Below are 249,179 nucleotides of genomic sequence, written 5' to 3'. Positions count from 1 at the left end.
TGCTGTAGTCTGAGACTGCACGCTATATGATTTCTCGTCTTTCAGGTTTGTTAAGGGGTGTTTTATGGCCCAGAGTGTGGTCTGTGCTGACCAATGTTCCACAAAAACTTGAGAAGAATGCATATTCTGCTGGTGCTGAATAAAGTGGTACACAGAGGGAACTATATCCAGTTCACTGATGCTGCTATTGAATTCAACTATGCCCTGACTGATTTTCTGCTTTACAGATCTGTTCATCCCTGATGGAGGGTGTTAAACTCTCCAGGTAACAGTGGATTCGTCTAGCTCTCCTTGTAGTTCTGTTAGTTATTGCCTCATGTAGTTTGATACTTTCTTTTCATACACATAAACATTAAACACTGCTGTGTCTTCTTGGAGAACTGACTACTTCTTTTTATGGAAACTTCTTTATTCCCTGATGATTTTCCATGCTCTGAAGTTTGTGTGTGCTGTGGGCTAAGTGGTTTCAGTCATGTCCAACTCTTTGCGATACTATGGACCGCAGCCAACCAGGCTTCTCTGCCTATGGGATTCTCCAGGCAAGAATACTGGAGTGGGTTGCCATGTCCTCCTCCAGGGAATCTTCCCAGCCCAGGGATCGAACCCATGTCTCTTATGTCTCCTGCATTGGCAGGTAGGTTCTTTACCACTAGAAGCTCTGAAGTCTACTCTGTCTGAAGTTAATCTAGCTATTCCCACTTTCCTTTGATCCATATTGGCACAGTATATCTTTCTCCATCTTTTTACTTTTAGTCTTTATACACCTTTGTATTTAAAGTGGACTTCTTATAGATAACATATAGTTGGGTCTTGTTTTTTGATCCACTGAAAATCTCGCTCTTACAATTGGCATATCTAGATATTTGTACTCTAATTGACTCATAAGAGAATTCAAGAAAACACCCACACTATAAATCCTGAAATGAATTTTCAAAGAGGTACAAAACTGGCCAATGCCCACTGAGCCATAATTAATTACACCTCCATCAGGCACAATTTATTTATCTTTCTGTGGACAAGAATCATTTGAATTACTATAGTTTGGCTTAACTTATGCTGCAAGATAACTCCAAGACAATAAAAGGCAGAGATAGTCAGGAAGGGTGGCCCTAGACAGGATAATCAGGGGTCTTTCTCACCAGTTCCAAAGTCTTCCCAATTTTCCCTGACACAGTTAAACAGATATCTGTTTCTATTTTTCTATGACTTGCTTTAATTTCTATGTTAAGTCCCCATTCAGCCTAGAGAGCAAAAACATTACCTCAGTCACTATGGGGTCACTTCCTCTTTCCCGTGGATATCGTATGTAAGTTTTGGGGGTTAAACCAATGTTATTCCTGGGAAAGGGGCTATCTGGTCTTCAGTATCATCTCTCCAACTTGCAGGGCACTCAGGTAAACATCGGACTGTGCACATTGCCATGGAAACATCCCTTATCCCCATTTGTTACTCCTTTAGATCTACAGTTTCTTGATGCTATTTCAGGTGCCCTTTTTAGGTATACATAAAAGTTCACCCTCTGAAACTGTGTCAAGCTGAAGTGCAGGAAAGTCCATTTGGGCCTCCAAAGCCTGGTGTGCCTAAATGTTTGTGGGGCCATTTCTACCCTGAGGATTGTCTGGGCCTCTCCCTAGAAGCAGGCTCCAAGACCACCCTGTTCTCACAGTCCACACAGCCATCCAGAGGCTCCATCACTTCCTAGGACATGACCCAGGAGTAAGGCCCATCACCTCCTAAGACATGACCTAGGAGGCAGGGCCAAGAACCCTCACCCTCTGTGATTCACCCCCTCCCTCCCTCCTCTTCTGGAAATCCATGTCTAAGGGAAGAACGGAAGGCACTTCTCCTCCCATGAAGTGTTTTCCTAAATCTTTTATCCATGTTGGATGCCTTCCCATCCCTCTAAGTATCTAAGCCCCCAAAACTCATGAACCAATAAGAGAGATTCTTCTTTTGTATTTTCTGCTGCCCAGGTCTTTCTCAGAGTACAAAGGCCTGGCTCAGAAGGGAGGATAAATACACTGGGGAGAGATACTTGTTATTATTTCAAATATTTTATTCCACCCCCGCCATGTATGCCCCCAGCGCAGGGGTTGTCAGGCACCTGATTCCCACATCACTTGGCACAGGGCCTCCACATAGTAGGAGCTCAGTATGGGCCAACACACATGGCATTTAGCATGGTGACATTTAATTAACGTCAGATTCCCAAAAGGAAATCAATGGTTTCGAGTAACAGCTCTGAGTTGTATAAAAGGGGTTCAAATCTTCATCCATTTCCTAGTTTCAAGACTGTGGGCAAGTAATATGACCTTGCTAAATCTCAGCTTCCTTACCTTAAAATTAAAGAAATACTCCTGAATTCACAATGTTATTATGAAAATTCAATGAGATGTTATATGTAATGTACCTAGCATGACGCTTGGCATACAGTAAGTGTGCTATGAATGTTGGTTACTGTTACTGTTATCACCATTGTGAAAGTGAAAGTGTTAGTTGCTCTGTCATATCCAACTCTTTAAGATTCCATGGACTGTAGCCTGACAGGCTCCTCTGTCCATAGGATTCTCCAGGCAAGAATCTTGATGGGTTGCCATTCCCTTCTCCAGAGGATCTTCCCAACCCAGGGATTGAACCTGGGCCTCCTGCCTTGCAGGTGGATTCTTCATCATTACTCAGACTCTAACTATGCTGCCCAGGACCTAAGATGCCTAGATCTTCTGTAACAGTGGGTTCCTATAGTGAAGTGGCGGCTGCTTCAGGGGAAAGAGACCTGGCACCATCATATTACCTGTTCCCTCATCCAGACAAGGTAAGCCTCTGGTGGACTCCCAAAGGTAAGAAAGCCCACCCTCCACTGTGCTGTGACCATGATGAAGACAAGTGTGAACCCTGGTCTCATCACAGGGCACTGATGTAGGCAGCCTTGCCAGCTGTGTGGTCAGAGGTCCAGGCAGCAGCAAACTACAAAGGGCACAGTCTCCAGAAACCAGGCCTGTGCACCTCGAAGCACTAGCCTGTGTCTAGAGAGGAGGTCTGCTCTTGAGACTCTAAAGTCAGGGCTCGGCCCAACATGAAACAGAGGAACATAGGTAAAGAGTCATTCAGCTCCAAACTGAGACATAAGTTGGGCTTAGATCTCAGATATTTCTTGCTAATAAAACCCAACCACCGAGATATGAGTGGAGTAGAAGTAAACCTTTTCTAGATCAACTAGATAAGACAGGAAGTTGACACCAGAGCAATGATTGTTAAGTTTTAGTCTGCATCAGAATCACCTGGAAGGCTCCTTGAAACACACTTTGCTAGGTACCAAGCCAGGACTTTCAGATTCTATAGGTCTGGGGTGTGTGGTTATTAGATTTGCTAATAAAAATACATGACTTTAGATTTGAATTTGAGCTAAGTAACAAGCAGAGACATTACTTTGCCAACAAAGGTCCATCTAGGCAAGGCTATGGTTTTTCCAGTAGTCGTATATGGATGTGAGAGTTGGACTATAAGGAAAACTGAGCACTGAAGAATTGATGCTTTTGAAGTATGGTATTGGAGAAGACTCTCAAGAGTCCCTTGGGCTGCAAGGAGATCCAACCAGTCCATCCTAAAGGAGATCAGTCCTGGGCGTTCATTGAAGGACTGATGTTGAAGCTGAAACTCCAATATTTTGGCCACCTGATGTGAAGAATTGACTCATTCGAAAAGACCCTGATGCTGGGAAAGATTGAAGGCGGGAGGAGAAGGGGATGACAGAGGATGAGATGGTTGGATGGCATCACTGACTCAACGGACATGAGTTTGAGTAAACTCCAGGAGTTGGTGATGGACAGGGAGGCCTGGCATGCTGCAGTCGATGGGGTGGCAAAGAGTTGGACCTGACTGAGCGATTGAACTGAATTGAATCAATTTTTTAGTACTTAATCCCAAATATCACATGATAACATACTTAAACTAAAATAAACATCCTTGTTTATCTGAAGTTCTCATTTAACTTCATCATTACTCCAATGAGCCGACTCTTGGGAAAGACCCTGATGCTGGGAAAGACTGAAGGCAGGAGGAGAAAGGGGCAGCAGAGGATGAGATGGTTGGATGGCATCCTAACTTGATGCACCTGAGTTTGTGCAAACTCTGTGAGATTGTGAAGGATAGGGAAGCATGATGTGCTACAGTCCATGGAGTCGTAAAGAGTCAGACACGACTGAGCGACTGAACAACTCATTTAACTGGGGCATCCTGAAGGTTATCTGGCAACCCTACTGGGGTGGGGCTGGAACACTGGCGTGTCTAACAAGTTCCCTGGTGATGTTGTTGCTATGATCTGAGAACCACTGAAAACTCAGATACCCCCTTTGGCAATTTCCAGTTCAACTCTTGAGTACTACTGGCTGGAGCTTCCCGCCCCAGAGGCAAGTACACGGGGATCACAGACAGCTTCACATATCCAGGTATTTGCCTCCAGGCTGGGAAGCTGGTGACAGAGGCCCAGGTAGAGTAAGTGCCTTCGGCAGCTCTTGACTATCTTGGTCACCGAGAGGTGGGTTTCAGAGACTCACTGTTTAACCTGAAGGATTAAAATAATTTCAACACCAGAGCTAATCCTCTATGGACAGGGCACACTTGATCTTCTTGGCTAAGTCTGTGCAGACTACCTTAAGAGGAGGAGACACAGGTTTCCCTGTGACAAGGAGCTGCTCCTCTGCATTTGGAAATCAATCCTCGCCTTGGTTTCCTGCAGCAGCACCGTTCAGAGCACTATGATTCCCCTGCCTTTGCTCAAGATCACAGGTGCTGAGAGATTCAGGGCAGCCCCTAGGTCCTTCTTTATTTGTGTTGACCAAGCACCTGTTTGCTTTCATCCTCACACCCAGGCCCGAGACGGCATGAGAGCTGCAGATTGCTGGGGCGGGGGGTGATTCTTGTCATCTGTCTTCCAGGTAAGCAACTCTTGTTTCCCATTGACTCTATGTGTTTACATGCACAGAGCATATATAAAGACAAAGAGTAAAGTACTGAATAAAAAGAACACAAAAGAAAACATTTAGGTGAAATGAGCAATTACTTATAGCTATCCCCTGAGCTTGGGATTATCCTGTCACCGCTCCTTGTGTTTTTATCAGTGACAGTGGACACTGGCTTTTAAGTCCACCATCACGGGGTATCTCTGCCAGAGAGGCTAATTTATTTGACCGTAAACTGAGCAAAGGGCGTTTTAATGCATATATATGGAATCTAGAAAAATGGTACTGATGAATTTATTTGCAGTGCAGGAATAGAGATGCAGATGCAGAGAACAGACTTGTGGACACAGAGGGGATGGGGAAGGTGGGATGAACTGGGAGATTAGCATTGACATATATACACCATCAGGCTTTCCAGGTGGTGCTAGTGGTGAAGAACCCACGTGCCAATGCAGGAGATATAAGAGATGTGGGTTCAATCCCTGGGTCGGGAAGATCCCCTGGAGAAGGGCATGCAACCCACTCCAGGATTCTTGCCTGGACAAAGAGTCAAACACAACTGAAGCGGACTTAGCATGCACGTACACATATATCACGTGTAAAACAGAGAGCTAGTGGGAAGCTGCTGCCTAGCACAGGGAGCTCAGTTCAGGGCTCTGTGATGACCGAGGGGGTGGGATGGTGGGGGCTGGGGAGGGAAGGTCAGGAGGGAGGAGAAATATGTATATGTTCAGCTGATTCTCTTCATCGTGTGGCAGAAACTAACAACATTGTAAAGCAATTATACTCCAGTAATACAATTTTTTCAATTAGAAAAATAAAACTCCCCTGGGGGTATAATTAGCATAGCAAAATGTTGAAGTTGAACTGTCATCCTACAAGGTCATGACAAACACCAACATCATGAATCCTACATCCCTGCTCTGGGGGAAAATACACGCTTAGGTTCCCACGAGCGTCTGGTCCGAACAATGCCACCAGCCAATCAACACATAGCCTGGTTCTGTGTGTGTTTCTATCTCAGGACACCTTACCTAATACATACAGTTGACTCATTAGTCTTGAACTCACAGCCCATGGCGTGATCACTCACACCCCAACAAAGTTCATCTGACACATGTGTTTTCTCCACGAGACTCAGCACAGCCTCCTGAGCTTAGGACGACAGATAGCACTTCAGCCCAAGGCGCTGAAATTACCAACAAAAGGCAGGAGGTGTGGCCCTGAACACACAGTGAGAAGGGCCGTGTTTATGGGCTAAGAGCGGAAACAAGCAGACAGGACGTTGCCTCGTCCGCCCTCAGCCAGGAGGGGCTGCTCCATACACGCCCTTGAATGACCACAAATGTGCGTGAGTGCTGACTTCTGGAATCACAAACATATTGTAGCAAACAGGCAAATTCAAGGTACAGAATCCTTGGATAATTAGGACAGATTGGACATCTATCGTCAGCCCCAGAGATCACCCCATTGCGAGACTGGAGAGTACAGGTCCCCCAAAGGTAAGCAAGGAGTGCCCACCACAGCATCCTCAAAACAGCACAAACACAAGGAGATATGAGGAGTTGAGGAAAAAATTGTAGTCGTAGGACCTCAATGTAAGCATGATGCCCACTAGACTGTGAATGATGTTGAGCTATTCACCAACCCCTAATCTGGTTTTCCAGTTGCTAAGTGGGTTTTAGCAACCCACTTAGTGAGAGACTTTATTTTGGGGGGGCTCCAAAATCACTGCAGATGTGACTGCAGCCATGAAATTAAAAGATGCTTGCTCCTTAGAAGAAAAGCTATGACCAAACTAGACAGTATATTAAAACGCAGAGACATTACTTGGCCAACAAAGGTCTGTCTAGTCAAAGCTATGGTTTTTCCAGTAGTCATGTATGGATGTGAGAGTTGGACTATAAAGAAAGCTTAGCGCCAAAGAATTGATGCCTTTGAACTATGGCTGGAGAAGACTCTTGAGAATCCCTTGAACTGCAAGGAGATCCAAGCAGTCCATCCTAAAGGAAATCAGTCCTGAATATTCATTGGAAGGACTGATGCTGAAGCTGAAACTCCAATATTTTGGCTACCTGATGCAAAGAACTGACACATTTGAAAAGATCCTGATGCTGGGAAGGATTGAAGGCAGGAGGAGAAGAAGACAACAGGATGAGACGGTTGGATGGCCTCAGCAACTTGATGGACATGAGTCTGAGCAAGCTCCAGGAGATGGTGAAGGACAGGGAAGCCTGGCATGCTGCAGTCCATGGGGTCGCAAAGGGTTGGACATGACTGAGCAACTGAACTGAACTGAACTGAAGTGGGTTTTACATGAGTCCACCCTCATAAGATCATTATGGGAGGGATTGAATGAAATGTGAAATTACTTCATGTGGCAGAGCTACACTCATAGACATAAGATTCCAAAGTCAAGCCATTAGGTCAAAATATGAAGGGTCATAACTGGCTAAGGCTGAAGTGTTACTGTTTGCAAAGCCCTTCAAGACTCATCTTGATTGTCCACCATGCTGGCTGGTCCCTGCTACCCAGATAGTCCAATGACAGTCAGACTTGAAGAGGTCCAAAACCATGTGGGGTCAATCACCTCTGAGTCCCCACAGCCTTAACATTCTGCCTTGGAGAAAAATGTACTTTGGAGGAGTAGTTTTGGATCTTTAATCACTGGGACAGCTTTCAAAGACTCATGTTTGGGACTTCCCTGGTGGTCCAATGATTAGGACTCCATGCTTCCATTGCAGGGGCACTGGTTTGATCCCTGATCAGGGAACTAAGATCTCACATGCTGTGCAGTATGGACAAACAATAAAAATAAATAAATACATAGATGTGAAAGTTAGTCACCCAGTCATGTCCGACTCTTCGCAAACCATGGACTGTAGCCTCCCAGGCTCCTCTGTCCATGGAATTCTCCAGGCAAGAATACTGGAGTGGGCTGCTATTCCCTTCTCCAGGGGATCTTCCCAACCCAGGGATCGAACCTTGGTGTCTGGCATTGCAGGTGATTCTTTACCATCTGAGCCACTAGGGAAGCCATTTTTAAAAGTTAAAAAACAAAAAAGAATGTCTGTAGGGGTCCCGTGGGGTGGGCTGAGAGGATAAAGACAGGGTCCCTACCATGTCCACTCACAGGACCCCATCTAACACCTGTCCTCTGTGCAGAGCCTCCTCCATCTGGTCATCCATCACCCAAAGGGTTGTCAGGCACAGAACCCATACAACACACACCAGCAGAAGGCTGAGCTGACATCAGCGTTCTGAAAAACAAGACTCAGGGCTATGGAGTGAAGAATCAGAGAGCCCCCGATAACACAGGTAATGTTTTCAGCGTGAAGTTAGCCAGGTACGGTCTTGGACATTCTGGCTAGGATCATTGGAATAAAGGTGTTCCACAGGGGACAAAGTTATTCTGACAGAAGACACCAGGTTCACTGCTTAAAGACAGGAGCTAGGGTGGGGCTTCCCTGCAGGCTCCCTGAAAAGAAAGTGCTTCCTGCTGCCTTGGATTATGGCTTTTAGGGCCAACGAATGTAGAAAGACTTCAACCAGTTTGATTTCAGGAGCTGAATCAAGCTACCTCCTCCCTTAAAAGCGAACAGCTCACCAAAGAGGACGTATAGATGGAACCACGTTTTGAAAGCACATGATGAAAAGATGTCCCACATCTTAGCCAACAGGAAAGGTGAATCAAAACCACAGTGAGCTACCACTGCAAAACCATCAGAATAGTGAAAATAAAAGAGTGACAACACCAAATGCTGGCAATGACATAGAGAAACTGGATCACCCACACATTGCTGGTAGGAATGTGAAATGATACATCCAAACTGGGAAATAGTTTGATAGCTTCTTATAAAACCAAACACAATGATCCACAACCCAATGATCCAGAAATGTACTCTCAGGCATTTATCCCAGAGATATGAAAATTCATGTTCATACAAAACTCTGTGTGTGAATGTTCATAGAAGCTTTATTCATAAGAGCCAAAATTTAGAAATATCCCAGGTGTCCTTCCACAGGTGTACAAAGTGTGATATATCCATACCAGGGAACATGCTTACAATAAAAAAGAATAAATTACTGATACACACACCAATATGGACAAATCTCCAGAAAATTATACTGAGTGAAAAAAAAGTCAGTCCCAAAGGTTACATACTGTGCAACTTCATTATAAAAATGGAGACCAGACTAGTGTTTACCAAAAGTTAAGGATTTGTGGGCGATGGCGGGGAAGGGCATAGGGGAGCAATGGGAATTTCTGTAACAGGGAAACACAAGAGATCTTTGTGGTGGTGGAAATGCTCTGTATCATAAGTGGGCTGGTGGGTTCACAAGCGTACACATGTGATAAAATTGCAGAGAGCTAAATATACACAGAATTGAGGACAAGAAAAACTGGGAAATCTAAACCAGAGGGGTGGGTGGGTTCCACTGATATCAGTATCCTGACTGTAATATTGGACCATAATTTTGCAAGGTGTTCTCATGTGGGAAAATCAGACAAAGGGCACATGAGCTTTCTCTGTGTTATTTCTTAAAACTGCAGGTGAATCTACAATTATCTCAAAATTAACATTTTAATTTTTTAATGATACAAAAAAGAACAAATGCACATTAAAAAGACTGATTCAAAATCCTGGAAACAAAAAAAATATAGCTCTGGAGAGAAGCAGGATAGATAGGACAACTTCGACTGGACAGAGTCAAGGGAATAAGCGAAATTGGAACCATCCGTTGTTCAGTCGCTCGGTCAAGTTCAACTCTGCAACCCCAGGGACTGCAGCACACCAGTCTTCCCTGTCCTTCACCACCTCCCAGAGTTTGCTCAACTCATGTCTAGCGAGTTGGTGATGCCACCCAACCTGTCTGCCATCCACCCAACCCACCACCCACCCAACTCTGTCATCCCCTTCTCCTCCTGCCTCCAATCCCTGAACCATCAGGGACCAGGAAGGCTGCCTGGCCCAGGAGGTGAAGACTCAGGTCTGTGGGAGTAGGAAGTCTCGGAGTGAGTGAGGTGGGATGACAAGGGACCACAGGGAATGAGAGGACATCCTTTCTAAAGAGGCAGCCACTGCTTACATCCAAGACGTTTTTGCCAAGCAAGAAAGCAGACCCAGCATCACCAGGTTTTCCAAATATTTTTGGAATGGTAAAATCTGAATTTTAATAAGAAGTCTTCCCGTTTTTAAATGTTAGTAGCTAATTTGAAAAATTCCAAAATACTATGCAGGTCAAAGGAAATTAACTGTAGCTTGTATTCACACTTCAAGCAACAAGTTTTTGATCCTCCATCTAGTCCACTCCGTCTGTGTTCTACTCAACCTCCAGGGCTTCGTGAAGGTTTTATCTCCTCCTTGATCCTTCTCTGAGCCCCAGGTGGAGCTAAACACCTTTCTCTGTACTTACCCAACCCACTCCACCTCCTCATCAGTCCCCGTCTTCCAAGTATTCATCCCACTGTGTTGAAATGTCTGCTTGCCTGAGAGCTCTGAGCAGCTGACTATGGCCACAACAATGCTGTGAACCAAACAGGTCAGCTGGGAACAGGCTGGCCTGGGCTGGAGGCTCTGCTGACATTGGCTTGGTTGGCGTCTGTGTCTGAGTTAACTGGGGGTCGGCTGGTCTGGGTGAGCCGCAGCTGGCATGGTTCTGCTCCGAGCATCTCATCTTCCTCCTGGAATCAGGGGGCGTGCCCTTTCATGACAATAACAGAGGGCAGGAAGGAAAAGTGCCAGGGCACTCTCAGAAGTGGCACCCTGTCATTTCCACCACGTTCTATGTGATGATTCTATTGTAGATTGGGACAATAGACTCTTTCCTCACCTCTTTAGTGAAAGGGGCTGTGAGATCAAATGCCAAGGGGGTAGATTAGACATAGAGCAGGATGAGGAACTGTGGTAGTGATGCAGTTTGCACACGCTCCTGAAGTTCACAGCCCTGAGTTACTCGTCTCTAGTCTCTGGAGCCTATCCTTGGGCCAGGTGCAAAGTAAGTGATTAATAGCTTTTTGGGGGTTCAGGAGAGAAGGAATGAGCCAATAAGTAACCTTTTATGAATGAGAGAACACTTCCAGGGGGATGCAATGTCTTGCCCAAAGTCACACAGTTCATGGAAAATTCAGGAATAGAATTCATGTCTTCTGTCTCTTTCCACCATCACAAGATGCTTAGAAATGAAACTCCCTTGGCTTGGCACTCACCCCTGTGCATGGGTCTGCCAAGGCTGGTATCTGGGGTGGACACCCACAAGCCAGCCCAGAACCCCTACACAGCAGGGCCCTGGGATGTGAATTCCCCCAGATTTGGGTCTGGCTGTTCCATTCTCACACAAAAGGGAAAGGAGAGACTCTGGTCTGCCAGCAGAAGGGACACAGGGCATCACTGACTTCCCCGCTCCTTACACGCTGATCTCCATCAGGGGGTCGGAGGAGGCTGCTATTTTGGGCAGTTTCCCGCAGTCTGAGGCTTGTGTTTCTAATCACTGTTGCCCTTGCTAGCATCCGCTTTGGTATAGGAGCAGTTTAAGCCACGTGCACTTCCTGTGCACACACATCCTGTGAAGGCTGCTTAAGGTGGAATATGGAATTGTATTTGCCTGGAAAACTCAAGCCCCTTTCTCCTCTCAAAAGGAACTGGTGGCTGTGGCCTCACCAGCAGTGGGGGGGGGGGGGGGGGGGGGGGCGGGGGGGGAATGGGGGGAAGGTGAAGGTGGGAGCCTAAAACATTGTGCAACCCCTGCTGCAAAACAGAGGGCAGTCAGCTGGGGTCTCTCACTGCCCCTACCTAAGGAATAAGGAGGAGCGACCAGGGCCCCAGCTCTGTGCAACTCCATCTTTCTTGCTGCAGGTTAAGAAAATCAGGTTCTAGCACCAGGCTGTGTGGCCTTAGAGAACCTACCAGACTTCCTTAGAGAAGCACGTGAGTCTGTAAAACAAAGGCGGCAACTAGAAGCATGTTTCTGAGAAACAGGCTCATATCCCCCAGAGGTTCACCTCTGAGTAGCTGGCTGTGGCAGGTGGGAGTGGTGGTGGTGGTGGAGGAAGGGGGAACGGGGGAACTTTAGGGAAAATTACGAGCCCACTGGTGTTTGGTGGGCTGCTTCAAGCCACACCCTGAAAATTCATGTGCTGAAATCCTAATCCCTGACCTGATGGTATTTGGTCATCAGGTCATGAGGGTGGGGCCCTCACAGTGGGATTAGAGCCCTTGTTAGAAGAGACATCAGAGAGGTTGCTCTCTGTCTCTCTCTGTGTCTCTGTGTCTCTACGTCTCTGTCTGCCTGTATCTCTCTCTCTCTCTCTCTGTATGTCTCTGTCTCTCTCTCTGCCAGGTTGAGGACACAGTAAGAAGACAGCTGTCTACAAGCAAGGAAGAGGCCTCTTACCAAAACCTGACCAGGCTGTACCCCATCTCAGGTTTCCAGTTTCCAGAACTGTGAGAAATTTCTGCCATTGAAGGCCCCAGTCCACGGTCTTTTTACATACGTGGCAGCCCACAGCCTCCAGGAGGACGAGCCATTAGGATTCTCTGACTGAGAAGGTGGGGGTGGGGTGGAGACCCATGCGGCAGCCAGAGCGAACAATGCAGTGGGCATTGGCCTGCTTCTCTCAGTTCCTTCCTCCACAAGTTGAAGAAAACAGCATTCTGGGAACAACATCTGCCTTTTCTCTAGCCATGTTCCATCAGAAGTACCAGTTCCTAAGCTTGTCCTGAATGAGGGCATGTACTTTAGAGCCGGGGACAGAGTGATTTATTCCTGCGACCTGAAGCAGACATGGGGTGAACTGCTCAGACCCCCTTCAAGACAGGACACATGCAGGAGTGAGCAGTGTGGTCGGCTGAGCCAGGACTGTCTTCATGGCCACATGACCCACTCCGTGACTCAGCCCATTCTCAGAAGGCCCCACACTTGGCCGAATGCCCTGCTGTCACCATCTCTAATTTCTTAGTAATTTTGAACCAAGAGGCCCCATTTTCATCTAGCCCTGGGTCCTGCTTACAGCCTCCAGCTTTGACTCCTCAGGGTCAAGCTGAGTTCACATACAACTAAGAATGGAGCAAGGTTGGGCCTAGATGTTTCTCCTCGGATGGTCAGAGGGGTTGGTTCATACCTTGCCAGGTCTGCACCTGCTTCCTGGAGAACAAAACGGTTATGCCTTGTGAGATTCCCCCCACTCACCCAACTGGGTCCACATTCATATACTTTTATTTATTTATTTTTAGTTAAGTGTTTTATTTTTTTTCTTTTAAAACTTTTCATTTTATATTGGCATACAGTCGATTAACAATGTTGTGATAATTTTGGGTGGACAGCAAAGGGACTCAGCCATACATACACATGTATCCATTCTCTCCCAAACTCCCCTCCCATCTAGGCTGCCACATAACATTGAGCAGGGTTCTCTGGGATATACAGTAGGTCCTTGTTGGCTAACCACTTTAAATATAGCAATGTGTACCTGTCCATCCCAAACTCTCTAACTATCCTTTCCCTTCCTTTTTAATGGCTGAGTAATATTCAACTGCATATATGTACCACATCTTCTTTATCCATTCCTCTGTCCTTGGACATTTAGGTTGCTTCCACATCCTGGCTATTGTAAACAGTACTATAATGAACATTGGGCTGTATGTATCCTTTCAGGCCATATTTTTCTCTGGATATATGCCCAGGAGAGGGATTGCAGGTTCATCAGTTCAGTTCAGTTCAGTTGCTCAATCGTGTCCAACTCTTTGGGACCCCATGAACCACAGCACGCCAGGCCTCCCTGTCCATTACCAACTCCCGGAGTTTACCCAAACTCATGTCCATTGAGTTAGTGATGCCATCCAACCATCTCATCCTCTGTTATCCCCTTCTCTTACCGCCTTCAATCTTTCCCAGTGTCAGGGTCTTTTCAAATGAGTCAGCTCTTCACATCAGGTGGCCAAAGTATTGGAGTTTCAGCTTCAACATCAGTCCTTCCAATGAACACTCAAGACTGATCTTCTTTAGGATGGACTGGTGGATGTCCTTGCAGTCCAAGGGACTCTCAAGAGTCTTCTCCAACACCACAGTTCAAAAGCATCAATTCTTTAGCATTCAGCTTTCTTTATAGTCCAACTCTCACATCCATACATGACTACTGGAAAAAACCATAGCCTTGACCTTTGTTGACAAAGTAATGTCTCTGCTTTTTAATATGCTGTCTACGTGGGTCATAACTTTCCTTCCAAGGAGTTAGCGTCTTTTAATTTCATGGCTGCAGTCACCATCTGCAGTGATCTTGGAGCCCAGAAAAATAAAATCAGCCACTGTTTCCCCATCTATTTCCCATGAAGTGATGGGACCGGATGCCATGATCTTAGTTTTCTGAATGTTGAGTTTTAAGCCAACTTTTTCACTCTCCTCTTCCACTTGCATCAAGAGGCTCTTTAGTTCTTCAATTTCTGCCATAAGGGTGGTGTCATCTGTGTATCTAAGGATATTGATATTTCTCCCGGCAATCTTGATTCCAGCTTGATCAGCTGGAATGACCCTATTTTTAGGGTAACTCTATTTTTAGTTTCTTAAGGAACCTCCATACTGTTCTCCATAGTGACTACACCATTTACATTCCCACCAACAGTGTAGGAGGGGTCCCTTCTCTGCATATCCTCTCCAGCATTTATCATTTGTGGATTTTTTGATGATAGCCATTTTGACTGGTATGAGTCAATATCTCATTGTACTTTTGATTTGCATTTTTCTAATAATTAGCGATGCTGAGCATCTTTTCATGTGCCTCTTGGCCATCTATCTGTATGTCTTCTTTGGAGAAATATCTGTTTAGGTTTACTGCCCATTTTTTGATTGGATCATTTGTTTTGATGCTATTAAGCCTCATGAGCTGTTTGTAAATTTTGAAGACTAATCCCTTGTTGGTCACATAATTTGCAAATATTTTCTCCCAATCTGTGGCACATTCATACACTTTTAAAAGCTTCCACTAATCTCTGTTTTTTTTAAAACTGCAGGATTCTCATCTGCAACCTAAGAACTTTTAGTTTTCCATAATTGATGGGTTTTATTCTAAATTTTTTTAACCTCTATTAAACAACTAATCATATGGTTTCATCTACCCCTGTCATTAGAATTTATCTGGTAATTTCATGGCAGATCTGCCATGGGGACAGCGTTGCTCCCCACCTGGTGTTCTGTACGGCCCTCATGGGCCTGGCCACCTCTAGGTCAGCAAGGGGTCTGGCGGCTAGTGTTATATGCTGTTCTTTCTCAGGGGTGCATCAAGACTGTTAAACTATCCCCACCCCCCAAGGTGAGATCAAAAGAGCTCATCAACCAGGTAAACATCTTTGTGAAAAGTTCAGGGTCATCAGAAAAACTTCCCAACTCATCCTCTGCCAGACTTAGATCAGAAAAAAAGCACATGAACTCTTACTGGTTTTTTATTATCAGAAATTTCTCTTGGAGGCAGAATCGTAAGGCCGTTGGTGGTAATTTGTGACACTGCGGTACTAGTGAGGCTGAAACGGGCCCTTGGTAACTTGAAATATAGAGAAGGAGCTCCTGGATGTGGTGAGGACCTTTGATGAATGGATGTGCTGTGCCGGGCTCGGATGAATGGATATATGTTTAAAACAGGCGTCCTTCTTCCTCATGCAAACAGCGGGATTCCCAAGGAAAGGGTAGTCAGGGGAGAGGGGCTGTCCCTGAACTGCCTTCCAAACTCCAAACTCCTCCTTCAAGTTCCCCAGAATCTCACTCCACAACGTGCCTGTGCTTCAGACCCACTTCCAGGGAGACACCGTGTTTGAAGAGAATCCTCAGGCTTCCCTGTTAGCTCAGATGGTAAAGAATCTGCCTGCAATGAAGGAGACCCGGGTTCAATCCCTGGGTTGGGAAGATCCCCTGGAGAAGAGAATGGCAACCCACTTCAGTATTCTTGCCTGGAGATTCCCATGGACAGAGGAACCTGGTGGGTTACAGTCCATGGGGTCTCAAAGGGTCAGACATAACTGAGCGACTAATGCTTTCACTCAAGCTGCACAGGAGTTTTGAGCTCACAGCCTCTACCAGGCTCTGATCCTGTTGTGGAAGCCTCTGGAGACAAAAATAAACTTGCTCAGCTTAAAAGCTAGGGCACTTTTTCGTCAAAAAAAATTCTTCAGCCATACTCTTTATTGGTGAAAAGAAAGAGAAAAAATGCAGCCCCTCCCCTCACTGGCTAAAATCTTGATTAATATATGTCATTCCCTGGAAACAAGAATGAACATCCCCAGAAAACATCAACCATTAATAGCACTTAACCTCCTCAGGCTACAAAACAGCCAAAAGAGCCACTTAGGGGCAAAGCACCTTCTGATTAGTTCTTTAAGGGGAAATCTCTCCTCGGTAGGAAATGGTCCAGGGTTTGCCCGATGGAAATGTGGAAATACCCACGGTCCAGCAGGCCAAGTGGCCGTGCATCCCAGCATCTTCCCCAACTCCTCCCTGGCTGCATCTCTGTAGCCCCTCCATGCCCCACCCCCACCAAAAGCCAGGGTTCCCTGCCCACCCAGCTTCACGGGCATCTGCAAACCCCATCCTGGGCTTGGGGAGCCTACAGCTGTTCTTGAGAGGTAACCAAACATCCATTTAATTACACTGTGGGCTGTATAAACATTGTGCTCCACAAAATGGCACGAAGCAGATATTTTTAGGGGGTCACAGATGTTTCATGGGATTATTAGAGTCACAGGTCTGGGAGAATTTTTCCTCCAAAGAAAAGGAAAAGCACATCTCCAACATCTGCTGTGGGGACTCTCGAGGGACTCGACTCCTTCCCATTGTCAGTTTCCTTCTGAAACCCAGCAGGTGGGCTACAAGCAAACGGAGCAGATCCAACACCAGGCTAACCAGATGCCTGACCCCAACATGGGCTACATACCCACCCTGGACCTGCTTGGCCTCCTGATTCATGATTCACCCTGCAAACACTCCTTGCTAAGCACCTACTGGGTGCCACAGATGCCACACCATGGCTGTCACTGCAAGTGTGGTGAGACGCTAACACACGCTAAGTGGCGGAAAGGGACTTCTAGTCACACAGACGTACAAGGTTCACAGCATCCCTGGTGGAAGCTGCCCTCAACTGGAAACAACTCAAATACCACGGACACTGCTCAGCAGGAATGCGTGTGAACCACGTCGTCCCACAAGCATGTCTGGGGCTCAGACACAGGAGGAAGAAGATGATCCTGGGGTGAAAAAGCCGTTTACCCAAAATACACGAGCAGGCACTAGCACGATGTCAGAAGTCAAAACAGCGGGCACCCTCGAGGAGGGAGGAACAGAAGAGGCTTGAGGGGGGCTCCTGAGGTACTGACACTTTCTGTTTCTCAAATCAAGTGCTGGCTTCAAAGGTTTGTTCCATTTGAGAAAATTTGTGGAGCTGCACACTTACGGTTTGCAGATTTCTCCAGTAAGAGGTGTATTTTAAACTAATAAAGCACAGCGATGTGCTGTCCCATAGTCAGGAAATGGCCAGGGCAAGACCCAGCCCCAGGTGTCCCGGCCCCAGGGTCCAGGCTCTCACCCTTGGGTCCTGCTGCCCCCAAGAATCAGAGCCCCCAGGTGAGGTGCCTGGGAGTCAGCCCCCACTGTGCTCCGATCTCTGGGCCTCGCATGACTCCCTCCCCCATCTTCTCTAGCTGACTGTAGCCGCCTGAGGGCTACCTTGGGTGTCTGCAACCCAGTGTGCCCGGGAGTCAGCACCGCTGTCCCAGGAGCAGCCCCTCTGCAGCCCTTGTCCTTGGTGGGACGCCCTCAAGCTGCGTCCCTGGCATCTCACTGAACTTCCCTTGGGTTGAGCTCAGAGGGGACCTGCTCAGATGCAAACCCTGCACTTCTTGCTGTCCTTCCTGGGCTCACATCCCAATGCCCCAACTGGTGGGACCATGACAGGACCCCTCACACTCTAGGGGCAGTAAATACCCAAGGCTTTTGTTGTTCAGTCACTTAGTTGTGTCTGACTCTCTGCGACACCATGGACTGCAAAATGCCAGGCTTCCCTATCCTTCACCATCTCCTGAAGCTTGCTCAAACTCGTGTTCATTGAGGCAGTGATGCCATCCAACCATCTCATCCTCTGCCATCCCCTTCTCCTCCTGCCTTCCATCTTTCCCAGCATCAGGGTCTTTTCCAATGAGCTGGCTCGTCACATCAGGGGGCCAGCTTCAGTCAGTGAATATTCAGGGTTGATTTTCTTTAAGATTAACTGGTTTAAAGGTAGAGGGGTCCATTTTACCTCCTTCACTTGTAAGCAGTCCATTGTCAGGTCCTGCCTAAAGGACAGAGGCAACTAGGAGAAGTTTCAGTTGGGTAGTCAAGTATAACCTTTGACCTTCAGGAGGGCATTCTTTGGAGAAGAGATCTATGTGAGACCCTACAGAATAAGTTCAAATGCAAGGTGGTAAAGAGCACCTGAGATTGGTGGTCATTCCTGAAGAAACAAGAAGGTGAGAAGTGGACTATGCCCACTGGGGTGTGTGCCCATCTGGACGAACACATAGAAGCTGGTAACTGTGGGGGCCTCTGGGTGTGAAAATAGGAGAAGGTGGCCAGGAGAGGGATGGAGAACTGAACTTCCTCCATGCTCCTCTGTACTATTTGGATTTTTTTTTTCCTTACATGCATGTTTAAAAAAAAAAAAAAATTAAGGAGTTTATTTATTCATTGAACAAGCAATTTTGGTATGGATTCCTGCCTTCGGGGGCAGACTGGTGCTGAGGGGTTGTGCCGCTGAGCCCTGTAACCTGTCATCCAGGCTGAGGTCTCTGACCGAGGGGGTACGACAAACTGAACATCGAGATAGTAGTGTGGAAGCGAGACCCAGACAGGATAATACCCATCCACAGCCAGAACACAGGGCTGGAAAAAAAGGGAGGACATAGAACCTTGGGAAGATGACAGCTGAATGGGGGCAGCTTCCTGGAGGAGGAGTTGAGGGTAGGACTTAGATGATGGGTTTGGGGGCAGGCAGAACTCTGGTCTCCAAGAAGATGCTACTCCCCTCACCCAAGAACCATGGCTCTGATGATACATCACACCCATGAGTACCCAGCCTGTCTTAGCCGGGGCTGCTGCAACAAAGCACTGTAGACGGAGTGTCCTGACAGCAGATGCTTATTCCTCCAGTTCTCGAGGCTGGACGGCTGAGGTCAGGTGCCACACAGTCTGGTTCTGATGAGAACGCTCTTCCTGGTTTGCAGGTGGCACCTTCCTGCTGTGTCCTCACATGGTGGAGAAAGAGAGAGCGCAGGTCAATCTGGGTGGAATGGGTCTAATGGTTCAGTCCACATGGCATTACCTTACACAGCCAAAGGGACTCCGCAGATGTCATTAAGGTTACTGATGGGTTGATATTAACAGAGAAGATTCTCCTGGGTTACCTGGGTGGTAATCACCCAAATCCTTTCAACCCAGAGGCCGAGATGAAGGCAGAAGGGTTCAGAGAGCACGCTGAAGCCTGAGAAGGCCTCCTCGTACTGCCGCAGGCTTACAGAGGGAGGGGCCTGGTGACCAGGAAGGTGGCTGGCTTCCAGGAGCTGAGAGAGCTGGCCTGGCTGACAACCAGTGAGGGTACGGGGACCTCGGTGCTACCACCATGAGGAATTGAACTAACCCTTTCCCAGGCCCCCAGATGAGAGCCCAGTCTGGCCAACACCCTCACTTCAGGCCTGTGAGGTGGAAGTGGGGAACCCAGCGAGCCCTGCCCCCACTCCTGACCTGCAGATGCTCTGAGAGCACGAATGGTGCTGTTGGCAGCCGCCGAGTTTGTGGTGAGCTGAGCGCGCGTGAGTCCACACAGGGACACTCCACTGAGGTGACCAATGCCGTGGGGAGCTGGGGCCTGAAGGCAGGTACCCACGGGCCCCAGCAAAGCAGGCCCCCCGGTGAAAATGACCACCTAGGCTCAACGCAGGGGGGCCACCAACACAGCCCGAAGGTCCAGGAGGCAGAGCACAGGGTGGGGCCCAGCCTGCCTGGAAGGCCCAGCGAGGCCCCCGTCCCCCAAGCCTGGCAGGAACAGGGCCCAGTGTGACCAAATGACCCAACTCTTCAAGAGAATCCAGAGAACCCATTTTTTACATGAAATATTCTCATTCCAACTTTAAAAACACAGTGCTGGCTAACCGTGAGCAGAACAAGCAAATGAGAGGTGTGTCTTGAGCCAGAGGTGAGCTTCTGGGACATCTACCAAGTGTGAGCGGTCAGGCAGAAGAGCACCCAAGTGGGGGCCTTTCCAGGAGGCCGTGGGGACCCAGTCCTCCCTACCATGCAGAACAGGAGGGACTCACACTCGCAGAAGACCCCCGCCCCAGTGCCCTGTGGGGGACCCACTCCCAGCCCCCGACAACCGGACATCTTAAGGGCAATGGGCCTTTTTCCAGAGGCAGCCACTGAGGCCAGAATGGGGACCCCTCCAGACATGAGCTGGTGACTCTGTCTCAAAACTACACTTTCAATTCCGAAAGCTGAGTCTGTCCAGCCACTCCACCTGGTCTCCTGGCATCGCAAGACTTTGCTCTTTTGATGGCACGGGGGTTTGTTGTGTGTTCCCAAGGCCTGGACTCTTCCCCCCTCGCTAGTGAACCAGCCCCCTCCTCACTCAAGGCTTGGCTGTCCTGTCTAGTGCTCACCATGGCAGCCACCCTTCAGGCAGCCCAGCTTTTTGGATCCCATTCCTTCACCCCTGGTAGCTCAGTGTCTCAGCTTCCCAGCCCCGAATTCCTGAGAAAGTATTCTACCTGGTTTGAGTCATGTTTCTGCCCCAAGTGATGCTGGGCCAGAGGTCTCTAGCTAATCCATGGGGTGGGTTTCCCTGTGGTCAGATGTCAGTCCATGCAGGACCCCCTGTAACCCTTCCCTCCCTCCCTCACACCCCTCCAGACCACCTACCCCATTTCTAAGCAAACTCATCTCAGGGCCAATCCCCAGAGGTATGAGCAGGACCATCAGGGGACAGGCTCGGGCCAATCATGTCCCTAACAGCAGCCCCCCAAACGCCTGACACCCATAAATGCAGCTCAAACAGCAGTGCCTGGACTAGGCACGGTAAGCGGTCTCTCATATCATCCAAAGACTCTGAGATGCCCACCATGACCCCAGGCAGGGGCACCGGCAGCAACATCACACCATTTACCTCCTCATCTGTTGCGTCACCCAGGTGAGCCAGGAAGCTCCACGCCCCACTCCCAAACCATCAGCGATTCCTGATCACAGAGCTGAGGGTCAACTCAGCCAAGGGTCTCTTTGCTTCCCTCTGAGAGGATGAGATTTTGACAGCAATGAGCTCCTTCTCTGCCTCGTTCCGACACGGAAAACTTTGAATACCTGTGCAGGGGCAACAGGTCAGTGAGGAAAACAGACACACGATGAGGTTGGAGGATGACTCGTGCCCAGGGGAGGCGTGAGTCTTAAATTATCTTTATAAAAACTTCATTTTCTGTGAAGCAATTATCCTTCAAAAAAAGAAAATAAAATTCTTTTTTTTTTCTTTTTTATTTATTTATTTTTTTGGAGGCTAATTACTTTACAATATTGTATTGGCTTTGCCATACATTGACATGAATCCGCCACAGGTGTACATGTGTTCCCCATCCTGAAACCCCCTCCCACCTCCCTCCCCATCCCATCCCTTTTGAATAGAGGGCAGCAGGCTTTTAAGACAGTGCTACTGAGTTTATAGGGCTTCCCTGGTGGCTCAGATGGTAAAGAGTCTGCCTGCAGTGCAGGAGACCTAGGTTCGAACCCTGGGTGAGGAAGATCTCCTGGAGAAGGAAATGGCAATCCACTCCAGTATTCTTGCCTGGAGAATCCCATGGATGGAGGAACCTGGCGGGCTACAGTCCATTGAGTTTATACTGACACACAGTAAAATGCCTATGTATGTAAGTACACAATCTGATGTATGAAAAACATATAATACCTGTGAAACCATCACAACCCTCAGGACAATCAATGTATCCACCACCCCAAGTTTCCTCCCCACTCCCCACCCATCCCTGTCTCCTGGCAACCACTGACCTTTCTGCCACTACAGTTTACATTTCTACTATGTTACATGAGTAGACGACATGTACATACTTGGTTTTCTCTGGCCTTGCTCACTCTGCACAGTTCTAACATTCATCATGTGGTTGTGTCCACACTGAAAATCCAACCCCATTTATTGCTGAGTAGTATCCCAGGGTAGAACATCCTGTGATCTGTCAATTGGTGATGGACATTCAGTTTATCTATAGTCTGCGACAATCACAAATACGCTGCCATAAACATTCACGTACACATTTTTATACTTGTGTGTACGCTTTTATCTTGGGAAAATACCTAGGGAAGGACTAGCTGGATTGTTTGGCAGGCATATATTTAAGGATGGCCATTTCCACGAAGCTCCTGGGTGGCTTTTGGAGGGTCCACACTGTGTGTATTTAACCTACAAGATAAGGTGCACACTGGTCATGAGGAACTAATGACCCACACACTCACCCACAGGGAGGCCTCATCAGGCTGCAGCTGCTTCGTTCCATGTGTGGAGGGGGTTCCCAGAAGGGAATATCTCCCAGCATCACCTCTGATTTTGTGAAATGCTCAGCGCACAAGCTCCTGAAGCCAGACGAGAGGGCTGTGTGATCTGTTTGCGGGAGACCCTCGACATGCTGGAGCATCTCACGGGTCTAGAGCAGATCAGTTGTGATCAACACTGAGAGCTGTGCATGGACCACAGCAGGGGTTCTGCAAGGGCGGTCCCACCAGCGTCACCTGGGAGCTGGGCTAGAAATACACATCCCCCCCCTCCCCATCCAGACCTACAGAATCAAAACTCTGAGTGGAGCCCAGCTATGTGGGCTTCCAGGTAATCGGATGCATATTCCAATTTAAGAACCAGCAGCCTAGAACATCTTTCAAGCCCTTCAACTCTACCGGAATTAAATCCATCAGAAGTCGTGTTACATCAGGGGCACATCCCCTCCGTGGCCTCATTCCATCCCCACAGCTGTGGAAAGAAAGTGAAAGTGTGAGTCGTACCTGACTCTACTGCCTCACGGACTGTAGCCCACCAGGCTTCTCTGTCCATGGGATTCTCCAGGCAAGAATACTAGAGTGGGTAGTCATTCCCTTCTCCAAAGGGTCTTCCCAACCCAGGGATCAAACCTGGGACTCCTACACTGCAGGCAGACTCTTTACCATCTGAGCCACCAGGAGCTCACCCTTTTAGAACACTGCAACCCTTGTTAAAGTCTCCTCAAAGAGCCAGGCTGCCAACTGGAATGCAGAAATGCAAAGTGATGGTCATCACTTCTTTCCCAAAGACCAGACTCCAAACAAAATGAAAGTTCTAGGAACTCAATCACTGAAGCATTTAAACCCAGCTGTCAAAACCACCTGTGTGTCTACCTGGGGCTTTCACCCTAGCAAATTGTGACATAAATAAATCTAAGGAAAGAAAAAGACAAAGATTTTAGGTGATACACTGCAACTCTCTTTACTGCTCTAGAACCCTCACTCCAAATTAACACATCAGCAGGAACATTAATCAAACTTGAATAGGAAGAATTTGAGTAAAAATATTGAATACTTTTTGTTTTAATCTTCAGCTTAAGCATGATTGCTGCTTGACATTATAATCGGAGAGAAGGTCTGCTCATTTTCCTGGTATTTCGGCAGGCTTACCACTTAGCCCAGTCCTTGAAAACTCTCTCCAGCTTCTGGCCAAGCAGAACTTTGCCACTCACTTTGAACTTGCCGGCAAGGAAAGCCTTCTGAGGGTTCATTTTGCCCAAAATCAACTCCATGAAGACAGGCTCGGGGATTGTGAAGACGGTGTCCGCTGGGAGCCTGGCAGGTCCCAGATACGTGTCCCCAGAGCCGTTCTTCAGATCAATGGTCCACTGGTGGACAGTCTTCCCATCTTTGGTGATGTCCAGCTGGAAGATGGCATTGACTTTCTTCACCAGTTGGTCCCCCACTTCTTTGACGTGCTGGCTGATGTCCTCAAACACTGGGACAGTCTGGAATTCTGACAGCGAGAGAGGGTGTGGCACGGCGGGTTCCCGACCAGGACCCAGTTCCTTGAACTGGCCTGCCTGAGGCCCGTCCCCTGCCTTGATCTTGAGCTGATGGTCAATTCTCTTCCACATCCTACTGCACTGGTCCTCCTGACCTTGCCGACTGGTGTGTGAGCAGCTGCGGCCAGGTTAGTATGCACAAGGTCAGATTGTGACATCAAAGGCAAGGCCAAGCAGGGACTCAGGCTGCATGTATGTGCTACAGTCTCATTGGCTGAAGGGGTGCTAAACATGTGACACGGGGTTAGGGCTCGGCCAGGTCATTGTGACACAGACCCACACCACCACTCCCCTAAACCACAAGGTCCCACAAGTCCAGCCCAGAAAGGTCTGGACCCCGGGCTGGGAATAAAGGAAACGGGCCCACAGAAGGTTCTCTGGTGACATGAGCCCTGTCTTTTCAACAGCCCTAACTGAGAGAGCACTCATTCTGATTCTTTCAAAAGTAGAGATCCTTAAGGTCCAGATCCTGGTGCTTCACCTGCCTTCTGGGGAGTGGGAAAAACTGTTAGAATAAAACAGCTGGTGGAAGAGGGCTCAGCACCAGGACCTGCGCTAGAAGCTTCCAGAAGCAGAGTGAGAGGGGAAAAAGGAAAGAAATAAATATCCCTGAGGTTAGCAGAAGACACTGCTGGTCTCACAGGATAACTGCAGACACTATCACAGCCCTCACTCCAAGCCACAACACTGCTGTAGGCACTGCACGTGTATTTTATCAACACACTTAACTCTCCATATAACTGTCTGAGGTGGGTACTGGTATGATCCTCATTTTACAGATGAGGAAGCCGAGACAAGGAGAAGTGAAATGACTTTCCAAAGCCACCCAGTGAGTTGTAGGGTAGCCAGGTTTAAACAGAAGTGATAGAAGAAGGAAGTGACAACCCACTCCAGTGTTCTTGCCTGGGAAATTCCATGGACAGAGGAGCCTGGTGGGCTACAGTCCATGGGGTCACAAAAGAGCCAGACACGACTTAGGGACTAAACAACAACAATAATAAGTACTGGCAAAGGTGTGGGGAGAAAGAAGCCTCCTACACTGTTGGTGGGAATGTAAACTGGTGCAACCACAGTGGAAAACAGTATAGTTTCCCTAAAAAACTAAAAATAGATCTACCATATAATCCAGCAATCTCACTCTTGGGCATACATCCAGAAAAGATGAAACCTCTAATTGAAAAGATATATTCACCCAATGTTCATTGCAGCACTGTTTACAACAGCCAAGACGTGTTAAGTTGTTTCTGTGGTGTCCGACTTTGTGCGAGTGACTTTCACTTTCACTTTTCACTTCACTTTTACAAACAAAAGCCGAGTTCTTTTACTGCCTCATATCATTCAGGATGTTCTCAGCTATGAGCACCAAGAACAGCCACAACTCTATAGGCTTCAACCCTTCAACTTCACAGTCTCCCTTCCCGTGAAGAGAACTGTGATCTCCCATTAAAGAAGTCCTGAGGTGGGGCTAGAGGGACCAACCACAGGGCACAGCTCTGGACTGGGGTTTTCCATGACTGAGGGGTTTCCCAGGAGATATGACCTTCAGTGCTAAAGCCAGCAAGTCCCAGACAAGCAGGAGGAGCTGGCCACTCCAGGGTTGGTTCCTTGAGCAGCTCAGTGAGTCTTCAAGCACCCAAGGTCCCTCCTTCCATTATCCTGCTAGATGTTCTTCTAAGGTCAGTGACCCTTGTGGAGGCGACACTTTAGGGCATCATTCAGTAGAACAACAAAATGAGCCACCTTCTCCTACATGTACTCTTTACCAGAAGGGCCTATTCTCCCCAAGTCTTTCAGCAACTTCATGCCTGTCTCACGGCCAGGACCATGCTCATCACCCTTGGCAGGATCAACTTCTGTCTGTGGCTGAAAAATGTCACCTGCCAGATCAGTAAACCAAAGGTATTGTGGCCATCAAGACCTCAGCCACCCCTTAGTGTGTGCTCTGAGGGGATTCAGGATGGAGAAAAGCAGGATACTGGCCCTAGATAGCTGGGGTGCAGACCAAAGCAATGATTTCAGTGAGCCCAGAATCTCCCATCTTCCCAAACACAGAAAAGCAGCTAAAGTCATTAACTTGTGATGTCATGTTTTCTTAATGAACAGTAACATTCTGATGTTCCACTACAGGGTTTTGTTTTTGTTTCTTTCGTGGTGGCTCAGCCAGTAAAGAATCTTCCAGCAATGCAGGAGACCCAGGTTCTATCCCTATGTTGGGAAGATTCCCCTGGAGAAGAGAATGACTACCCACTCCAGTATTCTTGCCTGAAGAATTCCATGGACAGAGGAGCCTGGTGGGCCCCAGTCCATGGGGTCACAAAGAGTCGGACACGACTGAGCAACTAACTTTTTTGGACTTCCCTGCCAGCTCAGACAGTAAAGAATCTGCCTGCAATGCAGGAGACCTGGGTTCGATCTCTGGGTCAGGAAGATTGCCTGGAGAAGGGAGTGGCTATGCACTCCAGTATTCTTGCCTGGAGAATCCTATGGACAGAGGAGCCTGGCGGGCTATAGGTGGGCTGCAAAGAGTCGAACATGCCTGAGCACACACAGAGAACTTCTATATATCCTGGCTCCTCTTCAAAGCTGTCCCTCAGGGCCATCTGAGAGGCTGTCTTCCCAGCTTATGGTTCTCAATTTTTAGGTTGTGCTTTTCTCTTTTTTTCAGTCCAGAGGATCACAGATTCACCTTTGAGGCCAGACTCAGCCACCTTTCCCTAACTTTGGGGCTGCCTGGAGGAACGTGGAACCCAATAGAGGTGCTAGAGAAACAAAAGGAGGAACTAAGAGTGAATGGCACTCATCCCCTGAGGCAGGTGTCCCCTCAGGAGTCCCCTGAGAGGCAGGGGTAAGAACGACACAGGCCAGGGACCTGTTAGAGGGATGCGACCTTCCTTATGTCGGGGAAGAAGCTGGCTACATAATTTCCCTGCAGCCACTGCTTGCGTCTGGGCAGGCCCTGAGGGGAGCTGAGCGGCAGCCCAGCCCAGAGGTCAGGGAAGCAGTGGGCAGACAAGGAAGCCCGTGAAGTGACCAACCAGGCAAGCCAGCGGACCCCAGATGCTCCCTACAGGTCTATAGCGCCTGGGTAGCCGCACCCACATTTTCCTCCAGTAGAAAGACTCCGTGCTGTGTCATTTCTGCCTCCGAAGGCTCAGGGGAGGTCAGCACCCCATCCTCACCCTGGAAGTCTGTGGGGATGGGAATTCTGGAAAGCACAGTTCTAGCTCCACTAAGTTGTTTGAGAGCAAAGCTGGAGCCACATCGAGTGCTTTGATTTTTATAAACAAAATTCATGTACACACTGCTATATTTACAATGGATAACCAACAAGGACCTGTCGTATAGCACAGGGAACTCTGCTCAATGTCATATGCCAGCCTGGGTGGAAGTGGGGGTTTGGGGGAGAACAGATACCTGTACATGGATGGCTGAGTTCCTTCATTGTTTACCTGAAACTATCACAACATTGTTATTTGGCTATACCCCAATACAAAATAAAAAGTTTAAAGTTTGAAAAAAAAAAAAAAAGCCACAAACTAACTCTAAGGATAAAGCAGCCCAAGAGGCTGAGCACTGGCATCTAGCTACGGTGGAGGAAGTGTCATTTTATTCCCATTTTCTTTCCTTCTTTCCCACTCACTGCTGTGGACTCTGGTCACCCCGTCAGAGCAGAGCAGAGCAAAGTAAGAAGGACAACTCGCCGTGTCCCCAGCCACTCCCTCTGACACACGGTTTGGAAACCCTGACGACCCCCCTGGAGAAAAGTCTGATGCAGTCAGTCGCAAGAGCTGGGTCAGCCCCTAGGTCTTACTGAACTCAGTACATCAAAGAGCACTGTGCCTATGGAACAAATCCTGGTAAGTTCCCCTGGCTGTTTTGAAAGATTCATCAACCCTGAACAAGGAGAGGGCCGGGGGTGCAAACCAAAGAACAAGATCTCTGCCAGACAAGCAGGAACTGTGCCTATCTCAGAAGGATGTTTTTGGTACAGTGCGTTATTTAACCGTGGTCACTGTAACTGTGGACACACCACAGAAGCCCGAAAGCTGATGGTTAAGAGAGTCTGTAAAGATCTTGTAATTATCCATTTAAAAATGAGGACCTTTACTGATAGACACAACAGGAATGAATATCAAAAATGTTATGCCAAAAGGCTGCATAATATATGATTCCCTTTAGGAGAAGGGGGTGGCAGAGGACGAGATGATTAGATAGAATCACCGACTCGATGGACATGAGTTTGAGACAACTCTGGGAGGTAGTGAAGGACAGAGAGGCCTGGCGTGCTGAGGTCCATGGGGTCGCAAAGAGTTGGACAGGACTTAGTGACTGAACAACAACAAACATGAAGTTCTAAAACTGGCAAAACTAATCTATAATGGAAAAATAATCAAAAGAATCTTTACTCTGGGGTGTGAGGGTGAGATTAACTGGGAAGAAACTCAGGGGTGATGGGTATATACATCTGTCAAAATTCTCCACAGAGTGATGTGTACTCATGCTTGCAACTTGTTTTGAAATGCAATAAAAGATAAGATGGATTGACGGATGGATACATAGACATGTAACAAAACAAATACAGCAGAATATGGTAGAATCTAGGTGGGGGGTATATGAGTGTCCATGAATCAGCCTAGTACTGAATTATAGGTAGATGTCAACAAACTGACTGGTGAAAAGATGGGGGAAAGGCTATTAGAAAAGGATTCATAAAAGTTACAGTCGTTTAGAAGGCAGGCCAGACATTCAGAATACACAGTATGGTTCACACCATTCTTTTTAAACATATGAAATACAACCACCCTGTTGAACTCAGTTCCTCTCAGTTACCAAGTGCTGGTTATGTGACGATTCCAAGTTGAACACACACAAATTTTGTCCATAGCCCATGAAGGATCTCTCTCTACTTCTCTATTCGGCAGCCTTGTTATCAGTCATCTATAAGATAAAGTACTGCATAATAAACCATCACATCTCAGAGGTTCACAATAATAAGCAATTATTTCTTGCTCACATGGCTTCAGAGAGGTTAGGGATTGGCCAGTCTGGTGGGGGTCCACTGGCCTAGGCTCCAGGCCCTGTGTCTCTCATTCTGCTTGACCAGCAGGCTCTCAGGGGCAGGTTCTTCTCAACATGAAGACCACAATACAAGAAGGCAAGACCTCCTGCACAAGTACGTGCCAAGACTCTGCTCATGTTTCTGTTAAAGTTCCACTAGCCAAAGGAAGTAACATAGCTAAGCCAAATAATCACAGCCCCTCATTCACCCAGCTCTGGAAATGGAGAACTCATCTCTTTATTTACCACTGCAAGAGATTCAGGGGCAGCTTCAATTCGGGGTCGAGTGACGTGGAGCCTCTGTCTGCTTGAATGGCCCCCTCCACAGCTTCCACTGCACAGGAGAAACAAATCTCAAGTGTGTAACCACCAATTCCAGTGAACTGTTGTATTTTGCCTCTTCAGCTCCCCTCAAGGTAGAACCCCGAGGGGACAATTACAAACATCGGGCCAAGAGATAGAACACAGGGCACTTCTTTTTCTGCCGCAGGAGAAGTCAATTAGGGTTTCAATTTCCACTGTTAAATGTCACCTTTTTACAACATCCTGGAGGAGAGCCGGCAGCCCTGTCCGTAGGGGGGAAAAAAACTATTTCAAGGAAAGGCTTATTGTCTAAAAAGACACAGAAGGGTCCAGAGATTAAAGGGCCCACTCAGGTTGTCTGGATTTCCCAGAGCTCTTGGTTTCTATTTCCAGCGGAACATCTGGCTCCCTGGTAGCCCCCAGTAAGTCTTTTGAGCCTCCCTGCCTCACTTTTCTACCGGTTGCAAAAAGAGATAATAAACCAGGCTGCCACACAATGCATATAAAGTGCCCCCAAGGAGTGAGGAAGGGAGGCAGACTTCTCGAAGGAGAGAGCTGTCAGCATGTTTTCTCCTGATCTTCAGGTATCTCCAGTGTCTGGAACCCCTCATTAGAGTATGTTGTCCTTCCCCTGAGAAGTCAGATGAGAGACAGAATCAATGGAGCCAAGAGACTCCCTTCTCTTGTCTCTGCTGCAAGGCAGATGAGTCAAACTGCATGATGACCGGTCACTCTTCTTCACTCGCTAACACTCTGCACCCTATTTTCAAAAGGAGCATGTTGGCATGACTGAAAGATTAAACACTCCCACTCCATTGCTACAGCCACTAGTGGGTATTTTATAACAATTTCTGTGCAGGAACTTTCTGTCCACAAAAACCCTTCCTCCACCCAGAATGGTGAGACTGACAGTATCTCCAGTTTCTAAAGTTAGGTCATAAATCGCTCTCCTGCTTGCAGGGTGGTGCTGCCCCTGAAAAGATCCCATCTGTTCATGGTCTGCAACTTATTTTGAAATAAGTTGCAAAAATATTTTGAAATAAATTGCAAAAATCAAGAAGGGCTTTTAATTTTTTTTAATTATTTAAAACTTTTTGTTTTCAATTATAGGGGAACTCATTTTCTCCCTCTCTGGGTATTTCACCCTCATCTATAGAACAGGAACATTGGCCTTTTCCAAAGGATTAGGAGGAAGGACAAGGGTAGCTGGAACTCTCATAATGTCGCCAACAAGAATGCCAAAGAGTTCCACTCTGGGAAAGAGGTTTCAGTATCTAAAATGGGTAGGTTGTTTTTGGGTTTTTTTGGATATATCTGTACAAGTGGAATTGCTGGACCCCAGACAATATTTCCAGGGGTATACCAAACAGAAATATCTACATTTTTTCTTAAAAGACACATATTAGAATGACTTTAATCAGCCAAATGTGGTAACCACCCATATGCCCATCAACAGTAGAAAGGATAAATTACAGGAAACTAAACAGCAATGAGAATTAACACTCTACATCTATACACAACATAGTGAAATTCATAGTCATCGTTTTGAACAAAAGAAGCCAGACCCTCACCCTCCCCCTACCAAAAGGAGTTCATACAGCTTCTAGAGAGCTGGTAATTTTCTAATTCTTGATCTGAGCATTTTTAATTTGGGAAAATGTATCGAACCATACGTTTATGATGTGTGCTCTTCTCTAGAGATATATTACACTTCAATGAAAGGCTTTAAATACATATGCACACAGAAAAAGTGCTCACAAATCAGAACAGAAAGCATTGGAGGAAAGCGTCCACCCAATCTTCCACTCTCTCCCTCCCTCTCTCCCCAGGGGAAAGCCAAGGCTGACTGGTGTTGAAGGGGAAGCTGGAATCACAGCCACACAGAGCCTGGGTGACCCCCTCCTCCCCAGGCTCCCAGGCCCTGCTTCGATCCCCTTGTCTTGACTGCTATGACCTGAAATGTGAGAGGCAATGATTCTCCTTTCGTCTGGCCAAGCCAGTGGACCTGCTCTGCAGACCCAAGTACCACTGCTCATGGGCATCCCAAGTCCAGGGGGAAGAAGCAGGGAGCCCTGGCTGACTGTAGCATAAACCATGCTCTCTGGTCCAGGGCTGCCAGCAACAGAGGTGCTACTCTGACCTCCAATTCCCATCGCTTACATCTATTTCTCAATTGATTCCAAAGATGGAAGAGGAAGACACATGATTAATGATAACCCCTTAAACCTCAACATCTTCCTCAGCAGTTAAGAAGGTGAAGACAAGAATAAATGTATTACTCTTATTTTACGAAGCATTAAGACCAGAGGCTGTGAGTTCCTAATGGATCCAAGGAGATGGTGATGCCCCTTTGGAACAAAACCAACTGGGTAATTGGAAAAGAAGAATGCGATTATCTAATCTCCTTCCTGTAAGATTTCCCTGCATTAACAAGAAATCACTTTTCTGGGTGACTCCTAAATTGGAGATTTAGAGGTTTTGAATGTAATATCAGAGGTTATCCAGTTGCTGAGTAAGATGTCCCAGTCACTGGTTGCCACAGATGGAAGAAATGGGGGGGATCACAATATTTTTCAGCTCCTTCCATCAAGAAGTGAAGTCCATCTCTCCATCCCTTTGGTCTGGGTCTGGCCAAGTGACTTGCTTTAGACAGTGAGATGCAGCAACTTAAGACAAGCAGGAGCTTAAAAAGTGCTGCACCATTAGCCATGCCCTCTGATTACTGGACATGTTCCACCACTGTCTGAAGAAGACTGCTGGAGGATGACAGGCCACATGGACCAAGGCCCCAGAAATAGAAGTGAGATGCCTAGATTACCCAGCCCCAGCCAAGAAGCCCATGTGAGAAGAACCACCTAAACAATCCAGAGAACCTTGAGAAATGAAAAGTGTGTGTTACCAGTATACAATCGATTAGAACAGCCAAAATCCACAACACTGACTACACCTAATGCTGGAGGGGATGTGGAGCAACAGGCACACTCATCCCCTGCTGGGTGGATGCAAAATGGTGCAGCCACTTTGGAAGACAGTTTGGCAGTTTCTTACAAAACTAAACACACACTTACCATGGGATCCAGCTTATTTTGTGCTCCTTAGTATTTACTCAAATGAACTGAAAACTATATCCACACAAAAACCCACGCAAGGATATTGATAGCAGTGTTATACATGATTGTCAAAACTTGTAGCAACCAAGATGAACTTCAGTGGGTTAAAAATGAACTATGGTACATTCACACAATGGAATACTATTAAGCACTAAAAACAAATGAACTATCAAGCCATGAAAAGACACGGGGAAACTTCAAAGCATGTTACTTAAAAAGCCAATCTGAAAAAGCTACATACCGTATGAGTCCAACTATATGACATTCTAGAAAAGGCAAAACGATGGACACAGAGAAAAAGATCAGTGGATGTCAGGGGTTTGGGGGTAGGGAGGAATGAACTGGTGGAGCACAGAGGATTTTTAGGGCAGCATGACTGTTCTGTATGACACTATATCAGTGGATAGTCGTGGTAGTAGTGTAGTGTTAGTTACTCAGTTGTGTCTGACTCTTTGCGATTCCATGGACTTTAGCCCAGCAGGCTCCTCTGTCTACAGAATTCTCTAGGCAAGAATACTGGCGTGGGTAGCCATTCCCTTCTCCAGGGGGTCTTCCTGACCCAAGGATTGAACTTGGGTCCCCTGTATTTCAGGCAGATTCTTTACCATCTGAACTACCAAGGAAGCCCCATATCGATGGATGATGGTGATGGTTTAGTTGCTCAGTCGTGTCCAACTCTTGTGACCCCATGGACTGTAGCCCACCAGGCTCCTCTGTCCATGGAATTCTTACAGGTCATCACTTGTCAAAACCCACTGGATGTACTACACCAAGAGTGAGTCCTTATATAAACTATAGCTTTTGGATGACAATGATGTCTCAACATAGGTTCACTGATTTTAACAAATGTCCCACCTTGATGGAGTACATTGATGGTATTGGAGGCTATGCATGTGTAAGCCTAGGAGAAAATGGGAACTCTCTGCACTTTCTACTCAATTTTGCTATGAACCTAAAACTTCTCTAAAAAAATTAAGTCAATTAAAGATAACATGTATTATTCTAAGCCACACAGTTTTTAGATGGCCTGTTACATAGCAAAAGCTAACTGATATACTGAGTCAACTGTTGAATGGGGAGAATCAAGGGGAATTGAATCTGCCACATTAGAATCACAGACACAAATGAGAAAACACAGGACAAAACAGCTGCCATGGAATCCAGAAGTGAGTACAGTCATATCTGTAGTTGGGCAAGTTAGGTAAAACCAGATGAAAATAAGTTAAGCCCAGATGACACGCTGGGTCTGACATTTTACAAGGACACACTTTTTAGGCCCCATTATGTGCTGTTTCTGTTTTCTCCTTACTATTAGAACGGACTCCCTCCACTGAGGTTTGATGGTAAAATTCCTATTTCTGGAAGCTTCAAAAGTGGGACACAAGGTAATGAATGCAATTCCTATGTCGACAACTAAAGAGGCAGAGCATGAGCTGCTTGGATCTGAGCGAACCAGCAGGTGCCTGCCTGTCTGCTCCGGTCACCCGATCCCAAAGGGTCTGGTCGTCAGCACCAAGGAGGGGAGAAAAGGAAACAGGAAACGTTGGACATGATGGACTACCCGGAGGTAATTTAATTGGTTCTCTGGAATGAGTGACTCACCACCCCTTTACCTCCTTCACCACCCACCCTGCCTTCAATCTCCCCTGTCCCCACCACACAACACCCATCCACACACGCACACCAGCAAACACCACAACACTGGGCCCGAGTCTCCTTATTAAAAACCCTGACACCAAAAACCAAGGATTTCTCTGAGCATTTGGTACCATGTGCTGAGAATGTGGCCATGGATGGTGAAACAAGAGAAGTCCCTGTGGATGAAAAACTGAAGCCAGCACTGAAGTCAGATTCCAGCCTCAGCAGCTGTGACTCCTCTGTCTCAGACCCAGGGAGTCAGGAAGAACACTGGAGTGGGTGGAGGGAACAGCACAGCTCGTTGACAGACAGAGCTGGCCATGGTTTCAATATTAGCACCATTTCCTGAACTGATCAGAATTCCACCAAGGCTGTTAATTGGCTGCTGACCATATGCCTCTCGTTTCTGAATGTGCTTCCTGATTCAACATGGAAATGACAACTGAATTACACATCCGTCATGCTTGACCTGCCATACCTGAGCCCCTCAATTCACAGTCTCCTCCCACATTCGTAGGACGATTGGGGACATGAAGAAAATGTCCTGGATGGTTGATGAGGTGGCTCTTCCTCTTCAAAGAGAAGACAGGAACAACCAGGGAGCTATGCCTAAATTTGGAGAGGTTTTTCTAGCTCAAATCAAACAATACCTTGAAGATTTCCCTAATTCTTAATCTGTGACCAAACAGGTTCAAAAAATGAGGAGCTAGGGAGAGATAAATTTGGAGGTTGGGGTTGACGTATGTAAACTACTATATATAAAATAGGTAATTAATAAGGACCTACCATATAGCACAGGGAACTCTACTCAATACTCTGCAATGGTCTATATGGGAAAAGATTCTAAAAAAAAGGAGTGGATATATGTCTAACTGATTCACTGTGCTATACACCTGAAGTGAAGTGAGTGAAGTAAAATTTGCTCAGTCGTGTCCGACCAACTCTTCGCGACCCCATGGACTGCAGCCTGCCAGGCTCCTCTGTCCATGGAATTCTCTAGGCAAGAATACTGGAGTGGGTTGCCACATCCTCCTCCACACCTGAAACTAATACAAAACTGTAAATCAACTATACTCCAATAAAAATTTTTTTAAAATAAGGAGTTGGACTCTAAAGACCTAAGAAACAACTTTTTAAAAACTGCACTGCCAAGGTTTATAAAAACATGTGTGTATGTGTTAATATCCTGTCCCCACCCAAAGTCATGTTATGATACTGGATTGTCTGAAAACTATATCCCTTCTTTTACCAACCTCAATAAAGTGCTGACAAAACTAGGTTATCAGTGGGAAGACAAAGCAGTTGGAATTCTCATACACTGCTGGTGGAAGTACAAAGTATCAGGCTTTTTTGCTGCAGTTGGGGACAAAGAGTCTGTTGTTCAACATTTACACTATAGCACTGGGGCTTCCCTCATAGCTCAGTTAGTAAAGAATGCGCCTGAAATGCAGGTGACCCTGGTTCGATTCCTGGGAAGGTCTGCTGGAGAGGGAAAGGCTACCCACTCCAGTATTCTGGCCTGGAGAATTCCATGGACTATAAAGTTCATGGGTTTGCAAAGAGTCAGACACAACTGAATGAATTTCACAACTACTGGGGAAGCTAGTGAGTGTTTATATCATGCAGGGTTCTTACTTGCAGACAAGAGAATCCACTGCAACAAGTTTAAGCAGACAAGGTTTATTCTATTAGCTGTCTCACAAAACATCTAAGGGGGCAGGAAACTCAGGTGCTTACATGGCCAGGAGTGATGTAGCCAGGAGACATGTCCCACCTCCCCACAGGAATGTTCCAGCAGAAACCCTACTGCTGTCACTATACACAGTCTGTGATTTTGGAGGTCTGGACAGTGGAAGATCCCATGCCGCCCCAGAAGCAGCATCCATGTGCCGTCTTGTCTCACATGAACGGATCTGCTTGGAGGAATTCAGCCAAGCATGGCTCCCCAGCTGCATGGGAGTCTGAGAAAAGGCCCTTTCGGCTTCCCACAATCTACAGCACAAGAAGACATGAGCCAGGGGATTGACAGTGATGGTGAGTGTGTGTATCTCAGGGTGGTACCTGCTACAGTGTATTTGGGGAGGGAAAGTGGATTGAGTCCAGGGGATCTGGGTGGAAGATTGGCAAGGAAGGCTGGAAACGGTCAGTGCGCAATAGAAGAGTCACCTGCGGGCAGGTGAGGACTGATGTTAGGACAGGGGCTAAATGTCTCAGAGAGGATGCTGAGAACAAACAGAGCGAGTGAGAGGACCTTTGGAAACACTTCCATTTATGAAGTTAGGTCCAGTGAGACACAGGTTAAACTAAAGTTTCATTTTGCATGAAGAAGAGGAAAAAGGCTTTTTAATGATTGTTTTCACTGTGGGGGTGGGGAGAAGCAGAGGCAGTGAGATAAAATAATAAATTGATGATGTTTTGACATAAGTCACTGTCAGGCTCAAAGGGTCCACATAAGCTCCCTTGGGGGGTGATCAGAAGTCAGTAGGCACCTCTCTGGTGTTCACACAGCACCTCACTTTTCCTCAGGGACACCCCGCCACCCCCACTCCACGAAGTCCCATCAGTAAAAGTGCCCTGCCCACCCATACCAACCTGAGCAGTGGGAAGACATCCAAGTCAGCTCCCCAAGGAATCGGAATTGTTTTTAATGAGACAGAGTTGACATACAATATAAAGTTGGTTTCAGATGTCCTACGTTATGACTTGACACACCCCTACACCATGAAGTGATCACCACGTTAAGCCTAGGAACCACCTGCCCTCACAAAGTCACTGCAGTGTTACTGACCATATTCCTTATGTTATGTCACACTCTCAAGGAATCTGAATTGTGAGCCAAATGACACACTCAACTCCCACCCTATCCCCAAATCAGACGAAGTTATCCCAGAGGCCATTCCCTACAAAGGTTCCTTCAGGGATCCTCGGGGCTGCCCTCTGTCACTTTTTTTTCTTTTGTTTTTGGTTGTGCTGGATCTCTGTTGCTGTGTGCGGGGCTTCCTCTAGTTGCGAAAAGAGGGGACTACTCTTCGCTGTGTGTGGGCTCTCATTGCAGTAGATTCTCTTGTTGCAGAACTCGGGCTGTAGGCACATGGACTTCAGCAGCTGCAGCGTGGGGGCTCAGTAATTCTGGCTCACGGGTCTAGGGCACTGGCTCAATGCCTGTGGTGCACAGGGCTTACTTGCTCTGCGGCATGTGGGATCCCTCCTGACCTGGGATGGAACCCATGACCCCTGCATTGGCAGGCCGACTCTCAACCACTAGACCACCAGGGAAGCTCCTTCCTATCACTTTTGAGGTCTCAATGAAAAATGCTTCCATCAAGTCTGTGAGCTTCCTAATGTCCTTCTAATGTTTGTTAGGTTTAAGTTAACTAGTGTCTATTTTTATTGTTCACATATAAGTGCTGCAGGAGAAAGAGTCCCAGTTTTCTCCTGGTGAGGCATGTACTTATTGACCCTCACTCGGCAAATCGTGGGATTTGACAGGTCACTGTGATAACGGCCCCCAGTGAACACGTGCCCCTTCGCAATGGGACACTGCTGCCCCTCCCATCAAGTCTCCATCCATGAAGTCTATGTCTCCACACCACCTAGATCTGAGCTGGCCTTCTGACTTACTTTGACCATGAGAATATGGTGGGTGTGATGGTGTGTGACTTCTGAGTCTAGGCCTTAAGGGGCCCGGGAACCTCCTGGAACCCTGAGGCTGCCACGCTGTGAGGAAGCCCAAGCTCACTGGAGGAGGTGAGCCGGAGAAACAGGCAGCCTGTTGAAGTGGTCATCTAGGTGGGACGAGTTTGGCAGTGACAGCAGACAGAGGCAGTGAACAGGGCAGAGGCAAAGCTACTGGCCAACTGGGCATTTGCCAAAGGTCCCAGAAAGCAGCTAAAGTGAAGTGAAAAGTGAAAGTAGCCCAGTCATGTCCAACTCTTTGCAACCCTATGGACTATACAGTCCATGGAATTCTCCAGGCTAGAATACTGGAGTGGGTAGCCTTTCCCTTCTCTAGGGGATCTTCCCAACCCAGGGATTGAACCCAGGTCTCCTGCAATGCAGGTGGATTCTTTACCATCTGAACCACCAGGAAGCCCAAGAATACTGGAGTGGGTAGCCTATCCCTTCTCCAGTGGATCTTCCCAAACCAGGAATCGAATCAAGGTCTCCTGCAATGCAGGCAGATTCTTTACCAGCTGAGCTACCAGGAAGCAGGGAGCCCACAAATGAGAAGAAACGGCCTTGGTGCCAATGGGGAAAAAGTCAATGTGGTCTGGACAGAAGATCCAATCAGCCAGAACACTGCCTCAAGGCAAAGCCTCCTCTAGAGCCAGGCCTTGCCTCTCTTCCATTCTGGAAAGACCATGAAAGGTGAGGAAGCTGCAGAAGAAATGAAGAAATGTGTGAGGCTACCAGAGATGGGTTCATGAGATTTAAGGAATGAAGCTGTCTCCATAAGAGAAGTACAAAGCAGCAGCAAGTACTGATGCAGAAACTGCAAGTCACACAGAAGACGTGGCTGAGACAATGACTGAAGGTGGCTACACTAAACAGTAGGTTGTCCATGAGATGAAGCAACCTTGTGTTAGAAGATGCCATCCAGGACTTTAATATCTAGAAAGGAGAAATTCATTGAATGTTTTAAGCTCACTATCGAGAGCTACTGCTCAGGAAAAAAAGATTCCTTTCAAAATATTACTGTTCATTCACAATGTACCTGGTCACCAAGAGCTCTGATGGAGACAGACATGATGCACGTTGCAGTCATGCCTACGAACACCAACCATATCCATTCTGTAGCCCATGGAGCAAGGTGTCATTTCTACTTTCAAGTGTTATTTTTTTTTTTAACAAATACATTCCATAGGCCATAGCTGCCACATAGAGTGAGTCTCTGATAGATCTGGACAAAGTCAATTGAAAACCTTCTAGAAAGGATTCACCGCTCAAGATCCACTGAGGAATTCACAACTCAGGGGAAAAGGTCAAAATACCAATATTAACAGGAGTTTGGAAGAAGTTAATTCCAACACTTATGGATGACTTTGAAGGTTTCAAGACTTCAGACGAAAACACCTCAGTAGATGATGTGATCTTATATACAGAAAAACTTAAATACTATAAAAAAAAAAAAACTGTTAGAACTAATAAACAAATCCAGTAAAGTTTTAGAATAAAAAGTCTATATACAAAAATCAGTGGCCTTTCTATACACTTAAACTAACAGAAAGAAAAATTAAGAAAACAACCCCATATACAATGACATCAAAACAATAAATACCTAGGAATAAATTTAACAAAAGTAGGTAAAAGACCTATACACTGAAAACTATAAGACATAATGAAAGAAATTAAGGAAGACACAAATAATTGGATGAAAAGCCCACGTTCATGGACTGAAAGAATTCATATTCTTAAAATGTCCATACTACCCAAAACCATCCATGTATTAAATGCAAAATTCCATTGGCATTTTTCACAGAAATAGGAAAAACAATCCTAAAATTTATATGGAACCACAAAAGACCCCAAACAGTCATAGCAATCTTCAGAACGAACAAAGCTGGAAGCTTCATTCTTCCTGATTTCAAACTATATTATAAAGTAATCAGAATGGTATGATACTGGCATAAAAACAGACACAGAGACCAATGGAACAGAATTGAGAGCCCAGAAATAAACCTAATTTATGTCTGTGCTTATAAAATATGTTCCGCTAATATCTGACATGGGAGCCAAGAATATGCAATGGGGGAAGGACAGCCTCTTCAACAAACGGTGTGGGGGAAACTGGATAAACACTTGCAGAGAAAGAGACATTGGACCCCTATTCTACACCACTCACAAAAATTAACTCAAGATGGATTAAAGACTTAAATGCAACAGCTGATATCATAACATTCCTAGAAGAAAACTCAGGTAAGAAACTCCATGGCATTATTCTTTGCAGTGATTTCTTGGAGATGACAGCAAACGTACAGGCAACAAAAACACAAACAAGAGGAACAAAAACACTAGAAAGCTTCTGCAGAGCAAAGGAAACAATCTGCAGAATGAAAAGCAAAGCCATGTAATCAAAGGAAATACTTGCAAACCATAGACCTGGTAAGGGATTAATATTCAAAATATGTAAGGAACCTATACAACTCAATAGCAAAGAATAAATAAGGAACCTGATTTACCAATGGGCAAAGAAACTGAATAGACAAATTTTTCCAAGGAAGATATACAGAAGGTCAACAGGTACATGAAAAAGTGCCCAACATCACTAATCTTCAAGGAAATCAGAACCACGAGATTTCACTTCACACCTGTCAGGATGGCTGTTCTTAAAAAGGAAAGAGATTTCCAGTGTTTGTGAAGGTACAAAGAAATGGGAGCCCTAGTACATCATTGATGGGAACATAAATTGGTACAGCCACTGTGCCTCAAAAAATTAAAAAAAGAGAGGTACCACATGATCCAGCAATTCCACTCTTGGGCATATATCTGAAGGAAACAAAACCAATATCTGGAAGATAAACTCACACTCCCGTATCCACTGCAGCCTTATTTACAACAGCCAAGATATGGAAACAGTGTAAGTGCCTGTCAATGGATGAATGGATGAAGAAGATGAAGTCAGTACACACAATGAAATATTATTCAGCCAAGAGAAAGGAGGAGATCCCGTCATTAGCAACAACACAGATGAAACCTGAGGGGGTTATGAGTGAAATAAATAAAGATAAACACTGTATCATCTGAAAACATTCGAGAACCAATGATGATGATGAAGTTAGGTTGGGGGCCTGTGGAACAGCACAGCGCTAGTCGGAAGTCAGCATGGGTTCACAAGTAACACGGCTGTTGTTCAGTTGCTTTGCGACTCCATGGACGGCGGCATGCCAGGCCTCCCTGTCCATCACCATCTCCTGGAGTTTGCCTAAGTTCATGTCCATTGAATCGGTGATGCTGTAACTCAGTGATGCTGCATTAATACTGTTTGACAGAATCAAGGGATTAATCACCAAATTACTTTGAAAAGGGGGTTGCTTGACTTTGGCAAGAGTGGTGACTCGAGGAGAAGGAAAGTGGGGTGAGCGAAAACATGACGGATGCATCTGTTGACCTGTTAAGAAGATCCCTAACCGGGTGCCGACTCCGCTGTGCAGCATGTTTAGCCAGGACCTGGATAAAGACAGAAAAACTCATCTGAGGATAACACAGAGCTGGAGGAAGAGCCAGGATGACACGGAAGCCCAAGAGGCCTGTGCCTAACAGAAACACAATTAATTTCTTCACTGGGTACCTTCCACTGGCCAGACTCTGGTCACACGGGACACACGTGGGGCTGTAGTTGACTGCAGGCTGGTGCGAGCCACAGAAGAGATGCGGCCACTGCAGGAAAGTAGCTTCCAATGCGTGGGGTGCCTGCTGTGCCCTTGAGAATGAGTGCAGCTCTGCCCATGGGAGAGACCAAGGCATCTGGGCAGGGATGGCCTGATCTCAACAGACTTGGGGTGAGCTGCTGCGTGACCTTGGCGTGGCTTCTCTGCTCTCTCTGGTGTTTGGCGCCCACCTCCACTCTGAAAGTTTCTGTATTTGGTCTGTGTTCTGTGTCGCCAGAAGAGGTCTGTCTCCTATAAAGTAAACCACGGAAGGCAAGATTAAACGGCCCCTGCCACCCGGCGGCACCAGGCAGCGCTCTGTTTAAAGTCCCAGGCCCAGAGTCTGCCAAGACCTCTCAGGAAAGCCGTACATGGTACAATCCTCTCCCATCCTCAGTCAAACCATGCTTTAGTGGACAATAAACAGCAAGTTTGATAAATAAGCGGCGAGAAGGAGTCGGGCAAGTTGGGAGGGACATGAAGACTGGGTTTTACACTCTGTAAGCAGAGCTACCCCCAGAAGCTAATTGTAGCCACTTGTCTCACCGTAAGAGTTGGAAACGACCTTCAGCAGGAGAGGAGGAGCCTGGGGAAGGCAGGGATGAACAGCCTCTCTGAGGCAGTGGAGGATGTCGTGGGGTTTCTTCCTGAGCTTTCATGTTTCTTTCCTTAACCTCGCCTTGCAGTCAGACCTGACCCTCCAGCTGGCCGTTAAATATGTACATGCGCCTCAGGGGCTGCCTGGAGTTGAAAGCGACCTTCAAGATGACGGAAAAGCATTCTTCCACCCGATGCTACAAAAGCATCCAACATTTTCTGACATCTACCATCTTCCCTGCACACTGTGAGGGAGGGGAAATGTTTAAAAACACGGTTGGCTCTCCATATCTGTGATGACCACTGCGTAGAGGACCGACTGTCCTACATCATCTTACATAAGGGACTGGAGCACGTACTCTGGTCCTGGACTGTGATGAAAATAAACAAAGCTCTTCCCCTACACAAGCAGGCTCAGAACTTCTGCTCTAGCACTCTCAACATCGCCATCCCCTGTTGCATGGTGTGGTTGCATCCATCAAGGCAGCATCTGTGTTAATGACACTTAAACTCACTGCTCCACTTTTGTTTCTGACCCAGCGTCTCTTTCACGTCCTTCAGATATTCAGAGTTAGTTTTTGCCCCTTCAGCTCATCTCCTTTTATGGTTTTCAGACCCTTTATCGAGTTGACCACATGCTACTGCTCACACTCAGGTCTGTCTGAGTTCCTCTGAGCTGGGATCCGGGACCTGGGTTGTGAGCGATGAGCCCCATGTTTCATCACCGTCCGTATGTCAGGCACACAGGCTCGTCTGTCTGTACAGACAGGCTGCAGCTCTTCACTCAGCATGAGCTGCTGGTGATCAAATGCTATGGCAGGAAACCCCTGACAGATCTGTTCAGTAAGTCCACTGCCCTACAACCGAGTCTACAAAACTAGAGATTCACTCTGTAAAAGTTGACTTAGACAAGAGAAACAGGACAGCTTCCTGGACCTCAATGCCTGTGGGCTGGAGGAACGACCATAAACTGCATCTGGGTCACCATGATTTCAAACCAAGAGGTTTACACCACTGCAGATTCAAATGGACCATCTGGATACTGAACAATCTGCACTGGGTCAGAATAAAGCAATTCAGCAAGCCCCTTTCCAACTCTGAGTTCCAAGTACTTGGATGTACAAAGGAGATATGATTTGAACTTTTCTCCCTCTCATATTTTCTAGCTATGTTCTTGTTTGAAGCAGACAACTGGATCAGGGAACAGGGGCTGAGAAATTATTATAAAGTCACAGAGTGTCAGCAGTACCCAGCTATGGCCTTATCATCCTAAATGTGACTCCTCTCATCTGATCTCAGAAGGTAAGCAGAGTTGGGCTTGGTTAGGACTTGGATGGGAGATTGCCTGGGAACACCAGGTGCCGTGAGCTTTTAGAAAAGTTTCAGCATCACCAAAATGCCAAATAAGGATGTCTCTTCTATACTTAGGCAAGAAGTATTCCAAGAGAGGATAACTGTATAAGCATATTACAGATATGCTATATAAATGTATATTATGTATGGTAATATATGATTATTATTGACTTCATATAATGTCTAAAAATGATCACTATTGTTGTACCACTAGATCAAACTTAAGTGAGAAACCCTTTACCAGGCATGGTTCTTCCTTCACGTTGCTAAGGGGACTCGGACACCCAGACAACCATGCGGCTCCTGGGAAAAGGTCATCTGTGTGGTCTGACATGGTGGGGCTTCCCCCTGCTATGTCCTAGAGATGGACAAACCAGATACAGAGCTGCATGCATGTGGTGTCAGTCACCTGGCCGTTCTGAAGAGGATTCCCTTCACAGGCACATTGCCCTTTCCTGCTACTTAGTGACCAAGGAAAATGGCACCAACTATACATCACCATAGACAGGCTCTCACCATAGAAGCAGGAGCCTGTGTGGGCCCTGAGGGAAGGCCCCCTGCAAAAGGGTTATCTGAAAAGACGTGCATGTATACGGAGAAGGGTCAGACACGTCATATTTCTATAGACACGATCCTTAAGAAGAAACATAGCAGAATTTAGCTAAGGATAAAGTGGTTTGTTGAGCTTTGGAGTTTATTTCTTTTTAGAAAAAAAGAGAAAATTTGTAAGATGCAAAGGTCTCACATAATGTATTATCATGGACAACTGTTCTCTTTACACCCTAACATGAGCCCTGGCCTAGCCAGTGTTGGGAAAAACATGGACAGTATGACCGCATTTGGGACCCATCATGGACACTCAGAAATATACCACAGGGTGAAAGGATGACAAGTGATGTTGGGCCAGCCTGTTCCAAAAGCAAGCCGAGAATCAGAGGAACCAACGCGGCCTTCCTGAGGGGACCCTTGGATGTGTTCCTTGCTGCCCTGTGCATGGGGGACCTTCCCCACCCTGGCAGCACCCATCTTCTCTATTAAGCCACAGCAGCAACAAAAAATGGTAACGCTCCTTTGGTGGGTTTTTTGTGTGTGTTTTTGTAGGTTCCCAGTTTCTTATTTCCATCTTCCTTTTCAGGATTCAGGTCCAAGTCTTTAAAGTAGCATAGGTGCCTAGCATCTTTCATGGATTTTTCAGGATCCAGTTCTGCCCAATGATAATGCACTAAAAAGAACAAAGATAAGACATATTACTCAGAAGGGGCCCAAAATTTGTTTTCAAATCATATTAAAATACATGACCAAGCATAACAAAACAGCTGGAGATATCCTTTCAAGTTTATACAACAAGAAAATGACTGTTTTTTTTTTTTACCTTACTGTGAGAAATGTGCCGTGTTGTCATGTATCAATCCTAATACCTCTCACCCAAGAGATGCCAATTTATCAGAACTTTATCCTTAGAGCTCAAAAAGACACCAACCAAGTATGTGAAATTAAACAACACACTTCTGAATGGTCTTTGTATCCAAGAGAAGTCACATGGCAAATCAGAAAACATTTTAAAGTGAGTGAAAATTCAACAATCAAAATTTGTGAAATTCATCTAAAAAAAAAATTTGTGAAATTCATCTATAGTAGTGTTTAGAGGAAAATTCATAGTATCAAATGCTTATTACATTAGAAAATAAGAAAACTTTCAAGTCAATAATTGGAGTTTCCATCTTAAGGAATTAAAAGAATGAAAGCAAAGTAAACCCAAAACAAGCAGGAGAAGGGGAATAACAAGAGCAGGAAGTAATGAAATTTCAAACAGAAAAACAAAAGAGAAAATTTTTTAAAAAGATGAATAAAACTAATATATTTCTTGCTAGACTTATCAAGAAAAAAAGAGGGAAACAAGTTATGAGTATCAGGAATCAAAGAGGCAACAGCAGAACATTTTACAGACATTAAAAGAATAAAAAGGATATACTGCAACTTTATGCCCACAAATTAGATATGGATAAAATGGACAAATATCTTGAAAAAAATACATTTTTTTCCAATACATTGGAAAAATCATTTCCAAATCCTTTTAACAATGAGGGAGACAGAGGGATTGGGAACCTAAAGAAACCATAGAAACAGGGTACAAACTAAATGCTTTTTCTTGGGATATTTTTTATATTGCTCAAAGGAGGGTCGGTTCTTCGGTATAGAATGCCCAAGTGTCTTCCTTGGCAATTCTGAGAATTTCCTTTTGCAATTCTGAGCCTACAACAAAAGCCAGATGGTCATGCCAAGATTGATATGGCAAGCATTTGTCATCCAGTTCAGTTCAGTGCAGTTCAGTCGCTCAGTTGTGTCCGACTCTTGTGACCCCATGAACCGCGGCACGCCAGGCCTCCCTGTCCATCACCAACGCCCAGAGTCCACCCAAACCCACGATCATTGAGTTGGTGATGCCATCCAACCATTTCATCCTCTGTTGTCCCCTTCTCCTCCTGTCCTCAATCTTTCCCAGCATCAGGGTCTTTTCAAATGAGTCAGCTCTTCGCATCAGGTGGCCAAAGTACTGGAGTTTCAGATTCAACATCAGTCCTTCCAATGAACACCCAGGACTGATCTCCTTTAGGATGTACTGGTTGGATCTCCTTGCAGTCCAAGGGACTCTCAAGAGTCTTCTCCAACACCACAGTTCAAAAGCATCAATTCTTTAGCACTCAGCTTTCTTTATAGTCCAACTTTCACATCCATACACGACTACTGGAAAAACCATAGCCTTGACCTTTGTTGACAAAGTAATGTCTCTGCTTTTTAATATGCTGTCTACGTGGGTCATAACTTTCCTTCCAAGGAGTAAGCGTCTTTTAATTTCATGGCTGCAATCACCATCTGCAGTGATCTTGGAGTCCAGAAAAATAAAGTCAGCCACTGTTTCCCCATCTATTTCCCATGAAGTGATGGGACCGGATGCCATGATCTTAGTTTTCTGAATGTTGATCTTTAAGCCAACTTTTTCACTCTCCTCTTTACTTTCATCAAGAGACTCTTTAGTTCTTCACTTTCTGCCATAAGGGTCGTGTCACCTGTGTATCTGAGGTTATTGATATTTCTCCCGGCAATCTTGATTCCAGCTTGTGCTTCCTCCAGCCCAGTGTTTCTCATGATGTACTCTGCATATAAGCTAAATAAGCAGGGTGACAATATAAAGCCTTGACATACTCCTTTCCCGATTTGGAACCAGTCTGTTGTTCCATGTCCAATTCTAACTGTTGCTTCTTGATTTGCCATCCAAGTTTAACTAAATCCCAGACTTAACAGAGCAGTTTCTATCCCCTCAGATCTAAATTAATTGGATGAACTGCAGTAAAAGCAAAAGTACAGTAGTTTATACACGGAGATGTCACATCTGTGAACATGCTTCCAACAGATGTACTCAACACAGGTCACACTCTTAGGAAAGGGCCATATTATGAGCAGATGTCTCAATGGAATTATCAGCCTTCCATTCCAGAGCCCAGCTTGACAGTGAAGTTCACAGGCCCACAAAGGGAAGACTTGTTTGAACTGCAGCTTGTCCAAGTTCTTTAGGTCTAGCTGGACACACATTGAGGAATCAAAATTTCCTCCAGGTCAACCCTCATGCTCTGAAACCCACCTGCCACAGTTCTGTACTACATCATAACCGATATCTGAAAAACCACAAAGGTAATACATAACTTAATTTCCAGAGACCATAATACTTCCATTTTACAGTCAAGAAAAGTAAACTACTTGCTCCTATATTTCAATCAAGATATTAACCCAAACTTAAGAACCTGGGCCTTTCAATATCTCTTTTCTCACCTGCAATGCTAGTAACTAAAATCCTGAAACTAGTTTCCATGTCCCATCTTTGGGGAACTCCACCTTCCTGGCATAGATTAAAACCTTTATTTTTGAACTTAAAATGAGCTTTGGGATACTGTTTGAATACATTATTCTTTTACACTTACTACCATTAAATATTCTACATTTTAATGAACTGTGATAATAAATTTATGCTTCAAGCATCCAATGTGCAGATGAAAATGATAAGTTTTATTACACAAGAATAAACAATTCAGAAAGTGCTCATGATATTCTGCTTGATGGTAAACACAGGTCACATTATACCTACAATATGTCTCTAACTTTGTAAACTTAGAAAGCCATAGAATTATCTGCTTAGAGAAAACATAAAAGCATTAAGAAGTGTCTAATAACTTGGCATCACTATTTCATGACCTTATGAAAGAAAGTTGCTGGGGTGGTTCTCCTTCACTGCCTTCAAACGTTGGGGGGATTGGGAGAGAGTCCAGGGTCAGGAACAAGGGATCCTTCAACAGCCTGTATAAACCCTGAGTCTCTCAAAGATACTAACTTCCAGCTGATCTGTTTCTGGTTTCAAGCCTTTTGAGCAACCAGAAAGATGTGAGTGCCAGAGTCAGAACATACACACCACAGACCTGCTCTCCAAACCACTGTCAAAAGAACCTAGTTTCATTTATTTTTATTTAGTTCTGGTCACGGCTGGAAACTAACATGAGCTCATTGACACAGAAAAAGCAGGCTGCTCCATGAAAAACTTAAGCTACTGGGAAGTCAGTTTATCGATGAAGGATTCATGCAGCCCATCTAGCATGTTAGGGACCCCAGTAAGGCCTGTGGCACACGCTCTCAGGGCAGACACTCTTCCTGTGCACGAGTTCTGTGGGTCCTGGCTTGGCACTGAGAACATAGGGACAATGGTGTCATTTCTAACTGAGAAAGGAAAGCTTAGCGTGAACTAATAAGGCAAGCAGGGGAAAAAATAAAACTGATGTCATTTGATCATGGAAGGAACAAACTCTGACAGCAGTTAGTTTTTATTTTTTGCTTAAATTCTGCCCTGTGTATTTCTAATGCATACTTGTTCATATTTAACCACACCCATAGTGGCTCAGATGACGGTCTCAAAACCTTACTTTGATCCCTCTAAGCTAGTGCCACCCAAAAGAACTTTTTGTAGTGACAGACTGTTGTCTATCAGCTCCGTGCAATGTGGCAGCCACCAGCTGCATGTAGCCACTGTGCACTTGAAATGTGGGTACTGTGACTAAGGAAATTAAACTTATATTTAATTTTAATTAATTTACATTTAAATATGCACAGGTAAGTAGTATCTACTGTATTAGCACACTCCAGGTTATCAGCAACCTTAGCTCTGTACTTGAGCAATAAACAGAATCAATTATTATGGTCAGTCTTGCCAATTTGTTTCTAATAAATAAGGCAACTAAGGTGCAAGCCTGGGCAGGAAGTAAATCCAACCCCCCTGCCAGTAAAGTGACATAATATGCCTGCTCCTGTATAATATCTGCATCCTGTATAACAAAAGCCAGAACAACACTTGTGATTTGTGACCAATAACCTCCTCCCAACAAGAGGAGAGAAAACAGGGCAGAAAATAACGTTGGAAGAAACACTCCTTAAAATTTCCCAGATGTATTGAAAGACATGCATTTATAGATTCCAGAAGTTCAGGAAACCCAAAGCAATCATCAGAATGAGGCTTAAATATTTAAAACAAGATGCTGGAATTGTCAGACAAGGAAAAGTAACTACAATTAATATGTTAAGGGCTCTACTGGGAAGAGTAGACAACTCTTGAGAAAAGACAGGTAATGTATGCAGAGAGACAGAAGCTCCAGACAGGATCAAAAGGAAAGGGAGAGAGCTTCCCGTGGGCTCATCAGCCCCAGGAGAAGTCGGTGGGCTTGAAGAAGGTCAACACAGACTTCCAAACTGAACTGCCAACAGAGAGAGAAAGGAGTGGGGGGAAAGGAACTGACTGTCCAGGAACCTTGGGGAAACTGCACAAGGGGTAACATACACAAAACCAGATTCCAGGAGGACAAGGTGGGAAGAGCAGAGGAGTAATGATGGCCAAGAACAGCCCAGACACCAAATCACAGACCCAGGAAGCTCAGAGCATATCCATCAAGAACCACACTGGGGCAGATCACAAGCAAACTGCAAAAAATGAAGAGAAAATCTTGAAAGAAGCTGTGGGTGGAGTGGGCAGAGAGGCACACGGTACCTGCAGCAGAACAGGATGCTGAGTTACACAGGACTTCTCAGGAGAGACTGAGCCAGCAAGGAGAGAGTGGGATGAGAGATCTAAAATGTCCAAGCAAGAAAACCACCACCAATCTAGAATTCTATACCAACAAAACTATCCTTCAAAAGTGAAAGGGAAACAAAGGCTTGGTTTGATCCACAAGAAACACTCAAGGAAGTTCTCAGGCAGAAGGAACATGACACAGGTCAGAAACTTGGATTCACATAATGAAAGGAAGCGTATCCCCTGACCAGGGATGGAGCCCATGCCCCCTGCAGTGGAAGCAGAGCCCTACCCAGTGGGCTACCAGGGAAGTCCCCAGATCTGTTCTTTTTCTTATTCTTGGTTCATCTAAAAAAAAAGTATTTATAACATAATAGTAGGTAATGCACTGGGCTATGGAACACATAGAAGGCAACATGAGTGACACAGCATCGCTAGGGTCTGAGAGCCGCTGCCATGAGGCACCTGCACAAGTAAGGTGGCCAGGCTGTTTGAGGATGGGCTCAGATTAGTGAAAAATGTATACTGCAAACTCTAGGGAAACCACTGGGAAAAGGTTGTTTAAAGTTAAAAAAATAAAATAAAAACACTATCAGAGGCACAGAGTGTCTTATACCATGAAACATCAGCATAGGGAAGGAAAAAGTAACAAGAATGCTGACACAGGGAAGCAAAGTAAAGTTCAGGAATGAGAGAACCCACCTTCACCAGGGAAACAGCAGCAAAAAGTGACAAGATAGCCTTCTACAGAGCATACACACACACACACACACACACAACCGCTCTAGTGCATTAGAAAGAAATGTGCTCTGCCAGGACTCGTCTCACTATGCAAAGGTTAAGTTGGAAAAGTACACGGATGCCAGCATCCAAAACATTTTCCTTGTTTGGTTTCGAGGGCTGAAACCTCAGGACAGAAATGCGGGTGCTGGCCAGGAGTGCCTCTCTCACACCCTCCCAGTGGCAGCTGGGTTGATGCTCAAATGAGGGAACACTGCAGCCTGTGGTCCCAAGTGGAAACCACACTCTTTTTCATGGGCAGTAGCCCTGATACCTTTAGCCATGGGCCAGAAAGAGGGTAAGTGAACTGTGGCCTCACAGGAAACCTTGGATCCTCCCAGCACGGTGAGAAGCCTGAGGAACGAGATGGAGGGCAAAAGAGGAGCTGATTTTAGCAGTTTCATGTCCATTAGGTAAGATAAGGAACATCTGCTGTATGACAGAGGTGGTGACACCCTGGGAATGTCTTCTGAACCAAGGGGGTTTGGGTTCATTTTCAAACAAACACTTGCCCAAGATCCTGCAGCCTCTCACTCCATCTTCTCTTGCCTTTTCTTTCTCTCTCAAGTCTCGGAAATTCAGAGCTGCTCCCCTTCAGGCCTGTGATACTCCTGAGGGCACTTGTTTTTAAAGAAAAGTAAATGAAACCCACAGCAAATGGAAACCACAGCTCCCCTCATTGTGGGGAGGTAGGTGGACTGTTTTCCTGTACAGCAAGGTAGATGGCATGGTCACCTTCCATCTGTCACCCACCACCAGTCAGCTCTTACAGACTTCTGGATACTGGGTGGGAGTTCTGGGAGGAGTGGCTGGGATGACACATTTCAGCAGAAGTGGTAGCACAGGTCCACAGGCAGCAAACCCCCAATATACCTGTGGAGACCGCTGTAGGGCCTACAAATCTGGAAGCGCCCCCTGGTCTTCGCCTGGTGTGGGTGTCTCAGAGGACGCCCCCCTCAATTCACACCTGCACCAGCCACAGGGTCTCTGCCACCATCTCCAGTGTGAATAACTGCAGCTGGACCCCCATCTTAAACGGTCAGGAAAGAAGGTTTCACTTCAGGCTCCTGGTCCAAAACCCAGCAGCTGCAGTTATATTCATATAAATGTAGCTTCAACATCTTCATGGACCTGTCTACACTGCCTCAAGAGCCTCCATCCCATGAGCAGCAGCAGCTGGATCCTAAAGACTCAGTGAGTCTGTCTCCTACAGTGCCTGCACCTGGGCCCCACATGCAGTCCCCAGGGACCCTGGCCAACCTGGCCACACCTCGGTCTCTAGCACCACAGACCTCTCGAGGTTCACCCAGACACCTGACAGAAGTCACAGCCGAGACCTGTTAGGCCTGTCAGTGCTTGTCAAGGGCTGAAGCCGTGAGACCCCTGGCTGCCTGGACACAGCTGACCACTCAGCCTCTGGGGCTCACCTCCCCTCCACTGAGACCCACGGTCGGCCCAGGGGACCAAATGCAGTTCCTTCGCACCCTCCCAGGGCAGGCAAGACCGCCCCTCAGCGCCTCTGCCACATCTTGGTGGCCACATCTTGCCGAGGGGACCTGGAGGCACCCTGCACGGCAGTCTCGTCCACACGGGGTCCCCATCCACCCTGTCTGCTGGGCATGGCGGCTCGTGCCTGCCCACCTTTCCCAGCACTGCTGAACTCCACTCACTTAGTTCACAGAAGAAAAACCAAGGAAGCAGAAATGACATAACTTACTCACTGTCACACAGAAACTGGTAGGATGCAGGTAAGACCCTGATGAAGTTCTGAGTCACGGCTGGACCCACTTACTTAGCATAATCAGAAAACTAACTTCAAGAGCCGCCCTGCACATTGCCTTTATGTGGCCCGTCACCCCCGGACTTAGGATTTCTGGACGGACTGTAAGTCACAGGCAGTAGCAGTATTATAACAACAAATCTCACTGTATCAATGATGATCAAGTCCTCATCAGGTCTTGGAAGAGGTGGGAATGGAAGTTTTACACATATATGCCACATAAAAGGTTACTGTGTGTTCATGAATATCGAACATTACTTATATACAAAATTTCAGGTTCTGAGGACAGTGAAAAAGCTGGCTTAAAACTCAGCATTCAAAAAACAAAGATCACAGCATCCGGTCCCATCACTTCATGGCAAATAGAAGGGGAAAATGTGGAAGCAATGTCTATAGATTTTATTTTCTTGGGCTTCAAAATCACTGCAGAGGGTGACTGCAACCATGAAATTAAAAAACACTTGCTCCTTGCTATGTGTTTTTTAAAGAAGAAAAGCTATGACAAACCTAGACAGCATATTAAAAAGCAGAGACGTTCCTTTGCCAACAAAGTCTGTATAGTCAAAGCTATGGTTTTTCCAGTGGTCATGTATGGATATGACAGTACCATTAAGAAGACTGGGCACTGAAGAACTGGTGCTTTTGAACTGTGGTGTTGGAGAAGACTCTTGAGAGTCCCTTGGACTGCAAGAGATCAAACCAATCAATCCTAAAGGAAATCAACTCTGAATATTCTTTGGAAGGACTGATGCCGAAACTGAAGCTCCAATACTTTGGCCACCTGATGTGAAGAACAGACTCACTGGAGAAGATCCTGATGCTGGGAAACAGTGAAGGCAGGAGAAGGGGACAACAGAGGACGAGATGGTTGAATGGCATCACCAACTTAATGGACATGAGTTTGAGCAAGCTCCAGGAGATGGTGAAGGGCAGGGAAGCCTGGCATGCTGCAGTCCATGGGGATCACAAAGAGTCGGACATGACTGAGTGACTGAACAACAACAAAACTCATACCAACTGTTTCAGTTCATGAATAAAAACCAGGGGTCTTAGGTCAGAGCCTCAAGATCCAGAACAAGGTGGGATTTGTGATGCTGACTAATGAGGTCAAGCATGAAGGGACTCCCCTCCAACTCTGGCTTCACGTTCATGTGTGTGTGACACACGTGAGCCCAGATCAGTGGACATGGCTGTCACCTCCCCATAGTGACACTCTGACAAAATACGGAGCCTGGGCCAAGTCAACAGGACCTACAGGACTGACCATCCCACATGGCCCCCTCACAACATGGCTTAGCAACCCCACCTCTTCCAAGATCCCCATCCTGCCTGTCTTTGAACTGGCTCCACTGCGCCTGGGCACACCTACAGGCTCAGCTCATTCTCTCTGTGCTGGCAGCGGGCATCCTAACAGACATGCCACAGGCAGAACCCCAGGCACCCCACTCCAGAGGTAGAAGCCATGCCCCAGATGTTCTCTCACCATGTGGCATCTCCAGGGCGAACCCACAGGCAGACTTGATCTGAACCACAGTTTACAGGCCGAAGGCTCCGAACCGCCCACCCAACCCTTGATCACGTTCATTCTGCAGCTACCTCACCACTGGCCTGTCACCTCCAGCCCGCTACCGAGGGTTGTTGGGGTCACCTTTCTAAAATGGGACCTGACTGTGTCACTTGTGCACTTGACAGCTCTCACAGCTTCCCCAGGACCCCAGGACAAAACCCAGGGGCTCAGAGGTGTCCACCAGACTCACCATGGCCTGGACTGTTCTGGGACCCTGCCTCAGACAAGCATCCGGATAGCAGCCTATGAGCCTGCTCTCCAGCCTCTGCCCACGCCCACATGTCCAGGCCACCGCAACACGCACACCTGCTCTCCTCTCAGCTGGGCAGCTCTGTGCCCTTGCCCCCTTCACCCCATTTCCACAGGCCCCTCAAGGTCCTGCCCCTCAACCTGAACCAAGGGCCATCAGGCAGTGGGGACAATAAGCCCATGACCTTTAGGCAGGGAGTTGGACCCAAAGCTACAGGGAACCCCCTGGAACATGAGTGGGCAGCGCCAGGAGGGTGTGGGGAAGGACAACAGGTGACAGGCTGCACAGGGTGCCAGATGCAACTCCACCACATACTCAGCTTCCAAGAGGAAAGTGTAGAAGTGGGAGCTCGAGTCTGGAACACTATAGTAGCATTAACACCCATAGCAGTCAGCTGATGCAGGTGCATCTCAGCTCTTCTTTCCACCCTGGAGAGCAGCAGGATTTCAGGTGACCACAAGCGAACATCCATAAAACACTGCCATAAGCCGTCCCATCCCCCATCCCTGACTGGTGCCCCCACATAAGAAGACCACGCAGCCCGAGGAGGCCACCCCACCTGCGTCCAGCCCACCTACGGCTCCCGCTCTGAGGACACGTCCCCCTCGGCCCCGCTGCTGGCGCTGCGGTCTTCCTTGCGGGGAGCGCTTCTCTCCTTGCTTGACTCGGAAGGCCCTTTGGCTCTGGTTTTTTCTTTCCTCTGCTGCTGCTTTTCAAGCTTTGACAGCTGGTTATTAAAAAAAAAAAAACAGAAAGAAAGAAATAATTATTTTACAAATGTAAACTCATGCCTGTACGTCCAAAACACCAATGGCCTCACAGGCAGCGACCACGGATAACGATTTTTGTCTGATAATGTGGGGTATCGCATTGGCTCTGACACGCCAGATCCCATACCCAGTGTCCATCCATCCGACACCAGATGCATCAGACGTGTGATCTCTGTCAGACTCTCCCCACAGCTCAGACTGTTCCAGGGTGTGTGGGAAGGGTCCACTCATAGGCTGCTCTGACAGGCTGAGCAGAAAAGGCTTTTGGTCTAGTTTATAGTTAAGCTATTTTTTTCTTTCATGGCTCTATAGCTTTTTCTCACAGGCAGGTTGTCTTCCTGTTCACTGTTTTCTAAAGAGTGATAAGCTCTTCAGATAAGCTCACTCTCCTATTTGCTGAAGGTAAGAGAAGCTGTGACACAAACCATGTAGACATCCCCTTGGCTCTCAGTTTGCCCTGAGACTCATCCGCGGTCTAGGCCCTGGTGTTCGCAGGGGGCTGCATGGCGGCTATCTGGAGATGCTGCCACGGGGCCCTTGCACATGTCCCCCAGGCCACCTGAGGCCACCCAAGGCCACTTCTGCCCTTCTGGGTGCCTCCCCAGCTAGTTCGGAGACCATAACCAGATGGTGGGAAGACAGACCCACTGAAACTCTTGAGCAACGCCCAGCACTCCAGAAAGGCGTGCTGAGAAACTCATCTGAGGAGATGGACCAAGCTGTGGCCAGAGGATTTTCTTGGACCAGAAGAGCCATCTGTGACAAAGCCTGACAGACGGCAACACCCAGGTTCATGGGCCTCCGAGGCCAAGACGGCAAACATTTTCCTGTTCATGTGGAAAAGGGGGAACCTGAAGGGCTGGCTGCTCCCCACTGGTCTCTGCCCCAAGCCCAGAGACATGAAGAAAAGTTACTGTAAGCAACTGTGAGATCTGTGCTTTACTATTCTTAGACTCTGAGCTAAACCTTTAGACAGATCAACAATCAGCAGCTTTCAATTTGGTCCAGAAAACCAAATTTATTACTGGCTTACTTTCTCCCCCTACTCCCACTCCAGGTGCCTGAAGGACTGCAGTAAACAGCTGCGTTGGTTAAGCAGGGAATTCAATTATGTGAACAAAGGCTTCTCTTCCCCTTTGACCTGGTGACTCTCTTCCCAGAAAGCTCCCTGGGATAAACTCCCTCTTGTGCGTGCAGGAAAGGCTCCCTGGCATGTGCACTGTGGTATTAATATATTAGCAAGAACCTAGAAACAACCCAGATGTCCACCGATAGGAGGATAGATCACTAGAATGTGGCACAGTCACACAGAGTGATCCTCTAGAGCAGATGGACATGGATCAACACGGGTAAGTCTTTAAACCCAGTTTATAGGCAATACAAACCAATGTCAGTTTCAGAAGCCTTAATGGCAGGATTTCATTTTCACAAAACACTACGTGTTGCTAACAGGCAGATGTAAGAAGGGCTTGGAGAGTACAAACCAAAGTCAGTTCACTAGCTAACTTTGGGGAGGAAGAGTAGAGCATGGTATCACAGTAGAATGAATACATACGGGCTCCGACTGTAACTGTTGGCTTAACTTCTATAAAAACAAAACCAGCTCTAGGACAGGGTTGCTGACCACTGCCAGACGTGAAATGCTTGCTACTGGAACTCAGACCAGAGATGATAAGACTCGTGCCAGGACATAAATGAACACATGGCTTCCTTCGTCAGCAAAGTCTGACTGTGAAGAAATACCACCGCTGAACTGTGTGCTTAGAAGCCATGCTGAGCTCCTCCAGCCTCAGCTCTATGACCTGCCGTGGCCTGGTAACAAACAGCTCAAGGACACATGCTGTGAGCAGGATGGTTTTAGGCAGAGAAGGCACAAAGTAAGTTTTTTTTTTAATTAATATATAATTGGCAGAAAACATTATATTAGTTTTAGGTGTGATGGCAAAATACGAAGGATAGCATTTTACACATCTGAGTAGAGGCTACACAGAGCTCCTTGCCCTCTGTCCCTCTGCACTATTATGTTTCCATAAATGATTATTTTCTTCTCTGTGCTTTTCTACCACAGATGTGGGAGGAGCATCCTTCATCAAGATGCCAGCTGGGCGTCCCCAGAGGCTCAATGGGTAAAGAATCTGCCTGCCAATGAAGGAGACATGGGTTTGATCCCTGGGTCAGGAAAATCCCCTGGAGAAGGAAAAGGCAACCCATTCCAGTGTTCTTGCCTGGAAAATTCCATGGACAGAGGGAGCCTGGTGGGCTACAGTCCAGAGGGTCAGAAAAAGTCAAACACAACTGAGTGACTAGGCGTGTGCACACACGCATACACACACAAGATGCCACCCTTCCTTCCTTGTTTCCCTTGTGGCGCTCTTTCCTCTATGAAATGATTAGGACAGGAAATGGGGCCCATCTGTCTTGCTCTTTTTCTTGTAAAATGATCTTGGATGCACAACATGAATGTATATAACCATATTGAACTATACACTTTAAAATGGGCAGGATGTTAAATTTTATGTTGTGTGTATCTTACAACTAAAATAACTTTTACTGAGACATAATTGACATATAACATTATATCAGTTTCAGGTGTACAATGGGATTCTGTACTTGTATATAGAGCAAAAAGATCATCACAGTAAGTCTAGTTACCATCCACCCCCCAAAAAAATGTTTAACAACCTTAGAAAACATGATGTTGGCAATCCATACGGGACCCCCTTCCTATTTTTCATGTCATTAGGTTATGGAATCCAAACATCTAGAAATCAACATTCGGTAGTGAACTGTGATAAGCTGCTGCCAGCACTTTATATTCACATCAGTGTCTGTATGCACGTTGATATGTGTGTGTTCTACATGTACATGTCTGCAGGCAGATGGATACTTATACACACCTATATAGCCATGAATATGTTCCAAGCTAGCCTCTGAGAAATCATGATTTTTATTCCCCAAAGAGGACCTCTTGGTTTTGGTTCCCCTGTTTAGAGGTAAATACAGAACAATGTGGCCATCTCCAGTGACACAAGCAGACCAAGGCTCTGAGATGCTCAGAAACCATTACACACAAAGGCTTGTTTGTGATCCTGTTATCTGCCTCCCACTCTTTAACACTGTGGAGAAACCAGATCCTGGCCAGATGACAGGGAACAATTCCCAGTAAAAGCAGGCTTCCTAAGGGTCCTCAGGTCCCCACATCGCCCATCCAATTCTGCAGACGCCAACCGAAACTGCGGGAGCATCCGTGTGACCTTCCACCCCAGCCCTGTGCCCACTGCCCTGGACCAAGCTTGTGGATCATGTGTGACAATTACTGCAGTAACAGGCACAGCCCAACTTTCTGTAAAGGATGTGATGCTGACTCTTTCATTATTTATCTTAAAACAACCCCGACCACACATGGCTCCATGCCTCAGAGTAAAAGTTCTCTACGAGAACATTGTGAACTAACCTAATAAATTTAAGCCTTTTCTCGGAAAAACTTGGAATTCAATGCAGCCAGAATGTGGAATTTACATCTCAAGGCAAGAAAGCGGTGGATTTTTTTTTTTTTTAGGAAACAAATGAGAAAGAAAAAGAAGAAAAGGGGTGCTGCATACAGACTCCTGTAGCACGCTGTGGCTTTCAAGTTAGTGAGGACACAAACGTCAAGGAAAATATAAACCACAATAGGCCTGTGGGGACACAACCTACAACACTGTGATGGAGGACTTTTGCTTTTCGTTTGTTCATTTTTAAAGATTTTTTATTTTATTTTTGGCTGCGCTGGATCTTCGTTTCTGTTGTAGGCTTTCTCTGGTTGAGGTGAGGGGGGTGACTCTTGGCTGTGTGCAGACTCTTGGCTTCTCTTGCTGCAGAGCACACGCTCCAGGCACGCACGCTTCAGCAGTTGCAGCTCACGGCCTCAGTAGTTGCGGTGCATTGGCTTAGTTGCCCCATGGCATGTGGGATCTTCTCAGACCAGGGATGAAACCTGTGTCCCTTGCATTGGCAGGTGGATTCTTAACCACTGGACCACCAGGGAAGCCCTGTTTGCTTGTTTTTTTTTTTTAAATCATCTGAAAGGGTCCATTTGGCAAAGCAGACAGTCTGCAAACCATACAGGCTCTAGTGTCTCAAAGTGAAACCCAAACCTTCCAAAGGCAGTTCCAGGCCAAGACACTCCCAGGGGCCAGGTAACCGTCCCGAGGTCAGCCCATTCCTCTCACACCACATCTCTGAAGGTGGCGGGGGTGGTGGGGCGGTGGTGGCAAAGAACAGAGGATTGGACTATCTAGGCCCAAACCTCCCTGACTCATGCTTAAATCCACTGAGATAAGAAAGAGTTTTCTTTTTAATCAAGATGATCATGCTCTAAGTGCCTAATGTACAAATAAGCTGGTTGAACACAAAGGTCACAATGCTCCATCACAGGACCCGCAAATGTGATCATGACCTGAGGCACCAGGCAAGAGAATGAGTGAAGTGACCACATATGAGACATCAGGGCAGGGTGGAGACTGTGGCCACACCACAGAGGACAAGCTCCCTAAGCTCTACCAGGGCAGTCACATTCTGTTTTCAAGTATGCATCTGGTAAAGGTAAAGTCAATGGGGTAGATATAGCCCCCTGGTAGGCTCCTGGCTTTGTACCTCTGCCCAACTGATCCCGACTGCTCTGAACAGCTCACTAACAGGTGTGTCCTTATCCGCAGCCCTCGGAGAAACCACACTGGTGGCCTGAGCTAGTCACCATCCAGTCCCTCCTCTTCCCTCTACTCAGAAGTGGCCCTGAGCCTGCTGTCATACGGGCCTGAGCCACAGTCACGAGGACCTAAGCGAGCTCCAGACGGCTTCAGAGGACCATTTTGCTTTCAAATAAACACAAGTGCATGAGACTTCTCAGAATGCAGGCAGTTCTCAGAATGAGGGGGCGTCTGGGGGATACAGAAGCCCTGGGCAGGGTCAGGGCCAAGCCAGAGGAATCAGCCATCCTCTTGGAGGGGGGGCAGGGATCACTAAGTTCCACGTCTGGAGCATGACGAGCTGACAGCAAAACATCTCATCACACACCCGTTGAAGTCAAGGAGAAATGAACCTTCAGGGGGTGAGGCTTGCTCAGGGGTCATCCACAGGATGCAAGAGGCAGACATGGAACCAAACCCCAGGCCTCTAGACACCAAACTCCACATTCTCTCCAGGGAGTCTTGTGGCCTTTCTTGTTTAATCTAGAAGCTTCAGTTCAGAAGTTTATGAGCACTGGCTACAAGTCATGCCCTGTCCAAGGTGCCAGGAACATAGGAGAGAACCAGACATAGCCCTGGCTTTCTGGGCCAAATGTCCACCGCACAAATAATTGGCGAGCCCCATTCTAGCCTGGTCCTATTCTCAGCCCTGGGTGTGCACGAAAGGAACTATTACCACCCCGTTGTGAGGTGGAGAAACTAACAGCACTGGTGACCCCAGCATCCTGCCCAAAGCTCAAGGCAGCCCAAGCGGCTGCCCTCCTTTGCACTCAGCCTCAGCAGATGGAGACACACAGGGACCTTGGGGCCATTTCCTTTTGACAAATGAAACCAAAACCAGCCCTGACCTGGATCTTGCTCCTTAGTGGTTTAGCAAAAAGCCACTGCAGGACCTCAGTGTGACTGGATGTTTCTACCTGTGGCTGAAGAATCGGAAGGACCAAACCTAAGGTGAGTGAACTGGATACTCGGCTAAGAGGAAGCAGGATGAGGAAGCCTCCAGAGCAACGAGAAACTGGAGGAGTGCTTCGAGGTCACTGGTAATGACCTCGGGAGAGGCCTGCAGGCCTATCAGCAGCAGTAGGAGAGGTGGGCCAGGGTGAGGGAGACCAGTGTGGCTCCAGCCTGTCCACTGATAAACGGGGCGGCCACAAGCAAGGGGCAGCCCCAGAGGCAGTCAGCACCAGGGAACACAGGGTGGCCAGTGTGTGGTGGGCTGGTGGGGTACAGGCCCTCAAGTTTGGGGAAGGCTGAATGGAAGCAGAGCTGAGGGTGGGGCGGGAATCCCTGGTAGAGGGAGGGGAAGGTGTGCCCACCCCAGGCAGCACTGGCCTCTGTATTCATCTTCACCACAGGACATTTATAGGGAAGGGCGCAGGCGGTGCAGGCCCACCCTGGGCACGCTGCAACTGAACCAGAAGGTCAAGGGCTGCGGAGGACGAGGCAGAGGAGCGAGAGGCCAAGGGAAGTCAGGGGTGAGCCAGGAGAAGCCAAGAGAGGGAGGGCAAGGCATGGCCAGGACTCAGGACATCCCCCGGCTGGGATCAGAGGTGGGACAAGGTGCTGCTGGGGTAACCATCACCCAAGACAGAGGTGGAGACCTCTGCCAGCAGGTTGGGGGGCTGGGACACGTGGGAGCCCCAAATCACCAGACATGGAGATGGCCATGGTGGTGGGCGGTCCACCACTCGCTGCAGAAGCATCTTTAAAGGCAGGTCCCTTCAGTCTGTGGAACGATCCAGTGGACGGTGGCATAAAACACGAAATGAAGGAGCACCTCCAGGCTGTTGCAGACACCAGCCGCTTCCAGACTCGCACCGTGGTCCACGCAGTCAGAATTCCAACTGCCTTGAGATTCTGCTCTTTCCAGAGAAGCTCAGCAGAGGGCGTGGCTCTGCGGCTGGGGACACCTGTCCAGGCTGGGAGGGTGTGAAGGGGGAGACACAGAGACGTGTGTCTGCTATTGCCACCACCTGCCTGTTCCTCTCGGGAATGTCCAACCACCCAGCTGACAGGCGCAAGCAGCCGTGCTGGAGGGACCGAGAAAAGTAATTTCTTTACATTTCTGAACATAACAGGTACCCAGGAACCCCTGATGGAAGGTTCCCTCCTGGAGCAAGACGGTGCCTCAGACTTGCTTCCAACACGATTTCGCAAAAAGGTGTGAATAATTACAACTTCTTCTGAGTGTTTCTGTATGTTCTCACAAAAACCAGTTTAGGTCTTTTCTTCATTTTTAGACAACAGCCGACTAAAAGGAGCACCTCCTTCCTCAAACGGCCCACAAATGTAAACTGAAATGTTAATTTCCTCCCTTAAAAGTCTGTCTTCACACCAGGGAAACAAATGGCCCCTTAGATGGTGACAACCAATTTGCCACCCTGAGCATTCTGAGAAGTCAGGAGCAGGTCTTCTTGTTCCCAGATTGATTTTGAGCACCATGGAGGGGTGGAGTCAGTTGACAGAGCACGCTCAAGGCCATGGCCAGGCTGGGGAAAGTGCCAGGCCTCCAGACTCCCAGCCGAGGTCCTGTCGACCTGGCTCCTTAGGAGCCAAAGCTCACCTGGACAGGGGCTTCTGAGGTCAGCCCTACTGCTGGGGCAGTCAACCCTGAGCCGTCCTTACGGGGGTGGTGCCAGGTACAGTCTTGCCCTTGAGATATTTTATTGCTGGTTATTTCCTGTCAGACTGTTCCATCCTGCACATGAGCAAAATGTAATCAGAGAGTGAAGGAAATAACAAAAGAAAAGCTCAAGCCCCATGAAGTCAGTTACTAGGATTTTTATAGACCGTGGTGTAGATGGAAAAGTTCTGTTCCAACCCACCCCTCGCAAAGATTCCAAGAAAGTCTTACGGTGCAAGTCATCGAGATCAAATGTCTCCTCTGCAATTACGTTTTAAAACACCATGAGGTAATGATGGCTCCGCAGAAGCTGGCCTACAGCTGCTGACGTCAGGAGGCACGAGCGGGCAGCCCCAGGAAGCTGCTGAGGGGGGACACGGCTGGCACTTCCCCTCGGAAGTAAGGACAGGAGCTAAGAGACAAGATGCCCCACACCCAGCAGCCCATGAGCCCTCAAAAGCTCCAGAACCTTCCCTCCATGAGCCCGCTGTCCTTCCTGGGTCCACCAACTCCTGCCGCCAGGAAAGATGACCTGACTGTGCCGACTCACTGAAACCGGCCTGCTGACCACTCTCTCACCCTGCAGGTCCACCAATGGCACTGACACGAGACAACTGTTTTGCTGGCTAATTACCACACCCGAGACCATGAGGAAGATGAGCTGTGGAGTGAGCCTCCTAGGGCCAGATGCAATCACACACGCGCACACACACACAGAGGAGGCGGCCATCCAGCACCACCATGGAGGGGCAGGAGAGCCCACGGGTCCCTGCACAGCGACCAGAGAAGCCTGCAGCCCTTCCACCATGGGCAGGGCTCCATCAAGAAATGACAGGCTGGAGTTGGAAACCTGGGAAAGGGCACCCACCTCAGCCCGAAGCCCCCGAGCCAGCCCACGGGGCAGCAGGTGGGGCACATGCTGAGGTCCTGGAAACCTTTGGGCCCACGACCTGCGACTTCTCTTGCTGCCTAACAGGCCAGAGGGCAGAGGACAGGAAGAGGACAGAAGAGAAGGCCAAAAAAAAAAAAAAGAAGAGTAGGCCAAACCCCAATAGCCTAGAGAAACCCCCGGAAGACAGAAGTGAGTCTACGGTGGGATTTTTAAACAATCTGTAGAAACCAACTTCCGCAGACTAGTTCTAACTGACCGAGCCATCTTTAAAAATTGGAATTTGTGTTGGGCAATTTGTATTATTGAACTGTAACTTGATATAATTTCCTATTATGTGATAATTCTGAAAGCCTCTTTTTTTAAAGTGTCCTTGTGTAATGGAAAATCTGACAACATTCAAAAAGGATGTTGCCATACACGCCAAGGCGTCTGCCATTATGTCAGCTGTCGCGTTGTGTTATTTTTAAATCAACTGGCTGCTTAATAAAAACATAACAAAGCAAGTACACACATGGTACCTAATTTTCATACATTATTAACTCTGCTTGAGGTTTTCATGGGAATTAAAAAAAGCGGGGGGCGGGGAGAAGTCAGGCAAGGAGGCATCCATTCCCATCTGAAATCATGCAAGCTAATTTTATTTTCTAATTTCCCCCTTGTTCACAAAAACCCTCTTAGGCATGCAGAGTGGTGGGTGAGGGTGGGGTGCTTCCTGTCTCTGCCTTATTCCTACTCAGCTGCCTGTCTCCCGATTCACCCAGCCTTCCCTGCTGGTGATGCGACACACCAGGCCATCTGCTTCAGGCCATCTTGGGATGGAGGCTTCTCTATCCTCACAGCGGAGGCTGTTGGGGTCCCTGCAGGGTTAGGACAGATGCCCGCCAGACCACGACTTCTAACGTCCTACCAGAGCATCTGCACCTTCATCCTGAAGATGCCCGCAGGCCCGGCCGGAGCACAGATGGCAGGTGGTCCCAAGGTGAGCGCCTTTGGGGGTGACTTTGGTCACCCAGGGGATGCCCAGGGATCACCCACACACTGGCTCCCCCTCCCCGTCTGGCTTCCACCCTCCCTAAGTCCCCGGGAAGACTCCCCACGTTAACTACGTGAACCAAAGCCTCTCACTTCAGGGGCACCCAGACCAGAGCACTTCAGATGCTCTTAGATGAGCCAGGTTCTCATGTGCACATTCCTTGTGTCACCAGCCGGTGTTACCCTGCATTCTCCGCCAGTCGGCACCTGGGATACTGGAGGGCCATGGGGGAGACAAGGATCACCCCATTCAAGGGACTGAGGGATGCACTTTACAGTCCTGTGACATCTCATCATACAGGTGAACGCTATGAAGACTGGTCACCGACATACATGGCAAACGATGCATTTCAGAATCCAAGAGTTTTGTTATGTTGACCACCCCCTCCACACCCCACTGGAGAAAAGGACCCAACAGCCCTCCTCACGCCTGTGCCCTGGGCCCTTCCTTCACTGGAAAATCTCCACAGTGACGGACGACAGCTAACCTCTCTGGGCCACTGCTGTTCGGAGGCAGAAGTAACAGGCGCCCAGTTTAGTCAACTTCCATCTCGGGCTGGAGTTGATACCAAGCTTGCTGTCAGCACATGTCTGGTTAACCATCAGGGAGCAAAGTTTAAGAAGACACTAAAACCATTTCAGCTTCGGTATTCCAGTGCATAATTGGTAACAGAAAACTCTTCAAGAGCGCTTAAAACTAACAGTGCTCTTTAAATGATTCAAAATGTTTCTTCAATTTGCAAGAGTTTTAAAAAAGTGGAGGGGGGAACCTTTCTTCTGCCCCACTTGGTCTCACATGTTGCACAAATGCCAACAGAGCAGATCTGGAGCAACATAATAATCCAGAAAAGAGGAAGACATGGGCCCCAGAAAAACAGTGCACATCACCTACAGAGAGGTCAAAGCCAGGGGGCTTGGCCACAAGGGGTTGACCCATCCACATTGGTGGGGGGAGGGGGGCTGAGGGCTCCAGAGGGGCTCCCAGAAAGGGCCGAGAGAGAATGCTTAGAAACAGAGGTCTGGGAGCAGGAGGAGAAAAAAACAGTGCTTTCAGCAGGATCTCAAGAAGAAAAGGTAAGTACACACTCCCAGAAAAGCAAAAGGCTGAACAAGAGAGAAAAAAAAAAGCATAGGATATAACTTGGGCCCTGGGGTGACCACAGCCGAGGGGTCGCAGCAACATAAAAGTATTTACTGATTCAATTAAAATGATATCACAACACTGGAAAGATGCAGGATGTGAGCAGCATGGATTCCTCCTCTACAGTAATGTGAGATAAATAATATCAGAACTTAGTACATCAAGAAATGGTAAAAGTTTATTATTTAGGGATAAAGAGGGAAAAGACCCAAAGAGACAGCTTAAAGTATGTTAGAGGTACTTGCTTGTGGGGAAGAGAACAAGGACAAGGGAAAACGGGCCAAAAAAGGGTATCTTTATTACAAGCCTTTATGTGTTAAATATTTTTAATTATGCACATATTACTTGAATAGGCAATTTAAAATTTAAGAAGGAAAACTCATACACTGGATATAGTTAACCACAGATCCAATACTAAGGAAAGAAATCAATGACTCAGGAAAATCAATTCATGTAATCCTAATACAGAGAGGAAAAGATGATAAGCAAAGACAGCAGAAACTTGGAAGTCATGTGTAGGAAGGGAGAGAAGGCGAGATTAGAGCAGATACTGAGAAAGCAATAAGTAAAGACATTACAGAAGGACATCCCACGGGCTCAAGTGTATCCTGGAAGGACCAGCCGTCAGGGAAATTTAGAGGAATCCACACAGAAGGCATCACCTTCTCTTCCACATGACTAAACGCCAGCAGAGAGGCAGCAGTAAAGCACCAGTGACCTGGGTATCCCATCAATGAAAGGATGACTGCATGATGACAAACAGACATGTGGGTAAGGGAGGAAGGAGGCCAACCAGCCACTGGGATGACACCCATAGAACCTGAAGGCAACAGACGACGACCCAAACATTCCCAGTCAACCAGGGCATTCCCAAACTTGCAAGTCTTCAGAATGTATCATGGCCATTCCCATCCTTAAAAAATAAATGCATAAATAACTTACTCATAGAACTCCAGCCTCTTGAGAGAGGAATAAAGGAAATTGTATTAAGTAATGTAGTAATAAAATTGAGTTATGCAAGTCCCAAAACTAATCAGTGAAGAAGAAAATAGAAATGTAAACAAGAAATGAATCAATCTGGATCTGAAATACATGTTCATAGGCAATTTTTTACATAGGAAGAAATGCTAATGCCTAATAAGCTTATGAGAAAGAGCTCAACTTCACTAGTAATTAAACTGACGCAAATAAAACAATCAGATGCAATTTAGAATCCACCAAGTTGACAAGGATTAAACAATGATAATACTCAGCCTTCATGAGGGTTTAAGAAAAGGAACATTACATGATGCTGATGGAGAGTTAGTTTGGACCTTAGGGGTGCAATCTGGCAACCCACAGCAAGTGTCTGCATGTTTTGACCCAATAATTTCACCTCTTAAAATTTATCTTGTGGAAAATAAGTGGCTTAGTGCACAAAAGGGTGTTCAATGAATTGGTTTTTACAGCAGTAAAAACTGCGGAGCAATCTAAATGTCCACAAAAAAAGAGGCTTTCAATCCATTACAAGACTTTCTGTACAGACTGACTGACCATCTGAGATGTTGCTATGGAATACTTACGGCTGCGGGAATCAGAACCTATTTAATAGAATTCCCATCTCTTCACAATTAAAAGAGCTTCCCAGGTGATGCTAGTGGTAAAGAACCCGCCTGCCAATGCAGGAGACGCAAGAAACGTGGGTTCGACCCCTGGATTGGGAAGATCCTCTGAAGGAGGGCATGGCAATCCACTCTGCCCAGTATTCTTGCCTGGAGAATTTCATGGACAGAGGATCCTGGCAGGCTACAGTCCATGGGGTTGCCAAGAATCAGACACGACTGAGTGACTAACACTAACTAGCACTAACCCTCTGCTGTGCGGGATGCTCTGTGAGTCTCAGGATGTTTAGCTGCATCCCGGGCCGCAACTCACTAGAAGCTAGCAGCACTTTCTCCCTCCCCTACCACCTGTTAAAACCAAAATGGTCTCCAGACACTGCAAGATGTCCTTGGTGTAAGAAATGGTTGAGAAATAAAAATAACTTTTAAAAACAAATACAAACAAACAACAACAAAAATACCGTTCTTAGATTGCTGTGAAATCTCAGTTTGTTACAGGAAAAAGCTGCTCTCTCCAATCTGCCCCTTGGTTAAGTACCCTTTCCCACTTCTTACTCAGACCTTTTCAAAACTTGAGTTGATGAGGGATCCTGCACTGTTTTTCTGAGGTTCCTGCCCACAAATGTGTATAGGCTGTGTGCTCCACTGGCCTCCGATCCAGGGAACAGAAGCACTGGAGACCAAATTGACCTACCTGTAAACTAACTACCCACCAACCAATTGACTTGAGTCAGCATCCCTAGGTATGAACAGACAGCCAAGAGCATCCAGACACTTGGGGGAGCACCCACAGCTCAAGAGAGAAGGATCAGGTAGACTAAACACAACAGCTGACTCTGAGCAGAGGTAATTCTGTGAACAAAAACGAACATTTAAAAATCCAATCAATATATTCACAGGGCATTAAAAAGACTTAGTACTACTAAGTCTACCCTCTACCCCCCTCCGCAAATCAAAACCACAAGGAGATACCATTTCACACCTGTCAGAATGGCTGTCAGCAAAAAGAACATAGATAAGTGTTCACAAGGATGTGGAAAACAAAAAACCTCTTACACTACTGGTGGGAATGTAAAGTGATGCAGTCACTATGGAAAACATTATGGAGAGTCCCCGAAAAATTAAAAATAGAATTACCATATGATTTAGAAATTCTACTGTTGGGTATTTATCTGAAGAAAACAAAAAAGCTAATTAGGAAAAAATATATGCACCCCTATATCCACTGCAGCATTATTTACAATAGCCAAGATTCAAAAATAACCTAGGTATCCACTGATAAATGAATGGATAAAGAAAATGTGATATATATTGTCTGTGTGTATGTGTGTGTGTATATATATATTTTATGTATATATAATGAAATATTATTTGACCTTAAAAAAGGATGAAATCTTAAAACAATATGGATGGACCTATAAGGTATTAGGCTAAGTGAAATAAATCAGACAGAGAAAGACATAATCTGTTTGATTTCAATTCTATGTGGAATCTAAAAAAACCACAAATGAACAAACATTACAAAACAGAGTTATGGATACAGAGAACAAACAGGTGGTTGCCAGAGGTTTGGGGGAGGAAAGAAATCAGTCAGGAGGATTAAGAGGCACAGACTTCCAGCGACAAAATAAATGAGTTATGGGGGAGAACATAATCAAGAATCATATAATACCCTGCATGGTGACCAATGGTAACTAAATGTGATAATTTTGAAACATATAGAAATATCCAGTCATTCTGTTATGTAACAGGAACTAACATTGTGCGTGCATGCTCAGTCACTTCAGCCGTGTCCGATTCTTTGTGACCCTATGGACTGTAGCCCCTCCAGGCTTCTCTGTCCATGGAATTCTCCAGGGAAGAATACTGGAGCGGGCTGCCATGCCCTCCTCCAGGGGATCTTCCTGTCCAGGGATCAAACCCATGTCTCCTGTGTCTCCAGCACTCCAGGCAGATTCTTTACCACTGAGCCACCTGGGAAGCCCCAACTAACATTGTACTTATTATGTACTTCAAATTATACTTCAAAAGCAAACTCAAAGAAAAAGGGATCAGATCTTTGGTCACCACAGGGGAAAGGCATTGAGGGGGATTACATGAAGGCAGCCAAGTGGCACAAACCTCTAGTTATAGAATGAATAAACAACGGGATGGACTGTACAACATGAATACAATTAACACTGCTGTATGTTATATATGAAAGCTGTTCAGAGAGTTAATCCTAAGAGTTCTCATCACCAGGAAAAAAATTTTTTCTATTGATTTAATTTTGCATCTATATGAGATGACAGATACTTCCTAAACTTAATATGGTCGTCATTTCATGATGTATGTAAGTCAGATCATTATGGTGTACATCTTAAACTTATACAATATTGTATGTCAACTGCATCTCAACAAAACTGAAAAAAAGAAAAGAAGACATAATACCCCTAAAAACAAAGTAAGAAAACAAAACAAAAACACTAGTTGCTGTCAAAAAGCAGCAATAAGAACAACAAAAAGAGTTCATGGAAAAAAAAAAAAAGAGTTCATGAATACTTAAAACATGACTATCAGAATTTAAAATTCAGTATAAGGACTGGAAGATAAAGTTCAATCATTGTCCCAGGGAGAAAAATAACAGAAAACACTGAAAAAGTTTAAGACAGAGGAACAATCTCTAAGAACTATAAAGTGACCTCCAGGCTTTTCAGAAAGAGAGAACAGAAAAATAAACAGGGGTGAAAGTAAGCAACAACAAAAATAATAATAACAGGAGGAAGAAACTTCCCAGAGCTAAAAGCAAGCTAGAGAATTGAGATTTATGAAATCCTGGATTACTAATAAACAGGATGAAAACTGAACAAGTCTTAATGGAATTTCAGGACACCAAAGAAAAAGGTGCCCACAGGATCCTCAGAAGAAAAAAGAAAGCTACCACCCAGCCAAGGGATGAAAATGGGACCAATCTGCAAGTGTCCCCAGAGGCAGGAGAAAACCCTTGGGAATCCTGAAGAATTTTGAACCTACGCATCTGTGTTCATCCAAACCAACCGCCAAGTGTAAGGACAAGATGTACAGTTCAGATTTTTAATAACATTTACTTTCCAAACGTTCTTCTTAGGGAAAAAAAAAATGACTTGAAGACGGACATCAGAGCAAATAAAAAAGAAACCCAAGAAGCATGAAGGGTGGGGTTCGGGTGGATCCAGGAAGGGGCCTCTAGATAACAGTGGGCAGCTGAGGCCGAGCCTGCTCCAGGCTGGGACCAAGTCCTCGAGTTCAGGGACAAAAACTAGTACCAGGAACAGGAACCACCAGTGACAGGGAGGAAAACCTTAGGGACACGGCAAAGACACGTGCTGACGAGGACATCAGTTTGCCAGCTCTTTAAAGCATTTTACTGACAATTTCCTCTCCTGACTTATTCCAGACCCCATCTGTCCTCCAGCAGAAACAGTGGCAGCTACGCCTCTGATCCCCATCTTCGGAACAATGTAATTCCCTTCAGCACCCCTGATGCAGAGACATCTAAGACCATCTTGCTGTCGGTCACTGGCAGCTGCGGGGCCCCGAGGACTTGGTGTGGCCCGCGGTGGCCGCCAGCTCGACGACCGCGGTATTGACACTAGTTTGGCTCCTCCAGTTGGGCCTCGGGTCTTCATCCAAAGCTGCTAAATGAGCCAACTTCCCTAATTCACCCTGGATTCAACATCTGCCTCATCTGGAAAGCGAGGAAAGGGGAATTTATAACAGGAGATAGGTAATGGCATCCATGTGAGGGGCTGAATTGCCAAGAAAATTAAAATTAAGGAAGGGGAGCTTGTTATGGGTTGAGGGGGGATGTTCTACACAGATGGGGAGACTCAGAGGCCCCAGAATGGAGACCAAGCCTTTCTTCTGTGAAAAGATGGTCAGCCCTTCCTCTGTCTTGGCTCAAAAGACCAATGAAAGGGCCTCTTTCTGGGCCTTTCTGCTTCACCTCTCTGCTCTGTTTCTGAAGAACATACAAGTAGACGCTTACTCTAAAATCCTTTGGCACAGAAGCTAAAGAAGAGGTTCTCGAAACATTTATTATGCAACAGATTAAAATGATTATAGAGAAATGCCTCCTATAGCAAAGATAAGGTTACATAACGGGGCTTTAAAATGGACCTCGGGCGTCACACTGCATTAGTGGTATGCAAAACGAATGACTCTAAAAGGTCCTTTAAATCGACCGTGGAGCGAGTTTTGTTCCTTCTCGGAATCATCTGCGCACTTGATGCATTTCATCTGATAGATGCACAAATCAGCAATCTGCAGGACTTACAAATGACTACTTAGGAGCTGAGACCAAAACAAGCGCACAGAACATCACCCACTTGGCAGATGCTTACCAAAGAAAACCAGATCGCTGTATCTCGGGCACTGGGGTTAGGCAAGTGCTAACTCCTAAGTGACCCGTGTGCCGGCCTGTGTCCCAAGGGGGTGCCATCCTAGCGGCTCCCCAGGACCCTCCACGCCAGAAGGCCTTCCTGAGAGCACTCAGCTCACACGAGCAGATGCCACGTGATGCCACGTTCTTTTGCTCCAACCTTCTGCAGACCACATGTGATGAAGGAAAAGCCTAAAGTCTTAAGAGCAAAAACTCTATCACTGTAAAAGCCTGAAAAGCTCAAAGAACATCGCCAGGATCTAGCAAAGACAGGATGAGTTATCAGGGACTAACCTATTTAGGGAAGGCCATTTGCATTGTTTTTAAATGCTATGAGCTCCTGATCAGGAAATTTTTCACAGATTCATTAAGCCAAGCTTGTTGATGACATCGTCCCCTCTGGCCACAGGCAAACAGTGAGTGCTGTCTTGTGCATGAGGCATCAGGCAGGGGACAGCCCCCTGCACACCCCTGGGACAATAACTCTCTGGGGCTCACAGTCCCTGATGAGAAAACGTGGTACCCTGTGCATCACTGCGTTAATGAATGAAACAGGCAATAGATTAACTGGTGCTTTACTGATGTACTGACCTTGGTTAGGAACATTCCATAACACACTATGGGAGGGCTTTCCCTGCTGGCTCAGTGGTAAAGAACCTGCCTACCAGTGCAGGACACAAGGGTTCGATCCCTGATCCAGGAAGATCCCACAGACTGTGCAGCAACTAAGTCTGTGGGCCACAAACTACTGAACTTGTGCTCTAGAGCCCAGGAGCCCCAAACACCAAGCCCACGCGCAGCATCTACTGAAGCCCACGTGCCCTAGAGCCTTTGCTTCCCAACAAGAGAAGCCGCTGTGAATGGGAAGGCTGTGCATTACAACTAGAGAGTAGTCCCCTGTTTCTGAAACTAGGGAAGAGTCTGCGCAGCAACAAAGACTCAGCACAGTCAAAAACAAATAAAATTTTATTATAGGAAAGCAGAAGCAGCTTTTTCACCACCACAGTATTAGGCAGTTCTTTCATGGCACCTGTCACCAGGTACTCTCTTCCTAGGATGTTACGCTGAGCTGTATAATTATTGTTAAAAACAAATATATGACCAAATCCCAAAAAGCCTAACAGAACAGTAAAATTTCATGTGTGCTCTGATGAGGTTTTACTGACTTGCTTATACATATGAGCCATAAATGTGTTCATACTCATTTCTTACAATTCCTCTTACATAAAAAAAAGCATTATTAGAATAAACATGTTCACTTTAGTATTACTTACAACTGTGAAAAAATGTAAGATAATCTAGATGGCCAACCATAAAGGAGAGTTAGCAACTTATAGTAGAGTGATTTAACAACTAGTATATAAACACAAAAATGATACACATAAAAACAAATCGCCCTCAGTGAAGATATTTAAGAAGAGTTTTAATTAGAAGTAGTATGTGGTGGTTACACCAAAATAAAGGTTATGTGAATATCTGGAAAAGATTATAAATAAGAAATTAAAATCATTGCATTAAGAGGAGTAAAATAGTTTTCTGTATTCAATGTTTCAATGTAATATTGCTTAATCATTTTTTTAAAGATTTATTCTGTTTTGGTTATAAGACTTTCCTCTAGTTTCTCTGGTTTTTGTTTTTGTTTTTTTTTTTGTTAATGAAAAGCAAAGAAAAAAGCACAGTTACCTGGGAGCACAGTAAGTAAATCTTTTCTAGACTGCCAGAACAGGCTGTTCACTCTTAAGAATGTCCTCAGTGACCTGCATTTCAATCACCCACACGGGACCCTCCCATCGAGGGCGGGCACCTGGGGTCAGTAAGACCAGAAGAGGAGGGGGGAGACCACAGGAGATCTGCGACAAAGACGTAGAGACCACATGTGTCATCTGGCCACCCTGTCTGACCTGGCAAGAGGCTGTTGTCCCCTCCCCCCAGGACAGGGCTGTCCCACCAGGTGACCCAACTGCTCAAACACTTGCAGTCCTGAGCTGGGGGAAACGCACTGCAGGGGCTGGCCATGACACCCACCATAGATCACCTGGAGAATTCTAAGAAAGGCTCGTGAGTGGAGGTGTGCTGTTTACCCAGAGGCTAATGGGGCCTAGGTACACACTGTATCCATAAAAGCATGGGCAGAACGGGTCTGCTGAGCACGCCCCTGTTCACCAGGGGTGAGCTGGGAGCGTCCTCTGGGCTCTGCGACCTCCCTCATGGGTGCTGGGCTGGGGGGAGGCCTCCCTCCCACAGCCTCCAGCTGAAGTTGCTTTTCAAGTGTCTAAACCATCTCTGTGATGGAAGAGATGAGAGTGATACAGTCTCCATCTAATGCCGAGTGCTGAGCTGTCCAAGCCGTACAAGCACCTCTTGTCTCTGCACCCTCACTGCTGCTCCGCAGGATGGGGACTAAAAGCCTCTCTACTCCAATGGAAGAAAATGCGGCTCAGAGAGCGTAAGAGACTGATGACAAGATGTGCGGGGCTGAGCTGCTCTGCGCTGACCGCGCTCCCCTTGTGTAAAACATGCTGCGTAATTAGCTCTCTTCCTGCTGACCTGAGGGACAGACCCGTGGTCCCCAGTGGCAGGGGGCAGAGAGGGCCTGACGTGTGTCACGTGGGGATTTCTGTCTCAGCTTCTTGTGCTGCATCCCCACTGTGATGGTGGCTCCGTGAGTGCCAGGCCTTCCCTGCTCCCCGTGGTGTCCCTACGGTCAGAACAGGCCTGACAAGGAGAGACTCCGCAATACCTGCCAGATGGACAAATCAAGCTCATCGCCAAAATGTCCCGCCCGGCCCTGTCACTAGGCCTTGGTCTGTGACAGAGATGTCCCGGTCAGCACTGACAGCAGCAGCCAGGAGACACACGTGGCCACGGAGCACCTGAAACGTGGCTGGTAGGGCCAGCTAAGGAAAAAATATGTTTCTGCACTATCATCTTCATTTAATTTTTTTAATTGAAGTAACATCGGTTTATAACTTTATATGTTTCATGTATACAAAATTTTAATTATATTTCTACTTCTCCATGCCTTACAGCATACTCACCACCACCAGGAAAACAGTTAAGCAGGTATCTCAAAAAATTAAGAACAGAACTAACATATCATCTAGCCATCATCCCACTTCTGATTATTTGCCCAACGAATCTATATGTGCTTAGTCGCTCAGTTGGGTCTGACTCTTTGTGACCCCATAGAATGTGGCCTGCCAGGCTCCTCCATCCATGAGGATTCTCCAAGCAAGAATACTGGAGTGGGTTGCCATGCCCTCCTCCAGGGGATCTTCCCAACCCAGGGATCAAACCCAGGTCTCCTGCACTGCAGGCAGATTCTTTACGTTCTGAGCCACCAGGGAAGTCCTTGACCAAAGACTACGAAAAACTACTCAAAAAGAGACCTGCGACCCCGCCCCTCACTGTTCATCATGGCATCATTAACAACTGCCAAGATACGGAAACAATCCAAGTGCCTGTCATCAGATGAATGGATAAGGAAGATGTGGTGTGTGTATATATGAATAATACAGTGAAATACTTCTCAGTCATAAAGAAGGAACGTGTTTTTATTTTATTTAATCTTTGTGAATGTAAAGTTCCATGGCTAGGTATGGCTGGTGCCTGCCCGCTGGTCAGCTGAGTCTTCCCCATCCTGTAGAAACGCAGCCCCGCGCCATCCTGACCATGCCCCACACCTCTGCTCCCACATCACCTTGTACCAGCCTGCTCCCCATGCGGACACCATGCTGACTGAGCATGCAGTGGGTGTGAAGGTGGTACCTTCAGGCGCTTAGTTCAGGAGCAAGAGGAGAAGCTAAATGATTCTGATCACTTTCTCTTCATTGATATAAGTGAATCTTGGGAATAAATAGTCCCTCCCTTCCTACCCCCTCAACCACCCCAAGGAAGAGGCACAGAAAGTCAAAAACAAAAGCAAAAAAAAAAAAAAGCAAAGAATAATTCTGTTACCAAATTTACCAATTATCAACCAATTGAAGTCATGGTTATTCAGGTACCAATTAAAAGCAGAAAAGCTGACTCTACATCCCTGTCACATTTCCAGGAAACATTCAAATGTACAAGCAGCAAATGTCAAATTAAGTGAGTTCCAAGTATGAGGTATTTTAAGGAGGAATGTTGATTAATTCATGTGTGGCTCCGTACTGTTTGGCAGGAAGACGAGGCAGGTTTCATTAAGGGAAGCGGAACTCCTAGCCTGGTGTATCAGCTGTTCTGACCCGTTTCGAGTCACAGTTCTCTTCCGGCCTGATGGCCCTGCTTCTAGGATGTCCTTTAGGCCCCTGGCATCAGGGACAACCAGATCAATGGCTGTCAGAGCACCAGTCGTCCTCCCTAAGTGATCCTATCTACCATCTACCAGTATTCTTGCCTGGAGAATCCCATGGACAGAGGAGCCTGGCAGGCTACAGTCCATGGGGTCGCAAAGGGTCGGACATGACTGAGTGACTAACACTTTCACAAGTCAGGTTAGTCCTCGCCCTGGCAAAACCAGTCAGCTCTGTGATACAGGCAGAGGAGGCGACCCTTTGTTCCTCCACGAGTCCTCGACACTCCAAGTGCCCCAGACACACGGCTCTCCCACTAGAAACAGCTAGAGGAAGCAAAGATGCAGAGAGTGGCTGATATAAATATCAACACACCACAGGCCAGAGACTTGTCCCTAAGAGGGCAGAAACCACTTTGCTACCTCCAATCTGCAAATACCAGCCCTCTGTCTGTGGAATCATGTCCCTTCGTAATCACACATGGAAGAGGGGATAACCATTCAGCCCTGGCACTGGCCAAGGTGCACTCCAAGTGAGGAGTAAACCCAGGAAAGGGGCACAGCTGGGATATGGTGCATACATCTTTGGTATACAGTAGGCATGCAGTAAGAGTACATTCTTATACACTTGGCACTGCACCTTACATTGCCAGCGAGGTGCTCACATTTGTCACTGCACTTCATCTGGTTTCTACTTCTAGTCGTGGTGCCGACACCGAAAGGTGAGGGGCAGCCTGAGAGCTGGCTGGTGTGAGGGTCTCCAGGCAGCCGGTGCTGACGGTGACCGCCAGCCACACAGGGCTGTTTTTTCCTTTTTTTTTTCTTAATTCATTTTTTTTTAATTGAAGGATAACTGCTTTACAGAATTTTGTAGGTTTCTGCCAAACATCAACATGAATCAGCCATAGGTACACACGTGTCCCCTTCCTCTTGAACCTCCCTCCCATCTCACCCTTCTAAGTTGTTACAGAGCCCCTGTTTTGAGATCCCTTTAAATCTAAACTTAGTGAAATCAAAAATCAAGTTGCACACTCGCGCTGACCACATCTGAGGCACTCACAGTCACAGTGGCTGTCGGATACAACGTGGATACCACATGCTTCCAACATCACAGAAGATTCCACTGGACGGTGTGAGTCCAGATGCTTGAAAACAATAATAAAACAGACAAGACACCCTGGCTTTACTGTCAATGTGCACGGTAGTTCTAAACAATACGGGGATAAAAGATGCCTCCCTGTCCCCCTATCCCCGGGCCTTCCCACACCTTGTTGTCCAAATAAATCTTCCTGGTGATACAGGGTCACTCAACCACAAGCTGATGACCATCTCAGCTGCATCACTGCTCACATGATGCTAAAAACAGGAGGGGGGGGACAATGTGAGTTCTACTCCCTTTCTCTGTCTATAACAGAATCTCCTTAAAGAAAGCCTGCAGCTAATTTTACCAAAAAATCTAGAGAGAAAACTAGTAAAAGAATCTATAATTACCAAACAGTGTATAGCCCCTGAAAATGGCATGTATACAAGGGGGCAGGTAGATAACCCAGGGTACTTTTCTTGTATCAAATGCACCTGTTCACAAGGCAGAGAAAAGGCAAGGACCTCAGGGCTCTTGTTCCACAGTAGGATCAGGTCCCAAAGATGGTTCTAATATAGAACTTCTTCCTCCAGACTGGACTGGAAGCCACAGAGAACTGCTCAGCTCTCTATGATGATCTGTGCATTAAACATGGATGGGCTACGGACCTTTTCCTAGAAGGATATTAAAAATGCACACACTGTTTCTAATTTCAAATCCCCAGAGGGTCTGTAAAGCTTTCAGACAGCTCTGTGTTCCTGATTTCTCATGCAGTCCTCCCCTCCCAGCCACTGCTGCTCTGTCTCCCTCCCCCACAGGAGGAGGTGAACACTCTCCAGGATTGCAAGGTCACTCTCTCAGTGGATCAACTACACTTCTTTTCCATGACTGCCCTAGAGCTTACAGCATGCACTTTGTAACTAACTTAAGTCCCCTCTTCAGACAACATCACAGTTGTCAACACCTGGGGTGCAGGTCCTGCAAAGGGCATCCCAATTCCTCCCTCCCATCTCTGGTGACTCGGCTGCCCCTTCAGCTCCCCCTTCCCCAACCCAGCCTCACTCAGAGCAGCATGACTGTGATAAACTGAAACACACAGTTAACTTTCAGATGAAGAATTTTTAAAAAATTAAAAATGTATCCCGTCTTGATATATTCCTTCTCTCATATTCTTCTTTATGGAGATCTGAGTTTCTGACCTGCATCATTTTCATTCTGCCCTGAGAAACTTCTTTCAATATTCCCTGCCAGACAGACCTGCTGGAGATGAAGTCTCTTTTTGTTGGTCTGAGAAAGTCTTTATTTCTCCTGCGCCTCTGCCAGGTAACCTCACTGAATACAGAATTCTCGACTGGTGGGGGTCTTCTTCACCACCAGAAATACCTTTCTCTACTCTCTTCTTGCGTGCATGGTTTCTGACAAGAAGCCCTGCTGATTTCTGTCTGTATTCCTCTCTAGGTAGTGATGCTTCATCTCTAAATTGAAAAACCTTCCAGTAAAACACCTTCCTCTAAAAACAGATACCCTCTTTATGGAATTCATAAAATTCTCAGTGGGGTAAACCTGAACAACACATGCAATACAAGCCAATTAATGAGGCTCAGGTAGATGGCATGGGGTCACAGAGGCATCTGTGAAGGGTCTTGCCTGACTGCTGCATTGCAATGCTTAAAATAATTCCACAGCTTGCAAGAAAACCAGGCTGTAAATGAATCTGATTGCTGATAAGACGCCCCAAACTGACAGACAGCTCAGCATGTCCAGCTGGTATCTGACCCAGGGATAATCAACTCCCATCCCCCTCAGGAGGCTCCTCTGTCAGGTGTGAGGGTCAGTACTTGGAACCATTTAACTGCAAAACAATTGCCAAACAAACCAAAAAAACAAAAAAAACAAACAAAAAAAAAACCAAAAATACCGCTGAGAAAAAGAGTAGAGAATGCTTACTGCTTGCTGCTGGCCATTTGTCAGTTTCACAGAAAGAAAGGTCAAAAACGATTATGAACCCAATAAAACAGAAGCCTATTTACGGTGGTTTTAGGGATAAGGAACCAACTGGGAAACTTTCATAGTAAAGAAAATTGTCCTTGCAGTCAACTCATTGATTCAGGGACCAAATATTTTAAGATGATGCTGCTGGGAATTCCCTGGAGGGCCAATGGTTAGGACTCCATGCTTTCACTGCCAGGGCCCAGAATCGATCCCTGGTCAGGGAACTAAGAGTGCACAAGCCACGCAGCACAGCCCCCCCGCCAGAAAAGATGATGCCTCCTAAATTTATCCATCATCCACTCTGAACTGGATTCACTCTGCACTTGAACTCTTGAAGGATGGGCTTCCACCTGCTTCAGGTGATCCTTGTCTCTGCTGCAGAAAGTAGCTGCCAATGGCTCTGCTGTCTCCCCAAGCCCTGAGGCCTTGGTCACATGGCCCGTCAGAAATCAACAGCACCCTGGCAACAGGCCATAGGCTATGGATGTCAGAAGTAGGTCTTCAGGGGCAAATCAGTGATTTGTTCATCCACATCATGGGTTCTCACCAGTGACATGAGTGGCCTTCATGAAATGTGGAGTGGCCACGGTATTAGCAGCATAAACAGAATGTAAAAGCCCACCTGCTGCACAGCTGCCACGCCTGGGAACCTGTCCCAGGTCCCTGTGCCCATGAGCAAGGCTGTGTGCTCTGGTAGGACACAGACCCAGGGTCCCATGCAGACCTCCTCGTGTCTGCTTGTTACCAGGTCTCTCTATAATCAATCCCATGGAGCCTCTAGTCTGATGGCTGCTCCCATCTCATCTTGCAGAGGGGTTACGGGGTGGAATAATTAACGCTCACCCACCTCAAACATCCTAGAGCTGATTATCACCCGCCAAAAAGAATCTGAGCACTGTCACAGCCAGGTTGATTAGGTCAGTTCCCGGCAGTGGTTTATCCATCTTCCCTCCTGTCCATCAGATGGTCGGTGTCACATATAAATCAGAGAGTAATCACTTAAAATTTCATCTTTAATATCTGTTCTTTTTTGAAAAAGAAAAGGAGGGGCTTTGAGTTTCAGACTCCCTAGAAAATTACAGACTGGAGAGGCCAATTACAATCATTGCCTCAGCTGGGATGTGCGTCACATGGTTCCAGAGCATCGCTGGAGAGCACAGAACAGGCGGGTTGACTCACTGTCACGCGCTGTGTAATGGAGCCTGTTCCACACGGGGGGACAAAGCGGCACCTGCCCAGCAGCACTAACCGCAAGTACCATCGCCATAGCAACTGTTGTCAGGCCAACAGGGCTTTTCAAAGCAGTCAAAGAAAATGTAAATCAAGGAAGCTTTCTGGACTCAAAAGTGGAGGAATAGGGCTCCCGGCTCACTACTGGATTGACTTCATAAGGGAGTGCTCATTATTGGTTTAACTCCGAGAGCCAACTGGACATTTCTTTAACATTGGTGCACCCATGACATAAAGCCTGGGGTCTCGCCAGCTTTCCCCCATCCCTCATAGGCCATCCTAACAGATGGTAGAGCTGAACACGGAGAAAGCAGCTGTCCTAAGAAGTCAAAGGATAGGGAGGCAAGGAGATCTGTGTCCAGCTGGAAGAGCTTACTGACTCCAAGTGCAAAGCACACTAAAAAGAAACGAAATCAGCTCTCTATGAGCCCCCCGGAATGAGCAGGGGAGAGGAGGGATGACGAGATGGAGGGCAGGACACAGGGAGGTCAAGATGGAAAATGAGTATGACACCAAAAAGGTAAAAAGTTGTCTTCCCGGGTGGGAAACAGTTCATCTCCACATCAAGGATAAAGATAACATTCATTGCAAATTCTGAGAGCTTATTTCTCACATACTTTTCAGATCTCCTTTCACAGCAGATCACAGGTACAAAATGGCCTCAGCTGTAATCAAGTCTCAAAATATAAATTCCTTAAAGAGAGTGTGCAGAAAACAGCAAGCATTAGAACTCCAAAGATACCTCATTTCTGGTTAGACATGGTCACAAGTAGACAGTGGGTTCACCTAGAAGAATCATGTTCCAAACAAAGAACAATTTCTGGGCAGTAAAGTTAGAGATGAGTGGAGGTGTCAACAGCTCACCCCGCACCTGGAAATCTCTTACAGTCAGCTCTATCTCCTGCTGTCAGGTAACTGGGCTTGGTACACCTGGGGATGCCAGTCAAGGGGGTACTCCAGACCGTTCCTGGACCCCTCCCACCTGCAGCCACAGACACCAGAGTCCTCCACCACCGACAGGCCGTCTCTCACCACCGCCTTCTCTGCCTTCCCATCTTGATCGCACTGACATCTGGGTTCTGAGTACCTCTTGGTGTCAAAGTCTTTTCTGTGCCTTTCTTTCATCAGTTCAGTTTAGTTCAGTCGCTCAGTCATGTCTGACTCTCAAAAGGCCCTCATAGCATTTCAAAAATCTGGCGAAAGCCTGCACTCATCACTTACGACCCATGAAAAGGGAGCATCAGGATGCAGGGTTGTAGAACCCACCCACCCCCCCCCCCCGCCCTCGCCAAGGACACTGTAGGAGAAGCTCACAATCGGGCATCCTGTATGGAAAGCAGAGGTTTAATTTTTAAAAAGAAGCAATTTTAGTTCTCAAATCACTGCTGAAGACTTTGGCAGAGCAGACGCTCCTGAGCTGTGCCCTTGTCTGTGGATGGATTTGGGTAACAGCCTAGTAAAGTCAAGGAAAGAGGAAAATAAGAGAGTGTTTGGGATCTGCTCCTCCACCAAACTCAGCCCCCAGTTTTCCACCCTCCCCTCAGGTTCCTCTGAGATAGGCATCTGTGGGAGGTTCTGATACTTAGTATAACGTCTTCATTAAGCGGTGCTGGAGGAACATCTGGGGCACAGGGCACCCCACTCCCCACTCAGCAGCATCCTCTTGGGTGGGTCCTCCCAGGTGACACCAGAGCACCAGGCGGACAATGGGGACCCTTAGCCAGTCTCAGCTACCAATCCCGTGTCCAGTATCCTGGATGACAGAAAACAGTCCTACAGAGAAAAACAAAACCCAACAGTAAAACAAACGAGAAACCACTCCTCACTGAAATGTTCCCTAAGTCACTGGCACTGCAGAGACAATACAGGCTCTTCAGCAACAGGTTCGAAAGTCAGGGCTCCATTCACAAAAAAGGCAGCCCCTTTCCCTCCTGGGAAAAGAGCTGTGCATGTTTTCTTTAGGCTCACAGAAAAGCACACTGAAGCCTCAAACATTTAAGTGCACAAGGGTTGTGAAGGACTGTAAAGTTCTTGAACTCAGGCAGAGAAAGCAGAAGCTCCCAAGAAGAAAATATTTACTTGACCATAAAGGTCACTTGCCCAGTTTCTTAGGACAATTAGGAATTAATCGACATTTTTTTTCAGTGAGGTGTACTCTGAATAAACAAAATTTCTTTTTCCACTCTTTTTTCTATTGAATTGGCAAAAATCCACACTGATATGCAGAGCCCAATGCTAGAGAAACAGCTCCTGCTAATGACCTGAGGAGGAGCCTCTTGATAAAAGCAGCATACCCTGACTGTGTGTCCAGAGGCTACAGATCTGAGAACTTATGCCAAGAATCAACCCAGGTACAGAGCAAGATTGAGGACATGATGCACCTCCCCAGCACTGCCCCTGAGAGGAGAGGCTAGAATATAACTTAAATGCCCAGCAAGAGGCAGTTAGCTAAACAGACTAGGCTACCTCTCATGGTGAAAACAGGAGGCACCTGTTAAAACTGAGGTTGAAAAGATGACTTGAAGATATGCAAAAATGTCCATATCATCAGGAAAAATTAGGTTGTGAAACAGTGCAGTGTGATCCTATTTGGTAAATTTATATGCAGATATAGAGGAGGTGGACATGCCCTACAGAGGAACGGGGGGAAGTATGACCCAGAAAACAGACTGACACTACTTTTGTGCTATGAAGTGAGTGCAGTAAAAGTCGCTCAGTCGTGTCCAACTCTTTGCAACCCATGGACTATAGCCTGCCAGGCTCCTCTGTCCATGGAATTCTCTAGTCAAGAATACTGGAGTGGGTTGCCATTTCTGGCTCCAGGGGATCTTCCCAACCCAGGGATTGAACTGAGGTCTCCTACATTGTGGGTGGATTCTTTACCATCTGAGCTACAATGCCAGGTTCCCATGGAGAGGAGAATTAAAAGGTGATTTTATTTTCTTCTTTGAAAAGATAAGATTGAGTATCACCACTGATTTCAAAAGAAGAGTGTTTGAGTAAAATGCTCCCACCATGCACTCAGCAAGGACAAATCTGTCCTCTGTTACATCTGAGCAGCTGCCCTGCAAGCTCCCAGGACACGATTCACTATGTGGTACCCACACTCAGGAAGCATCCTGTTTAAGTTCATGATGGGAAGACAGGATGGATGTTACCAAACGGAAGGGACACTTGGGATGGTGGGAAGGCCAGCCTTCAAGATTCCCTAGGACCTTGCGACCTTGTGCAGCCACACTGCACAGGGCTAACCAGTGTAACCACAGGACACCACAGAGATGACAGTGTGTGACTTCAAAGGCCAGGGCTCTGGGGAGGCCAGCTGTCATGGTGGGAGGACATCTGAGCAGATGGACAGCAGAGACATTTGCCATCTGTCCACATGGCAAAAAAATGGAGGCCTCTGGCCAACAGCCAGCGCCAGCTCGCCAACCCCGAGGGCTACGCAGGAGACAGGCCCTGCCGACACAGTGACTGCAACCTAACCAGAGTTCCCTCCCTGGAAGAACCATCCAGCTCCACGGTCCAAATTCCTGACCCACAGAAACCGTGTGAAAAATGCTTATTGTGTCAAGCTGCTGAGTTTGGGGTAGTTCTCTGCACAGCACTAGATAATGAACACAGATGGTCTGGCTCAGAGCATGACCCCTGTGATCCAGGCAGGCTTCACTTCACAGAGGTGGGGGGCTATCACCCACGTGGCTGCAGGGAGTGTCCCTGCGAACAGGGGTGGGGACTTTTTTCTGCCACTGGGGTCTAGGGCTCCGCCGGTGACCTGGGAGGCCAGCCAGCTTCCAACAGCGCTTGGTGAACACTCTAAATGGGACAGTGGAGGAGGGGACACCAACTGTGCCCCCCAAGGAGACAGCATCTGAGCTTGTCAACAAAGAGAGCTCTGAATCAATCAAGATCACACATGTGGCCCCAAACTGCAGGCCCAGCCCCCAGCAGCATGGACCAGCTTCCACAATGTAACACTCAAAATCGTGCCTGCCACCCAACAACTTCTCATGTGAACTGTTTGCTCATCTGGACTTTTTGATTTCTGCTCCAAGTTCTTCTACAAGTAAGATTATTTTTAACTCTCAATGTTATGACCATTTTTAAGTGACTTGGGTTAACTGCCCTCTCTATGTAAATGCTACAAGCACAAGCAGTTTGTAATTTAAACAGCATTTTTTCCACTCTCCACCCTATTCTTTCCTTTTTTAATTTTTTCTGTCATAAACTTTTGGTAAGGATCTCAGGGTTGTCAGTTACTTTAAACACTGCAATGCAAACAACCACTGGAAGTCGAGACAACTCAGGCTTCCAAGTCAATAAAATTATTATTGCTCAGAATAGTGCAACAGTTTCCATGTATATCATCAAATCAGTAAACTGGCAAAAAAAAAAGAAATCACCAAAGTAGGAAAGAAGTACCTCTGACATAAATCCATGGAAAAAAATAGAAGTAGAGCAATGCAAATACAGGGGAAAAAGTAAACCTGAGAAATTGAATTTGGTGACTTAGGAAGAGAAACTAAAGGGACTTCCCTGGTGGTCCAGTGGCTAAGACTCCAAGCTCCAGTGCAGGGGGCTGGATTCAATTCCTGGTCAGGGATATGGATTCCACATACTGCAGTTAAGATTTGGTGCAGCCAAATCAATATTAAAAAAAAGAAGAAGAAGAACATAAAGTGATTCATTTTTTTAAAAAAAGAAGAGAAACTAGGCATCTTCTCTCCTTTACTACCAATATTTTTGAAAAAGGGACTCTGTAATGGTTAGTATCAGAATAGAATATAGCGAAATGTTTTCATTGTGAATTCTAAACAGAAAAATATCTCCATGTAAGGTTTTATTTCATCTTGGATAGATTTTTTTTTAATGGAGAAAAATGATCAGATAAGTATTGCCGGGCAGTTTAGCAGGACCCTTGGCTGAAAAACACTCTAGTCCACTCAGCCATCAAAGCCTCCTGTGCTGACCTCCCTGGACGCAAGCTGGAAATGCTGCTTCTCCTGCCCTGAGAAGTGAGGCTTTTAAGGGTCGATTCAGATGTGACCTGGATTTTATTTTTTTTTTTTTTTAGTTAAAAAACATGTTTTTATTATCTGCCCAGTTTCCACACGTAGAATAGTTTTAGCTTTAAAAAAAAAATGTTTATTTTTTTCTTTTTTTTCCATTTATTTTATTCGTTGGAGGCTAATTACTTTACAATATTGTAGTGATTTTTGCCATACATTGACATGAATCAGCCATGGATTTACATGCGTTCCCCATCCCAATCCCCCCTCCTGCCTCCCTCTCTATCCCATCCCTCTGGGTCTTCCCAGTGCACCAGCCCTGAGCACTTGTCTCATGCATCCAACCGGGGCTGGCGATCTGTTTCACCCTTGATAGTATACTTGTTTCAATGCTGTTCTCTCTGAACATCCCACCCTTGCCTTCTCCCACAGAGTCTAAAAGTCTGTTCTGTACATCTGTGTCTCTTTTTCTGTTTTGCATATAGGGTTATCGTTACCATCTCTTTAAGTTCTATATATATGCATTAGTATACTATATTGGTGTTTGTCTTTCTGGCTTACTTCACTCTGTATGATGGGCTCCAGTTTCAACCATCTCATTAGAACTGATTCAAATGAATTCTTTTTAATGGATGAGTAATATTCCATAGTGTATATGTACCATAGCTTTCTTATCCATTCGTCTGCTGATGGGCATCTAGGTTGCTTCCATGTCCTGGCTATTATGAACAGTGCTGCGATGAACATTGGGGTACACGTGTCTCTTTCAGATCTGGTTTCCTTGGTGTGTATGTCCAGGAGTGGGATTGCTGCATGACCCGGATTTTAAAGAGCTAAAGTTCTGAGACAGAGGAGTGACGGCATTTCAAAGGAACTGTACTCTCACCCTCCTCATCAACTGGGACAGTTATTCTGCTAAGAATCAGAATCAGAAACTTGACAAGAAGTTAAGACCTCTAGATCCTTCCCTTTTTATTACATAAGAGTCGGAACCTGCAAAGAATTAAGTCCCTCCCACTCCCTCCCCCAATAACATGTGAAAATGGGTAAGAAGCACCAAATAAAATATGACTCATAGACATTTTCTACCACGTAGCATTGATTTGTAGCATTTTTCACACCAGAAAAGGTTTGACATTTTATTAACGATAAGGTGCTTGCTGCTGCTGCTGCTAAGTCACATCAGTCGTGTCCAACTCTGTGTGATCCCATAGATGGCAGCCCACCAGGCTCCCGTCCCTGGGATTCTCCAGGCAAGAATACTGGAGTGGGCTGCCATTTCCTTCTCCAGAGCATGAGAGTGAAAAGTGAAAGTGAAGTTGCTCAGTCGTGTCTGACTCTTCTCAACCCCATGGACTGTATGTAGCCTACCAGACTCCTCTGTCCATGGGATTTTCCAGGCAAGAGTACTGGAGTGGGGTGCCATCGCCTAAGGAGCTTAGGTGAATACAAAAAGAGAAAAAGTTGATCCATTGACCTCAAATGGTTTAAAACATCACATAAAAACAAAAATCCCACTAACATTCAAGAAAATCTTAGGACTTGAATATCCTGGACAGATTAATCAGTGTGGTGGCGATCGGTTAACACTCACAGGTGACGACAGCTCCGTGGACACCGGTGGCACTCCCTGCGGACACCCGTGACATCTGGTGATGTGTATGCTCTCTGTCGAGTCGCTCATCGGACAAGCAGTTGCTGAGCACCCACTACACACCCGACAAGCATCACGCTTAGTGCCCGCAACAGTGAGAAGCTTCAGACAGGACCCACTGGTGGCAGAAGACACTCACCTCTTGGCTCAGAAGCAAGAAGCCCTGATGATGGGCTGAGCAGCACCTGCCTGTCCTCTCACAGCAGGTGTTTTCTGTATGACTGCAACAGCACAGCCCCAGTCGGCCCACATATCGATTAACCAGAGGACTACAGACTACAGGATTCACCACGACCACTTCCGCTGGCAGTGTGATGCTTACATGCTAAGTTTAACCAACGGAGCGCCCCCACCAGCCCAAAAGTTTTTAAGGGCAAGGAAGACGATTCATATAGTCTAAAAGAATAACGAACCTTTAAAAGAATCCTTGTATCCTCAGAGGCTTTTTCTGAACCTAAAATTCTTTACAATATAGAGTTACAATGTTATTTTACAAACACTGCTATCAAATAGCAATTTAGGAAGCTTACTTTGGCCCAAACACAGAAGGAAATCTTTTTTTTTCCCCAAAGTTAGTATTGGTAAGCTTTTCTACAAATGCCCAAATTCAAAGAACCACAAATGATCACTGATTATTTTAGCTGTGGCAAGTGAACCAAGCTCACGCTGAAGTCTGAAGTCAGAACTTTATACAAAGGTACCGAAGTTGCAAAAGCATAACTGACTCATACGCTTTCTAAATAGGATGACTATTTTCTTTTTAATTTTTCCAATGTTAAAAGAGTGGTAACTTGGCTTCCAATTCTTGGAAGCCATCCTGCAAGGTGGTTTGACGTTGGGAAAGCTCTGGAGTGTCCTGCTGACTGTTTGAAAGGTTCATGCCTACTGGTGAAGCTCTTCAAGTTCATGTTTCCTCCAAGCAAACCTCCTTCTCAACAAAGCCTACTTGGCAACCTTGTTACTCTCCAGGACCAGGTCTGGTAAGGGCCAATGGGCTGCTCTGCTCCCATTGCCCTTTTTTTTTTTTTAAGTCAAAATAAATGTCCTGCATGTCATCAGAAATTAAATAAGTAAATGGAGTCATGCCAAAATCTTCCTACTAAAACATCTGTTCTAACAACAACCAATTAAAGTGATGACAGAGTCGATAAAAAATAGAACAGATGACCACACTGGTACTGTTTTTAATGCTTTGTGCAATGAACAGCTCAGGAGTGAGGGGTTCAGCTTCCTCAGGCCTCAGCCTCTCAGACGCAGTCAAGGCTTTGAGAGGAGCATAACTCAGAGCACGATCAGCCAAAAGCATGATGCTGTTCCACACTGATCGAGCCGGGCAAAGGCCTTGGGAAATGATGGAAGGGAGGCCATCGACGGGGTATTCTTCGTTCATTACAAGGATCAATTAAAACCTCTCCATGACCCTACAATTGCTATGTTTTAAACGTTTCTCATCAAATGTTCTCAATTAAATAGATCATGAAAGTAAATATGAGGATAACATTTACTGTAGAGACCAAGGTCTCAGAATGAAATACTCAAGAAGAGAGCAGCCCCCAGCCCAAGGACATCTGTGAAGGCACAGCCTCTCCATCCCGCCTCCCTTCCTCCCACCAAGGAAAAGGCGCCCGGGCTCTGCAGGTTCCAGTGTGCCTACACTGTGGAGACATCTGGAAGAAGGCTAGCCATGGAGGGACAAGGATCTCTGGTCTCCACGTTCGTGAGGCTGTCATTGCATCCAGTCCAGACTCTGCAGCACTGGGCCCCGTCACAGGCATCATCAGGAGCACATGGACGCCCCCAGACTTATGATGACCACGAGCAGACAATGGGGAGAACGGTTCACCCAGGCGAGGGGGAGTGTGGTCACACGCTGGCCACTGGTGCTGTTTCATTATAACCGAGATGCTGGGGAACAGGCCCTGGTTACCCGTGAGAACCAGGAGGTCGAGGAAGGTGGGCAGGTCCCCAGGGCCCAGTCAGTTACAGATGCTGACCATGACCAGGAAAAGGACTGCAGCCAAACAGACACCAGAGCTTCTGAGCAAGACCATCTGGCCTCTGTGAATCCTGGGCTCAAAGGTCAGAGGGAGCCACTGGCCTGCAAGGAGCGGCAGCACCATGGACAGACCCTGCGGGGTGTGGTGACCCCGCCCACCGACACCTGAGTCCAGAGCTTCCGGCAGAGGGCTACTTGGAGGTGGTCTCAGGGACAGTCCTCCCCACCACCTCTCGCAGATATAGCACTAAGCTCCCCACAGACTTGCCCCCGCCCAGTCCCCACACCACACAGTGGCACGTCTGGGTGTCAGATGGCCTTGGGGATACAATCCATATGCCTACCAAGGGGTCCCCCACTAAGTCAGCAATCAAGCAGTCCACAGGTTCCCCTTCCCTGATTGCTAGAGAGGCTAGAGCCAAGACACGTGGCGGGCTGCACACTGCAGAGACCCCTCTCCTAGGGAGACCCTCACCACCTCTGAGAGGCTCGTCAGCCAGAACCAAGGGAAACAAACATCCAAGAGCTGCAGCTGCAAAAATGGTCAATTCAGTCACAGTAAAGCTAAAAAGAAAACCTTCTGATGACCTCATATTCAGCTATCAAAAAGAGCCAGAAAAATCTGGGAAAGGGCAAGTGAAAGAAACTATTTAAGTTTCCTCCTAAAAGAGCAGTGGTCAGAAAAGCTAGTGGTCCACATGAAAATGAGAACTCTGCAGCTCACTCCGCTTAGCAGCTCCAGACCCAGAAGAGCACCCACCCAGAGTCACAGCTCATAACAATCAGGGGAGGGCTCGGCTTCTGTGACACGGACCAGGACAGCTGGAGCAGGGGCCACCACCAGCTCCCTGCTGGGCCACACACAGGACGGGCCCTGCGACAGGTGAGGGTCAAGGTGACCCAACAACAGGGCCCCCGGTGTCCCCCACCTCCAAACAACGCAGAGTGTGGCCGTCCCACTTTGGGGCTGACACGCTCACTCCAAAGCCCTCGATGAAAACATAACTGCCTGCTCTTCCTCAGAGCTATTACAAACTGACCTCACTATTTACCATTTGTGTATTTAACACGCTGGCATCTCATAAACAGAAACTCAAGAAAATCCGAGACTTGGAACAGCTTGCCAAAACAGCACATACAGTCAGGTAGCACAGAACCCTCCTTGCTACAGCAAGATGCCAAAATGTGCTTTTTACATTTCAAAACATAATTCAAAAATAGATAATAAAATCTTGTCCTACAGACATCTGTTATCTGAGAAAACATAAACACATGGACAAACATATGTTGTTCGAGTCAACAGGATTACAAGAGCCAAACACAGGCACGTGTAACATCTTCAAGGAGCTATGTGGAACACGATGCTCCTTGTTTCCTTATGAAACATGAATTGGCTGGGACCTCCCAGGTGGTCCAGTGGCTGAGACTCTGCGCTTAAAATGCAGGGGGCCCAGGCTTGATTCCTGGTCAAGGAACTAGATCCCACATGCTACAACTAAATATCCCGCATACCACAAGGACGATCGAAGATCCCAAGTGCCACAACTAAGACCTGGTGCAGCCAAATAAATATTAAAAAAAAAAAAGAAAAAAAAAAAAAAACCTGGCAGCCTCAGACTAAAGGTATTGCCTGTCACATTGTGCAGTATTCTAATAAGCTGCCCTGGGTAGTTTCGCACCTGTGAGGACTTCTTATTCAGGACGTGCAAGCAATCCCAGCCTGCAGAGGGTGGGTCAGTGACTGCGGGTGCCAGAGATGGGGCGGCAAGGAGATGGGGGCAAGGAGACCCCTCCAGAAGCAGAGGCACGGGCAGCCCCTACCTCGTGGGGGAAGGGGAGGGCGCTTGGGTCAAAGGGCACCAGAGCCCCAGGACTGCTGGAGGTTTTCTGGGGAAACCTGGCGGAGTCAGACCCCATCTGGCAAGAAAACTGATTTGAAGCAAAGACAACTGGCTGGCGTTATGAACACAGAAGACAAGTCAGTGTAGGGACAAATGATGGATCTCTGTCACAATTATTGAGAGTGGGCCGAATACCTGGCAGGACAAACTGATGCCCTTATTCCATGGACAAATGTTTGCTAAAGCTCCTATTATGTGCTGGGGAGACATTCGTCTTAAAGAGGCACCTGTATCCTGTCACGTGCATCCTTTCCAATGACCTAGGAAGGCAACTGCCACAGGTGAGGGCCACAGCCCGTTCACTGAGCCCAGCACCTCCCCTCTGCCTGCCCCCCAGGGACCTTGCTCTGGGGAGGCCCTCCTGGGTCCCTGGGCCACCTTAGAGCATCACAGTTCCTGCTATGTCCGGGAATACCGGCTGCTGATGAGAATCCAGCCCTGACTTTCTGGGTACCAGCTGCAGAAAACAAAACGCAGAGGCACAACACCAGCTGGTGGGCAAGGCGACTTCCAGGAAACCAGAGATCTGGTCTTCTTTTCATGGTAAAACTACCCAGATGTCTTGGGCATCCCCACTGCCATAGGCCTCTTCATGTCTACATCCTCTTGATGAGCACTCCCTCACACCTACAGCAGGTCGGGAGTTAAGGCTGCCACACCCACCTCGGCCGGACAAGGCCAGTGGGATCCATGGGCCTGCTGCTGCAGCCCTGACCCACCCACAATCCACACCTGCAAATTCAGCACAAAGTCCCTTTCCCTCAGCTCTGGGTTTCATTTATAGAGGCTGGAAACTATCATGCTTTCTGGCTCAGGTAATGAGAAAAATGGGATTCCCTGGTGTCTCAGCAGTAAAGAATCTGCCCTGCAATGCAGGAGACTCAGGAGACCTGGGTTGTATCCCTGGGTTGGGAAGATCCCTTGGAGGAGAGCATAGCAACCCACTTCAGTATTCTTGCTGGAAAAATCCCATGGGCAGAGGAGCATGGTGGGGAGTAGACAGTCAGACACGACTAAAGTAACTAAGCACGCACGCAATGAGAAAAATCCTTTGATTAAACAAACACATATATACACTCATGCTAATTCATCTTCTAAAGAGAACAAAACTATGTTTTAAAAAAAAATTAAGTAGACAAATTGCAATCTCACTGAAATACATCAAACTGGGCTAAAGGATGACACAAAATGGGAAGAAAAGGATACTAGGAGGATGGTAGAGTCGAACTAAAATCAGTTGTAGGGAAGAAGAGACCAACTTTTCTTACAGAAGAATTCCAAATCACTAGAGTTGCCAGACTTAACAAAGTATACGACACCCAGTTAAATGTGATGTTCAGATATCTATCACAAGGCACATACCGACATCACAAAACTACTCATTGTTTACCTAAAAATCAAAGTCATCTGGGGTGTCCTGCAACCCTACAAGTAATCCATGTGGATGTTTCTGCTCTAGGAGATAAAGTTTACTCTTCCCTGAACCTCTTCAAGGTGGGCTGTGCTTAGGGGTTGACTTCTAAGAACGGAGTGGGGAAAATCAGTGACCCTGCAGCAGAGAGACCCAGCCAGACATCACCAGCCAGGGGACCGCGGCTCATGTCCTGTAGCTGTCACACGTACCCCTACACAATGAGATAGGAAGGGCCCTCGACCCTGTGTGCGCATTTTAAAAGCTCATGCGTGCATGCTAAGTCACTTCAGTCATGTCCAACTCTTTGTGACCCATGGACAATAGCCTGCGAGGCTCCTCTGTCCATGGGATTTTCCAGGCTAGAATAATGGAGTGTGGTTGCCATTTCCTTCTCCAGGGGGATCTTCCCAACCCAAGGATCCAACCCAGGTCTCCTGTGGCTCCTGCATTACAGGCAGATTCTTTACCACTGAGTCACCTGGGAAGCCCCTACAAAGATCATAATCCCGGTCTAATCGCAAGACACATAGTGGGACAAAGCCAGGCGTGGGGATGTTCTGCAGGGTACCTGAGAACTGTCAGGTCAGGATCATGGAATTGCTGCTTTTCCCCTTTGTTATAAATGAGAAAGATGGAGAAACTGTCCCAGACAAGGAAGGGCAATGGGGACCCTGAACGGGATCCTGGGATGGAGACAGGGGGTGAATGGAGATAGGTAGATCCAAACGAAGTCTGGAGTCTGGTCCACAGTCAGGCACGCATGTCAGTTTCTAGTTTTGACAGATGAATTATGGAAATGCAGGAGGGTAAACAATGAGATAGGTGGGTAGGAGGTATCCAGGAACTCTCTCCTTGGAGCAAAAACTACCCCAAAACAAAAATTTCACTTAAAAAAAAAAAATCAGATGTAACAGAATGAAAGGACCTACAGCATTAACCCTGGGATGGTCCTAGCAAACTTTAAAGGACAAACCTGAGGCAGAAAGTGGTGGGGCTGGTGTAACCCAAGAGCCCTGGAGTGAAGTCTTCTGATCACCGTCTTCTAACACTGGCTCGTGTCCCTTTTTAAAGAAATTCTTATTTTTAAAAAAACTTTTAAAAATTAAGATTATTGGCACTTCATGAGTCTTGTCAACTTCCTCCCTGTGTTTTGCTGGAGAATTCTAAAGACTTTCTGCCTCAGGCAGCACCCTTCGAAGTTTGCTGGGACTCTCTCAGGATTAATGCTGCAGGTCCTATAACTCAGAGAAGCCTCCATGCTGGGCGAGTCCTGGCCTCTTGATGTCTGTCTCTCTGCGTGTGTGTGGCTGTGTGTCCATCTCATAAGCACATGCACACACACGTGCACACATACTGCAATGCTTGACTTGAATACACAAAAAGCTGGGCACACCTCCAGAGTCCAGGAAACTCCCTTTTTCTTTTTTATTGATTTTTATTGGAGTATAGTTGCTTTACAATGTTATATTAGTTTCTGCTGTCCAGCAAAGTGAATCAGCTATATATACACATATATCCCCTCTTTATAGGAGTTCCTTCCCATTCCTGTAACCACAGCGCAGAGTTCCCTGTGCTCTACAGTAGGTTCTCACTAGCTCTCTATTTCATACATAGTATCAGGGTACATATGTTATCTCAGGCTCCCTATTCACCCCTCCCCTTTCCCCACCTGGTGTCCATACTTGTTCTCTCCATCTGTGTCTCTACTTTTGCTTTGCAGATAAGCCCATCTATATCATTTTTCTGGGCTTCCCAGATGGTGCTAGTGGTAAAGAATCCTCCTGACAATGCAGGAGACATAAGAGACACGGTGTGTTTGATTCCTGAGTCGGGAAGATCCCCTTGAGAAAGGAATGGCTACCCATTCCGGTATTCTTGCCTGGAGAATCCCATGGACAGAGGAACCTAGCGGGCTACAGTCCATGGGGTCGGACATGAATGAAGTGACTTAGCAAGCACATACCATTTTCCTAGATTCCACATACAGGCGTTAATATGGGATATTCATTTTTCTCTTTCTGACTTCAGGTAACTCACTTTTACAGGAAACTCTCGAATTAACACTGCCCTCCGTCCTCTCTGCCATCCACCCACCAGCAGCACAGATCTGTGCCCAACAGCGAGCCCGGTGTATAAACACAGAGCACCTCTGTGCACATCCTCCACAGCCTCGGTCCGGGATGTTCCGAGAGCACCAGAGCCCTGGGGAAGGACTGCTAGCAGCAGTCCACTACCCAGAGGAAGGGTGGTTTCCTGGGCACAAGCCTCAAAAAGTGAGATCAGGGCTTTATCAGGTTTGGCCTGGATCGACCTGAGCACAAATGTCCGGAAGGAGAAGCAGGCTGGCCCCACCTTGGCCCCAGCCGTCCTGAGGCTGGAAACAAAATATGTTCAAAGAATTTCTACCAACTCAAGATATATACATTTTCAAAAACACAACATGAACATATAAATACAAATATGACTGAGGCAGAGTCCAGATTGGAGGAAACCAAACAGACATGACAGATGCAATCTGGGTCTCAGAGAAGACCCCAGCACAGAAAAGTGGGAAAACTAGAGAAATTCACGTTAGGGTTCCGGATTAGTTCATCATATTGTACCCATGTTGATTCCTTACTTTTGATAACTGCTGTGTTCATGTAAGAGCTGAATGCAGGAGAGGCTAGAGAAAGAAACTTATTACCATTGTGGTAACTTCTTTCCAAGTTCTAAGATCACTTCAAAATAAAAGATTTGAACAGATACATTTTTGCAAGGAACATGTAAGAGACTATAAAAAGAAACCCTGTAGACCACATGCATTCTTTTGTAAAGATATTTCAAAGTTATTGGAAGGAGTATGAAAATTGACTTTTATTTCATTTTTAGATTTCAGACTACAAAGTAACCTTTGCCAGGGAAGGCAGTAAAGGTTGAGTCTTGCTGTTTGTACCTTGTCAAATGCTAAGGTGGATGGGTAGGTGAATGGATAGATGGATGAATGGATGGACAGACGTAAAGACAGGTGGAGGAGGGGTGGTGAAGCAGGTGGGGGAAAGGGACCAGATATAGACCCTGCACTGCCTCACTGGCTTACCGAGTGCCAGCATCGCCACAGTCTTGGCAAAAGAGGGGGAAGATCACCATGTAAACCTCACGTGCATGCACGCCAAGTCACTTCACTCATGTCCAACTCTTTGCTACCCCATGGACTGTAGCCCACCAGGTTCCTCTCTCCATGGGAGTCTCCAGACAAGGATACTGGAGTAGGTTGCCATGCCCTTCTCCAGGGGATCTTCCCAACCCAGGGACTGAACCCAAGTATCTTAAGTCTCCTGCATTGACAGGAGAGTTCTTTACCACAAGCGCCACCTGGGAAGCCCATGTAAACCTTGTGTTAAATACTAAAATTCATCTACAGAGAAATTGCAAGAAGTCATTTTCTGAGTCTGCTCCCCGGCACTGCATCACTGTAGACTCGAGCTGGGTTGGTGTATTTCCCCTTCAGGGGGCAGTAGGAGAAGCAGCATGTAGCTGGGCCCAGATATCCATATTCAATCAGAAGACGCTGGCACAAGGGGCTTTAAGATGGCCAGTCCCCCCTCTTCACTGGAACGTCTGCAAGAGTCTCCAAGTAAGGAGAATGCTTTCTTATGCTGGGAAGTGGATGTACCAGTGTCTCCTGTCTTACTCCTCTTAGTTGTCTTAAATAACTCACAGTAAAGTATTTTAATTGGAAAAGAACAAACAGAAAACGAGCTCGGATCACAGAAGCAATGCTGTCCTGAAATGTTTTTTAAAAAAATAAATATTTTGATTTACTAAATTACATGCACAATCCATTTTGAAAGGAGCATAGTTCAAGGTACTTAATCAATTACTGTCAAACGCTTTTTGGGAAACTTTTCTCCCAAATTGGATCATGAAAACAAGACGTCTTCAGGACGCCAGCCCTATTTAGACCTTGTCAAAGGAAAAGCCACTTCTCAGAGGGGTTAGCACTGCCCTTCTGACCCAAGCAGGATGTCAAAGGGCCAGGGAACTGGGAGGACCAGGCCACTGGGCAAAGCCAGAGACACATCGTTCCTACCAAGGCACGACCCCTCCCCCAGCCCTGGACCTTTAATCCCCATTCCCGGCACATACAGAAAGCAATAAAAATGATTTTGAAATAAGAGCCATAAAAAGAAAGTTAATTTATCAGTAATTTAGCCTCCCTGAGCCACAGTGTACTATCTGAAGCAGCTGTATCAGTTCAGCCATGTGACAAGAAAGTAGTGACCAGACAGATGTTTTACATCTGTTTAAAGGGAAAGTAGAACCAAAAAAGGGCATGAATCGCAGGCTGGAATCAAGATTGCTCGGAGAAATATCAACAATCTCAGATATGCAGATGATACCACTCTAACGGCAGAAAGTGAAGAGGAACTAAAGAGCTTCTTGATGAGGGTGAAAGAGGAGAGTGAAAAAGTTGGCTTAAAACTCAACATTCAAAAAACTAATACCATGGCATCTGGTCCCATCACTTCATGGCAAATAGATGGGAAAAAAAACGGAAGCACTGTCTAGATTTTATTTTCTTGGGGCTCCAAAATCACCCCAATAGTGACTGCAACCATGAAATTAAAAGACGCTTGCACAGCATGGTACTGGTACAAAGACAGAAATATAGATCAATGGAACAGAATAGAAAGCCCAGAGACAAATCCATGTACGTATGGACACCTTATCTTCAACAAAGGAGGCAAGAATATACAATGGAAAAAAGACAACCTCTTTAACAAGTGGTGCTGGGAAAACTGGTCAACCACTTGTAAAAGAATGAAACTAGAACACTTTCTAACACCAATCACAAAAATAAACTCAAAATGGATTAAAGATTTAAATGTAAGACCAGAAACCATAAAACTCCTAGAGAACATAGGCAAAACACTCTCCGACATAAATCACAGCAAGATCTGCTATGACCCACCTCCCAGAATACTGGAAATAAAAGCAAAAATAAACAAATGGGACCTAATTAAACTTAAAAGCTTTTGCACAACAAAGGAAACTATAAGCAAAGTGAAAAGACAGCCTTCAGAATGGGAAAAAATAATAGCAAACGAAGCAACAGACAAAGGATTAATCTCAAAAATATACAAGCAACTCCTGCAGCTCAATTCCAGAAAAACAAATGACCCAATCAAAAAATGGGCCAAAGAACTAAACAGACATTTCTCCAAAGAAGACATACAGATGGCTAACAAACACATGAAAAGATGCTCAACATCACTCATTATCAGAGAAATTCAAGTCAAAACCACAATGAGGTACCACTACATGCCAGTCAGAATGGCTGCTATTCAAAAGTCTACAAGCAATAAAAGCTGGAGAGGGTGTGGAGAAAAGGGAACCCTCTTACACTGTTGGTGGGAAAGCAAACTAGTACAGCCACTATGGAGAACAGTGTGGAGATTCCTTAAAAATCTGGAAATAGAACTGCCGTATGACCCAGCAATCCCACTCCTGGGCATACACACAGAGGAAACCAGATCTGAAAGAGACACGTGCACCCCAATGTTCATCACAGCACTGTTTATAATAGCCAGGACATGGAAGCAACCTAGATGCCCATCAGCAGACGAATGGATAAGAAAGCTATGGTACATATACACAATGGAATATTACTCAGCCATTAAAAAGAATACATTTGAATCAGTTCTAATAGGATGGATGAAACTGGAGCCCATTATACAGAGTGAAGTAAGCCAGAAAGACAAACACCAATACAGTATACTAATGCATATATATGGAACTTAAAAAGATGGTAACGATAACCCTATATGCAAGAAAGAAAAAGAGACACAGATGTATAGAACAGACTTTTGGACTCTGTGGGAGAAGGCGAGGGTGGGATGATCTGAGAGAATAGCATTGAAACATGTATATTATCAAGTGTGAAACAGATTGCCAGCCCAGGTTGAATGCATGAGACAAGTGCTCAGGGCTGGTGCACTGGGAAGACCCAGAGGGATGGGATGGGAAGGGAGGTGGGATGGGGGACTGGGATGGGGAACACATGTAAATCCATGGCTGATTCATGTCAATGTATGGCAAAAACCACTACAATATTGTAAAGTAATTAGCTGCCAACTAATAAAAATAAATGAAAAAATAAAATAAAATACAACACTTTTCAGAAAAAAAAAAAAAAGACGCTTGCTCCTTGGAAGAAAAGCTATGACCAACCTAGACAGCATATTAAAAAGCAGAGACATCAATTTGCTGACAAAGGTCCATCTAGTCAAAGCCATGGTTTTTCCAGGAGTTGGATGCATTACTGTACAGGTGTAAGAGTTGGACCATAAAGAAGGCTGAGCACTGAAGAACTGATGCTTTTGAATTGCAGTCCTGGGAAAGACTTTTGAGAGTCCCTTGGAAGGCGATCAAACCAGTCAATCCTAAAGAAAATCAAATCTGAATATTCATTGGAAGGACTGATGCTGAAGCTGAAGCTTCAATATTTTGTCCACCTGATGCAAACAGCCAACTCATTGGAAAGACCTTGATGCTGGGAAAGACTGAAGGCAGGAGGAGAAGGGGGCAACAGAGGATGAGATGGTTGGATGACATCACTGACCCAAAGGACATGAGTTTGAGCAACTCTGAAAGATAGTGAAGGACAGGGAAACCTGATGTGCTGCAGTCCATGGGGTCACAAAGAGTTGGACATGACTTAGTGAGTGAACAACAAGAAGAACCAAAAAAGGGGGAGGGGGTACAATTGGACCTCTATTCCTATCTAATCTGAGATGTCATTGCATACAGGTGGGCAAAGACATAAAGCACGACAAGCATTTCATTATTAGAAATTTAGTATAAATAGCAATGGAATACTACTCAGCCATAAAAAGGAATGAAATAATGCCATTTGCAGCAATATGGAAGGACTTAGAGATGATCATACCAAGTGAAGTAAGCCAGACAAAGAAAGACAAATATCATATATCATTTGCATGTGGAATCTAAAATAGGACACAAACTAACTTATCTACAAAACAGACTCCTAGACACAGAGAATAGACATGGCTGCCAAGGGAGAGAGGGGTAAGGGAGGGATGGAGTGGGAGTTTGGGATTAGCTGATGTAAACTATCATATACAGAATTGATGGACAACAATGTTCTGCTGTATAGCAGAAATCAAAATGACACTATAAGTCAAGTATACTTCAATTAAAATTTTTTTTGTTTATCTCTCTTTACATAGGACCCAGCTTGAAGGGCTAAAGTTAAGCAGGGACCTTTGACACAAGGAGAGTCTAGGCTTGATTTCAAACCTCCTTTTCCTTAAGTGCAGGGGTTGGTGGTGAAGACTTTAAGTGTTTGGACGGGCAAACATGGAGCTGGGGCTTAAGGGTGGTCAAATATACAAAGCCCCCTTCCTTGAGGGCTGGAGGATGGGCATAGTTATGGTGCTCACCCAACATTCGAGCGCACGCCCATGAAGTGAGTGGTACCAAGAGACACGTGAGCAGAAGTGACCAGCGACTGCTGATAAAGGGTCCCTATCCCTCTCCCCTCCTACCCAGGCGGCCGGTGTTATAAGCTGGGGGAGCCTGGGTCCCTGAGTCAGCAAATAGAGTAGACCCTTACCAACCTAGGCTGTGCTTTGGTGCTAGTAACTTTTATTGTGTGACGCTACAGAGACTTCTGAGTGTCTCCTGTGGCAGACAGCATTTCTTTTATTTATTTATTTGGCTGGGTCTTAGTTAACATATGCAAGCTCTTTAGTTGCAGCATTTGGGATCTAGTTCTCTGACCAGAAATCGAACCTGGGCCCCCTGCATGGAGAGCATGGAGTCATAGCCACTGAACCACCCTGAAAGTCCCTGGCATTTCTTAAGACAGTCCCAATAAAGATACTTCCATTCAGAGAGTAATTAACCTAAAACTTCAAAGAAAAGAGCAAGGAAGTTCTAAAATGTAGCAGGTTATGGTATGTTCATGGGGAGGATGAAAGCATGCAAGCTGCTCTCATACGTACATGTTTCCTCCATCATCCTACAGAAACACTCACACAAGCAGGAAAAAATTTACATATGCACATGTATACTAACACACCGCCCATTTGTGTTAGGGGAAAAAAAATTTTTAATTAAATGCCCTTCAAACAAGGAAAGAATACAGCCACTCAATGACCTGTTCTCTGTGGTCCCCACCCTCTCCCCCCAGATGTGTGCTCTGCCCACATGGCTCTCCAGCTGGACCTTCAATCAGCACTGCCCACAGCTGGCCACGCACGGGGACACCCATAAGGTGTGAATTCTCTGTGATAGGTGATAGCCACTGATGCAAGATGCCGAGTACATGGGGATTTGCCACACTATCCTATTTATGTGAGCTCAAAGTTTTCTATGGTATAAAATTTTTAAAATGTAAATTTCAGAAAAATTGCCATAATTAAGTGACTAACCTTTGCAATAAACAGAAATGACTATGCTCATTGAAAGAGGCAAGACCACTAACCCAGGCAGATAAAGCAACTTCTCAAGCATTTGCATCAGTGGTTGGAATGGGCTGCAATTAACTCATTAGTTCACTAAAGTACTTATGTCAAATCAATGCTGATGAAAGCAGTGTGGATCGTGATTAACTCGACAGTGCATGACCTGGCTTGAAAAAACAAAATATTGAAAAGGAAGCATTCCCAATGGGTCCACATTTTCTAGACTATGCTGTAGACCATAAGATTCAGTTCCTGTTCTGTTGTTACTGAAGTTAACTTTAAGTGGAATATCAAAATACAGTGAAACAAATTAATAACCAAAAACATGCTTTGAAATAACTTTAAATTACAAATTAAGTCAAAATATGGAAGTATGGTTCATAAACATTTATTCATATCCCAACTCATAATTAAACTAGTAATGTAGCTTTTAAACTAGTAATGTGCCAAAGCTAGTTATCTGCTTTTTGATGACAGCCATTCTGACAGGTGTGAGGTGATGTCTCATTATGGTTATGATTTGCATTTCCCTGATGACTAGCGGTGTGGAGCATCTTTTAATATGTCTATTGGCCATCTGGATACCTTCTTTGGAGAAGTGTCAGTTTAGGTCCTCTGCCCACTTTTTAATCAACTGTTTCACAGATATTGAGTTGCATAATTTCTGTATAGAATCTGGATATTAACCCCTTATCAGATATGTCATTGGCAAATTTTTCTCCTGTTCAGCAGGTGGCCTTTTCATTTTGCTGACAGTTTCCTTCACCATGCAAAAGCTTTCTAGTTTAATACAGCCCAATTTGCTTATTTTTGCTTTTGTTGCCCTTGCCTGAGGAGACAGATCCAAAAATATATTGCTAAGATCAATGTCAATGTATATTCTGCCTATTTTCTTCTACTTTTATGGTATATGATTAAGTCTTTAACCCATTTGAGTTTATTTTTGTATGTGGTATAAGAAAATGGGCTAGTTTCATTCTTTCACATGTAGCTGTCCAGTCTTCCTAACGTCATTTACTGAAGAGACATTTCCCACTTTATAGTCCTGCTTCCTTTGTCAGAGATGAACTGACCATGTAAGTGTGGCCAAAAAAGGGAGCCCTCGTGCACTGTTGGTGGGGATGTAAATCAGTGTAGTCACTACGGAAAATAGTGTGGAGACGTCTCAAAAAATTAATAGAACTACCATAAGATCCAGCAATTTCACTTCAGGATATACACCCAAAGAAAACAAAACACTGATTGAAAGAAATATGTGCACCTCTATGTTCCCTGCAGCATCATTTACAATAGGCAAGATATGGAAGCAACCCAAGTGCCCATCAATATATGAATGAATAAAGACGATGTGGTTATAAATACACAATGGGATATTAATCAGCCATAAAAATAGAATGAAATCTTGCCATTTGCAACAACATGAATGGATCTAGATGTTATCATGCTAAGTGAAATAAGTCAGGCAGAGAAAGACAAATACCACATAATTTAACTTATATGTGGAATCTAAAAAACAAACAAAGCAAAACAGAAACAGATTCATAGATACAGAGAACAAACTGGTAGTTGCCAGAAAGGGAGGGAGGTGGGAAAAGGAAGTTAAGAAGACCAAGGAACAAATTCCCAGTTATAAAATAACTAAGTCACAGGAACATAATACACAGAGTAAGGAATATAGTCAATAATACTGTAATTTTGTTTGGTGACAGATGGTTACTAGAATTATCACGGTGATCATTCAGTAACGTATTTAAATGTCGAATTGCTATGTTGTATACCTGAAACTAACATCATATATCAATTATACCTCTATCAATAAAATAGATAAATAGATAATGTAACCTTAACAAAAAGACACTGTTAATATCAATTAATGGTCAAAAAAGGAGGTTAACATTGTAAGACACTTTTATTTCCATATGTCTCCCTTATGAATCTAACCTTTTACTCAACGAAATTGTTTCCCACCTGTCAAACACAGACCATGTTTCTAACTGTGACACACACAGGCTCTGGAAACAGGCCAGTGATCCCCAGAATCTGGAGAAATACAACAGGATGAGTAAGCCTGAAGGATGGCTTTGCAAGCCTGTACCAAGGGATTCTGGTCAGCACCATCCATCGTCCAGGGAAAACAGGAACACACAGACCTGTAAACCTCAGTGCAACTACAAGTGAACTGAAGGTCAATGGCAAGGACATGAACCCATTTCTAGATCAGCTGACTCCTGGAGGGCCAAGTTCCACACACTGATCTGAGAGGTGCTGAGGCTTCACTTCTTTGAACAAATCATGTTATAGATCAGAAAGATGGAGTTAAGGAAGTTCTGTCAGAAGAACCCTGAGACTGGATGACCTGAAAGACTGTCTTCTGTTGGAAGCCAGCTTACTTAGTAGCCACATCCCATGACCTTGAACAAGTCAGTCAAGGAGAGAATCGAGCTTCCCCCGTCTTGTGGTGCTTGAGGGTCACAAGCATGGATACAAAGCTTAGAAACTGTTAGTTCTCAACTGTGTTTCTATTAACAATGATAATCTGCTACGTACTATAATCCTCCTTCAGGTGGAATAATTCATTTTTTAAAGTGAGGTTTACTTTTAGACTATACATTTCCAAAAAAAAAAGGAAAACAACATTCTCAACACTTCTTTTTTTTCCAATTTTTATCGGTATATAGTTGATTTACCAAGTTGTGTCACTTTCAAGCGTACATCAAAGTGAATCAGTTATACATACACATATACCCATTCTTTCTTTTTTGAGATTCTTTTCCCATCTAGGCCGTTACAGAGTATTGAGTAGAGTACCCTGTGCTACACAGCAGGTTCTCATTAGTTGTCTTATTTTATATATAGTTCAACACTTCCTTTAAAGAAAAAACAAAAGAAACATCTAGAAAGAAGAGCAGAGCTACTAGGCACAGTGAGAAGGCACATTACAAGTTTATGAATCCAGGTCTGCCAACTTGTAAACAAACAGACTATTTGGCTATTGAGCTGATTACCTCTCACATTATTAGAAGCCCCTTATAAGTTAAACAGATCTTCCCAGGTGGTGAAGAATGTGCCAATGCAGGAGACACAAGAGACATGGGTTTAATCCCTGTCAGGAAGATCCCCTGGAGGAGGGCATGGCAACCCACTCCAGTATTCTTGCCTGGAGAACCCATGGAGAGAGGAGTCTGGAGGGCTATGGTTCACAGGGTCTCAAAGAACTGGACACAACTGAAGCAACTTAGCATGCACTTGTTCCATGTCATGTGGGATCCTGGTTCCCCAACCAGGGATCAATCCCACGTCCCCTGCATCACAAAGTGGATTCTTAACCCCTGGACCAGCAGAGAAGTCCCTCAATTTTTTAAAAACAGATAAATCTTCTCTGTACCAGAATGTATTAGAGACAGCAGATCCAGAGAGCGGGAGACAGATAAATGAGTTACATACCAACCGATAGTCTTAGGTTTATAAACCTGGAATCACATTGCCATGTATTCTTTGGAGATGTGTTTGATTCATATAAATAGCACAGCTGCTGTGTTTTCCACATAAGTTCACAGATCTCCACTGTGTTCAATTTTTAAAACTAACCAGCCAGTTCTCATAACACCTTTGATGAGAACCTACTTCTTGACCTGATCTGAAACACCATCTTTATTACAAACCAAACTTCTCATGAACAATCAGGCTCCCTTTCAGGCCACTCATCTCCTCAGTGATCGGTTTCTCTCTTGCTCGGCCAGCACCATCTGTTTTCATTACTGTGACACTGCAATATTACATTTTATAACTAGGAAGGCCAAGCATACTCCATGAGACAACAGACAGATGAAAAGACGCTCAGCATTGCTAATTATTAGAGAAATGTAAAGTCCAGTGAGCTACCACCTCACACCAATCAGGATAGCCATCTCAAAAAATCTCCAACAATAAATGCTGGACAGGGTGTGCAGAGTAGGGAATCCTCCTACACTGTTGTTAGGAATATAAGTCAGTACAGCCACTATGGAGAATAGTGTGAAGGTGCCTCAGAAAACAAAAAACAAGAGTTACCACATGATCCAGCAGCCTTACTCTGGGGCATGCATCTGGAGAAAACTGTAATTCAAAAAGATACATTCACCCCAATGCTCACAGAAGCACTGAATATTCACAATAGCCAAGACCTGGAAGCAACCTACATGTCCACTGACAGAGGAATGGATAAAGAAGAACTGGTACATATATATTTATATATATAACGGAGTATTACTCAGCTATAAAAAAGAATGAAATCATGTCATCTGCAGCAACAAGAATGGACCTGGAGATTATCATACTAAGTGAAGTAAGTCAGACAGAGAAAGACAAATACCATATAATATCCCTTATACGTGGAATCTAAAACATGGCGCAAATGAACTTACCTACAAAACAGACTCACAGACACCGAGAACAGACTTGCGGTTGCCAAGGGAGAGGGAAGTGGAGGAGGGATGGAGGAGGAGTTTGGGGTCAGCAGATGCAAATTCAGCATATACAGAATGAATAAACAACAAGGTCATACTGTATAGCACAGGAACTATACTCAATATCCTATGACAAACCATAATGGAAAAGAGAATGGAAAACAATATATACATGTAAAGTTGAATCACTATGCGGTACAGCAGAAATTAACTATACTTGTAAATCAACTATACTTCGACAAAATATTTTTTTTAATGGTTTGGACAGTATACAGAGAAATAATAAATTCATGTCAATAATATAAATTTTTAATTTGTCTTTGATTTGGAGAGGGAAATGGCAACCCACTCCAGTGTTCTTGCCTGGAGAATCCCAGGCACAGTGGAGCCTGGTGGGCTGCTGTTTATGGGGTCGCACAGAGTCGGACATGACTGAAGCAACTTAGCAGTAGCAGCAGCAGAATGATATTAAATAGCAAATAAAAAGCACAATAAGTCCAAAGACCATGGATGAAAGTAAAAAGCTTTACACTATAGTAACTTTCAGTTCAGTTCAGTCACTCAGTCATGTCCGAATCTTTGAAACCCCATGGACTGCAGCATGCCAGGCTTCCCTGTCCATCACCAACTCCCAGAGCTTACTCAAACTCATGTCCACTGAGTCAGTGATGCTATCCAACCACCTTTCCCTCTGTCATCCCCTTCTCTTGCCTTGAATCTTTCCTCGCATCAGGGTCTTTTCCAATGAGTCAGTTCTTCACATCAGGTGGCCAAAATATTGGAGCTTCAGTTCAGCATCAGTTCTTCCAATGAATATTCAGGACTGATTTCCTTTAGGATGGACTGGCTGGATCACGTTTCAGTCCAAGGGACTCTCAAGAATCTTCTCCAACACCATAGTTCAAAAGCATCAGTTATTTGGCGCTCAGCTTTCCTTATGGTCCAACTCTCACATCCATACTTGGACCTTTGTAGTAACTTTATAGGCACTTTTTCCTGCTTTTTGAGCAAGGAGTCTGGTATCTTGTCTGCAGGTGATCTGGCCAGCCCTTAGATGTCCGAGGTAACAGACTCCATTGAGGCACAGGCCAGCACACGGGTCCCTCCCTCTGCAGCTCACACTCGTGGTTCCAGTCATGGCTGCAGACCAGAACCTCCTCTGACCCCACCCCGGAGAATCCGTGTCATTGGTCTGGGTACAGCCAGGCAGTGGGAATGTTGATTTCTCAAGTTACTCTGCTGCATGTCAAGAGGCTGAGAACCAGCAGCTTGGATTAAGGCTAACAGGTACCAAGCATACCTGCCCACCGAAAATCAGGGAAAGAAAGAAAGGCTTTCTAACGAGAAAGAAAGGCTCTGTTCCCCTTAGAAATTGTGACTCTGAACAGGGCACAGAGCTTCAGGTTTAGAGAATGCTCCCCCCAGTCCCTGCAGCCTTCCCTTCATGGCATCCTAGACGCGGGGGAGGAAGATGGAATTGCCTCCCGAGCTCTCACGCCTCCTGCCCACCTGCCTCTCAAGGGTCACTAAGTGGCTGCATTAATAACAGTCTTTAGAAGCGCTAAGCACCGTCCAGAAGCCCACAGCACACAAGGGCTAGGACAGATTTCCTTTTTCTGTTTGAATTAAATTTTTTCTGAAGGCTGGCAGAGTTGGCAGCAAGTCCAGGTCAGACGTTGCTTTAGGATTCAGAAAGAACCTCCAGTAGCACATGTAACCACACCTGGGATAAACGCACTCCACAAGCATCCCACACTTGGGCACCAGAGCCGTGGCCAAGAGGAGCTATGCCGCTCCGCTGCTGCCTCCCAGTGGCCACCAGGTGCCACAGCACCTCACCTCGGAGCAGCCCAGAGGAGGGACTGGGCAGTGCCATGGATGCTGAGTCAGGCGATGGCCAGGCCACAGCACGGAGGAGATGCAGGGCAATAGGTGTGTTCTTGGGAACGGATGCAGGAAAACAAAACCCTAGGTTCCTGCAATGAAGGGTTTTCTCCACCCCAGACTGAGACAAGCTCCAGGAACTAAGTCAAAGCCAGAAGGTGTCCCTGGCTCCCAGGAATCTGACCAACCCGATTCTGGGCTTACCTGCTTCGGGTCAGAGGCAGCAGCACCAGGGGCTGGAGATTCCAGTTCTATGGTCACAGGCCCGTCGTTCTGAATGTGAACTTGCATGTAGGCACCGAACTTGCCATCTGTAAGAGCAACGGCAGCTGTCACGAGAGGTGGAGACCTCGGGTTAAAGCTCTCTGCGATCAGTGCAATCGGAAATCTGGGAGCAGGACCAGCCAACCCCATAATAAGGGAAACACAAGACCACACACAGCAGAGGGGCCCTGCGTGCCCTGCAGCCCCAGCAAGGGAGTGGACCAGGGAAATCATGGGTTAACAGGACTGTGAAGCCATGAGGACATGAAGTGTATGAACACTTTGGAGGGCAAAGAATTTGGTAAAGTTCAACATGAACCAACACCACAACTCTGGAATTCCACTTTGGGGCAGATAGCCCAGTGTTTACGACCTGGGGTCTCGTGGAGGGACAGATGGGCACAGGGTGCTAATGATGCAGCACTGTTTGACCTTGAGAATCCTGACCCTGGAAGTCAGAGAAGGGTGAGAGGTCCCTGGTGAGAGGGGCTCCCTGGGGGTGGCTCCGCAGGGCACAGGACTAGAAGGGCCACGGGATTCAGGGACCCAGCCAGCTCCAAGGCCTCTGCGTCCCTCCTGCAACACAGGGAGACCAGCGAAAGGATCGAGGTTGAAATACAAGTTCGAGGAGCAGGGTATGCCCGTGTGTAGAGTCAGGGTCTGCTCTCCACATCACGGTCTGAGGGACCACGACTGCCTGCCCATCCCTGGGGGTCATGGTGCACTGCAGCTCAGACAGGCTTTCAAGACGTGGAGGAGGGACACCTGCTTAGTTCTTCACTCCAGTGGTCCCCACAGTCTCCTGGGGAGGAGCTTGCTTCACGGGGAGCACCCTTCACAGGATGGACAACCTCTGGGGGACAGGCCAAGGAGAAGGGCGGCCCAGGAGCCCCTTGGGGCTCCCCCCTCCAGAGTGGCTCGGCCCTGGGGCCCCCGGACACCAGACCTGCCACAGCAGCAAGGGGTCCCTCCAATGATCCGTGACCTCATGGAAGGTCCCGGCAGAACAGGCTCGGGCAGTGGTGCGGGCAACTAAGAGAAGCCAAGCTGCTCGCCATTTTTAGAGGCGACACGGATCTAGTTCCCACTGGGCAGCCAGTCGTGTGCAGATGACAGTGGCTTCCTGTGGCCTTCGCTTAGATTAAAGTGGCCGTTCAGATCCACAGAGCTTTTGTGCTACCCCTGTCAGGAAAGCTAAAAAGACATCAGCTAGGGAGGAAATCATGTGTTTAATTGCAGGCTAAAAATTATGGTTACAATTAGGAGCAACTTTGAGCCGCTGCTCTCCTCAGGGAAGCTGAAGGCAGGCTCAGGAGGAAAGGAATTATTTCCGACCTTGAATTTCTGTTGCCAGGATATACAGCATATGCTTCACCCCGTTTATCATTCTAAGTAGCAAGATATTTTTTTTTTTTGCCTGTTTTTCTTCAGTTAAGAACAGAACTATTGTGTGCCTTTCCACTTGTATGGACAATAAATCCAAAGACATGTTTCAAGAAGTCTTAAAATGGTAATATATATATATTTTTCCCAGTCCAGCTCACAGAGTAAAGCCCCCAAGAAAAATTACAATGGTTAGGAAAAATAAAAACAATTAAGAAATAATAATAATGTCAAAAGGCAGGAACTTATCTACAAAACTACATCTGGGCTCCAGTGGTGATATAATCAGGTTGCTCTGAAATATAAGTCCCACATGTTTCCAGCAGGAACACTCCCCATCGGGGCCAATCCCGCAGGGTCCAAGGGCCCTTACCAGCCCCAAATCACAGCACTCCATGTACCCACAAAGGCTGATGTCCACGCCACTGATGTCAATGCCTGACAGCCTGCCCACCTCCACCAGGAAGCCACGCCCTGCCTCTCTGTGGCCTGGTGTCTTTCAGGATGGCCAGCCACCACAAGGAGCGTGCATGGGAGTACAGGCAGGGCACTGGCCCAGAGCCCAGCAAATCAGCATGCAGGAAAGCTGGTCACTCTCTTTTTATATATCTATGTGTGTATGCATGCATTCATTTGGCTGCACCAAGTCTTAGTTACAGCACGTAGGATCTTTGATCTTCCTTGCATCATGCAAGATCTTTAGTAGTGGCATATGAACTCTCAGTGGCGGCACATAAGATCTAGTTCCTTGACCTGGGATCGAACTCGGGCCCCCTTCACTGGGAGCGCAGAGCCTTAGCCAACTTGACCACCAGGGAAGTCCCTAAAGGCAATTTAAAAAAAATAAGACACAGGTATAGGTGGAAAGAAACTCCTTTCACTCTTGTCACCATCCAAAGATAGGAAATGACTCAGCATGAAAAGAAAAGTTTGAATCTTTCAGCAGGGGAAGCAGAAGAGTTTAAAAACCTCATGGACTTGGGGGTCTACAGATTCAGATCTCAACAAAGATGTGATTCCCCCATCAAGAATTCCTAGATTTACATGAACAGTAATGCCTCTGGCATCGTAGCACTGGCCAAAGTATGTAACACAGGCTTCCACTGAAAGTTCACTCATGTGGTGAAAATGTTTTAAGTATTAATAGTAAAAAGAGAAGAAAATTAAGCAAACATATAAAAAATTAACCATGAAGGAAAGACTTGACATGGTCTTCCTCCTTTGGGCACTTTCTCTGCAAGATGAACCTTCTGGGGCTAGGACATGCCCAGAGGGAATAGGGATCGGGGTGGGGGGTGGAGGGCAGTCAGAAGTCTCCTGCACTCCTTAAACAACCTTCCACATTCCTCTAGCTCTCTGCCGCCCACCATGGATCAGACCTGCACGGAATACACAGGTAGCTCTTTTTAATCCACCCTCTTTTAAATCCCCTTTGCTGAACAAAGCTGACAGGTAAGCGCTTTCCTGGACTGAGCACAAAACGGCTGAGAGTGGGAACAAGATGCTGGAGAGTGGAGATCCCTCTTTTCAACTGTTCCATTCTGGTATCACATTTATTTTTGTTTCCTAACTATAAAAGCAACACATGCTCAGAACTCAACTCTGAGAATGGTTAAGGACACCTGCTAAGTGGTACTTTCAGCATTCATCTGAAGGATGGAGGTCCTGGGTGGAGGGTGGGGTGGGGCTGCAGGGGGCCACATGGGAACTCAGCATCCTGAAGCCCACTCAGGTTGGGGGTGTCCATGAAGCGCCCTCAGCCTCAGGCTTTTTCTACGAGAGGGGAGGACTGAGGATTTGCGCGCTGGGTTTCTCCCCCTAAAGCAAGTATTTGAAGGAAAGGCAGAGGATGAGAAAAACCCTCTGAGAACAGCAGGGGTGTGAACTGCAGAAGACGAAAGATAGTCACAAACTCTGACATTTCTTCCACTGCAGGCGGGTCTCTACCCTTCCCCCAGAATCTGGGCAGCTGAGTAACTGCCCTGACCAACAGCACGTAGGGCATGACAGAGGCCACTTTCCGGGCCTGTCTGTGGGGCTGGCGCTTCCACTTCCTGCTCCCTGAAGCGTCCCCTTCTGGTCGGGGAAGCCAGGCACCACTGTAGAAATCCAGCTACTCCACGACGGCTGGGCTGGAAGAAGCCAAGCAACGTGGGGCGCCCTGGGGAATCAGAGGCGGGACACAGAAACAAGATGCACAGAGGCCGGCCCAGAAGCAGGTCCCCAGGCCCAGCCAACACTGCGGCCGCCACCTGGCAGCACTGACCATGCCATGGGTCTCCACTGTGAAGGCAGGGCAGCCCCTGTGTTAGCTGCCCAGTCGTGCCCGACTCTTTGTGACCCCGTGGACTGCAGCCTGCCCGGCTCCCCCATCCATGGGAATTCTCCAGGCAAGAATACTTGAGTGGGTTGTCATGCCCTCCTCCAAGGGATCTTCCCAACCCAGGGATCGAACCCGGGTCTCCTGCATTGCAGGAGGAGTCTTTATCGTCTGAGTCAGGAAATCCTTCAGGCTGATCTGGGTCTGGGACAAGTGCCTGGCCAAGCCCTTCCAAGATTCCTGACCTGCAAAATTGTGATGAAGATAGTCTTTTTGTTTGTTTGTTTTTACTTGAAAATACTGGATTTAGTAGAAAATATCACATTGTAAACAAGTCTATTGACCCATTAGCTTAAAACAGCTTTTAGGCACAATCACACCTAAAAGCTAAAGATGAGATACTGGGACCAAACACAGCGCTTAAAGAGAGGCCTGAGCTAGGCTCTGGAAGATCTTTCCCAGAAACAGAGGCAGCAGCAGCTTCCAACTGGCACAAAAACAGGGAGGAGGAGGACACATCCAAACCATCAAGGCACAGTAGTAAGAGGAAATCAGAGCAGTACACTCATCTTGTGAATAAAGAGTGAAGGAGTGAGGGGCAAAAGCATTGTGTTTCCTGATGTTCTGGGAACCTGAGACCATGCGACATGAAGCCAGGAGGGTTAGAAGGGCAGGATATTTTACGTGGGGAAAGGATATTAGGCAACTTAGAAGAAGTTGGTATGCTTTGGGCACTTAGCTCTGAGGGATGTAGACATGTAACCTGGGAGGTGATGGATGTCAACTTGTTGTGGTCATTTCACACTACATACATATGTCAAGTGGCTAAACCTAACAGAGTGTTATAGGTCAATTACATCTCAAAAGAACTGGAAATTTCTTTTTTTTTTTTTTTTGGAAATTTCTTTTTTTAATTTCTTGGGGTCAGGGTTAAATTTTTTAATTTTTGAATTAAACTACCTTGTCTTAAAGTCACTGAAGAGACCCTGAAAATCTTCCAAGAAAGAAAATGCATTCAGCAGTTCATGTTCCTTCAGCTCACAGAGGACTTTCCACATTGGAGGTGAAAGCCAGAATCTCAAAATGAACCCAATGACAGTGAGTGTGTAAAACATGCTCCCTGCACTTTGTTCCATTAAAGAAGAGCAAGCGAGGCCTGGGAGATCACCATAGGGCCTCTGAAAGCCCAAAGGAACTGAAAATAAATTCTAATTAAAATCCCTGGCATCATCCATGTTGGCTTTTCATCAAAATGATCTGATGTTTCATATCCCATGAGCTTAAATTCTGATCCATTATAAAATTATAGTGTTTACAGTACACTGCTTCAGGCACCTCACATAATGACCTGGACAAAATACACATCTTTTCAAAAAGTAAGAGCTGTTTTTAGAACACAAAGCACTTAAAGGTACATGGAACACTTGTGTTGAAGGGCTTAGGTGAAAGTGGCCTTGTTTTCACCCGAGCGTTCCCTGACAACCATCACTCATGTCCCAAAGAAAGGGCTCTCTCTCATGCTTCTGTGATATTCCTGGTGCTTATCCTTCTAAGGACCTTGGTGCAGACTCAAACACATCTGAGGTTACTCAGAAATGGGATGATTCTACATGGCAGGCAGAGGACACAATGCTGGCAGCAGTTAATCCCTGGCTCAGCAAAGAAACATCATTATTCAAAGCACTGAACTGCTAATTGGGGGAAGAACCTTGTTTGTAGCAAAGCCATGACAGACAGAGGACCCCAGTGGACGTTCATGACCAGACTTGTCCATGGAATTCTAAACTGGGATGTTTCCAGACAAGGTACATGTATTTCTTCTCTACCAGCACCCAAGTAAAGGGCCAGACTTGACTTAAGGTGGGAGGTCCTGATCACATGGAACCCATTTGTCCTTTTGGCAAATGGACACTTCACATAAGAGGAAAATTTAAATTTAACAGAATTTAACAGAAATACCAGTGAGGAGCTGGGACAAAACTCCTCTGAACACGACCAATCTGAAGAGCTGACAGCCCTTGATGTGGGGTTCTGCTACAGAACTCCAGAGTCAGGTCATGACTTTTATCACTTATGGTTGAAAACAGGTCCAATAAAAAAGGGACCTAGGTTTGTTTAACCCAGAGAGAGAAAGTTAAAGAACAGGAACAACTACAGAATTAACTGTTAACAACAACTAAATGTCTACAGGAGGCTGACAGCAGCAGCAGACACAGTTGTGGTTGATCAGACACAGAAGTGGTCATCCTACGGTCTCACCCTGAGGTTCATCACAAAAGGAGGCTAACTACACTTTCCCAGAAACTGAAGCAAAAGGCACACTGCTGCTGCTGCTGCTGCTGCTAAGTCGCTTCAGTCGTGTCCGACTCTGTGTGACCCCATAGACGGCAGCCCACCAAGCTCCCCCATCCCTGGGATTCTCCAGGCAAGAACACTGGAGTGGGTTGCCATTTCCTTCTCCAGTGCATGAAAGTGAAAAGTGAAAGTGAAGTCGCTCAGTCGTGTCCAACTCATATCGACCCCATAGACGGCAGCCTACCAGGCTTCTCTGTCCATGGGATTTTCCAGGCAAGAGTACTGGAGTGGGTTGCCATTGCCTTCTCTGCAACAGGCACACAAGGATGGTGTAAATGCAACTCATCCCCTGAAACATGAAAACAGACTAGAGGTGAATGGCCCTCAGAAGAAAATTCATAATGTTGGATTCATAGTTCTCCTACAAACCAGGCCCACTCTTCTCAGGCATTTTCTAGGCTCCTTCTTGGTCAGTGAAGATTGGCTGGCATCTCCCACGACCAGCAGTTAAGCCTACACTGTTCACATGAGAGCAGAGAGCCACACGTGGCCAATGGGCCCTGGAAATGGGTGGGCCTGGATCGAGGTGCCCAGGGAGCAGGAAAGCTTCAGGACAAGGCAGGAGGGGAGAACTCTCATCAGGAACTTTTTACACTGACTGCGGGGTCAAATCAGAAGCCTGGGGGTGTCTTGCGCTACGTGAAATAGTTGTACCGTTAGTTTTGCTTGTTTCTTTTTCCTTTTTTTAATATGGCTCCTAGAAATTTAAGAGGACATGTGACTCCCCTCTGTGGACGGCAGTTGTATTTCTTTTGTCAGGCAGGGTAAACAACCAAAACAAAACACCCTGCATCCTGTGCGCTGCTGGGCTGAGACCCACTTCCATCATAGACAGAAGCATGGAGAAGGGTGAACGGTGCCACGTGGCCTTCAGAGGACACACAGGGCAGCGGCAAGGGCAGCGGCAGGGGCAGCGGCTCTGATGTAGTGTTAACAAAATAACAAACTATTATACAGCACAAGGGAGCTCAGCTCAGTGCTCTGTGATGACCTAGATGGGTGGGATGGGGGTAGGGTGTGAGGGAGGTCAAAGAGGGATGGGATATCTGTATGTATGCGTGCTAAGTCGCTTCAGTCAGGTCCAACTGTGCGATCCCATGGACTGTAGCCCACCAGGCTCCTCTGTCCATCGGATTCTCTAGTCAAGAATACTGGAGTGGGTTTTCATTTCCTCCTCCAGAGGATCCTCCCTACCCAGGGATCGAACCCACATCTCTGACGTCTCCTGCACTGGCAGGTAGGTTCTCTACCCACTGAACCACCTGGGAAGTCCACATATGTACACACATGTAGCTGATTCACTGTTGTTGTGCAGCAGAAACTAACACAACACTGTAAAGCAATTATATCCCAATTTTAAAAAAATTAAAAAAGAATAAGCATAAACAGCGAACTTTCTGGAAAGGAAATATTCCATCTGCAGGCTGCTGGTCCCCTCCCCCTGGGGGACCCCACCTACCTTTGATGAGCTCCGGCCTGTAGGCCTTGCGCAGCTGCTCCAGGAAGCCCTTGTAGAAGGACTCAGCCTGCTCTGCAGGCATAGCCAGGTGGAAGTCGGGCTTGTTCCCCTTGAGGACACACTGCAGGGTGAACTGGCTGACGCACAGCACCTCGTACTGCTTGTCCATCACGCTCTTCGACCAGTGTTTCCCACTTTCATCCTCAAACACACGCAGGTTTAAGATCTTCCGGACCCTGGGGGGAAAACCCAGGTGAGAGCTACCGAGAGAACTGCAAGACCCCAGACACACCCATGTCCCTAAAATGTCACCAGTGCTCTGCAGACGGGGGACAGTGTGCTGGCTCCATCGCCTACAGGAGGGATGACCTTGGGCAAGTTCCTTTCCTCCCTGCACCTCCGTAAAAAGTGAAAGTGCTGGTCACTAAGTCACATCAGACTCTTCAGGACTCCACAGACTGTAGCCCGCCAGGCTCCTCTGTCCATGGGCTTTCCCAGGCAAGAATACTGGAGTGGGTTGCCATTTCCTTCTCCAGGGGATCTTCCCCAATCAAGAATCGAACCTGGGCCTCCCGCATTGGGGGCAAACTCTTTACGATCTGAGCCCTTCAGTAATGGGGTAATAACAGTCCTTTATTTCATCAGCCCCTCTAATTCACAGCAGCTTCCAGTGGGAACCGGAGCTGAGATGACGAGCCCTTTCTTTACCACCTGCTCCTTCAAGCTGGGGTTGTGTCAAAACATGAGCTCAGTTCTATTTTCTACAGAATTCAATCTTTACACGGGGGTAAATGATGACCCTTTTAAACAATTTGGCAATACCCTGGAGAAAATTCATGGTCAGTGCAGAAATGCAGGAAGATCTGGGGAGAGACATCTTGATAACCATGTCACAGGCTCCTTACAGCCAGAGGGGCTTTCCCTGTATGTGTGGATGACAAAGGACACCCACCTCAGCAAGGAAGAGGATTGGCTAACATTTGTAAGGTCAGACTTGAGACAAATGACAACTACTTCCACGAAAGTTGCAATTCCACCCTCTGAACCCACGTGTGTGATGATGCTGAACATGTGTTCAGAGCCTCTACAAATACTCACTCACCACTTTTGTAGGCACCCTCGGCAGGGGACATGTCCATGGCCCCTTCTCCATGGCCGAGGTCCACCTTTTGTTGAGTCCTCTCTCTGAACCACCAAGTTACATACTAGCCCTCTATTTTGTCAGAGCCACAGACAGACTCAGACCTGGGCGCCAGCTTTGAACCACTACACCAGCCCCAGCCTCCTGTGTATCTAAGGGACAGCTATGGAAACACCAACATTCGTGAAGTGGTACTGAATGGCCCTCGCCAGTCAGCAACACCTTAGCAGGAATTCGGTTCCAAGTCTGGTTTTCAACCTAACACAAAAGGGACTACTGGGCACTGCTGCACCTTCGCTCTGGGCACCAAAGGGCAGAGAAAACAGATCCAAGCTTGGAAGAAAGTGTGCCAGGCAGTGCTGGGGAGAGGCAACGTGAGGACAGGCCAGTCAGGCAACAACAGTGACAAAGCTCCCACCTTAGAAGAGAGAGCACCGGCTTCCAGGTCGGACTGCCCAGGTTCTAGTCTGGAGTCAGGCTCTGTGCTACGTTCACGTGCACAACCGTCAGCAGGTAACGTAACCTCACTGACCTGCAGATCCTCATGTGTCCAGTGAACAATTAGCCTTTCTGACCATGTGTAACAGGGCCCAGACAGTGCAGCTCAAACTGGAAACATAAACTATTTGTGTGAAAAAAAGCTCAGTGTTTGCCTTAGGAGAACGGCTCCAGGCTGCAAGAGCACACAGGGACAGAGGCTGAGCTGTGCTCCAGACCGCCACGGGCGGCACCCGCCAGGTGATGGCTCTTCCCCGCCCTCCTCGTCCGTGACACAGAGGAGGTGGCCACACTGCATCGAAAGGGACACAGATGAAAGTGACAGAGGCTCACTTTACAGGAGCAAAACACTACAGAAGTTCCATATGTGTGTGTGTGTGTATCTTTTTTGAAAGTTCTGTTATTTATTTATTTGGCTTCACTGGGTCTTAGCAGTAGCACATAGGATCTTCAGTCTTCTTTTTGGCATGCAAGATCTTCAGCTGCAGCATGTGAGATCTAGCTCCCTGACCAGGGATTGAACCTGGGGCCCCCTGCATGGAAAGCAAGGAGTCTCAGCCAGTGGACCACCAGGGAAGTGCCTATATATACATACATGTATATGCCTGTGTGTATATATTATATAAAGAGCTAGCCAACTAGCTGGACAACCAGCACGTGTCCCACCAGAACAGCAGTGATGTGGAATGTAAGATAAGATGCCTCTTACATGTGCTCCAGTTCCTTCTGCGTATCTTCCAAGGAGATACCCAGCAACACGCAGATGCCCCGTCCAATGGCGCTTATCTGCTCTCCTCCAACTGGGAAGGCAACAAAAGGGAAAAGAAATTCAGAACCAGGCAGGTGCCATGAAGCACGTTTGAGTATCTACAGGAAAACTCAAAACACTGCACTTGTAATTCCTTTGGCAAAGGCCACAGGTACTGAAACATGAAAGAGCTTATATCAACTCAGTATGATGATCATAGCTGCCCATTCTGATTTTACATCTGGAATGAATGAGTTGTGAAGTGAACAACCGTGACACAGGATTATCAGGCCTCATGTTCACCTGTGTTACCATGAGTGAGACACCTGAAAATGTCTATGAGTCTGCCCATCTGTAACAACAGACCTTTCCTCTCCAGAGAATCCAGCTTAGCTCTGTTAGTTCTCAGAAAGGAAATACTTGCTGTTCTTGGAAATCAGCAAACTGGGTAACACAATACAGAATGCAAAAACATTTATGTCACAGAAAATAAATGATTTCTCTACTAACTGCAGAAAAAAGAAATATACATTAAAAATACAACCTAAAAGTTAAGCTTCAAGTCAGCAAACTTCTATTATTCCCCAGTTTATTATTAATGTTACATTATAAGCCAATGACCTCCAAATCTTTTTGAATGATGCACCCCACCCATAAAAAAGAAAATTCTCTGAACACAGGTTTCTATTTCAAATATTTGCATGTATTCAGAGTCAACTGTATACTCTGGGCTTCCCTGGTGGTTCAATGATAAAGAAACCACCTGCCAATGAAGGACATGAAGGTTCCATCCCTGAGCTAGGAAGATCCCCAAGAGAAGGAAATGGCAACCCACTCCAGTGTTTTTGCCTGGGAAATCCCATGGACAGAGAAGCTGGGTAGACTACAGTCTATGGGGCTGCAAAAGAGTCAGACACGACTTAGGGACTAAACAACAAGTACATTATACTTTTGTATCAATGGTGGCACACTGCTTAGGCAAGAAACATTATTATGGGGGTCAAACTAAAGCCATATTTCAAATGTTCATCTTCATAATTTTCAATTTTAGGTCCAAATTTTTACTGAAGCTCATTAGATTACTGATGTTCGGTTAGTTTATTCTGTACTGACCTAATGTTCCAGAGAAGGGTCAACTCTGCCATTTTTTTGCTGTCTGCTTCTGCTGGATAATAATATCAATAAATATTCCTGACAAGGCATCACAGACTGTGCCATGTCCCACATCCTGCAAGCTCAGGAAAGAATGAGAAACCCCCCATTCCTGCAGGTATCTGACAAGGGACCATCAGACAGTCAGAAACCAGGAAAGTACATGCCTCAACTTATTCCTGAAATAACTCTTTTTACAGCTTAACTTCTGTTATTTTTATGCTTAAAAAAAAACAAACATTTTAACATTTTCTTCTGTGCTTTTTTTTATAATGGACTATGAGTGACGAACCACTGACTCAAAATATGAAACCAAAATCATCTATCCTGACATAAGCAGTAAACACTCAGAGTTGTTTGCCTGTTTGTATGGCTTTAGAAAACTTTGGCTCTATTTGTTCTTTAGTTAAATCAGTATTATTTTCTTACAATATAAGTATTTTAAAAATTTTTCCCAGAGTATATTTTAAAAACTGAAAAAATGATTATTGAACTATGTCCACCATTAAAGTAATGCCATATACATCATAGAAATTTTTTAAAAAACAGGAAAGATGAAAAGAACACAGAACACCCAAAGACAAGCACTTTAGTATGTTACTGATTGATTTCCTTTTGAGATTTCCTCTACTCACAGATTTTACTCCATATTTGTTCTCAACTACCGAATAATATTGTATATAAATTTTTGTATCTCATCTTTTAACAGCACATGGGCATGTTTCCATGTTATGAGCTTTTCCTAAACATCTTTTAGTTGCAGCTCATCCAGTGAAACAGCTGCATTCTATCCATGGATGGACTAACCATCCTATTTGGCCAGATAAATGGCTTGCTTTCAAATTCTCACTTTAATAAATAACACCATGGTGAAAATCTTTGGACACTAAAGTCCTTTTTTTTTTTTAAACAGACTTTCCTGCATAGCATAGTTTTAGGTTCACAGCAAAACTGAACAGCAGGTACAAAGGCTTCCCATATACCCTGTCCCCAGACAGTCCCCCCACCACCACCATCCCTCATCAGATGGTACATTTGTTCCAAACAATGAACCTCCATGGACACGTCATCATTCAAAATTCACAGCTTACATCAAGGGTCACTCTTAGTGCTGTGCATTCTATGGGTTTGAACAAATGTATGATGACATGTATCCACCATAACACTATCATACAGAGCAGTGTCACTATCCTAAGAAACCTCTGGGTTCCGCTGGTTCATCCCTCTAAAGCTTTTTCTATAATTAGGATTAACTTCTTAGAAAAGATCCTCAGAAATAGAATCACTATTCGAAGTGTTTCAAATCACTATGTGAAGAGTTTCAACATTTTCATAATGTGGTATTGTCCTAATAAACAAATTATGTACCAAAGCCTTGAAATGACACTTTCCTTTTGGGGAAGTTATGCCCCTCCCTAAGGATGTTTTATTATAGACAAATGGATTTCTAAGGGAAAAAACACAGGGTTAGGAAAAACCTGAGATATTTAGGCAATATAAATTTATTTTGTATAAATATAAATTTATTTAGTTTATAAGCAAACTAAATTTAGTTTATTTGATGCCATGTATGTTGGCACCATCCAAGATCTATTCTTTGTGAAGAATTCACCACCTAATTAACCCATTCAAACCCAACCAATCTCTTTCCAACATTCTATGAATCTATTCAGATTTCAGCTCATAAAGCTGAGTGATGAATCTAAAAAAGAGGTATGTATGTATATGTGTAACTGATTCACTTTGCTATGTACCTGAAACACAGCATTGTAAATCAACTATACTCCAATAAAAATTAAAGAAAAAGCTGAGTGATAGACATGGGGGTTACTGTGGAGTTTCAACCACGTAACCATATGAATATGTCTGAAATGTTCCATCATTTTAAAGCTTTTAAAATTAGATGATCACAATAACCATGCTAAGGCATCAATGTGCCCGACCATGTTCATAAAGGAGGCTACTACATAATGTGACTCCTAATATTCTACTCTGTCACTCATAAAATCGGAAGTGACATTTTAGAACCTTTGAAATAAAATGCCACTCACGAAAGGTCACATGGCAGTAGAGCCAGTCACATTCTAAAGGAATCAGAAAATCACTCTGTTGTAATTCAAGTAGAAGGCCTGGCTAACCAAAGGCTCCTCCAGCACTGTGAGAGAATTCCATCTTACTAACTCCTACCCACAGTTAGCACTCTTGCATGTTTTTTCTTTTTATTTTTTTAACATGCAAGATGGTTTCTATGTTGTTTTTAACTAAAAGCATATAATTTAAATAGTAAACGAAAATCATTCAAACTATGCAGCTAATCTCACAGAATCACGTTTTTAATCAGACTGGCAGAATGGAGAGTCGTCCCTTAGGACCAAAACTTAACATTCTGCAAAGTTTGCTCGCTGCTCATGACGACCACATTGAGCAGACTGCAAAATTCTTCTCAAAAAAAAAAAAAAAAGAAAGAAAGAAATAGCAATAAACCCCAGAGTTATACTATTCCCAGTTACTCCAGGACCATATCGCAAACCAGTTACTCCAGAACACCTTAGAAATTATGTTGCAGGACTGAAAAGTAGAATCTCAGATCTAAATATATGGTTTTACTGAGTTTGATGGTTTCTTTAGGGGAGTTTGCTGTTTTGTTCTTAGAGCCATACTATCTTGGACACAAAAACACGCGTTTGGTATACACTGGCTTGAGGGAAGGGTTATCTACAAGTGCCTGAAGGGAAACAATACTAGAATTCTGCCAATAAGACTAGGAAAGGCTAGAAGACAATGTAAAGTTAGTCATTCCAAAAAAAAAAAATGTTAACATCTTTATGATCTTGTCTGAGTTTCTGAAACGACTCCCTTGTACCCACTAGTCATCTGGACCCCTGATGTCCACACTAGACCACAAGTGACCAGGAGACAGACTGTGGGCTGCGTGGCTCCGTCCACGAGAGACTGGCGGAAAGAAGAAACACCTCCCGATGCTTCAGGGTCTGCCCGGGTCACGGGGGCGTACACGCTCAGAACCAGCCCCTGCGAACACCTGTCAGGAGCGCGCACCTCACGAGTCGTCCAGCTCCAGGAGGACCCGGGCACGGAGAAAACCCGGGGCGGGGGGCGGGGGAGAGAAAGGCACAAACGCCGAGCAGAGAGGCTGGGGAGGAGCTGCGCGCTCCGGAGACGCCCCCCCACGCGCAATCCAGCAACACCCCGCGGAAGGGCGGGCCGGGGGACGCCCGGGGGCGCGGCCGCCCGCGCGCCGAACAAAAGCAAGCGCCGCTGAAGATGACGGTCACCGCGTCCCTCAGCGGAGAGCCGGCGGCCCTTGAAGAGCGCCGCTGGCCGGGGGACGGAGGGGCGGGGGGGAACTTGGGGCCACGGGGCTGGGATCGCCCGGGGGTGGCGCCCGGGAGAACCCTTGGCAGGGGCGGCCGGGCGCGGGGTCAGGGCGGCTGCTCCCGGCCCCGCCCGACTGACCTGTGACGCTGGCCCGGGTGACGCGCTGCACCACGGCCTTCATGGCGGCGGCTGCGGCGAGCGGGGCGGCGCCGGGCGGCTTCCGGCCTCGGGGACTCCGCGGGCGGCGCAGCGGCCGGCGCCCTCTGCCGGGGACACCCGGAAGCGCGCTCCGGCGCGGCCCCACCGGCCTCACCCACCGCAGGTTGGTCCCGCCCTCCGTGTAGCCCCGCCCCGCGGTGGGCCCCGCCCACTCCCCGTTCCTGCCCGCCCAGAGCTGAGCCCCGCCCAGACTCAACCCCTTTCCCGGCCCCCACTCCTAGGCAGACTCACAGGTGCCAAGTTTCTGCTCACATCCCGTCAGTCATCCCTGCATCCCAGCTTTGTCCTGATCCCTAATCCTAACCGTGTTCCTCCTGCCATTTTCCCACCCCTCTGACCCCAGATCCTCCCAAATTCCTTTCCCTTGTCTTCCTGCCTCAGAAACCAGACAGAAGGGGATCTGCTGCCTAAAATAGCCATCTAACTGTTTAGGTCAGATGGCATCACCGACTGGATGGGCATGAGTTTGAGTAAACTCCGGGAATTGGTGATGGACACTCCCTGTCTGCGATTCATGGGGTCGCAAAGAGTCGGACACGACTGAGCGACTGAACTGAACCGAACTGAAAGGAAATCAACCCTGAACATTCATTGGAAGGACGGATGCTGAAGCTCCCATACTTTGCCACCTGATGCGAAGAGCCAACTCCCTAGAAAAGACCCTGATGCTGGGAAACATTGAAGGCAAGAGGAAAAGGGAGCAACATAGGAGATGGTTGGATGGCATCACCGACTCAACGGACATGAGTTTGAATAAGCTCTGGGAGATGGTGAAGGACAGAAGCCTGGCGTGCGGCAGTCCGTGAGATTGCAGAGTCGGACACAACTGAGCAATTGAACAACAAGCTGTTTAAGTACACATTTGCTCTACCTGTATCATGTTTCCTGCAGAGATACATGATTCTGTAATTCTAATTCCTTCTCTAATCCTGATATTTGGCCTCTCTCACAGGATTATTAGAAGGTTTGAATAAAATACACTGTGTAAAAGTGCTTGGAAAGCTGCAAAGGATTGTACAAATATTACCCTAACAATCATTGTCACAGATTTAAAAAAACTCCTCCTCTGAGTGTGCCTTCTTCAGTCTGCTAGTGCTGGTGGCTACAGAGGAATGGGGTTCCTGATGTTCCTGAACCAAACTTGGGTCTGCCCTGCCCTGCTTTTGTGCTGAGCACCTCAGAAATGGCAACTGGTTTATGGTGTTTTTGTATCTTAGTTTTCATAACTGTGGGCTTCCCAGGTGGCTCAGTGGTAAAGAATTCAGCTGCCAATGCAGGAGACTCGGGTTCCATCCCTGGGTCAGGGAAAATCCCCTAGAGAAGGAAATGGCACCAACTCCAGTATACTTGCCTGGGAAATTCTATGGACAGAGAAGCCTGTCAGTCTATAGTCCATGGAGTCCCAAGAGTCAGACACGACTTGTCTACTGAGCACACATCCACATTAACTGCCCCACTGTGACTGTGCATGGGCGCCATTATTTGTGGTCCCGTATAGTTTCTTTGTATCCTGTTGCTGAAATTGACATCTGTCCAGGTGTAAGCACTCAGGTCAAGAGTCCCAGGTTTCAGCCTGTGTCACCCCAACCCTTCTCTCCTGAAATAGGTCACAAACTCTCATGTGAGAGGTGCCCCCTCTATACCGGAAGGGAAAGAGCGGCCTTATTTTCAAAGACAAAAGCTCACCAAGAATCTGAACCAACAAGCTTTGCAGTTTCCCCCAGTTTACTTGCCTACCTCATATTCCTTAACCTGTCATGTTCCTCTATGATTCTTCATGCTTCATCAAACCTAATGACAAAACAAAAACAAAAACAAACACAAAACACAGGCCTGCTTCTTTAGGTCTTCATCTCATCAAGGCTCTCATGTCATGTAAGTGAAGTGAAAGTCGCTCAGTCTGACTCTGCAACCCCATGGACTGTAGGATGCCAGCCTCCTCCGTCCATGGAATTCTCCAGCCAAGAGTACTGGAGTGGGTAGCTGAAAACTTTATATAAATTTGTATGCTTTTCTCCTGTTCATTTGTCTATCACTTTACTTTTTCAGACCTGAGAATGAGGAAAACTTTTCCCTCTGCTACAAGAGAACACTTCAAGTGGAGAACAAGGAACAGTCATTTGGCCAGAAAAGACTACAAAATAGTATCCTGGAATGTTAAATACTATACATAAGTTGCCAAAAATAGTATCACTGGTAGTGAGACAAGCATCATACACTTCTGATACTGCACTGAGGAAAGACATGGATCATTTTTGTGGTTTTGTCTGCCAAAAACATATAATCTGAATCCAATCATGAAGCAAGATCAAACCTAAATTAAGGAGCATTCTACAGAATGCAAATTGAAGGCAGAAGGGGACGACAGAGGATGAGATGGCTGGAGGGCATTACTGACTCAGTGGACAGGAGTTTGAGCAAGCTCCAGGAGATGGTGAAGGACAGGAAAGCCTGGCATGCTATCCTCCATGGGGTAACATGGTCCGACACAACTGAGTGACTGAACAACAATTACAGAGTAACTAGAAGAATCCTTCAAAAATGTCAAGGAAAAGAAAGTCTGAGAAACTTTTCCAAGTTAAATGGAGCTTTTCGTTTCCATTTTTGGCACCACACAGCTGGCAGGATCTTAGTTCCCCCAACCAAGGACTGAACCTGGACCCCCAGCAGTGAAAGTTCCAAGTCCTAACCATTGGACTGCTGGGGAATTCCATGTCCGTACACATATTTCATATACATCTCCTGATTTAGGTGCATTTACATGGGTTTGTCACTTGCAATCAACAGAGACCAGTGGAGAGAACCCTGCAGCACTAGAGGGTAGGGTCCCTGCTGTCCTCACTTTGTACCCCCATCTCTAGAATACTAGCAGCCACTGCTGGAATTTAATCCACATCAGCTGAAAGAATGAGGGTATCTGTGCTGCTCCTAAAGAACAGAGGGAGTCTACTGAATCCAGGAGTTACGACCCAATTCATAATACACTTACCAAGCACCCACATAGTGCACGAAGGGCTGCTCTAAGTCCCAAAGTAAACATGGCAGTTTCCCAAACCTAATCTTAAAGGGACCACAAAAGCTCTGTTTGACAGCAACATGAAAGAAGTATAAAGTTACATCAACTAATTTCAGAAAACCAAGTTTACAAAGTTCAATATGATATTTCACTTCAATCTTTCACTCCTGTGAATACAGAAGGACAGCTGCTGAATATGCAATTTACTTTTCTTCAAGGGGATATTTATTGCATATTTTTTTATTTTACAGCAAACTTAAATGTATTCACTTTTCACAAATGGAAAGTGGAAATCAAGGTATCTCTCAAATGTATATGCTGAACCAAAGTTCTGTTTTCAGAGTTTAGCAGTCAATCATGATTTTGGTCCAGGGCCACTAGCCCATGATTTCAAATAGTTGATGATCCTGGCAGTAACTGGAACAAAATCTTCTCTATATGTGACAATCGTTTCCACATAAAAGCCTTTTGGGGGCTCAGATAGTTCGTTTCTTGAGGCATCCTTTTGTTCTACTTTATCACCTTAAAAAAGAAAAAAAAAAGGAATATCTGCATCATTAACTTTTATCTTTTATAAAGTATAGTTGATCACTAACTTTTAACTATACAGCAGTCATTAGAATTATTAGTAGAGTCTTGAAAATTAAATAAACTAAGGTAAGAATTATCCCACCCCATCAGATTCCTGACACCATTTTCTGTTAAAAGAAATTTTTAAAATAATTTTTTAAAAAAATGACCACTACAGGGAACTTCCCTGGTAGGCCAGACGGTAACAGTCGGAGTTCCCAATGCAGGGATCCATTTCAATCCCTAATCAGGGAACTAGATCCCACATGCCACAACCAAGACACCCGCAGACAATAAATAAATGTGTTTTTTTTTTTAATGACCACTACAGAGATAAATGTTTTAAAACGCTCAATACTGATGTGTGTACTTTCAGGCCACTGGTAATTTTCAACACCAAAACGAAATCATCAGCACAGTTTTTACATTAAGAGCTTTACTGAAATATATTTTTCATATACACATTTAACTCACTTAAAATATATAATTCAGTAGTTTTTAGTCTTTTCAGATCTGTGCAATCAGCACCAAATAAAGTTTAGAATATCAGACACAAAAAAGAAAACCCTGATTTTTTTAGTAGTTGCTCCCCACCAACTCTCGCCTTCAGCCCCAGGCAACCCCTACTCTGGAGGAAACTAGATTTACAGCCCATTTCTGAAAGCTGGAGTATTTCCTCTTTGGTAGGGAATCTATTGAAGATTTCAATACTCTTCGGCAGGTCCAAGTCCTAAAATCGTTTGCTCGCCGAATGGGAAGAGGACTGATGCTATAGGGGCATCGCCTCTTTAAACCACCCTCTGGGACATTTCACCGGGAACCTCGCAGATTCTTCAAATTCTGAGGACAGGGATGGCCTCATTCAATAACTCCGCAGGGTCGGGGGAAAAGACTCTAAAAGGCCTTCCCTGCATGGTTCCATGATACCAAGCAGCTCTAAGCAGTCGCCCCGGCGCTCCGTAGAATAAACCTGGGGAGCGGCACCGCGAAGCCACTTCTAACCGCCCGGACACGGCCCACGCAAGGCCGCGCGTCTGCGAAGGTCCTGCCCGAGAGCCGTACCTGGCTGCTTGCTCTTTTTCTGACTCAAGAAAATCAAGGAGCCCAGCAGGGTCCAGGCGCCCAGTCCGTAAACGACTGACATCCGCCGGTACCAACTAAGAGCTTGTGCCGGCCGCATGACGCCGCCGCCTAGACCCCACTCCTCCGAGTCTCGGGTGAAGGCGGGCCTTCCGGTCACGTCACCGCCACCGCCTCCAATAAAAAGCCGCTCTGGACAGACGCTTCCGGCGCTAGCCCCCGGTGCATCCTGGGGCGTGTAGTACGGACGTCCCGCCCGGAAAGAACTCAGGAGGTGTGGTGCTGGGCTCGGGACTTCCGTCTTTTGCCTGGAACCCAAGACCTTGCCTTCCACGTGACGGGGCCCTAAGACAGCATCTCTCAAGCAGACCTCTCAGTTCAGTCGCTCAGTTGTATCCGACTCTTTGCGACGCCGTGGACAGCAGCACGCCAGGCTTCCCTGTCCATCACCAACTTCCAGACCTTGCTCAGACTCATGTCCATCCACTCGGTGATGCCATCCAACCTCTCATCCTCTGTCGTCCCCTTCTCATCCTGCCTTCAATCTTTCCCGGCATCAGGGTCTTTTCCAATGAGTTAGTTATTTGCATCAGGTGGCCAAAGTATTGGAGCTTGCATAATTTTAACGGCATGCCTTACAAAGGCTTGGCACTTGTTTTGGGGTCCCCCCCACTTTTTTTTGGACCCCTTAGCTTGTGGGATCTTAATTTCCTGACCAGAGATGAATCCAAAACCCCTGCACTGGAAGCAGAACCTTAATTACTGAACTGCCAAGGAAATCCCCTGGCACTTCTTATTTTTATCGGAATATAGTTGACTTACAGTGTGGTTATGTTTCAGGTGTACAGCAAAGTGAATCAGTTTACATATACATAGATCCCCTCTTTTTTAGATTCTTTCCCATATAGGTCATTACAAAGTATTGAGTAGAGTTTCTCAATAGATTAGGTCCTTATAGATGCGCTATAGATGCTATAGCTAATCTGTGCCATAGATTAGGTCCTTATTACTCCTGGAAATTAACAGAGGAGTCCAACAAAAGAAATTCCTGGATGACAGTTCTCATAGTAGCTGTGTGTTAGTTGCTCAGTCATCTCTGACTCTTTGTGACCCCATGGACTGTGTAGCCCTCCAGGCTCTTCTGTCCATGGGATTCTCCAGGCAAGAATACCGGAGTGGGTTACCATGCCTTCCTCCAGGGGATCTTCTGGACCCAGGGATCAAACCCAGATCTCCTGCATCCTAAGCAGATTCTTTACCATCTTAGCCACTGGGGGCCTATGTTAAAAGGGGACATAACCTCAAAACAAGAACGAACTCCACTGAGTAGAATAGCTGGAATTTTTATAATTGAGGTAACAATGGTTTATAACATATTTCACATGTACATTATAATTCAAGTTCTGTATGCATTGCAGTGACCTCACTACCACAGTCCCTTGTTTCCCTCCATCACAGTACAACACACCCCGCTTAATCCATTTCACCCTTCCCCATCACTCCTCCACTGGTAACCACCAATCTGTTCTCTGTATCTCAGGTGAGGGAGGGACAGTGCGACTCCAGACCACTTGGCCTCAACAGCTGCACATATTTCTTACGTTTCCTTATCTGTTAATATTTGGACAGTAAATGAAGATTAAGTTCAGGAATTACTTGTTGGAGAATTTACATAAAACATACTCAAGACTTACACAGAGACTTCAGAAATAAAATATGTATTAGCATTATTTTAACCAGTGCTTTCTTCAGATTTATTTCCTTTCTGATCATTATGATTTTCATGTAAGCACGCTGCCAAAATACATTAGCTCTGATTTTATACAGACTCTAAAAGTTAGGATACAAAAAGCATATAAACCTCTACCAATACGAAAATGTTTATGACCTTATAATTTTATGGAGTAAGAAAAGGGCACAGATAAGGAATACAAATAAATTAAAATCTAAAAAGTTACTAACACTTCCTTTGATTATTTATTAAAATCCACCAGCAAAGTAAAAGGAATGTTAAGCCTTTATAAAAAATTGTGAACACAAAGTGACAGTGTTTTCTTCCATTTCCTGCCTATATCCTTAGCTCAACAAGCACTGGAGACAGCCAGCTTCTTCAGATGGTCCATGAACACCTGCAGGCTAACGTCATCAGTGAGGATGGGCGCTCCCGTTTCCTGAAATAAAATGACAAGGGTTTACTGGCAGGTATCTTAAAAGCTGGTTAGAATCCATGAATTAGGGACTTCCCCCTCAGGAAACTAGAAGTGCTGTCCCTCTGCCAAGAATATTCCTGCCACCCATCCCCATCCCCTACGGAGCTAACAAATTTTCTCAAGTTAAGCGTAGTTTCCTCACAAAACCCTCCCTGATCCACTCGGACCTGGCCATCCCTGCCACTACACAGTTCTGAGTACATGCTCTCTTACTGCGTCCTCTGTGTAATTCTCAGGACTCCTCCAGGGCTGGCTCCCACATGACAGAATTCAAAAGAGCAACAAACTCACCATTAGGAGTAAGAAACGTTAACATCCTCTCTCAAAAGCTTATAGAACTATACAGATAATCAGCAGGGGTATATAAGAATTCAACATCACCATCAACTAACAGGACCTAGCTGACATTTATAGAACAATCTGTAAATCTATCCAACAGCAGAATACCCAATCAAGTGACCATGGAACATATAGGCCAAACAGACCATATCCTAGTCCATAAAACCATCAATTTTTTTAAAAACGAAATAATGCAAGGTATATTGTTTAACCACAATGGAATCAAAATAAAATTAATAACTAAAGACAAAAAGGAAATCTCCAGAAACTAAACAACACTTATAATCCAAAAGTCAAAAAAGAACTCTCAAAGGAAATTTTTTAAAATGTATCAAACTGAATGAAAACAAGAATAAAACAATCAAAACTTGTGTGACATAGCAAAAGCAGTGCTTCAAAGGGATTTAGAAGCACTAAATGCATATAGTGAGGAAGATAAAAGTCTCAAATCAATAAACTCCTACCTCAAGAACCTACAAAATGAAGGATATAAAACCACAGCAAGCAGAAGAAAATAAAGATTAGAGCAGAAATCAATGACCCAGAAAATAGATAAAAGGACAAGAAAAGGAAATAACAGGTATTCAGATTGGAAAGGAAGAAATAAACTGCTCCTACTTGCAGAAGTCTATAAAAAATCCCAAGGAATCTACCAAAAAACTCTCAAAAGTAGTAAGTGACTCAGGAAGGTCAAAGGACACAAGTCTACAAAAATAACTTTATGTTATGGTTGCTTACTTATGATTCTTTGACTTTATGATGGCGTAAAAGCAATACTCATTCAGTAGAAATCATACACTGCATTTTACATTTTGAGTTTCGGTCTCTCTCCAGGCTAATGATACACAGCCCCAGTCTCCTGTGATGCTGGGCAGCTCCCAGTCAGCCACACTGATCACATGGGTGAACAACCAAGACACTTACAACCATTCTGACCTAGACAACTGCTCTGCTTTTCACTTTCAGTTCAGTATTTCATAAGTTACATGAGATACTCAATATGTTTTGTGTTATTATAAAATATGTTTTGTGTTAGATGGTTTTGCCTCACTATAGGCTGATGTAAGTGCTCTTAGCATATTTAAGGTAGGCCAGGCTAAACTATGATGTTTGGCAGGTTAGGTGTATTAAATGCAATTTCAACCTATGATGCATTTATTCACATGTAATCCCACAGTAAGTTAAAGACCTGTACTAGCAATGAACAACTGGACACTGAAATTAAAAATACAGTATCACTAAGAGTCACTCAAGAAAAAAAAAACAAAAACTGATGAAAGAAATAGAAACAGACTCAATAAATGGAGAGAGATACTGAGTTCAGATAGGAAAGCTCAATAAAGGTGCCAACTCTCCCCAAATTGACAGAGAGGTTCAATACAATTCTTACCAAACTTCCAGCAAGATTTTTAAAAGATAGATACAAGATTATTGTACAATTCATATGGAAATGCAAAGAAATCAGAATAGTTAAGGCAATTTTGAAAAAAAAGTGACAGAAACCAATCTACCTGATTTCAAAACTTACTATGCAGCTACAATAACCATGACTGTATGGTGTTAGTAGTGAGACAGAAACACAGGTCAACAGGACAGAACAGAAGCCCCAGAAGTAGACTCACATAAATATGCCCAAATAATCTCTGACACAGATGCAAAAGCAATAAGTGGAAGAAAGGTAGCCTTTTCAAGTAATGGTACTAGAACAATCCAACACCTATAAACAAAAAATAAACCTAAGTCTCCCATCTCATACAAAAATTAACTCAAAATGGATCACAGACTGAAATGCAAATTTAAAGTAAAAAAAGTCATAGGAGATATTTGGAATCTAGGGTAAGACAAATATTTCCTGACATCAAAAACACAATCCATTTAAAAAAAAAAATGCACTTCACAGAAATAACTTTTGCTTTGCAAAGACCCTGTGAAGAGAATGTATACACAAACCAGAAGCGAGAGAAAACATATGCAAACCATGAATCTGACAAAAGATTAGCACCAAGAATATATAACTAACTCTCAAAACTCAATCATTTAAAAAAAAAATCCAATTAAAACAGACAAAAGACATAGACTTCACTGAAGACACACAGATGAGAAAGCACCAAAAAAGATGTTCAACATCACTAGCTATTAGGAAAATATAAATCAAAACCACAATGTTGTACCACTCACATCTGTCAGAACAGCTAAAATAAGAATAATGACAACATCATATGCAGATAAGGATAGAGACGATGCTTCATATATTGCAGCTGGGGATATAAAAGGAGACAGTCACTCTGGAAAGAGTATGGCAGTTTCTTTAACAACTGTTTAACTATCAGCCAACTCAACTAATGAACTCCTAGGCATTTACTGCAGAGAAATGAAGACTTATGTTCAAGAAACTTGTACAAGAATGTTTACAGCAGCTTTATTCCTTATGGCCAGAAACTGTGAACATCACAGCTGTCCTTCATGGCTGAATGATAAACTGCAGTATGTCTACACCATGGAACACTACTCAACCAATAAAGGAGCAAATTATCCACACATCCAACAACCTGGATCTCTAGATAAGCACACTGAGGGGAGAAAGGCCAATCCCCCAAGATTATGTGCCATGTGGTTTCATATATGTTCACTGATTCGCAATAGTTTCTGCTATATAGCTAAGTGATTCAGCTATATATACATATGTAAATATATTCTTTTTCACAGTCTTTTCCATCATGGTTTATTACAGGATGTTGAATACAGTTCCCTGTGGAACCTTTTTCATGAGAAAATTATAGAAATGGAAACCAGAAGATGAGCTGCCAGGTGTTGGGGAAAGGGTGGAGGCAGGAAGGACATGAGTGTCACTATAAAAGGCAACACAAGAGATCCCTGTGGTGATGGAAATGGGTATCTTGACCTCATCAATGTCCATGTCCTGGTTATGATATTGTTACAGCTCTGCAAGATGTTACCACTGGGGGAACTGGGTTAAGGTATAGGGGATCTCTCTGTGTTATTTCTTACAACTACATATAAATTTTACAATTACCACTCCCAAGAATTCTCTAAGAATGTACAATGAAAAACAAGATTCATTTGAGGGAGACATAAATGCTGGGAATAATCAAATAAAGAAGGAAGCCGGTGCTGAGAAGTGAAGAGATGTGAGGAGTGGTGAGCAGGAACAGAGGGTAGACAGAGCAGGAAGCAGAGGGCTGGGGGAGATGCTTCATGCTTCTGAGCGGAGCACATGGAGGTCACAGGTCAGCGTCCAGTCCTTTGGCCTGATCCCAGGACTCCACTGTGCACTGCCAAAGAGGATCCACATGTCTCCCCGCCTCCAGCCTACACAGTAGACTCCAGCCCCCCCTCCCCCCCCCCCCCATTATCCACAGTGGACAGGTTCCAAGACTCCACTGCCTGAAACCACACACGGGTAGAATGGAACCATGCATACACTAAGGTTTTCCTATACAGGTGTTAACAGGCAGGTGGTGTGGACAGTGTGGATACACCAGACAAAGAGAACACAGGTGGGAGGGAACAGGACGGTGTGAGGCTTCACCAGGCTACTCAGAATGGTGTGTAATCAAAAGTGATGAATTATTATTTCTGACCACTTTCTCGGGTAACTTAAACCTTATAAACTGAAAATGTTGGTAATGGAAAATTCCTATATTATTCAAAGTTTTCTTCCAAGCAAAACACCCAAATTACTATCTCTGAGCCAAAAGGGATTCAATCTGTAGCATTTAATTTTCTCACTTTGGGTATTTTTTTTTTTTTGGTCACACCATGTGGCTTGCAGGATCTTAGTTCTAGGGCAGGGCTCGAACCCTGGGCCGTGGCAGTGAAAGCACCAAATCCTAACCACTGTACCGCCAGAGAATCCTCCAATTTGTAGAATTTAAAAGCAAAATTCTAAAAAAGTAGCCTGGCCCCTCCTCAAATTCCTGACAGTTACTCACCTGTCCCCAAGAATACAGGTTATTGTGTGTCTGAGACGGATTCACTTTGGACAAAAGAAATCGAGCCTTAAAAAAAACAAAAAGTAGATTTAAAGATTAAAAATGGCATTAATATTAGCTTAACAGCAAAAAAAAGGTCTTACTTTTTTTTTTGGTTAAATTAGAAGCTTTTTTACCACACGGGAACCCGTTTGTTCAGTTTATGCCCAAGGCTCTCCATTCACTGGGCTCCTGAAACACGAGGTGTATTTTACTCTGGTAATCCTCTCCTTTCCAAACCAGCATATTCTGACCACTCATTTAGAAAGAAGTCATATTTGGAAGCTGACCTGCCTGTTGATTTTGGTCACCACGTAATACTGACCAGGCTGTGTGGATTTAGAGCCTTCAGGAGGCATCGTGCATGAGGCCAGCAGAGCAGCAGGCCAAGCTGGCTCACCTGGCTGCCCCCATGCTCCGTGTGGATGTACCGTGGCATTGGGAACCGCGCCTGCAGGATCTCCTGTGCGTCATCCAGAGGTGCCTGTAGGAGGTGCTTGAAGTTTTCATACTCGGGCATGTCCTGGTAGCCTGCCTTCCGCCACTGGGCGATGGTCTGCAGCAAACAGACAAATCACAACTTGTTGTGGAGGTGCTGTAATGACAGTCTTAGGATGGCCCTGAAATTCTAACACTCCACCCAGGACCTGTTTCTAGTGACAAGGTCTTAAGTCAGGAAAAATGAGTTGCAGAGGGGAGCCAAGTAGATCTGACCAGGATACTCCCATCTGAAAAAAGTCTCAGGTTATAAAACACCTGTTAGTATTAGAAAACCATTTCTTCCTTGCAGGACATTTGAAATCACTTGTAATGTACAGACACCAGACAGTCAAGTCAATTGTTAAAAAGAAATGAACTGAAGGTAAAGAATGTATCGATATATAATAGAAAAAAAGAAAACATCCTTGAACATAGAGGATTTTCTTTTGAGGAATCCCTCCTTTCCTTAGGGCACAAACCTCTCTGAGAAAGAAATGAACACCATCAACAGCCATCCTTGGGAACCACAGACCTGGCGTAAGGTTCACTGGGCCATGTTATCTCAGATAAACACTCTAGTCCCAAACTCAGCGGTGTTTACTAGTGACTCTAATGCAACTCCGAAAAGACAGTGTGAATATAGAAAGTTCACTGAGAAAAAGTAAACTGATTTTGTCTGAAAACTCAGAAAGCAATAAATCATAGTGATTTAAAAGGACCACCTAAAAAAAACTATGGCGATTTCTCAGAAAACTAAAGACAGAACTATCATATATGACCATTCCTGGGCATATATCTGAAAGAACAAAAACACTAATTCAAAAGATACGTGCACCCCAAAGTTCATAGCACACTTCTTACAACTACCCAGATATGGAAGCAACCTAAGTGTCCATCAACAGAAGAATGGATAAAGAAAACATGGGATATATACACAAGAGAATACTACTCAGCCCTAAAAAAAGAACAAAATTTTGTCATTTGCAGTAACATGGATAGAAGTGGAGGGCATTATGCTAGTGAAATAAGTCAGACAGAGAAAGATAAATACTGAATCAGCTCACTTATATGTGGAATCTGAAAAATACAACAAATTAGTGAGCATAATGAAAGAGAAACAGACACACAGATCTAGGGAACAAGCTAGCGGTTACCAGTGAGAAGAGGAAGGGGCAGGATAGGATGTACTTAACAACATGAGAAAAGTAACCTTTAAAAATTGTATAAAAAATTTTAAAAAATGTAAAAGGACCACCTGAGATTTACTTATAGCAAGTAATATTGAAATTATTTTTTTTTAATTATTAAGTATACAAATACCATAACCCAGGTCTTACCTCACCAAGATAAATGACAATTTGGAAGAAAGTGTCCATGAGCAGAATTCTGTCAGCAAGAATGCTGCTGCTGTCCAGGAGCACGGGCTGCAACACAGGGAGAGAACGGCACGGGTCTTCCCTTGGTGCCCACATGGCCACTTGCCAGTCCCCGGCCCGGGGCCAACCCCCACCCAGAGCCAACCACCCCCTTCCCCCCGGGCAGCTGCAGGGCCGAATATACACCGCAGGGAGGTTCACCCCCTCTTTGTGCCAAGTTCCCACTTTCTGCTCCAACTGGGCAGCTCTAGGTTTCAACTTTGTACAAAAAAGAGATTTAAATAATCTCTCATCAACACGGAAGCAAGATGAATGTTATCTTCTGCTCTAGGAACCAGAAATAATTCCAAATTTTGTTTTGTACTAGAAATAAATTCTATCAGAGACACATTTCTCGCAAATCTACTGCAGTAGATGACAGAGAACTACAATGCCTACGTGTAAAAGAACATCCTTTAATACCAGTTTTAAAGTTCACTTAAAAATATATTTATGACTTTTATTTCAATAATAAAAGTAAACTTAAACTCATTAAGGAAAATCTGAAAATTTCTACTAAAGAACAACAAATATTGACATTGTGGTTTATTTCTTTATAGTTTTTCATTCCTGGTGGCTTTTTAAAAATCATCTTTAATCTAACATAAGGATTTACTTTTTACTCTGTTACATAAACTTTGCGAATATTTCTGATTACTTAACTTCCCTAATATTGAACATCTGGACTGCTTTCTAATTTTATGCATCCTGTGACTTTTTCCTATGCACGTTATTTTTTTTTTAATACTCAGAAATGCTGCTAAATTACTATAAAGACTCAAAGATTTCTCTGTTATAGTTTTGCTCTAAGAGTGAACTTGCTAGAGCAAAAGCACTCCGCATCAGGCGATTCCTAGTGCCCAGGGCCCTTACCTCTGGGGGCCCGTGGAAGGAGTAGGAATACAGGATGGGCTGGATCATGATGAGGGACTGGGTGAGGTCCTGCCGGGCAAAGTGGTGCCGATAATACGAAGACTCGTCAGGGCTGTTGTTGAAGACTTGAAGGAATGGAGACCTTCTAAGATGGAACATGAACTGCATTTACAAAGAAAAAAGAACAAAGCATACAGCTGTAACCTTCCTAGACCCCCAGAGAGCAGAACTGCCAGCCCGGAGACAGGAGAACCAGCCCTCAGGACCAAGGCCTCCGGGCGCGGTGAGCTGAGGTGGGGATGGCAGCCCGAGGCTGGGAAACAGGGAGGGGAGAGCTGAAAGATGACCATTCTTTCCTGAGGTGAAAGTGGCCGAGATTCGCTGCTCAACAACCTAACATACTCAACACTACCGAACTGCACACTTAAAAATGGGTGAGAGGGTCAATCGTATGCTGTGGGGTTTTCACTACAATTAGAAATAAACATTTCTAAAAAAGAGGGGGTTCTCTGGGGGAGTCAAAAGTTTCCACATGGAAGGGCCAAGGTGGAAGGGCCAAGCTTGTCTTCTTGTGGGCCTCCTTCTAGCCTCGACGGCTCGGACACAGGCCGGACAGACACACATCAGAACCGCCCGGCCAGCCCGTCCAGTGAGCTGGGCTCTCGAGCCTCCCTGCGGCCCTAGAGTCCAAGCTACACAAGCTAAAGACTGAAATCTAGGCCCACTCACTAAACCGAGTATCTGATAAGGTAATACCCATTTGTGTACCAAAGTCCTAACAAGTTCCCTTAAAAATGAAAGTCTGCTTCTTCCTACTTATTCCTCACTAAGGCATCCCTGAGGGAAGGAGGAAAACCTTGAGCTTGCCTCCTGTTCTGGGGAAGCTGCATCTGTGAGGGGCCCGATCCACACACCCCAGGCCCGGCTACGGGGCTGGCTCCCAGCCACCAAACGAAACAGGTGCCTGGCCCTCAGCAAACAGCGAATCAGAGATCATGCCACAGCCTCACAGCAACGGGCCTATTCTGCCTTCTCCCCAGCGTCTGTGCACCTGCTCTCTGGGTGTCCCTTGTGTCTCCCAAGGGGCTCAGGCACCAGCTGACCTTGACCTGAACGACCTTCATCACCTACAGATGAAAGTCTCCAAACACACGGAGTCTTCACTTTACCCCGAGAACAGTGAGCTTTATGTATATGACTTTATTCTTCTTTTGTTATTTTAACAACAGGTATTACTTACCTGAGGGTATAGAGAGAAGGAATCTGATAACCTAAATGACACAGGGTCTTCTTTGTTATACTGTCCAAACTTCTGACACTGGTGAGAGAAAACAGGAAAAATACAACAAAGTGAGTTACCTGAAAACTCCTGGGAAGAGGGCCACGCCCCACCCTCACCTCTGCCCCTTCCTGCTCAGCCCAGCGCTGCACCCAACACCCAACACCTGTGCGGGGAAGGGGGGAGATCTGGGAGGGTCTGGAGCCCCCAGTCCTAACAGCTCCCAAGCAGGGCCGATGCCCAAAGAGGCATCCCAGGCGACTTTTCCATAGGAAAACCTCCAGGACCAGGATAACCTAACATCCCATCTCTCTACCACTCTGCTGTCCTCTCACAGCCAAATTTATGAATGTTTTCTCTTCCTGCTCTATTTCCTCTACATTTCACACACCCTCTGGTCACCAGAGGATCCGACTGCCCACCATTTGAAGAAAGCTCACCTCTGGCAACGAGCCTCTCTGCATCACATTCTCGCACAGACCTCACCATCCCAAATCCTCTCCTGCCGTGAGCCAGGGGACCCCCAGTCTCTTCAGTTTCTCCTGTTAGCCAGCCACTAGAGCAGCAATTTCCTGAACTCCGTCATCGAGCGACTGATCCTGCTCTGCGTCATCCAACAGCCCGTCCCCCTCCTTCCCCTTCACTGCGGTGGGCTCCTCCACCCCTTCCCTCGCCTCCCATCCTCGCCTCCTTGTCTACAAACAGCTCGATGGCCAGGCCAGTGTCACCTGTGTCCTTTCTCCAGATTCAGTGCTGACCTCTGACCTGAGCTCCTTCAGGACCTCTCCTGACTACAGGTGGGCACTTTCCTTGGACATGCTTTGCAAGTTCACACTCAAAATAAACTATTACATTAAAAAAAAAAGAATTCCTTTCCTCCACCTTCAGGCTGCTCTCCTTTCCCCTTTTCCAGCACTCCATCATTCTTACAATTATCCACACTTAAAACCTGACTTTGCGTTGATTATTTTCTCCTTTGAGTCCACAGACAGTTTGACCAAGTTCAATCAATCCTCCTCTCAGCATACATCCTAATTCCAAACTTCCTCTCCCCTCCAACTGTACCGCCACCATCCTGGCCTCAGCCCCCTGGAGCCAGAAAAATCCTCCATGGGCCTCCCAAACAGCGGCCCTTTCACCCTCCAATGGATCTTACATGGTGACAGGTGGTGTGAACACAAGCATTACACTGCTGACACACCTCTGCTTCAGAATCACACTTGCCCCTTCCCCTGACTCCACAACCAGGGCATCGCAAGAACGGCTGCTCCCCCACTGCACACTCAGGCACCTGTGACCGCAGCCTCTGCAGGTCCCCGCACACACTGACCGAACACTGTGCCCACAGGCTGGCAGTGCCGCACCCCAACTTCCCCCCAAACTCTCCAGGGTCTGGAGGGAAAATGCAGAAGCCCAGCATTCACAGGGACTCCTGAGTCAACCCTCAACACACTCAGATATGCACCATCGTCTAAACAGCCGGTGTGTGGAGCCTCTTTCCACCTGTAAGGTGAGCCCTGGAGGGGAAATGCATATTTGACGCTTCCTTTACACCCTTCTCAGTGCTTGATGTGAGGTAATCAACTGATAAAACTCTTGTTTACAGAATATATAAAATAATAGGTTTAAGTGACAGTTATCTTTTCTCAAAAGTAGAACTGAGACCAAGACCAAACTCAGTGCCACAGCGCCCAACTCACCAGCCGGATGAGCTGTCGGTCCAGCCACCGGAGCACGTCCGGCCCCTCCTCCGACTCGGCTCGGAACACCCCCAGCCGCGCCATCAGCACCGCCGCTGCCTCCTGGTCAAACGCCGCTTCGATGTGCTTCAGCTGGCTCTGCACGTCTGCCCAACTGACCAAACATCCCAGGGTGAGGGCCGGCTCTCACACTCACACACGCACCTCTTCTTAATCTCTGTGTTTACACACACACACACACACACACACACACACACAGGCTCTCACACTCACACGCACCTCTTCTTAATCTGTGTTTACACACACACACACACACACACACACACACACACACACGAGTACTATTCAGCCACAAAAAAGGAATTCTATTCCACCATTTCCGACAACACGAATGGACCTAGAGGGTGCTATGCTTACTGAGACAAGTCAGACAGAGAAAGACAAACACTAATACTCTACATTTTCACTTACATGTGGAATCTAAAAAATGAAACAAATGAATATAACGAAACATAAACAGATTCACAAATAGAGAACAAGCTAGTGGTTACCAGTCAGGAAAGGGAAGAAGGGAGGAGCATAAGAGGTAAAATTTACTGTGTATAAAATAAACTGGTTACAAGGACATACTGTACAGCACAGGGACCAGAGCCAACATTTTATAATAACTGTAAATGGAGTTACAACCTATAAAAACATGAGGCCACTCTGTTGTACACCTGACTCTAATAGTGTGCTTGGTCACTCAGTCATGTCTGACTCTCTGCGACCCCAAGGACTGCAGCCCACCAGGCTCCTCTGTCCATGGGATTCTCCAGGCAAGAATACAGGAGTGGGTTGCCGTGCCCTCCTCCAGGGGATCTTTCCAACACAGGGATTGAACCCATGTCTCTTGCACTGCAGTCAGATTCTTTACCAACTACTTCAAAAAAGCTTTCTTTTTTTTTTCCCAAAACAAAAATGAGGTTGAGACCTTTATGTACTGACAAGAAAAGTATCCTTGACACATTAATGAGAGAAGCTTATGCGCACCAACACAAAAGCCATCATGTATATAATGCACACACATGGTACATGACTGCCCAGAAATGGGACTGTGGACAGTGAAGCTAGCATGGTAATTGTACTTCACCTCAGGGGAGGCAGGGAGGCCCACTCTTTACATAACTACGTGCTGTTTGAATCTTTTACAAGGACGGTATGCTTATGGGTCACTTATTTGATAAATAAAATAATGAAATATCATTTTTAAAGAACTTATCCCTACTAAAGGAGCATGTTCTAAGCTGAGTAAGCTGCAATGCTGCCTCCTCCCCCACCCTGTCCCCATCCTGCTCTGATCAAATGAGCCAGCAAGGGCTGGTGAGGACCATGCAATCAGTGGATCACAGAGATGAACAGCCAGATACTAGATTCCCTCCACAGCAAAGACCAGGGGCCCAGCAGAGAGGAAGCTGGGGTGCTCACTTGCGGGCAACGGTGGTCACACGGATGCGCCGCTGGGTGCTGGAGTGCTGGTAGTGCGTGACGAACTGGATGGCGCCTCGGCCTCCTTGCGGGATCGGGGCGTTGTGCTGCAGGGCAAGAGGCCAGCACCCTGTTACTGTCAGTGCAGGACACCACAGAAGCAGTCACAAAGGCTGCAGGTGCATCCTAAGACGACCAACACCATGGTGACAGCAAGGTTCTCAAGGCGTGCTGAATGTGACACTTAAGATCAGGGCTTTTCACTGTTTATAATCCTTATCTCAAAAACAGAGAACCAGCTGGGGCTCAGTGACAACTTACAGGGGTGGGATGTCAGGGGAGGTGGAAGGGATGTTCAAATGGGAGGGGACATGGGTAAACCTATGGCTGATTCATGTTGATGTTTGGTAGAAACCAATACTGTAAAGCAATCATCCTTCAATTACAAACAAATAAATTTTTTAAAAAATTAACTAAAGATAAAAATTAAAAGAATACTGCAGTGGGTTGCCATTCCCTCCTCCAGGGTATTTTCCCGACCCAGGGATTAAAAAAAAAAAAAACCAACCAACAAGAGAACCATATTCAAATAAACACTGAACACGACTTAATGATATACATGTTGAGGGGTTTAGGGAGGAAAGACACTGATGACTGCAACTTGCTTCAAAGTCCAGCCAAACAGAAGGAATTTAGGGAAGGATAAACATGATATTAATTACAGAACCTCAGTGGTGGCTACTGGGGTATTCACTGTACAATTCTACTCATGCTTCTGTATGTCCGAGTTTAAAATAGTAAAGTACTGAAGAAAAACTGACACACTCAGAAATTCACCAACATTATGATGGCTGATAAAAGCCATTCCTCTTCTGATGAAGAGGAACAAAAGAAGTGACAAGGGCAATCTCCTGTCTGACCCTGACCAAACCCCCGAAAGAATAAAAAAGATGATGCCAGACTGGTATCAGGCCCAACACAAGCCCAAAGTAGCATCAGCTTCTGGAGAGAGAAACCAGAAACCCCAGTCTGTAATAAACCAGAAAACACAATGCAGAGACATGACTATTCACAAAGAAATCCAGCCCACCTGGTTGACTACTTCAAAGTAGATGCCGAGTGTTGTCGTGGGATCAAGGCCACAGATTTTCCACTGGCTCGTGCCACCAACACCAAGTTCCTAGGGGTGAGAAGAGGAATTAAAAAGAAGTAAGACAAAAAAGATACTCCAGTGATTAACTGCTAATGATAAGTAGTGACTCTGAGAAGGGCAGGCCCCTTAGACTATCTCACTCCAAATGAAAGCTTGAATTTCGGGCATTCCCTGGTAGTCCAGTGGCTAGGACTCTGAGCTTCCACTGTATGGGGGCACAAGTTCAAATCCCTGGTCAAGGAACTAAGATCCCACATCTGCACAGCACAGTCAAAAAAATAAAGAAAATCTAAATTTCACTAAAAAAATTAAATTACAAGCCACAATAAACTTTAACACTTATTACAGTGCTTTAAAATCAGGCTTTTCAAATGGGCACTCTGATCAGTTTTCATTACATCAGTGAGATGTATCTCTACACAGACACAGATAGTGCAGAACACTGACGTCAACTGAGAGGATCAAGTCAGGGACAGGGAAGAAGTAAATACTAGAAAAGAAAAGAACCACCTGCCTAGCTTGAACGATTTGTATGCTTCCTCCATTGTTACTAGACTAAGAAATAATTACAGAACTTGAGCTGTCAAATATAAATTCTTAACTCAATTCCCTTATGCAAAAGCTACATATAAATTCGTGGTAAGAGAACTGAGATTTTAGCCGTGTGAAGGCTACATTATGTTGAACAACTGAACAGCTCCCCAGTGATAAGAAGTTCACTAAAGTGTGAAGGGTATCACAGCTTTAAGCATAACATTGAGAAGAAAAGCTGTAAGTATCATACACCTAGAACCATGAACCAGGGTCTGAGACATACATTCAACACCTCATTAGAATGCGGAAAACCATCCTTGGAGAGCAACACAACTGTGCGTAGAGAGTCATGACACCTCTCGTACATTTCCCTGAATCCACCCGCAGTGTACAGTGTCAGTTGAGGACAGCTGACATCAGTCCGGTCTCTACAGAGCTGGGCCAGGAGCTTGTGTCCCCAGGCACAGACCAGTATCTGAGGAAGGTGACGCTCAGGCAGGAGAGGGAAGAGTCACAGTGCAATCAGGTCACAGCTCCCAGTGCTTCATGAGACTATCCTGCGAAGATCGTGAGATGGACGAAGGTCTGGGTGTTCACCTTCCCTTTAACCCCTGCTGGGCAGTGAGGCCACCTCCAGGAATGAGGGTGAGGAAACAACAGGGGCCTGCCCACCTCCCTTTCTGGGCTTGCTAACCCTTCTCTCAAATCTCTCCCCATTGTCCAACTCCATTTTTAATACGTGAAACTCATTCAAGCTTCAGATCCACGCGGTTCAGAGTACTGTCACCCAAAACATGCTACGCTGGCCTAAGGATTATTTTAAACTGAAGGTCATTTTTTAAAACCAGACGTGAAAAAATTCTCCATCCTCCTCCTGCCAAGAAGGCAGGAGCTTCTGAAGTAACCACCAAGGACACGCTAGATGCTCACCAGCCCAGAGGTGGCGTGGGAAGAATGTGTAATGACTCGTGCTTAAAAAACCCTCCTTTTTCATGAGTTTCCCCATCTATCTATGTTTCCTCCATCTGCCACTCCTCAGGATCCAAAGTCCCTATCCTCTGTGTTGTCCCTCTTCTACAGATTTATTGCTCTTCTGTTAAGAAGCAACATACTCCCAAGTTCTAACCACCCCTTGCAGTTACCCATCACTAGAGACACACGTGCTGGGTATATGTGCAATGCACACATTAACAAACTTGCTTATTTCCTGTTAAGCTGTGTTTTGTCAGGTCCTGAACAATGAAACCGACATGGGCAGAGGAAAAAGGACAATTTTTGTTCCTCCCCTATAGCAACAGGGGCCAAGCGTGGTCACAAACCATCCAGAGCCCCACAAGGACTTCCTCTCAGTAATACACAAACTCCTTAAGTAAACATTTACTCCTTAAGTAAGCATCTTCTGATTTGCCTTGATCAGAAGAAAATGGAAAGATGGAACTAGGAGATCACCATTTTACTGAGATTCAAATACACTGGAATGCAGGGTTATCAAAGGATAACCTAATGCCATCAGGGGAACAGCTGCTGGGAAACAAGATACTCGCGTTGTGCTATCATCTCATTCAACAGGTTTCCTGCTGAGGCAAAAAGGAAACGGCCCCTGTCTAGCCTCCACTTCACAGCAAATATGACAGAAGACAAGCCAAATGAGAAAACAGACACGCGGAAACCTCATGACACTAAGGACAGAAGATGCTGGCACCTGGCTCTGTCTCCTCAACAGACATCGTCAAACAAAACAACAGGCCAAAAAGCATAAACAGAATGACAGGAAGTCCACTCTAGATCTTAGAAGACTGAGGATACATAATCCCAGAAGCAATGCTGGTTAGAAGGGAAAACAGTTGCAAGGGCACTTGGAGAGAAAAAGTAGGGACAGAAGGTGACCGTGTGTTAGATGGTATCAGGAAACTGCTTTCCTAGTCTTGAGAATAGCCTTGTCTTCAGAAGCTGCATGCTGAAACACAGACTCAAGACATCTGCGATGTGTTTTCAAAGGCAAAATAGGATATAGCGAATATGGCAAGTAGAGGATATCAGATAGGTAACTCAAACGTGGCCAACGAGAGGACAGAGCGATGATCCTGACAAAATGTCCAGGACTGATGACTCTAAATGGTGGGGAAACAGGATTCATTACACTCTTCTCAAACTTCCCAGTGTGTCTGAAAACTGTACTTCCCTCGCCGTTGCCTCCTCCATCACCATCCACAAGTGTCATGGCTGGTCCCTGCTGGACCCCAGAGCAGCTCGTCAGTCTGGACTAATCGACAACACCTTCTGAGGCAGATTCTAAGTCTATGGGGAATATTTAGGAACACGGAAGCCTCCCAAGGCCCCGCTGAGAAACAGGAGTACAAGTCCCTTACTACTTGGGGATGACAAGGGACTCATCAGAGGGGCTTGGGGCAGCAACCCATCTCATCCAGAGGGTTACAGGAAAATTCTCGCAAATTGTCTTGCCTCTGGCAACTTCAAATTTGCTCTAGGTAGTCACTAGTGAAACGTTCATTGCTGAGGACAGAACTCTGATGTGAAGGGTGAAATCTAGTGTGGGCAACCCTGGCGCTTCCCCTGGGCTGCTCACTGAATCTTCCCGATAGTGCTATACAGTAGGTCCCATCATTTCCTTTATTCCCCAACAGAGACGCTGAGTCTGAGTCCTGGATCCGTGAAGAACCTCGTCCCGCCCACCCTCCCCCGGAGTCCACACCCACCCCTCCCACCCACCCCTGAGTTGAAGATGATGGTGGGGAAGGACATAACCATCATCACCCTGCCCAGAGCCAGCCTGGACAGGCCTCGCTGGACCGCTGGTACATCCTTGGTAGCCGAAGTGTGAGCAGAGGAAGCGGGCCACCAGCAAGGCCACCTCCCCAGCTGGTGAGGCTGAGCTGCTTCCGTGCACTTGAGGACACCAACGTCTGCAGATAAACAGTGTCACCACCACCCAGCCGACTCGCATGGTCTCTGAGAAGTGAGACAAAGGCAGCCCTTCCAATGGCAATAAGCGCATGAGCTTATCTCTAAAGGGCTATGCTCCATGGAATGGAACGCCTGGTGGTTCTCTGGCACGACCACCCAAGCAGGAGTAGCAGGTCGGGGGGACCTGGGCCTGGCTCCTCCGTGTCAGCTCTGACCCTGAGCAGGAAAATGAACCTCTTTGAGCCTCAGCTTCCTCCTCTCTGACCATTTAGCTGGATGGATGGAAAGACAGAGATGACACTACCCCTCCTCCCCTCTGCACAGACACAAGCCAACAGGTGACACAACAAAAGGTCATCCAGCTTCGACCCATCGAAGCGGCCAAATCTGGGACAGAGGAAAGGTGATGGAGCTTTTCTTACATTTTCTGACACACATGGTCCTTTCACATTCAGAGACACACAGGGTCCGATGGCTCCCGCAACCTTCAGCTCCCTTGAGGTCTGAGACAGAATTATACAAGAGCACACAGTTAACAACCACTAAGAACCACCCTCTTACAAAGGACACAACTAAAACTTAAGAGGAAGAAATGGCAGGGTCATCACTTCACCCAGAGAAAACCCTACAGGGATTTTAGTACACAAAAGCTGCTACACGGTTCTCCAGGACTGCTGTGAACGGACCAGAACTTTAATAAAACCCTCCTTGAGAAGCTGCATATCTTTGTTCCAAAGATGATGTCACATGTCCTGTTTTCTCAAAGTCGAAACAATTGTGCACACAAAGGACAGCAATTCCACCAATAATATACGTTCTTTCCAATGCCACAAACCTGCTATAATTAGTTACAACTGTCAATCAGCAAACATGCTGTCTTGTGTATCTTTAAATATACTTAATTCATGGGCTCTGACATAACGACAAGGCCAACATACTCGGATTTTTAAATCTGAATTCATTTCAGCAAAGTCTATTCTTCATCTATTTAAATAAACCTCAAAACATTTTGACGATGTTGTTTGAAGTTTAACCCAGATGATTTACTCATTATCACCAATTCACAAGTAATATTTACCATAGTATTTCCTAATGGTCACTTTAAATGCTTTCTCAGTGACTCAGGATCAAGGGTATAGGTCTACAGTCTCTGTGTGGAAAATAAAAAGCCACACTCATGATGCCACCCTATTTAAGAGCACTGGTCAGTCTGCAGGCAGGTATTATGCACAAATCAGTGGTTGACTGGGTGCTCAGCCTACCACCCATAATCTAAGGCCTGCTGTCCTAGGACAGAGCAGAACCTGCAGGGAGAGCAGACAACTCCGTGTTTCAAACACTGATAAATACACAGGTCATTCTTGAGAAGCAAAGCGACCAGGGATGGTGGGATCATTTTGCTGGAAACTTCTCTCTTTAAGTGCCCATGTCCTGCGGGGTGAGGTTTCCCCAATGCCAACTACTAAATAGTAGGAACACTATTCTTCCCTTAAATCTTTAGAAATCTATTGTACCTTTACTTCCAAAGTAGCACCAAATGCCATTCGGAAATTGCCATTAAAATCTTTACTGAAAATTCTTTGGAATGTCTGCTTGAAGAGAGAAGTGTTGAAAGAATCTCCCATCACCATGTAGCCTCTAGGAAGAAAAAAGGAAAAAGAAAGTGAACCTTTAGGATGACTGAAAGCCATTCAGAGGCTTCCTGGGTATTGACAAACAGTTTAGAGCAAAAAGAAAAAAGCAAGCATGTCTATAAAGGTGCTACTGACAATATACTGCTTGCTAATGGTAACAGCCAGTTCAAGCTGTACTCAGGAAAGACATTATTTTTAAAACATGAAACAGAATTCTTTAGAACAGTGCTTGTATCTTGATCACTATGACAGTTATATACACCTACAAGAGACGACAAACACCTCACAGAACTACACATACACAGAGATTTTTTAAATGAGTGCATGTAAACAATAGTGAAAACCAAGTCCAGTCCATAATGGAGTTAACTATATAGACTAAGTCAAGTTTCCTGGTTGTGACATTGCGCTGTATTTATGTAAGATGCCAGCACTGGGCTCCAAAATCAGTGCAGATGGTGACTGCAGCCATGAAATTAAAAGACACTTCCTCCTTGGAAAGAAAGTTATGACCAATCTAAATAGCATATTAAAAAGCAGAGACATTACTTTGCCAACAAAGGTCCGTCTAGTCAAGGCTATGGCTTTTCCAGTAGTCATGTATGGATGTGAGAGTTGGACTATAAAGAAAGCTGAGCGCTGAAGAATTGATGCTTTTGAACTGTGGAGTTGCAGAAGACTTTTGAGAGTCCCTTGGACTACAAGGAGATCCAACCAGTCCATCCTAAAGGAGATCAGTACTGAGTGTTCATTGGAAGGACTGATGCTGAAGCTGAAACTCCAATTTTTGGCCAGCTGATGCAAAGAACTGACTCATTTGAAAAGACCCTGATGCTGGGAAAGATTGAAGGCAGGAGGAGAAGGGGACGACAGAGGATGAGATGGTTGGATGGCATCACCGACTCAATGGACATGGGTCTGGGTAAACTCCGGGAGTTGGTGATGGACAGGAAGGCCTGGCATGCTGCAGTCCATGGGGTCGCAAAGAGTCGGACACGACTAAGCAGCTGAACTGAGCCATTAGGAATTGCTGGATGAAAAGTATGGACAGATCTCTGTACTATGTTTGCAATTCCTTGTGAATCTTAACTACTTCAATTAAAAAGTTAAAACAAAAGTGATATAATCATCAGCTGCGTGTGCTCAGCCGTACCTGGAACACGCTGGGGTTCTCAAATCCTGCACGTCAGAAACTCTCGGCAAGTTTATTTTTTTTTCTTGGCAACTTTAAATACACTGACACCCAGGCCGTGTCCTGTGCTAATTAAATCTGACTTTAGGAACAGGACTCAAATCAAGAGTAGGTTTTAATGTTTGTGGGTGATTCTGACGTGCAGCAACTTCAGACCAGCACTGCATGTCTGTGGATCTCACCAAAATCCCCAGTTTGTTAAAACTGACCGCCAGGCTGGAGCCTCAGCCACTGACTCAGGAGGTCTGGGGTGAGGCCCAAGTGTGCACATTTCTAATCAGGCCCCATGGAGCCCTGAGGTGGCTGGTTGGACCTCATCCTGCTTTGAGGACCATGCCTCCACAATGCCATCCACCCGAGGTAAGGACTTGTGCTCTCAACCCACCCCTCACTGCACCCTCCAGGCTGTCAGGAAGCCAGGGGAGGGGCTCCTAGTTTTCTCCAGCATTCAGACCTATTCCCTACCCTTCTCACAAGGAAGTGCTAAAGGCCACATATTTCATGCTTGCCATCTTGCCTGGGTGTCTGAACAACTCTAAGAAATGAAATTCCTCTGAAACGACAGGTTCCTCGGGAAGCCTGACCTCCTTCTGATCATAGCTTCTTCCTCTGAGAGGTGCACCACCCTTCCCAGCCCAGAAACCGCAGCCCGGAGCCAAATGAATGCTCCTGTGAGCTAGCCTGGGCCCTCCCCACGGTTGTACCCCTCATTTCTCTTTCCTTAGAACCACCAGTCTCACTTTACTCAGGGGCTCACTGTCCACTTACCCAGTAAGATTTGGGCAACACTTCATCTCCAGGAGTCCAGTCTGATCAAGGGCACAGGCGTAAATATCAATGCAGTGACCGTTTGCAGCAGTGCGGTTCGCAAGCATCTCATAGTGCTGCAGAGAAAGAAAAACCATCTTCATGGAACAGGGACATCCCCCATTAGGTATCCTCAAAGTATTTCGATATTGGAAGCTACACTTTTTTTATATGGATGTCATAAAGGAAACTGTCCTCATGTCCCCTGTTTGATCACATCCACTCTAATCAAGGTCTCAGAACTGGGGCAAATATTTAATGTCAGCGAGATCTGGCAGGTCATCTCAGCAAAAGCAGACTGCCTGCCACACAGCATGGCCTGGGCAGAGCAGAGGTAGCTCCTGAGCAGCCGAAGCCCCACCCTGGGTGACTACACTTACAGCCCATAGCCAGAAGCACCTACCTTGGTTGCCTTTTTCATGAAGCGGGCATTGTCTTTCTCAATGTCATGCCAGGAACGAATAGGAACCTTTAATTCATCTCCAACCACCATGCCAGGTCCCTGAGTGGGGGGTCCCCCAGTGAACAGCATGATCCTGGCTCCCGTGTTTGGAAAAGTGCCCTGTGACAGTGAGTGGCAGCATGTTAGAGACACACAACCAGCCCCAAGCATACTTCCCACAGAGATGCCGCAAACACGCGCTCCCTCGGCTGTCATGAACTGCCGTGAACACTGAGGAAACTGTAGCAAAGAGCAAACGACTCTATATATAAACAGCTTCTCACTTCCAGCCTGAGGTTCTGGAGAGCTTTCATTAATTTACTGTGATCCCACTGCCCTAATGATCTTGTGTTTCTCAAGAAAACTTTCTATAATTTTCAAAACCTTGAGGGCTCCTTCAATGTGGACAATAATAATCACTGAAGTATGTTCTGATAAACTAACAAAGCCAGCTGACTGGGGTCACAGCTGATTTTTCAGACAAGGCCAAGGCCAGACACCTTCTGCCAGCATTTGGCGGGGCAGTAAATTCTGAGTTACCTCCAACAGGCCAACAGCAATGGACAGGGCAACACCAGTGGATCGCAAAGGCCTCTTCCCCTGAGGTACAGGCCACGGGTCCCTCTGTAGTTCCCCAAGGAGATCAGTGAGGTTCATGTCAATCTTGTGAATGGGCTGCAGAAACCTGTGTGATTTTGAATGGAAACGTCAAGTCTGATTTAATAAAGTACTCTGGTCCTCGGCCCATGTGACACATAGCTACTGCTCTTCAAAACAAGTATCAGTAGAAAAAACTTGCAGTTTTTTTTCTTCAAAGTTGTCTCTAACTACAAACACAAAAAACTCAAAGCAATTTTAAACAGGACAATCTCTTAAAGCCTAACATATAATAATTTGCACATGTAGTGTGGAAAGAAAATCAATTTCAAACAGGAGCAAATCAGTTTAATTAAAGTTTAAGTGGTAAAAAAAAAAACAAAAAAAATCCTAAAGACATGCCTAACAGGAACTCAGTTCATGTAAGGTTCACAAGCAGGGATCATCAATCGTTCTGAAGACTCTCTCCATGTTTCTCTTAAACACTTGGAGTCATCAGGGAGAAACACCGGTTTCTTACAGAAGAGGCCGTAACCACCACCTTATGTTGGCCGACTGTTAACCCAGCCCTTGGCTGTTCTAGGAGCACAGCAGGCCACGTGAACTAAGTGCCGAGTCTCAGGTTTGTCTCAGGACAGAAGCCTTTTCAGTCTTCCCAGCTTTACAAAATGGGGCGAGTTCCCTACTGGCCTAGTGGTTAGGATTCTGGGCTTTCACTGTTGTGGCCCAGGTTCAATACCTGGTTGGGGAACTGAGGTCCCAAAAGCTGCAGTGCTGTCAAAATTAGAAAAAAAGGACAACAGCCACATGTCTAAGAAGAGGGGAATGACTGTGTGCAGTGCTCTCATAACCTCTATGGTGATACAACTCTAAAAGGAAAAGCATCCTGAGCAAAACTGCCCCAGGATATATGTGTACGTATATATTTATATAGATTATCTATAAATTTTAAACATACATTGATGTATTATGCTTATTATTAAACATTAAATATTGATTAGGCTTAATCTTTTTTTTCCCTTTAAAAATAAAATACAAAGCCCTCTCGCGGAGCCCCCCCATCCCCACCCATGGGGCCAGGCTCACCTGCTGGACACGGACGGGCGCTCCTGCGGCTGAGCCGGGCGCGCTGGCTGCACAGGCATCGCAGGCTTGGTCAGGCCCAGCATGTCCTACACAAACCAAAAGGACGCATTTCTCATTACAAAACAAGAGAATGGCTCCTAATTTTTTCCTTTTTCTTAATGAAACTTGTTTTTTTTTTAATGAAACTTTAAGAACTATCCCTGCTCCTGCCTGAGGACAAGCCAGGAACTGACCTGGATCTGCTTGGCAGTGAGGTCCTTCGTCCCCCGGAAGACGTAACTCTTGGAGATGCCCTCGCAGCTGAGTTCATGAACCTGTACCATCCTCCCAAACGTGATCAAACCCACCAGTGCGTCTGGAGGGAGGAGGCTCAGGGACATCTGCAGGGACTCCTTGAGCGCCTGGAGGTCATCTTCCTCCAGACACGTGTCCACCACATACAGGAAAATCAGAGGGGATGGGGCACCTCGCTGGATGCAGAGAAAAATGGCATAATAGTCAGTGTACAGACAGACGTGACCTGCTCTTTTTAAAACAAAACAGGCACGTATTAAATAACAACTCTTTATTTACACTTGTCAGGGATAAGAACATCGAAACAAAGCTCTCAGTTCAGTTCAGTCGCTCAGTCATGTCCGACTCTTTGCGACCCCAAGAATCGCAGCACGCCAGGTCTCCCTGTCCATAAACTTACCTCATTAAAAGACAGGTTTTATCAAAACCAACTAGACGCAAAGACTATTTGTATCCAACAATTTATTCCACATTTTGAATGCCAGGGCTTGCTTCAGGTCCTGTGATACATCAGCGGACCAAAAGGCCAGAGATCCCTATCTGCCTGAGGAGCTAACTTTTGGGAACAGAGAAGAGGGGTGGGATTGTGCAGGTGGGGCGGGGTGGGGGGAGGAGCTCCACCAGTAACTGGGAGGCTAGGGCAGCCTTGTTAAGAAAGTAACATTACAGATTAAAAAAAAAAAGTAACCTGTGAGCAAAAAGCTGGAGGGGAGGGAGGGAGCAATGCAGATACAGGGAGAGAGCTCCAGCCTGAGGAAAAGCCAGAACCAAGGCCCAGGGACACCTTTGTGCCCACACACTGAGCAGTCAAGGATCCCGTGGGCCTTGCAGCTATAAATCATCCATACGGGCAACAGACACAGAAGACAAGAGTATTTCAGAAGAAACTCAATACTTAACACTGCTCCTTAAACACATGACAATTACCTGTATCACGTACTCAATTGTAGAAAACTGGGGCATCAATTCAGCAGGCTGGTTCACCTCAGATATGCCTGCGTAAGCTGGAGGAAACTGGAAAGAACAAGACAGCAATGTTTCATGAGGGCTGAAAGTTACACTATGTCTTTTATCTTCCATTTATAAAAATAGTGATAGTTTAATGACCACGTATTTATTCTGAAAGTACAAAATGTAGAACATGTTACTAACGTACAAAAATCTATTAATACTGCCCTATTAATACTGTATCACACTGAAACATTTTTTTTAAAATGAAAAAACAGACAAAGGATTAATCTCAAAAATATACAAGCAACTCCTGAAGCTCAATTCCAGAAAAATAAATGACCCAATCAAAAAATGTGCCAAAGAACTAAACAGACATTTCTCCAAAGAAGACATAAAGATGGCTAACAAACACATGAAAAGATGCTCAACATCACTCATCATCAGAGAAATGCAAATCAAAACCACAATGAGGTACCATTACACGCCAGTCAGGATGGCAGCTATCCAAAAGTCTACAGGCAATAAATGCTGGAGAGGGTGTGGAGAAAAGGGAACCCTCTTACACTGTTGGTGGGAATGCAAACTAGTACAGCCACTATGGAAAACAGTGTGGAGATTCCTTAAAAAACTGGAAATAGAACTGCCATGTGACCCAGCAATACCACTTCTGGGCATACACACTGAGGAAACCAGATCTGAAAGAGACACGTGCACCCCAATGTTCATTGAAGCACTGTTTATAATAGCCAGGACATGGAAGCAACCTAGATGCCCATCAGCAGACGAATGGATAAGGAAGCTGTGGTACATATACACCATGGAATATTACTCAGCCGTTAAAAAGAATTCATTTGAATCAGTTCTAATGAGATGGATGAAACTGGAGCCCATTATACAGAGTGAAGTAAGCCAGAAAGATAAAGAACATTATAGCATACTAACACATATATATGGAATTTAGAAAGATGGTAACGATAACCCTATATGCAAAACAGAAAAAGAGACACAGAAGTACAGACTTTTGAACTCTGTGGGAGAAGGTGAGGGTGGGATGTTTCGAAAGAAGAGCATGTATATTATCTATGGTGAAACAGATCACCAGCCCAGGTGGGATGCATGAGACAAGTGCTCGGGCCTGGTGCACTGGGAAGACCCAGAGGAATCGGGTGGAGAGGGAGGTGGGAGGGGGGATCGGGATGGGGAATACATGTAACTCCATGGCTGATTCATGTCAATGTATGACAAAACCCACTGAAATGTTGTGAAGTAATTAGCCTCCAACTAATAAAAGTAAATAAATAAATAAATAAAATGCGGTTTTCAGATATGTTATAACTTCTAAATGATTAAAATACACACTATTAAAACCATTTCCTAATTGTTGCCTATAAATGAACACCTGAGATTTTAGCTGTCTTATCAATTATCTATGTGGCATCTAAAGCTTTTATTTAGGTTTATTATTCTAGCTGTGATCAATGAAGTAATACATGTTCATTGTAGAGAACATGGCAAGTACAAGAAATTTCATGGACAGAGGAGCCTGGCAGGCTACAGCCCACGGGGTTACAAAAGTCATACATGACTATGTGACTGAACAAGAAAAATCTAAGAAGAAAAAAACAACCACCCCTCCCCCCCCACACACACACCACCCCCACACACACTCCCACCACCTGGAGGCAGCCTCTGTCAACATCTTGGTTTCCACACTTCTTAAGCACAGCTGAGATCATCATGTATGCACAATTTTGCAACCTGCCTTTTGGTGCTTAACATAATGTCATAGATGCCTTCTATTTTCTCTGCAGACATTTTAGATTCATAGCTTGTATGTTGCTTTTCCTTTCCCCCAAGTTAAAAATTGAGGTATGATGCCGTACATACCAATTTTACCATCTTTTTGAGTGTACGGTTCAGAAGTCTTAAATACACTCATAACGTTGCACAACCATCTCCAACATCCATCCCCAGAATTTTTCTCATCTTGTAAAACTGAAACTCTGAACCTGTTAAACAATCTCTGCTCCATCCCCATCCAGCCCCTGGCACCCACCTCTCCACTTTCTGTCTCTATGAATCTGATTACTCCAAGTACCTCATTTAAGGGGGATCATATGTTTGTCTTTTTAGAACTGGCTTATTTCACTCAGTAATATCAGTAAAGCTCAACTACACTGCAGCGTAAGTCAGAACATCCTTGCATCTTAAGGCTGATTACTATTTCACTGAATACACAACACTTGCTTACCCATTCATCTAGCAGCGGATACTGAAGTCAGGTGAAATGTTTAGCTACTGTGAATAATGCTGCTATGAATAGGAGTGTATATCTACAAGATCCTGCTCTCAGTTCTTTTGGGTATATATCCAGAGGTGGGAATACCGGATCATTTGGTAAACATTAATAATGATTAGTGGCGATGAGCACCTTTTTATGTGCTTATTGGCCATCCGTCTATCATCTTTGGAGAAATTATCTCTTCAAGTCCTCTGGCCATTTCTGAACTGGGCTTCCCTACTGTTGACCATTATGAGTTCTTAAATATTCTTAGACATACGATTTGCAAATACTTTCACCCACTGTATGAGCTGGCTTTTACTCTGTTGACACTGTCTTTCTGATCCAGTAGAATTTCCACAATTAATAAAATTAAATGGACATCAATTCTGAGTGTAATAGGGTGTAGGAATGTTTTTAAGACTTGCATATACTTCTCAATCGCCCATGGAATCTTGTATGGTGGGACTTCCCTAGTGATCCAGTGGCTAAGACTCCATGTTCCCAATGCAGGGAACCTTGGTTTGATCCCTGGTCAGGGAACTAGATCCCACATGCTGCAACTAAAAATTCTGAATGTTGCAATGAAGAGCTCATGTGCCTCAGCTAAGTCCCGGCATAGCCAAAATAAATGAATATATTTTTAAAAAAATCTTGAATGGTACCTGCTTCTAACTCCCAAGCTTACACTCAGTTACCAACTGCAGGTTGGTCCTTTATCACTGGACTCAGTGTGCACTGAGCATGAGACTCATAATTATGATCAAATTAAGAATAAGTAGATTATTAGTATCTTAAGGTCTACTAGGACAGTATATATTATGATGAGCATAATTATTTGCTAACTGCTTTACCAAGGTATAGTTTACATACCATAAAATTTACCCACTTAAAATGCACAATTCAGTGATTTTTAGTAAATGCACACAGAACTGTGCAATAATCATCACAATCCACTTTTAGAACATTTTCTTCATAGGCACAGTCCACGTCAAAGAGAAGTCTCTCATCATTTGGGAGCTCTTAGCTTAATAGCTTAAAAATGCTTAAATCAAAACAAGATACTGATATTTGACCCTAAAAGTTAGAAGGGTCAGAAAATGAAAATTCAGTATCCAATTAAAATAAATTGAAGTCAAATGTAATATAAACACCTTATCTGTTTTCTAAGGTAACATACTCAGTGCTTACAGAGAGTGTATTTAGAAAAAAAAAGAAAGAATTCTATGTCCTCTCCACAGCAAATAACAAAGACACAAATAGAGAAACGGAATGACCATTCAAAAGAAAAATCATGGATGTTCAACATTCAATATTCCCAGGAGAGACCCAAATTCACCTCAATTTTTTCAGCGTAGGACAACAAACGGAAACACAAGGAATACTTTTAAAATAATTATATTCACATACCTGATTTCTCTGGAAACAGAAATTACAGGCCCAAAGCTTTGCTCGATAATCAACCTGACTGTGAGAAAGATAAAATATTACACCCAGGTAATTTTTAACACAGTACTAAGCGGGGAATTTTTGTAGAAACGAACACCTCTGGCATTAATACGTCTCTGGTCAATAATGTGTTTTAAGCTAGAAAACATTTACGTGTAAACTTCAACCTCAGTTAATCTCAGAGAGATGTATGTTCCTATGTGGATGCATCAGTGGATGAAGGCATGCAACACCACCTCTGCCGCTCGAGTTCTGACTGCTGAGGACACAGAAAGGTTCCTTCAAGCAGCAACAATGAATGGCTACTAAACCCTTTTTTCTCTTTTCTGACTTCCTAGGTAATATTTAGAAGTTCATGAGCTATAAAATTTATTCGTTACTTCCTATGGCCCCGTTATCTAAACAGTCTTTATAATTTTCCCAATATCTTTACTGTTCGGATATGTGAAACTACTAAATTTTAGTACTAAAAAGTACATTTTACACAGGAAAAACTCCTCAGACTTGAACCACACTTAGTTCACTTGAAGAAGCTGGGTAGGAAAGCTTCTCGGTTGATACACTTCCTAAAACTTGTTGCTTGCCCCATGCTTTCTACATTTAGAAAATTAACATCAGGGGCTATTATTTTAAAAGAGCAGCAGCATCTTATACATGGGCACATCAAGTAAAAGCAAGGAGAATGAAGTAAAAAAAAGTCCCATTATACAAAAATTTTATGCTTTAAAGAGTATTTAAGACACTCCTCATTTGTTTACAAATTCTTTCAGCATGCCCACATTTAGCGATCACAGGTCACTATTCCAGGTGCAAAAAAAAAGTTACACTTAACAATAAAATCTTTTAAGAGCTCAAATTTCTTCTGCTTATTACTTCTTCCTGCTGTACAGGATCACCATCCCAGGTAGGTGCAACAAAACTGTCTAAAGCATTTGGAATTTTCTGGAAAAAGCTTTAACGACAACAATAAAATCAACGGTTAAACCAAAAATAAACTGCAAACCAGAAGGGAAAAACAACTAACAACCCTTTCCCTCCACCTCACCCCATAAGTTCTAATTCTATCTGGAGTTATCAGGCTGGGGGGATTCCCACAAGCACTCATTACCTAAGTATTTCCACTATTCACTACTCATCTCAGATCTGACATCTTGCCCAAATGAATCACTTTAATAGAATCACATAAACATCGGAATTTACTGCAGTCATCCTTTTTACTAGTTTTTAAAAGAGTTCATACCAAAGTGGATTGAGAATGGCTTTGCAAGTCGGCCTGCTGCAGAGTACAGGTTCATACTGTACGGGCGGCAGGTCTGGACGTTCTTTCAAAGGAGTGAGAAGACAAGCCAGGGGAACAACCATTCTGGTAGCCTCAAGTCTGCTGGAAGGCCACACATTCCAACTAAAACGCACGCCATCGCGTTCTTCATTCTGCTGAATGAACTCCAGATATGTGGCCATTGTCTAAAAAAAAAAATACAGATAAACTCTTAATTGTATGTGAAATTCCCATTGAACTTCAAAAAAAAAAGATGATCACCTAACCCAACATTCTTTAAACACTAAAGTATAAAAGAACTTGTCACTGGAGAGTGCCAAAGTCTCACTTCTCTCTGACCCCTAAGGGTCAGTTAACTTTACGGCTACCTTTCCTGTTCCTTTCTCAAATACCCGTTTCTAGTACTTAAAAAAAAAATAAAAGGGGCAGGAGGTTTACAATCTCTTGGTCATCTCTGAACTGTATGGAGTTGAGTAAGAGTCATTTAAATCTCCTCAAACAGCACATTATCAATTCAGTCAAGCAGATTTCAAACCCCGTTCAAGCCCTGTTTCAGAAGCTGGCTACCTTCCTCCCTGACCCCCTTCTCTCCTGACTCTATTTGAGTAAAACATTGTATTAAAATTTACATTCTAAGTGATCTTGGTTTTGTGCCATTTTCCCGCTTGCCGTTATTAACTACAGAGAAAAGACTTAGATACTGATGCTCAAATGCTATTCACGGAGTTAACAGCCCCCAGTTCTTACCCAAGGTACTTCTTGGGATCACCAGAATTAAAGGCCAGTGGACTACTACGCTACATACACACCTCACCAGCACCTATCTTCTCACCACAGTCGTTTATGCTCATGCCTTGAAAGAGTCCAATAAAATCAGCCATTCAGATTATGTACATTTTCCAAACCAAGATAATGCCAATTCCCCTGAGTGCTCTATACATCCTGTTTACATAATAAACTCTAGGTTAACATACAGTCCAGCTATTAAGTAGGATTCAAGGAAACAAAAAGCTCAACAATGGGAAAAAAGGCAAATTAAGGAATCTATTATATAAGTGGCCTCTAGTGCTCACTGATGCAATGCTAAATAATGACTGTCTATAAATTACTTTAAGATGTACCATAAATAATTCAAAGAGAATATACAACTTATATATGTGAATGAATCGATTACTCTGCTACACACAACATAGATCACAGAAATCCCAAATGTCTGTTCCAATTAAATCAAGACATCTGTTATTTCTGGCAAAAGGGGGAAACTGAGGCACTGTATACACAAGAAACACTTCGGCAACCTCCTGGGCAGCAAAAGGTAATTTATGTGGTAATGAAAGCACTCTCTGCAAGCACCTCAGCAGGCTTCATTAAGTGACCATTTTCCTTCTCAAAACATTTCATTATTAATAGGTACTATATCTCCATCCTATGTCCCCAGGCATCTACATATTAAAACCTGCACCGTCCATTTCCCACTGCCTCTCTTCCCCTCACTCTTTCAAGAGCATGGATTCTTAACTCTGGGCTCACAGCCAACAAGGAACTTAACCAGTTCAATAAATCCTCTGAAATTACATGCAAAACTGTGTGCATGAGCCAACAGTGCATTTTTCTAGAGACGAGTCGATCCCTAACATCGTATTTTCAAAGGGGAAAAGTTTCAGAATGGGTTACTAGCTGAATGGGTGAATTATGAAAAAGTAAAACTGTAAAGATCCTGTATATGTATCTGGCCCCCCCCCCCCAAAAATTCTGTACCATTCATTTCACTTCAAGGGCGTGACTTTTCAGGACACAGCTAAGGCTACGCAAGGAGTCTGAAGACCTGGGTTCTTAGCTCCGGCTCCCTTACGAAGCGTATATCACTTAACCCTCGAGTTCCTCAACTTTAAAATGGACGTTGGATCCTTCCGGGCCCCCCTCCCCCGAGTCCGAGGTATCCTGCGCCAAAAGCCGGCCCGCCGCCCCAGCTGGCGGGGACCGCGCCACTTTCAACAAACCCTTGGGTCACCGATCCCCTCAGTTCCCCCGCCTGCCGGGAAAAGGCCTCGCCGCAGGAGCAACCCACCCGCCCTCAGAAGAGACTCTTGTCCCAGCCCTCGGCTTCTCATCACCCGTGCTGCCCGCTCACCTGGCCGGAGGAGCTCACCTGGCCGGAGGAGCTCACCTGGCCGCAGCCTTCCGCAACCACAGTTGATAAAAGCCGGGATCCGGCTCCCACCAAGTCCACCTCAGCTCTAAGCCGATTGGTCAGCACCCTTGTGCGTCACTCCATGGCGCCGCCCGCTGGCCAATCAAACATGGCCTAGGGGCAGGAGAGCGGAAGGAAGACACTCAGACAGGCTGCGCCGCCATATTGAAACAGGGCAAGCCAGACGCGCTTCGTGCCTCAAAATCACAATTCCTCAGAACACACGTTTTTCCACGTTCACCTCTAAACCTTTCTGTCGCACGGAACACCGGCGCCTACAAAACTGTTTTCTAGGCGCAACCAGGGCGCCTCAGGAGCTCGCCGCCGTCCAATAAGACGTCCGCTCCCTTCAGTGGGAAGTCCCCTCATCACCTTAGTTACCGGGAAGCGAGAACGATGACGTCTAGTCCCGGAAGAGGTCGGGGCGGGCTCCTAGCAGAGGAAACCGAAGTTGGACGGAAGGAGGTGTCGGCACGCACGAGGGGGCGGAGCTAAGGGAGCGTTGGGTGCGTGCGCACAGGAGTCGCGTCGGTGAGCAGGTGTATAATTACGGGTGTTCTTTGTCCTGTGGGTGTGCCTGTCCTGGTTTGCGCAGGTGCATTGCGGCTCTGCGGCGCCTGGCATTAGTGAACAGTTCTCCTCTACCCCTGTCATCCTTCCTTGAGAAGGTGAATAATTGGGAGCTGTCGTAGTCAAGCATTTTAAGAGATTAAGTAACTCCTAACGCTATAGGACGCAACTTTCTACAACCACCACTACCGTTTTACCCCCTCTAAGTGGCAAAACGGAGCGCGTTTGTTAATCTAATTCAGAGATTCCGCCTCTGTGTAACATACAAGAATAAGCAAAATTATATAAATTTAAAACTATTCTTAGATCATAGCAAGGATCATCCAAGAGTTAATTAGCTTAAGTTAGTTCAGTTCAGTTCGGTTCAGTCGCTCAGTCGTGTCCGACTCTTTGCGACCCCATGGACTGCAGCAGCCAGGCCTCCCTGTCCATCACCAACTCCTGGAGTTTACCCAAACTAATGTCCATTGAGTCAGTGATACCATCCAACCGTCTCATCCTTTGTCATCCCTTTCCCCTCCCACCTTCAATCTTTCCCAGCATCAGGGGCTTTTCAAATGAGTCAGCTCTTCGCATCAGGTGGCCAAAGTATTGGAGTTTCAGTTTCAACATAGTCCTTCCAATGAACACTCAGGACTGATCTCCTTTAGAATGGACTGGTTGGATCTCCTTGCAGTCCAAGGGACTCTCAAAAGTCTTCTCCAACACCAAGTTAATATTAGTACAAAGTTTTAAATGACCAACGGATCATAGAAATAAGTTTCAAGTTGATGTACTGTGAAGTTACTGTTAATATGAAAATTTTTCAGGAATTCCCTCACTGTCCAATGGTTAGGACTCCCATGATCTCACTGCAGAGGTCCTGGATTCAGTCGCTAGTTGGGGAACTTAGCTTCCACAAGATATGCAAATTCTATTCCCCTACATAAGCCAATGAGAACAAAGCTCCTTTAAGAGATGTATTAATCTAATTTGTTAGAACTCTCTAAAGTTAGTTGAAGGAAAAATAGTTAAATAATGGGTCAGTTTTATTGGACAGATTTACAATTTTCATGTTTCTAAACCATTATGTAAGAGTAATGTTAGGGTTTTTTTTTTTTTAAGTAATTAAAGTGGTGTAACTTTAGGACGTTCGAGTAAGTTATTCTCTGAGCAAGGAGACACAATTAAGGTAATACACATTTGTATTATATTTCACAGTGCAAAAATTTTACCAAGTCCAAGTTCATGCTGCTTGCCCGCACAACAAGCTAATAAATCAGGAGACCACTTGTTGGGGCAAAGAATAGAAACTTGATTCTGAAAGCCAGCAGCCTGAGAGGACTGGTTCCCACCAGGTTGAGGAGGGGATGTGCTGATTTCTTCTTTCCTGCACCCATTCACAGGTGGGTCTGGTCAGGATGTTTCCTGTGAACTTAAGAAAGGTATTTTAGCTTAACACACAGGCATGGGAGGCAGAGTTCCTGATCTGGGCCATTATGGACACTTTAAGCTTATAGACGACTTCCCTTTAGTGATTAACTTGAAGCAAAAGCAGTAGAATACAAAGTTTAAAGTAAAAGAAACAAATCCAGTATCGAGTCAGGTTTATTCTCTCTTACAGAAAGACATAGCTGGTGTTTTTTTTTAACCAAACATTGGAAAACTATCATTTGCCAAAAATTTTCTTGAGTTATTTGAACCTGGATTCCTAGTACTAGAAATTTCTGTAAGAAGGATTTCTTTCAACCTATCGTATTTAAAGTATTAGAAATTTATTTATTTTTGGAATTTCCTTACTTTAAGAATAGTGAATTTTAGGAATAGTTGATTTATGTGACTGTGTAGTTATCTTGATAAGTGTGGGAAGGAAGAAAATTTCCTCTGTTCTTCTAGGTTCTTCTGGCTGGCTGGAAAAGTAAATCAATATGAGACATTAGCAGGAGAAAATGAAACAAAATTTTAATAACATGTATACATGGGAAAGACCAGGTTAACTAAGTAACTTATCAAAATGATTGAAACCCTCACCTTAAAAACCATCCTCAGTTCAGTTCAGTTCAGTCGCTCAGTCAGGTCCAACTCTTTGCGACCCCATGAACCGCAGCACGCCAGGCCTCCCTGTCCATCACCAACTCCCGGAGTCCACCCAAACCCATGTCTATTGAGTTGGTGATGCCATCCAACTATCTCATCCTCCGTCATCCCCTTCTCCTCCTGCCCTCAATCTTTCCCCTCATCAGGGTCTTTTCAAATGAGTCAGCTCTTCACATAAGGTGGCCAAAATATTGGAGTTTCAGCTTCAACATCAGTCCTACCAATGAACACCCAGGATTGATCTCCCCCAGGATGGACTGGTTGGATCTCCTTGCAGTTCAAGGGACTCTCAAGAGTCTTCTCCAACACCACAGTTCAAAAGCATCAATTCTTCTGCGCTCAGCTTTCTTTATAGTCTGACTCTCACATCCATACATAACCACTGGAAAAACCATAGCCTTGACTAGACGGACCTTTGTTGACAGAGTAATGTCTCTGCTTTTTAATATGCTGTCTAGGTTGGTCATAACTTTCCTTCCAAGGAGTAAGCATCTTTTAATTTCATGGCTGCAGTCACCATCTGCAGTGATTTTGGAGCCTAGAAAAATAAAGTCAGCCACTGTTTCCACTGTTTCCCCATCTATTTGCTATGAAGTGATGGGACCAGATGCCACAATCTTAGTTTTCTGAATGTTGAGCTTTAAGCCAACTTCTTCACTCTCCTCTTTCACTTTCATCAAGAGGCTCTTTAGTTCTTCTTCACTTTCTGCCATGAGGGTGGTGTCATCTGCATATCTGAGGTAACTGATATTTCTCCCTGCAATCTTGATTCCAGCTTGTGCTTCCTCCAGCCCAGCATTTCTCATTATGTACTCTGCATAGAAGTTAAATAAGCAGGGTGACAATATACAGCCTTGACGGACTCCTTTTGCTATTTGGAACCAGTCTGTTGTTCCATGTCCAGTTCTAACTGTTGCTTCCTGACCTGCATACAGGTTTCTCAAGAGGCAGGTCAGGTGGTCTGGTATTCCCATCTCTTCAGAATTTTCCACAGTTTATTGTGATCCACAGGGTCAAAGGCTTTGGCATAGTCAATAAAGCAGAAATAGATGTATTTTTGGAACTCTCAAATAAAGACTAAAGAGGATATTGAGGGTGAGGAGTGAGTTATCAGAGGTCACACATTAAATAAGGGCAATGTGGTTGGGCAGATTAAACTCACTGCCTTCTTCATTCATAATTTTCTAGAGATGTGGTCATCCTCTTCCTAGTACCAAGAGGGAGACAACCTACAAATGGAGATTCTTCTCACAAATATAAATGTTTCTTACAAAAGGATAATTCCTACTGGCTAAAAGTTTTTTCCAAGTATGCTGTTTCTTAGAAAATAACCAGCTTAAAATAATTAATACACCAAGAGACATATTTGGGGGAGGCAAATTCTATTCCCCTATGTAAGCCAATGAGAACGAAACTCCTTGAAGAAATGTAGTAAGCTAATTTGTCTCTAAAGTTAGTAAACCATTTCACTCACAACAAAAGTTGAAGACCTTTCTTTTTCAAAATATTTATTTATTTCATTTTTGGTTGCACTGGGTCTTCATGCTGTGCCTGGGCTTTCTCTAGTTGCAATGAGTGTGGGCTATTCTCTAGTTGTGGGGCACAGGCTTCTCTTGTTGCAGGGCACAGGGTCTAGGTGCATGGGCTTCAGTAGTTGGGGCTGGCGCACTGGCGCACAGTAGGTGTGCTGCGCTGGCTCAGTTGCTCCCACGCCACATGGAATCTTCTTGAGCCAGGGATTGAGCCCATGTCCCGTGCATTGGCAGGTGGGCTCTTATCCACTGAAACACCAGGGAAGTCCCAAGATCTTTCTTGGTTACAGCCATGAAGACATAGAGAGGAACAGAATGTAAAATAAAGAATGTTGTCTGCCATCCAGTTCTACAGGGATCAGTCATGAGCCACCGCAGCCTCTGACCTACAATACACCCTGAGAAGAATTCAGTACAAAACTCAGGATGAAACATTAAGTGTTTTGGATATACAGGCCCCTAGACAGGCTAGTGAACACAAGTTAATGTGCTTGATACACAGTTAGGCCAAACAATAGCGAAACATCAGAGTCCGGAGTAGAGTAAAGTTTTTGAAGGCCATACAAGGTAATGAGTGGCTCATGCCCCCCTCAAAACCCAGAACTCCCCAAAGGGTTTCAGCAAAGCATTTTTTTTTTTAGCTTTTCTTTTTTTTTAAATTAACTAGTCTTTGAGTCCTAATTCTTTTTCCTCCCATGCCCCTGCTGCTATTGACTGTTATTGGCTGATACTGACTATTCTACTAAGAACCATGTTGAAATCAGGGATCCTCAACTAATAAAACAGGTTGTGTTCTGCTTTTAGGAAATGAAAACACATTTTCTATAGAAATATTAGTAATTTTAGGTAAGAGATAACACATTCTTGGCATACCACACTCTGTTCCAAATAAGGGGGGATAGGGGATGAGAGCGCTAGTGGTTTACATCTGCTGGAACCCCGCATGGTCTGCCCGCGCTTCTAGGGCAGCAGGTGGACCAGTGGCTCACAGGGATACGCGCTTGCCACCCCGGAACTACAATTCCCAGAATGCCACGGGGCAGGCTCCCCGGTTAATCAGGCTCCCCGGTTGATCAGGCTCCCCTGAGCACCACAGGTCTGCTGCACTCATGGCTGCTCCCTGCAAGGCGGTGATCGTCCCGGGGAATGGGGGCGAGGATGTGGCCACCCACGGGTGGTACGGCTGGGTGAAGAGGGAGCTGGAGCAGGTAGGAGACGCGCCGAGCTGCGCTGGGAACGCCGGCCTGGAGCCGCAGTGCGCCTCGCTCCCACCCCTTCGTGCAAAACCCTGCCGCCCTGTCTTAAACTTTGCAAGGAGGGCTGGAAATTGGGCTGGTGAAGCAGGCTGGAGGGCTTCGTTGAGGCTAGAGTCCTAGCTTCACCTGTAGAAACTAGAGACCGCCCGCTCCCCGTATCTTCTGCAGGTTCAGATAATTCTACCTGTCTCCTCTGCTCTCTGCTTCAGACCTTTAAATATTTTAATTCATAATGTTGATATGTACAAAGGATGTACGTAACACGTGTGTTCATCATGAAGCACGATGTAATCAATACCAGAGAGTCCTGTCACCAAGCTGAAATCTAGAACCTTCCCAATACCTTCAGAGCCATCTGTACGTCCCTCCATCCCATTTCCCTGCCCTCTGAACCAGTGAAGTTGTTCAGTCGTGTCCAACTCTTTGCGATCCCATAGACTTTAGTCCATCAGGATCCTCCACCCATGGACTATTCTAGGCAAGAGTACTGGAGTGGGTTGCCATTTCCTTCTCTAGGGGATCTTCCCAACCCAGGGATGGAACCCAGGTCTCTGATATTGCAGGCTGACGCTTTACCGTCTGGGCCACAAGGGAGGCCTATCTGTTTTAAAATTTACTCCACTCAGAAAAAATTAATGTGCTTTTCAACCTCCGTATGTATGCTTTAAACAATACATTGGTAAATTTGGCTTGTTTGTGAGTTTTATAACAATGGCATCTGTGTGTTGTCTTCTGCAGGTTGAATTTTTTTTTTTTTTTAAACCCTCTTCCTTAATTTGGCAATGACTGCTGAGTTGCCAACTCCTAGAGCAGGTCTAGAATAAAATCCCAGGATGATGGGTGAGAGCCACGATGGAGCTAGAAAAGCTGTCAAGGAGGATGGGATCTCCCACTCTCTGTACCAGCTTTGTGAGCCACATCTTACCTATTCCCTGGAGCATAGTCGGATTGGCTCCAGCTGAGTTTGTCTGGAGCCCTCTGTCTACATATACACTGGTGATGATAAATGGAGATTTGTAGATGCACATATAGAGATCTGCAGAGCTGGCTGGATAGAGAACTACTGACAGGTGGCAGTTCATGAGGAGGGACTGCTTGTTCATATTTAATCCTATATAGCACTTAACCCACTTCATTTCATAATAGAAGCAAATACTTATTGATAAAGCTCATATTAGTTGTCTCATCTCTTATAAGTCATTACTAGTTGTAATTAAGTTCCTTATAATAGTTTTTTCTTTCCCCCTCATATTGTAGATACCTGGTTTCCAGTGTTTGTCTAAAAACATGCCTGACCCAAGTAAGTTTTTTAAATGTATCTTTAAAAAGCCTCCTCTTGTTGGGTTTTTATCTTGCCATTTTCTGGTAGGTAAGCTGAAGGGAATACATACCTCAGGATGAATGATGGTAAGTATTTGGGGGAGGAGGCTACAAACCAAAAGACGTGATAGAAAGTTCTAGAAGGAGCAAGAAGAGCACCCAGGGTTGGTAAATTTTAATTTTCAACTTTGTAAGCAACTTGATTTTCCCTTCTATAAGTCAAATATTTTCAGGCAGAATTCATGGGTTTTTCATTTGAGGCAGAGATGTGACAAAAGTTATAGCATCTCTATGAGATCCTAATATTAGAAAGTGTAACCTTGCCACTTTCGTTCTGAGCATGTCTGTGATTTGTCTCAGGAATTTCCTTCTTGAAAAGAAAGAGTATATGTGGACGTCAACTTGAGAGACAATATTGTCAAGAGGATTTCTGTTTTTCAGTTGGAAAGTTTACATTAAAACTTCAGAGTTGTATTTTATTTTTTTCTTTAGTATTTCCTTACAAGAGCATGGTAAAAATATAAAAACAAAATTATTTACCCAAACTACAGATTTGAGTCTTTCCAACAGCAACACAGAAAACTTTGGCTCTGTGAAAACAGCCCCATCCCCTGTTGGGGTCCTGCAGTTTACTGAGCAGTCCTGTTAGAAGGGTGGGCAGGACTGGACTAAGACTGCCCCTGTTGAGTGACAGACTCTTCCTTTCCCCTGAACCTCAGTCACAGCACGAGAGAGCATCTGGCTGCCCTTCATGGAGACGGAGCTGCACTGTGACGAGGGGACCATCATCATTGGCCACAGCTCCGGGGCCATCGCGGCCATGAGGTTCAGTTCTTGTCGAATGTCACCCCCTTCCCCTGCCCCTGCCATGGGCTCCAGCCATGCTTGCCCGGGAAATAGCTGGTGCATGTCTTAAGTTTCCACTGCAGAGGAAACAGTGCTGCTCTCAGAAGTGGTAACATGATCTGTCCTAATTCCTTCCTGGTTTGGTTAGTGGATTAAAAAGAAATTTAATCCACTCAGACACGGATACAGTGATCCTCTTAAAACACGAGTACCTCCAAACCCCAGCAGCTCCCAACCCCCCCAGAAGAACGTCTCGGCCTTCACCACCACCACGACCCATGTCATCTCTGCCGTCTCCCCCTGGCTGCCCCCAGCCTGGCTTATAGACCTCACTGCAGTCCTTGAACACTCTGAGCATGCGCCTTCCTTAGGCCTGTGCTGGCCATCATCCTACCTGGACTTAGTCCCAAGACAACCTGTGTGGCCTTCTCCTAAGTCTCTGCTCCATGTCACCTTCCAGTGAGGCCTTCTGGAAGCACTCCCTGTGAAACAGCAACCTCACCTCACTGAATCTTACCCCCTTTATATCTGTGATGCCCCTTATTATCTATAGCACTTTTCATCATATGACATCCTATTCATTTCTTGTTTGTCTCCTGCCACTCAAATGTAAATTCCACGATGTGGGACTTTGTTATTCTGACACCGAAACCCCAGTGCCTGGAGGAGTATTTGGCATATGGTAGGTGCTCAATAAATGCCTGTTGAAGGGTGGAGGCTGTTAACCACCCCACCCCCAGTAATCGGGGTTCACAGGCACATCCCTGCTGCTCCCTATTAGAACGTCACCCTTCAGGCTTCTAAGGCCTAGAGTAAGGACAGAGCTGGCTGAATAGCCTGTTAGGATTGGGTTTCCTCCTTATTTGTGAAGCTGGATGACAAAGGATTATTGTTTTGTGTGGCCTCTTGTCCCACTCAGTCTCTCAGAATGTCACATGAATTGTTTGTCAGAGAAATCTTGCCAGGTTCCATAACCTGTAAGCCATACCTGTTGAAGCTACGAGAATGCTTTCTGATGTGGACCTGCAGAATCAAGTTACAGTCATAGTGTTCACAAGCTGCAAGGGGTTGTCTGGAAAATGCAGAAATCACTTTACACTGGAATCTGTACCAACTCAAGGCCAGCTGAATTTTTCTCAGGCCGCTGCTAATAACCGAGTGCCTTCTTTTAAAGGCAGGAGCCCCTTCCTGAGCCCAGTCTCTGCTCAGTGAGGGAACTATCTACACAGTCAGCTGAGTGTCTGCTTGCCAGGCACTGTTCAAGGGAACAGGGTCAGAAACAGCAAGAAGGCCCAGACCTGCTGGAGGGGGAAACAGATGTGACACAATGCAAATGAGTAAGAGCACAGTGTGGTGCATCGTGTGAGAGGCAAGGTTCTGCAGGACTCAGACAACCCGCACCCGTCACCTAGGCTGGGGAGGTGTCATGCCTTAGAGTACTGATTCCTGGGCCTCGCTCTCAGCCCTCTGAATCGGATGCTCTGGGGCCGAGCCAGGGAATCTGTGTGTTAACCAACCAGGTAAAGCCAGCACGGGCTGAAGGTGGATGCACCCACACATCGAGATGGATGACTATAGTTGTTGTGCTTATTCCAAGAGAGGCCTGCACTACTTTGAGAACTGAGTAGAAGCTCAGGTAGCCCAGGTGAGGCAATTGCCTGCTGGGCTCCTAGTTCTGCAGTTTGCTTGCTCTTTTTCATACCAAGCTCAGCAGCCTGCAGCACGTGCTTTCTGTAAGCTGAGTCAAGTGACTTTGGGTGGCTTACTGCCTTTCTGAGAATTACATTTAACACTAGACATAAGCTACATCATTCCTGACTCTCCAGGTACGCCGAGACCCACCAGGTGTATGCTATCCTGTTAGTGGCTGCGTACACATCTGACCTGGGAGATGCAAATGAGCGTGCAAGTGGTAAGTCTGAAGGCAGAGACCCTGGGGAGGGCCCTCCCTATAGTCAAGGGGCTGCATGATAAAACAGCACTGTCTTCTGACAGGCTAACAAGACATCTAATCACACCTGAGACATACTTACCACCAATCTTTAGATATAATGTAGGCATTTAGGGCGGTGGGCCAGCTTGTAATCCACAGTCTAAAACTTAGCCCCCGAACCACACCCTCCCTCTTCACCAGTAGCCATGGTATCAAGCCCTACAGATCTGCAGACTCACAGTGGGGCTCAGATTCTTCATGTCCCTGCTGTGGTCTTCACCAGAGCGGCTAGAATGGAAATGGTCCAGGGCACTAAGAGGCTCAGTGTTTTTCTCACAGGCTACTTCAGCCGGCCCTGGCAGTGGGAGAAGATCAAAGCCAACTGTCCTCACATTGTGCAGTTTGGCTCCACCGATGACCCTTTCCTTCCTTGGAAGGAACAACAAGAAGTGGCCGACAGTCTGAAAGCCAAATTGTACAAATTCACTAACCGCGGCCATTTCCAGAACACGGAGTTTCATGAACTGGTTAGTGTAGTCAGGTCCATGCTGAAGGTACCAGTGTAGACAGGATGGTTCCTGCTGTCTGTGTAATAACATGGGAGGAGGGCAACTATCAGATTATTAATAATCAACAGTCTCTATTATCAGATGAATACTGACACATAAAACAGATTCAGTTAAGGCCCAAAATGCCTAAAAAAACATACATTTCAATTTTCAAACAGCATTTTTGTTCTCAACAGAATCTACATCTCCTCAAATTGCTACGAGCTAAAATATTCTTTTTCCCACTTGGTAAGGGACAGGGGACCGCTTAACCACCCTGACCTGTCCAAAGTGAGTAAGACAGAAACAAAACCCAGGTTTCCTGACCCCCCAGTTCCGATTAAAACAGGTTTCATGTTATGTTGAAGGAGCTGTAGTGCTCTCTGACATAAAACTTTTCTTTTGTCGGGGAAAGAAAACATGACTAAAGGTCCAGAGTGTTGGTGAAGAGCTCAGTTGGGAGCTGACCCCAGAGGTTAACCCAGATCAAGGCCTTCCCCTTTGACACCTGACCCCTCATCCCCAAACATGTCAAAAGTGACAAACAAGGAGCTGGAGGCAGGGGTGTGCAGGGGCAGGTGGGGAACATGAGAAGAGCTGACTGATCAGCGAGGATCAGGCCAGACTGCTGAGGGCAACAGGGCAACCAAAAGGGAGAACTCCTGGGCCCTGTCGCCACGTGGGAATTTGCCAAGGTATTGCCAATCTTTCTGATTTTTCAAGAAAAACAAATTTATACAGTGGGTCTTATATTTAGGGACTATTGAGTGTATGTATGTATATATATATATATATATATATATATATATATATATAAAATCCATATGTACATGAATTATGCTCAACCCACAGACATACGGGTTATGTTAGTTGGCAGCTACAGCGTAAATAAATTTACAAACACTGAGACACAAGGTCCAGGCCATCCCTGTGTGACCTCTGCCTTAGGTATTCACTTAGCCAGGTGCTGTACAAGCCTCTCTGGAAAGCCTGAGAAAAGCCTGAGAAACAGACAACATGTCAAAGGATAAAGTCATGGGAACAATTTGGTTTCTGTTACAAAGTCTTTAAAAAAAATGATCTTTCTACACCTCAAGTTTTGTTCTGTAAAGTGCTCTACCTTTCAGTTTCCATGGGCCTTGAGATCTTGTAGCATCATTCCATGATTTTTCTTCTAATCACATTCCCTCAAAAAATCCTTTCTCATTTTCCAATGTTTTTTGGCTATGATGATCCCTAAGTATTGCCTCAAACACTTTCCAGTAAATTCACACCTGACATTTGCTTCAGTAATGTGAATTACCACTGTTTACACCTCAAGAAGATTCAAAGCTGTCATTTGAAGCTGAAGAGTCTTGATTTCTAAATGTGCTTTAAAAAAGTCAGGAGAGAGTTTCTAAGCTTTCAGCAGTAACTACCTTAGGGGGCTGGGAATCTTGGTAGGTATGGTGTGGTGGACATCTCTTGTTTACTTTCTACAGCCGAGGATGTTTTGAGTTTGCTGCGCTGAAGGTGTCTTTTATAACTAAAAATAAATCTGATGAGTTAGTGAAAAGCCAAGTAGATAAATCAGTTGAATAATTTTCTTAAGAGAGGTTGTTTGGCACTGATATGACCAAGCCTGTAATCAAAGTTTGATTCTGTTTGAATTATTTGGCAGTAGTAATTGTTCTATATGTTCTGCCTTGTTTTCTGTAGTCCTTTCTTCTTTTTTTTGTAGTCCTTTCTTAAAAGTAAAAACTTATAAAAATAACAGTTCATAATACTTTTTTGTACTCTTTCTCTGTAGAAAAAAACCAAATATATACAATTGAGAAATAATTAACTTCAATATTCTTCACTTGTATAAAAGTAACTTGAGTTTGGAGCCATATGGCAGTCCAGTTGTGCCTCTCAGCATGGCAGCCAGTAGCCCCGGGGAGCCAGCAAGGCAGCGTGCAGTTCTTCATTCCTGGAAGCCACAGTGCAGGTGCTCTGCCATCATGGGTGACTACTGGCTGCCTTGCTGGACAAAGATACAGAGCATTTCCATCCTGAGAGAAGGTTCTCCTGGACAGCACTGTGCTAGAGCTCGTGACACATTTGTCCCTCACCCACCACCACAGTCGAAGTGACTCCACTGAGTTACTTTTGACTGGTTTGCTTAGTTGATCACGATAAAAATTACGGCTCCATAAAACTTACTCATCACCAAACTGAGATCAGAGAAGTTATATGACAGAATCCCACATGAACTACTCATTACAACTATTAGATCGTGACCTTTCGTGTTTCTCTGTTTGACTCTGTACATGCAGACCAGTATAAAGCAGAGACAGGCCTTGACAGACTCCAGGGAATATCTGTTTTCAGGTGAGCAAAATGCCACACGCTAAACGGAGATCAGCTGTGAGGAATAGGACTTCACGTCCAGTTGGACTTAGTGATGTCATTGTGAGCTTAGAGCCCCACAGTTTGTTTTGGTCAGAACTTATTCCTGTAAATATCCATGTAACCAACATCAGAGATGCTGTATTTTTCAATCACCTCTTTCCTTATTAATATTCAGAATGAAAAACAGGCTAAGGGGAAAAGTTTAAAGGGACTCTTTAGTCTGGTAGGCAAGGAATACTTCTGGTTTAGCCACAGATTGTCAACTTTAAACAATCTCTGGCGCTTAAGATATAGTACAAAATCTGTATTTAAAAAAAAAATCTGTATATAAAATGCAAACTGGTTCCTTCTTTCCACTTCTGACTCTGACAGGCCAGTTCCCAGGAAGGCAGACACTCATCTTACCATTCCATTCTCAGGGGAACAGAAGCCCTCTGTAGTTTCGCGCTCTCAGACCCTTCTGGATCTTACACATACCCAGTAATTGAAATGATCTTTATTTCAAACACCAGTGTCATCAAATGCTAATTCTATAGAGCTTACCACAGAATTTATATGGTTCTTACAAATTGGTTACTGAGCTGAGTTTTATTTTACTATTTATCTTAAAATAACCCTTGTGATGGTTCTCCAAACTGGGGTTTGAACCCAGGCCCCGGTAGTAACTTTCCTTTCCCTTGGCCCCTGGCTTTTGGCCTGGACACAGAAACCTTTAAGTGGCGCTACAAAGTGAAAGTAAGACAGCTGAGATCCGAAAAAGCCCTATAGCTGAATTCTGTGCAACAAAACATCAAGTGACCTATTGTTTTCTATTCAGCTGAGGACTGGGACTGTAAGTGCTATTGGAACTGAGGACAGTTATAACAGCTTCTTGCTTAGTTTAGACCTATTATACCATAATATTTGAGACAATATGGAAACAAAGTGAAGATAGGATAAGGAAAGAATGATACTCCCTCCCCCACCAAAAGGAATGAAAGGCAATGGATTATTTTTAGTTTTAATTTTAGTTAAATAAGAATCTAGGGGAAAATTCTAGCAAATAATACAACTGAGCCACAGACTTTAACAGCAAAGAGCCAGGGAAGATATTCCCTTTAGAATGAGAACAATGAACGAATGAACAAATGAATGAATTTATGCACTGAAAACATGTCCTTGACAACAGTCACCGTTTGGGTTTGAGGTAAGTACACCAATGTAATCCTTGGAAAGAATATTTCTGACAAAAAGGCATCAGTAGTGTGTGGAAAGGGATGCTCTACTGTCTCCCATCTCATGCTCCAAGTCTGCGTCCTCCCCTGCTATTCCTGCCTTCCCCACTTTTCGTTTCTTCTCAATGAAACCATGGAGAAAACAGAAATGGTGACACTGAGCCATATGTAAAAAATTCCCAATGAAGACCTTGATAAATACCTTTAAAACAGGCATTTTAAAGTTCCAGCCATTATCACAGTCCTTGGTGAATACTGACTTGCTGGCTTCTTTTCCCGTGAATCATCAGAAATCTCGGAGTTCCAACAGGTGGTCTTCCAGAGGTTCTAAGTATTTTACTTACTGAAGAATGGATTTCTCCACTAACCTTATTATGTTTCATACCCTGCTGACTACACTATCAATATAAATTTAGTCTTCATAGATTAAAAAATATATTTTTCTGTAGCAGCAAGTCTGTACCTTGAATGCTTTCAAGGGAGTGTGATGTTCCATCATGAGTTAAATTATTTGCACCCGAAGTAACTTCATTTGCAAAACGTCAGCAAAGTTCATAGCTCTCTATTAAAATTCGAGCCACTCTGTCATGTAAATACAGTTAGATGGTGAAATCTCACCACCTTCATGGCAGTCATCAAAAACCTTTAGAAAAGAAAAATGGTTACATTCAAACTCAGGTTTTAAAATTAGTATGTTATAGGTATTGTCTTAAATATCAACTACAACTAAAAATTCTAACAAAATATCCAATATTTCAAGCATTTATTTAAAGCAATATTAAAACCAAAACTTTCAAAGTGAAAGGTTAGGCCTATATCTAAGAACGTCCTGGAAGAGGACCTGCTCTGGTCATGGAGTGAGACAGAGACCGTTTGCCACAGCACTAAGCTGACTAGTCTACCTGCCCCCTGGGCAGAAGGCAGGCAACGGTCCAGGATCGGAGGTCTGCACACACAAATGACTTAATCTTGACTAATCAAGTGTTTCATATTTAGTCACTCCTTTTTGTGAAAGTGCTAAATAGAATTCCCAACAGAGTAGCCTTTTTTCTGGGAGTTGAAACCAGGGCATGAGAGCTGTAGCCAATAGAAAGCAGACAGGCAGTCCGAGAATAAACACGCCCCAAGAGCAGGGACAGAGCCTGCAGCACGCGTAGGAAGGAACAAATGACGAGTGTGGGCATGCGACAAGGGCGAACACGTCACCTCCGGTGTGAGGCCTGGTTGTCAAGTCAACTGAAGGCTCTCAATCTTCCTTGCCCTAAGCCCCCTCACACTAATACCACTAGCTCCAAGGGGTGCAGGAGAATTATGACAGCACAGACATTTTCAAAAACATGTCTGGTCAACAACAGGTTCTCACCAAACCCCATTACCCTTCCTACTTAGGTGAAATGGTTAGCCCTCAGCAAAAACTGCATTTTGCAGGGAACTCTGCTCAATGTACACAGCAGCCTGGATAGGAGGGGAGTTTGGGGGAGAATAGATACATGTGTAAGTATGGCTGAATCACTCTGCTCTGCATCTAAAACTATCACATGGTTGATCGGCTATGCCCCAATAAAAAATAAAAGGTTAAGAAAAGAATTGTGCATTTTGGGATCAAGAGCAGAAAACCAATTTCCTTAAGGTGGTTATTACAGGAAAGAATGTAAGGTGATGACGTGCTCACTAAAGGTCTGTCATCAAGGTTACATGGTGGTGTCAGCAGCTCTTGCTGGTAAGTTAGGTGGGATCTGCACTCACAGGCAGTAAAGTAGAAAGAGAAGCCATTTTCACTCACTGGGCAGAGTCCGCAGGGGGCCCGGACCAAGCCTGTGGGCGGGATGATGGGACTGACAGCCCGGTAGAGTTTCATGTGTCCGTCCACACTGCCAACGGTGCCCTCTTTGGCAGCAATGATCGTCATCTCTACTTTCCCATCATAAATAAGTGTATTCAAGATGGTCTCTATGTCCTCCATGGACAGCTCCACCTACAAAAGCAGTATGTTAGAAAGGACTCAAAATAAGCAATCATCCTTCTGGATGGTGTTGATAACAGTAAAAGGTCACAATTCTTGATGAAGTGGGGAAGGATTATGCTAGAATAACAAAGCACAAAGAAGCTGAACAATGGCCAGAGTGAGAATGGACCACTCAGATCCCAGGGATAGGGCTCTGAGCTCACTGCTGAGCTTCGCCCTCCTAATGAGGATCTAGACATCTTGTCACATTTCTTTGGCAAGAATCTGATGGAGATTTATAAAAATGCTTAAGCAGAAAGGTACTTTAGACAGCAAATAGTCCAAATTCCTGTGTTGTATTTTTTAAATAAAAGAGAACTGGAGAGCAGATATGAAAATGACTTGTCCAAGCAGCCACTTCAGCATCTTCTCTGATGGTGAGGGGCAATCAAGCAGTGTCCACATGTACAGATGTTCGAAAGAATGTGCTGACAGTGCCACTTACATCTCATAAGTAGGAAACTACCAATAAATGACAACTGATATTAATGACGGATGTTTGGCATATATGTTGAAATGTCCCCAGGAGAGTCAAGAACTTGTCAGAACAGACTTTTGCATCTGGTAGTGAAATGCATGGCCAGGCTTCCACTCTGCTGCTCTGGAGCCCAAGCTCAAGGACATACAGTTCAGAAAATGCCTGATGGCAAGGACTGCCTTTTCCTGCCTGGCTTAGGACAGTGGGTTATACATTCTGCGGGTTCTGTAGAATGTACACAGGTATCACCTGAGAAGAGAGTCTGGCCAGATGTGTTTAGAATACACTGTAAACCATATCCCTACGATGAAGCAAAACTTTTTAAAAATAAGATGAAAATTAGAGACTGGGCTCTGACCTTACTGATCCCCAATTCGCAGATATACTTCCACACTTCATGTGATGAAGCAAATGAACTATTTCTTTGTATCATTGGATTCTGTTTGCTTTCTCGTGCAGTTTCTGCCTATAAGGGTAGAAATATAAATTTCATAAACAATACCAGTACCTTCTGAACACAATTTCTATAGAAGATAATCAACAACAGGACCTATTTTGTTTAGGAAAAAGGACCAATTTCAGTATTTTCAATTCATATAAGATATGATATGTATGATTAAACATTCCTTATGAAAAAATTTAAAAAAAAAAAAAAGAAAAACCACTTGGAAGGATGTTTCCTCAGTTCTGGCTCACCTTGGTTTGTAGGAATTTAAAACACTGTTGGTTAAGCACCTCCACAAATTCAGATTCAAAATCCTGGTCACTGTACCAGGCCCCACCTGTCACAGAGCGGTCTGGCTGCAGGTTATAGAGCATATACACCTTCTTTTTTGAGGCCTAGGAAAAAAAACACACACACACAGCAGATGGTTAAAAGGCAATAAAGCAGCCTTCCAAAACTAAGACTTAAAAACCCCAAAGCTTTATATTTCACACCAGTGTGGGATTTACAGAATTACTGTGACTCAGGACAGCATACCAAGTCGCCTTGTGCTTGGCTTCCCCTATTAACACCTGACATTATCAGAGTACACGTGTTATAGCTAATGGACTAAAGCAGCATCTCCAAATGGTCCAATATAAGCTACAACTTTAAAAATCTTTTTTGATCAGTTGTTTTAAATCATGACATAGCCAAAAGAACGATAAACACCTGAAATATCCTTGGAGCAATATACATACAGTGAACATTCAAGAGAGGAAAAGAGACTGTTACTCACTGCCACAGACTTAACAGCTTTGATAAGCTTTTTACTTTCCAAATTCTTTAGAATTTTGTTAATTTCTGTTAATGGCAAGTTGCTTTTGTATCGGATATCTCTGCTCCATATTCCTGTAACAAAGTAAAGTAAAATAAGTTTAACACTATAGGATTTGTGTTTCTTTTCCCATTGCTTATATCTCATTGTAAATCTAGCAAAATATGTATATAATCCTGGAGCATTGCTATAGGAAAAATGATGCACAGGTAAGAATCTCAGATAAAGTAACAAAAATATGCAAGAAAGTTGTATGTTCCATTTTCTAACTGGAAATTTCTTAGAATGCTAGTATGGCATCTTTTAAAAATCATATGATAAGGGACATTTTTCTAAAGGAAGAAGAATCTTGATGTCATTGAATTAACTTACACTGGCCTTTCCATGCCCTCCTACATTCCAGTCTCTTTTTTCTATAAATTTCACTTTAGATCGTATACTGTAAAAAACAAACTTAAGTTTGGGTCAGGGTCAGCTGCCATCCTCAATGGAGAACAATTAAAAAAAAACCTTTATGAGAGCATCTGTGTGTATGTATGTCCACTATACTTGGAAAACAGAAAGATTATAGCTCTTACAGTCACTAAGAACCTGTGCAGAAAGCTACAATTTTTCTTTCAAAGAAGGAAATAAGTATTATATGTATAAAGGGAATTTATGTGAAAGTATTTTGCTGTATTTTCTTCCCAACAAAAAGGCAGATTTTGTTTTAAATAGAGAATGCTATCTTCATATTTATTTCTAAAATGTAACTTAACTTCCTAACACATATAGAATTGTACAATTTTAGGTTACATCATAATTGCTGAAGCTAATATCAATGACTCAAACAGGTCTTAAACTGTAGTAACAGCAATTTAGATCCCGTTCTTTGAGGGCGACAGGAGAGGAACTAAACAGCTGTGGAGGGAGCTACATCAGACACTGCCATGCTGCACTAGGTGTCCTGTGGTTTGCTACAAAAACCAAGGAGGTGTTATGATCCACAATTAACAGATAAGAGGAAGAAACGAAGGCTTCCAAAATTTAGAGAGTGAGGATTAAAAAAACCCTTCGTTTTATTTGTTTTGGATAATACATGTATATGGTTCAGAATTCAGAAGTTTCTTTCCATCTCTGCCCGTGGCCATCTAGTTCCTGCCTCCCTTCATGCAACAACAGCATCACTCTCAGGTGTCCTTCAAAATATGTACATTATAAATATGTATATATATGTGTGTGTGAGTATGTGTGTGATATTTTCTCCTTTGAACACAAAGGGCAGCAGGCTGAACTGACTGCTCTACACCCTGGGAAGCCAGGATCTCCGTCCCTAATATCTGGTCCTAGAGATAACGTTTTTTTCTGCTTGTTCCTCTAAAGCTTACCTTTATTTCCTGCATCCTCTATGATCTGATACACTAGTTTTTCTTGGTTATCTGATCCTTTCATTTTACTGCAGGGGAATAAAGCAGAATTAAATAGGCAAAGAGATACAGGCTAATCAAATCATCTACATGACCACTTAAATGAATGAGTAGACAAGGTCATCACATTGACTTATTTACCAAAAGGAGGGCTTACCTTAAAAAGAATGAGACAGGGCTGTATGTACCAGAATGAAAAGATGTCCAAGATACAGTAAGTGAAAAAAAACAAGTTGCAAAACAGTATGGATAGCATGATCCAATTTGTTAAAAAAAAAAAAAAAAAAAAAGAAAAGAGATTATATATAAATATAAATATATGGTATATAAATATATAATCATCTATATATATTTATATATACCTATAAGGAAGGATATATACCAAATTATTTAGAGCCACTATCTCTGGGAAATGGAACTCCTGTGGGAAGTGAGATGATTTGAAGGACAGATTTACATGATGTAATTCTGTACTGGCCTTTCCCACCCAAACATATATTACTTTTACAATATTAAAAATAAAAAATCATGTGCTTACCCAGCATTCTGAGAATCCTTTATTCTATACAGAAGTCCTGTATTGCTCCTTAAAAGATCCAATTGACCCTAAAGTTTTTTTTTTTTAAAAGAAAGAAAATATCAGTGAACTACTTTGGAGACATATCAAATCTAATGGCAAGCATTAACGCATTCTTCAATATTTTACAGACTAAAATATCCTACCTTGTATAGTTGTCAGTTCCTCCCTTGAGTACTTAAGATTTTCCCTACATATCACATGTGATACATATTTTTTAAACTTAACTCTTTATATCACCTTTTCCCCAAATATTAAGTAAGTAAGTGTTAGTTGCCCAGTCATGCCCAACTCTTTGCAACCCCATAGACTGCAACCCATCAGGCTCTTCTGTCCATGAGATTTTCCAGGCAAGAATACTGGAGTGAGTTGCAATTTCCTTTTCCAGAGGATCTTCCTGACTAGGGATCGAACCCAGGTTTCCTGCACTGCAGACAGATTCTTACCTAACAATTTCCTACATGTTAGATCCTAGCCTGGTTATATGATCAATGCATGAAGAATTTTAAACAAGCAGCTTTAGAATAATAAAAATTCATATTCAAGTAAACTGAATAAATATATATAAACATAGTAAAATTAACATCTTTAAAAAGTTCAGATAAAGGCTATTCATGCAAAAATATGTTGACACAATGATTAAATAAAATTTACAACATTAATAGTAACATTTACTGATATGGGTGATCTGTGTAGTGCTACATGAAAATTAGGCAGAAAGATCAACCAATGAATAAAAGGCCTGTAGTAGTTTTGTTTTGTACAAGTCAAATATAAAATTAAGCATGTCTGCCATGCTCTTGCATTTCCTTGAGTCTGAACTTGTGAGAACGCCAATGGCTGTACCACTGGGCTCCTCGAAGTTCAGAGAAGCATTGCTGAGAGAGGTTCCCATGAGTCAAGGCTGGGCAGACCCATAACTTGGAATCACGTTGGTATATCAGTGAACAGCAGTCCTTTTCCTCCCTCCCCCGGCCCCCTAAGTGGAAAAAATTGAACCACAAAGCCCAATTTGGAAACTTCATTCATTTGTTTAATTCAGGTGAACATTTACTGAACACCTGTCCTGGGAACATCTTTGGGAGGGGAGGACAGACATGAATTCCAAGAGAGAACTCCACAGTTGATTTTAATAACATAGGGTGGCATGAGGATAGAGCCGAGTGAAGCGGGGGATGAGCTCCCAGGGAAGCCGCTTTGGCCCAGCCTGCGGGTTCAGGGGGGCTGCCTGGAGTTGAGTCTTAGGATGAGAGTCAGTGTGTGAGGAAAGGAGGAAGGGCCTTTTAACCAGCGAAGACAGCATGAGCAAAGGCCTGAGACACTAAATAGCGTGATGTGCCAGGGAACCGAGAAACAAGCTGTTCCCTGTGAAAACAAACTTGTGAGGCAGGGGGTGCAGGGAGATGAGGTGGGTGGGGAAGGCAGGGGCTCAGAGTGGTAAACCCTGGAGTCTGGACTTGAATCTCCAGAGCTGAGAGAAGGGTTTCTGGTGGGAGAGTAACTTGGTCAGAACTGCCTTTAAGACAGAGCAGATTGCTCTGAGGTACACGCAGCCAGGAAGGCTGTTAAGATACACCTAACAGTTCAAGTAGAAGCCAAGAGTCTGGAAGCAACCTAGATGCCCATCAGCAGATGAATGGATAAGGAAGCTGTGGTACATATACACCATGGAATATTACTCAGCCGTTAAAAAGAATTCATTTGAATCAGTTCTAATGAGATGGATGAAACTGGAGCCCATTATACAGAGTGAAGTAAGCCAGAAAGATAAAGAACATTACAGTATACTAACACATATATGCGGAATTTAGAAAGATGGTAACGATGGCCCTATATGCAGGGCAGAAGAAGAGACGCAGAAGTACAGAACAGACTTTTGAACTCTGTGGGAGAAGGTGAGGGTGGGATGTTTCAAAAGAACAGCATGTATATTATCTGTGGTGAAAGAGACCACCAGCCCAGGTGGGATGCATGAGTCAAGTGCTCGGGCCTAGTGGGCTGGGAAGACCCAGAGGAGTCGGGTGGAGAGGGAGGTGGGATGGGGGACCGGGATGGGGAATACGTGTAACTCTATGGCTGATTCATATCAATGTATGACAAAACCCACTGAAAAATAAAAAATTAAAAAAAAAAAAAGAAGTCAAGAGTCTGAACACATGCAGGGGTGGGAGGAGTGAAAACAGGGGAACGAATTTGAGGATAGTTTAAGAGCTAAAACCAGCAACACTACTGATTTATGAACAATTACTCCCTTGCTTAAAATTCTTGAGTAGCTTCACCACTGCTCATTGCAGGACTGGCAACAGGTGACTGCTGAGGATAATTTTCAGACAGAAAGGAAAAAGCTGAAAGTGGAATCTGAGGACAAAAACATTTCTAATCACCACACTTCCCAGCACCCCTTGCTCTATGCTTCCAGAAGCCGAAGACCTTCACCATGGTGAAGCAACTAGAAATCACCAACACTCCAGGATTCAGCAATCTGGTGCACTGTTTTTTATTTTTAATTAAAATAATGTTATATTAGTTTTGGGTATACAACATAGTGATCTCAAGTTTTTATAAACTGTACTCCACTTAAAGTTATTATAACATGTTGGCTATATTCCCTGTGCTGTACAACACATCCTGTTTCACCTCTTATGCCCCTCTCCACTCCCTCTCCTGACTGGTAACCACTAATTTGTTCTCTATATCTGTGAGGCTGTTTTGTTATTAACATATTCATTTCTTTTTTAGACTCCAGACATAAATGATAACATAAAGTATTTGTCTTTCTGACTTATTTCACTAATACCCTCCTCCAGGTCCATCCATGCTATTATTGCAAATGGCAAATTTCATTCTTTTTTTTACAACTGAGTAGTATTTCATTGTATGTATATGTGTGTGTGTATATCTATATCTGCCATCTCTTCTTTATCCACTCATCTGCTGATGGACAGTTAGGTTGCTTCCATATTTGGTTATTGTAAATAATGCTTCTATGAACATTTGAGAAGTGAAGTTGCTCAGTCGTGTGCAACTCTTTGCAATCCCTTGGACTGCAGCCTACCAGGCTCTTCCGTCCATGGAAATTTTCCAGGCAAGAGTACCGGAGTGGGTTGCCATTTCCTTCTCCAGGGGAACTTCCTGACCCAGGGATCGAATCTAGGTCTCCCACATGGCAGACAGAAGCTTTACCCACTGTGCCAACAGGGAACATTTGGGTGCATATACCTTTCTGAATTAGTCTTTTTGTTTTCTTTGATATATATACCCAGGAGTAGAACTGCTGGATTGTATGGTAGTTCTATTTTTAGTATTTTTGAGGAATCTCTATACTGCTTTCCATAGTGGTGGCACCAATTTACATCCCACCACCTACAGCATACAAGGATTCCCTTTACTCCACATTGCCACCAACATTTGTTGTCTGTGGTCTTTTTCATAATAGCCACTCTGACAGGTGTCAGATGATATCTTATTGTTTTGATTTGCATTTCTCTAAAAATACTGCTACAATTTCTGTCAGAGCATGTTCTGCCTATGTTTTCTTCTAGTTTTACGGTTTCTGATCTCACTGTTAGGCTTTTAATCCATCTTGAGTTTGTTTTTATATATGGTGTGAGAAAATGTCCTAATTTCATTTTTTTACATGTGGTTATCCATTTTGCCCAGCACTACTTGTTGAAGAGACTCTTTTCCCCATTATGCATTGTTTCCTCCTTTGTCTTAGATTAATGGACCATAAGTGGATGGGTTTATATCTGAGCTTTCTTTTCTGTTCCACTTATCTATGTGTCTCTTTTTATGCCAGAACCATACTGTAGTATAGTCTGAAGTCAGGGAGCATGATACCTCCAGCTTTGTTCTTTTTCTCAAGATTGTTGTGGCTATCTGGACTCTTTTCTGTTTCACATTCATTTTCATATTATTTGTTCTAGTTCAGTAAAAAGTGTCCTGGGCATTTTGATAGGGATTGCATTAGATCTGTAGACTGCTTTGGGTCATATGGACATTTTAACAATATTAAATCCTCCAGTCCATGACCATTGGATATCTTTCTATTACTTTGTAGTATTTTCAATTTCCTTCATCAATGTTTTATAATTTTCAAAGTTAGGTCTTTCACCAGTTTGTCCCTAGCTGTTTTACTCCTTTTATGTTACTTTTAAAAGAGACTGTTTTCTAGTTTCCTCTTTCTGATAGTTCATTATTAGTGTATAGGAAAGCAACAGATTTCTGTATATTAATCTTGATCCTGCAACTTTACTGAATTCACTTATTAGTTCTAATAGCTTTTTTGATTGAGACTTTAGCATTTTCTTTATATAGCATCAAACCATCTGCAAGTAAGGACAGTTTCACTTCTTCCCATTTGTATGCTTTCTTTTTCATATCTGACTGTAGTGGCTAGGACTTCCAATACTAAAATAGGAGTGGTGAGAGTGGGCCTCCTTTTTTTCCTCCTGATTTTAATTTTTTCTTTCTCTTTGGCCGTGCCTCACAGCTTGTGGGCTCTTAGTTCTCCAACCAGGGACTGAACCTGGCTCCTGGCAGTGAAAGTGCCAAGTTCTACCAGGGAACTACCAGGGAATTCCTGTCTTCCTGATTTTAGAGGAAAGGTTTTCATCTTTTTGCCACTGAAGATGATTTTCTCTGTGAGTTTGTCAGAAACAGTCTTTATTATGTTGAAGTATGTTCTCTCCGTACCAACTCTGATGAGTTTTTATCATGAATGGACGTTGAATTTTGCCAAATGCCTTTTCTGCATCTGTTGAGATGATCTTGTGACTTTTAAGCTTCCTTTTGTTAATGTGGTGTATTATACTGACTGATTTGTGCATACTGAACCATTTTTGCATTCTTATAATAAATTCCATTTGTTCATGGTGCATGATTCTTTTTGTATATCATTGAATGTGGTTTGCTAATATTTTGTTGAGAATTTCTATATGTATATTTATCAGAGACACTGGCTTCTAATTTTCTTTTTTTACTGGTATCTTTGTCTGGTTTTGGTATCAGAGTAATGATGGCCTTGTAGAATGAATTTGGGAGTGTTTCCTCCTTTTCAGTTTTTTGGAATGGTTTGATAAGAATAGGTATTTGCTCTTCTTTATATGTTTGGTAGAACTGCCCTGTGAAGCTATCTAGTCTTGGACTTTTCTTTGCTGGGAGGCTTTGACTAATAATTCAATTTTATTACTAAAATTGAATTAGTAATCAGACAATTACAATCTGGTCTGTAGAAATTGTCTATTTCTTCCCAATCATCACATGTTTATCCCTTAGCTCTTTATTGTAGTTACAGTTGATTTTTCCATTTTTGTCTTTTAATATTCATACTAGTTTATGTATTTGATCCAAAGCCTTTGCTATATATTTGCCTTTACTAGCAGCAAGAAGCAAAGAGAAGGTGGGAACAGACTATGCCTACATGTACATGTGTGCCAGTATGTAACTCAGTGACAAATTACTAAATATAACAGCTAAAATACAATTATTTCATTTGTCTTGTAAAAATGCATATTACTTCTTTCCTTAGTTCAGGCAGTCTGAGCTATTTCCTGGTTTGAAGTCTTATCAGTCACAACCTAACACACTTTTGAGAATGGTTTCATTCCACATAAAAGAAAGTAATGACAATCACAACATATAAATAATTACATGAACTAGTTGGATTCACCTTACCATGGACAACAGTCTATTGATGGCCACTGCCCGCTGTTGGGCTTCTATATGCGGCATTTCATTCTGAATTACTTGGTCTGTGATTCCATGAGGGAACTGGTGACATAATTCTATAATCCTAGGGACAAAAGAATTAATGATATTCATGTTTTTACCTAGTTCAAGAGGCAGTAGGGGAAAAATACAAGCAGAACAGTTTAGAAATGTGCCTTTTTTCACATTTGACAGATAATCTGGGTTTCTACAATGGTTCTGAATGAAAGCACATTAAAAATGAGGAAGATGCTTTTGAAGTACATGTTTGCATTTTTATTGTATTTAAGAGAAGCATTTCTTATTTATATGAACTTTAAATTAGGACAAAAATCAAATGAAAACACAGAAAAACACATTAAAGCTGAGGCTTCAATTTTCTCAGATGCAACAAGTACAACAAAGTGAAGAGACAGTGCCTTGGGTAGCCATACGTCTGTAAGCAGGAGGCAGATCAAACACTTCTGGAGGGAAGTCAAAGTTTTTTTTAGGACAATTCACCACAACTGGGACCTGTTTTTGGAATTATCCCTAACAAACAAAAATAAACCTCAAGTTTCACCTTGTCACAGGATCATCATGTGTGTTACTAATAAGTAACAGTTTAAGAAAGCTGGGGTCTTCATAAATTCTATGGTAACCTAAACACTGCAGTGCACGGTAGAGAATATAAAATTGTAAGATGCTTCAGTTCAGTTCAGTTCACCCGCTCAGTCGTGTCCGACTCTTTGCAACTCCATGGACTGCAGCACACCAGGCCTCCCTGTCCATCGCCAACTCCCAGAGTTTAGTCAAACTCATGTCCATTAAGTCGGTGACACCATCCAACCATCTCATCCTCGTCGTCCCCTTCTCCTCTCGCCCTCAGTCTTTCCCAGCTTCAGGATATTTTCAAAAGAGTCAGTTCTTCGCATCAGGTGCCCAGAGTATTGGAGATGCTTTGGGAGATGCTTTCGGTAAGCGTAAGATGCGTTGGGTGCCCTAAAAACTTCACTTAAATATCGCGCTCAAATTATTTAGTGTCTGTTGCTTCATAATCGAAAACTGCACCCTGTCTGGTTAAACCTTCCATCACGGGAATTCCTTGGTAACAAGGGCGATCCTGGATCAGAATGTGTTTACACCAGTACCCCATGGGGTCGCAAGGAGTCTGACACGACCAAGCGACTAACACGTTCCCGGAGGGAAACGCCGAGTCTTCACTCTGAGCGTGGATCACCTTAAGGAAAGGTGCGCCTGAGTAGACAGCTTCCCTGACAGACTCAGGGAAAGGCCGGCCACACAATCTCGTCAACTGTCCGACTAGCTCTGAACTTCTTAAGTGTGCCGTCTTCCGGAGACGAGAGAAGGGTCCGGGAGAGAGGGGGCCTTTAGAGACGGGGAACGAGCCTCACTCCCCGATTTACCTGTTTTCGATTTCCACCGGATCCGCGTCGGGCGGCTGCACCTTCACCTTCACCTCGGCCATGAGGGCGCCCGTGCCGGGACCTTGTGGGAAGAGACCCCTCCGGGAGGCCGGACTGCGAACCGGGGGAAGCGCGACACGGTTGAAGACAGCGTCCGGCCGGCGCAAGGGGCTTTCTTCCTCAGGTCGCAGGCGGTCCTTCCTTGCGGGTCGCCTAGAGGTGGCCAAGTCGCGCCTGCGCCGCTTCACGAGCGCGCGCGCCGTTCTGGTATTTTCATTCTGGTATTTCGTTCTGGTATTTCCAGAAAGTCAGCGACTGTCGCACGAACGAGCCTGGTTCTCATTTTGAGTTGGGAGGCCACCTTGTAGCGCTTTCCAACCTCTGTGAAGGCAAGTTCTCGGACGCCTACTGTTAGGCCTGAAGAAAGAAGCGCTCTGCGGCCGCCAGTCTCCGGGCCAACCGCAGGGGCGGAGCTAGTTGCTAGGAAGCGGGTTCCTGCCAATCACCTGCCCAGCTCCCGGTGGGCGGGGCGCGGCTCGCAGCGTCTTGGTAACCCGTACCGCCGCAGTGAAGGAGAGGACCAAGGGCGGTGAGCGGTGGGCTGCCTCGGTGGGGGCTGCGGAGGTACCCAGGGGGTCCCGATCGGGTCCTGGTGGCTGGGGGAGGGGGCGGAGGAGAAGGGCATCCTTCATTCAGCCGAGTCGTGGCGGTGTCCTTGGCTACACCTGAAGGACGGAGACGGGGACCAGACGGGGTTCCGGAACCGGGCGGTGAGGGGCAGTCTGAATGGAGGGATGGCGGGGTGGGGGATGCTGTTGACGCATTCGGGCCTAGCGGATCGGTCTACGGATGGATCCCTTTCGCTCGGGGCCCACTGGCCTACGCACTGTCAACCTTTCAAGGACATCGCCTATCCGCACACCACCCCCCCCCCCCAGACGTTTTTATTTTGAACTAATATTTAACCATTTTTAAATTTTAACTGCCTCTCACGTAAGTGAAAATGTGAGGATGGGCACGCTCCAGAGCCCTTCTGCAGGGGCTGTCGCGCTATCCGTATATGTATCTGCAATTTAAATTCTTAGCCTCCAACCTGTAACTATCCAACCAGGCATTAGATTCACCCCTTAAATTTAGCCATCCCACCTTTGGGGTATAGTCTGTGACAAACCTCAAACCACAGAGACGTTTGGGGCAGTTTTATTTATTATTTATTTATTTATTAAAAAGAATTTTTTTTTGCGTCATGTCATGCGTGGCTTGCAGTATCTTGGTACCCCCACCAGAGATTGAACTAGAGCCCCTGCAGTGAAAGCATCAAATCCTAACCACTGCACCGTCAGGGAATTTCCAAGGCAGCATTGTTTAGAATAACAAAAACCCAAAGCTGAAAAGAAAATAATAAATGCCTAATCACAAATTGATAAATAAGATTATGTAAGTATTTGGAAAATTGTAAATAATAGGGGAGGTTACGAGAAGTACTGTATAAAAATTGAGTTTCAATGTAGATTTTAACTGAGTAAAATCTATGCTTCCATTATCATTGAAATTTGAACAGACCATCCCGAGATGTAAATGGATTTTAAGGTGTGGGATTTTCCCCCTAAATCCTTTATGTATTAATAATTATGAACCCTCCCATCCCCAAGAAAAAGATCACTAAGACCTCCATACTTGTACTTAATTACTTATAAATACAGTAGATGGAGTAGGAGACTGTTTTAAGGTATGGGTTTTCCCCCCTGAATCCTTGGTGTATTAATAATTATGAACCCTCCCATCCCCAAGAAAAAGATCACTAAGACCTCCATACTTGTACTTAATTACTTATAAATACAGTAGATGGAGTGGGAGACTGTTTTAAGGTATGGGTTTTCCCTCCTGAATCCTTGGTGCATTAATAATTATGAACCCTCCCATCCCCAAGAAAAAGATTACTAAGACCTCCATACTTGTACTTAATTACTTATAAATACAGTAGATGGAGTGAGAGACTTTTGTGTTCCTTCCTCACTGTTTATATTCATGCCAGCTTTCTTCCAGCTGAGGCATGACCCTCTGTCATTTTCTAAAGTTTCTTTTGCAGCTTTCACAGGCACGAACCAGTTGATGACAACTGCAGGACTTTTGAACATGGAGCTTTCCCAAGGGAGCTGGCTCTAAATGAACATTCCATGCTACATACAAAGTTACTTCTGTTCCTCTTGTGTGCTGTCTTGCCTGAAGCCAAGAGAGGTGGTATACTAAAAAGAGGCAGGACAGACTGGTAATGATCCAGGGATTGCTTAGGTCTGGTCATCAGTGATGATCTCTGCTCTGACATGTGCATTTAATGTGCTCACTTAAAAGAATTTTATTCCCCCATCCCATACACTTCTGCTTTTTGCCCCCAAAGTAAGGTAAATACTCAGGTAATCAAAAGCCCACACAAGATCTCAACAGCAAAAATACAGCAGAGACAATAACTATTTCCATTAAAATTAGTATTTGGGGACTTCCCTGGTAGTCCAATGGTTAAGACTTTGCCTTCCAGTGCAGAGGGTGCCGGCTCATTCCCTGGTCAGGGAGCTAAGATCTCACATGCCTTAAAAAACATAAAATAGCAGCAATGTTGTAACAAATTCAATAAAGATTTTTTAAAATGGTCCACATCAAAAAACATTTTTTTAATTATATTTATATTACACACGACATTGTAAATCAACTACACTTCAATTTAAAAAAAGACAAAAGAACTGAAATGAGTCTCCCAAAAGAAGAAAAAAGAAAAATGATATTTGTAGATGATAGAGAAACAACATTCTCTTTAGTTTTTACTAGTCTTACTGTATTTGAATGAGATACTTCTCTTCAGTGTCTGTTCACATATAGGTGTCCATTGGAATTTATTTTCATCCACTTTTTTTTTAACGTAAGGAGGGAAAATGACAGCTGGTTCAGTGTGTGTCCCTCAAATCATACCCCTGCGGGTGCCTCAGCCCGGAAAAGCCAACCATGAAATTGATAACAATACGCTTTTGGAAATGAAATCAGGTAAGAATCAAATGTACTGAAATGGTTTAAAATAACCCTGCCATGTTCTCTATATGCATCTGGTTGTTGATTTACCCTCTTTGCATCCTTTCTATAATCAGGATCTTGGGATGATGGTAAAACTTTCAAAATTTGAAACAATGGTGGTTTGTAGAGTGGTATTTATATAGGTTACAACAGCTGGCTCTTGCCAACCTTCCATTTGTGTTGGAAAGCGTCGCAGCAAAGCCATGACTTACTTTAGCTAGGTTAGGATGTCCCATTGCTTCCCCAGACTTTCCCAGGATTCTCAGTGTTTTTCTCGGATATCAGTTTGACCTGCTAACACAGGCTTCCCAGTCAGACAGGTTGGAGAGTGAAGAATCCTGGCTTTGAAAACATCTGGTGATCTTCAGTACATTCCTCAGTCTTTCTTAGTCTCAGCCTCTAGACTGTAAGAGAGTGATAATATTATCTATAGTTTAGAGTCATCATGAGGATTAATGACTTGATATGTGATGTGAGGCACACAGGTCCTGGCTCATGGTGATGCCAAAAGACATCATAGCTATTTCTGCTTAAATAAATCAGTGAATGTGTTTCTTTTTCATGCCAGGAACACACACATACTCATTTACATATGTAATAAACATAAAGAGAAGGAAAAGTTTTATAACTAGAATGTATGAACAATTACTTGTTTAAAACAGATTCTTAATTTGCAGCCACATGGATGGACCTAGAGATGATCATATTAAGTGAAGTAAGTCAGAAAAAGACAAATATCACATGATATCACATATATTTTGAATCTATAAAAAATGGTACAAATGATCTTACTTGCAAAGCAGAAATAGACTCACAGACATAGAAAACAAACTTATGGTTCCCAAAGAGGGTGGGAAGAGATAAATTCAAAGTTTGGAATTAACAGGTACACAGTACTATATATAAAATAGGTAAACAACAAGAACCTATTATATAACACAGGGAAGTATATTCAATATCCTATAATAGTCTATAGTTTATAATGAAAAAGAATCTGAAAAAGAAAAAACTACATACATGTGTATAGCTGAATCACTTTGCGGTACACTTGAAAGGAGTACAACATTACAGAAAAATAGATTTCAATTTTTTTTTAATAGAAAAATTAGACTTCAATTAAAAAATAGACTCTGAGACTCCAGTTACATATTTGAATAACTAATGTACATACAAACTATATGTACTGATGGTGTGACATATGGTGTACCAGGTGTGGCACCTGGGCTTCCTAGACTGAGAGGTCCAACTAAGAATATATATATTATACTGTGTCTTCCTTTATCTTAAAAGCTAATACTATTTTAAAAATTCCTCTATTTAGCTACAGGTTTCGTAATGTTTTCAATGATTGAATTGAACCACTAAAGATGAATCAAAGACATATTTTAAAATACAAAATACTTTTTGAGGGGGGTAGTAATGGCAATCTGTACATTTAAAAAATTTATTTTTTGTATCATAATGTTCTTAATCTTGAGGTATAAATAAATTAGCAGTATAATATCTGATTATAATCTATCCATGTTGTTTTATAGTGACAATAAAAGATCAAGGTGTACTAAAAAAAAAATAAAAATAAAAATTCCTCTAACCAATATTCAAGTCTTAATATATGTGCTCGAAACCCTCAGGAGAAGTTGGGTGATGACTGACAAATGATGACAGGGTATCCAATTTCTCTACTATCTGAAATGTCTAATAAATAAAAGATTCTACAATTCAGTGCCAAAAGTAATAATATCCCAATAGGAAAAATGGACAAAGGATGTGAAAATACATTTTATAGGAAAGGAAATATGTGTGTTTTAAACATATGGGAATATGCTCATATTCACCCTTCACTTGCTAGCTGGGCAGAGCTTATCCTCTGCTTTATTTACTCCCTTGCACGTAATCACCACTTAACAAATTCTATGTAGTCGTTTGCTGTTTGTGTGTTTTTTTTTAAATGGAAGCTGTATGAGAGGAGGGACTTTGTATTCCCAGCATCTGAAACAGTGTCTGGCATGTAAAAGGCATTTGGTAAATACTTGTTGAATGAGTGAGTGAATCTTACTCAAAATATAAGCAATGTGAGTTAAAGCTATGAGATACTTTTTTTAAAACCTGGGAAAATATAAAAGAAGTATCAGCAAAATAAAAGAAAAAATGATCATACACGATATGGTTGAGATGGTGGGTTAACATGCACTTCCATTCCCTGCTGGTAGCAGGGTAAATTGTTTCAATGTCCATGGAGGGAAGTTTGGCAACATTAACCAAAATTACAAACTGGCATAGCTTTTGACTCAACAACAGTACTAGTTCTACATATTTTGCAGATAGACTTATAAGAAGAATTCTTTGCAGAGTTATTCATTACAATGTTTGCAATGGCAAAACTGAAAAAGAAATAAAAGGAAAAGAAGACAGTTTATATGTTCATCTGTACGGATTGTCTGTTGGCCAGTGATTCATCCATAGGAAGAGAATGCAGTGCAGCCATAAAGAAGAATAGGGTGTTTTTTAATGGAGCAGTATAGGACAATATACAAGATAAAATGTTAAATGACGAGAAAAAGGGTGTGAAACAGGGCATGATATGCCACCATTTGTATGTACAGAGAGGGGGAGTTTAAAAAATACGTACGTATGTATTTGGATATAAACTACATACATACATTGGAAGGACAGTTGATAATATTGGTTGCTTTTAGGCAGCTGATGAGGGCGGGGAGCTTGGAGGGAGAGTTTTCATTGTATATCCTTGTTTGACCTTTTGAATCTTGGATCATCTGAATTTATTACCTTTACAATTTTCCCAAGAAGTGCAAGAATCATTTACCAAGTCCAAATAAAATATAACAAAACTATTTTTTAAGCAATGCTCAAAAATTAAAAATTAGCTTCTGCTTTCTAAGTAGACATTGTGGTTTTAAAATTCACCCCTGCTTGGTTTGTATCAGTGCTCTGTCGGAGGGGCAAAATGCTGTAGTGGTTCAAGAGCGTGGCCTGTGAGCAGCTAAGACCCAGCACAGTCAAATGAATAAATAAATTTTTTAAAAATCCCTCCTGTTTTAAAAAGAAATGAGTGTGGTCAACAGATCTGACTTCCCAGAAATCAGATCAAAATTCTGCTGTCATTTACCAGATTTCTTAACCTCTTTGGGACTCAGTTCCCTTATCTATAATGTGGGTATAAAATAGGACCTATCTCATAAGGTTGTACTGATAAAATTAGTTTATTCACGTAAAGCACAGTGCCTGGCACAAAGAACTCTATTACTGTTAGTTATTGTTATTCACTTTTACAGTATATATTTTTTTTAAATGTCATTAAATAACTGATCCCTAGGCCTTATTCAGGGACTTGCTACTTTAGTGTTAATTCTAGATATCCTGTTTTGGGTTTTTCAGACACCCCGGATGTCAACATATATTATACCCTGGATGGCAGCAAACCTGAATTCCAAAAGAAAATTGGTTATGGTGAAAATACTACCTTTAAGTATTCGAAGCCTATTACCCTGCCTGATGGAAAAATACAAGTTAAAGCTATCGCAGTCACTAAGTAAGTCAAGAGCATAATGACTGGGATGATTTATATTTATTATGTTTTAACTTTACTCATTTCAATGAGAATTGGTGCTGGATTATAAAGACACTAAAGAAAAGTTATCTTAATTTCAGCATACATCTCTAAACTTTGTGTTTTGTCTTTTATTGAGTTATACTGTAAAATACATGTATTTACATACATAATTAACATATGAGGAAAAGTTTTATGGATAGAACATATAAACAATTACTTGTTTAAAACAGATTCTTGATTTGCAGCCACATGGATGGACCTAGAAATGATCGTATGGGTAAAAGGGTATAGTTCAGTGAAGTGCCGTGTATATTAATACTGTTTTTAGTCTGAAATCCACACTGGGATTTTGGGAAAGTGAAAGAAAGTGAAATTGCTCAGTCGTGTCAGACTCTTTGTTTGCCACCCCATGGACTGTAGCCTGCCAGGCTCCTCCATCTATGGGGTTTTCCAGGCAAGAGTACTGGAGTGAGTTGCCATATCCTTCTCCAAAGGAAGAGCCTTTTCAGGGTGTGGGACCTCCGAAGAGATTCGTCTGGCTCTGAGGAAAATGCTGCTTTTAGTGGATGGTTCTTTTATTCCGCAGGACATGGCCTATGACCACCGTGGTTCTCCATCTGATTTTGTACTAACTTTATTGCCCTTCAAAGCTACCATCATTTTGATTTGTTAGGCATTAGCTACTTCATTCTTTTCTGTCTTTCCTAGTCAACAATTTTTTTCAGTTTCAAGTATAGAAATACCACCTAATTTGGTAAACTTCACCGAGGCTTGTAGAGAAAAAAGATCCTCAAATGCTTTGCAGATTAGTCTGTCTGTGATAGAGGAATCATTTTGTGCCGCAAAACAGGTTTGGCCACATTTCTGGAAGACTAATACCAGGGCTGGCCCAGGTAATTTAAATGAGACTCCAGGCTCCCCCTGCTGGCTAAACTACTGCATGGCCTTTTAAGCTACAAATTCTACAGTGAAGGTACTTGGTTGGCATTTAAAAAAAAATTTTTTTTAATAATAAAATGAAAACAGAACAACCCCCTGACACATGATTATTCTTTATTAAAAATTGGGATCTGTGGCTTTTCCCACTTGCCAACCCATTTCTACTGAAACAAGTCATCTCAGTTATTAAAAACTAATAAGCTAAAAAGAAATAAAAAGAAAAAAAAAAAACTAATAAGCTGACTACCCTGGTGCGTCATGCTGCAAGGCAGCCCCCTTTATAAGCTTCAGGTGACAGTAAAATGAAGTCATGACCAATGACTTTGAAGTTCAAAGGAGTTAATAGAGCCTCCATCAGAGTCTGAAGCATAAGGACATTGTTTATGTGTCTCACCATCTTGTTCTGTACCTACTAAGTGTCTGCTCTGAAACGCTGTTAGTATTTCAGATGTGCTCAGCTTAGGAAAAGTACCTATACAAAAAAATTTTGAAAGTTAGTGCTTGTATCTAATTGTGATAAAAATAATTCTTTATGGAAATCATGCAGCTTTGTTCAAATCTCTGTCTCTAGGTTTTTCAGACCATTAGTTTCTTAATAAGGAGAAAAAGGCCTTTAGATAAGACTGTTAACAATGAAAGGTCTTTAACATATTAAGGGGAAAACCTGTGGTCATGAAGTTTTGAATGATACAGGAAAATATTTGTGATATAATCAGTGAAGAAAATTAGGATGTAAGGTGACACACTAGTATTTTGACAGTTGTAACAATACACAGAGGACTTCCCTGGTGGTCCAGGGGTTAAGAATCCTCCTGCCAATGCAGGGGACACAGGTTTGATCCCTGGTCCAAGAAGAACCTTCAGAGATGCTGCAGAGTAACTAAGCCTGTGCTCCACAACAAGAGAAGCCACTGAAACGAGAAGCACATGCACCACAATGAAGAGTAGCTCCCACTTGCCTCAACTAGAGAAACCCTGCACGCAGCAACAAAGACCCTGCATAGCCAAAAATGAATAATAATTTTTCAAAATACACAGAGATAGAAAAGGGCAGTGATCCGCAAGTGACTGGGAACCAGACTTCTGCTCAGACCCAGCCAGGCCATAAACCTGACCGTTCATCAGGATTCAAATGGTCCCTGGATGGAGATGTTTGTGATGTGAGGAAGTTATCTTATTAGGAGAACACTGTATCTTGGATGACAGGCCGTGAACCAAAGATGAGCATCCAGATGAGATGGATGCTGAAGTGAATGAGTTAAACAAACAGTTCATCTATACCTGTATCTGCAAATCTGGTTTGTTATTAAGAACAACAAAGCAGATGCTTCCCCAGAGGTTAGCCACCCATAAGTCTCTCCAGCCAGTGAACATGCAAGGACCCTCTTGTCATGTTGTTTCTTAAATACTGTCACTCACTGATAGGTAGTGGCTGTTTAGACCAGTTGTATATTTCTGAGAATTGTTTTCTCCTTCTAAAAATGTGGCTTAAAACTTCAGCATGGCTTAATGGTAAACATTTCTTGGGGCTTCCCTGGTGACTCAGGAAAGAATCTGCCTGCAATGCAGCAGACCTGGGTTCAATCTCTGGGTTGGGAAGATCCCCTGGAGGAGGGCATGCTGACCCACGCCAGTATTCTTGCCTAGGAATCCCATGGACAGAGAAGCCTGGTGGGCTACAGTCCATGGGGTCACAAAGAGTCAGACAAGACTAAGCAACTGAGCACAGCACAGCAAGCATTTGTCAGCTGTTTTGGAACTGATGTCTATTCACTTCTGAATGTTTACTTAACCAAGGAATTTTAAGGGTTTTGGGACACTGAAGGTTTGAAGAATTGTAAGAAATGTTAAAAAATCAACATGTAAGAAATCTGAGAAATTGCAAAAGAAATGATAATGAAACAGATAAAAACACATCAAAGGCCAATATGAAAATCAACGAGCAAAGCAGATAAAGGACACTGAAGGCAGATACCAACTTAAGATATAAGAGTTTTAAGTTCCTGGGCAGGTCAAGCAGAATCCCCTGTGTTCTAGCTGTGAGCTTTCAGTGCAAATTAGTGACAGTGAGAGTTAAACATACCAGACAAATACACCAAAGTGTGGCCACGAGGATGCGGCAGAGGCTGCAGGCTGCTCCCAAAATCTTTGTTGCCTTCTTCAAGAACCATAGAGGCTTCTCTGGTGGCTCAGTGGTAAAGAATCCGCCTACCAGTGCAGGGGACACAGGTTCGATCCCTGGTCCAGGAAGATTCCACAAGCTGCGGAGCAGCTGAGCCCATGCGTCACAACTCTTGAGCCTGTGCTCTAGAGCCCGGGAGCCACAACTACTGAAGCCCGCATGCAACAAGAGAAGCCACTGAAATGAGAAGCCCGCTCACTGCAACTAGAGAGTAGCCCCTGCTCGCCACAACCAGAGGAAGCCTGCGAAGCAGCGAAGACCCAGCACAACGAAAACAAAACAAAATTATTTTTTTTTAAAGTGAAGTTTATTTTTAAAAAAAAATAGAGCCTTGGATTTTTAGCAGGACACACACGCGTTTCCTAGAAGAAAGATACTTCCCAGTCTTCCCTGAAGCTAGCAAGACCCTGTCACCTGGTGTGGCCAGTGAATGCACATGGAAGTGACGTGGCAGTTTCTAGATTGTGCCCTGTAGGAGCAGGCAGGCCGTGGTTCCTGCCAGCTGGAATGTGGCTGTGGTGGTCAGCCACGTTGGGTCACGAGGACATGTGCCATGTCCTAGATATGATGGGACAATGGGGTAGAGAGTCAACCCTACGCCCTGGGCACCATGACTCCCCTGCACAGCTCTAGGTGGGTTATAACCCATTGCTACTCTGTTTAAGCCACTATTGTTTTGATTCTGCATTACAACAATCAAGCCTGTGTCCCAATACACCAGGGACATATCTCAAGCAAGTACCTACAGAGAACATATTCAAGGCTAGAGGTGATCAAAACAGGCCAACAGTGTCAAGCATCAGTAAGTGTGTGGAGAAACTGGAACCCTCAAGTGATGCCGGTGGAGATGTAAATGGAACAACCACAGGTCGCAGTTTCTAAAGAATTAAACTCACTGACCATCTGACCCAGTGGTTCTGCTCCAGTGTATCTGTCCACAGATGTGGCTGGATCAGCCCTTGTTGTTCTTACTACAATTCCAAGAGGCCCTCAGCAGTAATCATCAGGGAACCTGGAAAGAGAAGAAGTTTATCACCTACAAGTTCTGGGAATTATGTGGCACCCAGCAAGGTCACAAGTACAAAGAGACGGGGGTGGGGGGGAGAGAAGAAGGGACAAATCACAGGCCAAGGGTCTGCTTTTATTAGAGTCGAGGGCGGGGGGCCAAGGGTTTCACTGGTGAATTTCAAATGTATGAGCAAGAATTTACAGAGGAAAGAGAAAAATTGCGCAATTGGTCAGTCATGGAAACCAACCACGATCCCTAAAATAAAGGGGCTTCCATGGGGGGGGCAGTGGCTGGATCTTCATTTGGTCCTGTGGCTGGTGATGTGTTTACTCAAGAGCAACATCTTTGAAGTGGATGCCTCAGCAAAGCCTAAGTCAAGCCCCTTGTTACAAACAAGAGAAAACCCAACTTCAGGGGCTCATACTATAAAAACTCATATGTAAACACTCATAACAGTATTAAGTATTGTAACCTCCAAACTGGAAAAACCCAAATGACTGTCCACTGGGGAATGGATAAACAAACTGTGGTACATCTGTAAAATGGAATGCTACTCAAGAATAAAGATGAATGAATTGCTGACACATGCACCTATGTGGGTAAACCTCAGAGGAAAAAAAAGGACAAGTAAAGGCAGCCGGACATGTGAGACTGTCTTTGTAGGATTACATTTATCAGCCTGGCAACCCGCTCCAGTATTCCTGCCTGGAGAATCCCATGGATAGAGGAGCCTGGAGGGCTACAGTCCATGGGGTCGCAAAGAGTCGGACACGACTGAGCGACTAAGCACACCACAGAAAAGGCAAAACTATGAAGACGGGAAGCAGATCAGTGGTTGCCTGGTGTGGGAGGTGGGAGTGAGGAGTAACTGGAAACAGGTGGTTGCAACACTGGACTCTGGTGGTAGTTGCACAGTTGTATAAATATATGGACTATCATCAAATTATATACTTAGAGCAGGTGCATTTTATGTCATGTACACTATATCTCAGTAAAACTGTTCAAAAAAATAAGGAGTATAGATAAGCTTCTGGTGCTGAGGTGAAATCACCTCCAGAATTTACTTCTGGCCACCTCTCTGTTGGTTTCTCATGGGACTTCTGTTGCATCATGGAGGAACAAGATTAATTGTGAAATATTATGAATAAATTGAAAACTGGCTAGTATTTGAGGAATAACAGTTAAAATCTCCCAGGGCAATGTATATTATGCTACCCACAGTTGGGATAAGGAAAATTCCCATGATTTATGTGGAATGAATGATACATAGGTAACCTCATTCTTTGCTTCAGAACAGTTTCAGGCTTAAGGTATGACATCTTTATGGTGAATGTGGTAGATAGTCCTCCAAAAGGGCCCCCAGTGAGCCATGCCTCCCACAGTAGCCCCTCTTTCTGAATCTGGGCTGGCCCTATGACTTACTTTTGACCAAGAAAATGCTCGAGACATGACGCTAAGGCCAGACCACAAGAAGCCTTGCAGTATCTTCTGTGGTCTCTTGGAATATAAACACTGGGAGAAGCCAGCCACCATGTAGGAAGTCTCTGGCCTCCCTGAGACCTACTACTATGAGGAACCCAAAGTTCACCACCTGGAAAGGGAGATAGACAGAAAGGGAAGGAGAGGGATGACTGACAAGTCCCCAGCTGTCCCAGGCCAGACTTAGAACCTGAGGGGAGAAACCATTTTGGACATCTGACTGAGTTGTTCTTTTACTTGACTCCGTCCTAAGCTGACTCCTGACTGCAACCACACGAAAGGTGGCAAACCCACCACACCTTTGTGTTTTAAGACATAATGTTTTGTAGTGACTTGTTATATAGCAAGAGATAACTGAATAAGAATAAGGTTAAGACCATAGAAATGGTAATATTTTGGTCTGTCCAATTTAAAATATTAATATAATAAATTCATCCTAGAGTCATCTTAGTTGCCGCACACCTTGTCTTTGAACCTTTGTGTGATACCCAGACTTTTCCTGTTTGGAATAATTTTCAGAGACTGCAGAGAGAGTGCCATTGTCACAAAGGTATTTCAGGTGGACTCTGTTCCACCAGATCCAGTCTCTCCAGAAGATACTGTGGAAAATGCTCTCAAGGACCCTCCAAAGCAGGCAAGTACTGACACCATGATGTATTTGGATCATCACCACGTCCTTGGTCCCTTTCCTCAGTAGTCACATCTTCCCCTTCATTTACCCCCAGAGTCAGTCTGTCATCCATTTTCAGGTCCTTATCGTTGGGGTCTCAACCACTGTACAGTATCTTTGCTGGTTTCCCACCTTTTGGTCAGTCCTCCACCCTGCCCATTGGAGACTCCTCACCGGCATCTCCATCTAGGCTCCTGTGTCTTCTCCTTTTACCCTACGGAAGAAAGCAGAAACCCTCAGCCTGGCCTCTCCGAGCCAGTTTCTGTCCTCAGTCATCCTTTCCTGCTTCGTGACTCCCCTGTTTACGTTCCAGCTCAAACTCGATTGTGCATGCTGTGTTCTGTCTCTGCTCCCCTAGCTCCCAGGCCTCCTTTCATCAAGTGCTTTGATCACGTGATTACTCTGCTCCTTGTCTGTCTCCCCCATGTACCGTAAGCTCCCAGGCAGCAGAGAGCAATTCTGCCATGCTCCATGTCCTGCATGGGGACAGGTAGGAAAGGGTGGAGGTATTTATTGAATAAAAGTATCAGGCTAGTAGGAGCCCTCAGTGGGTGTGGCCTTCAGTTTTGTTGAAAGCTTCATCTCCAGATACAAAGCCTCACCTCTTTAGAGAATGAACTACACCTGTCTAGAAAGGACATTTGAAACTCTAGTCCTTGGGTTCTGGGTATTAGTGGAATGGATCCCAGGGTCAGAGGGTGGGCCAGCCCACTGTGAGGCACTTAAACAGAAAGTTCTCATTGGGGTGATGAGAAGTTTTGGGGGGAGTCCTTCAGTCTAACAATTAACCAGAGGGCAGCAAAGAGGCCGTGGAACCAGAGCGGTGGGTGCAGGCATGATGTGGGGCCCACTTGTGACCAGGGGTCTACACTGGCCGGGGGGCAGCCAGCAGGGGTTGAGTTAGCATGTGCCAGCAGGCGCTCAGGCTTCAGCCAAGCATGAGGGACTGACCCTGAGGAGAAGAAAGCCAGAGAGAAGCATGTCTGTGTTTTAGGGCCGTGTGTGGGAGGATAGTGGACAGAAGCTCTGTCTGGGTCTGACCCCACCCTGTCTTTGCCCCCAGAGTCTGGTGGTCCCTCTGTTGTCACTCTGTCTCCCGAGTGTGACATCCTGCCTGTGTGTGCTGTCACCTGCCTCCAGTCTTGGCCGCTTGACATGGAAGGGGCGTCCCAAGCAGTTGTGCTGCCAAGCAAGCAGCCCAGAGTCAAAGCTGTGTGTGTGTCCAGAGACAGTGAGACAAAGGCCACTTGGTGAAAACGGCTCTGAACCCTTTCTAGTAAAGAAGTGCAGGCTGTGTCACCATCTCTACCATGGAACTTTTAATTTTCATATCTAAACAGGCAGAGTCAGGTGATTGATGCACAGTCTCTTCCCTCCTAGGAACTGAAAAATGGATTTGTTGAATCAAAAGGAAGGAAGAAATATAAGAATCCTGAAAGTAAACTCGGTTGGAATGTTAACCTCGGAAAGTTTCCAGGTATGAAGTGACAGGATGAAGATATGAGTTAATATTCTAAACCACCAAACAGGTTCAGGGCTTGTGTTCTTGTCTTCTGAGGGGTTGACTGAGAAACACCGGGACAGTACAGTGAGATCTCATTTGACTTTTAACGCTGTCCTGGCTACAGGAGGGAGAGTCAAGCTGTCTGGCAGAGTCAGATTTATCAATTCATTGCAACACGGGAGACCACAAGGTAGAGGAACCGTGGCAATCTCACCAACTAAAGTACAGACCGCAGTTGCTGGGGGAAGGTGGGGTTTGGATGAAATTTAAATGAAAGAAGAGTTCTGATAGGCAGGAGAAGCAGAGGTCAGTGGGAAATGGTCGCTGTGAGATACAGGCCCGAGAAGGGGACCAGGGTTCTGTTTCCTTGGAAACAACAAAGATATTATGTGGAAGGGGGTGCCCAGAGACCTTTCTCTGAAGCTCTGCACCAGGGTTGGACATTGAGGCTGCTTCTCTGTGGTTGGATGGCATCACCAACTCAACAGACACGAGTCTGAGCAAACTCTGGGAGACAGTGAAGGACAGGGGAGCCTGGCGTGCTGCCGTCCGTGGGGTCACAAAGTGTCAGGCATGACTGACTGAGCAACTGAACAACAACTCTATGTCATGGTTACCTGGGTCTTCCAGGCAAGAGTTGGATGTTTCATTCTTACTGATATGATTTCGAACAGCAAAGTTTTCTGATAATCTGATTTTAGAGAGCAGGGTTTCTTGGTCAGTAAGAAGCAGTGGTCACTCAGAGTGGAGACTGTTAGGATGTGTGACAGCTGCAGTGTGTCCTTGGGACACATAATATTTCCTGCTGACCTTGCAACTGGGTTTATCCATTCTCCCAGCCTGGCGCAGAATGCTGCGGATTGTGGCAGGGCAGATTTTCATGTTCTCAGTCTGGGCCCACTTTTTTCCTTATTGCTATGAATTCAACTGAGTGGGAGCTTCTCTGCATAGTTACTACATTAGAGAAAGAATGTGACAACAGTGGCCCCTTATTAAAAGGTTTCTAACTATGAAGACACATTTGCATGAATGCACATATGATTTCAGATATTCACAGAATGATATTTTTCATGTAATTGTAGACATGGGTGAAAGAAGTGACCCTAAAACATTGAAAGACCTTCGCTTCTCAGAGAGTCCGCGGGAAGCCCCTACTTTCCGGGATGAATTGGGCTCTAGACCAGCCCCCCAGCAGCCCCAGGTAACTGCTAAAGAAACTCTTTTGGATGCTAAAGATCTACTGTGTTTTTAATGCTTCCTGCAACATACTTTAAGAAAACGTCCCTGCCTTTTCACCCCGGGTCAGGCACTGTCCCAGAGCTGAGATACCTAGTTGAACAAAAAAGGCCCCTGTACTTATCGTGCTCACATTTTATTGGGGATGGGGGCAGACAGATATAAACGTGTGAATAATGGGAAAAATAATTAAGAATAGTGATTTGTCATGAAAAAGATAGACCTGGCTAATGGGATAGAGCCATGGTTTTCCAAGTGTGGTCCCCAGACTAGTAGCATCAGCATCACCTGGGAGCTCATCAGAAATGCAGACCTCCCCCCCACACCGCCCCACCCCAGACCTGCGGCCTCAGGGCCTCTAGGGTGGGCCCCATCATCTGTTCTAATTGGCCTTTCTTCTGATAAACACCCAAACTTGAGAACCCCTAGGATAGAGAATGACCAGGTAGGAAGGAAGAACAGTGTCCTAATTCAGGGGGATAAGAGAAGGCCCCCTCGAAATGGTGACATTTTAATTGAACCTTCAAGATGAACGGAAATCAGCCCTGCAAAGATCTTGGTTGAGTAACTTCAAGTTCAGCAAAGTGAGGATCACCAGAAGGCTGGTGTGGCTGGAGCATGGTGGGAAAAACGTTGGCTGCTGGATATCATGGGACAAAGCACTGAGATGAACTCTATGTAATTTACCGTACCAGAGCTTTTACCATGATTTTATATATGTTCTTCATTTCAGTTCCCTGGGTTTGCACACATAACTGGCCAAAAGAGCTTGACAAGCACAGAGATCATGAGGATTCACAGGGAGACGGACTTTCTCAAGTATGTATTACTTTCTCTCTACTGTCTAAGTACTGCTAAGACACAACATGGTCAAAAATAATTTGAGGATGGGGCATAGCAATGGTATTTGCCCCAACTGTTTTTTTTTTTTAATTTTTACAAAATTTAAAGGCACAAATGACATACAGTAAATGACACTTAAAGAGTACAATTAATATATACATATAATCTCAAGACTATCACCCCGATCAAGAAAATGAACAAATCCACCACCTCCAAGAGTTTCCTACTTTGCACCCTTTTAAAATCCTCCCCTGTGACCTGCCCCATTCCCAGGCACCTGTTGGTCTGCTTGTTGTCACTGTAGCTTAGCTTGCATTTGATCCCGTATATATATATGTATATATATATATATATATATATATATGGAACAATTCAGTATTTGCTCCTTGGCCAGGCTTCTTTCACTCCACTTGATGACTTGGAGGCTCACCCATGTTGTATGCATGCATTGGACATTTCTTTTTAACATTGAGTAGTGTATGGATACATCACAGTTTGTTTATACTGTTTCCTATTGGATGTACATCCAGATTGTTTTTAGGTTTTGGCTGTCACAGATAAAGCTGCTATGAACATTTGTATACATGTCATCCTGTGCATATATACTTTAATTCCCCTTAGCTAACTAACTAGGAATGGGGTGGCTGGCTCATATGGTAGGCATATGTTTAACTTTTTAAGAAAACTGTCCATATGTTTTCCTAAGAGGCTGTACCATTTTACACTCCCACCAGTAGTATATGATGGATGGGAGTTCCAGTTTCCCTACATCTTCACCAACACTGTTATTTTTATTTTTGGCCATTCTGGTAAGGTGGTGGTAGTGGTCTTAATTTGCATTTCCCTTGGGGTTGGTAGAGTGGGTGACCTGGATAAAGGTGGTCAAAAGATAGAAACTTTCACTCGTAAAATGAATAAATCCTGGGGATGTAAGTGGTGAAGATAGTTAATGACGTTATACTGCATACTGAAAGTTGCTAAGAGAGTAAATGTAAGAAGTTCTCAGCATAAGGAAAAAAATTCTGTAACTGTGTGGTGACCGATGCTAACTCTGTGGCGATCATTTTGCAGTGTCCACAGTTATTGATGGTTATGTTGTACACTTGAAACTAATACAATGCTATAGTGTCTTTTCTGTCTTTATTGTTTTTGTCTGTGGTTTTATCAATTACTGAGGAAATTATACTGAAATCTATGACTATAATTATGAATTTGTCTACTTGTCCTTGTATTACTATCATTTCTTTGCTTCATGTACTTTGAAGCTCTGTTGTTCAATATATAAACCTTTTGGATTCCTATGTTCTATTGCTGAATTGACCCCTTTATCCTTACAAAATAAGCTTTTTTAAAAAAAACTAATTTTTATTGGAGTATGGTTGATTTACAGCATTGTGTTACTTTCAGGTGTACAACAAGGTGAATCAGCTATACACATACAGGTATCCACGCTTTTTAAGATTCTGTTCCCATTTAGGTCATTACAGAGTATTGAGTAGAGTTCCCTGTGCTGTCCAATAGGTTCTTACTAGTTATCTATTTTAAATATAGTAGTGCATATGTATCAATCTCAATGTCCCAGTTTATCCCTCCTCCTGTGAAATAATCTTTTATTAACCCTGGTAATAGTCTTTGCTTAGAAATCATATTTGTCTGGTATTAATATCGGCGTTTCTGCTTTCTTTTGATTAGTATTTGCATGGTGCATCTTTTTTTCATCCTTTTCTTTTTAACCTATTTGTATTTCTCTAATTAAAGAAGGTTTCTTTTAAACAGCATGTAGTTAGGTCTTGCTTTTAGAAAACAGAACAATCTCTGCATGTGGTGCTGAGCATATTTATATTTATTCTGATTATTGATATGTTTGAATATCAGTCAGCTGTCATGCTATTTGTTTTCTGTTTGTCTTACCTATTCTTTGTTGCCCCCCCCCCCTTTTTTGGCTTGCTTTTGGATTAATTGGGTATGTCTTATGATTTCATTTTATTTTGTATCCTTTGTTGGCTTATTAGCTTTAAGTTTTCTTTTAGTGGTTGCCTTAGGGTTATACTACATGTTTTTAACTTATCACAGTCTGTTTTCAAGTGGTGTTAGACCACTTCATATATAGTCTAAGAACTTCCAGTAACTGGACAACTACAGCCTTTGTGCTCTCATGGTTATTTATTTTACTCCTACAAGTATTATGAACCTCATAATACATTATTACTTTTATTCGATATCAATTTTTTATAGTCCTTTATACTTCTAGTGTGGTAAAAATACAGTAAAATTTACCATTTTAACAATTTCTTAGTGTACAATTCAGTGGCATTAAGTACATTCACCATGTTGGGCCACCATTAGCACCATCCCATTTCTAGAACTTATTCATCATCCCAAACGGAACCCGGTTTGCCTGACACCATTGCTGAAAAGACCATCCTTTCCCCAAGTGAACATGACTACAAAGGCTGGTGACTGTTGAGAGGCCCTGCCAGAGACTGGTGCAGCAACCGAACAACCCAGTGCCCAGTATGCAGTTATCATAGATGCTGCGCGGTTCAGCTAGGTCACAGGATCGGGGCCCCGACCTGCCTGGAAATGCTTGGTGGCAACAGGGTGACTGACAAGGGAGCCAGTTCCAGGAATCCTTTCACAACCAGGTAGGTGGATGAGGGCTGAAGGACGATGCAGCCGCCTAGAAGTGGGCAGACGGTGTTGGGGCAGAACCTCAGACTCCATGCAGGTGATTGAAGATGTAGGCAGGGCTTACTGACAGGGACTCTCCAGAGCCAGGCAAGAGTCAGAAGAGTGCACTGTGGACATTACTGGAATTCGCAGGGCTCACCCTCAGACACGTCAAAGCCCAGGTGCCAGGAGGAGCCAGGGCCCCACTCGGAAGTGGGGTCGAGGCTGCTGATAAAACTGCTGCTGTGCCCGGAAGCAAGAGGCGCCTGGCCTCCAGGTGAAGGGCACCATGGTCCCAGCCATGTGGGACTTTGTGATAAAAATGCTTAGAGAAGCACCTCCCGTCTTAAACTTGTTCCACTGTCTTTGAGAGCCTTCTGCTTCCTGTTTTATTTTTTAAGAATGTTCAAATGCTTGTCGATGTCATGTGCTGCTCAGCACAGGGCCACTCAGGGACCTCTTGTGTTGTAGGTGCGCACGCTGCCTGGTGGCCCGCCCGTCGGACCCCTTTGCTCGCTACTGTCTGGAATGTGGCTCCTCTGTGCCACCCATCTTCGGCTGCCGTCTGCCGCCCCCAGAAGGAGCTCAGGTGAGTAGCAGAATCCTTGAAGCTTCTTCCATTGGTCCATCTGGTCTGTATTTGCAGCAGGAGCGTAGCACCTGGCACATGGGAACCACAAATAGTTGTTGAAAAAATTACTGGCAAATGAATCTTGTTCTATCCAGACTCCTATTTAGGAATCAGAAACACGTTTGCAGTGCCCTTCCTTTTGTGTGGTCTCAAAGAAGCATAGGCTCAGAAAAAGACTGACATCTTTTGATTTCAGTGGTTCACATATGGATAAATACATGTTTCCTACTCATATGATATTTCTGTCCACAACCTGGGAACAACCTGGAAATATATTCTACAAATAAATGACCACAAGTACTAATTACAGGTCTGTAAAATACACCATTCTGTCCAAAGAAGCTGTTTGTATTGGCTATAGATCGATCAGTATGTCTACATTTAAAAGTTTTAGCTGACCATAGATAATAACTGATATTATCCTACCACTAAGTGTGTAGTTAGTTAGGGAATTCCCTGGAAGTCCAATGGTTGGAACAGGGTACTTTTACCTCCAGGCCCAGATTTGATGCCTGGTTGTGAACCTAAGATCCTGCAAGCTGCACAGCTCAGCCAAAAAAAAAAAAAAAGGTTTGTAGTTAGTTAGAAAACATACTTGACTTACTAAAAATCAAAACCTTCACCTAATTGTGTTCGTCTCTTATGCACTTGCTACTTTGGGGTTCTTTTGGATTCAGGTTTACAAAATGATGCTGAAGGATCTGGGAAGTTTACTGAAAAATGACCATTAAAAAATAGTCACAGGGTGGGAGGTGTGAAGGAGGTTCAAGACGGAGGGGGCGTAAGTACACCTATGACCAATTCATGTTGATGTATGGCAGAAACCAATACCATATTGTAAAGCCATTATCCTACAGTTAAAAATGAATTTAAGCATTTGGTAGAATTCACCAAAAATAAATTTAAAAGATAGTCACTGGTAAAAAGTCATTATTCAATGAATTCAAAGTCCAGAGTTTTAGAATTGAGTTATGCCTTCAAGCAAGAGGCTAGGCACTAAAGGGAGATGCTGTGGAAGTTAATTTAATTTACTCTACTCCCATGATATATTTTTGAACTCCTTGAAGAAGGTGGTATAGCAAATAAAACATGAACAGGTCTCACTGGTTTGAATTTTCCCTGCTTATATATTTGTTGGTGCAATGTCAAAGTTGTTTTTTTACTGGTCTGAAAACAAATTTTTCAGAACTTTCTTTGTTGTTACAGGGAGAAAAGGTTATCAGGGGTTATAAATATTCAAAATGATGAGCTTCAGAACATCTATCCTGCCTGTAAATGATATTTATTTACATGCCCTAATGTATAAACAGCTTTGTATTCTGAACTATTGAGTTCTTACTGTGTCCTGCTCTCAGCTGGGCTTCAGGGACTTAAAGGGATGGATCCTGATCCTAGAGTCCCTGACCTAAGACACTTAGGGTCTCGTCAGAGACGTGCAGAGGGGTTCCTCTCAGCTCCAGAGCCACTCTGCATCGTCCTGCTGAAAGCACACACAGAATTGAGTTGCATTTGTTGGTGAGTTACAGCATCAACTGAATTCACCTTATCACCACATTTCTTTGTCAAAGTTAGGGATTGCAGTGGGACAGAAAGGATCCTGAGACTTGGAATGGTGGTGCTGGCTTGGACCCAGATTGAAATGCATGACCTTGATTCCCTGAATTCCTCTGAACTTCATGCTGGTGGACAGGCTGGCCCTCCTGTCTGAGAAGGCTGGCCCTCCTTTCCTTGAAGTATATAATACCTCACCTGGGGCAGCGGCCTTGAACGGGGACTCTTCTCAGGATTTACCACCACCTTTTAAATTCCCATGTTTCCTGTGTTGAAATATTTTTTTTTGCTATTTTAAAAAGTTGAGTTTTTTTAAGTTATTTTCTAATAGAGTTCTAGGGAATACAGCAGACTCTTTAACTTTTCACAGTCTATTTCAGAATAGTTTAACTTAAATCTAGCAATACACAGAAATTTCCTTCCTTCTAGAACTCCCTGTTAAGTCCCTGATTACTTGCTGGTTCATCAGCCACTCAAAACAGGACCACGATCTCAGGTTGGTGCAGCCATAGTCCTCCCTGTTGGCTGGCCCCTGAGCACGTCATCTTGACCGAGCTCCAGATCCTGTGAGCCCTGGCCGCCAGCAGCCACAAAGCTGCTGGTGTTCACAGTCCACCCTGCTCTCATGGAGCTGGAGGAGGACAGGGAGCAGCCCAAGCCTAACCCAGCAGACGTGTGGGGTCCTCACCCAAGGTTCATTGCTTTTCGGTTCTTCCTCTATCTTTGGTTGGCTTTCAGAATCTGAAATGGTTATTTTTTTTTTAAACAGTTTTATCCAACTTTATAATTGCCTTTTAATGTATTATAGAAAAGATTTGTCAATTTCCTTATTCCACTGTAAGCTATTTTTTTCTTTATTTTTCTTTTCTTTACACCTCTCTTTTCTACAATAGATGTCTTTTTACCTTAATAAGAAATAAGAGTAAAAGTGGCAATTATTTAAAAGAAATTTTTTACAAAAGTAAATTAAACCTTACATTCTAAGATTAATTTGTGCTTCACGTTTTGCATCTGAAGACCAACCCAGCCTCCTTCTTCACGCAGATGGGCCTGTGCACAGAGTGTGATAACGTGGTGCCCCTGAACACACCCATCTGTGTGGTCTGTGAGGCTCCCCTGGCACCGCAGCTGCAGCCACAGGCCAGCTTCCGCCTGAAGGTAATGACACATGCATCTGTGACAGTGTGAGTGAAATCCATAGAAATCAGTGTTTGAGCAGTTAAATGTCTCTCTTCAGCTGATGGCATTGGCTAACAGTTGATGAGTTAACAGCTGATGGCTAACAGTTGATGACAACCCTTGAACAAAACCCCCCTCTCATTTTTGGAAGGGCATCCACCCAAGAGTTGAACTTGCCGACAGGATCTAAACGTCAGGAAAGATCCATAGACATGTGTTCCCACAGACATGGGTTTGGAGGACAAATTGCACTGCAGCTCACACAATTTTTACCTCTGTATATTTTTAAATTGAACATTGTCATTCATGTTGACGTATCATCTTGTCCTTAAAGTCACTTGGTGTTTGTGTTTGCTTTGTTTGATTATGGTTCTCTATCACCTAGAAAAGGAGGATTACAACCTGTCACAAGGGTGAAAAAGTGAAGTATCATCTCGAACTTCAAAAACACCTTGTTAGACAAATGGCATCATGCCAGGAACATTTTGGGGGTAGAATCACTGAACCTACAACCATATCTTTTCTCCATTTTTGAATTTACAGTCCCACTGACCTCCTTTTTACTTGACCTCAAGTAAAGTTCACTAGAGGATAAAATAGGTTTAATATAGATAACTTTGGGGATAAAAGAACAAAAATTTTTAGCAATAAGGGAAGTGCGTGAACTTAATGTACAGTGAGAATTGTAACACCTCAGGGACTTCCCTGGTAAGACTCTGAGCTTCCACTGCAGGGGGCACAGGTTCAATCCCTGGTTGGGGAACTAAAACACCACTTGCCATGGGGCATGGCTGCACTACCTAGGCTAGGTTAACCATCTTTTCTGTTTTCTTGTGTGTGTGTGTGTGTGTGTGTTACAACTTATCTCCAGCTTCCTGACTTGGAAGGTTGAACTTACCACTCATTTTCTAAGGCGGTCTTTTCACTTCTCCAATTCTAAGTGAGAAACTACAGAGCAAATCCAAATTCATGTAGAACTAGATTACTTGTAAACATACAATCTTTTGCTTGTCTTGGGTCTTCCTGTGTATTCTTGAAGCCAGAAATGGACAGCCTACCCAGTAGTACAGTTTTTTGTAGAACTAGATTACTTGTAAACATACAATCTTTTGCTTGTCTTGGGTCTTCCTGTGTATTCTTGAAGCCAGAAATGGACAGCCTACCCAGTAGTACAGTTTCAACACTGAAAAAAACAAAACAACTCGCACAGAAGCAATGTGAAAAAGTCAGTTTGCCTTCCTCAGGCCAGATGAATACTCTTTCTCAGGTTTTTTTTGTTTTTCATTTCGGGGTTTTTTCTTTTAAAACTATGTTCATTTGTCAGGCACTATTTGTTTTCTAATAATTTCTAAACCAATCCAGTTTCAGGGTCTGGTGTTAGTATAGGGTCTCTAGCTGGCTGATGGACTGGAAAGACTGCTTGATGATTTTTTTGCACAGCTGTTTTCTCATAGCAACACTTTTTTCTTTTTGTGTGTGTGTTGGGGGGGGAGTACTTTGATTTATTGGACTTAAAGTACTGAATAAGAGAAAGGGATTAAAAAAAAAGCGTGATTAAGTAAATATGAAACTTCTCAATCCTGGCTTTCAAAGTGTCATGCCTCAAAATATAACCTAAAACTTGAATCAACCTACAGATGCCACATTAAATTAACACAGCATATGGCTTCCTTTTTTGCATGGTGTGTGTGTGTGTGTGTGTATTCAAACTTGTGTTCCATGTGAGTTAATTCAAAAGATGTTTTAGATGTTGAAATCACCAGGATATCTGACTGCTTCACATTGGTAGATGCCTCTCTTATTATTCCACATTATTAACACCCTTTTTGTCCTGGCATTACTGCGTTACTCAGATGAATGGGAGGAAGAGTGAACGTGTTTCTCTGAAGAGATTAGAGAAGCACCGTGGAAACACACAGGTCTCTTTCCCTGTTTTCAAGGAGAGAGTGATCTGCCGCGACTGCGGCACTGGGAACCCGGCTCAGCTGCGATACTGCGTCTCCTGCGAGGGGACCCTGCCGTCCTCGCCGCAAGAGGTGGGTTGACCGCACGTACCCGTCCTGTATCTGGGTGGTCGATAAATGTTCATTGTTGATGATGAGAAATACGGTCTGCAGAGATGGGGGAGGAAGTCTGCTGGGGAGGAGCGGGGAGAGACCTCAACAAGTGACTCATGGTACACTGAAAGCAGCATTTCTGTGTGTGGAGAGGACACTGCACGCTCACCAACACACAGCTGTCTTCAGAGTCTTCAGGAGAATTCCATCAAGTCGGCAGTTTCTTAGAATTTCATTTAGTGACTTTGTGTGGAAACTAGCCCTGCCAGTGGGGCCCCAATGGCCAGGAGTCGTTCATGTGTCACTCACAGGCAGGCATGTCTGTTTTGGTTTTTGTTTCAAATTAATTTCTTTAAGAAAAATTTTAAGCTTTATTTCAGTAAAATACTTCAGATTCCCTTAGATTATAGCCTATAAGTAAGCAAAATGTATATGTACTAGTTTTGTACTACATTGCCAAGTTCCAAATTTCTTGTCCTAGGAAAGCAAGCTGAAAAGCAAAAGTGCTGGCAATGACTGTGTTATTTTAAGCAAAAATAAGTGCATTTTCAGCACTTCAGTGAAGTGAGGCTTTAATCCAAAAAAGACTCAGTTCCACTGTGTGCCTGCTCTTTTTTGAAGTTTAGCAAGTGGTGGGCACCATTGCTTGGGTTTCCCGCCAGCCTATCTTGAGTAAAATGAAGGAATTGAAGTGCAATTCAAGTCCAGTGATTAGGTTCTGTGTAGATGATCTGTTTCATGTGTATGAAATGATGACTTCCAGGTGACTCGCCCTGGCCTAATAATTCCACAAAGAAGTCAGCATTTTCCAGCCAATTTAGAAGAAAATCCCTTGCTTCCTTGGGGCTGCTGCAAAAATACAACTCTCTGACTGTTTCGGGGAGTTGTTCTCATCTTACTGACTTTCCGCAAAGGAATGTGTGTGTGCTCTTTGTTCTAACTTATTCATTGGTGAGGCTATCATAGTTTTACTTGAGCAGCAATACCTTACTTCCAGGGTTTGCAGCGGTTCAGGGCTCTCTTCCCTTCTGGATTCAGGAGGACACTGCGTAGACCTGCCTATGTGGGTCCATGTCCGCCTGTCCACAAGTGAGCAGAGGAAGCTAGCCTGGTGATTGATGTGGGGCCATTGTGGGGGCTTTAAAACAGCTTCTCTGTGCCTCAGCCACCCCAGGCCAGGTGCCTCCTCCTCCACACCCAGGCAGAAATCACTTCTTGGGACGTGGGTCAAAGCACCTGCTTAGCTGGGCTTCCCTGTTGGCTCAGTGGTAAAGAATCTGCCTGTCAAGCAGGAGATGTGGGTTTGACCCCTGGGTCAGGAAGATCCCCTGGAGAAGGAAATGACGACCCACCCCAGTATTCTTGCCTGGGAAGTCCCATGGACAGAGGAGCCTGGGAGGCTACAGTCTATAGGGTCACAAAAGAGTCAGCACAACTTATCAATTCACCACCTACAACCTGCTTGCTTAAGAATCTGGAGACAGAGACCATTTGCTCTCTCAAACTGAGAAGGTGTCTCATTGCCATTTGCATTTGCATTTCTTTGAGGTTAAACCTTTTCACTCATGTATTGACTCTTGGTGTTTCTTTTTCTATGAATTATCTGCTTACTTTTTAAATAAAGCACTCAGAATTATTTCTGGGAGTGTCTCTTGTAAATAGTGTAGGAGGTTTCGTGTGAAGGGCTAGTCTATCCTCATCCTAGTCCCTTGGCTCCTATCCGAGAAGTCATCACTGGCACTCAGCTTCTGAGGTCTGCTTTCAGCCGTCAGAGGCTTGACTAAGTAACTGTAGTTTAATATGAACACTGACCCGGTGCTTTGCACCTGGCAATGTATCCTGTTAGTAACTTTCTTATTTTCTCCATGACTTCATAACATTACGCTGTCTCTATGTACTGTGATAGGTTCAGGCCATCCCCTGGTGCTAGACTTTTAAGCTGTTTCCCATTACTTCCTCTGAATCCACAATCCTGCAGGGAATGGTCTTGAATATACTTCTTAATGTATTTGTTCATCTGCAGGATAAATTCTAGAAGGTAGAACTACAGGGTCAAGAGAGTATTGACCTTTCTTCTTTTGATGGCTGCAGATTGTATGGGATGGGCGTAAGCTATATGGGAAGACTGTGTCTCTAATATTCATGAAAATTTGAAAGTATTTTCTGTCCTCTAGCCTAGCGTTCCGACTTGCTACTCAGTTTGCTTTAAATGTGGGGCCAGCAATCACCCATCTGCTCGCTTCTGTGGCTCCTGTGGCCTTTATGTGAGGTCCTTGGCACGACCCTACGTGGAGAGCAGCCTGGCTCTAGCTGCTGGAGAACTTGGCCTGTTTGCTGAGGTGAGGCCTCCACGCTAGTAAGACCTGGTCCTGGGACGGGGTTTTGACTCTGAATTTGTGAGCCAGCCCAGGGGACGAGAGCCAAAACACTTAGACCCTTCTCGTGGACTTTAACTAGGTATAAAAATAAGTTCAACCAGTTCATGTTTTCAACACATTGACTGCTTTGGGATTCAAAGATATGCATTTATAGATATTCATATCTATATGAATAGATGTGATATTCATAGATATCATATTCCTAGATATTCATATCAGGCAGATATTCATAGATATGCATTTATCTACACTAAATTGAGGCCTAACCACATATGCAAGGCAATAGATGTCATTGCGTGCATGTTCAGTCATTTCATTCATGTCCAACTCTTGGCGACCGTATGGACTGTAGCCCTCCAGGCTCCTCTGTCCATGTGATTCTCCAGGCAAGAATAATGAAGTGGGTTGCCATGCCCTTCTCCAGGGGATCTTCCTGACCCAGGATGGAACCCACATCTCTCATGTCTCCTGCATTAACAGGCGGGTTCTTTACCGCTAGCACCACTTGGGAAGCCCGAATAGATGTCATTAGGGAGATTTAAAATACATGGGACAAAATGTATTTTTTTCTCTTGAATTTCTTATGTAGCACACAAATTTCCCCCTGCTCTTTTAAGTTTTAGAAAACTTATACTGGGGTACATAAAATTGCTTTTGCCACTTATAACAACTGGGCATATTTGAGGAAAATCTCCCAAGGTTGTTTTCAGAAGGACTTCATCTCTAACCAGCTTCATGTTAGCCATTTATGGATTTGTCTGAGCTACAGAAAGATTTTTCAGGTCTGTTCTCCTCTTTAGATTCTTCTTTTCATCAGAAGAATTTGTGAAGATCGATCATTTGTAGAGAGACTGCACATACACTCAACAACTTTGCCTCCATTTTAGGGAGTTCATGCCTTTTTTTTTTTTTTTTTTTTTTTTAGTTCATGCCTTTTTAAGCCTAAGTCCTGTTAATCGCTTCAGTCATGTCCAACTCTTTGCGACCCCATTGTAGCCCACCAGGCTTCTCTGTCCATGGACTTTGCCAGGCAAGAATACTGGAGTGGGTAGCCATGCCCTTCTCCAGGAGATCTTCCTGACCCAGGGATTGAACCTGAGTCTCTTATGTCTCCTGCATTGCAGGCAGATTCTTTTACTGTCTGAGCCACCATGCCTTCTTAACCCAGATTAAAACACAGATCCCAGGACTGCCAATAACCCAGGTGGCATGTTTGTGCAAATGAGGTACATTGTTTTTTCCTTAAGACACTTGGCTGCCATCTGTTGGAAGTTGATGGTAATTTACTAATTTTGTTGGACATTTTCTTCCATCTACCAGAAAAATTGTCCTAATATCCAAACATATAGCATCCACCACGTGAATATCACCCATTTAGATGCAGTGCTCTTGTGCAGTGTGCAACATATACAGCATTACATGGTCGTCCTCTCAGTCCCCCAGGCCCAGAGGACAGAGAGTGTCTCAGAGAAAATGCTGGTGCACTGCAGCTGAGTGTTGATGGTCCACTGGATTGTAGAGTTGAAAGGATGGATTTCTTCCAGGCCTCAGGCAGTAGGACAGTCAGTGGCCAGGAGGTGGGGCTGGCTTCACAGATCAGGCTGGGCATTACTGGGAAAAACAAGCAGGGAAGATAAAGCAAGACCTGAAAACATTTTTTTTTTAAGTTCAAAGTAGTGTTTTGGAGTTACTTTTGCTTCTGATTGGGACTGTTTTCTGTGAGTAAAATGGAAAATGAATATTTATGTTATAATTTCTTTTAATGTTTCCTGTCTTGCTCACGTAGCCTCGACCCGTCTGGCAGCCCCTAAACGTTCCTCTGCCCAGGCCTGACGCTGGGCCTAAGAGGGATGTGGGCACACAGACCACCGGCCTGTTCTACCCGTCGGGGACCCTCCTGGCGAAAAAGGAGCTGGAGGTGGCTTCCCAGAAGCAGAGGCAGGAGAAGACGAGTGACCACAAGCCTCTCCTCACAGCCGTCAGCCCGGGGAGAGGTGAGACAAACACTTCTCTGCAGCGCACTCACTCTCAGTGAAAGAGAATTTCCTTTTCTTCCTTTCAGTTCATTTTTTATATACAGGAAGTGCCTTTATTTTTCTGTTTCCAAGTAATTTTGCTCTGAATGAATGATAACACTTCCTTAAACATTTAGCGTGTTTTGACTCCTAACCCTGTTATCTAGTTTGTAAATGAAATAGCATGTAAGACTTTGGATACTGATGTACAAATGTTGATAGTCTGCGTCACTGTTGCTGTCTGCCATCAGCTCTTTTTTTTTTTTAGTGTGGTAAAGTTCACATGACATGAATGTCACCGTCTTCTCCATTTTAGAGGGTATAATTCAGTAGTTTTTAGTACGTGAGCAGTATTGTACAACCATCACCACTCTTCCTCTCCTTTTCCAGAACATTTTCATCTCCTTAAAGGTAAATCCACTCTCTACACCGCCCTCCCAAGGGTGTAATCACCACTCTTCTATTTCTATCCTTATGGATTTGCTTATTCTGGATGTGTAAGTGGAAGCACATGATGCCTTTTGTGACCAGCTTCTTTCACTTTGTTGTTCAGTCGCTCAGTCATGTCCAACTCTTTGCAACCCCATGGACGGTAGCATGCCAGGCGTCCCTGTCCGTCACCATCTCCCCAAGCTTGCTCAAACTCATGTCCATTGAGTCCGTGATGCCATCCAACTGTCTCGTCCTCTGTCGCCCCCTTCTCCTCCTGCCTTCAATCTTTCCCAGCATCAGGGTCTTTTCTAATGAGTTGGCTCTTCGCATCAGGTGGCCACAGGATTATAGCTTCAGCATCAGTCTTTCAATTAGTATAATGTTTCCAAGTTTGTCCATGTAGCATGTTTCAATATTCATCCTCTTTTTATAGCTGAGTGATATTCTGTTGTGTTTGTCCATCAGTAGTGGACCTTTGAGTTGTGTGGCTTTGCGAGGTCTCTTTCCCTGACCACCGCCAGCCTTTAAGTTCCACGTACTGCTGGCCGATTGCTTTATTACTTTCCACAGTGCTCTAAGGGTGTAAACTGCCCTGCAGATTGATCCAGTTAAATGTGAGGTTTTTTTTTTTTTTTTTCTTTTTAGTTTTTGAGGTCAGTTTTAAGGATAGTTTTTGAGGTCAGTGTTTCAGATATTTTTCAGACTTCAGGAGAGCTTGTCTTGCTTAACTGTTTATTTCTGTGGTTCTCTTTGGTAAGCTGGCCAGCCTGTGGTTTAACTCCTGTCTCTAGGCTCCTCTTACTTGCTTTCTACCACATCGTTCACTATTATCCTTAACATCCCCTCCTGCGGGAGCTGTGGCCAGCTGGAGGGCCCTGCCCCGTCCAGGGCAGGCAGCTGCCCCTTGGGCCCAGGCAGCTGAGCCCACACAAAAGGGCAGGCCTAGTGCTGCCATGTGTCACCCCCCCTGTGGACGAGAGAACAGACACATGTGAAATCTCTCAAGTCTTAAGTGGTGGCAATGAATTAGAATTATTGCAAATCCTGTGCATACTGGAAAGAGGCAAAAGGAAGCTTTTCAGAAACATTCTGCATATCGACGGAGCATATGTACTTGCCAAGACTCAGACTGTACCTTTAAAATAGGTGTATTTTTAATAATAAGTTGTTTCTCAATATGCTTAATTTTAAAAGAATAAAAGAAAAAGACTCCCTTGGGATTTCCCTGGTGGTCCAGTGGCTGAGACTCCGCACCCTTGATGCAGGGGCCACAGGTTTGATTCCTGGTCGGGGAACTAAGGTTCCCCATGCCTCACGGCACAGCCAAAAAAATAAAATAAATAAAATAAAAAGACCCCAGATATGGCAATCAAAATGTTCCATTGGAATTCTGTAGTATTCTATGATTGTTTTTAGTTGCCTATTGTGTCTGACTCTTTGCAACCCCATGGACTGTAGCCCACCAGGCTTCTCTATCCATGGGATTCTGCAAGCAAGAATACTGGAGTGGGTAGCCATTCCCTTCTCCAGGGGATCTTCCCGACCCAGGGATCAAACCCAGTTCTCCTCCATTGCAGGCAAATTCTTTTACCACCTAAGCCACCAGGGAAGCCCATTCTATGATTCATCATGTGCAAAAAAAAAAAAAAAAATTAACCAGGAACAAAAAAAAAATGGAACTTATTCTAGTACATAGTCAAGGTTCAGTAAGTAAAAACCATCACAGAGTTTGGCCAAGAGAAGCCAGCTCTGAGAATACATGGCGTGCTGGTCCTTCTCTGCCTTCACCTCGGAGGAATCATCCGTGTGCTCGGTCTTCTCTCCTCCTCAGGATACTGGAGAAAGCAGGTGGACCACATCTCCGCTCACCTCCGGTCTTATGCTCAGAACAACCCCGAATTCCGAGCCTTGATTGCAGAACCCAGGATGGGAAAGGTGGGTGAACTCTGAGTGGAACTTCCACACCGACCGTCCCACAAGATTGGCCTGAGGTTGCCCCCACTGACTATCCTAAAGCTTCACATGGCTTGCCCTTTTTCCTTCTCCTTTCCTGCTTTCCACGCCTCCTCATTGTCCTCCTCACAGCTCTGGCTTCTTCAATCACTTGCCATCCGAGTCTTGTCCCAGGGTTCTGGGCACCTGACTCAAGACGGTCCATTGTGAACATCTCGTGCTTCTAGATGCCCCAGGCTGTGGGATTCTGAGTCAGAACCATTGTACCTAACTGGGTTAGGGTTAGGTAGGGTTGTGTGTGGGACTCCCCTCGTAGCTCAGATGGTAAAGAGTCTGCCCACAGTGCAGGAGAGCCAGGTTCGATCCCTGGGTCGGGAAGATCCCCTAGAGGAGGGAATGGAGAGTTAGACTATAATGAAAGATTAGTGTAGTATAGCCACATTGGCACTAAACCCCACCCCTTTTCACTAAGGCCATAAGAGTTACCAGGTAATTTGCAGACAGTACCTGCATCAGGTCCTCCATCTCTAGTCCTCTCCATAGACCTACAGTGGGTAGCCTCACCTTGTGGCAGTTTTGAAAACATGCCCTTCAGAGGATGGAGTCTGCGTCCCCTCACCTCGAATCTGGGTGGGCTTGTGATTGTCTGACTAACAGACTGTGGCGGAAGTGATGCCTGGGCCTCCGGAGGTGTGGTCATGCAAGCCTTCCCCTGCTTGGCATGCTCACCACCAGCACTCTCTCATGGAGCCTGGCCACCCCACTGTGAGAAGCCCAAGCCATGCCAAGTGGCCGCACACAGGGCCTCCGTCTGCAGCCCCAGCTGAAGCGAGTCCTCGCGTGGTCCTGCCTCGCATGGAGCCAGGCAGATGACTGACGAGACCCTGGTCATCCGAGCCCCCGAGCATGGAGCCACCTCTTGCCACTTGAGTCCTTCCAGCCAAGGCCTCAGGCATGGAGCAAGACAAGCTGTCCATGCCATGTCCTTTGGAATCCATGAACATAATGGTGGTTACTGAATGCCACTAAATTTGGGATTTTTTATGCTGCAATAGATAATCAGAACAAACTTTATTTGACATCCAGGAAAACTGGCTCAGGAAGCTTTGGTAACCTTCCCAGGACTATACTCTGGGTCTCACGGGATCAGGATTTGAAGCAGGTCTATCAGATCTCAAGGGCACTGCTATTATTAAGACACATCTGTGAGAAGAACTTTTCCTCTGTCATGAGGTCAGAAGAACCTTTAAAGTTAGCCCACCCACTCCTCTGCCACCAGGCTAGGCCAACATTGAAACTGTGTCATTGTCAAGTATTGCTAAATTTATTTTTATAATCCATTCTGGTGGTTTGTTAATTCTTTGGCCCAGTCTAGGGGTCTGCAGGCTATGACCTGTGGGGTGAATCTGGCCTGTTACCAGTTTTGTAAATTAAGTTTTATTGGATCACAGCTGCACTCATTCATTTACTTACTGCCTGTAGCTGCTTTTGTACTACAACGGCAAGGACCATATGGCCCACAAAACCTAAAATATTCCGTGTCTGATCCTTAAAGCATTTGCTGAGCCCCATTGATCTAAATTCCTTTTGGCACTTACAGAGACAGTTGCTCAACTGAATATCTGGTCCTTGATTGCCAAGGACCTACCCCACCCCCAGCCCAGGTTACCTTTTCCTAATTGATGACTTGCAGCCATGTGACTTAATTAAAGTATATCTCCTGCAGAGAGTATAAATTTGAGTCTTGCTTTCTTAACCCAATCTGGCAGTCCTGACTCTTTGATTGGAGTATTTAGTTCATTTATGATTAATGGAATTATAGATAAGTATGCATTTGTGTCTGCCATTTGCTTTTTGTGTTCTGTTTCATCTGGTTTTTTGTTTCTCTTTTCCTGCCTTCTTTTGCGTTAGTGAAATACTTGATTACATGTACAGTTTGGCATCTCAGAGTTTCTTGGCTGTGCCTCAGGGCCTTGAGCCCCACACTCCTGGTTGTGAATTCTTTCTCTTACTTTTTTTACAAGCTCATCTCTGCTACTGTTCATGAGGATGGCTATGAAGTCAGCATCAGGCTGAATTATATTCAAGTCTCAAACAAGGTGAGTAAAACTGTCAAAAGTTATTCATTTGAGAACTGACTGACCTAGAAAAGGGTAGCTTATAGTTTATTGAACTGCTTCTACATAATCCACAGAAAGGAAGAGTTTCCAATAACTGTAGGCTAGCAATTTCAGAGAATTAGGTAAGTAACTGAGTTAAACCTCAGAGAAGCCAGCTTTCAGGCACATAAAGATGTTATGAGAACAGGAATTATCATTCTATTGGTCCTTTAGTTCTCCAGTTACTTACACTCACTGAAGTCTAAGTGAAAGGCTGACACAAGTGTTTGCTATATGTATTTTGACCTCTTTGCCTATACAAATAAGCCAAACTTTGTGACCATATATCCCTTGACCTGCCCTCTTATGTGGTAACTGGAGCATTGTCACAGAGCCTGTGTGTGAACAACACTAATTGATGGATTCGGTAGCTTTAGTTTCATTTGATAAGAAGTCACAGTATACAAAAAGAGCAATGAATGGATTGAGAAGATGAGTGAAGAAGGCAAGGAAAAGAAGGGGGAACTTGCCCATGGCCATGACCTGGCAGGATGGATGCCTAGGGCATGCCTAAGTTACAGGGAGACTGGAAGTGGGATCCCATGGGAAAATGCATGTGAATGTGCTCTGAAACCAAGGAAAGCGCTCAATGCTGTGATTTCTGTTGTGTGGCTGCAGCAGAACTTAGGAGGGGAGGTGATTCAGGAGAATGGATCTGAGGGTTGCAGGAGATAGGGTTGGGGGGGGATGGTGGGAGGCTGAATGACAAGGGCTCTAGCTGATCCACCAGGAGCTCTGGCGTGTGAATCATACCACCTTTGTCCCCAGTTGAGGTAGGGGGAGAGGCATAACCACTAGGGCAAGTCAGCATCCACCTACTGATGGCAGTTGGGGACAGGGGTCAGCCGTGAGTTGTTAGCAGCCAGCGTAGCAGCTGGGATGGTAACTGACGGGTTTAGGGGAACTGGGCAGCCACCAAGAGCACCTACAATGTGTTGTCCATCATGCAGAAGTGGGAGAAGTATCCCCAGGTTCACAGTATATTTCTTCTTAGCCTGTGCGTTCTGTGCTCAGGAAGTAGTGGGTGGCCCCATGGTGGGGTGGGCAGGATGCCACGCTGTGCAATGGTCCAGGTGGATCGGAATTCCAGGTCTGGCCTTTGTCCCACCCATCCTCATTTTATAGACAGCCATGTAACCTCATTTTACCTTCTGGTCATAATATTTCCACTTTACAGATGAGGAAACTGAGGCTCAAGGTTCCTAAGGTAGTAAGTGACAGCACCAGGATTCAAACTCTGCAGCCAAGTCTTGGGAGGGCACAGTTACATACATGTTGTGTAGAGGGGCTGGGGCAGCTGCGGGAAGGTGGGCTGGCAGGAACCCGTTTGGAGGCTGTTGCCATGTTCCTGGTGAGAGAGGAGGGGCCAGACCGAGGCGTCATTTAAGAGGCAGAATGGACAAAGCATCACGGTGAGGTCAGGGAGCTGTCCAGAAGGATGGCCAGGCTTCAGGGCTTGACCGTCCATCATTAACAGAGAGACAGGGGCAGGTGAGCAGGGAGACCATTCTTTCTGCCAGGACGTGGCGTTGTTCACGATGCATGAATTTTTTCATTGGCCAGAACTTTTACCTGAACAAGGCGATGAATTTCAGCGACCACTTCCTGAGCAGCATCACTGAGAGTGGGAACGGGCTATTCGGCAGCGGATCCAACTTGGGTGAGTTGTCCCCTTTCCGGGAACTTTAAAACATTGACCCGTTATATATGGACATTGTTAAGAGAACAAATCCTATGAGTTCTCATCACGAGGAACAATATTTTTTCCTGCCTCTTTAGTTTTGTTTCTGTACGAGATAACGCTGTTCACCAAGCTTCTTGTGATCGCTGTTTTGTGGCCTAAGTCATCATGCTGCACACCTGAAAGTTAAGCTGTGCTGTATGTTAATTACATCTCAACCAAGCTGGAAGAAAAATAATAATTGAAAAAAGAAAAACCAGGAGACTTCCCTGGTGGTCCCAGTGGTTAAGACTTCTTCTTCCAGTGCAGGGGGTATGGGTTCGATCCTTGGTCAAGAAGCTAAGATTCTATGTGCCTCAAAGCCAGAAAACCAAAGCATAGAACAGAGGCCACAGTGTTGTAACAAATTCAACAAAGACTTTTAAAATGGTGCCCATCAAAAAAAAAAAAAAATTTAATAAAAATAAAAAAGGACAGTGGACCAAAAACAACACAGTGACTCAGCAAGGACTGCAGAGAAGTGCTTACCATTTGCTGGCCAGCCACACCTATCACTTTCACGTGTTACTTCAGGCCCTGTTACCTCCTCTGGCCTCCTGGAATTCAAGTGTGAGACCTTTGCAGATAGATTGGGGCAGGGGGTACTGTTTGAGGCCTGAAAACTGTAGCTTCTTTTTTTACCCTCCTTCTCATCCATCCTCTAGTTCTGGAATGAGAGGGCTGGCCCCAAGAGTCCTTTCCGCCAGGTTTCATCAAATAGAAATTTCTATAAAAGCCTTTCCTCCTCCTGACTTCCAAGGGGGCACACGGGGAGGGAGAGTGGATCTTACACGAGGGGGGTGGCAGGGGGCGACACTCGGTCCTGGACTCCTGTCATTCCAGTGAGTGACTACAGCCAGGGCGCTCCTGACACCGAGGAGAAAGTCACCAGGACCAAGAATTTCAAGACCAAACCCTTTCAAGAGAAGAAGCAGCAGCTTTCGGTACGTGATGCTCCTTGATGCTTCAGCCTGTGCATCCAGTGTTTCATTTTGAGATTTTTACAGATTTATTTATTTTTAATTGGAGGATAGTTGCTTTCCAGTGTTGTGGTGGTTTCTGCCGTACATCAACATGAATCAGCCATAGGTATACACATGTCACCTCCCACCCACCTCCCACCCCATTTTGAGATTTTTTTTTAATGAAAGAATACTTTTTCATTTTCTATTTGCTTTTTTTTAATACTGTGTTTCTACCTTATGGGGGTAAAACCCTTTAAAATCTCTCAAGATTATTCACTGAAATTATTTTACAGTTCTCCCCAGTCTCCTGAACCACCTCTGCTTTTTCTCTAGGGTCAATTCCATCTGCTCATCTTTCTTTTTTTTTTTTTTTTGGTTTGTCTTAAACATGTGCTGACTCTTGGTTGTCAGGTCATGTTGACAAATGAAGGGCTGGTTTGATCAGCACAGGAGCCCAGCCTGGGTGCCTGACTAGGTGTGGGCCTGAGGTCCCTGTTGGCAGAGGGTTCCTGAAGTGGCTGGCGTGGGAAGGCTTCTCACCTGGTGGACAGTGTGGTGGTGTGAGTGCTGTGGTGTTTCCAATTCCTTCCTGGCCCTCCAACCCCTTCCTGTGTCCATCATAGAGGCCTAGGCTCTGCTCTTCACTTTCTTGGGCCCCATGTTCCCAGTAGAAGCCTCTGTTAGGCAAATCATGAATCGTCTGGAAAACATCAGGTTTAAGCAGCAGCAGAAACCTCCACCCTGCTATACCCTTCTGCTCTGGAGAGAGGGGGGCGCTAGCCATCCCCGCATTCACACTAAGGCCCTTTAATAATGCGCTGTGGATTCAGCCACACCCAATGCCCGCCCTCTCTCTGGGCTCCCTGGGGAGAACCCTCTTACACTTCTGGGGTCCACACTTGCTTTTCTTCTTGGCTTCGATTCCTGATCCATCTGGTTCCATCTATTTTCTACCTCTGGAATTCCTCACCATTTCTGATCCACGGATGGTACCCTTTCCAGATTTCCCACAGCTGTTCAAGTATAGTTTTTTACAAATATGGGCCCTGAATAGTTTTAAGGAGAGCTTTGGAGACAGAAAGAGACATGGGTGCCCTTGCTCACCCACCATCCTGCCCTTTGGCTGGACGTCTTTGGCTGTGGCAAGGGGAACAGAGGTGCTTAGCCACGAGCCCAGAGCCACGGGCCCCGCCCAAGATGTAGGTGGATACGGACAGTGTCGGTTCTTCCTTCATCCTCAGTCACACCAAGGCCCGGACCTCTGCAGCTCACACACCAGCACCCAGCCGCAGCAGGCATTCTCCGCAGGCAGGTGCTCAGATTCAGGCTGATTTCAAACACGTTATAAAGCATAAGCTTGCATGGTAAAGAATCTGCCTGCAATATAGGAGACCCGGGTTCAATCCCAGGGAGATCCCCTGGAGAAGGAAATGGCAACCCACTCCAGTATTCTTGCCTGGGGAAATCCCAAGGACAGAGGAGCCTGGTGTGCGCTACAGTCCATGGAGTAGCAAAGAGTCAGACCCAACTGAGCAACAGACACCACATACAGAGTCAATTTCAGGGTTCACCTGGTTGCTTTTCTTAGAAACACTGATAATAAAACTAGTGTGGGGTTTCTGGAGTCTTTTGTGAGGTTTCTCATTGCATCCCTGTCCTTAGTAGCACAAAAGAGTGTCTGTGTGGAGTCCTTCCCTCAGGCAAGATGTTAGAGACCTGCCAGGCTTACTTTAGATGTGTTTACTTGTGCTGCTGGCCGTTGAGGATCACACATACCACACATGCACACCTCCTACACACCACATAGACACCACACACACACGCCTGCATACGCACGCACACACATACACACCTCTACACATATGCATCACACACACACATGCGTGCACACATGCTCACGCTCACCTGTCTCTGGGACCGAACGTAACCCAGAGAGGAGACATTTGACCTGAGGGTTGAGCTGGGCCAGTGGGACTTGCCAGTGAAAATACTCTGCGGCCGCACAAATGACCAACTTCTCTGTTCCTGCAGCCTGAAGACAGGCTTCTGCTGAAGGAGGTTGGACCCGCAGGGGAGGGAAGAGCATCTGTGATGGAGCAGCTGCTGGATGAGGTGAGGACAGCCGGCTTTCTGCCCCATCTCGGGCACACTCACAGAGCTGATTAATCAGAAATTGTCCAGGCAGCGGGCCCAGCGGCTAGTCAAAATCTGCACAGTAGGGACTTCCCCAGTGGTCCAGTGGTTAAGACTTCTCCTTCCAATGCAGGGGGTGCAGATTCCATCCCTGGTGGGGGAGCTAAGATCCTACATGCCTTGTGACCGAAAATCCAAAACATAAAACAGAAGCAATATTGTAATGAATTCAATAAAGTCTTTAAAAAAAAGATCCACATTAAAAAAAAACCACTTCACACTGTTACCTGTTGCTAATTTTTATAGCAAAAAAAAAAAAAAAAGGCTGAAAAGTGCACAGGAACCCCAATAACTTGCAGGCTCGGGGACAGAACCCGTGGTCTGTGACCCTGTGCGAGCTTCCTGTGTCCTGAAAAAGCAGAGTGGTCTCTCTGGGGGCGCCTCCTGCTGGGTGGGGGTGGGGGTGGGAAGGACAGAAACTCGAGTCCATCACCCATGTGACGCGGCAGCTCTGTCTTCAGAACTGGTCCTGGGCTGCCTGCTTCTCTCTACTGAGCTAAGCAGTTTGCTTCTGTCAGGGACTTGCTCCTAGGAGGGCAGGCGGGTGCCACGGCACGCAGGCTCTTGTGCGAGTTTGTCCCTTTCCCCATGTGGCAGGGAGCTGACCCCAACTGCAGTGACAACCAAGACCGGCCCGTCCTGAGCCTGGCGGCCATGAACCAACACCACGAAGCCATCCCGGTTCTCGTGCAGAGAGGAGCAGACGTGGACCAGCAGTGGGGCCCGTAAGTGAGACGCGAGGAGGGGAGAGTGCTGGGTGAGGTCGCAGCCAGCCACGGGCTGGCGGGGCTCCACTGTACGTCTACACGCCCACCCCATTCAACCTCAATCACTTAAGGACCATTTCAACCCACTGTGGCCTGAGAGACTTGACTGTTGTCTGTTTTCCAAATCTGGGTAAAACAAAGGTTTTTAAACCGATCATTGGATCATCTTTTAGTGGCTTTTATAAATGATGATCTAGTTTGTTAGCTCATGAATTTAGTTATATCTGTGGGGCCGCAAATCCTTAGTCCTTGGGTGCCAAGCCATGTTTTCGTCATGATCTGAAATGGTGAGTGTTCCCCATGGAAATGTACTCATGAAGTTACTGCAGAAAGAAAACCTTGTCCTGGCATCTCCGGATACTAACAGCACTGGAAGGAAGCTGAGTTGACCACCTCATCTCCTGGTGCCTCGGTGTCCCCAGCCAAGAAACAGGACAGAGAGACACCCAGAGATGTGGGATGGTTACTTACCTGCCTCTCGAGCCACCCGGCCTGGTGACTCTGTTGTTCTCTTGCGAATCACTTTGGAAACTGGGGTGGATGGTGTTTTGAGTCCAGGGTCTCGCTGTTAATGGCTCACATCCCACTGCCCTGATCGCAGGTCAGCCACTCAGCCTCCCTCGCTATTGCTGAGACCAGGTGGGCTCCCTCTATGAATTGTGCCTCTGAGGATGGTAAGGAGCACAGGGGATGAAAATTCAGTGGCTTCACTTCTGTCTTCCTCTCTTTCAAAATGTCCTCTAGCCTTTTTATTCAAAATCCCTCAATTTTTCTATGTATGTTTTCAAAGGTTTCTGCCCAGTAAGGACCCCATGTCAGTAGACAGGACCCCTTTTTAGTTTCACTTTATAGCAGAATGTTTGGGATGTGGGTGAATGTATTTGATGCCTGGAATTTACTTTCTCAGGTTTTCTTACTGCTCTCATGCGTCATACCTTGTAAGTTTCTTCATTTACCTATACTTACATTATCATTATTAATAGAAGTAATGCCACCTTGTTTTGTGTTAAGGTGTACTTTATATTTGTATAATTCCGACAAGGACTTTTTTGGGGGGTTGCAGTGAGTCTTTGTTGCTGTGCGGGCTTTCTCTGGTTGTGGCGAGTGGGAGTTACTCTTCGTTGCGGTGCGTGGGCTCCTCACGTGGTGGCCCTCTTGTTGAGGAGCACGGGCTCTGGGCACGGATGCTCAGTAGCTGTGGCACACCGGCTTAGTTGCCCCATGGCATGTGGGATCTTCCTGGACCAGGGATCCAGCCTGTGTCCCCTACATGGGCAGGCAGATTCTTATCCACTGTACCACCACAGCAGTCCAAGACAAGGATTTTTAAATTGCATCTAAGAATAATGTTTGTGGTTTGAAAGATTTACAAAAATCTCTCAAGCATGTTTTGAATCAGTGCTTAAGTGCAATGAGTCCTGGCTTTATGAAGAGTCCAACTAAGAGCATAAAACTAATCTGGACATGGATCAGAGGACCTTTTTCTCTTTGGTGTCCTCAGTTCCCATTCTTGCTTTATTGTCATTCTGTAAACTGACGTCTTACCCATGGGTGATCTCCTTGCATTTCTACTAAGTCTAGCTCGCGGCTGTATGGTCTGGCTGAGTGTATGTAACAGCCCTTTTTCACTTCCCCCTGCGTTGTCTGGGTTACTGTTTAACAGTTTATGGGTCTTGTAGGATGGGGTTTGGAAAACAGATCTTTCCACCAAGAGCCAATTCTGCTAAGACTGGCTAGTATTTACTGGTTCGAAGTGTTTGGGCCTGAGCCCAGACATGAGCTCAAGGCTGCACTGAGATCTTTAGGCACAAGCCCCTTGGAGATCTGACTTTCTTTTAGAAGAGGCCCTTTACAAACAAGGACTCACATGCTCTTTCCCACCCCGAGCTGGTTGAGCTGATGGAGAGAGGTCGCCCAGGTGGTCTCTACAGAAGTAACCTCTGTCAAGCAGCCTGGCAGGCAGTAGAAAGCCCCTCCCTAGGATTTCTGGCTCCCCAGTTTGTGTCTTTCTTACCAGAATAAACTCATACTCAGCAGAAAGGGGATCTTGTTGTTCAGTCGCTCAGTCATGTCCGACTTTTTGTGACCCCATGGACTGCAGCACGCCAGACTTCCCTGTCCTTCACCATCTCCTGGACAGAAAGTGGATGGCCAAGGAGTAATACACATCTGTCACCAAAGCTGATACCTCTTGCCAGCAAACTTTAGAAGCACAAATGCAAGGCCTTACGAGGAGAGGGACATGGAAACGTGGTTTGCTTCTGGGCGGGAGCTGGGCTTCTTCACAGTTTCAAACTGTGAACAGTTTCAAACTTCACTCCTCTGAGCTCTGCCCCCGGAGGCAGGTGAGGCAAATGCAGCTATCAGTGTACCAAGACGTTCACTGTGGAGATGTATTGTTAGATAATTCAGGATTTATGCACAGAGAGTGTGCCTTGATTCACTGAGATACCTAGATCAGGGTAAACAGTTTGCGTTGCCGTGCATTGGTAGAAAAGTGTCTTTATGATACAAATTCACAGAGTACCACGGTGTGCTTGCTCTGCAAAACCGTGTTCTGGAAGGTCTGATATGACGACGACTAGCTACTCGGAGGAACAAACTCACAGCTTGATGTTCGAACACGAGGGTGTGTTCCATCTCATGCTCTCGCTGTGTTGGAGTCAGTTTGTCTGAGGAGCAGGGTATACAATGAAGATTTATCATTTCCCCAAATGGACTGTGGTTACGTGGGAAATATCAGTTACTAACCTGGAAAATGTAGCCATCAGCAACCCGGCCCCCCTCAGCCCCACAACACCTTCATTCAATAAACTGAACACCCTCTGCTCTCAGTCTGGGGAGAGCTCTGAAGACAGGAGGTCAGGAGTCTACTTAGGAGATGCTGTGATCCTGTGACTAAATAAGTTCAAATGGGAAGTGCATGATGAACCCCCCAGAACCCAAGGGTGTGAAGTGACGGGTAAGCCTTCTACCACCAGGGAGGCGGGAAGGGTGAAGGACAAGGAGGATGCTGGTGTGACCGAGACCTCCATGGTCAGGCTCTCAGCATGCTGTACACCCCTCACCCTGAATTTGTAACTGGGTGGTCTCAGCTCCCCGAGAGAGGAACAAGCACTGTGTCACATGTGACCTGGTGGCCGTGGCACCTTTAAGGGCACCAGGAGGCACCCACACGTGTGTGGAGTAAACAAATAATTCAAGTGTCTTAGAGCCCAGGGGATGTGATCTGAAAGAGCTCATGAGAAACGTAAACTTTGAAGGTGACCCCTGGGAATTTTGCTAACAGTGAGGGGAAGAGGAAGAGGTAGCCTTCTGTGGTGATGTAACAGTTTGGAGGCAGGAGAGAGCAAAATGTGGAGAAAATGAGCATATTCTTTTCATCTGTCAAATGGGGGTGATTGTGCTCACGTCATAGAGTTAGTGGAGGATGAAATGAGTGTTTTGAGGTGCCCATGAGGAGCCTAACGATTGGACTCTAATGGCAGCAGTCATGATGCCATGGTAATGAAAAGGTGGGTAAGGATTTGAGTGGAAAGTGTCAACTGCTCAATGATGGACAGTGCATAAGATGGGGATGAGAGGGGCCAGGGAGAATAGCCCAGAAAGGTGTTAGGACTGAGTTTAAGTTCTGAATTCTTCTGTTTCTGCTAAGAGATGTCGCCAAGCCCTCCCATCTCCACATTTTCACGTTAAGGAAAGGGCATGTATATTTTTTTAATGCCCCAAGCTCTAAGCAGATGAGCTTCATAAGTGTTTCTCATACTGTAACATGTATGTGAATCATCCGAGGACCTTGTTAAAATGCACATTCGGTAGATCTGGGTGTGGCCGGGGCTGAGATCCTGCATCTCTAACAAGCTCTGAGGAGAGGCCAGTGGTCCAGGTGCCACCATCTGAGTAGCCACCATTCTTACAAACACCAAGATGTTAAGAGATGGCCCAGCGTGGCCCTCGGTAAGGAGATGGCCTCACAGTGCTATTGGACATGGGATTTTCCCCATGCCTCACAGGTCAGTGATGTTATCTGCTCAAACGAATAATAATATCACCACCACCACCAACAGCAATATGAAGGCTGATCCCCAAATCTTAGTTGCCAGGAGAAACTGTATGCCTCAAACCAAAGGCAGATCTTTGGAAAGCCATGGGAATTCGTGTGTAAGGCACACAGCCATTCTCACTTCCTGCCTCTGGAGAAAGAGGAGGAGGAACTAGCCAATCACGCCACCCAGATTTACTCAGGACCAGGGTCCTTGGCCAGGTAAGCTGGCGGAACATACGTGAATGCTAACATCTAAACCTAGATGAGACCTGGAACCACTGGGGTGGCTTGGTGCTGAGGGTTCTGCTGCAGCAAAAGCCAGTTGAAAGTTCTAAGTTTCTCACCTTCTGGAAAATGGAAAGTCTTACCACCTGGGCAGTTCTGACTCTGGAGCCAAAATCAGGCAGGGGCTTCCCTGCACCCACCGTTGGAGGCAGAAGTTCATAGACATGTGTACCTGCAATTCTTGCAAGTCATGTGGGTCTCAGTCTAGGAGGCAACACTCCTTCCCCAAGTTTGTCTGTCTGTTCATTCTCTTCATTGGTGTATTCATTTCACTAGTGGTTTCTGGGCACCTACTGTGTGCTGGTCAGCATTCTAGGCAGTGGACACACAGCATTGATGGAGACAGACCCCTCCCTCATGGAGCTCAGAGTGTAGTGGAGGAGACAGACAATAAACAAGTAAGCAGATGAACGAGTCATTTCAGAGAATGCTAAGTGCTGCAAGGAAAATAAAGCCAGGTAAGAGAGGTGAGCATGGTGTGGTCAGGAGAGGCCCCCACCATCCCCCAGGACCAGAGCAGAAGCTCCCAGTTAGTCTGGGACAGGCTTGCTTCAGGTACAGAGTGGCACGGGAGGTTTCTTTACCATTTTCATCATTTCTGGACCTGGGTCATTCTGGACCCCATTTCTAGTGACATTGTCTTATTTATGACTGGGCTGGCAGAAAGATTTCTTAAACTGTGTATGATGGCTGAAAACAATCCATACACACCAAGTAACTTTTCAGTTGTCTCAGAATAAGATGTGGACATGATTGAAGAAAACCACATCCTGTGAAAGAGCTTGGCAGGTCTCCGCTACCTTCACCTCTTCATCCGCAGTTCTGTCTTCAAGGACAACTAGTGCAAATATTTTAAAGTTCTCCAGGGAGTCAGCTATATCTCTGTCACTAAAACAGTACACTTAAATGGGTCATTCCTGATCTAGCATGCTCAGATAGCATCTGTTGATTCCTGCTGTGATAAATGGTAATTACACTTGCTGACCCCACCATCACGTTTTGATCATTCTGTTACTGTTTTTGGTTCTTTATTAATTACTGTGAAAATAACAATGATAGTCCTGAACTCCTCTACATTGATTATCATCTTTGAATGATATCGCTTGACTGACCTGTGTGTACTGAGAAGTGTGTACAAGTATGTATTAGTGCTCTGTACCTTCACTTCTGTCTTTCCTTCCCCTTCCATCTCACAACTTCTGTTAGTCAATGCTTACTTTTTACAACACTAATCACAGTTGTGTTTACTTGTGTTAACATAATTAAGACATCCATTCTTCATCCATAGGTTGATTCCAATGGTTGAAAAGTATGAAGAGTTAATTGCATTATAATAGCTACATAAATATCATTCATTGCTATATTCTGATTACATTTTATTGTTTGTTGGTTCAAGAAAAGAACAACACTTAAGCCAGTGAAAGTAAAATTATCTTACCAGAAATGTCAAATGGATTCTCCTTACACACCATAAATTATTCAAAATCAGGCCACATTTCGTTTTTTTTTTTTTTTTTTTCACAATCCATGACTAACTTATACATGTTTTGTGTATCTTTGATTCCCCTGGACTTTCTGACTGCCTTTGTTTTTTTCTGGTTTGAAAGAGAACACACATTCACCACATCTGTAATCTTATCTGGTTCCTTATTTTTTCAGTGCTTTTTCTCTTAGAGGCTTTCTTCTTGAAGTATACTTACTAGTCAGATTTTGCCTGACAGCTCTCTGGCCTTGCTGCACGGTGGTCATCGTGGCATTTCTTTTCACTGGAATTCCCCTGAAATTGTTCACTCTTTCCTCTTTCTTGGTTTTGACCCTTTTCAGGCTGGAGTGTGGGTTTAGGTAACCTCTTCAGAAAGGGTATGTAGAAAAAACTTTTGAGTGCTTGAATGTCAAGAATGACTTTCTTTTGTCTTCACTCTTGACTAATAATCTTGATATTAATTTCTGTGTTCAAAATGATTTTCCTCAAGTCTTAGTAAGCCTTGTTCGGATGATTTCTAGCATCCGGCATAGCCCATGCAAATGCTACAGAAAATTCTTATTTGTGACCTGTTTGTTCTTCCTGGAAGCATTTATCACTGATGTTCTGAGATTTCACATGGGTATTTTTTTGATGTACTGTTTTTTCATTCATCCAGGTGACCCTTTCAGTCTGAAAAGTCATGTGTCTTTTCAGGGGAAGTTTCTTCTATTTTTTCTATTCTCTCTTTCTAAAATTCTTATGAGTTAGATGGTGGGCCTCTTGAATTGACCCCCTCTATCTGTCTTTTTAAATTTCTTTCTCCATATTTTTCATCTCCCTTTTTCTCTCTGTTTTAAGAGGTTTTCTTGGCTCTCTTGCTAACTACTCTTTATTTCAACAGTCAGCTTTTTTACTTTCTCAGTTCAGTTCAGTTCAGTCGCTCAGTTGTGTTCAACTCTTTGTGACCCCATGGACTGCAGCATGCCAGGCTTCCCGGTCCGTCACCAACTCCTGGAGCTTGCTCAAACTCATGTCCATCCAGTCAGTGATGTCATCCAATTATCTCATCCTCTGTCGTCCCCTTCTCCTGCCTTCAATCTTTCCCAGCATCACAGTCTTTTCTAATGAGTCAGTTCTTCGCATCAGGTGGCCAAAGTATTGGAGTTTCAGCTTCAGCATCAGTCCTTCCAATGAATATTCAGGACTGATTTCCCTTAGGATTGATTGGTTGGCTCTCCATGCAGTCCAAGGGGCTCTCAAGAGTCTTCTCCAATACCGTAGGTCAAAAGAATTAATTCTTTGGCGGTCAGCTTTCTTTATGGTCCAACTCTTAACATCCATACATGACTACTGGAAAAACCATTACTTTGACTAGATGAACCTTTGTTGGCAAAGTAATGTCTCTGCTTTTTAACATGCTGTCTAGGTTGGTCGTAGCTTTTCTTCCAAGGAGCAAGTGTCTTTTAATTTCATGGCTGCAGTCACTGTCTGCAGTGATTTTGGAGCCCAAGCAAATAAAGTCTGTCACTGTTTCCATTGTTTTCCATCTATTTGCCATGAAGTGGTGGGACTGGATGCCATGATCTTAGTTTTCTGAATGTTGAGTTTTAATATTTTCACTTTTTAACATTTTCACTCTCCTCTTTCATCAGGAGATTCTTTAGTTCTTTGCTTTCTGCCATAAGGGTGGTGTCATCTGCACATCTGAGGTTATTGATATTTCTCCCAGCAATCTTGATTCCAGCTTGTGCTTCATCCAGCCCAGCATTTTGCATGATATACTCTGCATATAAGTTAAATAAGCAGGGTGACAGTATACAACCCTGACGTACTCCTTTCCCTATTTGGGACCAGTCTGTTGTTCCAGGAGAAGGTAATGGCAACCCACTCCAGTACTCTTGCCTGGAAAATCCCATGGATGGAGGAGCCTAGTGGGCTGCAGTCCATGGGGTTGCTAAGAGTCAGACACAACTCAGCAACTTCACTTTCACTTTTCACTTTCATGCATTGGAGAAGGCAATGGCAACCCACTCCAGTACTCTTGCCTGGAAAATCCCATGGATGGAGGAGCCTAGTGGGCTGCAGTCCATGGGGTTGCTAAGAGTCAGACACAACTCAGCAACTTCACTTTCACTTTTCACTTTCATGCATTGGAGAAGGAAATGGCAACCCACTCCAGTGTTCTTGCCTGGAGAATCCCAGGGATGGGGGAGCCTGGTGGGCTGCCATCTATGGGGTTGCACAGAGTCGGACACGACTAAAGTGACTTAGCCGCAGCAGCAGCTGTTCCATTTCCAGTTCTAACTGTTGCGTCTTGACCTGCATACAGATTTCTCAGGAGGCAGGTAAGGTGGTCTGGTATTCCCATCTCTTTAAGAATTTTCCACAGCTTGTTGTGATCCACACAGTCAAAGGCTTTGGCCTAGTCAATAGAGCAGAAGCAGATGTTTTTCTGGAACTCTCTCGCTTTTTCTGTGATCCAGTGGGTGTTGGCAATTTGATCTGTGGTTCCTCTGCCTTTTCTAAATCCAGTTTGAACATCTGGAAGTTCACAGTTTACATACTGTTGAAGCCTGGCTTGGAGAATTTTGAGCATTACTCTGCTAGCGTGTGAGTTGAGAGCAATTGTGTGATTGTTTGAACATTCTTTGGCATTGCCTTTCTTTGGGATTGGAATGAAAACTTACCTTTTCTTCTAGACCTGCATACAGATTTCTCAGGAGGCAGGTAAGGTGGTCTGGTATTCCCATCTCTTTAAGAATTTTCCACAGTTTGTGGTGATCCACACAGTCAGAGGCTTTGGCATAGTCAATAAAGCAGAAGTAGATGTTTTTCTGGAATTCTCTTGCTTTTTCAATGATCCAGCGGGTGTTGGCAATTTGATTTCTGGTTCCTCTACCTTTTCTAAATCCAGCTTGAACATCTGGAAGTATACTTTCTAAGAGAGCCTTTTGGTTCTGATTGCTTCTTCTTCACAGCCTCTGTTTTTGTCTTCAGTCATTTTAAATTTCTTATGTTTCTGTGTCTTGGTTTTTTTTCTCTTTGATGCTGCCAGTTTTTCTCAGATGTGCACCATCGTTTATCATCCATTCAGGTTTGCAACTGGGAAATGGGCTAGGTGGGTGGGAATTCTGTGTATATAGCAGGAGCTTATCAAATGAGGGGGCTTGGCGAGTCTGTGAAGCTGCTCTCAGACTAGGACGCTCAGACAGTGGAAGGCTTCCCTCTGGGCATGGGAGTTGTTGACCTGGTTCTCACCAGAGGCTCCATGTATCATCTTCACAAAAGAGGCCACCAAACTTTTTCTCCACTGGGATAAGTTTATGGCTGCAGATACATCTGCATGTGCAGGGGACGGGGTGGTGGTGTCGAGGGAAGGACCAGGGGCCAGGAGAATGCAGACCTTCAGCTGCTCATCTCATTTCTGTCTCCAGCCATGACTCCCACCTTCCATCACTCCTGCCACCTCTGATCAGGAGCATTTCGTGAGTTCTGGAATGCAGGTACCACCCCTTCCTCCACTGTGGCATCCACTGCTCCCTCACTGGGCCAAGCTGACAAGGCAACGTGGAGAGAGAGTCTGGCACATAGCAAAATATGCTATCTGACCTCTCAGGTTCATATCACACAAGCCACACTCACTGAAGCTAAGGTCATTGTCCCCACACAAGAACAGGAGCCTCAGCCCTGAAACGTTATTGTCATATGGACAGTCGCCAGGATTCAAGCCAAGAGTGAAACCATGTCCCACACATTCCACAAACTCTTGCAGGAAATACACTAACATAGTGTTTATTAGTATAAATTGACTATAAACCAGATCCTTGTGGGATTTCTCACTTTAAAACTTTCTCTCTGATATCAAAGCTTACCCTGCTAATCTTCCAAAGAAAGGAGCAGAAAGGGATGAGTCAATAGATTTTCCTGGGTTAGTTAAGTAGGTCATGGGTGAAACCAAGGCCCCCAAGGCCCCTGCTCCCTCTCCAGTCTCTCGAGGATGCTAACCAAGGATTTAGTCAGGGATTTTTTCCCACCCAAACAGGCTCCAAAATACAGCTCTTCATGAAGCAACTCTGCTTGGCCGGGCAGGAAGGGAGTGCATCGCTGCCTTACTGGGGTATGTTCCTTGGCCTCTGGGGGACACTCCAACTGCCACAGTGATCCCCTTGTTGGTCTGTGAGGATTTCAGGGGGTCCTGGCACCCAAACAGCTGACCCAGTGAATGGGGGCCACCATCCCACCACGGCTCCCAAGGCACTGAGAGCTTTTCAAAGCACAATGAAAATGCTGCCCCCCTTAAATCCACCTGGTTGTGGGTTGTGGAGGCTATGGGAACCCTTTGTTGGGACTGGCATTGGACGTGTGAGATCGCAGAGTTCGTCAGAAGGGCTCAGGGTAGAGCTGCCTTTGAGGGCTGGGTCATGGTGGCCTCTTGCGGGAAGTTTGGGACGGGGGCCCAGGAGCCCCAGCAGCAGGGAGGAGTCAGGCCCTGATGCTCAGGGACCGGAATCCATCAGCTCACCCCCATTTTCCTTCGCAGATGCAACGCCAGCGTCCAGAAGAAGAACGCGAGAGGCCAGACGGCGTACGACCTGGCCCTGGAAACTGGGGACGAGTCTGTCACCTCACTCTTTGCTGCTAAGCTTGGCCTAGATGAACGCTAAGCCCAAGGGCCCCACAGGCATCATTCAGAGAAGTCACCCAGCTCCGGCTGTGCTGTGTTCACTTCCTTCCAAATGCATAATAGAGATTTGGAAATTGAGCTTGAGAGCCACTCATAAGATTTTAAAAAATTATGTGACAGTGTAAGCCACCCATGCCCACACTCCCTGAGTATTTCCCCAAACGCCCTGGATCCTGATGAACGTAGTGTACACTAGTGGTGTGTTGCTGCTTGTCTTCGAATTTGCTCTTGAATCTTAATTTATTTCTCAGTAGACAGTAATTGCATACTGTTGTTGTTCAGTCTTTAAGTCATGTCCAACTCTTTGTGACCCAGTGGACTGTAGCATGCCAGGTTCCTCCGTCCTTCACTCTATCCTGGAGTTTACTCAAATTCACGTCCCTTGAGTCGGTGATGCTATCTTCCCACCTCATCCTCTGCCACCCCCTTCTCCTTTTGCCTTCAATCTTTCCCAGTCTTTTCCAATAATTGTATATGGTTCTAAGCAAAGAAGTGTAAGATCTCATGTAGTGAAGAGTCTCCCTCCCATCCCCACCCCACGACCACTCACATTCCTCCTCAGACCACCAGTGACCTCCGTGTCAGTTGTGTGTTTCCAGAAGTAGCGTAGGATTATATAAGCAAGTGTATGTCGTATGTGTATGTGTATGTGTTTTGTAGAGTACACGTAAATGTAAGTGAAAGTAACACACCTATATTCTGTCCCCTCTTCTAAGACAAATAGTGGGAAACCACATACTGCTCTGCATGTTATTTGCTTAATATATCTAGTAAATTGGTTCCAAATTAGTGCATAAAAATTGAGCTTATTAGAATCTTTCCCTATGAAGCTGAACTCATCAATATTCGTATTGTTATGGCTTGTTCTCTGGTTGACAGGTAAGCTTCAAATAAACCAGTTACAGGAATGTGAAACTTTGATTCATTTTTTTTTTTAGATCATCATCTCAATCTTCATGCTAACATGCTGATGTTGCCATCACGGAGTCTCAAAATTGTTTCTGTTAAACTCTGAAAATGGGATATTCATTAGAATAGTTAATTCATGACCATAAGTGATAGACCCTGTCAGGGTGGCTGCTGGCATCGCCGCCTGCACTTCCTTTCCCAGGGTGAATGCCTGTCCGCAGGGCGACGGGTGCAGGGTCAGACAGGAGCCCCGGTGGGGTTGTGGGCTTGGACGGCGGCGACCCTGGCTCCCAGGTCAGAGGCCCAGTGGCCACATAAAGGGCACAGGGGACAGGGGAGTCAAGTGAACCCCCGACCTGTCTACCCCCCCCTCACATTTTTCAGGAGAGCCGGAGCCCCTCACAGGGGAGCCTGTTCAGGGCAGGGCCTTCTAGAGACACTTTGGGGCAGAAGAGGGTGGGTGTTCACTGGGGACCAACCCCTGTGAGAGGAGGAGGCGGGGCGGGGCAGGGGACGCCGCTGGTGGCCATGCACACACACCCACCTACCCACACCGCCACCCAACCGCCCCCCGGCCGCCGCCTCCCGGGCTGCTCTAGTGGCCTCCCCACAAGGCAGGCGGCCGATGGCTTCCCCTCAAGGAAAGGTCCCAGAGGGTGAAGCCGGGTCAACTGTTGATTTGATCACCTGTCCTAGGAGAACCCACCACCATTCCCATGACTTGCGCTGTGCTCAGCTCCCCAGGGTGAGAGGTGGGAGGTTGGTTTAGGATGGGAGACACATGTACACCCATGGCTGATCCATGTCAATGTATGGCAAAAACCACTATCATTTACACTATTGTAAAGTAATTAGCCTCCAATTAAATTAATTTTTAAAAAAAGAGGTAAGGACCTTGAGGGGCCACGTTGGGAGTAAGTACACAGAATGAATCCAGGTGAGTCAGTGAGAGGTTGTCTAAAGAAGGAGGCTTTGTCCTCAGTCAGCAAGCTCCAGAAAACACTTTCCTTCCTTTTCCACCACGGTTGCCTAAAATGGACAGTTACTGTGTAGATTAATATAAAAAGCATATGTCAGCAAAGTATTCAGAGTTAGCTGTTAGCTCTTTCCCTGGCTATTTTCTTAGCTATTTTAAGTGGACATTTATACAACAGATCCAGATTTGGCTCCTCATGTTGAAGAAATTAAATTTACTACCCGCTCATCCCCCGGTGCTCTCAGACCTTGGACAACTACCTTGTCATGGGACAGGGGACCCCAGGCTTCTTTCCAAGTTCTACCACCTCCCCGCCCCCCACAGCCTCCTAGGTGCACCCACCTGTCCCTGCTCCTGCCGTGATGACATCACATGTGTGGATGGGGTGGGGGTTGGACAACCAGGTGGAGGAGGGGAGCACTCACACCCCCCTGCCTGGCTCCTGAGCTGGGACCCCTTATCCCGCCCTCAGACTGGGATGACACTACCCGTATCCCTGGTTCTCTGGCCTCTGCACTCAAACTGGAACCCGGTGACCAGCTTCCCTGAGTCTCAGCTGCAGACATCAGGAGGTGACGATTCTCAGCCTTCACGAGGAGCACCAGCCAGTTCCTGTAATAAATCTCTCCCTATTATAGTGTACGTCTATCCCATCGGCTGTTTCTCTGGAGAACTCTTGAATCATGCACTGCTTTAGTCTACTGTCCTTTTTCTTTGATATTCAGCCCTGTTTTCACTCTTTTTCTTTCTCAAATGGGGGTAAAACATACCAGGGACCAGGCGAGACAGGCTGGTCCAAGGTGATGCCCAGTGAGTCACGTGTTTGGGAATACCAAGGGGTGTCGCTCCTGAGATTGAATTATGTTATGTGGCAGAGGTGACAAGAGCCTATGATGTCATTTTAAAATAACAATTAATTGATTTAATCAAAAGGGAAGTTGTCCCAGGTGGGCCTGACCTAATCAGTGGAGCCCTTTAAAACAGTGTTTCAAGGTCAGAGACCCAAAACAGCTGAGTCTCTTGTGGTTTTGAAGACTCAAACTGCAGGCGGTGGGGCTGATGGTGGCCTCCTGGAGTTGAAGGCCTCACCGTTGGGAACTGAACTCGGCCAGTGACCAGCGACCGGGCTTTCTGTCAATAAACACTTGGTTCCAGATCTGAAAGGTGAGGCCCATGACACCGAGCACAGAGCCTAGGGCCCAGCACATGCTTTCACCCACATGCCAAGGAGGGCAGGGGCTGTAGGGGGGCCTGTCTCTCCTCGGGCCCTCCCACCCGACAGGCCTGGAGATGCAGGTTCCTCCTGCCTGAGGGTTGCCAGTGGCCTAGGAGGGCCGGGGTCTCCTCCCTGCAGCCTCTCCAGCCACCCCCAGCTGCAGGGAGACCCCAGGAGTCCCCACCTCTGTCGGGGTGTCCTCAGTCTGCAGTCCTGTGACCAGGGTGGCCGCACTTGCTGCTCTGTGCAGACACCGGCGCTCGGTCACTGTCCCCTGGGGGAGCTGAGGACCAGTCCTTGAATCTGCTCTTTTCACTCCTGTCTTTCCCCTTTTCTGCGGCCCTTTGACTTCAGTGCTGTGGGCTTCCAAGTCACTTTGCTTGGCTGTCACCGTTCACCAGGGCCACCCCAGTACATACCCGTGGGCCCCCCCACTGCCCCTGTGTCCAGGTCACCCACACCCACCGGCTGGCATGATGCCTGCCCTGGGGTTCCAACCCTGCTGCCCAACTCCTGGCCCTGCCCTTGCTCAGGCCTGCCCCCCCCAACCCTGGTCCCTCTGCCTCCTTCCTCCCATCTTGCCTGTGTCCTGCCCATCACAGGTACCCACCATTGTCCTTGTGAGAAACCCAAATGCCCTTCCTGAGTTGCCCGGGTCTCCTGGACCCAGCAGCCTTGGCCATCATCACCACAGCCTCTTCTCTGGTTCTGCTCTGAGATCCCCCCGGGCCCCAGAACGTTACCTGACTCAGCTCCGGGCTGGGAGGGCCTGGTTCCCTCCTACCCCAGCCCCTCTGCCTCTCCCTCTACAGAGATGACCTGTCCAGCCAGTTCTCCCCAGTCACGTGTCCGTCTCCCCAGAGACCAAACATCTGCAGGCATGGGATTCTGGTACCTCTTTCCAGTCCCCAGCATGGGGCAGTGACTCCATGGGCGATCAGTCAAATCGACCTCACCTGCCAGCACTAACCAAGGTTGTTTTAAGATCTGCACATCCTCCAAGCGGCTCAGAGCCTAGAAAATAAGATGTTGGCCTGAGCTGTTTTCCAGGGACTTGGAGTCAGCCGCATCTGTCTGTGCTCAGCCGGCTAAGCTGGGTGGGTGCCAGCATCCCTGGGGTGACCTAAGGGAAGTGGGAGCCTGAAGCCTGGTTCCACCTGTGCAGAATGAGGCTTGTGACACTCTTCCCCGGTCACTGCTCTCTGTGCTTCAGGCCACCCTGCTGCCTGACTGGTTATCCTGTAAATACTCAAGTCCCTTGCCTTTGTGGAGGCTCCATCTCCCTACTCGGTGGCTCTGCAAATAAACCCTCTCTGCTGCAGACTCTTTGGTTTCCTGCAAGTCTAGCAAGATGAACATGGTAGGGTAGGTTCTCAGCAAAGAGCTGTTCAGAAAATTCACTGTATCTTTTGAGTTCAGGCAAAAGAATCTTTCAGACAAACTGCAGGGTTTGCAGCAGGGGGTATCCTGGCTGTGGAGTTTGAAAAACACATTTGTTGTTGTTTTTTAATCAGATAGTTCTGATGTAAGGTTGTAAAGAAAAATAAAAGTATGTGTGTCAGTAGACTAGAAAATATTTGGATATCAAATCTCATAATCTGAAAAACTTCAGGACATTTTATATTTCAAGTAATATCCTGGTTATTGGGTTTATAGGTTGTTATAAAACAGGTAACAGTGTGTTTTATCTCTTTATACATTTACAACCAAGGTGCATATTTAGGCTTCATCAAATTTTGACAGATTGAAGTGAAGAAAAAGTGAAAGTCACTCAGTCGTGTCCAACTCTTTGGGAACCCAGGGACTATGACAGTCCATGGAATTCTCTAGATTAGAATACTGGAGTGGGTAGCCTTTCCCTTCTCCAGAGGATCTTCCCAACCCAGGGATGGAACCCAGGTCTCCCACATTGAGGGCAGATTCTTTACCAGCTGAGCCATAAGGGAAGCCCAAGAATACTGGAGTGGGTAGCCCATCCCTTCTCCAGTGGATCTTCCTGACCCAGGAATCAAACCAGGGTCTCCTACGTTGCAGGCAGATTCTTTACCAACTGAGCTACCCGATTTACCAATTCTCTTACTGGAGATGATTTATTATAGCAAACCATTACATGCTTATTGTAAGAAACTAAAACAGTGCAGAAATCTCAAGTGAAGGAGGGATAGTTGTACCATCCAGAGAGTTTTCTAGATGTCTCTGTGGGTAGACACATTTTACATAAATATCTTTGTTCACTGATAATGCTGAAATCTATTTCCTTGTTTAAAAAAAATAATTGTCTTAATTGCTAAGTCATGTGCAGCTCTTTTGCAACCCCATGGACTGTGACCCACCAGGCTCCTCTAGTCCATGGGGATACTCCAGCCAAGAATACTGGAGTGAGTTGCCATTTCCTCCTCTAGGGGATCTTCCAGAACCTGGGATTGAACCCACGTCTTCTGCATTGGCAGGCGGATTCCATACCACGGAGTCACCAGGGAACCTCCCTGCCCTAAGACCAACATCCTGATTTTTCACTCCAGGAACCAAGAAATCTGTTCCCTCTTGGGGAAATATCCCTCGCTTCTCCTACTCTCTCCTTCAAATTCCTTAAAATCAGGATCAGCTTTTACAGGGAAAGTCAAATTATCCAATCAAAAGGTATTGAGGGAGCATTTAGTGTGTGCCCGCCCTATGGGGCAGAAAACTTCAGAATATTTCAGACATAAAGAGTGACCCGGTGTGTGAGGACCTGCCGTGATGTTTAGAGAGAGGATGCTGGATGCAGAGAATTTAAGGCTCCCACGTGTTAGCAGGCTCGTCCCCTACCCAGTGGCTTGGGAGGTGCCCAGGGAAGGTCCCCAATTAAAACTGCAGCCAGGTCCTGTCATCTGTGTCCAGTCACCCTGTCCTGTCAGCCTCTTGGTGCTACAAAAGGCTTTAACCCTCTCCCTTCATTTGAATCCCATGACATGTCCTCTCTCTGGTAGGACGTGGGCAAGGGTGCGTCCAGCCTTGAGACTTACCTGGTTGCTGAGACTTGACACAGGCTGACATTTCCTAGTCCAGCCACTTCCCATGTTTCCTACTCATCGCAATTCAAAGTTCTGCACGCTGGCGTCACATTTGGTGGAAGTGCAGCATTTACACAGAGCTTGTCTGTACCTTCATGCCCTCCTGACGACCTGGTCAGACGTCCAACCTCATGTTCCCACATCTCCCCGTCTTCCAGGGAATGAAAAAAACAGCATCTCATAATCTGACTGTTTTGCTGTTTTATTGTTCTTATCGTTTCATTTACACACCCCACTCCCCAAATGGTCCAAGGTTTCCCAGGTGGCACACTGCCAAGGAATCCACCTGCTAGCAGATGTGCATTTGACCCCTGGGTCTGGGAAGATCCCCTGGAGAAGGAAATGGCAACCCACTCCAGTATCCTTGCCTGGAGAATTCCATGGATAGAGGAGCCTGGCGGGCTACAGTCCATGGGTTGCAAAGAGTCAGACATGACTGAGGGCATATGCCTGTGGCTGCAGCTGTGTACAAGCAAGGGTAAAAGAAGGCCTAATTAATAATGACAATGGTAGGGCAACTACAACACTTGTCTAACTATGGATTTTCAGTGATAAGTTTACCTATATATTCTTTATTCTTTTTTGTTGTTGGTGGTGAGTTGTTTATTTTTGCCACACCTTGAGGCTTGCAGGATCTTAGTTCCCAGACCAGCAACTGAACCCAGGCCCCCACAGCGGGAGTGCACAGTCCTAACCACTGGACCGCCAGGGAACCCTCATTATTCTTTAACAAATAACTCCAGATGTGATTTATTAACCAATAGGCCATGAGAAATTGCCGTTGAATTGGAGTTTAGATAGATTCCGAATTTGTTGCAATTTTCTCAGGGAATACAGCTGAAAGAGTTTTTGTTTTAGAGAATCTGAAGCAGAGACATAGGTGATTAATTCTCTTCTTGGGTACAGAAGCAGCAGACAGGGAAGCTTGGTATTTATACTGACTCAAATACAGGCAGCTTCATCACTGTTTTTATAACATCTAGATTCAAATCACGAGGAATAAAGAATGCCATTAGTCAGGACCTCAGACTAAGTCAGTTGGCAAGTTTCTCTCTTTAAAAGAACACAGAATCTGCCTGCAAGGCAAGAGATTTCTTGTGATGCAGGATATGTGGGTTTGATTCCCCAGCCAGGAAGATCTGGAGCAGGAAATGGCAACCCACTCTGGTGTTCTTGCCTGGGAAACACCATAAATAGAGGAGCCTGGTGGGCTACGGTCCATGGGATCATAAGAGTCGGACACAACTTAGTGATTAAACCACCATCACAATGTGAAGGGAATGTCTGAAAAGGCTCCTTCAATTCCATTGGACAACGTGAAAATTTAGCAACTAAGACCTAATCATCCCTTGGTTCCCACACCACATTCTCAAGGTGGTGGGCAGCAGGGTGCATTTTTTCAGAATGGAAACCACTCATTGTTTCCATCTGAGCCGTGGTAGGAATCTCTGCACTTAGATGCACAAAGGAGAGTGGAGATATGCTTTAAAAGAAAAAAAAAAGAGCTACAGATGCAGCTGGAAGCATATGGTGGCCTTCGGGTTTGAGATAAAATAGCACAAGTAGAAACATGTGCTAGCTTTGAAAGATATTTAATGGATGACTTGGTACAGGCCAGGCGTCTTACCTTTTCTCTCCTACCATCTACATCCAAACTTGAGTAATAGTTATTGTCAGGCTGTTTTTTGTGTTGTTTTTTTTTTTAAAAAAACTTTCACCAAGTTTCTCCCATGGTTTAAATGCCTCAGTATTTTATTTTGTCCCTTTCCTTTATAATTCCAATTCTAGATTTCTCAAGCTGGTTTTTGAAGCCCTCCAGAATTTGACCTGACCATTATTAACAATTTATCTTACTTCCCTAATACACCCCCTAAAGTCCAGGCACAGGAGTCTCTCTCTGTGGAATCTATAGCTGTTGTTTTCATACCTAAAAATTCTCCCTCTGATTTTTCCCGGGTTCAGCTTTCTCTCCTCTGACTTTTCAGGTCCCTGTCATCATACCCTGATCCTACCAGCAGTTCCCCACCTTTGATGAGAACATCCCTGGCTACACCTCTCCTCTGTGCAGCAGGCCCTCTGGCTGACCAGGAGCACTGTGAGACAGGGGCACAGACACGGCCTTTCGCTGTGGACTGTCCTGGTATTCCGTAAGGACTGAGTTGTTGTTCTTTATAACACTGTATGCAGCTCGAGAACAGGGATCAGAACACTACATTTTGCTTTCTTTTTTCTCCCAAGAAAAACTCTCCCCAAACTGACATTATAGAGCTGGGCACTCAGTCTGGCTGGCCAGCAGGGTGACTACACCTACTGCTGAAGTGTTTGCTTCCACACTTAACAGATTAATAAATAGACATTCAGAGGATTTAGCAATCCCAAACAATTAGCTCTGATCTAAAAATAGAGCAAAGCCTCTGGTTTCTCAGAACTGTTTCTCTCATTCATTCGAGTTGCTTCCAAGTATGACAAAGAATTTGCTTTGGAAAACTTAAATTTTTTTTTAACAATTGAAATGCTGTTGCTGCCAGTTTAGGGTTTTACTGAGTGTGTGCTCTGCTTTCTCTTATGTCGGCAATTTTAGGCCCCAGATATTTCTGTGCCACCAGGTTCGGCCCCAGGTTTTTATTTTCCCACCATTTGGGTGGATTTACACCATTTGGATGGATTTCCATCCATTTGGGTGGATTTGGTTGAGTAAGATTTAAAATTTTTAATTGAGGTAAGATTCAGGTAATATAAAGTTTACCATTTTGACCATTTTTAAAGTATACAGTTCAATGGTTTTTAACATTTCCAGTGTTCTGCAGCCATCATTACCATTGAGTTCCAGAACATTTTTATTACCCCCAAAGGCAGTCCTTTATTGTTAATGGGGAACAGTCATCCCCATTTCCTCTTCTCTTAGTCTCTGGCAGCCACTATCGTGCCTTCTGTTTCTTTGCTTCGATTTATCCTGGATATTTCATATAAATGGAATGTGTTTGCTTCCCCCCCCCCACTTTATTCTATTAACATGATGTATTGATTTTTTTTTTTTTCCTATGTTGAGCCAGGAAACCACTCAGTCACAGTGTGAAAATCCTTTTCATATGCTGCTGGATTTGGTTGCTAATCCTGTGTCGAGGGTTTCTCCCTCTATATCCATAAGTGTTAGGGGTCTGTAGTTTCCTTGTGTTGTCTTTGTCAGGTTTGACTAAGAGAATAATACTGGCCTCACAGAATGATTTAGGAGGAGTCTTTTTTGGTAAGATTTTGAGAATGGGTGTTAATCCTATAAATGCTAGAAGTCACCGATAAGGTCATCTGATTTTGGTCATTTTTGGAAGGTTTTTGATTACTAACTCAATCTCCTTATTCATGTTGGTCTGTTCAGATTTCCTACTTATACATGATTAAGTGTTTAGATGTTTGTTTGTTTCTTTTAGGTTAACCAGCTGACACACAATTATTCATGGTGTGTTTACCCTAACTCTAAGTAGTAGCAGTGCTCCTAACCACTGATTTGATTCAGCAAAGGAAGAAGTGGAGACGTCTGAGAGCAAGAAGGCAAGCCAGTAGCGGGCTGCCACAGGAGCTGGGGAGAGTGGGGAGGGGGCTGCAGGTGAGAGTGAGTGGCTTACGGGGAGGTCGTTTCCTGGAAGACCCCCTCCCTCGCCCTAATCCCCTGAACACAGTTCCGGGATCCTCTCCCTCTACAAAGGACCAGACTGTCCAAGAATCACAGACTCACTCAGTTCTTATATCGTCCAAAGGACTGAATTACTGTGGAACCATGGCCTCAGAAGCTCGAGATTTCTGTACCACCCCTGATTTCCTACCTTTATAGGTGGGTGAATGAGAGACACAGTTGAGGCCACAAATTTGTAAAGAAGCAGAGTTTTATTAGAACAAAAGGCCCCAAACATGATGACTGGGGTAGAGGAAGTAAACTGAGTTCAAATGTCTTTTTGATCGCTTAGGGAATGTGTTTCAAGAAGAGTGTAACATGTTTTGATTTAGTCTGGGCTCTTGCAGCGGGTGAGGGGGTCGGGAGGATGCTCTGGCGCGGCCTCGGGGTCAGATTGAAATGGTGGTCTGTGGTGGGCACACATTCCTCCTGTGTCTGCTGAGGTGGCACTTCTGGCTGAAGCCTTGCCCGCACGCACTGCACACATGCGGTGTCCTCCCCTGGTGTGTCATCTGGTGGAGGATGAGGTGTGACTTGTGGGGAAAGCCTTGGCCGCACTCTGTGCACAGACAGGAGTTCTCTTCCAAATGTGACCACTTGTGCATGAGCAGCGCAGACTTGTTGCCGAAGCCCCGCCCGCACCGCCGGCAGTTGTATGGCTGCTCCCTTGTGTGTGTGCGGCGGTGCCGGATGAGGCCCGACTGGTGGCGGAAGCCCCGCCCACACTCTCTGCACACGTATGGCTTCTCCCCGGAATGCGTCCTCTGGTGTGCCACGAGGTTCGACTTCTGGCTGAAGCCTCGCCCGCACTCCGCACACACCAGGGGCTTCTCCCCCGAGTGCGTCCTCTGGTGTCGGATGAGGTTGGACTGCTGGCTGAAGATGCGCCCGCAGTCCTTGCACACGATGGGCTTGTGCCCGGAGTGCGTGTTCTGGTGCCTGTTGAGATGGGACTTGAGGCTGAAGCCCCGCCCACACACCCCACACACGTAAGGCTTCTCCCCGGTGTGTGTGCGCCTGTGCGAGATGAGCGTTGAATTCTGGCTGAATCTGTGTCCGCACACTCCACACACGTAAGGCTTCTCCTTCGAGTGTGTCCTCTGGTGGTTGACGAGCGTGGACCTCTGCCGGAAGCAGCGCCCACACTCCTTGCAGGCATACGGCTTCTCCCCTGAGTGTGTCCTCTGGTGCGAGATGAGGTTTGACCTGTCGCTGAAGCCCAGCCCGCAGTCGCCGCACACGATGGTCTTCTCCTCCAGGTGTGTCCTCCGGTGCCTGACGACGGCTGACTTCTGGCTGAAGCCTTTCCCGCACTCCTGACACACGTACGGCTTCTCCCCAGAGTGTGTCCTCTGGTGGATGATGAGGTTTGACTTCTGGCTGAAGCCTCGCCCGCATTCACCGCACATGTACGGCTTCTCGCCCGAGTGTGTCCTCTCGTGTATGATGAGCGTCGACTTCCGGTTAAAGCCCCGCCCGCACTCCCCGCACACGAGAGGCTTCTCCCCTGAGTGCGCCTTCTGGTGTCTGGCCAGGCTCTTCTTTAGACTGAACCCCTTCCCACACACCCCGCACACGTAGGGCTTCTCCCCAGAGTGGATTCTCTGGTGACTGAGCAGGTTCGTCATCTTGCTGAAGCCCAGTCCACACTCTCCACAGTTGACAGTTCCAAACCCCAGGACTTCGATCCTCTTCAACAGCGTGTCTGTTTCCTCAGGGGTCCCCATCTGTGCCGGGCCGGCCTCTATCTCCATACCTGGGACCCCACCCCCGGAGATGGCTGGCTGCCTCTGGGGTGGCCTGGGGAATGCTCCTATAGTACTTTTCTCTGTCTTTCCAAACAAAGGCGGGGCACCTTCTCTCTCCTGCCCTTCCACTTCCTCCATCCAGGCACTACCAGCAGCGGCCTGCTGCTGCTGGTCCTCCAGGCACAGGTCTCCTGACTGGACGGGATCTTCAGCATACAGGCACGTGAAGATCCAGGGTGGGGGATTACACAGCACCTGCTGCATGTGGAATTTCTGACTGCAGAGATCCGGAGGGCAGAAAGGACAGAGGTGGAGTTCTGGCTTCGGTTCTGTGGCAGAGAGAAGAGTCTGAGTCAGAATTGAGATGTGGAGCCGCCAAAGCGGCTGTACGTCATCTGATGGTTAAGACTCCATTCCCTGTTCTTCAAAATGTTTACATCTTCAGGGCCACCCAGCAAGACTTCCTGCAGAGGACCTCCTAATGCACAAACACCCAATGATACAAACAGGGTCTAAAGGGATTGTCTGTGACCAAGAGTGCTCTAACCACAGGACCCACATGGAAATGTCTTTGTCTTTCCCTGTCTCCCTGGCAGGATGGGGTGGAAGAAGAGAGCTGTCCCTGAGCCTGGAAGACCCTGGTGTAGGAGGTGTAGGAGGCAGCACAGCAGAGTGGCTAAAGATATCACATGTGAGACACCTGAAGGTCCTGACTCACTGACAAATACTTATTAGAGGACTACTCTGAACCAGAATTCCCACAAGGCAGGGCTTCCCTGGTGGCTCAGACAGTGAAGAATCTGCTTGCCAATGCAGGATACACAGGTTTGACCCCTGAGTCGGGAAGAGCCCCTGGAGGAAGACATGGCAACCCACTCTAGCATTCTTGTCTGGAGAATTTCCATGGACAGAAAAACCTGGCAGGCTATAGTCCATGGGGTCTCAAAAGAGTTAGACACGACTGAGTGACTAACACTTTCTTTCACTTTCACTTTCAGGAGGCTTTCAGCAGTGGACAACACACACACAGTCTAGGCCCCCCAGTGACTGGTGTCCCGGATCAGTTTGAGTCTTGTTAATTTCCATAATTAACCTAAATAAAAATGGCACCAGGAATCAATATAAAAGTTTTCTTCTTATAGTACCTCTTGTGAGGAGATGTCAACACTGAACACCTTGCTTCAGCACCGCTGGTTCTACTCAGCTGATGGGACAGCAGGATCACATAGTCTGAGGAACTAGGTCCAAACCTCACTGCATCTGCCTGAACACTTGCCTTCATTGGTGAACTGAACTTTTGAAAACTAACTGTGTATACATCTACATTCTAGAATTATTCCATCAGTATAGAATGCTACTATATTTGGAGACAGGGCCTTTAAAGAGGTAACTAAGGTTAAAAGAGGTCATAAGGCTCTAATCAATATGTCTGGTGACCTCCCTGTAGGAGGAAAGCCAGGATGTGCAGCCTCAGAAAGGCCGGGTGAGGACAGAGTAAGGATGTGGCCATTCAAAGTCCAGGAGGGAGGCCTCCTGTGTAAACTGCCAACACCTCCGCCAGCCAAGAATGTGAGCCTCCAGAAACACAGTAAAATCTTTTGCTTCTGCCATGAACTCTGGTGCTGTGTTTCAGCAGCTTGAGCTAAGAGAGATGCTTCTTCTTCTACCCTGAGCTCTTCTCCAAGTGCCTCTGTACCTGCCCTACAGTCTGCCCCTAAGTAAGTCCCATGTAAGTAAGTAAGATGTCCCATGACATCAGCTGTTCCAGTAAATGTGAAAGGGCCAAAGTCCCTATTCAAAGATAACAGTTGGTTTGGCAGAAAATGCAATAACAGCTACATGACACCCCAAATCACATTAAATACCATACCAAAACTCTCTAAAAAACAAAGAGCCACAACAAAGCAGGTGCTAAGACTAATAAGAAATAATAAGATCGATATGTACTCACCACTATATTTAAAATGGATAACTGACAAGGACCTACTCTACAGCACAAGGAACACTGCTCATGTTATGTGAACACTGCTCATGTAACAGCCTAGATAGAAGGAGAGTTTGGGGGAGAATGGATACATGTATATGTGTGGATGGGTCCCTTCACTGTCCACCTGAAACTATCACAACATTGTTAATCAGCTATACTTCAATATAAAATAAAAAATAAAAAGTTTTTTTAGAAAAAAAAAGGAAAGTTTAAGGAATATAATGTGGAACAAAAGAATTTTAACGTTAAAAACTTCACTAATGAATGAGATAAAACTGTCATGAACCTTTACATGCCTAACAGTACACTGAAGTGAAATATATACCAAAAACTTAGAAATAAATGGAGGATTTGATATAAATTACAATATTGGTGAGTAATCTGCTAAGTAACCTGCTATGACTCTTAGCAGGCAAAAAACGAGGATATAAACAACTTGAAAAATATAAATGATTTCTATTATATATGCTATTTCCCTTGACTCTAAGACAAAATTAACTAAGCTTTCAAATTTGATAAAACTGAGAAACAGAAAATCTCTCACAGAAAAAGAAAACATATACTCCTCTCTATTATTAAATTGCCAACAGTATTTTAAAAGCTAAAAAACACACAATTCCCTACAGTTATCTATACCTCTATCATTTAAAAAGAATGCTGAACCCATGGCTGATTCATGTCAATGTATGGCAAAAACCACTACAATATTGTAAAGTAATTAGCCTCCAACTAATAAAAATAAATGGAAAAAAATAAAAAGAAGGTCCAAGCACACAAAAAAATAAAAAAAAGAATGCCAAGTCAAAAAACTTCCCAGAAACCCGACTCTTTCCAATTCTATACTCACCAAGCTT

General features: G+C 45.1%; 8 protein-coding genes across 26 annotated transcripts in view; 2 read left to right on the top strand and 6 right to left on the bottom strand.

Moving 5' to 3' along the window:
* Positions 1-22,004: 22,004 nt before the first annotated feature.
* SCP2D1 (SCP2 sterol binding domain containing 1) lies at positions 22,005-30,380 on the bottom strand. Its single transcript, XM_065921306.1, has one exon. The coding sequence runs from the start codon at positions 24,128-24,130 to the stop codon at positions 23,660-23,662; it is 471 nt and encodes a 156-aa protein (XP_065777378.1). The 5' UTR covers positions 24,131-30,380; the 3' UTR covers positions 22,005-23,659.
* Positions 30,381-44,152: 13,772 nt separating this feature from the next.
* On the bottom strand, positions 44,153-121,484 carry DTD1 (D-aminoacyl-tRNA deacylase 1). 2 transcript variants are annotated; one of them, XM_065921305.1, is made up of 6 exons: positions 121,297-121,484; positions 116,632-116,722; positions 114,284-114,519; positions 106,707-106,813; positions 54,542-54,694; positions 44,153-44,706 (listed from the first exon to the last, which is right to left on the bottom strand). In XM_065921305.1, the coding sequence occupies exons 1-5, from the start codon at positions 121,337-121,339 to the stop codon at positions 54,542-54,544; spliced, it is 630 nt and encodes a 209-aa protein (XP_065777377.1). In that variant the 5' UTR covers positions 121,340-121,484; the 3' UTR covers positions 44,153-44,706. The 2 variants fall into 2 exon arrangements, with proteins under 2 accessions (XP_065777377.1, XP_065777376.1); XM_065921304.1 differs by having other exon boundaries at positions 54,527-54,694; positions 121,297-121,483.
* A 3,095-nt stretch (positions 121,485-124,579) lies between these two features.
* Positions 124,580-126,370, bottom strand: SMIM26 (small integral membrane protein 26). The gene is made up of 2 exons (XM_065921303.1): positions 126,026-126,370; positions 124,580-124,915 (listed from the first exon to the last, which is right to left on the bottom strand). Exons 1-2 carry the CDS (start codon positions 126,141-126,143, stop codon positions 124,749-124,751), a joined length of 285 nt encoding a protein of 94 aa, XP_065777375.1. The 5' UTR covers positions 126,144-126,370; the 3' UTR covers positions 124,580-124,748.
* Positions 126,371-127,549: 1,179 nt separating this feature from the next.
* On the bottom strand, positions 127,550-159,023 carry SEC23B (SEC23 homolog B, COPII coat complex component). Of its 3 annotated transcripts, none has more exons than XM_065921302.1 (20): positions 158,554-159,023; positions 156,384-156,607; positions 155,105-155,162; positions 151,390-151,476; positions 150,402-150,638; positions 150,169-150,254; positions 149,026-149,170; positions 148,447-148,605; positions 148,005-148,120; positions 145,925-146,048; positions 144,833-144,913; positions 140,889-140,978; positions 139,799-139,905; positions 138,332-138,485; positions 136,593-136,670; positions 135,353-135,514; positions 134,402-134,488; positions 132,985-133,140; positions 132,546-132,611; positions 127,550-128,214 (listed from the first exon to the last, which is right to left on the bottom strand). In XM_065921302.1, exons 2-20 carry the CDS (start codon positions 156,602-156,604, stop codon positions 128,125-128,127), a joined length of 2,304 nt encoding a protein of 767 aa, XP_065777374.1. In that variant the 5' UTR covers positions 156,605-156,607; positions 158,554-159,023; the 3' UTR covers positions 127,550-128,124. The 3 variants fall into 3 exon arrangements, with proteins under 3 accessions (XP_065777374.1, XP_065777371.1, XP_065777372.1); XM_065921299.1 differs by having other exon boundaries at positions 158,572-159,023; XM_065921300.1 differs by having other exon boundaries at positions 158,590-159,023.
* A 4,851-nt stretch (positions 159,024-163,874) lies between these two features.
* RBBP9 (RB binding protein 9, serine hydrolase) lies at positions 163,875-168,947 on the top strand. The gene is made up of 5 exons (XM_065921298.1): positions 163,875-163,999; positions 165,305-165,347; positions 166,087-166,192; positions 168,040-168,125; positions 168,486-168,947. The coding sequence occupies exons 1-5, from the start codon at positions 163,901-163,903 to the stop codon at positions 168,710-168,712; spliced, it is 561 nt and encodes a 186-aa protein (XP_065777370.1). The 5' UTR covers positions 163,875-163,900; the 3' UTR covers positions 168,713-168,947.
* Positions 168,185-185,496, bottom strand: POLR3F (RNA polymerase III subunit F). Of its 3 annotated transcripts, XR_010661438.1 has the most exons (11): positions 185,125-185,496; positions 183,686-183,803; positions 177,971-178,038; positions 177,590-177,610; positions 177,394-177,461; positions 175,988-176,100; positions 175,461-175,604; positions 175,123-175,230; positions 174,065-174,256; positions 172,484-172,924; positions 168,185-168,731 (listed from the first exon to the last, which is right to left on the bottom strand). XR_010661438.1 is itself a non-coding variant. In XM_065921295.1 (10 exons), the coding sequence occupies exons 1-10, from the start codon at positions 185,184-185,186 to the stop codon at positions 172,847-172,849; spliced, it is 972 nt and encodes a 323-aa protein (XP_065777367.1). In that variant the 5' UTR covers positions 185,187-185,496; the 3' UTR covers positions 172,056-172,846. The 3 variants fall into 3 exon arrangements, 2 of the variants coding, with proteins under 2 accessions (XP_065777367.1, XP_065777369.1); XM_065921295.1 differs by lacking the exon at positions 168,185-168,731 and having other exon boundaries at positions 172,056-172,924; XM_065921297.1 differs by lacking the exons at positions 168,185-168,731; positions 177,590-177,610 and having other exon boundaries at positions 172,056-172,924; positions 185,125-185,487.
* Positions 185,497-185,655: 159 nt separating this feature from the next.
* On the top strand, positions 185,656-235,671 carry DZANK1 (double zinc ribbon and ankyrin repeat domains 1). 13 transcript variants are annotated; one of them, XR_010661437.1, is made up of 21 exons: positions 185,656-185,748; positions 188,044-188,160; positions 191,584-191,737; positions 197,887-198,001; positions 199,418-199,514; positions 200,624-200,742; positions 201,511-201,596; positions 204,762-204,879; positions 207,490-207,630; positions 209,592-209,687; positions 211,883-212,047; positions 213,873-214,080; positions 216,365-216,468; positions 218,511-218,585; positions 220,209-220,305; positions 221,209-221,309; positions 223,362-223,442; positions 224,121-224,248; positions 233,520-233,588; positions 234,128-234,202; positions 234,626-234,682. XR_010661437.1 is itself a non-coding variant. In XM_065921286.1 (21 exons), the coding sequence occupies exons 2-21, from the start codon at positions 188,052-188,054 to the stop codon at positions 234,747-234,749; spliced, it is 2,217 nt and encodes a 738-aa protein (XP_065777358.1). In that variant the 5' UTR covers positions 185,656-185,748; positions 188,044-188,051; the 3' UTR covers positions 234,750-235,671. The 13 variants fall into 13 exon arrangements, 12 of the variants coding, with proteins under 12 accessions (XP_065777358.1, XP_065777354.1, XP_065777361.1 ...); XM_065921286.1 differs by having other exon boundaries at positions 207,517-207,630; positions 233,520-233,570; positions 234,626-235,671; XM_065921282.1 differs by having other exon boundaries at positions 233,520-233,570; positions 234,626-235,671.
* Positions 235,672-244,783: 9,112 nt separating this feature from the next.
* Positions 244,784-249,179, bottom strand: part of ZNF133 (zinc finger protein 133) — a 15,621-nt gene continuing 11,225 nt past the window's right edge. For both annotated transcript variants that reach the window (XM_065921280.1, XM_065921281.1), the window contains exon 5: positions 244,784-246,667. In XM_065921280.1, the coding sequence (XP_065777352.1) occupies positions 244,980-246,667 (1,688 nt within the window). In that variant the 3' untranslated portion in view covers positions 244,784-244,979. The remainder of the gene's footprint in view (positions 246,668-249,179) is intronic.

This window comes from Muntiacus reevesi, chromosome 2 (genome assembly GCF_963930625.1).
Source record: "Muntiacus reevesi chromosome 2, mMunRee1.1, whole genome shotgun sequence".
Taxonomy (NCBI): Eukaryota; Metazoa; Chordata; class Mammalia; order Artiodactyla; family Cervidae; genus Muntiacus; species Muntiacus reevesi.
The sequence above is the reverse complement of the archived record's forward strand: the minus strand, read 5'-3'. Positions and strand labels throughout refer to the sequence as shown.

What these genes read in the sequence shown, in the direction of transcription:
- SMIM26 (XM_065921303.1), bottom strand. Translation starts at nt 126,143, where the DNA reads ATGCGGCCGGCACAAGCTCTTAGTTGGTACCGGCGGATGTCAGTCGTT. An exon ending in GAAAAAGAGCAAGCAGCCAG is followed by an intron (nt 124,916 to 126,025) that starts GTACGGCTCTCG and finishes TTCTTTTTTAAG; the next exon opens with GTGATAAAGTAGAACAAAAG.
- SCP2D1 (XM_065921306.1), bottom strand. Translation starts at nt 24,130, where the DNA reads ATGTGGAAGAGAATTGACCATCAGCTCAAGATCAAGGCAGGGGACGGG.
- RBBP9 (XM_065921298.1), top strand. Translation starts at nt 163,901, where the DNA reads ATGGCTGCTCCCTGCAAGGCGGTGATCGTCCCGGGGAATGGGGGCGAG. An exon ending in TGAAGAGGGAGCTGGAGCAG is followed by an intron (nt 164,000 to 165,304) that starts GTAGGAGACGCG and finishes CTCATATTGTAG; the next exon opens with ATACCTGGTTTCCAGTGTTT. An exon ending in TAAAAACATGCCTGACCCAA is followed by an intron (nt 165,348 to 166,086) that starts GTAAGTTTTTTA and finishes CCTGAACCTCAG; the next exon opens with TCACAGCACGAGAGAGCATC.
- POLR3F (XM_065921295.1), bottom strand. Translation starts at nt 185,186, where the DNA reads ATGGCCGAGGTGAAGGTGAAGGTGCAGCCGCCCGACGCGGATCCGGTG. An exon ending in TCAATAGACTGTTGTCCATG is followed by an intron (nt 178,039 to 183,685) that starts GTAAGGTGAATC and finishes AAAAAACTTTAG; the next exon opens with GGTCAATTGGATCTTTTAAG. An exon ending in GCGAATTGGGGATCAGTAAG is followed by an intron (nt 174,257 to 175,122) that starts GTCAGAGCCCAG and finishes CTGCTTTTGTAG; the next exon opens with GTGGAGCTGTCCATGGAGGA.
- DTD1 (XM_065921305.1), bottom strand. Translation starts at nt 121,339, where the DNA reads ATGAAGGCCGTGGTGCAGCGCGTCACCCGGGCCAGCGTCACAG. An exon ending in CACCCGGGCCAGCGTCACAG is followed by an intron (nt 116,723 to 121,296) that starts GTCAGTCGGGCG and finishes TTGCCTTCCCAG; the next exon opens with TTGGAGGAGAGCAGATAAGC. An exon ending in CAGAAGGAACTGGAGCACAT is followed by an intron (nt 114,520 to 116,631) that starts GTAAGAGGCATC and finishes TTTTCCCCCCAG; the next exon opens with GGTCCGGAAGATCTTAAACC.
- SEC23B (XM_065921302.1), bottom strand. Translation starts at nt 156,604, where the DNA reads ATGGCCACATATCTGGAGTTCATTCAGCAGAATGAAGAACGCGATGGC. An exon ending in TCTGTTTCCAGAGAAATCAG is followed by an intron (nt 151,477 to 155,104) that starts GTATGTGAATAT and finishes TGTTCTTTCCAG; the next exon opens with TTTCCTCCAGCTTACGCAGG. An exon ending in CAATTGAGTACGTGATACAG is followed by an intron (nt 150,639 to 151,389) that starts GTAATTGTCATG and finishes CTCTGCATCCAG; the next exon opens with CGAGGTGCCCCATCCCCTCT.
- DZANK1 (XM_065921282.1), top strand. Translation starts at nt 188,052, where the DNA reads ATGACAGCTGGTTCAGTGTGTGTCCCTCAAATCATACCCCTGCGGGTG. An exon ending in AGGCCAGCTTCCGCCTGAAG is followed by an intron (nt 207,631 to 209,591) that starts GTAATGACACAT and finishes CCTGTTTTCAAG; the next exon opens with GAGAGAGTGATCTGCCGCGA. An exon ending in ATATTCAAGTCTCAAACAAG is followed by an intron (nt 218,586 to 220,208) that starts GTGAGTAAAACT and finishes TTCATTGGCCAG; the next exon opens with AACTTTTACCTGAACAAGGC.